The sequence below is a fragment of the Anas acuta genome, chromosome 2 (genome assembly GCF_963932015.1).
Source record: "Anas acuta chromosome 2, bAnaAcu1.1, whole genome shotgun sequence".
NCBI classification, from domain to species: domain Eukaryota; kingdom Metazoa; phylum Chordata; class Aves; order Anseriformes; family Anatidae; genus Anas; species Anas acuta.
Window position 1 is genome coordinate 120,259,072 of NC_088980.1, and position 288,358 is coordinate 120,547,429.

The window sequence follows — 288,358 nt, forward strand, 5'->3', positions numbered from 1 at the left end:
AGTGTGGGGAGCAGGCCCGGATGCTGGCCCCGTGTTCCTCGGGGTGGCCACGGCCATGCTTTGGTGGCCACCTGGGGCAGCGGGGCAAAGATGAGACGCGAGCGGGGCTTTCGGTGTTGCGTTGGCCAACGCGAGGCGATGGGAGCCAACAAGGTGGCGGATGGGAACCCCACATTGGTGCCATCTCTGTTGCTCTGACTGTGTCCCGTAGCACGAGCAGAGTCCCCAAAAAGGCTCTGCGGGCACGGGGCAAGCAGGGGACACCGCTCACCCCATTTTGGTGGGATGCGGGGCCATGCGGCCCGAGGCGAGGCGCGGCCTCAAATGGCCGCTGCGGCCCGGCCAAAGTCCGCTCGGGACGGCCCCACAGGGAGGGGGCCGGGACCCCTCAGGGCTTTTCCTCCTCAAGTTTGAAGCCGCTCCCCCGCAGCCACACCGAGCGCGCCCCTTTGGACGGGACGGGACCGGGCTGTGCCCCCCCTCCCCCAAAATAACCCCCTCCACCTCCGGGCCGGGGCACACGGGGGCGGGCCGGGGGCGGCCCCGGGGCATTTGCATGGGGTCGTCCTCGCTCCCCTCGACCCCGACCCCAAACCCGGAGGCTCCGCAGCCCCCCCACGCTCCTCGTAGGACCCCCATGGGCTGCAGGGGGGTGACCCCGCGCCCTTCCTCCCCCCCCGCCGCGCGTTTTGCTTCTTCTTCTTCTTCTTTAAAAAAAAAAAAAAAATTTTTTTTTTTGCTTTTTTTTTTTGCTTTTTTTTTTTTTTGCTTTTATTTTTTTTTCCTTTTTTTTGCACCCCCCCCCCGTTGCATAAATTATGCCGGGCGGGGCGCTGACGTCGCGGCGGGGCGGGGCGCGCGGCCGCGCTCGCCCCCGGGGAGGGGGCGGTGTCGGGGGCGCGCCTTGTGGCGGCGGAGGGAGGGGAAGAGGAGGAGGAGGAGGAGGAGGAGGAGGGAGAAGGGAGAGGGAGGGGGCGGCAGCCGCGGCAGCCGCCTGGCTGGCTGGTGTCTCGCTCGGCTCGGCTCCTGCGGGCGCGCTCGGGAACTATCGGATTAAACTTGAATCGAGTGAAATTACACAAAGGAGCGAAGCGGAGCCGGGACCCGGCGGAGAGCCCGAAACTGCCCGAGCCCCGCGCTGACCCTTCCTCTCTCCCTCCCCTCCCTTCCACCCCTCCTCTCGCCCGCCCGCCCCGGCCAGGGATCTCCCCCCCCCCACCCCCCCCTTCTCTTCTCCTCTCCTCTCCTCCCCTCTTAGCCCAGCCCCGGGCCGAGCGAGCAACTCCGTGTGCGTGTGCGAGCCCCCCCCGGCCAGCGGCACCAACTCCGGAGCGTGTCCCCTCCTCCTCCCCGGCCCCTCGGCGGAGGGCAGCGAGGGAGCGAGCGGGGGACACCGACCCCCGACGGCCCCCGACGGCCCCGCACCGGCCCGGTGAGTGACCGGGGAGGCAGGTCCCCGGCGGGGCTAAGGCTTGGGGGGGGGGGGGCGAGGGGGGTGGCGGTGTTGGGGGGGGTGCGAGGGGAATTAGGGGAATTAGGGGGCGTTTGGGGGAAAGGGGGCGTTTAGGGGAAGGGGGTCCCGGGGTGGGGGGGGAGGTTTGGGGTGCGTGTGGGGGATGCTGCGCCCCGTGGCGGCTCGGTGCGAGGCGGGGGGGCCGCGCTCAGCGGGGCACTTCCCCGGGTGTAAATGGCTTTTTGTTGTGCTGCGGCCGGCCGGCCGCCCGCCTGCCTCGGGGGAGGGGAGGGCACCGGGGAGCCGGAGCGGCGGCGCCCCTTCCCCTTCCCTTCCCTTCCCCTCCCCGCCTCGTTTTTTCCTTCCCACCCCCCCCCCCCTCACAGACGCTCCGGTCCTCTCGGCAAGTTTGGAGGGCGGCTGAAAATCCGGGAAAAGTTGAGCGAAACTGGGCGGCGGGGCCGAGGGAGCGCTCCCACCACCTCCTCCCCCCCCCCTCCCTCCCCTCTCTCTTATTCCCCGTCCTCCCCGTCCCCAGCGCTGACCACGCTGCCGGGGCTGCCGAGCACAACAAGCAGCTAACAAAGTGAGGGCGCTTCCCTTCCCGGCCCGGCTCGGCTCGGCTCGGCACGGCCCCGCCCGGCAGCACCGCGCTCCCGGCCGGCACATGGGGGCCGGGGCACCCCCAGGAAGGCGGGCGGGGAAGAAGGAGAAGGAGGAGGAGGAGGAGGAGGAGGAGGAAGGAGCACGCGGTGCCGCTCCGGTGTGCGCGATTGTCCTGCCCCGGCGGCGGGAGGGTGGCACCGGGAGGGGGCGGCGAGGGCCGGGGAAAGAAAGGAGGGAGGGGACGGCGAGGGACCGGAGCCAGCCGGGGCGCTGCTGCTGCTGCTGCCGCCGCTGCTGGGGGCGGCCGCATAATGGGGGCGAGCCCCGGAGGGTCACGCACATGGGGTCGGGGCGCATCTCATCCCCTCTCGTCCCCCCCCCCCCCCCCAAGTCTCTCCTCCTCCCCTCCCCGGTTCTTTTCTCCCTTCTCTTTCCCTACCGCACGGGGAGCGGAAAAGGTGGTGCGAGGCCAGGCCGGGGGTGGCGGCTGCGTGTGTGTGTGTGTGCGTGTGCAAGGGGGGGGGGGGGCTCGGTGTGTGTTGGTGTGTGAGAAAGAGAGAGAGGAGAGAGAAGCGCCCGGGGGGGGGGGGGGCGCACGCAGCGCCCTGCCGCCGCCCCGCCGGGAGCCGCTGGAAGTGGGAAGCGGACGGGGCGTGCGGCCGGGTGTCCGTCCGTCCTGCCTGGCTGTCTGTCTGTGTGCCTGTGTGTGTGTGTGTGTGTACGGGGGGGGGGAGAGGATGGAGGAGGAGGAGGAGGAGGGGGGCAGGGTTGTTAGCGAGTCTCAGGGAGAAGGAGCTGCAGGCGAGGAGCAGCCATCATTACATCGCGGGCATCCAGCCCGGTAGCGGCACGGAAGGGGGGACACGCTCCCACGCTGCGGGGGGACCCCCCCGAGCCGCCCCCCCCCTCCTCCTTTCCTCCTTTTTTTTTTATTATTCTTCCTATTATTTTTTTTTCCCCCTATATATATATATTTTATAGGGGGGGCGCAGCGCTGGGAAAGGGGCGGCTTCGGGGCAGGGGCTGGGAATCGGAGCTGGGTTTCCTCCGCTCACTTCTCCGCAGCGCCCGGGTCCAAACTAGTTTTTTTTTAAACAGACAATGGACAAAAGAAAAGTAGCAATGCCCGGGGAGTTCCCTTTGAATTACTGAGGGATCGCTGGATGCACCGCGCAACTCTCCCCCTACTTGCCCACTTTCCGCCTTTGTTTTCGTTTGGGAAGGTACCGAGCGTGCCTTCCAACTACAGAAAGGGGCGATTTTTGCCTTTTGCGAGCAGCTTTCCCACTCCCTTGGATATTTATTTTTTTTTTCTGGCTCGGGGAATATCAGAATAACCTCAATGCAATAAGTTTGTTTCTGTGTGTCGATGTGCGCCTCGATTTTTTTTTTTCCCCTTACTTTCATCAAAGCAGATTGCAAGCTGTGTTTATACTAGAAGATGGCTTTCGGGAGAATGTGTTTGCCTCCCCCCCTTCCGTATGTCCCCCTCCCCCCTTTTTTTTTTTCTCGTGGTATATGGGACTAGCGGAGACACAAACAAGCAAGTTGAACAAAAAATGTTTCTGTTCATTTCCTCACAGATCATCCATTCTAACGACGGCAAAAAAATCTTAATGACTATGACCTTAGCAGCATGGGTAGCTGATTTATCCCAATTATAAATCCCGTTAGTTTGCGGTAATGTGTGAGTATCAATATATAATTCATATTAAAAAGCATGATCGGGATTTTTTTTATTATTTTTTTTTATAAAAGTTGAAATCCATCGTTTTCCAATGAGAATGCTGCATCTGTCGCTTGGAGTGTTTTTGTCTCGCTGTTGCACAACAGAGGCTCTCTAGTCTTTAACCTAAAATGGCAGCTTTAATTTGACTGGGGCCCATTCATTGACAATGATAATAAAAAGGCTGAAAGCTAAATGTAGCTGGATGCTTGGGGCACGTTTGCAGGACTCTGCTCTGCATTGCTCGGCGCTGCTAAGGGAGGAACTTCTGAGCTCTCCAGCTTCTGTCCTGAAAGTTTCCAACGCTTTTTTTTTCTTTTTCGTTTGAAAAGAAAGGGGGGGGGGGAGGGAAATCACGTTGCTCTGCTTAAAACCCACGCTAGACAACGGGGCTGCTGACAAACTTAGCAGCGAGGAGATAGTTAGAGGGGGGATTCTTCCCAGAGCTCTGCCCTCGTAACGGCGGCGGAAAAATTCTCGTAATGCTTTTTAAAAACAAGCTGCAGTCCAGGGGAAAATTAACCATTTGTTTCTGAGGTTTGTAACAGGTGATTAGGACAATTATGCTCTTAACATTTTCCTATCTCTAGCTACTAAAAGCGGGAGCACTGCTTGTTTCCTCTTGTTCGGTGCTACAGCCGCTCAGGGTTTCGCAGAGATCCTTCAGATAGTGTGTGATTTTCCTCTAGGATAAAACCACAACTGCTTGGAAAAAGTAATTGTTTTTTCTACCAGGCATCACTCGAAGTTTGAAACAGTTGCACAAAACAAAATCTCCCCTGCTAGAGCACTGGAAAATGCCAGATTTTCACACACAGTCTGTCCTGCTTTTCTGTTAACCTCAACTGCTTGTTTTCAGCCTCTTTAAGCTTTTTTTTTTTATTATTATTAAATAAGTAATACATAAAAGACGATTTTGAAAGCTGTACAGCAGACTCTCCTCAGAGCGCTAAATGCTTGTGATTGCAAGTTTAACCGAATTAGTGACTTGCTGATACTAATTGGATAATCGTATTTGACCGAATATCTCACTAAATATTTAACAATATAATGATATTTCTGTTATTACTTGTAAATCCTGGGTAGGTTGTTTAAACAATGGAAAAACTTGCTCAGATTTGAAATCTGAAACGATTTTATTGCCTCTTCAGCAATCAAGGGAAGTTTCAATGGTAGCGGAAGATCACACGGTCCTTTTAGGGAAAACAGTAATTTTTAGGGACGTGGTGTTGCAAAAATAGTGGTCAAAAATATAGATATAGTGGGACTGTACTGCCTATTGGGATCCAAACTGGACAATGGTGGGAGACCGGAGCTGTAACCACTTTCTTTTGAATTCGGTTGATGTGGAAACCTGAAGGGTTAGGTCAAAGGAGCACTGTAAAGACTTCCCGTTTCATGTCGAGGGGTCGGTCAGCTATATTGCGGCTTTTTTTTTCAGGGGAGTTATTTGCTGTTTAGCACTGAAAAGCTTTTGATTAACGTCCACGGTATTTCTCATTAGCGCTGAAGTAACGCTAGGCCCCGGCAGGACGTGAAGCTCGCCGTTCGCACGCGGAGGTGCCGGGAGACACCAGTAAAGTTGCGGAGGGCTTGGCGCTGGGCCCTGGCTTTTTGGGCAGGACCTGGCCCAGGCACCCTAAATCTGTGCGGTTTCTTACCCTAAGAATGTGATGTGGGCTCAGAGCCCTAACAGCAACCCAGGTGCGATGTCTGCCAAGGTGAAAGGCACGATGCGCAGGCGCTCTGCAGGTTTTGCTTAAAATCTCATGTTGGGGCTCTGGGGTTGGCTGTGTCCGTAGCTTCCTAGAGCATCTGGCTGCTTGCTTTTTGTTTTGTTTTTAGCACATGGTGTGGTGCATAAAGGTTGTTCAGATGGGAAGGAGAGGGGGAAAAAAGTAAGTAGGAAGGAAGAGTGTGGAAATAAACACATGGGTCGCCTTAAATCCCGTGCCTTATCTCCATCCCATATTTCCTCTTCATCTTATTTTTAAATTAGTTTCTCAGATGGAAGGCGTTCAGAACCTGCTGGCTGGTGTTTGCTGTTGTGCACCTAGCATTATTCAAATAAATTTGCATGGCTAGCAAGGGCACGGACAACTGCCTGACGAGTCGCGTGTGTCTGAACACCCCCTTCCCTCAGTTCCCTTAAATCCTGACTTCCAGCCCCTTTTGTATTTCTCTGCTGTGAACGGATCACTAACTGCTCAGATTTATGGGCTGCTTAGCTGATGCCCGTAAGTAACGCGAATAATACTTTTAGGTTCCCTATCTACATGAGAAAACTGCAAATTTTGGTAAATAATTAAACTGTCTCTTGTACAAATGAGTCTTTTGTGTGGAGGTGGGGCTTTAGATTTCACTTTTCCAACAGGAAAGTTACTGTATTAATTTACTGCTTCTATTTAGCCTCGTTGTTGAGACAGACGTTAACTTCATTGCTTCCCATCACTTATATTTCCGTGAATAACTCGTGTGCACAAATACAAGCTGCGCTGGATTTTGATGGAAGAAAGTCTCAAGTGTTGTCTGTATTTTGGAAACAATAAAAAAGCAGAAGAAAACTCCTAGTACAACTATTATTACTGACTTTTTTTTCTTTTACTCTTTCCTCTGAAAGAGTTGTAAAAGGCACATTACGCAGAAACATCTCAATTTGTTATTAGGATTCTGACAAGATCTTAAAACCTGATGAAAGAGTTCTCCCTCCTGATTTCTTTCCATCTGTAGAACCTACCTGTAAGTCACAGTGGCTCCTGTCTTCACCCAGACTGGTGGCCTTGGAAATGCCGCATCACAGTTATTTTCCAAGTAAGAATTTCAATGCGTGAAATTGGAAGACATGATACTAAATAAATAAATAAATAAAAGACTCAGTCTGTGACCTAAAGGACACATTCCAGGAGCCTGAATATGACAACAAAGCTCTTAAGGATATTCTTAAGTATACAAAAGCTGATTAGCTCTTAGCTTCCAACATTGTGACTTTTCAAAGATGTAAACATGCACCTAGGAGAAGCCAAGTCCAACCCGATGATCTTCATGCTGTTGGGTTCTCTTGTTTCACAAATGCTGCGCAGTTTCTAAACATCCTGGTTATTTTTCAGCTTTTCCACTAAATACATTCTTCTTCCAAAAAAAAAAAAAAAAGTAGTACTGCTTAATTTAACCATTCTAATTTAAAAGTTAAAATTCAGTAAAAGAGTGCTCGTTAGCAGATGAGCTTCATGTTACGATACCATACAAATACAGTGACTTTGCAGGCTTATCAGTGCATAGGAGCTAACCAGAGGCCCTTGCTGGTGTGGTGTAGGGATCCCTTTGCTTTGTAGTGACCTATATAGCTATGTTGGGTGTGGTTTTGCTGGGCTTTCATGGGAGCTGCATCCAACCTTCCTCTGACATAGACAATTGCTGTGACGAGAGGGCCTTGAGGGGAATGGTGGGGAATAAATAACTTCGAGAATCAATTGTCTGGAAAAAGTCATTGCAGCCAAAATGTCTGCCTTCATCCTAATGGTCCTGAGAGGAAAATTAAATTTCAGATATCCAGGCTTGATCCTAGAGGTTATTCTGGTCAGGCTTCGTTTAAATAGGGGCTGGTTATCATAGCAAGTGGCACGGCAATTTACCTGCCTGGGAATAGGCAGTGTGCTGGAGAGTTCAGTGCTGAATATTTTTGGAAGCTCTTTAATTTTTAACAGCTTTGAGCCACTTTTTAAGCTCTTCAGTTGAGCTTTCTGTTTATTGCTCTGACTTCCAACAGGTAGCTGGCTTTAAAATTTCTTCTTAGAGATATTGAAAGAAATTGTCCTACCTTACAGTTTATTTTGATATCCATCTACAAAGTAAGCTTCCCTTCTAAAAGCATCTGATGGAGGTGTACATCAGATGTACAAAGTATGATTTCTTAGGTGCAGGTAAACCAGTCTTGCTCTGAAATCTAAATGTGTTTATTCCCCACCCCTCCACCTCCCTGCCTCAAGATCCCTTAGACTTTCCCCTTCAGATAGTGCCTTTCTACCAGTTTTTAATCTTCTTTCCAATTTATATCGCTCTTTGTTTGCTTAACAGAGTTGCATTTTTCTTTGTTAGCCTTAGATAATTAGGGTATGTTGCAAAATAAACACACATTTCAGTTCCTAATAGTACCACGGAGGATGCGTTGCTGGCGCGGGATGAGCTCAGCGGCTGTGCCCAGCCTGATGCGGTCCTGGCACAGGGCAGCTGGCACTGCAGCCTGCGGGTGGCTTTCTGAAGGCTTCTTTGCCAACTGTTGGGTAGTTTTGTCACTTTGACTTCTGCTTTTGTGACAGTAGCAGTCCTGTGTCGTTCAGAGTTAGGGCTGTAATGTTTTTTCTTCTTGTTCTCCATGGTGGCGTGTGGGAGAAGGCCGGCCCCATCACCCTTTCTGTGCACTGGAGGTAGCAGCTGTAGGATAACCATGTCCAAAGGATGAAATTTGGGGCATGGGGAGGAGCTTGCACAGGGGGCTGTGACACTTCTTGGAGCAGTGAGGAAGGTTCAGAGAACCAGGACTGTGTGGACCAGTGGTGAAGGAGATTGGGACCTGGATCAAGCCCGAGGAAGACTTTAACAAAGGCACTTTTTTTTATCCTGGATCTTAATACAGGAAGTCTGTGGATTTATTTAGAGAGTAAACAACGTTTATTAAATGGGTAGTTTTTAGGTGCTAAGGAACAGTGGTCGTTCTTTCAGAGAGGGAAATTCTGTTAGATTCAAGGGAAATCTAACAGAAGCTGAGCTGAATGCCGTGCTTTTAGAAGTTTGGGGGTAGCGACAGAACAAAAAGAGGAGAAAAGGCTTCACTGGAGAAAGTGCTGGGGTAGTGCTCTTCTAGGAGAAATGTGACACAAACCCATGTGAGAGGAATAGAGAAACTCAGTTCAAGTCTTTGGTGCTGCCAACTTGGATGGGCTAGCGAGTTGGAAGTCTGTGTTGATGTTATATGAACATCTTTCTTGCTTCAGAGACAGTTTGCCGATGTAGCTATTGAGATAGAAATCTGAAGCTGAATGCTGCTTGGTAAAATGTCTTGCAGGAACATGAATGTCATCCTGGACTGCAGCAAGCAGCAGTTTAGTGTTTCTTGGAGTTGCAAATAAGACTAACAGAAAGGTTGATACAACTTTGAAAGGTACAACTTTGTTTTTAATGCTTGCAATAAGGAGGATTAAAGAAAGGAAGGTAACGAAAGGGCTAACAGATGTTCAAAAATCACTCTGATAAGGCTGAGATAAAATTGCACATAGGTGAGAGAAAGCTTCAAGGATGCATCTTAATCAGTAGTTAGGGTATGGCAATTTCAGAATCTTAAATATTCCTGGATAGGAGAGCATCTCTGAAGTCCACAAATCATGCACTTTAGGTAACTGGTTTCTTTTAGTCTTATATTTGAATGTATCTTGTTTATAAGGGATTGGAAATACCTAAATAACCACAACTTCAGTTATTAGCTTGCAATGCAGTATATGAAGATGATATTTTTGCATGAACTGCCCGGCATATTTCTAGGAAAGTCCTCTGGCTGTTTGAGGCTGCGCTCTGGTTTCTGCTGCTGCTGGGCTGGAGTAAGCTACCTGTTGGATTTTGTCATCTGCTTTTTGCCTGGCAATAAACAGGTCATCCTCTCCAGGTGTTGGTTTGAGAGGTACTCGGACTATCTTGCTAATTCCTGATGAGGATTTTGGCCCAGATTTCTTGCAGAGGTCACAGGGAGGTACGGTCCTGCCAGGGTGGTTCAGCAAAGGCCCGGTATCATTCTAGCCACTGCTTACCTGAGTCCGGAGATCCCTTTAAACTCTGAAGAGGGGACTCCTGCTAAGAGTGTAATTCTTGCCTCAAGTTGTTTTAACCATGACAAATTAAACTGAGAGCTTATAGCGAGCAATTTAATCTCTCTTGATTTAGGAAGGAATCATTCAGAAAGTGAGTTAAATAGGGGTTTCTTGACTGCCTCAGGAGGTAAGTCTGGGAGAGACCTGCTAAGTAATTCACTTTATTTATCAGTACTGTTATGAGGTGTCTGCTATGCTTTGCATTTTCTTAGCTCTGTGAATGGAGTACAGCCTGATTCATCTTTAGTTTAATCATTTGTTCTTCAGAGGGGAAGTGAACGAACAGCTTCAGCTCTTGATCTCTGCAAAGGTGTGTTTCATTTTGGTTTGTTCATACAGAAGCATGTGAAGGCAGTTACGGGATTCCCTAATTCCATCGTAACCTCAAGGAGGTCACTGAAAAATTGCATTTCAGCTTTACTACAGTTGTGCAGTAACGTACAGCCTATGCCACCTTACTCACTTGAGTAATTCTTGGTGAACATACTTTAAAAAAATATATTTCTAGCAAGATTTGAGCTTTGTGACAGCCACACAGGGAAGGAAGGAGTTGTTTTGTGGAAATGGCTCTCCTGTTGGAAGAACGACCTTGTTAAAGGCAGCAGTAGAGCAAGAGCACAGTTTCCAGCTTGGGTCTGATAATTATTGTAGTAGATGACAGTCCTTGAAGTCACGTGTGTTAGATGTTGCACTGAAACTAAAAAAAGAAAAATGGAAGGAGGGGAAGTGGTTTGTGTGCCTTTTCACTTAATCATGGTTAGATTTAAAGAAATGCTGTGTTTAAGATGACCGAGTTAAATGGCTAGTTCTCCAGGAAATAAGCTAACACCTCATACCCTTGCTCTCCCCCTCCCACCAACAAATGGTTACTTGGCTTTGGGGTATTGAAAAAGAAAACCTCGACGACAGATGAAAGGAGCTGCTTCCATCTCTGTTCTCAGAAGAAGTTTCCCTACCACAACAGAGACATTTTAATCTCTCTTCCCAGTGTATTTCTCGCCTTCCACCACTTCTCCCCTTCCCCCCGGAGGAGGAAGACCAGGCCGTCAGCGGGCCTTGCTTCACCTCAATCTGCCATTTCCCAGCCAAGGCTGGCCTGTGACTCGCGGCACGACTGGACTGAGCCGCATGGGGTGGTTGGGCAACCCAAATGCTTGCCCTGGGAGGAACCCAGCTGGTGGAGGCTGTTGTGGAGCAGGGGGGGGTGCTGGCTGTGTGCCCAGTGTCATCCGCCATCAGGATGCCAGGGATCCGCTGCCCTCTTCCTTTGTGGCTTGTTCAAAGACATCTCCGTGGTGCTTGGGGATGTGTGGAGTGCTTCAAGGCTGCCTGGTGTTATGATTTTGGGGTGGCTGGCTGGTAGGGTTGAGAAGGCTGAAAACCCTCGTCTGATTTGATAAGACGTAAGACGACAGTGCTTTGGGCAGGGTGCTTCTTCACAGAATCACAGAATTTCTAGGTTGGAAGAGACCTCAAGATCATCGAGTCCAACCTCTGACCTAACACTAACAGTCCCCACTAAACCATATCCCTAAGCTCTACATCTAAACGTCTTTTGAAGACTTCCAGGGATGGTGACTCCACCACCTCCCTGGGCAGCCCGTTCCAATGTCTAACAACCCTTTCAGTAAAGAAGCTCTTCCTAACATCTAACCTAAAACTCCCCTGGCGTAACTTTAGCCCATTCCCCCTCGTCCTGTCACCAGGCACATGGGAGAACAGGCCAACCCCCACCTCGCTACAGCCTCCTTTAATGTACTTATACAGAGCAATAAGGTCACCCCTGAGCCTCCTCTTCTCTAGGCTGAACAAGCCCAGCTCCTTCAGCTGCTCTTCATAGGACTTGCTCTCCAGGCCCCTCACCAGCTTTGTCGCCCTTCTTTGGACCCGCTCAAGCACCTTGATGTCCTTCTTGTAGCGAGGGGCCCAAAACTGAACACAGTACTCTTCTCTCAAGAGCAGGCCGAAATGAGTTGTTTCTGCACTGGGGGAGCCTGTGTGTGTGTGAGTTTCATCAGAGCAAGTGGAGGTGTCCCACTCGCTGCTGTCACTTTGGGAGTGATGGATCTGGTCCTTGTTCGCTTCCCAAGCAAAGTGGCACGTCCAGGGTAGGTTGTGCATCACAGAAAGAGGCAGATGGATCCACAGAGAGAAACCACGGGTCAGAAAACCCAGGAGCATGCTGACACTGGTCCATGGTAAAATGCCTTGCTGGCTTGGCTGCCCCCTTCCAGACTCTTTCTCTTGGAGTTTAAGGAAACGGGGATGTCAGCCTCCTGTAGTAGGTTTACGTGGATACTGGTGACAACTTCAAGAGAAAAGATAAAATCCTTCCTTTTTCCTCCTTATCAAAAATTCTTGTAGCTTCTCTCTGTCATGCGGCTTTTTGAGATTGGTGGTCACTTTCCAATGGCTATTTGTTTTTATTTTAACTGGGATATCTGCAAAGCTTTCTTTACCCTTCTCTTCTAATCGAGTTACGCTTATCTTACCGTTTATGATCTTTGCAAGAACTCAATGTATATATCTTTTTCCTGCTGGAGTGTTGTACCTAAATCTATACTGAGAATACATATTACAGTAAATTATGTTGTAGCTCTCAAGACAGCTGGAAAGTATTGCATGTCACCTTGTGGTCCACCTACTCCTTTGTAAGTCAGGGTATGGTCTGGGAAAGGCGGTGAGCTAATTTAACAGGACAGGGTTGTGAAAGGAGAAGTTTCCACGCAGTCTTTGTCCCCCCGCACCCTTCTTCCCCAGTGCCCAGCTCCGTAGCAGCAGTGCTTGTCAGGTCCTTCTGTGAACCCCTTTAGTTCACTAAAATGGCAGAAAAATAACTCAGTAAAATGGAGAGCATTTTGCTGTTGTAATGAATCAAACTGGCTCATAAAAGGATCTGATGAACACCAGAACTGGTACGAAGGACGAGGGGGGCCTGTGGCTTGGAGAGCTGCAAGCCCTTTTCATCTTTTCATTTTGGTGGCAGTGAGCAAGTGGATTGGATCAGTTGCCTGGGAACCTTCGTGGGAGAAATAGAAATGGAATAATCATTTGTGAAGCAAAGGACACCAAAAGAAAAATGTGCTGGCCTGAGTTCAAATTGATATTGAAATTTGTTTATTCTAGCAATGGTATGGATTGCGAGCTCTAAACAGTTTGTTAAAATTAATAAACCACTGTCTAGAAATCAGTTTTTCTTCTGAGGTAGCAGAACAAAAGCCTAGAAGATTTACTGATAGCTTGTCTGAGATTTCAAGTTTGAAGTATTTCATCTTTTAAACAATTTATTCACAAGAAAGTACATTGTTCTGTGCCTTTTTTTTATTACTTTTACTGTGATTCTTGTTTTGGCAAGTTTAAAGTTCTACATTAGGTTCAACAACCTCCTGACTCAATTCATACATCTCAAATTTTATCAAATTAATGTTTAATTCAGTGGGCTGAGTTATTCATAACTTTATGCTAAGTATCTAGATCGTTCCTCTGTTAGTTTGAGGTACTATGGGATTTCTTGTTCTTAGCAGATAGCTAAGACTACGTTGCCTCTGGTAACCTGAAGCTTTCTCACAGTGATTTAATCACAGTCTCATCACTCTTATTTGTTTGAAATGGGTGGAAAAACGCACTGCAAGTAAAATAACATGCTGTGTAGTTACTCCTGTTTTGCTATACTTGTGCTGCTCTTCAGAGAGAGAAATAGGCAGTTTACACAGTGTAGCTCACACGAGGAGTGAATACTTTACCCTAAGTCAGGAATTCTGATTGTAACTTCTGCTCTGGCTTCCTAAGGATTTTAGGTAACTTTCAGAGAAGCAGGAATGCAATATGAGAAACTGCTTGCTTTCTGAAAAGCCGTGGTTATTTGGAAAGTTATTGGTGTAAACTGCCTGCAGTGTGACAGAAAGGTGCCGAGTAGGTGAAATAATGGAATCTTGTTCTTTCTTTCCTTTTTTTTTTTTTTTTCCTCTCAAGATTTGGGCAATTGTGTGTGCCTTAGTGGAAGGTAAACACTTGCCGTGGTTATCAAAAAATAAATAAATAGTGGTGGACCATATAGATCCCTCTCTGCAGGTTTTACATCTGAAAAGTGCCCTTTCAGGAGCTGCAGGGGCTGGCAGGAGGAGCAGGAGAGGGGGCTTCCAAGTTTGAGCTCGGGACACCAAGGATGTTGCACGTTTCTTTTGGTGCAAGCTCTATGAGGAGTGGTGGCTCTGACCCGCATTGTGTGTGTTCGGAGTGAATATTGTAGTTACTAAAAGCAGCTTGTTTACATTAGGAATTGTATGTGCTAGCTCTAATGGGCTTTAGGAAGCCCAAAGCACAGCTGTAAAACATCTGTCTCTGGGACCAGATCTTGTCTGTCTGATGAATTTTTGTCCTGCATTTCATGTTCAGATTTAAAAAAAGAAACAAAACTTTTTTTTTTCTTTTTTTTTGGTGGTTTTAAATATGAAAGTTCTTAGCCTTCCTGCTTGAAGGCTGGTTTACACTTGAAAGGCTATCGTGCTGTTGTCTTGAACGCAGAACTTAAAATAGTGACTCAGTATTAACTTAACTCCACTTCCTCTTTAATCCGATCATCTTGCTTGCTATATGACCTTATAACACCTTAATTTAAAGGCTGCTTATTCCAGTGGATTAAATTTGGAGGTGTCTGGAGTGGTGGGCATTGCTACAGGAAGTGCTTAAGAGGAACTGAGAAACAGCTCAGCCTAAAACAAAAAGGGGGGGGAAGGAAGGGAGGTATTTTCCCACTTGCTGATGCTGACTGGTGAATGAGTGTTGCTAACGCATGGTCCGTGCAGCAGCACAGGGCTTACTGAAAGGTCAGGAGGAGTTCTGAGCACGTCGTTCTGCTCTGCCACAGGAAAAAGTGCGTTCCTTTCCAGTGAGTGCGTTCGATGCTCTTTGTCTGATGTATGCATCGACAGGATATAGGGCCAAGTACCTGTTCGGTGCGTGCACCTCCAAGTGCTCGGGTGGTTTTTCGTCTCTTCTCCTGTTTAGGGTTCATGAGCTAAGCGATGACTGGGAGCCAGGGACTTCAGTGCTTCTCCAAACTGGTATACCAGGTTCCTAAGGATGTCTTTTGAGGTTTGCCATATCGGGGCTTGTAATAGTTGCTGTTTACGTATCAGCTCTCATCACATGATCTTGGTTATTTACCAAGTGTTAATTTGTCTCGATGCTGCTCTCATGAAGTAGATGAATGCTGTCCTTAAACACCAGATCAACTTTGCTCTTAGCACTTTTAAAAACCCATCCTAAGTATTCAGATTCCGTGTCTCGATAGCCTGTGATTTTTCAGAATTTGCGTTGTTTACATCTATTTCTTAGGAGTATACTCTAAAAAAGTTGTATTTTGTGTGTTGAGATCAGGTACTGCAAGCTTCCCCCTTGTCCTACGTGTGGTTCCCTGAAAAAACTCTGCTAAATAGTCTGTGATTTTAACATCTTGAGCTTAGGTTTAGAAGTAGCCAGAGTACTTTCCATTAGCCGCTGTGTTGTTAGCCATTTTGACTCATGTTTTCTGTGAGGGTTTTCTTCCATCTAAAGTCCTGACTAAACCAAACAACCAAACAATCTCTGAACAGCTGCGTGGTCCCAGGGAAAGGCATGTCATTTGGGTGTGATCTGGGGCTTACGGTGAGTGTTTCCTGTGCCTGTGAAAACCTTGATTGCTACAAGGCTTTGAAAACAAACCTCGAGGCTGCTGGAGGGGTAGCAGAAGGCACTGGGCACACGCCGCTGCCTTCGAGCTGGAGCTGTGCTCAGCATGGAGCAGGGGAGGAACTGGCAGTGGGCTGGGAGCTGCAGTGAGGCAGAGCTTGTCAGTGCCCCTGGCAGCACTGGTGGCATCTTCTGCATTTGGTGGGGGGAAAATTCACCCCCCCTGATTTAGGAAATGAGCTGTTCCCACTTCAGAGGTAACAGAGGCTTTGTTTTCAGCAGCTAAGATGTCACACCATGACCTGCAAACAGGAGCAGGAGATTGAATTCAGTCTCCCAATAATTCCTTTAAGTGCTTAACCTAAATATGTGGTAGTTACTTTAAGTATCTTTTTATAACAGGAGTAAAACTTCAGGCCAGTGCTTTGAGCTGATATTATCTCTTACAGCTGCTGTTTAAAACAGAAAAAGTGTGACTATTTTTATTTTCAGCACTTTGTGTTGTTTTTCATTCCTTCTCCTTCAGGCATGAAAAAAATATTTTCAATACAAGTTCGGTATGCCTAAAATTTCAGTATATAACTCAGTTTGGTTTTGAGTTATTCTGAAGCTGAACTTACGAACTGCTGTAGGTATGAGCAGCGTGCGGAGAGGTACGGCCTGTGCTGCAGTGTCCGTGTTGCTGTTACTGCCTTTATCCACTCTTCCCACCCCTCCAGCCCCAAAGGGATAAAAACAGATTACAAACTTGTTTTGATTTTTTTTTCTTGTTGTAGTAAGCTAGTCTTTTATGCAAAAATGGTGGAATTGCAGCAGTCTGGTCCTTGTTAATGTGTGTGTCCTTGTCCGGTTCCTGCCGAGGTGCTCTCAGACGTTGTGATCTCCCTTGCACTGCCACAACAGGGCCCGAGATACAGTTTCTTCAGGGAAGGAAAGTGAAATGATACGCTGGAAGCTGTGTGGTATCAAAGTAGCATATTGCTGAGAGCCATTAAAACCAGGTTACAACCTTGCCTTTCGGGAGCAGCTGTCCCAGCCATACCAGGGGTCTGTCTCATCCCGAGTCCTGCTTAGTGGGGTGGAGGCTCTTGAGAAACAGAGCGAGCCCTGTAGCCCCCCGGCTTTGCAGCTCAGAATTTCCTCGGAAAAAGTGATGGGTAATGCTTAATGAATTTTTCTTGCATGAATTCGTCTAGTCTTTCTCGGTCTGCGTAAGCTCTTAGCTTCCATTGGGGACTGTGGCAATGAGTTCTGCAGCTTAAGTACACATTGTATGAAGAACTGCTTCCTTTTATTTGTTTTATTTTGAACCTACCACCTGCTAGTTTTGTTTGATGTTCTCTAGTTTCCTTGTTAAGAGAAAGGGAACAATGGTTCACTACTTACCTGCTCTGTGCCGCTCGCGGTTTTGTAGGCTGCCTCCTACTCTCTCCCCAGCTGTCCCTTCTCCGGGCTGGAGGACGGAGGGTATCACATGCGTGTCACCCACGTTGGTCGTTTTTCTGCTGAAGTGGAGGTGGGCAGAGCAAACACAAGCTGCAGGATGACATGGGTACCTTGCAGACTTGGGCAGTAACTTAATGATCTTCTCTGCTACAATTCTCCCTCCACTTTTTTTATTTTTCCTGACATACTCTTAGTGTTCAGTGTTCTTAGACTCCAGTTTACTCTCCTGACATGTGTTGTCTTCCTAGATCTATCTGTTCTAGCTCCCAGGTCCCTGTCTTGAGTACAAGGCAGTTGGGTCTGAGCTCGGTGCAGTGCATGTAAAGTAGCCAGGCTGTGTTTTCTCAGGTGCGTTGCATGCTGTTTACCCACGCTGACTCTCATCTGCATTTTATTTCACCTTTGCTGGGTGTGATGAAGATCTGCTGCTTCCTGCATTTGATTTTCGTTCTTAGCAAATTGAACTCATTGCTATTATCAGCCAACTCACTTTAAGGCTCATCTATTGATCATTTATGTGCATGCTAAACAGCGTGGGTCTCATCATAGCTCAGCTGACTCTTTTCCAGATCTTTCCTAACTTTTTATTTTCCTGGTTTGAACCACTGGCTTATGCATTTGCAGATCTTTCCTCTTTCACTGCTGTAGCCTTGTTTAAGATGTTTTGGTGGAGGTCTGTTGTTCTGAAGTTGGCGTGTAGTTTGAGCATCCAACTGAGCTCAGATGAATTCCTTGAAGCAATTGACAGGTGATCAAAATAAGTATTAGTAGTAAGAGAGAACTTTGCCATGGGAAGGTATCAACATCACTTTTGTGGTCTGTATTTATCTATATGCCCTCCTATGTTTCTTATATATAAAAGAAGATGTATGTATCTTCTCCTTATTCACTGCACTGAGACATTGGCCTGCTGGTCTGTGGTTCTTGACCACCTGAAGGCGAGACCACATTGCAAAACGTGAAAGCAGGGTTTGACACCAAGGTGTTACATGGTATGGTGAATAGACAAGCTGTTCTCTGTCCTTGTGCTTGTCAGAACTCTTGGGTGAATACCATCTTTTGGGAACTTGTTACTGTCTGCTTTAATTTGATTCAAAACTACCTTTGAGGCTTTCTAGGAGGAAAAATTCCAAGGTAGAAGCTTCCCTTAGTTTGTCCAGGGACAGTAAATGCAAAAAAAAAAAAAAACGCTTCAAATTTTGTTTTTCTCAGTATTTCCTTCATATCGTGGCTATATGTTAACCCAGTGGCTTCTCTAGGAGGCTTTGTATACCTGGAATGTGTGCAAGGACCTTTTATTACCTTGCCCCTTTACGCATGTACTTTTTGTTTATGATTTTACTTGCTAGTTTTGTTGTTGTTGTTATTTTTCACCTCTTTATGGTAAATGTTCTTTGGATGATCTCCCCAGCTTCTGGTTTCAATGTGATTAGTTTAGTTTTGTTTTTTTTTTTTTTTTTTCTCTTTCTTGTGTCTCTGCATTTTTATTTCTTGTCTGTTGTCTTTAAACATTTTGTCCAACTGCATCATTTTGGTTCTCTTACCAAGCTTTCTGATTTGCATACGTTTTCCTCTTTCAAAGCAAGCACTCCAATAATACATTCTTGTTGCTGTTTCTTTTCAGGAATGCTAAGCTTAAATATATATTTAATGGATTTCATTAGCGGTGGCTGTGAGTCATACTCCAGTCAAGTCAAATGTGACATGGACAAATCTGAATGTAATATAATTTGTTGGATGTTGAAATAGTCCATAATCTAGTTCAAATGCTGCAGTGTAGCCCTGTGTACTTCACCATAACTTCAGAGAAGTTGTTAGATAAGTATGGTTTAATTTGCTTTAAATCTGTTTGTTTGTTTTTTGTTTTTTTTTTCTTGCCATCAAATCAGCCACCTTACCAACTTGTACAAGTAGCATGGAAATTTATTCTGAATGCTGCTGATTCATTTAAGAGTGAGACAAAGTATGTGGCTGTGTCCTTCAATGGTAATTCCCCATCAATTGTAAATTGATGCATTTGTCTAAATATGCAGTATAAAACAGTATTACAATCAAGCTGTAGTTATCATGGGACCCATAACTTTGATTTTTTTTTTCTCCTTAGCTTCCTATGTGAAAAACTCCAGTGTAGTTTATTATTTAATTGCTTAGCACTGAGGTCTCTCTGTTTTATCACAGTATGTGACAAGTTACAGTACCACTCTGTATAAAAACCTTTGGTGTTTGAAGCGCTGATGGAACAGTGAGAGTTTATTCATGTATAGATATGTGACTGCTGTATTTAGAAAAAACTTTGCAGAAATAATAGCTGTTTTGTGTTTTGTTTGGTTTTTGAGGGTTATGTTGCTTTGCTTATTACTCTGTGTTGTGTTTGTTAATTTCTGTTAGAGAAGGGGCTATCTTGAAAGTTACTTAGACCTCCAAAGTAGCCTGAAATACGTGTGCACTCAGTACTTCATAAACAAGTAATTTGGGGGAGTTTTGCACTTCAATAATGGAAAAAATGTTTGCTCTGTCAAGATTGTGAACCGTTTGAGACCCCAGACACATTGATTTTATAACGAAGGAGCACTCGTTTCAAAATGGATGCTCGATCGTGAGTTTGTAACAGGAAGAAGTGGAATTTAAAGAGAGATCTGCAAAATGCTTCTGGTTCCTGCCAGGAGCACAGGTGTCACGAAGGGCCTGTGCCCATTCCAGTTGTGGAGGAGTCGTGGTTGCACTTTGATAAGTTAATTTTTAAACTTTCCCATGAAATCTCCCTCAGCTCCTAGATAGCGTGCCATATGTACAAGATAAGCTCATTGGCTGGTTTTGTTTACTTCTTTCAAAAAAAAAAAAAAAGTAAAAAAAGTTGAAATTAACGTGCTTACAGGCCAGTTTGGGTTTGTAGAGGGTGACAGGGAAAGAACCTCTACGTAGAAGTGTAGGGTTTTGGTTGAAGGAAGAACTGAAAGGACTTTTAGGAGGGTTATTTTTCGTGTGTGTGGCTAAAATAATGCTGGCAGAGAACCTGGCAGAAAGCAGAGGGGTGTTTTTTTTGTCTGATGACACAGTAAAGGTTGGTAACACGACTTGAAGTAAGGAGGGTTGAACCTGATCCAGCACGGACACGATGAAAAGCAGCGTGTCGTGAGGTGGTAAATCTCTTAGGTGGTATTTGATGGGGGAAGGAGCGAGTGGTGTCCTTTCTGTGTCTCTCCCCAAACTAACGCATTCTGTTCTCCTCCTAAGTAGCTTCCATGAGGAGTAGAGGAGAAACGTGGAGAAAAAAAGCTGCCTGGTTGCTTTGCATTAGTGTGATGCTTCTCTGCTATGGGAAGATCACAGGCACATAGTGCCTGAGTTCAAGTGGGATAGGGGCTTTTACAGGCCTATTTCTTGGAAGGCATTGCTTACGGGCTAGTTTAAAAGTGACAGTAGCAAATCTGATATGTAAAAAAAAAAAAAAAGCATGAAGACAGTTCGAGAAAATTTCGTCATGGTCTATAAATAGACAATAAACAAAATGAGGTGCTGCGGTGCTGTCATTTCCTCCCCTGACCTCCTCGTCCCCATCCCCCCCTCACACATGGGATTTTGAAAGTGGCACCGGGAGGAGGAAGCAAGCCTTAGTCTTGTTCATGCAACCAGATTATGGACTGCAGGTATCTGCCTCTGTGCTCCTTGGTAAAGGCGTGGATCACTTTTGTTTCTCCCCATCCATAGGGCACTGTCTTTTCGGGCTGGCAGCATATATGTCTTTAACAAAGTAGCTGGGTGGCAATTACTGACAGTTACTTATTAAATTGTAACTTAGAATTGCTGAAAACTGAGGCAATTGTATGTTAGGTTGTTCTGTTCTGAACTGTTTTTGAAGCTCAGGTTTTTAAGGTTGAATGTTGTAAAAGAAATCAAACTTAAAGGCAGGAGAACCTTTCTGTGGGCCAGAGAAGTCTTCCTGATTAGTTTGGTGTCAGCATCCTCTCATTTCCTCTCATTTGTACTCAGAAGAGGCATGTTTGGCAATGGGAGGCATGAAATCACGTACTGTAAGCTCCACATCTTTGTGTTAAAGGATCTGTAGAGTGTTAGAACTGCATCGCAATGTAGTTTTTGTTGTAGGATAAAATCAAAACCGACTCTGACAGCAAGTTGTCAGTTTTCTCTTTATCATAGGCTTATGTACATATTTGTTCCTTCTGGTCTACCCTGAAGTTTAACAGGAGGATAGGGCTCTTTGAGTTACCTAAACCAGCAAGATTTTGGAAATCTTGTGTGGAACATGCTTAAAACTATTCATAAGGGCTAAATATTGTACAGTGGTTCTGATGCCTCCTTCCCTCCCATATAATTATTGATATGAATCAGGCAGACATGATTGGAGCCCAGAGTGATTTACATTTGCTCATCACTTAGCCTCATTTTCTTATTGAGATAGGTAAGGATAAGTGGAAGGAAATAAACTGGTTGTTTCCGTTTTGGCACAGATTTCACATGGTTGAGATGGATGCTGTTCTCCTTCCTCTCTTCTTCTCCTTTTACCTATCTACATAAGAGACAATCCAAGTACCACTTGGCAGTTTTTAGCTGGAGAAACAGAAGAATAATCCAGCCACTTAATGTATAGTAAAAGATGGATGCTTATCAGAATATTCAGCTAGGTACTACTGTAATACAGAGATGATGCAAATTTGGAATAACTTCTGAAAAACATGCAATTTCAAGGAAAAAGAGAAAAGAAAAGAAAACAAAACCAACACACCAGTATGGCAAATTCTTGCGTGATTCTTGTTTTTTGTTTGTTTGTTTGGGGGGGAGGGAGGGAGGTGTACAAGTCGGGGGCTTAAAGCAAATGTTCTGGATAGTTTAAGAATATGAGGTATAACTTAAGATAGTGACCTTGGAGACCCGGCTTGGAAGAAAAAGCTCAATTCCTATGTTAAAGTAGATGCACTTTTAGGGCTGGCAATACTAGTGTTGCTGACCTTATAAACACACTTTCAAAGACTGAAGTCCATTTCATTGTCTCTGGCCTTTTCCCAGAATCAAGAGATCTGAAAACTGTTAGCGTCTTCTGTCTCGTGATAAGCCCAGTTTTATCTAGGTATTCTTGTCATAGACCATCATTTACCTTACGTGATTACAAAACTGTTCTGCGTTAACTTTAGTATGTTTAATTTCATGCACAACTGGTGTCTCCTGCGTTAACTCCAAATTTTGTATTGGTTTCCTTAAGTCATATAATATTTTGTTAAAAATGTTTGTGAAATTTGTAATTTAGGTCTTCTGTATGATTAACGGCATCTGTAAAAGTGATCTATAAAGGAAAGATATTTTTTTTTTTTTGCAAATGAATAGAATTAAAACTCTATTGTGCATCTTAGATAGTCCGAGTTGGTTTCTGTCATGTGAAATGTCATCCACTGGTATTAAACTAATTTCACATTGAGGCTTCTGTTTTAAGATATAAGTATTTTCAGTAGTAGAAGGTTAAAAATGATATCTTGAAATATGTTCCTGTTATCTTGAAATATGTCTGGAGTCAGTGGCTAAGTCAAGTTCTGGTTTTGAAACTTGATAGATCCTGGCCTCTGGTATTCTTTCAAATAAAACCACCTTCTGCTCAGATACTGAGCATTTTGAGTTAGTCATAGACGTGAGCTTTGTGAAGTTGCAAAAACAAGGCAACTCATTTAGAAGTTTAACTTGCTCATTCAAGAGATTTGGCATAGTCAAAGATAGGAATGTGCTCTCCAGAATGGCATTTGCTTTCCCTGTGTCCATATATTTCACTTTTATATATTTCACTTTTTGTTGGCTAGCTAACTGCCTGCAGTGACGTGATTGTGTGAGGTAAAGCAGAAAAATTACAGAAGAAAAAAATGCCCTCTTGCACTAATCTTTGTATATTGATTAATGGCTGTTCTTCATCTATGACCCTTAAAAATTCACGTTTCCTACTACAGAATTACTAATTCTTTAGTGGATACGTTTTCTTTCTCTGGGCTATAAAGACATAGCCTATGATATTGCCCTACAAGTATTGCACTAGGCTTTAGAATCAGATTTTTGTCAGTCTCTAACTCGCCATTTTTTCCTTATATTATTGGGTATAATTGAGATTCAGCTGATGATCACTGCATAATTGCACACGGTAGACTGAGTAGGTACACTCTACATAAGTTTAGGTAAAAGATCACCTATTTAATGAGGTTGAGTGATAAAGCCCCCGGTAGTTTATTTTCCTTCAGCAAAAGTATTGCAGTTCTGTGATATCACGGTCAGTATCCCTTTTAAAAATACTTCTAAATTGTTGGAGAAGCATCCTGTGTGATAGCTCTTGTGTTCAATGAGTTCTTAGGTGTTTCTGAAAGATTTATAGTGAAGTCCAAAGCATTTCAAGGCCAAGTATAGCAGTCTTGTCAGATACAGCTTTACAGCCTAGTGACTTATAATGAGGGTAGAATGTAATTAGAAATTGTCCATGTCTTTACAGAGTACTGATGAAAACTATGGCTCAAAGGTTAATTCAAATAATAATTAATATTGGTTTCTGTCAGAACAGGGTGGTAATGAAATCTCCGTCGTATGATGACTGATTTTAAGAAGTGGATGCATAAGAAATGGAGGCTACCGTTTACCCTTTTCTGATTATATTCAGTTATCTTGCAATCAGCATGATAGCTTGATAAAGCATAATTTGAGGGCAATTTAAACATACTCAAAAATATTGCAACCTACAGCGAAAATCACCTAACAAGTTGCATCTGTTTAAGGAGATAGATGCATAGCTAGCTTGCTGAAGTAGATGGATTTACTATAAATACTCCTTAAGGAGTGTGTAAGAAATTTTATTTGTTAATAACTGAGCAGTGCCGTGTGTTTGTGGAAAGTAGTCTTAATAAGATTTGTTAGCATGAGAAATGTGGGATGTTGTATTGATGTTTGTTTAAATTGGACTAGTTTCAACGAAAGCGATAGACCAGGTTTTGCTGGCAACCAAAACAAATTCTGTTCAGTTTCTTTTCCTGAAATTTTCTATTAAAAAAAAAAGGCTGTTAGCTATTGCCTGAGCAAAAACATATTTATTTATTTTTTTCAGTTGCAAGTAGTCAGCTACTAGGCTTCTTCTTTTGAGAGGCTTTTCATGACTACTTTGGTGTCTTCTGAGTTTCTGTACCTGCTCTGTCCTCTTAAAATCTGCCTACCAAAAAGCTTCTCCAGGCAATTACAGCTATAGCTGGTTTTTATGGGGTCCAAAGAGTTCTGTACAACATGCCTTTCTCAAACCTCTTTCTGCACAGTCTGTTTGTCTTACATGTTACTGGACTGCCTCCCGCAATTTCAAGCTTGCTGCTATTACAGGGCTGTTTCCTCTATCGCCAAAAAGGAAAGTTAAATGCCTCTAAATTAGATCTGACAAAGATCAGGCATTTTCATTCTTTTGCTTGTGAAAGTGATCACAAGGCTGATTTTTCAGTCATCTGGGTAATGCTTTCCATACAAACTGGTTCAATTCTTGGGAGGCAAAGAGGCTCTTCAATCAAGATCGTACCTCTCGGGGCCGGAGGCACCCAAGGGGAAACGGGATATACGGGGGGTGGGTGAGGAAGGGGGTGTGTGTATCTGTGTGTGGGGATATTTTAAAACGTTTGAGGTGAGAGAGATAAAGCAGTATGTTGATCTCTCAGCATTTCCTACTTGATTTTATGTCTGTCTTCATGTGTTTCTCAATGGCTGAGACCAGAGAGACTGCATGTGCTGAGCTGAAAGTTGTGCTAGGTGAGGTGGAAAAAAAAAAGCCTGAATTTTAAGTGTAGCACTGAGGAAAAACTCACTGAAAGTTAAATGCTTAACGTTTTCTCTGCCTTATTTTATCATCAGCAGAGAAAGATTGGCTTGGGAACTGGGCTGCACTTAAGAGTCTTACAGAGATGTCTGAAGCTACACCACTTGAACAATAGCGAACAAACTCCATCAGGAAGTACAGGCTTTTTATCTGAAATAAAATCTGCATACAGATTTTCAAAAGCTAACAAAAGAAAATCTAAAGGACAGCTGAGATATTCTTAGTGTATTAAAGTTGTGTGTTTATGCTTAGTGACTTAATTCTTTAAGAGAATCTGTTGCTTGTAGAGGTGGTCCAGTTTCGATAGTAGGTCTGCTGTAGCGATACTGGTAAAAGTTTTTCTAAATCTGAAATACTGTGAGATTTACTGAAAAGTAAACTTAAAACACAAAAATGCTCCTTTTGTAGCAAGATTTAGGTGTGTCAAAATTTTTTCTGGTGCTCAAAGGAGTACAGATATAAACAGGTAGAAATTTCAAGGGGTCTCGTTGTTGAACATCCCTAAAAACAGTTTTTGTTTCTGTTTATTTCCCCAAATGGCACGTTAAAGCACCTATCAGGTCATTCTCCGAGTCCCTTCCCGTGACAGGTCTGTATGTTGGACCAGAGGTCCCAATTAATTCTGCCCCCATTGAGCTAGGGGCTCGTGCAGTGGTGTGAATGTGCCATCTCCTAACGGATATGGGGCTGCGTGAGGGGGAGCAGGGGAAGAGAAAGGGAGGCTTGTCATTTCACTTCATCTTTTTTTTTTTTTTTTAATAGCCTAAGTGGCAAAATTGCTTGGGCTGGGTCTGCTTGAAATGTGCCATAGGCTGTCCTGTCGCTGGCTTTCTCCAACCACTTGAAATTCTTTGGGAAGGGAATCTTCCAGAGGGTTGTGTCTGCGCTGTGGAATAAACAGTTATCGTGTGAAACTGATGGGAGCCTTAGTTTTACTCTGCCTCCACTAAAATACACTTTTACGGTAGTTTGTGCAGGATCAGCACAGAGGAGTACAAAGAGGGAGCTTTTCAGTACAAAGGCTGCCTGTTTGGCCTGCCCAAACCACCGTGAATGTGTTTAAAGGGGACTTTTATTACCATGGAAACTCTCAGACAGGAAGGAATTTGTCCTGCCATATCTAGAAAATAGTCTGTAATGGTCAGCTCTTGGAACAAAAGTGTTTCAAATAGGGGGAAATATTTAAAAATTCTTGGGGTGAGTATGTCTTTTTTTTTTTTTTTTTGAATATGTAAAGCCCAATCTTATGCTAATGAACTTTTAATACAGGGACTTAGGGAAGACTGCAGACAAGTACGAAGTGATCAAGGGAAGCGAAGTGATCAAGGGAAGCGTTAGGAGAAATCTAAGAAAGTTTTACCTCTCTGCTTAGAGGGCTTCCTCGATATGGGATGGATATAGATGAAATATTCTCCCTTAAAGTAGCGTGTTTATCCAAAACAGCCATTTCTTAAGGGACTGTGCATGTGCTTGGATTGAACTGCTGGAGGTAGTCCTCTGAGCACCATGAATTAATTGCTTTTGGAAGGCCTTAACTAAAACCTGTTCTTTGAGTCTCATGACAAATAGCCTTAGTGTTCACAAATGGCCTTTATTTTCTTAAATCACGCTGAGATATAACATTTCTTGTCCAAAAGAAAGTTTAATGCCAGATCCCAGAATATCTGCACATCCTTCACTGGAGTTTTACGTTGGTTTGAAATAACTCAAAGTCAGCAATCTTCCCTTTCAGCCAGCAGGAGTGGTAGCTGCAAGATTTTCCTTGCCTGGAGTAGCATTCAGTGTTGATTTGATTGCATGGATGATCAGTTAAGTGCAAAATATTTTTTCACATATTTGATCAAATTAGAATTCCTTTTTTTTTCTTTTTTTTTCTGGAAGTCACAGCAGCAGATGCTGGTTTCTCGTGTTCTTCCCATTCACCAAATGCCTGGCTTGTTTTACTGCCGTGGTTTACAAGTTTGGTTGTCGAACCACCTGGCCGTGACGTGAGGGCAGTTTGGGTGGTATAGCCCTAAGCGAGTCCATGGGGTTGTGCTGCTGGAACACAGCCATCCTGCTCTTGCTTCTCCCCTGGTGCTGTCATTGCTGCTCTGCTGCCCTCGTGGTGGTGCAGCTTCTGGTGGCAACTGATGGTTGGATCGAGGTGTTTGGGGTAGGCAGATGAATGAAGGCATCTTGTTTGTGGTTAGGAACAGAAATAAGCAAGGAGGAAAAATTGTCCTGAAAACTTTCTGCTGCTGTGTCAGTTCTGCGCTTGCTTACAGCTGCTGATAATCAGTGTTCAAAGTCTAATTCTGCAAGGCAGGTCAGGTAAGGAACAGTTTTACATGTATATAATGGAGTATTTCTGTGTGCCTTTTGCAAGCATTGGGTGACCTTGTTTGCATTATCTAGGTTAACACTGTAATCTGTTGCTCTGATATGAGGACTTCCGTCTTACACATTGATCAGTTTAGTTGTCTCCTGACTTGAGGGGTTGAAAGGATTGCAGGATACGTTTCCATCCAGGATTAAAGGAAACAAATGGGGGGGAAAAAAGCCACCCACCCCACTGCCCGTTTGCCTCACCTGGGGACTCGGTGTAGGCTACCTTCCAGGCGATGCCATGGGGCGTGCATCTTCATCTTGGACAGTCATTTGTCTTTCCAAGAGTGTGGAAACCCATGCTAGATGTTTTCCCCTAATAGCTAACTAAGCTGAGAAAGGAAATACTGGTGACATCATGTATGACATAATATGGTTATTAACAGTGCAGGTGTTGTAAAGCTGTGAATCTAAACTGCAGTGGAATAATTGTACCATATGTCAGTTTTTTCCTTCAATTTTTATCCTTCCTCCCCTGTCTCTGTTTGCATTTCTTCCTCCTCAAAACTATTTCTGTGACATTTTGGTACTATAATACTTCTTACTAAAAAGAAAAAAAAAAAAAAGCATCCTTTGAACTTTGCTAAGTTTTCATTTTAATCCATCTTCTGTTTCCTTATCCACTTCTCCAGTACACACGCATAGTTTTTGTCTCCTTCCTCGCCATTTCCATTCTGGGCTTTCTTGAGCCATTGGTTCTTTATCTGCTGTATTTCTCACCAAGAAAACAAACACCGAGCTCCTTTCCCTCTGCTGCCCTCAAGGAGCTTGCACCCAGTGCTCACAGGTCCGTTTCCATGTGGCTCTGCGTTTCTGTGCCCATCCCCTAAGCAGGGAAGCCAGGAGGCACCCGGCCACGTACCGCCACCGTCCACCTTCCCCTGAGGAGAGCTGCTGGCGGTGCCTGCACACAGCTTGAGAGCTGGGCAGCAGGGCTGGGCTTCGTGCCCCCCCTCCGCCCAGCGCCGCACAGACGTTTCCCTTCTCCTCAGCTGCTCTGGTTTCCATCTGTTACGGGGCCTGCTGGTGCGGCTGTTTCCTTCATCTGCCGGGCTGAGCAACGTGTCGAAGGACCAGACACCCTGCTGACCTGGGGAAGCAGGGGTTGTGGGTTTTGAGAAAATGGCTCACATTCTTCTCCTTCCCTCCCAGAAACTTGGCCGCTAGCACGCGTCTGATATCTGAAAACATTGCTAGGTGTGATTTTGCTTCTTCAGAGTGACCCTGCTTCCTTATCTCAGTTGTGTCAGCAACGCTGGAGGCCTGTCCTGCATGGCAGCTGCCCCGCCTGGGAGGGGTGCTGGGCTTTGGCCGGGCTTCCCGGTGCGCAGAAGCCCTGCAAAACCGAGATAATTATCCCTGCCGAAGTACATCAGTGTCAGATCGTGGTCCCTCGCTTCTCAAGTTGGCTGAGTAAGTGAGCAGGTTCCCTTTTTCTCATGATTTCATCTTGTTCCTTTTGGAAGCACTCCTTGTAGGCTTTTTCAGTCTGTTTAGGCACGGGCAAATTGGTTTGGGTTTCAGAATGATGTGTGGAAATGAGGAATGCAGCCGTTTCTGTAACGGAGTGAAGCTTTTTGTTTCTACAACCTCGCTGCTTCTCCTCGTGTGGGAGAAGCGTGCTCTGACAGCTTGGGCTGCCTTTGTTGAGGACTTCTGTGATCTCACTGAAGCTTTTTAATATTAATTCATCCCCAGTGTTGTGGTTGTGTTTTGATGATAGTCACTTAGGTGGTGGGTGTTAGGCAACCAGTTGAAAATTACTGTAAAGTGATTTTTTTTTTTAAGTGATTCTTACATTCAACTTGAAATCCCAGAGCGCATTAAAAGTGCTAATGCTCTTTCTCCTGAAAGCAAGGTTTCTACGTAGTCCTCAAATTAGCCCTCCCCAGTACCAGCTAACACGGTACGTGTAACTCGCTGATTTCTGTCTAGCTGGGGATCATGCATTTGTTAGCCTGATGCTGATGGAAATCGATAATGGAGAAATAACATATTAGGGAGTTGCTGATATGAGCAACTGCTTGCCTTTTGGGAGAATGGATGTACTACGTTATCGGAGGTGTAATATACCTCCGGATGGTTTCCTGTGCAGGTGCATGGCTGTCCCTGCTGCTGTCACACATTGCTCTGGGCAGAGCGAAAAGAAGCTCTGTGCCCATGAGGTGTATTGCCTTCCTGAAAAATGTGGAGTGAAGGGAAGGGTGACCGAGGAGGAGAGGACTCGGTGACACAGGAGTGGTTTTATTGATGGGTGTCAGTAGTGTGACTCAGCATCTGAGTTGTGTGCTCGGTCTGGAGCAGATACCATGTTGCTAACAGCTTAGCAGTTCGGCTCAGCAATGACAGTGGATCTGGAGATGTCAGGTAAGGGGCTGTGCAATGTTTTGGGAAAAAAGCTTCCTCCCTTCCCACCACATCTTATGCGTTACTAGTGAATGTATAAAATCAGGGTCAAAGAGAAGCCAATTTGTGATTATTTTTTTTTTTTTTAAGTTTAGGAACAATACACAGTGGAGTGAGTGTCTACTAATGGTGTAAGAGTTAGGTTATTTGGTATGCTAGTCTGGCTAGCTAACAAGCTCTCAGATTAATTAGCTACTGTATGGCACAGCAGAAATGAGAAACTGAATTATTAGTTATCTGGGTTTTAATTTAGTCAAAGCTTTGGATGTCTAGGTCCAAAACAAGTAGGGGAAGCTGCGTAGTCATGGCTTTGGTGTAAAGTTTGATGTACATAGACATCTTCAGTCTAGTTCTCAAAACTGTAAAAAAGATTTTGGAGTGTGTTCTGTAACCCTGCTTCATTTGTAACAGTTGTCATAAAAGGCGGTATGTCTTTTGTGAAATAACAGATGGACGCTGCTTTCCTAACAAAATTAAAAAGCGGCAGTATAACTGATTGGACTATATTGCCGTCGTAGCTTTGAAATAGAGGCGCTACATAGATTTCTATCTTGTAGATGTCCCTTGCATCGCTGCTTTGTTGATGTATATTTTCTCCTTGCTTCTCGAACAAAACCCTGTCTTTAAACTTGTTTTGGTTGGCTTCAGCTCTGGAAAAAAGGCTTTTACGGTGCTGCTCTGGACCTGAGCTGTAAATTCACTACAGTTTTGATGACATTACTTCATTCAGTGTTTAGAAGGTGTGAGAGGAGGCTCAGTTTTGTCCTTGTTGTGAAGAAGACATAGAGGAATGGTTATGAGGCATGAAAAATTAACTATACATCTTCAGGTAAAGTGGTATGTCATGGCTATATCAATAATCTTAAATTCCTAGATTGTCAACAAGGGCAATTTGTGGACCAGGCTGATAGCACGGAGCTGACTCTCCTGGTTTAAATGAACTGAGCTGAATTATGTGTTTATTGTAAACAGAAAAAGTGAGTTAGCCTGTTTCTTGGTAGAGTATTGTAATGTTGTGAAGAAATTGAATCATCCCTCCTGTATCTGACGCTGCTTACAATCTTGAGGTCCCTAAAGAATTAAGGGATTTTCCCCTTTTAAGCAGACAGATATTGAACATGAAGTGTTGCTTTTTTAACTTAATGCTTTACTAACTATTCACTGAAAATATTATATTCAGAAATAGACAAAATCTTGCTTCATAGCATCCTCCTTCCCTTCTGAAGAGCATCCATTTCATATGGAGGTGGTCAGGAAGAGTTACAAGAGTATGTACAACATTTAACATTTGGTGGTACTAACACCTAACTGCTGCTTCTATAATTGCAGCTGCTTAAAAATTAAGTACTGAAAAACCAAGAAAGTAAGTCTGATATCACCAATGTTTTTTGATCTGTAAAAACTATTTTTTTTTTTTTTTTTTTTTTTTTTTTTTACAACAGTATTGTCAGGACTGAGGTTTGGAATTTGTTCCACAAAACCTTCACTTAGCCTGCCCCTTGAAAGTTACTTTGTAAGTAGCCACAAATCAAGCACAAATGCAATCTTCCAGAGGTAAAAAAGATACCAATATTCAATAAATATTGATTTTTTTGAAGTTTTTGATATCAGCAGCTTTTGAGAAAGTTGAGAAAGCAGCCTCTGCTCTCACCCAAGCTTGCAGTGAGAGGCATGGCTGACTAGTGGGAGGTGTTTTACAAAGGCAAGGTGGCAGCTAGCTTACCTGGATGCTCAGAACCATCCTCATGCAACCCTTGGGCGCAAATCTGACCGACAGCTGTTGCTATTGCTAATGCATTGCAGACATCTCTGGAGTAAGCTGGTCCCAGTAACCCTTGTGCTTAATTTTATTTTATTTTATTTTTTGAGTAGTGAGCAAAGCTGTGTTGGGTGCTATGGAGATGATAGGTTCAGCTGGTGATGCATCATCCTCTGTTAGCATTCATTACACAGTGAAGTGAGAACTGGGTTTGAGGGAACTCTGAACAAGAGCTCCATTAACAGTTTTACAAAACCCGTATCCAGGTGGTATGAGGTCAGTCTATCAAGTTAAGTTTTCATGTATTTTATAGTGATAAGACACTGAAGTTTCTTTGATTTTTATTTATTTTTTACTAATTTTTTCAACAACACCTTCTTACCCAAGCTTGGCAGTGGTATACAATGTCCAAGGGGTACTGAGGTGAGATGTTTCAGCTTGCTTTGCTCTGAAGCTGCAATTTCAGTTGAAGATATCATGTGATTTCTTTTTTTTTTTTTCTGAGGTGATCTTCTCTCTTGATCCTATTTCAAGACTAAGTTCTGAGATCGTTGTTCTCTGAAAAACACAGAGGGTACGTGTGGACTTAAGGTGCTAAGCAGGGTAGGAAAGGAAGAATCATGATATTCTGTGCTTCAGGTTTTCGGATGATGCTTTGTCATCAGATACAATAATTAAAAAGGTGATGTTAAAAGTTGGTTGGAAAAGCTCGTTGTGGAGGTTTTATTAGTGGCAGCAGGCAGTTTATCATCCCTTTCAAGTAATTCTACATACTTTACTTTCATGGCCAGTCAAATAGTATATATAACTGGGGGATACTAGAACTAGATTTTATTTTATAGGCATCATTAATGAAACAGTTACCTGAATCTCAGCTGGTGGTCCAAATAGCTTCAGCTTATACAGCATAAACACAGCCACCATTTCCAGTGGTCCCTGAATCAATTGATCTCTAGCAGAGCCTCATCCATGCTTTTTTCCTCAGCTGTGCACTGTATATTGGGTTCAGAGTGATGCAAGTCTTTGCACACTAACTTAGAGAGACAGGCTGCTTCCTGATGTGCATAGCAGAATGCTATGATAATGCCATTTATTGTTTGCATCTTAAGTAAAACACAGCAGAGGGGTTCATGCTTTTGGTCTTTTGATGGCTGTTGTATTCTGAGGGAGTCTTTCTGTAGAGAGAAAATCAAGCTGGACTTTTTATTTACCATTGCCATCTCAAATTCTTTGTACCTGTTTTAATTTCTCTGTCTACATAGTTTGTAAGGTCAGGAATATGTTTTTAGCTGTCTGATATTATTGAGTCTGGAATTCTGTTGTTCTATAATCTTTGCTGCTTAAGTATTTTTGCCTTGTTTTTATAAACAATTTTATGAACAAGACTTTTCCTGACTTTTCAGACTTCTTCAATAGGTTGACCAAAAAATTAGAATATTTACCCCTCTCTTTTAATTTGTATGCTTTTCCTACTTAAAAACAAACAAACAAAAAAACCCCATCTACACTAAATTTTAACCTCACAGAAAGTTTTTAATGAATAGAAAAAATGTCTTTTTCTTTTTTTGCTGAAGGGAGTATACTATGAGAATGGGTTTATTTTTAAAAGGTGTTGTAAATTTACAATCCTTTGTAAATGATGTAGTAAGATTGATAAGCATAAAGGGTTAATTTAAATGGAATGTGAATCATTAAGAACAGTAAAGATAAAGACAGTGCTTTCAGTTTTGAGTTTAGTCCTGCTTTTTGAGAGATGGAGCTACCTTCCATGAAACAGAACCTATTTCCAAGTTTGTTTCTCAGATGAGTAAAAATCTCCTTTTGCATTGTATACATGAACAGATATGCAGCACTACTCTTGTACGCTCATCGTCAGTCTCTGAAAAGCTTGTGGAGAATTGAAGGTAGCTCAAGAACTTTCCTGTTGGGCGTTGTGGTAGGTGAATGTCAGCTGCTTCTACTGCTTGCAATAGCTTGAATGACTATAGCTCTGGAGACTGGATCAGTAATTATCTTTGACTTGCAGACTACTTCCAAGTTCTTTAAAATCTCAATGAAAAGGGGAGTAAGTGGCATAGGTCTAAAACTTCATATGACAATTTTTTCCCCTGGAAGGCATTTTTTTATGTTTGCTTTTTGAGTAGAAATACACTGGAGTCATTTTAAAGCGTGTCTCAAACAACACATTTGAAAGTACCCTAGTTTTTCTTCTTTGTAAAGAAGAAACTGGAGACTTATTAAAGTTCTGCACAAGGAGATTTAATTCTCTTCCTTTTGAATCTCCTGTGCTTTTAAAGAGGACAAGCATTCTAGCTCAGTTCTGCCTGGAAAGGAAAGCCACGCTGGACACAATGCCTGGTTGCATTGATCTGGCAGTCCCCCTTCCAATGTATAACTTCTGGCAGGATTGCTTATACTGCGTAGGCACCTTTTTCCTTGTCTATATACTCACCTATGAACTGTAATGTGCTCAAATATAGATGAAGTAAATGAGCCCAGGAAATATGTGAACTTGAAGGTAGCACGTTTTTACTCTTCAGTATCTTAGCCTTGTACACAGGAAACTGTTGAGAGCTTCGAACTCTTTTCAATGTTCTCTGTTGCAGAAAATAGCTTGCTATAGTCACTTATAGTGTGGCCTTAATAATCACTGGCCATCACTGAGGCAGGCATCATGTTAAAAAACAAAGTCAAACTTCATCTATATATACAAGTGCATGTTCCCAGTCCACAGGCCAAGAATAAACCACCTTTTTGGCATATCTTTCTTTAAGATTATCATATAGAACATCCTATTTTTATTTTGTGTTTTTTATTTTTTTATTTTTTTATTTTATTTTGTGTTTTTTAAAAAAGCAAAAACTTGAGCAGTCCAATTAAGAGCAGATGTGGAAGGTGTTTAGGTATTTGTCCTGTATCTCAGCTGCCATATTCTGTGGGAAATCAGTGGGCCTATTTAACAGTCCAGGCAGTAACTAAAGGTTCCTGAAATGTATTCTGTCCAGTGTACTATTTTTCTTGTCCCCTTGTTCCCTTTCCGGTTATGGTTGACTTCAAGTTAATGAAATAATTTAACACTGCTTTTTAAATAGACTATTGCATATGATAAATACAGAATTGCTATGTTTGTTAGCGAAAAGACCTGTCATACCCAAAAGCAAGACTTGTAAAATCCAATAGACCATGTGTGATTTCATTTAAAATATTTATTTTATATAACGTTGATGTTATTTTTGGGGAGGGGAGGATAACTTGTAATCCTTTTCTAATGTAGTGTATAATTTTTTTATTTGCCGAAAGGTTCAAGGCAGTATGCTAAATATATTGGGCAAAAATTACCATCAGTGCTGGATGCTGAGTAAGGGCTTAAGTTCAGATGTAGGATGATTCATCTTGCCACATGTAAAGAGCGTAAGGTAGAACTACCATTTTGTTCTGCGACCCTGAAATATGTTCTCTTTAGTTCTGTGAAAACTCTGGCTTTTCACTTTGGATGTATAAAGTGTATTTATCTTCACAGAAATGAGTGTGGATATGTGGTTCCTGTACAAATGCAGACTGTGATCTACCAGTATTTATGAAGAACACATGTACAGGAAAATGACTCTTAAGTACAAGTCATAAATTGAAATGATTATAGAATATACATGGACAAATATACCATGTGTGGTATGGGTAGACTGTAATTTCATCAAGTGGTTTTTCAGACTTCATAAACTATGAATGAAACATGATTGTATTGGCCTTTTAACAGGTAAAGTAAAATATAGGGTCTGGCTACTTTAAAGTGCTCATAATTCCCTAGCTGGAAATAGCCTTTTGGGATAATGATTAAGTTTAAAACCTGCCCATGATTAAAAAAATACATTTCACTGAAAATCACGTGTTCGGAAACCCTGGGAAACAGCCGCGTATCCACCTCATGAATTTTTACAGTTCCCAGCTCTCCAAACACCGCGAGCCGCTTCCAACCGCTCAGCCGAAGGGGAAGGCTGCGGGCCCTGCTCCTCCATCACCTGCCCATTATCGTTGTGTGATGGCGGCCGTGTGGGCGCTTCGTTGACCCCGGAGATGTCACCGTGTCCCACCACTGCCATTTTGCACCTCTTTGCACACCGAAGAGGACGGGGGCAGCCATGCCTGCGGCATGCCCCGGCCCGCGCAAAGCCTCCCGCTCGCTGCCGTGACCTCTGGCCCTCGGTATCCTGTGACACCCCGCCTGTCTTTGTGCTCAAGTTTACTCGTGATGGATACGTTTCCCTCCCAATCGCAGATGCCGGGCTCTCGCAAAGCCAACAGATAAATTATTTTCAGCTGCAAGGCTCGAGTGGGGGGGAGGAGGGCGGCCGGAGCGGGGCCCCTGCGCCCTGGCCAGGCCTGGCTGCCGTCTCCAGCTCCTCCTGGAATATGAAAGGGGACGACTCTCAGCCCTCAGATCCTTTTTAAATGCAAAAGAATGTAGGAAATTGCCAGATCAGTTGGTTAATCAGTGACAACTGCAGTAGGTGCACAAAAAGCGCGGCCCTTAACAAGAGTCATCAGTTGCGCCGGGTGTTTTTTCAGCGCCTCAGCGGGTCGCCGCTGGCCCCACCTCTTGAATCCTCGGCTGGTTTAGTGTCAGCTTTATAAGGGGACGTAATTGCTAGGAGATTTCGTGGTGACTGATGGCAGCAATATATGGCTTCCCTCTGACGCCTCCCCCCAGGTCCCGCTCGGGCTTTTTGTTCCCGCTGTCCTTGCGTCGCCATGGCCCATGTCCGCAGCGGGGACTGAGCACTCAGCACCGGTGATGCTTCACCCTCTGGTTAAAGCTTAAAAATCATACACATCTCATGGGCTGTGCTTGGCGTCCAGGCGTCCTGTGCTTGCATGTCGTCCAGGCCGAGCACAGGGTTATGCTAAACCTGCCCCTGCTCCTCTTCAGAGGGCTATTTGCGAGATAACGTGGCTATCGAGTATTTTTAAAAGTATTCCTGACATATTTTTGTGACTGCAATTGTTTCTCTTACTTATCTAGGACTATTTTTAGATAAACCTCCTCCTTCTCCCATCTGTATTTTAAACTTATGTTGGGAGAGAGGGTGGTCGTATGACCAAAAAAGGCCTCTTAAAATTCCAAGCCACATAACACGAAAAACTGAAGTGTTTCTGGCTTAGACTTGTTCCTCCCCCTCTTGCCCTTTGTAACGTACTTATATGTAAAAACAAAATTTTTCCCCCCTTCTGATTACCTAATTAAAAGTATGCACTTGGGTTTTTCTAACAAAAGGAATAAACACGTTCCTCTTTTTCTTCTGGAAAGAAAAGACCACGTTTGCTTGTGGCTTCTTGCTTAACGCTGTAGGTGCTGATTTAAAATTAGCAGTGCCCCATGTTAGGAGGAGCGCTTGCAGCCCAGCTGGCGCTGTGAATGCAGAAGTCGCTTGCCGCCAGTGCGTGTGTTGTAACAGCCAGGCTGGGTGGGTTTGCATCATCCTCCTCCTAGATGATGCCGTTGTGGTTCTCGTATCAAAGCTCCTGTGAACTTGAGTGACGTAGGATATTGTTTCCAAATGTGTGGCACAGGCTGAACTCTAGCTGGTCATTCCCGCATCAGCTGCTTGACAGCAGCGAGCTGCCAAATATTCTAAGGCTGTTGTGCCCTCAGTTGCCTCTGTAAAAGCCTGTTCTTTGCCAAAGTACATGATGTGTTAGGGAAATAAAACGCAATCTGGTTTCTACTTGAAGATTGTGTGGGAAACTTAGGTTTGATGGATTTCTTGCCCCCTAAATGTTGTTGAATAACATTTGTGGTGTTTAGGTGACTCCACATATGCAAAAACTGATTTCTGAGGAAAGGCATGTGAGGTTTTTATTCCACCTCCCCCTCCTCGTTGGTTTAACAGGACATATTAACAGCCTTAAATTTGCCAGTGTAGATTTCTGCAGGGATGTGTTTTCTGCAATGAGCTAATTAGCTGGATTTTACTAAGACAGATCTGAAATTAAACTTTTCAGAAATACTTACATTGTATTTGCTGTCTCTTGTCACTGAAGGCAGAAGAATATTCCTGAACCGTGTGAGTTCATTCTTTTCACCTTCACAAGTCCATTCTCCCTTTCCCAGGGCAGGGAGGAACTAGATTCCTGCCATCCTTTGATCTGATACAAGCTATATGGACTTGATTTTTAACACAGCTGTACTTTCTGAAGTGTATTATGGCATTAAAAGAAAAAAGCATTTTAGGAAAGCATTACAGATAGATATGAAGTGTCTTTTAGGCACTCAGACACTCAGATAACAATGTTTCTTTTGAAGTTACAATTAAAAATCTTATTGCAATCAGTTTACAGATCTTTTTTTTTTTTTTTTTTTTTTTTTGGCTAATCAATATGCAGGAGGAATGTACTGTGCATGAAGAGTTGTGTCTGTGATGGAACAAGAACTAAGCATTAAACAAGCAGGAGACTAGGCACGCTTCCTATACGTATGGTATGGCACCTGCTTAAGTGTCCTGGCATTAGAAGTGCTGCTTGTTCCATAGGTAGATGAGCTGAAAGGTAGAAATCTCATTAGCTGTCTTCTATAGCAGTCATTTCTTGGCATAATTTTTATGAATTTACCAGGATATTTCTTGTGTTTATGGAGCTTTTTGGTGAATGATTTCCTCCAACAGAAAATTTGTCTTTGGTTGTTGTTGTGTGTGCTATCTACTCCTATGTGGCAAATACTTAAATTACTACTCCTAGCAGCCAGGAGGAGCTTAGTGGTATTGAAAAGCAGTTTAAATATGCACTGTTTAAATGCAGATTTAGTAGCCTAATGTTTAATCCTACATTTTTGAGGCCTCAGTCTTAAAATGACCTTTGGCTTCGGTTTTTAGCTTGAGAGGTCTCTTTAGCCTAATTCTTCAAAGCAGCATGGTATTTGCAGTGCATATCGTATTGTATGGATGCACAGTTCCGTTATATAAGAAACTGTTTTGTTTGTGTCTGTCAAGTACTTATAGTTTTGTCTGAGATATCAACTGATAGCTGTATGTGTCATATACATGTATATGTCAGCTGCGTATGACACATCTCACTTGGAAGAAGAGCTTCGAGCAGTCAGTATTAGCAGCCTTTACACATTCTGTTGTTTTATTTTTTTTGGTTTACTTGCTGTATAGCTATCAAGAAATAGTGTTAAATCTCTTGTGTAGAAGGACGTAGAGGGACCTGCTGATTTACAAATAGCTCTTCTGAGCAGAAGAATGTGCAGATGGCTTAGCGGAGGGCAGGCACGTCTGTATGCTGCCCTTGCTGCTTCCTGTTCTTGAGGGCCAGGACCTGCTGCTTTCTGCTTTGGGAACCAGGCTAACGAAGTTCAGGTTTGAGTGTCTGCAGCGCTACATCAGGTTATGCTTATGCAGCAGCCAGTTCTGTTTCACTCATAAAAGTGGGGAGCTGCCCAAGGCTGCTGAACTCTGAAATACTAAGTCGAGCAATGGTTAACTACGACTTAAATGGGAGGTCTGGCTGTTTAGGACTGGAATGTTGCGGACTAGAGTAAACTTAAGCTTTGTCTGTTGAGACAACAGGGTTGTTAAGCAATCGACTGTCCTGGTGGTTGGGATCATACCATTGCTTTGAGCAGAAGTAGGTTGTCTAGGCAGCATTAAGGAAATATATTCATTGACTCTTGAGTTCAGTCTGCTCGGTACAAACTTTCATGTTCAGGAACAGAAAAAGTATAGAGTTTTATAGCAACGTCTGTGAGTTTGGTTAAGATTATATTTAGAAAAAAATCACCATCTCTTCATACAGTCACGTTTATTCAGCAATCTGCTTGTTTAAGGATTCAGATATTCATTGTTTCATGAATGTATCTTGGTTGTAGCAAATGGGGCAGTAGAGAAGATGGTGCATAAATATGTATTTTTAAGCTGTAGAAGCAAAAAAACACAACTTTAGGCTTCAATATATCATGGTCAGGCTTTGTCCAGTCTTGATGTTAGTATGCTTGCTTTCCTGGGGAAGTGAACGATACTGCTTAGTGAATGTCTTAGCTAGAATTACTCTTTGATGAAGGACCTAACCTTGTTTTGTCTGTGCCTTTTTTTTTTTTAAATAGAAAAAAAGCAGAACAGTAACAACAACTGAAAAACAACCTTGATCAGACTAAAGGATTTAAGCAGAGAAATTACATTGCTTGTAGTGAAAGAAGCAAAGAAAAGCTTGCAATTTATTGTAAAGCTGTGACTCCCGTGACTTGCTTAATTATCAAGAAGACTTTTGTCCTATTAACATAGAAGGTTGAGAGTTACAAGGAAATTTCAAGTGCTGACTTATTGGTTAAAAAAAGTTGGTTAATTTGTTTTGATTAGGCTGTAGCTGCTACTGTCCTGAATTCTTAAACATGTGCCGTATATATAAGTCATACATCAGAGGTGCAACTCTTGTTTGGGGAAGTAGAATAAGGTTGGTGAGAGTACAGTTGACTGTAAATGACTGTGCTCATAGATTTAAGGCCAAACTTAAATCTGAAGAAATACTACCACAACTTGGAGGCAACTTCTCAAACACTTTTTCATGCCATGTTTCAAACCTTATAGCTTTAGCATTAACAGCACAAGCATGAAATCAATTGGCACTTCAGATAAAAATGCAGAGCTAAAATCATAAATAGTGGCAAACAGCATTTTCACTCTTAATTTAGATGATAGATCTGTTGTTTGCGTGCAAAGCGTGGCATAAACTTAGAGGTTGCTTATCTTTTTAAAGGCCATGTGCTCAGGAAAACAGACGTGTTCTGGGTTCAATAGCACATCTCCTTCCATGCAAGTGATGGGTCAGAGTCCAGATCTGCAGACTAGGACGGAGCCAGCTGGGCAAAATGGAGGTGTTTGTTTGAGCCAAACCCTTACATTATTTCAGTTTGGGCTTGTGGGTATAGTAGCAGGTCCTAACTACTGTTTGCTGATGTTGGCTGTTGGTGGTGGCTGACTAGCACTTGAGTTTTATCGGAAGCTTGTCAGCTGATTTATGTAATAAAATCAGTGAAAATTCTTCCTGTCCGTAATTCTGTGGGTGTAAGTAGGCTGGAGAAGGAAGATGCTCAGCTTGGCTCGAGGTTGATATTGCCCAGGGTAGCTGTGCACTGTGCTGCTTCCCAGCAAAGCGACTGCTCCATTAGAGGCCCTCTGTACACGATGGTATTCAGCTTTGCTAGCTCCTAACTGCAGTGTGCAGCCTCAGAAGTCTTTGGGTGATCTTAAATCACTGGAGGGGTCTTCACCATGACTGAACGGCTTGCTCTGGAGCAGACTAATGCTGAAAGCTTGTTTCAGTTTCCTTGCTTTGTTGGAGCTTTCTTATGCTGTGTTTTAGTAAACCGATTGAGGTGGGAAGCAGTACAGATGGCTCTTGCTTAATAAAGGAAATGAAATCAAAAGAAATAGATATTAAGAGACATGAAGGTGGCTTGTAGGAATTTACCCTCAAGTGATTTAGAAATATAAGTGTTAATATCCCAGCTGAGCACTAAAGAGATTTAAGAGTGTGGTTTTAAAGGTGACATTCAAATGCTATTTTAAGAGGAGTGATAAATGCTTGTGCTTTTCCTCTCGCCCTCTGCCTCATGCTGTAGAAGGTCCTCTTGACAATGGCTACCAGAAGTGTAATAAATGTGCCGATATTTTCTTCCTAAAACTTGTTTGGGGCAAATTACCTCTGGTTAAAACAGTATGGCCTGGCATTTTGCATCCAAAGTGACTGAAAGCATCCCTCCTCTGCAGTGAGATGTACGATGTCAAAGTACAAATTTGGAAATCTTGTTTTGAGTGGTCACTGATGAAGGGCAGGTCAGTATCTGCAAGTACAGTTAATACTAAATAATGGCAATGATGCAAAAATAGTTGTTTTGGTTTTATTTGCTATGTGGATGGGCTTCCTTGACCACAGCATTTAAAATTCTGGTCTTAAGAAGGGGAGAGAGTGTTGGAATAGCTTTGGTTGTAAGAAGACAAAGTCATTTGAGTCGTGAGGAAAGGGGGAGGTATTTCAGAGCATGCTAGGCTTCCCTGTCAAAAAGCTAAACTTGAACTTCTCTGAAGCTGTTCTGTTAACATGCGTTACATAATTTGCCAGCCCCCAAGTCCAAGTACATATGTTGTTGGGTGACTATTTTAATATTTAAATTATTTTGCCATTGCTGGTTCTCCTTAGTGACTCGTACGGAGAATAATTTTCAAGAGAACAAAACTTCAGTGTGGTCTTCTGAATTAGTGTAGTTACGGCTAGTAGCATGGTTGCTTGAAGGTGAATAATGAGCTGCAGTGGCAGTGTTCCCTGTAATCATCATGAGAGAGATGGTGCTGGGGATTCAGATATCTGCCATGTATAAAATGAAGCTTTTGAAATTAATTTTCTTACACAAATTCAGTGTATAGTTTTGCTTAAACAAGGAGGAGTCATGTTGTCTTTCAATTTGCAATTTGGTTTAATTAAGATAAATTCTGTGTTTAAGAAAATAAATGTATTTATTTCCCTAAATGTTGAATTAGGTCCTGGAGTTTGGTACGTTTTAGAGGGTCACCTCTGTGCGTGTTTGAAAAATCTGTTGTCTGTATAACTAACTTTAGTCTGTCGCAGGACTTGGTGCTTCTGCTTGCTCATCTGATTACGCAGCTCAAGGGAATAAGGTTAAGGACATGCTGTTGGTAACTAGAGCGTTTTCAGGGCTTTAGTTCGGCAGATGGGCTGCTTGGCTATATTCATACATCTGCCTACCTGCTGTGGCAGCTGCTGCTGCTGCATGTTGTGTTCTTTTGTTCTATTCCACCCAAGAAAGGAACACTAGGAAGTATAGTGAATGGATTAATTTAAGGTTAAGGGTAGTGTTTTGCTTGCTTCCTAACTATCGTAAAAAAGCTCCTGATAAAGCTAACGCAACCTTCTTAAAGTGATATGCATTTTTAAGATGTGCTTTGGGGGCTGAAACTAGCTGCCGTTGTCTAAAAAAGAGTTAACTGTGTTTTGTTTATATTGCCCGATGTTATTTATTTCAACATTTTCCTTTCTTTCTCTCCCTTCCCCCGCTTCCTCTAGGAGCAGTAACCAGACTTTGCCTGACACTGCGTGGTCCAAAAGAATTAAGGAAATATGGAATGACATGAAGGAGATTAGTTGAGGATTAAAGGCTTTGAGGACAAAACACCTCACCGAGGTGAAGCACAGACTAGCTTTCTAGTTGTAGCTCCGAGGAGCTGTGTGCTGAAAAAAGATGGCAGATCCAGGAATGATGAGTCTGTTTGGAGAAGATGGGAATATTTTCAGCGAAGGGCTGGAAGGTCTTGGAGAATGTGGATATCCTGAAAACCCGGTGAATCCTATGGGGCAGCAAATGCCCATGGATCAAGGATTTCCCTCTTTACAGTCATCTCTTCATCACCCCCCCGCAAATCAAAATCAAGCAAAGTTGACCCATTTTGATCACTATAATCAATACGAACAGCAGAAAATGCACCTGATGGATCAGCCGAACAGGATGATAAGCAATGCCCCTGGGAACGGTATAGCGTCTCCTCATTCGCAGTATCACAACCCCCCGGTTCCTCAGGTTCCTCACGGCAGTGGTGCCGGTGGTCAGATGGGAGTCTACCCTAGCATGCAGAACGAAAGACACGGGCAACCCTTCGTAGACAGTGGCTCCATGTGGGGGCCGCGGGCGGTTCAAGTGCCAGACCAGATCAGAGCACCCTACCAGCAGCAGCAGCAGCCCCAGCCGCAACCGACGCAGCCGCCTCAGGCACCCTCCGGACCCCCTGGGCAGGGCCACCCTCAGCACATGCAGCAGATGGGAAACTACATGGCTCGTGGCGATTTTTCAATGCAGCAGCACGGTCAGCCGCAACAGCAAAGGATGAACCAGTTTTCTCAAGGCCAGGAAGGCCTCAATCAGGGAAACCCTTTCATTGCCACCTCAGGACCTGGCCACTTGTCTCATGTGCCCCAGCAGAATCCCAGTATGGCACCTTCTTTGCGACACTCAGTCCAGCAATTTCACCACCATCCCCCCACTGCTCTCCATGGAGAATCAGTAGCCCACAGTCCCAGATTCTCCCCTAATCCTCCCCAGCAGGGTGCTGTTCGGCCGCAAACACTTAATTTTAGTTCTCGGAGCCAGACGGTACCCTCACCTACTATAAACAACTCAGGGCAGTATTCTCGATATCCTTACAGTAACCTTAATCAGGGATTAGTTAATAATACAGGGATGAATCAGAATTTAGGCCTTACAAATAACACTCCAATGAATCAGTCTGTACCAAGATACCCAAATGCTGTAGGATTTCCATCAAACAGTGGTCAAGGACTAATGCACCAGCAACCCATCCACCCTAGTGGCTCACTTAACCAAATGAACACGCAAACTATGCACCCTTCACAGCCTCAGGGAACTTATGCCTCTCCACCTCCCATGTCACCTATGAAAGCAATGAGTAATCCAGCAGGTACACCTCCTCCGCAGGTCAGACCCGGTAGCGCTGGAATACCAATGGAAGTTGGCAATTATCCAAATATACCCCATCCTCAGCCGTCACACCAGCCCCCTGGTGCCATGGGAATTGGACAAAGGAATATGGGCCCCCGAAACATGCAACAGAATCGGCCATTTATGGGTATGTCTTCAACACCACGGGAGATGGGTGGGCACATGAGACCAAACGGTTGTCCAGGTGTTGGCCTTGCAGATCCACAAGCAATACAAGAGCGACTAATATCTGGCCAGCAGCTTCCTAGTCAACAGCAGTCTTTTCAACAGCAAATGCCAACCTGTCCTCCCATGCAGCCTCATCCAGGGATACATCATCAGTCTTCACCACCACCACATCCTCATCATCAGCCTTGGGCACAGCTTCACCAGTCACCACAAAACACACCGCAAAAAGTGCCTGTCCTTCAGGTAAGCTGCTTCCGATGAGTAAAAGATGAAATGCATTTGCAATAATTTCAGTATACACAAGGTCTGTGTTTTCAAAACAGTTGTTCGAGCTTGACTGCCCTGATTTTCACTGGTTACGTGGCTTTCTTGGTACACGGAAGCTGAAGGTAAAATGAGGTTCAGATAGCTTGCTAATGTTCTTACAGTGATTATTACAGGGCAACTTTATGGATAGACTGAAATATGATCCAGCGCCAGGAAAAACTGAATACCTGATTCTTTTTCCTTGTTGGTTCCTTTGAGGAGAAAATAGAAAGCATGTGTGAGAACTGTAATTTAAACTAGCATCTTGTATTTGCAACCTGCAAAAAGAAGTGTGTATTGTAATGGGTTTGTCTTAGCAAAACTGAGCATTTTCTTTAAATGCTAAACGAATGCTTTGTTTTCGTTTTGTTAAGTTCAAGCTGAAATTTTCATATGTGAAAAAATTCCAGGACAAACTTTGTTCAGCACTAAGTAATGCAGTTGGGAAGTGATGGGGCAACGGTTTATGCAACAGAAGACAGCAGATGTGAATCATAGTCTAAAATCAAATCTTCTGAGGCTTAAATGAAATCTCAAGTAAGATAGAAGTTTTATTTTACCAAGTCTCTGATCTGCTGGATTGCAGTGAAAATATATTGCTTCCATGTTGTTTTTCAATTAAAAGCTAGAAACGTTAAAACATCTTGATCCTTCTGTAGCTTAGCAGGTTTGACTACGTGTTAGTAAGTTAAACCTGAGCTGAAAAGGTGCCTTTTGGGATCTTTGGCTTTGCCACCACTTGCCTCTGGCTCTGTCAGTCAATCATTCAAGAGGTTTTGGTACCGAACGAATAGGTGGCCAAGATATCGGAGGTTTAATTATTTTTAAAGCCCCGCGGTAATTAATGCCAAGCAGCTCTGCCCATAAATATTTGGAGACAATTGTTGGAATGCAGTCCTAATGATACGACGCTACAATAAGCCCAATAAATCATAAAAACAGCTGTCCTAGCCAGCGTCCCAGGACTGCGTGGAAGGCAGCTGCTCGGCAGTCCCCTCCGCTGCTGCCTGCCGGCTGCTTCTGTTAGCTGCTCCGCACAGCATGAGGCGGCTCTGGGAATCAGATGTATGTACTGTGGAGAGGCAGCTGACAAGGAGTGGTGGATGTAGCAGCTCAGCAGCTGGGAGAGGCTTCCACATTCTCCGAGGAGGGAGCGCTGGGTGTATGCCGTAGGGTGGTGAAGCCCTGCAAGGGAGATCAGGGGCTAAGCTGGGGTGAGGGGAAGGCCGGACTCTTCATGGGTGGGAAGAGGAAGCTCTGCCCTTGGAAGGGTGTCTTCACGACCATCTTTCTCTCCTTTACTCCACTTAATTGGGCGGGGGGGGAATTTTATTCGCATTGTGGCCATTCCTCTACCCCCACCTCCAGGTGCACGCTTTGGGGAATGTAAATTGCTGTTCTCGCGTGGATGTAGGGTTGTGCGGTCCTGGCTGAATGGGTGGCTCCTGGCAATGCCTCTTGTGTTATTGGTTGCATGACTAAGCAGGACATAAAAGGAGAGAACTTCATGGAAAAACAAAAAACAAAAAAACACCATACAAACAAACAAGAGAATAAGCAGAAATTTTGAAAATTTGACGGATATGATGGCATGGAAAAATCTATACAAAAAGATTGCAGATCAGAAAGAGGTATGAGACTGGAGACATTGTTTTTACCCTGAAGATGAGAGCTGACACGTCTAGCAGGAAAAAAAAAAATCTAGACATTGTAAAACAAGACTCATAAAGCTGTAAGGAGCAAAACCCAGCATTGCTGATCCCTTTCGCAGCTAACGATGGTGGGGATGTAGGAATGGGAGACTTGAGATTGACTGTGACAAAGGCTGAGCTCTAAAGCTGTGGTCTTCTGCAGCGGAGTTAATTCCATGTTTTCATCTGATCATCCAGTAAACTTCTTTTTTGCAGCAACAGATGGTTTGGGAGGACAGCATCTCCTTGTAGAATAGAAGGGCTTTTTCAATGTTCTTGGGTTCCTTTCCCTTTAACTGAAAAGGTAAAATGCAGACAGCTCAACTCTTAAACGAGCTGTGCAGCCTATTACAAAGTTTTGAACAGCACATGAATAACTTGAACAAAGGTAAGTGCTGAAACTAAATAATTAGAGGAAAACCACATGATAACTCAAGTTATTTGATTAAAATCAGTAATTCAAGCAGATGTAGCTAGCCAAGTAACTTCTGTTAGCCTACTTCTGTTAAGTTTTTATTTGGTAAAAGTTATTGCTAACATACCTTCCCATTAAGTAATTAGTTTGAGACCTGACTGTAGTAATGAAACACTTGACAGGCACTCATTTCCCCCTGGAAAACTGTTTGGATCAAATATAAATTGTTCGAGTCAATGAAAACTCGGCTCCTCCTCACCCCCTGGGGAAAAATGCAGATGTGTGAAAACCCTGCTCTTGAGCTTGAATGCAGAATTTGCAGCTATCCTGCCTCTGTCGTGGTTTTGCCTTCATGTCAGTTGGCAGAAGACTGTTCGCTGAGCAACAGTTATTTAAATGGCTGGTTTGTTTTTATTTGTATAAAATGAATCAACAAATGAATGCAGTTGGTGAAATGAAAATCACTATGTACTTTTAAATCAACAGAAGCCATCTTAGCAATTATTTTTCAGTGATTTGAAGCTAGCCTTATCATGGGAAGGCTGTAATACTTGTGGTTAACCAAATTACTGTTTTGTTTTTAGATATGTTGGAAGGAAAGTGAAATTCTTTTGCTTTTAACTCAAAAGAAATTGCTGTGTCGATTCTAGGGTTCTTTACTTTTTGTGTACAAAATTGCTAATTATTTTGGCTGGGAGGTACAGCTGGTGATTGACAGTTCATCTGGGCTGGATTAACAGATGAAAGCTAGATATGGTTATGAAAGCTAGGAGCTTGTTAGCAGTGACTTGCTGACTTCAGTTGAATTTTACAGCTATTATACACACCAGCATAGCATTGGGATGTGCAGTTGGTGTGTTTGATTTTCAAGCCCTGTTTTGGAAACGTTCCTCGGTAAAGGCTGTTGGAAGAGTTCAGTGGCCGTGGGGAGACAGGTTCTGAGGTGGCAGGATGGTTGGCCAAGGTACAAAGCAGAGGGTGGGAGTAGCTTGTTTGTTTTCACAGCGGAGTAGGCATCTGTGTTGGGCTTACAAGCTTGTGCTCTCCAAAATATTCATAAATGTTGTGGAAAAGAGTGGAAAGTCAGATGACAAAGTTCACTGTTGTTAACGTAGTCAAATAAAGCTGAGTGCCAAGTGCAGAACTGAGGAAGAGCCTACAGCAGTGAAGCTACTATATTTCTAAATGGCTAGAAATGCAATAGGAACGTCAACCCTTTGGCTGTAAGCTGTATAGATCAAGGCATGGTGCCTGGGCAATGGAATGGCAAACAAAAATCTCTGTTTAGGAACAGGATCTTGGTGTTGGATGGCTGTCTGAGACACGCTATGACAGTCACGGGAGTAAAATGGTAGGAATTGCTGTGGAAGTAGTAGAGAGCAAAGCAAAAACTGCTGTCGTGGTCATACCTATATGCATGGTATGCCTACGTGGCAAGTGCTGTGTAGTTTTTGGTCCTTCCTCAGGCCTCAGAAAATATAATAGCACATAAAAAAAGGATGGAGAGGAATGGTTAAAGGGGAGAAGGGAAGACACAGCCAAAACTCTGTAAAGTTCTGAGTGACATGGGTACATGGAAATGGTGAATATGAAACAAATGTTGTTTGTCTCCTGGTTTTGTCTCCCAAATAGTTTTAGGGCATTCAGCAAATTATCAGGTGGTGAGTGCAGAACACCACATTAAGATGCTGATCTCTGAGATGTACAGAAAAATGCACCAGTGTTGGATAAACAAGAAGGCACCACATTTGCCTCATCAGATCTGTGCCACAAATAACAAGTGGCTGAGAGTTCGTTATCGGGATGCATCTACTGTGTACATGTTTACTTCTCATACTCTTGCCCAGACTTTATCAGAGGTGGGATATCAGGTTAGATAGGTCTTTGGGGGTCTGATGCCATGCAGTTTCTCTTACATTTTGATAGTAATTGAGTGTAAGAGTTTTCTCTGCCAAGAATAAACTATCCTGGGTGTGTTGTTCTACAGAACTTTTTATTTACAGTAGCTGCTGGCTCCTGTGTGGGCTGGAGTTTCGAGTCCTATTCATTAACCATGTTCCACAAACATGAAGCGATGTACATTATTTGTAGTCAAATATGGGAACACTTAAATGACAAATGGTTATGGTTAATGGCCTCCATGCTAGATTAAATGGTAGAACTCTACAGCAGCTCTGGCAGTGCTGAAATATATTGGGTTGAGGTGCCCGACCTCTTTTGGAGGAGGTCTTTGTTTTGTGCTAGCAGTTCGCTACCAGATTTTTTTTCTTCCGTCTTGTTTACCTGTGGGCATGTGACTTTGCTTTGCGTGGTAACTCTTGGCTCTCTTTGGCGTGAATGCACTCTTTTGAAATTTCCTGCCTTTCATTGTAGGGGAAGAGGCAGGGAAAGTCCAGCTGAGTCACCAGCAGAGTCATCCCTGTGACAGGACCTTTCTGAATTTAAACCTTCAAACGTTGCTGCCTCAGCATAATTTATACTCGAATATACCACAATGGAGAGGGGTGTTAATGCAAACTGTTTTCAGCTTAGCTGTTTCAAAGTGAATTCTAACCCTGCAGAGTCCGTGTTAAGTTGGTACTGCTGGCACGCTCAAGTCAAGTTGACTTTCTCCTGGGTACTTAAATATTTTTAATGCTTGGGAATAGTAGGAAGAGGCAGCTGCCTCATCTCCTTCCTGTCTTTTCACAACCAATTACCTTTCAGTGTGTGTACTGGAACTTTATTTAGTAAAAAATGTTATAACATCAAATGGTTAGGATTGTTCCTATAAATGAATATTCGTAAGCAACAACCCACTGTTACAGAAAACACGTGACTCATCTGTTGAGTATTTAGATTCTTGACCATTTTCCTGTAAGTAAGTAGAACAACTCAAAAAATATATATAATTTCTAAACACTGTAGGATACTTCTTTGTTTGATTCAGAGGCTCTTTCACATTAACTGCTAGCTGGTCTCTTGGGGTACTGCATGTGCTGCACGTTCAGCAAAGTCACATGGCTGCCCTGGAAATTCTAGTTTTGTTCTTCAACTGTTTGTCAACCAGCAAAATGATGTGTGTTGGCAAGATTGGTGAGGGTGCTAGGCTGCACGGAACAAATAAAACACTAATGTTCAGCCTTGATTGATTACAGTTGTGTGTTATTTACATGTAGAGAAATATGCATACATATATATGTATGATCATATGACCATGCAAACTATAAATGCACATGCACATATAAAAATATATGTAAAAAATTTAGGCCAGGTCAGAAGTTGTGACAAATGATGAATGAAAATCTGAGAAGGTTCAGGTTCTGCTGTGAGCTAGTTCACATCCAGGTCTCTCTAAGGATATAGTAACTGATATCAAATACTTTTGTCAAGACACAAACATTCATGTTATGAAACTCCTTAGGTACATTCCAGTCTAGTAATTGACATTAAGAGACCTAAAGTCTTATTTGCTCCTCAGCTTTGAGAAGGCTGTGTGTACTTTTGTAAATAAGAGGTTAGAGTGATTCTGGAGTGAGTAGGCCTTTGGGCCAAAGATTTGTAGTTTTGAGGTAGTTTTACTATGGTCTTTTTAAGTATTAAGGAGGTACAAGCAATTTCAAGAATAGCTCTTCCCTCGGGTGCCGTGATTTGACTGCAATGAAAATAATTCGTGTCATTAAATTATCTGCTCTGGAGTTTTGGGTAAAGTCAGTTTGCAGCATTAGCATAAAAATACAAGTCTGCATCAGCATACCAATTTTGGAGGCTTAAGAGTTACCAGACTTGTTCTTCAACATGACTATGTGGAAAGTTCCTATGATATGTTGGTGGCCTGAATGTATTTTCTTGAAATCATTTGAATTATCTGAGGAATCGCCCAGCTAGAAATATTTTTAACTGACGCTGCTGTTCCGTACTTCGGTATAGTGTCTTGATCTGCTGGTGGGATTTGGCAATCATCTTATTTTTCCATGACTGAACACATTCTCATGTTTTGTATTTATCTGAGCAAATTTAAATCTGTTGTTTTGGGGAAGCTTTTTTCATGACTGAAAGCTGATACTGGTATTGCAAACCCTGATGTCTGTATCATCAGCAGCCCACGTAACTGTGAGGGCTGAAAATTGGAGCAAATGAAAGGAGAAACACTGGACTTGCTTTTTTTCTTTCTTTTATTATCTTCCTTTAATTACATCAACAGCCTTAGTAACGAACAGGTTACAACTGAATTAATAAATTCCTGTCTTTTGTTATGGATCTTCCTCCTGGTCTTCCATCCTACTCTTGCATGTGGAATTTGAGGCATCCATTGGTTTTAAACTTATCAGCCCTTGCTTGTACCGTGAATGTGGGTGTTACAAACTTGCGTAAGCGTCCTCCTCTTTCTTTCCTCTGAGGACAGAAAATGAACCAGCTTCCACCCTGATGGAGCACCATGGCTTTGAGGTTTGCTTTTTAACTTTGTCTGCAAAGGGTATTTCCTCCTTCAGTTCAGTGGTGCCAGTGCTGCTGACTTTTGAAAGTTCAAAATTGAAGTATAGTGAAAGAAATGATAATTTAGTCAGCTATGAAGCTAATGTATTGGATTGGTACTTTAAAAAAAAGGGATCGTCTCACCTGAACAACGTATCAGAATTACACCAAATACGATGTATTTGTACCTTCTGTTCCATTACTTTTCTATTTCTTCTACTCCATTCCTCCCTGCTCTTTGAGAGATTTCTTTTCTGGATGTCCGTTCCTTTAGTAGCATGGGGGTATATTTTATAGGTGCTAATGGATTTGGGGAACAAAGTTTTGGGTTTTTCTTCAGAAATGCGATGTATAAATATTTGATGCCTTTTTTTTGTCACCAGTTCTAAAGTTGAGTAGCTCAGGAGAGAGGGGAAACACCCTTGCTTTTTTTTTTTTTTTTCCCCTCCAGTGATTAAAGTATCTCTGCGTGCAAGTCTTTCTTCTGACTAATTCTCAGGCTCGCGGGGAGGGGTTGAAGGACGGTGAGGCCGATTCTCGGGAGCAGAGTAGGAAACGTGGGCAGGAAGCGGCCCTTGGGGAGGGGGGAGCGAAACGCAGCTGACCTGATGGAGCAGCGCCGAGGAGGAGGAACAGAGAGGAAATGGCCAACAGCCAGGGTTAAAAAGGGGATAGAGAAGTTCAGGGAGTCACTGCCGTGCTAGCTGCTCGAGTCACCTGCCTCCGAGCCCTAGCGAGCGGTAGCCATTTGGCCCGCTGGTGCCCCTTAGTGCCCTGCACGCCGCTCGGGCTGCACCTCCTTGCCAGTGCGAGCAGCTTGGAAACTGGAAACTGGAGCATTCAGCCTGCAACCTGAGGCGTGTGGGGGCTGGAGAGGGAGAACTGGAGAGCAGCTGGGCTGTACCGGTGCTAGACCAGGTGCTGTCTTCTGCACCACCACTCTTTTCAAGCAGCTGAAGCTGTATGACTCTCAAAATGCCTAGTCAGTGCTGGGGGAAAAAAAATAAAATCTATGCAAATTTAGCTAGATGAAGTCTGGGATGCAGTATACTAACCCTTCCTTTGCACATGCTATTGTTGGGTGAACCCTTGTGCTGTTAAGGATACTTCTCTGGCCGGTTTGCTTCTGTCTAGGTCACGTCCCAGCATCTGTTCATGGTGTGACCTCAGGATCACCCAGGTGGTGGTGTGGGAATAGGAATGCTTGGTGGGGAAGACGGGGACAGTCTCCTCTTCTGAGGATCAAAGATCCTTTAATACCCTTACACGAGCTCAAGACTCTGTAGAACTTGCCCTCAGTTACCAGCCCTGGAGTCTTCCCTCAAGTTTTGATAAGTTAAAATCTCCATTAGAAGCCAAAGTTTTGTCCTGTTTTATTGAATTAGAGAGATGGTCAAATTCCAACTTCTCCCATTTTTTTTTTAAACTCTCACCTTTTGTTCCCTTTTTCGCACAAATGTGATTTAATTTCAGACGTGTGTTTTCCTTTTTTTCTTTTTTCTTTTTATTTTTTTTCCCCTTTAGAACAGAAGGACTTATTTCCTCTTCCAGTTGAGATATTTGCAGGTGTTTTCTTACTGAAGACACAAAAGAACATCATCTTTTCAGCAAAGAGAGCTTAGAACAGTTTTGTTAGATGTGTGTTGCATGTGTTGAAAATGAGGGACGATGCCTCCAATATCCACGAATTATTTTTTCTTGAGCATGAATGTATTGCTTTTTTTTTTCCTTTGACATAAAGAATTATTTAAAAGCAATAAAACTTAGAAGTAAAACTTGCATTAATTTTAAAGTCTTCTTTATGAAGATACATAACTGATAGATAGGATGGCTTAATGTCTGAGTAGAGGATTGATTTACAAACCATTGAATCAGCACTCTTTCTGCATTTTTTTTTTAAAAACTCCTGATTCAGATTCTTGCTCAGACATCCAGTACTTGAAAACGTGTCGTCTCCCTGCTTTTCTTGTAGCTCCTACCAGTATTGCTCTTGCTTGAGTGCAGCTCAAGAGGACAGGGCCAGCCAGTGTAACAGCTCGGAGCAGGGAATCCCACTCCCCACTGCTCAGACTGTTGTTTAGTCTCCTCAGAGCTGACTCTCTCACTAACCTGGCAGAAATGAGAGCCAGAAGAGGAAAAAATAACAGTAAGTAAAAAGATGTACACAAATACACACAGTTTTCAATTCACTAACCTAGCAGAATAACCTGTGGAAGAAATATGCTGGGGAGGAGTGAGATTTCCACCTTTAAGAAGAAGCTGGAATCAAATTCGTGCAACAAAATGTCAGTGCCTCTTGTCCAGGAATCCAGCAATCATAGAGGTTAACCTAGGAGCAGAGAAGATAAACAAGATGTGGAGAAAAATGGGAAGCAAGCGGATCTCTCTGAGCTTCCACTGTTGCAAGGAATTGGTTTCTTGCTTCTGTTGCTCCATTACCTGTGCATCCCTGAATCGGTACCTAGGGTCTGTTTCCTCTGCTTCTTCAGCTTTGTTATATTTAATTTTCATTAGCCAAGCTTAGGAGACAGCAGCTCTTGGCTTATCCTGAACAAGCATACAATTTAAGAACTTCTGGGAGTGGGTTCACATTGTGTGGGTTGACATCGTAGAAAGGAAACATTGAGAACTGTTAACTTCTGGAGTGCGGCAAGTTTCTGTGGAATGCTGTGAACCTCTTGGTTTTGGACAACTGCAAGTGTTTCAGTATACAACACAAAATCTATCTTTGCCATATTGTTTCAGGGAACATGCTAAAGTGTTTCAGGGAAAACCAAACACTGAATTAAATTTATTTGTTCCCTTTTTTCTATTTTGTTAAATATAAACTTGTTTTCATCAGAGGAGAAATTTTCACATATAGTACAAGAGTTTCCAAAAGCGATGTATGCCCACTTACAAAAGACCCTTTTTTGTAAAATGGGCTGAATAATTTAATCAGTCGTATCAGTTAAATTAGAAAAGTATTAGTCGATTTCAATCGTTCTTAAATAGTTTTATTATGTCTTATATAACCCACATAACCAAAAGAATGTAATGACTGTAGTAATTAAGAAGTTAATGGTTCTGTAGATTTTGAATTTAGTGTTCTTTTAAGAAAAGAAGGAGAGTGAATTTGCAATAAGCTTCATAACTAACTTCCTAAAATCTAGCTGTCAATATGAACTTCGTTTTTTCCACTCTCCTTTTACGTCTCTCTCCCTCTCCAGATGGCCCTCCATCCACTTGCATTCTGGTACTTCCTATCTTTTTTGGCCCTGCAAGACTCTGATAACTGTGATAATGCCGTAATTTTCCTTACATGTGAGCACCGAATGATATGAAGTGCTTTATTTTATTTTTGGAATAAATCTTTCTGTACCAGCCAATTGTTGCTAAATATAGTGAGAGGCTTATAACATACAGTGCATGTTTGAATTTAAAGCAATACTTGCTGTAAAAAGGTGACCTCTCCAGTTACATACGCAACCATACATGAAGCACAGTAGTCATTGAAACTATGCTAGGACTTTGAGCTTTATAGTTGTTATTTATATCCCAGTTTATTAATGGAATATTGTAAATGTTTATGGGGACAGGGATTGTCACTTGTGGAAATACAGATAATATTGGAAGACTACTTAGTTCTTAAGTCTTTCTCTCTGCTATCCTCCCTTGGAATATTTCAAGAAAACTTGTTGGAAAACAGATAATTCTGTAACTAAGGCATTGTACTGGGATTTGAGGAGTTTTTGCTATTTGACACAGCTTGCTTGTTAACCGTTTCTTTCATGGTTGTATTGCTAATATTCCTGTGCACGTTCATGCTCCTGGGTGTTTGTAAGGTGCTCTGTAGCAGTGCTAAGGGGCTGCAGGGCAGTTCCTGAAATTCCCTGCTCGAATATCCAGTGCCACGCAGATCAAGACAGATCAAGAACTCCTCTGTGTCGCCTAACACAGAAATGCTTCGCTTGCCTGCACTTTGTCAGCAGTATGCATCTGGATAGGATAATGGAGGAGGAGACGCGCGGTAGCAGCCACAAACTGTCACAACAGCCACAAACTGCAGACTAAAGCTCAGCTTACCATTAGCTATTTCTGCTGCTAGTTCATGCTGCTGAATGGCAAAGGTTGCGTGGTTGGGAGCAGGGGTGTAATCAATATGTGGCTGAGGCAGCTTGCAGAGAGTAACCCTACTGGGCTCAATCCTAAAAGCAGGGATCTCTGCTCCTCGCTGCGCCTCACTTCTGGTGGTGGTGAGGGGCAGGCTGTAATGGGTCGCTTTAGACACACCTCTAGTTATAATATATAAAACAAAATTAAAACCTGATATTGCTGTAGGCACATCGGCTTTGAGACCCGCTACATATAGGGATTTTTACATTTTATTATAGGTTTGGTAAAGAACAGCTGGAGCTCATTAGGTGGTCCTTTACTAAAGATAAGGTGCTTAATGTTTCATAGAACAATGTTAATCAGACTGGCTGGATAACTAAAATATGATTTAGACGCTATAATTAAGAGTTATCTCAATTGGTACCTCTAAATGAGGTGTTTGTCCACAGAAAAGGAAGAGTGGTTTGGTGGTTTTTTTTTTTTTTTAAAGGCAGGGGGGTGAGTTTAGTCCTAATGACATTTTCTGATTTAATTGTTGGTTTAGTTCAATTACTACAGGAGCTGGGAAAAGGCCTGGCTATGACATGTCATAATATGCATATTAGGTAACGTATTCAAAGGCTTTCTTTATTTGTTGCTGTGACTAAAGAGCGAGAGCTTGAGGAGTATCTTGGGCTCTTTGACATAAATGGATCTTGGGCAGCATATATAACATCAAAGGATTTTTAACAAGTCTGTGATTTCAAGCCCACTTTGTCATGCTGAAGTTAATAAAATACTGCGATGGCAAGGCCATTCGGGGAGCTGCTATCTCCCCACCTCAAGAGAAAAATAGAATTGATTACTGCTGATCTCTTTGGGCTTTGTGTCTCACGTGCATCCATTAAGGTCTCTTTGAGGCGGTGGTCCCATCCCGTGGCCTGCGTACCTCCAGTCCCCCGTGGACCTGGGAAAGGTGATGAAGCCAGGCAGGTTATACACTAAACAACAACATTTGTAGGGGAGGTTTGTTACACTGCTGCTCTACAGGCTTACAACAACAAAAAATAAAGCACACATCAAAAAACTTCTAGCAGAGAGTTGGATGCCGTAGCGTAAACCTCACTTCAGGCTGAGTCTGGTTAGGCTGGTGTCTGAAACGAGAGGGGTTAGAGCTCAGTGTAAAGCAAGATGTAGCATGGAGGAAGCTGTGGAGGTGGATGTGGTGCTGGCTGATAGAGGCGTCGCCTTCCCAGTCCACCTGGAAGCAGTGGGTTGCCCCTGTCCTCTTTGGAGAGGGTGTGGAAAGATGTGAGAAATGTTGTATTTGCCTTTGGGTTTCGAGGGAAGCAGGCATCGCTGAGCCTTTCTGTGAAGCTGGAAATCTTGTAGTGGGAAGTGACGGTGTGAAGCCACCACCATTCCCTGAATTGCCGGCAGGTTAGTGTCAGCAAGCCATCCAGAAAAGATGCCTTTAGCCTGCAATGCGTCCCCGCTGCGTCTGCTAACTTCTTCCACTGGGGTATGTGTGAGCAATTGGAGGGAGCGGGGATGTGCTGGCGGGGCAGGCGAGCCGAGCCCTCTCTCGCTGTTTCCATTCCCCAGGGTGGAAACATGCTGCTGGGGGCACGCCTGGGGTTACGCAGGCGGCCACAAACCTCCGCCCTCTTCCGCCCCCAGCTGCCACCACTCTGTGGGTTGGGCTCCAAGGGGAGCCCTGATGGCAGGCAGGAGGTAACGCTGCTCCAGCCTCGGTGCTGGCACCCACGCTGGGGTGCCAGGTTGTCTGTTCTGCCTACACCTCCCTGTATGGCCTTCAGCAGGCGACAGGGCCGCAGAGATGGTCCGACAATCTGCTTTGTCTCTTCACGTGTCCAAAACGCAAAGCTTCAGAACATAACCTTCTGCTTTTGAAGGACTTTTAGTGCGTCTAAATTGAGTAGTCAAAGATCCTTGTGTGGAATTGTAGGGGCTGATACACAAAGGGTATATTGTCATTGCACATGAAACTATCCACCTTACTTCAGTTCCTGGTCTGGAACATCACTAACAAGGAGTTGCTGAAATCTCAATCAGCATGTTGTCCTTTTAGCTCACGGACACTTTCTCTCGGAGTTGTGAAAGCTGAAGCAGTACATGCTTGTATTTGTGACTTAAGCAAAGAAAAAGTTGTGGGGAAAAAATATACATTACAAGCTGGACTGTGAGTAGCTGAAGTATGACTTTCTCTCGCTCTGTCGTTACCTGCTTGGTTCTCATGTGCCTGCTGGTAGGTGCAAGTGATGAAACTCTTGCTTTTCTCCATCTCTTCCAAGTGTCTTTACACAGACTTGTACGGACTTAGCCCAAAACAAAGCACTCCTGTGAACCATCTAATTGCCTCCCTGGGTGGGGATGGGAGCGGGGCTTAGATAGTAAATTAACTGGTCTGGAGAGCCGTCAAAGCAGGTCCAGGGCTTCCATCTGGGAGCTCTGGAGTAGTTTCTATGGAAGGCAATTTTAAAGGAAGAATTTGTTCCTACCGCCTTTTATGCTCATTGATTCACCTCTCCTGTGCTAGGGACATTGTGTGTAGGAAGCTCTTGAGGAGGAACAAGGTTGCCAGCAGAACATGAGAAAGAAAGCAATGAAATTCTCCCTGAAGCCTTTCTGGTTATATTCCTGGCACAAATTAAGACACGCAGCAGTTGGATACCAGCATCTCCTACACCAACCCACTCCTTAAAAGTGTATCCCTCATATTAAAATATTATAACTGTGTAAATCAGAAACTGATGACCAGCAATTTCATACATTGCTTACTTCTACTTTTCGCAAACCTTTATCATCTAGAGCATCTAAAAATAAAAAAATGACTTCTGCATTGTTTGGGGAAAGTTATGCAAATAAGGAATAGAAAAGCCATTGCACACGGACACTGGAACTGTGGCATCATTATTTTAAAAGTAACCCTTTCTAGGATAGCTGTGGTATGAACAAAAGCATTTACTAGTCAAAGAAAGATGTAATAAATATAAATGTCTGAAATCACAGGGGTTTTCCATATGGTATTTGAGTAGCCCTATTTATAGCTTTGAGACCTTAATGGTGTGAGCAAGGTAAGGCTTATAAAAGAGGCAATAGATTATTATTTTTTTTTTTCAGACTGAATCAGGTAGTCTAATTAGAGGCAATCAGCCCTTTTTTTCAGGTTTGGAAGTGTAAAACTTACATGACGAAAAAACTTGGCTTACCCACCGTACTGGTTTGCTTAATATTTAGTTCCCCATGAATATTAACCTTAAATTGGTGCTCTAAGCATATTTAACGAATTTCTAAACTAGAATGCCCAGTATTTGCCATATTCCAAATTACATTTGTTAAAATAAATGTAATTTTTAAATCTAAACAAGGTCTTGCTGTTGATTTTTGACTGTCAGTAGTCCTTAGGAGCAAAGTACTTGTGAAGATTGTCTGGCCATTGAGTTGTGCCTCCAGCTGTCACATGTAGCATCTTATGAAGTACTTTTCATAACCTTATCAAACTTCAATTTAAAGAGCACTTGGCTTTTGCTCTCAGTACTCCTTTTTGAAATCGTGACCCAAATCTGATTAGTCTGATTGTTGGAACATGCATCAGACTTTGTATCCTAAATTTATTAGTCACTCGTTTTATACCCAATTTGTTCTTGTGCCAATTTTACCTTTCATCTCAGTTCTCTTTCTTTCCTCTACTAGGACCTGCTGATGTTTTCTTAAATAGCAATCTGGCTAAAGTAAGTTAAATTCCCTCTAGCCTTCTCCTTCAGGATAATCTGTACCTGTATCTGTTTGAAGTCTAATTGTTGTTGATGCGTGTGATCAGACTTGTATACAGAATTGTGCTATTGCACAAATACTTCTCTGGGTTCAGTGGGAGTCATCTTGAGATGCACTTTAACATTTAATTTTCTCCTCCTCACTGTTCCATCACAGCGGTAGTTTATAGACATCCTGTGGTTAGGTACAAATTTCTTTAGTCTTCAGCTATGCCACCTTACCTTGTTTTCTGTAAACATAAATGAACACCAAAAATCAGGGCTGATAACAAAAATTGGAAATACTGAAGCATTTCAAGTTTGAAATGGGGAGGGCTTTACAGTGATGGGCTTAATTTTTGTCGAAGTGTTTTGCAGTTGTGAGGTGTCCACACATTTCTGAACATCTCATTTAAAATTAGGAATCTGGGTAAGTGCAAGCTGCTGTACTGCTGCTGGAGTCACAACTGCGTAATGCTTAAAGGACACCTTCCTTTGCAATAACATTTAAAAATACAAATTCCTCTTACTCATCTGCAATCCTCTTCCCACAGCTTGAGCTCAGGGCTATAATGGAACCTATTATAGGCAAAAGGTCTGTGACTCAGCCATCGAGCCATTCAAACTCTTGGCTTTTTTAATTGGCACCATTAAATCTTTAGTAGCTTTTCTCTCATAAAATGGGTACCGTTGGTGTAAAATGCATCGCTGCTGAAGATATATTGTACCTTTTGCCCTCGGATTTCTGTGAGTTGATCAACTGCAGGTGTTGAAGGTTGGTTAGATTTTTTGATATCAGAGAGGCTTTTCTAGAATTACTGCTTAATTACTGCTTTTCCTTCATTTTTAGGAGTATGTCTAAAATTAAATGTACGAAAGCCATTTCGCAAGTCACTATGTTTGAAGGCTTTTTTCTATTTAGAGACAGGAGAAGAAAGATCTGCCTTTCCATCATGTCTTGGTTTATCTCCTTAGAACTTTTTTAACTGGAGGACTGGGTAAGTTTTATGTGTCAGGATGAAATGTATGTTTTCCAAACATAAATTATTGAGTATGTAACCAGGAGGAACCCCCATCATTCAGCTGAATTTTCCTGTTCTTTTTTGGATGTTTTGGGAAGTGAAAATGGAAACAACAGTAGTTTTAGGAAGGGGGTCTGAAATCAGGAGAGGAAATTTAAAGAACACAGTGAAATTTAAATGTTTGTGTACATACATACATATATATGTATTATGAAAAAAAAGGTAGCTTTTAACTCTCGTTTTGTTGTCTTCCCACATACTTAATGTGTGATACTTTGTTGGTATGTACAGTTAGCAAGAAGTCTTTGGTTGTTTTGTTTGCATATGCTTTAAGTGTCTGCTGGAAGTAAGTATTGCAAAACAACGAAGTAAGCTGTAGAAAATGTGAATGTAATTTAATATACGTATTTTAGCTGATTGCATTTACAGAATGGGAGCTAGGAAAGGTCAGAATTGGTGATGCTGTCCTGGTGCCTGTGAGGCAGGGTGCAATACGTGTACGCAGCCACGTTCTCTGTTCCCTTTCTTCCACCTGCAGAAAATATAAGATATAATATAGAAGTAGCTGTTTCATTCATTTCCTTCAATTACCTGTGCGATTGCCTGATAATTTATTTATTATCCAGCCAACTTTATTGTGAATATCACTGTATCTCATGAAGCAGGCAGACTCTTCCTACAAACACTGTCTCTTTTAATGTCTTGGTAAAGAATTAATCGCTAAATGAGCTTTTAAAACGGTAATTTTAATCCAAATACGGAAAAACCTCAACAACCACTAGTGCATTCATCTTCCAAACTCTCCTGCAATATGTTTTCTGCGTTTTACATATGAGGAAGCCAAGACAGACGGACAGGGAGTTGCCTCAGGCGAAAGAGTGATAGACGTGGGATTTGGGGCTTCTTAGTGTATGTTACGCCAGGCTGTGTTGCCTTAAAGCTGAAGCCGGTAGTTATCCAAGGAGATGCTTGCAGTCATGACTGGTGAGTACTTCTCAAGAAGAGGGTCCATGGCAGGTTCTTTGCTGGAGATCTATGTTTAGAAGGAAATCTGTATGTCAATGTACAAAACAAAGCAACAACAAAAAAAAGTGTGGGGAAAAAAAAATAGAAAAGTGCCATGGTGAGTTGAGGCTGCTGGAAAAAATGGACAGAAAATTAGCTTTCCTGATGTTCACTGCTCTGAGCACAAACCATCTCCTTGCAGTCTGTACGTAAGTTTTCAAGGTAACATGAGTCTTCTCTTTAGGATATTATCTTAGTCATTCAGATCTGATTTAATCTAAGAGTCACATCCACCCTGTGCGTTCAACAAGGCAGCAATTCTAGAAGTAACTAGGGAGGAGCTGGTCTGTGCGTTTGAGATACTGCTGTAAAAAGTGCTGGGAAGTAGAACTTGTTTCATAAGTGACGTGAACTAGGGGAGTTCTTGGTTTTCAAGGATTTGAAATAATAATTTAGACTGCAATTTAGAAATTTAAAGGATGTTTATAATTCGTAATAGTTTTTCCTAGGGTTACAGTGGAGTATTTTATTCTTTATTCAAGACAGCAGTGCGTGTTTACTACTTCACTTGCAGGGTGATTCACTTGGCTAATGTCTGGAGAAACCTTCTGAATTTCTGCTGGAGAAGAGTAGTTTGATGCTAGATAAGCGGGTTAGAAAAGTTACTCCAACTTACGAAAAAACAACTAATAGAAATAAAAGTGCTAGTGGGTTTGGGGATTTTCTTTTTCTCTTCTGAGGTGAAACTTCTTTGTCACTAAGGAAATGGCATTTTGAACATCAAAACAAAATGTTAGCTTTTAGATCATTTTAAACAGAGAATCTCCTTCTAGTAAGCACGCTCACATGTGCTGTGAGATTGGAATAGCAGCAAGTAAAACATCTTGAAATTTGGAGTAGACATAAACACTACAGACAGGATGATTGAGTTACTGTGGATATCATCATATATCAGAGAACATTTACCAAATATGGCCTTTTTTGGGAAATTCTGAGATCAGAACCTTCTCATCAAAACAAGTCAGCAAACGAGAAGATGAAAATCAAGAGGAAAAAGTGTTTTAACTTCATTGCCTTGGTGATGCCGTCTGTACTGTAATGTATCAGAGGTCCGTGGGGTTGGAGAATTCTGTGGGGTTTTATTTGTTTGTTGTTATTTCTAAATTCATAACACAAAAGCCTTGAGTACGAGTTGTAGTATATAAAAAAATAAAATAAAAATCGCATTAGCTCAACAATGAATCAAGAAGATTTTGTCTTTTGGTTGTGGATAAAGTGCACCTCCCCCTTGGGGAAGGGGGCAATGGCAAGGGGAAGAAAAGGGGTATTTTATTATCTGTCTAGTGGGGTCTGTTGCAAGTCATCCAAATGAAATATTGATGAACCAGAAGTTTTTCAGCCCCAAACTGAAACCAAATTGTAGCGTGTGTGGTTTCTTTTAATGCTTTAAGATCACTTTCCTTAAGTTAGTAAGCCCTATCTGCAAGACATCCTGGCAAAACTGAAAAATCTTGCTGCAAATAGTGGAAGAATTCCATAAAGGAAGATGCTTTATTATTTAATGAAAACAGTTATGGATGGTATTGTGGAAGTATGGTGGCACTTAAGTGGGACTTCCTTTTTATGTACAGCAATAAAACTCATGTTTGAGTCCTTTGTTGTGTCTGGTAGGCTCTTAAGCACCTAAGGACGTTTTCTTTTTCTAGGGCTACTATAACATGACAAATATTTACGCCTTTGGGGAAAACTTGTTCTTTTTTTTCATCACTTCTACCTGCAACCTCTTATGAACTTCTCGTTAAAAGTTCTCTACGGATTTTGTCAAAGTGATGATTGTTACATTTTTGATATGTGCAGGCTTCTTAAAAATGCATGTTTCACATGTCTAGAATCTGATGGTGGGGCTTAAATTAACTCTAAAACAAAAATGTTGGGCTTTGGCTTTCCTACGTAAGAGAGGGACTAGGAAAGTGACAGACGTCTTATATCTGAACTAAAGTCTTACTAATGTATTGGGACAAACACAACGTGTAATTTTCTAAAAACATATTTGAAACCATTTTGCTCATGGTTGCTGTATTTTATTACTTTACGAACGTGTCAGCAACAGTTGTATCAACAACCACTCAGCTGCTGCCCTCATTCATTTCCAGGAGAGAAGGTGTGGTGGGCAGGGGAACCCCCCACCTGCCTCCCAAGACCTGGTCATCCCCTGAGGTTGGCTAGAGTGAAAAGGTTGGCTGAGTGTGAAGACTTTTGGCATGCTGGGGAAAAAACAAAACAAAACCCTTCAGTTTATCAGAGATTTTGCAAATCAAAGAAGACACAGCTTTTAAATTTATATATGCACTTCATATATGTATTATCTATACACCTTGTATGTGCCTCTCAGATTGGAAATGAGGAGGCATTTCTTCTCAGAAAGAGCAGTCAGGCATTGGAAAGGGTCACCCAGGGAGGTGGTGGAGTCACCGTCCCTGAGGGTGTTGAAGGAAAGCTTGGATGTGGTGCTTGGGGACAGGGTTTAGTGGTGACATTGGTGGAAGGGGGATGGTTGGACCAGATGATCTTGGAAGTCTTTTCCAACCTTAATAATTCTCTGATTCTATTGATACATTTATATATACATATTTCTATCTTATGGAAATAAATATGGTACATATTATTACCTTACATGCATAATTCATAATTTACGTATATAGCCTGTTAAATAGGTTTTCCTGTAAGTTTCCCTTTTCTGGGGGATTAGAAGGGGTAAGGAAAAAAAGCAGCAGGCCAGAACCTCTTGTGCTGGTGTGGCATGTAATGCTTTTATTGTTACTGTGTTTGTTACAACAAAAATCCCAGGCAGATCTTGTTTGTTTGTCCGTTGCGGCCAGAAGCAGCAGCGCTTGCACCAGGCAGGCTGCTCTTTGGTTTCCCCCCAAGTCATAAATCCGAAGCCGTTTGCTCTGTGTCACACTCATTTGGGTTTCAGTAACGCTTTGGGAACATGCTGACCAAAGGGGCTGTGTGCCAGGTAAGGTCCCTCTTAGCAGGAGACTTTAAAAAAAATAAAAATATTAGGGGACGTTTCTTGTCTTGATTATTGTCTCCAGTCTGCAAGCACTTAATACACAAGTCAGAAGTATGTGGTTGGGTTTTCTTTATCTGGACAGGGGGTGTTAGGGAGGATTCATAGCTGATATCAGAGGCACGTAACCTGTGGAGTGCAGCGTGATGGAGGAACTGGTTACTTGGAAGAGGGGATTGGAAGAGGGGACAAATTGCTGCGTATTTGACATGCAGTACCTGCCTCGAAGGAAATCGGCTGGAGGCGATGGTGTGTGCAGGGCAGTCCGCATCTCATCTTCCCGCGGGAACCTGGATTTCAAAGTGTGGCTGGGAAATGTGCCTGAGGGAGGGAGGAGGATGTGCTCGTTTTACAGAGGATCTGCTTCATTTTCACAGTGAAGCTGAATGGCTTTTGGGAACATGGAGGCAAGCCCAAGAACAACAACTCTGCTGGTACATACACGGAAACATTGAGTTAGTCTGTATAAGGCTGGTGTGTTCAGTAATAGCAGTTTCACTATTATTGTTTTGGTTGAATATTTGAGGGTGTTTCCTCTCCTATTCCCCCCTGTTCTGGAGGAGCTGAAGCATAATACGAGGTGTTCTGGAAACCATTTCATCCCAGCATGACTTCTCTCTTGCCTGGAGTTGTACAGCCACCACCTTGTTTTAGAGGGGTTGGAAAAGACCTGTGATAAACCTTGTGGAAGATCTACTACGAGGAGTCCTCTAGTAAGCATTAAGTATCTTGGTAGTTGTGCTTGGGCAGTGAACACGCACAACTTTGTAAGGAAAATAACTAAATTTTTAAATACAGGTCCTACTTGGCAGAATTGAGGTGTTAAGAAAAAGATGTTTATGGGCCAGTAGGACTTTTGCTGGTCTACCTCTCATTTACCCACCTGTGGTGTAGCTGACACAGTACAACCTCTTCAAACCTTGTGTAGTTGAACTCCTGTTGGCACGTTCCTGGTATGTTTTACTGCTTGACAGTGCAGCCTGCAAAAAAGTGAAGCCTCCTTTGGTGTGGCTGTGCAGGGAAGAGCACAAGTTGTCAATGTCAGCAACCTGGGTTTCACTGCCAGGCTTCAATGCCTCATTGTCCCACCCAGTGTGTGCCACTGCAACCAAAGCTGGGGAAAAAATTGCCAAAATCCTAAGTCCTTGACCTGTCTATGCAAGGATGCTGGAGAGTGGAGAGTCAGACTTGTGCTGGTTACTGCTGTGTAATACTTAGCACCTGCCCTGCTTGCACTGGGAGCAATCCTACACTTCTGTCTAAGCTAGGATATGTTACAAAGTAATATGTAACATTAAAGTATTGAAATGTTCGTCTTGCAGGCCATCACATTAGCGGCTGTATGCAATAAATGTGGTAGCTGTTGTAGTTTCTGACGTGGAGGGCCTGGCGCTTGTCTGGTGCCATCTGCTCAACGTTGATGCTGGTTCTGACCCACGGTGAGCACCAGGAAGGGCTCTTGTAGGGGAGGTTGGTTATTCTGGAGCTGTGGACGAGCTCCTCAGTGCTCCCTGAGTGAGTAATCTCTCCCAGTTTACAAGAGCACAAAACAACATTGCTACATGCGATTACTGTAAAATACAATGTGATGTTTGCTTTTTTGGATGGCCGCATTAGTGTCATTCATCTTTTGTAATCTGTGTTACTCCACAGAAGGGCATGACCAGAAAATAATTCTAATACCACGGTTGTGCTGAGACTCAATTAAAGAACTCTGCATTTTGCATGGCATGTTTTTATTCTTCCACACACGGTAATGGGTTGATATTTTCAGCTCTACCAAAGCAGCAATGAGTGTGCTCTTGCAGTGGTGGCTGAGGGCATGAAGATTGGTTTTAAACATTTCCATTCCACTATTAGGGTGGAGAATTGCAGTTGTCTTGATTCAGAGTTCTTCCAAAAACTTTGCAGCATCAGCAAGTTTTAACTTTTCAGTAGCTGTATCTGTTTTTTTAAAAAAAGATCTCAGTCCATAATAACAGAGTAGGAAAACTGCTTAAGAAATGAAATTATATTGCAGTAGCACTTCACTGAAACGTGAACTTTTTTGACACAAGCTGATATTTAACTGTTGAGTTACTTCTTGATAAGGAGGTGTTAATAAACTTCTCTTTACCGTAGAGGTGTTAATAAACTTCTCTTTACCATACTTTCTTCACCCATATTTTGTAGAAGTATGAGAGATTTAGTAAGCTACAAGATTCCTGCCTGGTCTATTTGCGAAATAGACTCATTCCATTCTCATCTGGTGTGGTGTCTTTCCCTTATTGCAGAAAAGATCACTGACGGTGTTGGTAGGTCTATACATGCAAGTTGTCACCTTGGAACTACCGTTTTTTTTAGAAGGGTTTCTGAACTATTGCTGTACCAATGTTTCAGCATCATACTGCCGGAAATATTTTAAGGTCTACTGAGTATTTTCATACAGTACAGTAAAAAAAAAAAAAAAAAGCTTACAAATCTTCACATCAAGACAGACATTTCACAGAGAAGGAAAGGGATCATCACTCATGGTAAAGGAGTAAAGAAACCAGCCAGTGCAACAGATTTTGGAAACAATTACAGGTATGAGCATGTTCTTGAGGATATTTGTGGATTTTAGCTGCTATAGGAATTACTACGCGGTTTCTGAGGCTGTGTCGATTTCTGTTTACTCTGGAGCTTTTACTGATATGTGAAATTTACAGGAGGACAATGCTGGGCTTGAGAAGCCAAAGCATGCTTCAGATGGAGGGAGCAGCAGGGCAGGCCTGATGCTGGAGGCGTCGAAGGGACAAGTTGAGAACTGCAGGGACAAAGCGGTGTATGGAGAAGCGATGGGGAAACTTTCCAGGTGATTTGTTTAGAGGACAGTCAGGGATGAGTAGTTTGCTCTAAATAATCCAGAGAGATGATGAATCCTTTCATTAACTTCTGAAAGAAGGAATGACGGGGCAATTTATACATGCAATGGCCTTTAAACACCCTGTGGACAGTGCTGTCAGGAAGGATACGCAGTCAGTGTAGAATTGTGTAGAGCTGCTGCAGTTCCTCTTCTGTTTTAAAGAGCTTTCTTTGGTCACAGGTTGCTGTTGTGTTTTTCCAAAGAGAAGGTGAGAACTTAACAGGAATGTAATTGTAAGGGAATATTCAGCAATAATTTACCTGACATGAAATTTGCTGCTGCATGGAGCAGGTGAGAATTGATTGGGTGCTTACTCTGCTCTTGCACAACTCGGTTAATAAACCAAAGTCCAGGAAAACATGAATAAAGTGTGGTTACAGTAGATCCCTCTCAAAATGTTGGAAGAGACCAGGGAGACTGGAAATACCCCATCTGGCAATTAAAATAGCCCTGATAAAAAAGAAAAAGGAACTTTTTTTTTCTGTTTCGGGCTGACGTTTAAGTTTCACCAGGTTAGCTGAGTCACGTCGCACACTTCGCTGCTCTTGCTTCAGAGCCCTCCCAGCTCAATATTGGCTCAACTTGCTGCTCCGCTGGGGAGCTGCCACTCATCTGCTTTCAGCACTTAAGCGCGGTTGATTGTGGTTCAATCCTTGTTCAAGCAACAGAAAGATTCTCCTTAGCCTCCCTCCCTGCCACCAGCCCTCCCTGGGTTAATCCTGCATCCTGTCCGTCCTGCTGCTTTACGTAACAGGCCTGCTCGGAGACATCTCTCGCTTCTCTGGGCTGCGGGGAGTGAGCTCAGATCCGAACATGGAAGCAGCCATGAAATGCAGGCAGTTGAATTCTTAATTTATCAAATCTGTGCTGTTTGGAAGTTTAAAAATAAGTTTGCAATCCAGAAAAGGGAGGCTCTGCCCTCCAAAAACTACCGTTTTCATGTAAAACTTGCTCCGATATTGTTGGCTTTGAACGATAAAGCAGAAGCGTGTTACTCTGCTGGGCAACCTGTTGAGCTGCAAATAATTTCAAATGCTCGGAGTTGGTGAAGAATTGCCGTTTTGCTCTAATAAGCCGCGATCTTTAGGAGTGTCCTGCATTGTGATATTGCATGTTAATAGCATTGATCAACTGTCAGGCGCGGGGAATTGATGAGCAAACGTCCATTGTAAAATTAAATGGTATTACTGAAGGCTGTACCGAGCTGCCGGTTAGGGAGGTGACTAGACCCAGTAGTCTGTGGTAGGAGTATTAATGTGAGCTCCAGGTTTTTTCGCATGATTAAAACAGGCCATCTGTTCTTTGTTAAATGTTTACAAAAACAGCTTTTCTCTAAAAGATTTAAAGAGATGTGGGTCTAGTAAACACACCAGTGTTTTTGAGCACCTTTTGCACCTTATTTCGAATAATGGCAAAAATAATTCTGCTGCAATAGCAAATAGGATTAATACCTATTTGTGTTTAATCTTCAATGGGTTCTCTCCTGTGGAAGATTAAATTCTGTACCAACATGCTAAATTATGGCTTTGTTATGGCTAAAAACAGCAGGGGAAGTGATTTCTGTGAAATACACAAATAGTTTTTTCAGTCTCGTGTATTATAAATTTTTACCAATCTTTTACTAATTTGTAAATGGAAAATGGGGTCCTTTCATCAGAAATTATGACCCTGTAACTAGAGTTAATCCTTTGTAGATCTACAGAAGTAGAACTGTTTGAAATAATTCCCTGTGGTAGGCTTAAACTAATATTTACTACTGAAAGCCTATTCTTCTTCCTCTTCTACCCTCCTAAGAAAGAGTGGACAACGGGGTTTGGGTAAGAAAACGCATCCCTCATGCTGCTTCAAGTCTCTTCTGCTCACCAGACTTGTGCTGCTCCTACACAGCTTCACACTAGGGAGCAATGTGGGGTTGTCGGTAAGGGATGCACTGGTTTAGAATATCGCAAAAAGCACAGGCACAGACTTCCTAGAAAAATGATGTTAATCACACCCCATTCTTTGAAAGAATGCCGTGGTTTACAAGGTCACCTATAAGTGAATTATAAAACACGCAAACTGCAAAGGGAGTTGCATGTGGCAAAAACAGCGTGTTTTTAAATGAAAGGAAACTTGACCAAAGCCTAATTAGGGCAAAGTGGGCTTTCTGTAGCTTTGTGTTTGGGGTTGTGAATGATGTGAAACAAAATCATGGCATTTTAATTTGTATGCTTGGTTATACGCACACCTTGGCACTGCAACTAAAAGGGAGTAAGTGTTTCATTTTTATTTCATATGTAAGGTTTGCATGTAATACATAGATAACGTGGCTTTAAGAGTATGTTGAGAATGACTCTTGTGGATAACCTTCTTGAGGTAGTAACAATCTTGAATTTTCATGGGGTAACGTCTTACAGAATTGCACTGAGCACAGTTTTGCAGATTACTGAGTACTGCAGTGTGGAAGCAGCTGCTACTGTTTTCAGGGTGTAACCTGATGGCCAGACCTTGCACTAAAGCTGCAAATGTCAAATCATAAAGGGCTGACATTGCTGCTGTAGAGACTCAGAAAGCTATCTGTCTTATGATCGAATTTGCTGGGGAATGTTCTGAAAGTTGTTTAGACTTCTTAAAATAAATACATAAATAACAAGACTAGAAAGGAGACAATGAATACTTTTTAAAGTTAGATCAAATAGGTAATTGGACTACTCAAGCTTATATAAAACTTTGTATTGACTTCAGTGACATGGTCATATCACTAGTGTAGGTGCAACCTTGCAAGTTTTATAGAACTAAATTTAGGCAACGTTACTGTATTTCTTGCAGTTTGTAATGCTTTTTGGCTTGGCTGTTTTACATGCTTTAAAGGACAAATTACAAAATGAAACAGCCAACTCTGATTTATTCTAAAAAGTTGTGCCTCATACATGAGTCATAGACAGCAAACAAATAGTGTGTTACCAAACATAAAGTACTTGCTAAATACACATTTTACAAGTGATGGAAATGAGAACTTGGATTTCTTGGATGTTAGATACAGCAAGTGAGCAGTATTTAGAAAGAGGACAGCTCAGTGAAGACATTGATGTAATTGAGACTTGAAATCTCTGAAAAATTCAGAATGCTTGAGATATGAAATGACACAAAACAGAGAATTGCAGTGTCTTCATTGGGAAAATGTAGGTTAAAAGTACAGGTCTGAAAACCTATGGATAAAAAGTGTTATAGGTGATCTGTGTGGTATTCCTGTGTTTTCTAACCTAAAAAACAACATTAGGCAGTACAAATATATAATGGTGTGAGGGGCTGAGAAGAAGGTTTTGTTCTATGTCGCAGAACAAATCTGAGGAGGTATCCAACTCAGTCAACAAAATTCAAAGACAAATAGAAGAGTTTATATCTTCTATGTTTTCTGTAATGCATAATTGGACCACAGGACCCACTGGCATCACTGATTTCCTGAGGTCAGCTTTTTCAGTACAGATATGCAGTCTCTGTGAACTTTCCAGCATGAAGTTATCCAAGTATCGTTGTGACCATAAGGTTTCTAGAAGAGGTGCTGATTCAGGATGCCTACCGTGACATTGCCTTGGGGTGGGGCTGATGGATGTGGTGGTAATGAATTAGATGCATCAGGTTTGAAGTGATTTTCACTGTGACTAAGACCCTGTTGCACTAAGAAGTATCTTAAACAGGTGGAGGATGGGAACATGCAGAAGTCACCCTGGAAGTTTTTGATGAAGCCAACCAGACCCAGATCTTTGGTCAGCCTCGGGTTTTCCCTCTGTCCTGGAGTCTCCTCCATAAAGAACTGTGGTGTCTTGCTCATACTATTCGAAACTCTCCCAGACAGAAAAAGGGCTGTCTTCACTTCTTGATGGCCTTGGTCCTTCTGGTTGGGTAGCTTCTGAGCATGTGGGTGTTTTCGGGGTATAGTGAGTGGTTGGAATTTTTTTTTGCTGCTTGGAGAAATGCTGAAGATAGGACTGCACTAGTTCACTTTGCTAACGTTCAGAAAGCTATATTAATATGTCTTTAAAAATACACGTGTATTCACTTTCTCACCCAGTGGTATTAAGAATTTTATTTCTGAAGTCTAGGTATGCTGTTTTTTAGATTGAGGTGGTCAAACTGTATGTCTGTGTATGTGCATCAGTTTCACATGTGCTCAGAGGCTGGGTCTGTAGTCATTCATTACACGCTTGCCACTTCTCAGTGCTGTTTGGAGAAAAAAAAAAAAAGAGGAAATGAGACGAAATGAGATGCAAATAATATTACAAGCAGGTACTCCTGTTTCTGAAAGTAAAATTCTGATTTGCTATAAACCTTTCTTTTCCCCAGTTCAGTGGATCAAACGCCTCAAATGGCTAGCCTTCGTGACCACAGCTAATGGGGAGCTCTGCCACCTAGAATCACGCCGACTTAACTTCTAGGGAAGTGAAAAGTAGGAGAAACACGGAGATAAAGAGGATGGGAAAATGTTCTGACCCTATATTTAGTTGTAAGAAAAGCATCAGTACGGTGTCATGCTATTACTTCTCTTCTTGAAAAGCGCTGTAGTCCTGAGTTTGTAGCTGCAGGCAGGCAGTGAGGAGAAGCAGGTCAGGGCTTTGATACGCTGCAAAGTCATGGTAGGGCTTAGACATCTTTTCAGTGCAGACTCATGGATCTTTGGGCAGAACAGAACCGTTAAAGGGAGAATAATTGCAAATGTGTTTGGTATGCTTAGTCCAGGCGCTTGGCAGAGGTTTCCTTTTATGAAGTACAAGTGTGATGTGAGGCTGATGCACCACTTGGACTTTGAAAAAGAGATACTTTTGCAGCTTCACAAATGCTTAAAATGCTACTCTGTCCAGTCTGTAGCAGCTACAAATCTGTTTCGGTTATGTGCAGGGAGCTGGGATTCTTTCACATAAAATGTAACAACGTATTACACTCTAAAGTGGCTTAATCCTTCACGTACTGATCAAAATACCTACTGTCACATCCTGAACCAACGTAAATTGCCCTGATTGATTTTGTATAAATACAGTCTGTGAATATATTCATTTCCTTATTGCATGGCAAGAAGCACTTATTTTTTTCTCCCAAAGGACAAGTTCCCTGTATAACAGAATGACTTGCAACAAGTTATTCTACCAGCAACTACTCTGAATATAGAAATGTCTGAAATAACAATTGCTTTCCTTTTGTATCTAAGTGTTGAAGAGCCTAAATATTTTCTATCCTTCCAGTTTGTGTGAAAGCCTTATTATAGAATAATTTTACCCTTGCTACATCAAGAATTTCTGGTGACTTTGCCACTGTTTTAACTGCAGAAAGCTTCTTCTTAACACTGGTTTACTGTGTAGCATTTCAGATGTTTAATCTTCTCCATAGTATTTTCTCCCTCTATAACCTTCTGCTCCAAAAGAGCAAAGCTGTAGAAATCTAAGCTGCAAATGTAAAATTTTATTTCTGTTTCTCTCTCAGCATTCTCCGTCGGAACCCTTTTTAGAGAAACCAGTGCCGGATATGACTCAGGTTAGTGGACCGAATACCCAGCTAGTAAAAAGTGATGATTATCTGCCATCGATTGAGCCGCAGCCACAGCAAAAGAAAAAGAAAAAGAAAAACAATCACATTGCTGCCGAAGGTCCCAGTAAAAGTTTTGGTAAGGAAGACTTTCCTGGGGGACTTGATAGCCAGAATCTAACCAGGAACTCAGTGGATTGCTCCCAAGAAGAGAAGAAGAAAAAGAAAAAGCCCAAGGCAAAAAAAGAACCGAAGGATCCGAAAGAACCCAAGGAAAAGAAGGAACCCAAGACCCCCAAAGTCCCTAAGACCCCTAAAGAGCCAAAGGAAAAGAAAGCAAAAAATACCACGCCAAAACCCAAGACCAGCAAAAAGAATAGGTAAGTCTGGAAACTTCTATATGTTTAGAGAAAAAGAACATGCTTGTGGGATTTCTAGAATATCTGCTCTAAATGGAGTGGGTGGAGAGGAAATCTTTTGTCATTTGACCTCAATCATCTGCAATACCGTGTTTTTGAGGAACTTCTCAAGTATGTTTCTCTTGTATGGCTTTCCTGTTTATGGCTACGCAGTCATTCTAAATAAGCTGGAAAGGCAGAAGTATTTGCCATACCCAGCGAGGTTAATTTTTCTTTTCAAGGCATAAACATTTCTGGATCTGTTAGATTTCAAAACTAACTCCTTTTCTTCCAATGCTGATCTGTCCTTGTGTGTGGTTTGTGTATTAAGAAATTAAATTGCTTCAACAGTAATTTAGGTTTGACCAAAATCCAGACGTGAAGGGCTTAGAGGGGAAAAAAAAAAAAAAGGTTTGATGATGTTTTTGTCTAAATAAAGAAGTAAGTTAGGTACTTAGTGTTGTTACAAGTTGTATGGCACTATTTTATACTGACACAACCCATGAGTTATAAGCTTTGCAGTTAAAAAGGCATTTTTATATGGATATCAATATATGTTAGTGTGTCCTTTGCTCTAGGGATTATACCCATTTTAATGTTTCATGTAAAGACAATTTTTCTAGCACAGAGCCTTTGTGGGAAGACCAGATGCTTCAACCCTGTTTCTTAGCTGTTTTCACTTGGCATTGTGTCCCTTTATGAGGATAGGCTTAAAATGCTACGGAGTAGTATGAGAAAGAGCAAACCACTGTTACACATGAGTAAATACGTCATAGATAATAACGCAGATTCTTTCCTTACCCCTCAACTCCCTAAACACCACGATTATAAATGCTCACTTGAAAGAAAGCTGAGAGGAAAAAGACATTAAAGCTCAATTTTTTTTTCATTTGTACCTAGAATTTCTTACAACTGTTCTGAATTTGTTCCAAACATCTGAATCTGTTTTTCAAGATGTGGCTAGTGTTATAAAATATAACTTCCAGATGGAAGCACAGCCAGACTTGGTTAATCCGAATCAGTTTGCAAAATCCATTTGTATCAGGGTTTAAAAACTGCAGTTAATGAATCAGCTTTGCATATATTCTGCAAGACTGACTATTGGATAGTTCTGATATGGCTAAATGAGGCACAGATAGTATGAAGCTACTTGTTCCTTTGGCAAGATAGGGATTTGTATTTATTTATTTATTTTAGGTTAACAGAGACAGTGTTTCCTAAAGAATATATAAACACTGGTTTGTAAAAATCAAATGTTGTTCTGACCGCCTGTGTGAACCATTCAATAAATTACGGTTGATTAGCCTATCCTCTTGCTGCAGTTACACAAGGATGTCCTAAGGATGGGTTTTATATACAGAATAAATCGCAGCTTAGAAAAACTCTTTAAGCTGTATCTCTCAGCACACGTTTGTGAAGCTGAAATACTGTATCAGCTAAAGTAAACTTTTTGTTCCATTTCCATACATTTACTGGTTTGAAGGCCGAACAGGCCGTATTATTGTGTGGTATAGAGCATCTCCTCCCAGCAATTTTTGCACCGAGTAATAAAAAAAGCTTTTACTGTAGGACTTCTCAAGTAGTGCAGTTTTACAAGGTCCTGACTGCAATGAAGCTTTGTTTAATAAGCAATGGTTAGAAGGAGTGTGGTGTGGGTTCCTGTGGCTGTGCTGCATGTCAGACCTCAGAACTTGTCTGTCCTCTCCACTCAATCCTAACACCTCTTTGCATGTCTTCTCTAATATGTCTTGGGATATGTCGTGCAGATTAAAGGAACAGCATTTCCTTTGAAGGAACAAATCACTGCTCTCTCAGTTGTATTTGTAGAAAGGCTTTATCTTCTTTCCCACACAATAACTCTTGTAGATAGGTAGCTAGATGACTACATTCTGGTATTCTGGTAGCTACTTAGCCCTGTTGTTTTACCTGTGAGAGAAAAGTGTTTGGAGCAGCATTAAAGAGCAGGTGTTGTTCCTTATGCTTGCGTAGAGGTGTCGAGAAAGTCTACTTTTTCCCTTAATGGACTTGTCTCACTGCTACCAACTGCTCTTTTGAAAACGACGTTGTTATCGTTTTGTGGTCTTGTCAGCTTCAGTATCAAACTTCTTTGAAGAGCTCTGATGCTGTGTTGGGATGCTGTGCCACTGAAGAATTTTAAATCAGTGAAAGAAATGCGCTTGCTTTGGCAGTATCACGAACTGGGGAGTTGGTCCAGTGACAGATCATTGATAAAGTTTTTAAATGAATCAACAGCCTAAAAGATTAATCGACTGGGCTGCAGTGTTTCAGCAGTGCTAACTCCACAAAGGAGATATTACAGTTGCTGAGATGAGTAAGATTCATGCAGCTCCATGTAGATTATGGTATGATTATGTAAAAGTAAAATATTATGATGAAAGTTAATAAGATGGCTAGCACGTGATTACTTCTAATGTTGCTAAGTATTTTTGCTTGTAAGCATTGGAAAGAGTGGTATGATATAGATGTCTAAATGCTGTGCAAAACAAATGGTTTTCTTTCCTGACTAAGGAAATCAATTTTAATAAAAGAGCAGTCTTGTACTCATGGAAAAATCAGGTAAAGTCAGACATGGGAAATGTATTTATCAGAGAACATTATTATTTATTTATTTATTTATTTTGGCTAGAACAAATCAAGTCCCAGATAACCAATTTTGACATATGCCGTATCTTAACCATTTTGTAATGAAATATAGCTCAAAACTCAACCCTGTCATTTCAGTTTAAGTTTTGACCAACAGTATAATCCTCTTATTAAACGGACAGAATCAAAAAATAGAGAAACTTTGTCCTTCATGTTTCTTCTGTGTTTGGTGTAAGTTTTGACAAATTGAGCAGCCTGTCTCACTGAAAAGCACCTTAATGTGACGGACAGGTCAGACCAGAGAATGGAAGAAGCGGATTAATTTCATGCTACTTTGAGTTGTGTGTCCCATGACGTGTTAAAAAGAAAGAAAACACTAAAACTGGGAGCTAGTATGTTGCTCTGTCTACTTGGTGATTTTGAAAGAAAGATCTGTTACTGTGGTGTTACTACACTTGCAATCAATATTAGTCTAATCCTGCTAACACTGAAGACTAAATACAGTGGTTGATGGTAAAAAGCCATTTGCAAAACAAATATTTTGTAAACCAAACTAGTCAGGTTCAAAAATTAAAACACAGGTATACCTAAGGTCATAAACGAAGGGCTTTCATTAACTTGTTCGGGTGCAGAGTATTACACCGGCTTTACACATTATTGAGCTGGCTTCAGGCACGTGCAAAACAACCAGAGGTTTTTTTTCTGAAAGTAGATGGACAGGGAAAGGCAAGGAGTCCTACTAAATTGCAAAGTCATGGCTCAGATGTCTGTTCCTCCTGTGCCTGTCCCTGGAGGAGATGCGGACCACCTGTTTGAGAAGATCACGCTGCTGCACAGCTGATAGCTCTCCTGCTGCTTCCTGTGAAACCCTAGAGAGTAGCCACCGATTAAGGTGGGAGAAGCAGGAACTACTTGAAAGGGCCAAATGGCAGCTCCTTGCAGGAGCTCATCTCTTTCCCCATCTCCTCAGAGCAGTGCGCTGTGCTTTGCAGAGCTGCTCTTATCTTGCTTTCTCCTCTCCAGGAGAAGCTCGTGTCCTTCCCACACGTGCAGCAGCAGCCTGGGGTGGAGGGTAGGGTGTGTGGGTTGCTGCTCTCATGGGGAGTGCTAGCTCTGGTGTAATTATCTCTGTTAGAGGGAGGTGGAGACTGACCCTTTTGGCGCGCAAATTAGCTATTTGTTGTGTAGGAAAGGGGATGGCTTCTGGCTGCGGAAGTGGGAAAAGGCTGCTGCACAGGGGGAGTGGTGCGAGCAGCAGGATGCAGTACCTTAGGGAGCCGGGGGACAGGAAGAGAGGTCCCTAGGTGGTACTGGTAGTTTCCACTCCGAAGCTCAAATCATCCTGAGAAAGGCAGGAAGGGGCTGCCTGTGGGAGAGGACAGGAAACAGTGCAAGATTTCCATGCGCACGTCCACTGAGGCTGTGGCTTTTCACACCTGTCCTCATCTCCCTTTTGAACTAGCCCAGCTGCCAAATATTTACCTTTGCCTGCCCCACAGACAGTCCTTGCAGGCTTCACTGTTACCAAAGCTTATGTTTTAGTGATTTGGCTGGGTTGTCAGGCTGGAATAAACCTTGTCATCCTATTGTTGTTTTTCCTACTTCTGTGACATGTTAAAACAGATTTATGTGTGCGTATGTGTTTTTTTTTAAAGGGGTTTTGATTAGAATAGAAGCTTTAAAAAAAATAAATGTTTACTGTAGATAAGACAATGCAGAAAGACTGTCGGTCCTAGCCTGTTGAGAGGGTGGTATTTGGGATGTATTTGGGGGGTTTTGGGGAGGTTTGTGGATTTGTTGCTCTGCAGTGGATGTACAACATATTTCTAATCCCATATCCTCTCAGAAATTTGTTACAGGATAGTGTTCCCAGGTGGAAGAACAGTGATCAATAGTGTCTGACTTATTTTGAATGTTTATATGACAGAAAAGAAGCATCACCCAAATCCTGAGAGCCATCATAAATTACACTAATAAACAGACCTGTCAGTCACCCAGTTCAGGTGAAATGGTTGCTCAATGTAAATATGAGGGCTAATTACTTCCCCTATTAATTCTGCTAAGCATCCCATGCTTTTGGGGGTATTTTTAGGTCAGACGGTTAGGCCCTCTGAGATCCTGGAGTTTGACCTCACCCTGTAGGTGGCTGCTGGCTATGTGACACAAAACGTGGTTTGTTAAAGTTTGCATACTTGTTCTCAAATTGTAATTCGTGCTTCCTTCTCTGTTATCCTACTCACTGTTTTCCTCTTCAGATGTGTTTTTACTTGTTGTTCTCTCATCTGACCTTCTGCAGGTTGTCTTCTCGCTCATCCCCTAACTGTTAGAAAGTATTTTAATGTTTTGTGTGCATGCAAATACTTCCTGAGTAAGGTACTATGAGATGTGCATCCCAAGTTAAGGATCGACACGCAGACCCTAACTGTAATGCCAGAGCCTCTAAAAAGAGATTTTTACCTGCCTGTACTTACAGTGAGGAAAAGTCATTCTGGTCCAGCCAGACACTGTTCCTGAAGGGCATGAGTCACTGCTGGGAGGTGAGACAGGCTGAGTCAAAAACGGGTACAGCTCATTGTTAGGAACAAATTACATGGGATTTGTGGCAAAGCAGGCAGCAGCAAGGCTTGCTGGCGTTTCAAGGCAGCCGATGGTCCCACAGGCCAGGTAAAGCTGCCAGGTCACAAAACCTCACCTCGCTCCAAGAGACAGTGCTCTTTTTCTTTGCTTTATTTATTCTTTACTTCCTTACTTTTCATGAAAGGAACTGGGGCTACATATTTAAAAATGGCAAAACTTAAAATTCTCAGCGAAATCCGCTCGTGGGCTTTGTTCTCCCCAAGTTGGTGGCTTGTTTTTTGCGCGTCTGCTTTTAACCAGCCTGTCAGGGGGGTGATTTGAAATGGTGTCCGACTGACTTAGCGTGCCGCTCTCTCACCGAGCGTGACTCAGTCTGCCGAAGCACAACCCGTGGGTATATATAGGTCACGAAATACTCCTAGGAAGACGTTTAGCTCGGAGTCTCTGTCACCAGGAGCGGGGGAAGGTCTGACAGGCATTAGAAAGAAATCTTTGTCAGGGTGGATCTGACGGGAGCGCTCAAGCCTCCGGCGGGGCCTTTGTCTGGGCCGTGCCGGGATGTGCGTGGCCCAGCGCTCCCGAGGCCGGCCGGCCGGCATTAGGGCTTTCCTGCCTTTCAGCAGGCGGATATTTTATCCAACCCAGGCCACGCTATTCTTCCAGACTTTAAGCCTGTTATTCATATGCGCTAGTGCACCCAGGGCACGGTAACTACTACTAAACTTAATTGCGCGCTTTGCTCTGATTTATGGAGGTCGCCGGCGAAAAGCGCCAGCCTGTCAACTCGCTTCACCTGGCAGCCGGCCAGCCCCCTGACAGGCCCACCTTTGATTTAAACAAATCCGAGAAATATGTAAAGTTTGCTGTGGGGTTCGGTGTTCGGGGTTTGGTGGTTTTTTTTTTTGTTGTTATTGTTGTTTGTTTGTTTTTTATTTTTGGAAGCGGCTTTGCCGTGATTTGATAAAAAGGGACCGCAAAAAAAAAAAAAAAAAAGAAGAGAGAAACCAAAAAAAAAAAGGCAAAAAAAATATATAAAAAAAAATAAAAATAAAAAAAACCCGCGGCCGCGCAGGTGTCGGGAGCGTTGGGGCGCTGATTGAGAGAAGCAGATGGCTGCAGTCGGTGGCCGCCAGCCAGCGGAGCAGGTGCTGGTCACGTGGCCGCGGGTTGCCAGGGCGATGCGAGCGCTCTCGGCGCGCAGATGAAAGGCCGGGGGCCCCGCTTCAGCTGTAGCATTGTGTAATTTGTGGCAGTTAGAGCGGAAATAAACGCTGGAAATGGAGCCGCATAGTAGGGGAGACTCCTGGCCATGTGCGGCCTGCGCGCCGGGGCGGCCGCGGGAGGCAGGGGCTGCTGGCCGCGCTCTGCGCCTCTCCTCCCGCTGGTGGCTCGCTTCCCCTTGGCGGTGTCAAACTTTTCCCTTCCTTTTCTTTTTTTTTATGGTCAAAAATTGTCCCACTTTGAGGTGTTTCCTTTCTAAAAGGCTCCCTGTAATCTCAGCATAGTAAAAATGTCTTTTCAAAACTCCCGTTTCCACATCTGAACTTTCCTCTTTTTTAACTCGGTATTAGTTTAAATACAGGCTGCGGAAGAGGCCGTGCTGTGTCTCACAACCAAAGCACTATATGTATTTATAACTGTAGTCAGAAAATTAAAATTGCAGCTCCAAAACATGCCTGCGGTTGACGAATGCGCTAATCAACGTGAATAAGCGCAAAGCTGCTATTTGTTTGGGAAGCTACAAGCCTGGGAATTATACAGGAAAAACAAACCCCAGACGGTGTCCTGGGTGTGAAATTAAAACACGAAGGGAGCAGAAGCCGTGTAGAAGCAACTGAAATAATGTCTGGCGATCGGTAATTCCCGTTCGCCAAATACCAGTGAGCGACTCCATGTGAGCAGATTTCTTCTCAACAATTCGGTGACTCTGTAAGAAATGGTGCCTCAGAGCAGTGCCAGGCCCGAGGGGCAGACCGCAGAGGGGCAAACATGCTAACAAAAACCCACACCAGTGTCAGAGACTAAATGTGTTGAAGATTTCTAGCTTTTACCATCAGTTCTTCCTCTTTGCTATTTCAAAATTTCATCTCTGCTCTGCTGAAAGTCATCTCTGTGTTTGACTTGGTGGCGATGTGTTTTAAAGCTGGGCTTTGATACAGGCACCCTGAGCTACACTCAAGGTCTTGGTGCAGTTAGAGAGATACAGTTCCACCTCCTGAGGTAAATGTTTTCATGGACGGAACCAACCCCCAAAACCTTTCTGTGCCAGCAATTCAAATAGCTTGCAAATATCATGCAGATGCTGAGATACCTGGGTTTTTCCCCCTCTCACCAGAAATACAAAGGTAGAAAACCTGTGAGAAGTGTCAAGGTGAGGTAGCCAGTCCAGGTAGCTGCAGCTGACGACCACAAACCTGGTCTGGTAAAGTGCCTTGAATCCTTCTTGGAGGCACTGCTCCAGCGCCACACACTGCTGTCACGCATGTTGAGTCCCCACATCTGCACCCAGAGCTGACACAAAAGCACCTTTCCTGTCCCACTGCTTGGAAGTGACAAGGACCTTGAACTAAAATGAAGAATTTTCACCATTGGTTCCTTGTGTTGGTAACAATTCCTCTGGTTTTGCTTGCCTCATCCACATGGAATAGCAAGAAAAGTACACTTGTAACCCTCTTTCTCTTCACGTGTGTCGGGTTGTGCAGATAGTGTTTGCAGATGGTGCAGGTTTTGAGCAGAGCAGCTCTTCTTAACCGGTCTCGTTTTCAGTTTCTTGTTGAAGACACGTTCACTGTCACTATCTAAGATACCAAAGGGAGGATATTTCCCCATTCCACTGTTAAGGAATGGGAAACATATAGCAATGGCCCATGCATCATTGGTTTTTACAGTTATGCTTAAATACTTTAATAAAAAGCAAGGCAGTTGAAAATAATGAAGTCACTGAGAATAAACATCTTGCTGATTAACTGTTCTGTTAAGTGCTTTTTGCTTACATTTTATTACAAATATTGATTAAAAATACCTCTCTTCTAGTAACAAGAAAACAGATTCTGAAACTAGTGCTGCGAAGAAAAAGGTTAACAAGGGAAAGGAAGGTTCTGAAAACTCAGATTTGGAAAAAACTCCACCACCGTCACCTCATCCAGAAGATGAAGATGACCCAGGGGTTCAGGTAATGCTACCTTTCAAGTTCGCTGTAGTCTTTGGCAATTTAGATGTGAGAATGGTAGTTCTCACTGTCTTCGTTATGAGGACAGAGATTATGGTGTTGAATCTTCTGGTCTGCCTACTTCATATAGCATTACGGGGTCTTGCTTATAAGCCTCTTGTTTCTTTTTTGCATTGGCTTTAGAAACCTGAAATCAAAAATAAAATGTGACAAAGCAGGATGAAGGAAGTCTGCATGTTGGGGACTTGTTACTACACCACTTTAATATGTTAAGGGCCCTTTTCCAGGACTGGCAGTCATCAGCTAATGCTATTTTTTCTCCAACACTGCCCACCTGTCAATTTCTCTCTAAACTTTCTTTCACATGAAGACGATTTGGAAATAGGAATAGAGCATATATAAGAACTTTCATGTGTTCTGCTGCTAGTCATGTTAAAAGTACTCAGCTCCTGGCTTGCTTCTGCTGGCAGTGCTTAGAGTGGGCATTAAAAATAAGAATTCCCTCATGAAAGGATACAGGCAAATTATGATGAAAAAAGCATGAAATTCCTAAACTCATGGTACTATTACTGGAGTCCATTGCATTCAGCAATTGCATATCAGCTTGCTTCTAGTTAGATAGCTGTTGAGACCAATGATTGGTGGTCGAAGTAGCTTGGTGAAAAGGTTGCCAAATAGTGATGTCCTAACAAGACACAGTTTATGTCTTCCTTCTTAGCATTTTCCAGAAGAGATCTAGAGGATAGTAAAATGTAAGTGATCTGGAGTATTCTCATTAGAAAAAAAATGCAGCAACAGAGCAAACAGTATTTCTGGTTCATGTAAGCCATTAATTCTGAATGAGAACAGTTGAGATATACCATAGCATTAAAACGTTTGAAGAACAAGTTTTCCATCCTGTGTCACAAGTCTCTTAGCCTGATTAACAGCACTAACAAAAGTTGTAGAAGAAACCTGGGGGCTGATTTTGGGGGGTTGTTTTGCAAGTCACTATATACTCATTATATACTATCTACAAGTTAAAATATATGCATGTCTTTTGTTTTCAGTTTAGTGTGACAAAACTTTCTCTTTTTGCAGTTCACCTGGGTGATAAATTTTACATTTCAAACACAACTCTTAGGGTCTTTGCATTACGTATTTTTTTCTTAATATGTTTTTCCTCACACTCTGCATGTTATATATCCCCCTACTTCTTCATGTAAATTTAGGGAAGGTTTGCAACCATATACACTAGGACAGGTAGGATTAATAAACTTGTTATGGATTTCCCAACTGAGGTAGTTATGTGGTTGTCTGAAACTCCATTGTGTTCTTAAATACTGAGTCACCTATAAAGATCTTGCTTAGTAATGCAGAAAATGATGCATTAGTATCTTCAGAAAGGAATATTTACTTTTGTTGAGTTGCCATACAGATTTTTAGCATTGCTAACAAGCCTTTCCACATATAGATCAATTAAGGAGTAAAAGATAATCTGATGCAACTACATGTATGCACAGTTTCTGACAGAGATGCATAAGCATTGCAAAGCCTCATGTGTACACCAGAGGAAACAGGAAGCTAACCAAGTCAATAAACATCAGAGAGGGTTGCCATTATGTCTGAGGTCTCCTTTCTATCAGGGAAATGGAAGAAGAGATATTTGGCACAAAGAATAGTGGTAAGACTTACCTATTGAGCCAAAAGAAGATGGATGTTTTCCCAGCAGTGATTATGGAAATGAGGGTGTAAATTTGCCAAGTAACATCTATTTTCAAGTATAAAAATATTGCTATCATATTACAGTTATGTGGAAAACCCCATAAGTTACCGTGTTAAAGGTAGAAACCACATCATCGTTGTTTAAAGGATGTCTTTGCTCAAAAATTACATTTTCAGTTTAAGACAATTTCCTATTTTCTAAAGTGCATCAAATATTTGTGCTTAAAGAGCTAAGTAAATTTTAAACTTCATTTATTTGGATTTAGACAGACAGATCTGTTGAACAAGCTCTATAATTGTTTGCATGTACCAGAGAAGATGTGTGTTAAGCTGAGAAAGATGTAAAAAATAATTAATATATCAGTTCATAAAAATGGATTTTTAGCAGTTGAAATTCAGCATCTTTTTTTAAATATGTATGTGAGCCCATTGAGATATTTAATGATGACTTAACAGCTTCCCTCAACAGCATATGCTATCAGCTTCTGAAAATGTATAACCTGATGCAGACTATCTGGGAATTTGAATTTTATTGTTGCAGAAAGTGATGACTGACACTGAGTGATATGTCGCAAATTCTGCCAAATGAGTGCTTGTATATTTTGCAGATTTTCTGCAGCTTCTCTGAATCTTTCTCTCACCCTGGAGATGAGGGTATGGGGGAGACAAGAACTACGTTTTCACTTGGGGTGGTTCAATTTTTTCATTCTACTCTATTCGTGTTTGGGGTCTTTTCCTGTGCTCTGCTCCAGGATGGTTTTCTCAACAGTGGTGTGTCAGTGGAGTGAGGAAATCATATTTCATTGTATTTCCCCTCCAAGATAATCTGCGTACAACTGGGGAGATGGGGAGACTGCAAAAGTGTGTTGTCACTGCTCACCAACACTGTGAGCCATGCTGTGGAAAGGTGGGATTTGGTTCCTGCGCTGGCCATCTGTCAAAGTTTGTAGTAGACATGGTGCAACTTCTTGCTTTTGATTTGCTTTCTGAGATATGCCTTTTACTTTTCTACTGTTTTTCTTGGAATGCTAAAACCAAACAAACATTATCAATTTAGGTCTCAGAGCAAGCGTGAAGTATTGTGGTTTATGTTCTATTTTTACAAAAGTTAAGAGCAGCTGACAGGCATGAACTTAGAATGGTACTGTCTTGATTCCTACCGTGATGCTGAGAAAAAAATAGTGTTCACTACACACAAGTGTATTTGAGAAGTATGAAGAACCTTTCTCAGTTACTGTGCAATTTATCAGTTTCATTTGTCATGAAAAACATCAATGCTTTCCATGTAGAAGCGACGCTCCAGCAGACAGGTGAAAAGGAAGCGCTACACAGAAGACCTGGAGTTCAAGATTTCAGATGAGGAGGCAGATGATGCTGATGCTGCTGGAAGAGACTCTCCTTCAAACACTTCTCAGTCAGAGCAACAGGTCAGATTTCAATGAGCTGGAAAGGTGGATGTAACTGCAAAATTCAGAGTTCAAATATGGGTTCTTTTTCTGAATGATACTCATCCTTGGTTGGCACAGTGTGCCAGAAGGAATTAGCTTTTTACCTTCTTAAGAATATATTCATTCATGACTTTGTTTACAAGCTGGTGATATTCATTTGACACAGTTCTTTGAAATTAATAGTTTCGACCTAAAGGGAGCCTAAACTGGACTGGTAGGAGTCTGAATTTACTTCCCTGAATTCAGTGGTCTGGCTTCTGTGACTTTAATAAACCACTCAAGCTTGTCCCCTGCTGCTAGGCACCATAAGAACCCCTTTATGAAATTACTGCCTTGTAGTACCCAGCAGGGTACACTTTATTCTCTGTGCAATGTAAATGATGGATAAAATAGTTTGAGTAAGATGAGGGGTAATAATGTAGGAATGACTGTTGTAACAATCTCATTGTTTTGTAGTGCTTTTTCAAAGAACTCCTTCACTTAACTAACTGATAACCTATTGGCGAATATAGACGTGTTCTTTGGTATTTCATTTGGCAATTTGTTAAGCCCTCTGAAATACTGTATGTGATCCTCGTTGTTAATTGTGCCTTATCAGAAGGAGAATTTGCTAGGTTCGCCTGCCGTTGTGACAGTGGGAATCACATGCAATGTTGATAGCTATCATGTGGACATTTACGCAGCCAACCAGCGTTCCTGAATGTCTTCTAATATTTAGACTGTTTGGTGCTGAAAGCATGTATAATTTTAGGAGAGGTGAACTGATCTCTCTGTGTGCATGCCAGCCTTTGTGAGAAAGCTGGAGTTCCATTAGCTCTTAAAGATGTGTTTAAACAAGTATCCTTCGATCCTTTCTTATGGCATTAAATGTATTTGAATCTTCTCAGTTCTCTTGCTGAGAGAAAAAAAAACAAAACACTTCTGTGTATTAAACTCCTGTTAGAAAAAAATATTTGAAGTTTTCTAATGAAGGAAGTATGTAAGAATCAAAAATATACTATATGCACAGCCATAATTCTTGTATGGTATTTGTGATGTAGGAATCTGCTGATGCTGAAGGTCCTGTTGTGGAGAAAATCATGAGTAGCCGTTCAGTCAAGAAAAAGGTAAAACAAAACACAACCTCGTCCCTCCACATTTTCAAACAAACTAAGCATATTTCTGCTAAACCCCCATTAAGTTCTCAAAAATGCTTAGATAATTCTAAGTAAAAAATTGTTTTACTGGATAGAGTTGGTTCCCTAAGAATGTCTTTAGATGCTATTTATAATGCTTTTGGATAGGCATATAGAAAACAGATTGCTTGTTTAGTCTTCTGGTCTTTTCTTGCATCTTTTCAAATGAGAAAGTTGTTTTTTCCAAATGCATACACCTGGACAAAAATTGCTGTGCTCTTCACTTAGAGTAATGTTTCATGGGAGTTTGAGGAGTGAGAGAACCCTTCTGCATCCTAGGATTCTGCCTTTTGTAGTTTAAAACAAAAAAGTTCTTGCCCATAACTTTTCATGTGTTGACAGTTGTACTTAGCAGCCCGTGTAAGTTTACTTGAGATCAAGAACATTATATACAGAGGTGTTTTAGTGTGCTCCATGTTGTCCATGTTGCTGTGCTAAGATGGTGAAGAAAATATTGTTTGATTAAATATGGTTCTTTTTTAATTCTGCCCTGATCACTAATTATGTTCTTATTTTGCTACAGACTCCCCTAATCTACTTGAGAATTTGATTGGCCTTTGTAGTTCCAAATTATTAAACTCTGAGTAGAGTTTAATAATTTTATTTTATAGACTCTTTTGTGTAGTTAGTTCTCTGACTGATCTTACAGATGGACAAAAAAAAAAAAAGCTTTGATTAGATATATAGATATAAAGCTCATGGTGGTCTTAGTTAACCAAAATATTTATTTTCCTCAAAGTGTTAATTTTTCAAATTCGATGAGGAAAAGTTGTGTTTATTCATATATTTTTTGTTATGGGTTCATGTTTTGTTTTGGTTTATTTTTATTTTATTACTACTGCCACAACATCATTAATGGCTTTGTAAACCTAAATTCATGCAATGTCATGACTGGCTTTGATTGAATTTGGTTCTACAGCTTTTACAGCACAAAACTCTAGGGTTTGTGTTTTTTTGAAGTCTAGAGCTCTATTTTGTGTTTTAAACCATAGGCTTATTTTTTCAGATAAACTTCAAGTAGTATAAACTTAATAATTAGTTGTCCTGATGGTCTACCAGGTAGGGAGAGGAGAATGTGATCTTTTCATAAATGTCTTTACATTTGAAGCTGTTTTTCACCAATTATGCTTCTCTTCTTCCTCTCCCCTGCAAACAAAGGTGTGATTACTCATGGGGAGTGTGTATTTTGCTGCAGTTTGTGGGAAGTGGTTGGTCTGCTGCCTACATGTCTTTGATTGCAAGCTCTGCTGGAGGCAAGCTCTATTTTGAGCTCTTTCTTTAATGTTTTTTATGGATTGTATTTGCAGGTTTGAGGGGTGTCTCTTGTTTCCTGCTCTTCCTCCCAACACTCCTCTCTATCCCCAAAAAATGGATTTCAGGATGTTAATATTTAACATCTGAAGCATCCAACTGTGCTTTTATTAAAGGTCTTTTACACTCTTACTAACATCATCAAAACCCCAGTTGTTAGATTACTAATCAAAGTAAAATTGCTGCGATCAGGACCAACGCATAAAATAAACATGAGGAAAGGCTTCGCTAGGAAACCTTTCAGTGAATTAGGTTGTAACAAAGATGTTTCGTTCAAATAAAGGACATTAGATAATGAGTACGCTCTTGAAACAGTATTCTTATCTTAAAATTATGCTGCTTTTCTCAAAAATCACCTTAGTCTAGTTTAGAAGTTACCAGATCCAAAGCAGTACTGTACAGTATACTTCGGGTATAACAGACAATGTTTTTCCCTGTTGTCCTTAACATGGAATTTGTAATTCTGTTGAACACTCTTACCTCTTTCAGAAAGTGCTGAGCACATGCCTAATATTCTCTTTCTAAACTGTGTCAGTCCTGATGCATTCAGTTCGTATGTGGAAATCTTTCATTTCTCCAATTCTTTCCTTAACCAACTTCATCCCCCTTTGGATTTCTGACACCCGACTTTGAAAAGGCATGGCTGGAACTAAATATGCTATTCAGCACAACAGCATGTGTTTTGGAAAGATGTGGAGTTTGTGGAGCATTGTACCTGCATATTACACATCTGAATTTCTCTTTTTGCCTACCAATACACGGCAAGAATTATATCTAGTAGAACTGTATACAAATGCATAAATCTCATCCACTAACTGGTTAGTTTAAAACCAGTGAGTTAGTACTGTGTATCTCTGATTGGTTTCAATATGCATGACTTCCCATCTTTCATTAATGTGTTTTGTCTGATATTTTTCTAGCAGGTGATCTTCCTGTGTATTTTTTTTTTTGTTAGCCCTTACTTGTCTTTACACTTGAGTGACTTGCTCAAATAACTTTTGTATTAGGAAGGGATCATTTATTTCTTCTTCACTTATCTGCAAAGACTGTGGATAAGATTGTCAATTATGTCACACCTGGGCAATGATCATTTGAAGAATCCTGTGTTGCCTATGTCTGACGTGCTCTTTTAGGATGTCTGCATAACCAGTTTTGGGGGAATTTTGCATAAACGTTCTGTCTCACCTTTTTACTTGGTTAATGCAAACATGAGATGTGAGGGATAGACAGTGACGTAGAGAGCATAATCTCTCTCATTCGTGATATACTCATGTATTTGTACACAGTATTTGAGCACTGGAGATTGTAACTTGATTGGAATTTAGTGTTTTTTCTTTTTTTTTTTTTCATTTTCCAAACAGCATGAATGCTAGAATAAGATCTTTTAAAAGATATTTTTTTTTTCTGAAATACTCTTTCTTTAGTTGAATCTTCGAATCACACTCGCAGAACATAATAACATAGACCAATTATTACCTAATACACGACACAATAGCACATTTGACTTGTGAGAGTTACAGGATTTATCAAGATTTACATTGTAAATTATTGTTACTACATTGGCAGATGACAAAAAATACACTTGACGGAAATGCTACAGAGAGGAGTTAAATAGGCTAATACAAAACCTTTATATAAAGGTGTTTAACCACATTGTCACTCTAAGATTGATGAATCTCAAAGGTTCCTGATTTAAAACTAATAAAGAGACTTGGCCATAATACATTTCAGGGAAAAAAAAAAAAAAAAGGGCAGAATCTTAAAATTAGAGATGACTTCTTAAAGAGTGATTTTGCCTCAGGGAATGGATAGATTCAGATAATAGGATCTTCATTTTTTTATACTTCAGTTTTGACCTCTAATTATGAATACCTTCTTGAGAGATACTCCATTTTATTTATTTATTTATTTTAATTACTATTCTTCAAATTCTTTCCTTTGATGGTGTCTTTGTAAGTGACTGAAAGGCTCATCCCTGCGTATAGGGTTAAAGGATAGCTTATCTTCTTCAACAGAGGATGCAAGAAGATCAAGAAGTAGTTCCAGTTCCAGGAATAGCTTGTTGCCTTCCATTTCTCCAGGGAGATCTAGGTGGAAGCTGGTATCACTTCTCTCTCAAGAGATGAACATAAACTGTACCAGAGTGATATAAACCCTAAAATGATAAAACCCCTTGTTAGTCTGGAAGAGAAGGGATACTTCATAAACTGAGATTAGGAGTGCATTAACCTGTGATCTAGCACAGTAAAGAAAAAGTTAATGCAGCTACTAGTGTTGCTTTTTAATAGTGCTGCTATCTCGCCAGCAACTTTTCCTTTGGGAGAGAATTCGAAAGATGACAATTCATCCTCTAGTTTTAGAGTACTCTCTCTTTTTCTTTCTCCCTTTTTTTTTTTTTTGATAGGTATAGATATATAGATATAGAATGGAGGGCATTGATTTATACAGGGGTCAACAGTTTCATCTGTTTTGTGTTACATACGATGTTGCAGATGTTGGCTGTCCCTGAAGAAGTATGTAAAACAGAAAATCCTCTTCTATTTAAAACTGTCCCAAAGTTCATTAGCAAACATAAACCGTTAATGTTGTGACAAAAACTGAATTCTAAGTGTGTGCCTGGTGCACTGTCCTTAGTTTGTCCTATGGCTAGGTTCAGGAGTAATACTTTGTTGAATTACATGCCATATGTTATGCAATACTTTGGCACTAGGGATGAGTTAAGAGTAGTCTCAACCCTTAGCACTGAATGCCCTTGGTTTTGCTGGTTTATATCACAACTTTAACCTTGCTTTAAATGTAGTTTTTGGGTGTTAATTTAATTTGGCTGCTCTGTATGTGAGACATCTTGCCTGAGTGAATTTAATTGCACCATTGAGTAAAACTAAAGCCATGAACACTGATGCACTAAAATTCTAGCAGAGGTATAAGGTTTAGTTTTATATGGCTTCTTGTTTGGAGTTATTAACTATATGGAGGAATAAACCCCCTTTAAAACTCTTTTTTAAAACATTACAAAACCCACAATGTAAAGTTGCCATGAGCCAGCCAAAAATAATACATATGGCATTCAGGAGTGCAGTTGCTAATTGGCTGCTGCCTGAGAAAATGGTACACTTGGCTTCTACTTAACACTGTGGGTTTGGCAGAAAGCCAGATTTGGGGTGAGGTTGTGAATGAAGCTGCATGTGGTTAGGGAGGAGTTCAAATGATTCATGTCTTGGAAGTTGTAGTAAGCAGTGCAGTATGTACTTGGGTAAGCTGCTGGGGGAAACTCCTTACCCATGTCCTCCTCCCACCTACATTTTCCTACCCCTCCACGTGTCTCTGTATGTGGGCATCATGTTGTTTGTTTTAATCAATAATTTAATCGGGGCTTTTCAGTGTTTTAATTTATGTTTCAACCATTCTTTTCTTATAGATGGAGAATGGAGAGGAGGTAGAAGTAGAGGAATTCTATGTAAAGTACAAAAACTTGTAAGTAATGTTACAGGTTTGATTCATGTTTTTGAGTTCACGTAATAGTTGTTAAAAACTGGATTTGTTAACAACATAGCTTACTATCAAGCTTCAAACGTGGCTAATGTTTAATCCAAACCAGTAGCAACTACATAAGGAAGTAGTTGCATTGGTGGTAGCAGGCCTAGTAATGTCTCCTTAATTTGTATTCTCTCTAAAATGAAATACGTACGTAAAATTGCTCTACTATTAAACTTTAATTTAAGGCTCATTATCCATGTGCAGTTTCCTGAGCACGTTTATTTATCTGTATTGATCTAATTGCAACTATAGAGTTTTAATCTCATAATGTGCGTGCAAACTAATCAAAAATAACCCATAATGTTGCTTCAAAAACAAGATTTGTGTTCAAGAAAATGTACTATGTAAACAACGATATAGCTGCTGCTCCATAACAGGGATGTTACAGGGGTGCAAACAGCATGTTCCTTACTTCTGGTCTCTGAAACTGCAGTGCCATCAGTATTTAAAATAACATACTTCACAGCTGGATAAGCTCATTTTTCTTTAAGGTGAATAGTATGGCTTCTTAAATTTCAGAAACTTTTCCACCTGAGGGGCAGAAATTCACTTAACGTGAGTTTCTCACAGTTAGCTGACTTCACTTTAAATACACTGCCACCTTCCTACCCTTTGCGCTACATTGATGGTTGCATGATGTTTAATAGCTTAATGATGGTTTGTGAGTTTTATTACATTGGAATATATTTGTTGTATTAACTGCTTGTGTGGTACACTTCTTAGACTGTCAAAAGCTCTATTGCTTCATTTATCAAGTAGGACAAGTCATTTTGGCAGAGATGCTGTTTCTCAGTCGAAACGTTGTGTTCTTAAAGATCAACTGCCATGGAACTGGGTTTTTCAACCTTTTTACAAGGGTTTTTCTTTTATTTCTGGAAATGCTTAAACTTAAATTGCCTGGTATGCAACTTCTAATTATAGTACTGTTCTCAAAAAATATAGTGTATATCATGTTAGCATATGAAATGTTTACACATATTCTTAAACTTCTTAAAATCTTACTATCTGCTAGAGTATGACATTAGCTGGTGACGTACATCTTGTACAGTAATTATATTTGAGTGTGACCAATAAAAATCATCTTAGTGTGAAACACTAAATGTATGGGGTATGTATATAAATTTTATTGGGGTGGGAGTTGTTTTTATTTACTGACCAGTTTCTCCATTAGTAAGTATAATTGCTCCCAGTAAAGGTGATTTGTTCATAACTTGTATTGTGAAGAGGGTAGTGCCTGGATTCCAAATGCAGCACTACAGTGGGCTGAAAAGGTGTAGCTGAACTAGTGGTATACACAGGAATATGCAATAGAAGTGCAGTTTTGAGTAAGATTTTCTGTTTTGTCTTCTAGTTCTTACCTTCATTGCCAGTGGGCATCTGTGGAAGAGCTGGACAAAGACAAGAGAATTCAGCAGAAGATTAAGCGGTTTAAGGCAAAACAGGGCCAGAACAAATTCCTTTCAGAAGTATGTTTGTTTGGTTCTTTTAGATATTTAAGGGATGTTCTTATGAATTCTTTTTTCATATAGAAGCAGAAGATTTTGAACAACTGCAATATATCAGTGGCATTTATTCTGATATAAAATACAACTGTATTTGATCCAAGCCTAGCAAATTTATGAAGTTCAAGTGATCCATCCTGACTTTATAGCTTTTACTATATATTTTTTTTTCTTAAAAGTGAATGGTTAGTTGTTCATCTTGTAAGCATGACTCTTACTGAATCAGTGCCAGGTCTGTCTTCTCGGGAGCCGATTATGCCAGAAAAATGCATCACATTTTTCTGTGTTATGGACTGCTGCTCACTAGGGATTCTAAGCTTTTTATCATCAATTTAATTTCACTTAGAGCCATAAGCAGTAGTGTGGCAGGGGTCCTGTCAATAAAAGACCAGATCTGCTGGTTTGTGTTTCTAAAAGCTTACCTTTCAGTAAAATGCTGTCCTTTGAGAAAAAACAGGTTCATGTGGTACCTGATTTATTTATTTATATTTGTTATTACTGTATAGTTCAAGTTAAACAAAACCTGTTTGAAATTGAAAACTTTCATAGAGTCACCGCAGGTTTCTGATTAAGTGCATCTGATTGATATATTCTGATAAAATTTACAGGAATTTGGGGGAGGAGGGATCAATATTGTATACTTCTAGGGCAGAGTATAGGAAGTCTATGAACATGATGTCAAAACATCCAAAAAATACTTTGATATTATATATAAATATATATATATATATTATATATAAATGGGGTGGCAACTGCAAAGAATTAGCTGCATCATATAATGTTAATACCTAAAGAATTAAAATAAATTAACTTTCAAGACTCCTGATATTTCTGTCTTTAAAGAAGTTATTAAATATGTGGAAATTTAGAGGAGCAGTCAATACAGAATATCAAGCCATTAAGCAGCATAATTGTAGAATTTAACATCTGTTTTAAGTGAAGAAACCCACAAATGCTTCTTTTTAAACTTTTTTTTACATCTATTTCCAAGTGTGTAACAAATTATTTTAAGTACCTGCAACTTGTGTTTGTTTTTAGAAAAAGCTATCAAAATGTACCTAGTCTGTACTACTTTTGTCTGTTTTTTTCCATTGGAGATCTTGAAAGTGTAAAGTGAAACATACTGCTTTTGTACTCTAGTGAATCCTGTAAGTTCTTGAAGGGATAAGAAAGAATATAACAAATGGTGATTTTTGGTGAAGCTGTAAACATGCAGTGCTTTTTCTGTGTTTCTGAAATAATAATCTTTGAATCTTGCTTAGAAAGCAGTCAGACAATTTCTGTAGTTAAAATAATCCAAAGGCACTTAGTGTACAAGGCTCTAATTTCTTTATTGCAAGCTGTAGTTTTCAAGAATGCTAAATGCATTGCATGCCATAAGCCTTTTCGATTGCTCATTAGTGAATTGTAATTTCACACTTCATTTAAAATATTCTTAAACATTCTCTCACAGTAAAAGGTTTCACACAGTAATTAAGAGGCCCAGTTAACAAAGTCTGAGAAGTCTGATTCCCTCACGGGGAATGATCTTGCTGAATTGTAGCATTTCAATTAACATGTTGAAGTTTGCCAAATATAAATTCTATGTCACCGTGACCCAAAATATTATTGCCTGGTGAAATATATAATAATTTTTCCTCTCAGGAAGAGCTAATAAAGATATCTTGTATATTTTTTTTTTACTGTTTCCTTGAACAGATTGATGATGAACTTTTTAATCCAGATTATGTGGAAGTTGATCGAATCATGGATTTTTCACGTAGCACAGATGATAATGGAGAGGTAAACAGAACTTCTAATGTATTTGTGTTCATGTAGACATTGTGTTTAGAATTTATTCTTTATTTGAATATATTAAGCACTTTCTGAAGCTAAATATGTATGCATGCAGAAAATAGGAAGGCATTTCAGAAAACATTCACTAATATAGTGATTTCCCTGGAATAAAGGGGCCTTAATTCCATACTTCTGTGTCACCTATATTTGATACAAAGCAAAGCAAAAAACCTTCTATATAGGTAGAAGTATGATTTCCATGCCGGTAATACAGAATTTAAATCAAGTGTGCAAGTCATTGCTAAATCGGTGTTAATATTGTTAGTAATAATTTAAACTATGCAGAAGAGGTCCTGGGTTTACTGTTTCTTACTTTTTATGACCTGTTCTGCACAGCAAGATCACTTTGTTTTCTCAGAGACTCCTTTTTGGTCTTGGGAGAATAGAAAGTTTCACTGATTGCATCAGTGTTTCCATACTGCTTGTTCTGTGAATGGTGGATTTGGGGTTGCTTGAAATTGTAAAAATTGGAAAATGAATATTGTTTTACTTTAAAATTTCAGTTTAATATTAGTGATTTCAAATATAGTGTTGTGCTCCTTTTGGTGGTGAACCTGCATTCCCTCCATTCTAATGTGACTTCATTAGGTCGTTAAGACGTCAACCTGCTGTTTGCTTATCCTTTTGGCTGATTCAGACTTTTAGGTCTGGTAATGCTCTTTGAATTTATCTAGCCTGCAGATCTCCTGTAAAAATGGTTACATTTTTATTGTTTTAAATTGTGTTCTGATCTTATTTTTATCTTAACAAAGCCTGTAACGCATTATCTGGTGAAATGGTGTTCGCTTCCTTACGAAGACAGCACTTGGGAGCTCAAACAAGACATCGACCAAGCTAAGATTGAAGAATTTGAGAAACTGATGTCTAGGGAGCCAGAAATGGAGCGTGTGGTAAGAATTGGCTCTGTACAGAGGATTTTATTTGAAAATAGTAAAGTAATGTGGTCTTTTAGAAACCACTAATGGGATTTGCTGTATTTGAAACAGGAGCGACCTCCTGCCGATGACTGGAAGAAATCGGAGAGTTCCAGGGAGTATAAAAACAATAACAAACTCAGGGAATACCAGTTGGAGGGAGTAAACTGGCTTCTTTTCAATTGGTACAACACGTACGTAAAATATTGCTTACTACTGAATCCTGCTTTGGAAAAGCTATTATATATTATATGCAATTATAACATTTTAAAGTAGCCTTCTCAAATGAGCTTTTAGAATTATTTACATCTTTCATTTTATACTGCAGGAGTTGTATACAAACTATTTTGGGGGGCATGACATAATATTACGTAAAACATTAAGCGTTAAGTTAGGAAGAAAACGTTAAGACTGTTTTTGTTATATTTTCAGACGAAACTGCATTTTAGCAGATGAAATGGGGTTGGGAAAGACTATCCAGTCCATTACGTTTCTCTATGAGATATATTTGAAAGGAATCCATGGTCCTTTCTTGGTTATTGCACCGTTGTCCACAATTCCCAACTGGGAAAGGGAGTTCCGCACCTGGACAGAATTGAATGTGGTTGTGTATCATGGGAGTCAAGCAAGCCGGCGGACCATTCAGTTGTATGAAATGTATTTCAAAGATCCACAGGTAAAAGTGGTGTGTTTTTTTTTTTTTTCTTTCCCCCGTGTATGCTTTACTGTTACTAATTAATCTTGGGTTACAAGCATCAATTAAGTTTTCAGTACTGATACGGTAGGTTTCAACTAATAATAAGGGCATATGTATTATGGAAGAGACAGGGTTTTTTAATAGTAGCCAGGAGATTGGCTGGAAATTAGAGCAGGACCAAGAGTTACTGCGATGGTGACTCTTGTTCAGGTTTTCATTATTTCATGCGAGGGTTTCATTGTTTTGCATTCCTGAGGAGGAAGCAGGCAGAAGAGATTCTTAATGGAGAAACTGCTTTAATTGCAACTAAGCTTAAAAATCAATCTTTGCCTACCATTCCAGGAAAAGACTAGCTTGCAGAAATTAAACTTGTCGATGCTTCTTTATCAAATTTTGTAAGTCAGATGCATTTTGAATCTGTTACTACATTCTTGTTGAATAGTCCTTATGAGAGAAGGAGACAAATAAAAAAAAAAAAAAAAAAAGTAAAAACGAGGATTGGAAGCAGAAAATTATTTCCAAAAAGGAAACCATAAAGAACAACAGCTCTCCACATTTAAACACGTGGCTTTGCTCAGAGTAAGTAAACAGGACTGGGAAAAATAATGTGCATACATTGAATCTTTTTGCAAAGCAACATAAGCCTCCTTACATAAGAGGAAGGAAAAAAAGTGGAAGTTCAACCTGATTTAATATATTGTGGAGTATTATTTCCAACAGAGTTTAAGAAGTGATAGTGGTGAATTCATATATTTAGATTTTCTGTAAAGCATTTGATTTTATGCCACCAGATATTTTGATTAATAAACTGGAATGATATAAAATCAATATGGCACACATTAAGTGGATTTAAAACTGGCTAACTGATATTTCTCAATGTAATTGTAAATGAGAAATGATTTACATTTCCAGCATAGTTCTTCAGGGATTGGTTCTTGTCCATGAGCTATATAACACTTTTATCAATGATCTGAAAGAAAACATAAAATCATTACTGAGGAATTTTTCAAATTGCACAAAGATGGGGAGAGTGGTAAATAACTAAGACAGTTCAGGGATAGAGAGTAAGCTGTGTTACTTAATAAATTGGATCCAAACTAACAACATTCAGACTAGCTACATATAAGGCTATCTGTGAATAAGGCACGGAGATCGTTCCTACAGCAGGGAGAGCTCTGTTATGGAAAGGCTGTAAGACAAATGCACATCCTTCTGTGTCATGATGCACAACCAGTTAAACACAAGTTCATACTGCGAGGCAGTGGTTAAAAGATAAGTGTAATGCAAGTATGTAGGAGGAAAAATGTTTATTACAAGTGAAAACATTACAACATTGTTCTGTTTGTCACTAATGTAGTGAGTGGTCCGGTTCTGTCTAGTTCTCATGCACTTTCTTCAAAAAGTGTTGAAAAACTAGAGCCCTTAAAGAAAAGCTGTGAGGATGGTTGCAAGGTAGAAAACACTTTTACAGGGAAAGATCTGAGTAAAAACTATTTTAAAGGTGATGACTATGGTACAACTTGACATGCCATCAGGGCAAACAGAAGCAGGTACTTAAATCTAGTGGAAAAACATAGTAATTTATAGTAGCTACAGGTTAGATCTGTTTGGCCTAGAAAATATTGTATTTTCTCAGCAATTTATCAAAGAAACTTCCAAAACAAAATCAGGTACAGTGCTGTAAAAGATGATTGATTTGAATAACAGTTGCTGCATTGAGGTATAATGACTTGCATTACTTAGGATTAATAATTGCATTTAGCTTCTTACCTAGATGTATAATGAACTGGAATTAAGTGATTTATATTTTGGGATAATAATCACGTTTGACTTTGTGCCTAAATGTATAATACACAAATGAACCAGAATTAATTGATTTGTATTTTTATCTGTTTCAAATATTATTTCTAATCAAGGAGAAATGATATTTTGTATCAATTTTTTAAAATGGTTTTATACAAATATTGTCTCTGTTTTACTGAAGTATTTCCCGATATTAAAAATGAGGTTTGTTTCTTTAGTTATTTAAATGGCACTTCTTTCAGTGTGTCCTTCCCCGTAGGATGCAGCAGTTGACATAGCCTGAAACCTGAGGGACTGTCGTCAGAAAATTCCCACATCCTGTGCATGTTCTCAGTGTAATTTTGACAATATTGTTTTGTTCATCTAAGGTCTAGTTGCTGCAGGAAATTCTGTTCGTCCTGTCGCCATGTTCTTCACTCTTCTTGCAATAACCACGTAGCGAGTAATGGCACAGAACAAATGAACCAGTTCCTGCTAGCTTTGCTCTATCAACTGGCTTGAGTCAGACAATTGCCATGGTTGGGGATAAAGCAGAAATGGAGGCAACTCTTCCTTTTGGTGACAGCTAGCTTAGATGTATCGTGAAATCACATTCTGTCTTTGGTTCTCTGTAGGATTCAGTCTGCTGTGAAATGCACGGTAGAAACTGAATTACAGGGGAAAAAAATCTCTTCGTTTTCTGACAAAACGAATCGGCATGTAGTGTTCAGTCTGTCATCCTTTAAATCCCCATCAGCAGGCATATGATGGGAAATGAGGAGGGAGCGAAGGCAAGGCAAGCTCTGGCACTATCATTTCTGGTCCCCTTGCCAAACACATCAACTCAAACATTGGCATCTTTGGCTTTTTAGGTCTTAACATGAAAGAGGCCTCTCAAGCTGAGCAGATTCTCAAAAAGACAGCTGAATGTTGTGAAAATCTGTCTTTGAAGGGCAATAAAAAAAAAAAAAAAAGCCTAAGAAGCTCCTAACCCATCTGCAGTAGTTTGGTTTTCAGAAGCACCACCAGTAATCAGAGTCAAGTTATAATGAAAACATTGTAGAGAGTGGTTGATAATGAAATAAGTTTTTTCAGTGGTGTGACTTTGAAACTAAGGACAGCTGCCTTCTGCCTTGCTGTTTGTGAGGATCACTGTGAGAAGCCTGTTTGGGTATTCCTGAGCAGTACAACAGAGAGGCCCTTCTGGAGGCCTTCCCTGCTTGGAACACCAAATAAACCAAACCCTTTTCTGTAGTATCCTACCTCTGAGAAAGTCCTGTTGTAACATCAGGAAAACTATACATGCCAAATAAAAATAAGGGCAGAGCCCTGCAAAAGAGTTGATGTGTTTGCGAGGGAAATTTGATTTGCACTGTAATGAGGACTAAGAAGAGAAGCCACCTGGCCCATGTGTAGAGACAGGATACCTTTACCTGGTTGATTTTAACTGAAAATAATGCCATTAATGTTCAGGACTCTTTCTGGCTTGTGTGGTTTGTTCCTTTTGGACTCAGTGGGTGTTGATTTAACAGAGTATTTACTTGTTTGCGTTGTTTTCTTCCTTACTGAGAAGCCACAGAGCTATGGTTAGCACACAGCGCTGTAAGGCAGTATTTCACCAACAGGAACTCTGTCTTTCACCAAAGATGTCAAGTTGTATTTTACAGAGTGGGTGAGACTTTGTTTTCCAGACGCCTTTCTGCTATAATTAGTAAATATGTGTGTTCCTCGCATCTGTTCTCTGCTTCATCAACACGGAGGCTGAGGCTGGTGGGAGAAGATCGTGTTAATCTTTCCAAGTTCCCACTGGTGGAATGTGCATCTTTTTAGTAGTCTGGTTCTTATACATATCCATTGGTCCTCTCAATTTATATCTGCTAAGAGGTAGTGCCCCCAAGCTTTATACTCATATCTAATTATTGCACCTTGTGGGCTGCCTCTGTTGCTTTAGTTACTTCCAGAAGAATTTCCTGTACAGAACAGAAAACTATTTCCCATTAGGAGGACTGACTTCCTCAAATGGAAAAAGTTCTCTGAGTACATTGATGCAAAATTGCTGTGTTTCCAGCATCAGAGAACTTCATTTGGATGCCACACTGAAACACAGTAAACTGATATCCTGGTTGTCTGAGTCACCTGTGAAAGCACTGTAGGTCACTTTCCTGATAATTTCTACATTTACATTTCTCAAATGTGACAGGAATAGGATTACTTAGGATTCTTTCCCATGCTTTCCTGAGTCTTTGAGGCCCAAAGCAGCTGAATAACTTCATCATTCACCTTCAGAAGCTCTCGGAGCTTCTGTTTAATTCTCTCCTATGTTCACTCACTTCAGCACATCATTTGACTTTCTTGGACAGCCATTGCTGTAGCTCTGAAATGTGAGCTGTTGTGTCAAAACCACCCTTCGTAATTTAATGTGAGATTTAGACAGCTCTAAATACATAATCAAGGGTGGTTCTGATGATTTTTGCTTCACCTGGATGAACTGCTTTATGTAGGAATCGTTTTTGTAGAGCGCTGCTTGCCAAACACCATACATGCACTCGCTCATGGAAGTGTTTCCTACTACTCGGAAAGAATCTCCTCGGCTGCCTTCTCGTATCTTCAAAGTTCCTGAAAAGATCACAGCGTTTCAGCTTACTGTCTTTCTAGTTACTTGGTGTATCTTCATCTGCTGTTTGTTAGGTAACAACTGTTTATCGCCTGAGAAGGTCAATGTTTCTGGAATATGCTATGGGGGAAAGCACTGTCGAGCAGGTCATTACTTCCTATGAAGTGCTCTTGATATGCATACACAGAATTAGTGCTGAGCTCAAGGCACAAGATTTCCAACCATTTCCAAGAGTGGGTAGCCAATTCTGATCCCCACAGTTTGGAGAGGCTTATATGCATGTCACTTACAAAAGAATTCAGACTTGCGTGTATTTGAAGGAAGTGAAGGCCATCTTCCTGTGAAATACCTTTCTTTTGAAATGTTCTCAGTATAGAACCCACAACATACTGTTCTCAAAGCAGGACACGCTTTGAACTTGGATGGTGCTTATCCTAGCAGAGACGGGGTTCCTGTGAAGACAAAGTACCACTTGAGATATTCAGTTACATGTTTCTTTGAACAAGATTAGGCAGCAATACGGCACAGTGTCAGAAAGATGTTCATTTCATGGTTTTGTGTAGAGTTTTTTCAGGGTTTTTCTGAAACAGGCTTTTAGTATCAACCCTGAAAATAACACCTTTAATTAAACAAAGAAATAGCAAAGATGAAGCCAAACATCATCCTGTTGAACTTTCCTTAACACAAGATTACCGAAGTATCAGAGAAAAGTGTGTGAAGATGTACATTCCCCATTTACAAGTTCAGCAATTTGCTTCTTTTCAAAGTTGCTTACTGTAATTGTAGGTGGTTTAGTTATCTAATGACCATCAGAAAAAAATGTACTGTTTACTGAGAGCAAAATATTCTAATAGAAAATGAATCCTTCATCTACTTCTTGGTTATTTGGATGGTTTGGGAGGACTGTTATATAGCTCCTTGATTTAAAAGGAAAAGATTTCTCTTGAGAAAGTCTGAAACCTTATTTGAATATTGCAGCAATACATTAATGCTTCCAGGCATTAATATAATCCATACAAATTATGGCTGAAGTAATTGTATAACATCTTTGTAATGAATATGCAGTGACGCTGTGAGCCTTTTTACAGGATAAAAAGACAGAGCTCGCATGATACCAGTAGTAAACTTAGGCATTTGTGTTCCTTCAATGAGTCACTGATAATGACTTCATGTACTTAAAATAATTTGCCCATTGTACTGCTCTGTGTTTTCTTTGAAGAGGGAATTCTGAAGATGAAACAAATTTACTTCCTTGCTTTGCCAATCGGTTTACTCGAACTTTTGGTATTCTTTTTAGGGTCGCGTGATAAAGGGGTCCTACAAGTTCCATGCCATTATCACGACATTTGAAATGATTTTGACTGACTGCCCAGAGCTGCGTAACATTCCATGGCGTTGTGTGGTAATCGATGAGGCCCACAGGCTGAAAAACAGGAATTGTAAGCTTTTGGAAGGACTCAAGATGATGGACCTGGTCAGTGTGTGCCTATTGTTGTTTTCTCTTCTTTTCTGTTTGTTTTTACTTCTGCATGTTCTGTATTTTATCATTCCTGATTTGCAGTTTTATAAATAAGTAAAAAAAAAATAAATTATTCTCAAGTGAAAGTAGCAAATAAGAAGAATGAGGGAATGTAGCTTGCAGTCTTTAAAACATCTGGAAGTGTATGCATACCTTGAATTCTGGTGTGCTGATGTTTCACCAAGCTCTACATTAATTCAAACTTAGAATAATGTGGATTATTTTAAGAGAATCAAGATTTTTTTTTCCCCTTTCTTTCCCTTCATGTGACTTACTTTTATAATCCTCCATAGTTCCTTCTTTACATAGACATTTATTTAAAGGTATAACGTGGACAGGTGATCAAGTACTGCCCTGAGAGTTAAATTGTTCTGAATTAAAGTCAACTCTAATGTTAATTTGTTGCAAGGCAATAAGGAAGTTCTTTCCAGACCAGTTAAGGAAGGGAAATGTGAGTTTGGTTTCTGATGTTTGCATAAATACATATATAATATATGCTCAAAATATGTAATATTTAACACAGAGAAAAAAAAAATAAGAAGATGGTTTTAAAGCTATTTACTGTTTTATAGGTCAGAAGATTCTTTAAAAATGCAGTAGGAACACAGACCGAGTTAATACCTGGAACTCAAAACCACCTATTTCCGATGATAATGCAGTGGGATAAACATTAGCTTATACAAGCACTGGTGACCTGTAGGTCACTTTTAGATTCTGTTTCCCTGTTTTTTCAATCATACTTTTCTTGAAGGAATCTTGAAGCTTAATGGATGAATGTTTGTAAAAATACTGCATATAGTCTGTTTATTTTTTTAATACGATTGCTGTTAAAGGAAAGCAGAGCTTACAGCCGTGGCTATAGATGGGAAGATAGGGGACTTCCCACTTCAGTTTCTGTTCAACTACTAAATTCGTGTTTGAATTTGAGCAAGCTGCTTAACCTCTCCGGGCACCTACTCAAAAGCAGCATGCAACAAGAAGCATGCAACTTTTCCTCTCGTCTCCGTCAGTCTCTTGCTCTGTTGTGTCTAGTTAGAAAGTAGGACTCTGCTTCAGGTTCTTTGTGTTATAAATGTATACCTGCACTGAAGGGATTCATGTACCGAGATATGCTAGAGCTGTAGCAAATCAGTGGTTTTATACTGGAAGTATAAGTTCAGCTGTTACTTTGCCATTTAAAATCCATTGTATTTGTGAAAGAACTGGAATGTTATGGGTCAGTAAAATCTCTTTTATCTGGAGGACTTTTGAAGATCTTTTTAAAAGGTGAAGTGTTTTTTGGAGCTAGCTGGAGGAAGGCCAGAACACTACTTACAAATATTTTGAAAAGAACTATATGTAAGTAGTTGGAGTAAAAAGAAAGCACAGATGAAAGATATGTATAGGGAAAAAACATTGTATTGAAAGTGAATTTAGATGGATTCCTAGACAACTGTTTCTTAATCTTTCAGGAACATAAAGTGCTGCTTACAGGAACTCCTTTGCAAAATACAGTAGAAGAGCTATTTAGCTTGCTTCACTTTTTGGAACCAGGTCGTTTCCCATCAGAAACCACATTCATGCAAGAATTTGGGGATCTGAAAACTGAAGAACAGGTAATCTGCTCCCGCACACTTACTTCTCTCTTTACATATTGTGAATTAACCACTTTGCTATATCTGAACTTTATTACTTGCTTTTACAAGTAATACCTGTTTTTCTTCTTAGAAGTCCAGAGTTGATTTATCCTTATTTTTTTTTGTTTTTTTTTTTTTTTGAATCTTACACCTTTGACCGAAAGTCAGTTTGCCTTATCATTTTGTTTCTTTGTCAACTGGTCATGCAGAAACATGTTTTATGTTCTTCTTTGAGCATCAGTAGCAGAGTGAGGAGACTGTAATTTCTGTGAAGTTAACACCCAGGAGTTTTATAAATGCTTTCTGTGCAAATGGGAACGTATTTGAAAGAAGCAGCCAAATGGAGGGAGGTTCTTTTTTGACTGACTCAAAAATGGATTTCTCAAGCTGCCCAATGAGAGAAATGAGTAAATCAAAGCAGAATGAAAACCGCTTAATGCAAAGTTCTAGATCTCAAACGTAAAAGAAACTGATGGTCAAATATAAAACTTAAGAGACTTTTGTATGTATGAAACATTTTTAAAAAGTCAGGAGGTAACAGTCAAACCACCTTAAAAATAAGGATTTAACTAAAACAGAACATCTTAATTTAGGCACCTTAATTTGGCTCTTTAACTTTGTGACTGCATGCATTTTTGTGTGCAACTCAACTTGGTTCTGTCTGAAAATTCCAATTGCTTGTATTTCTAACTTTTTGAGTGCTTGAAGTGGTTAACATTGAGATTATCTCTATCATAGGTAATAGTCTAAATAAATAAATAAATAAATACAGTTCTCCTCCAGCCCCCCACCACCTGGACAATCACAGTGTGTCCTGCGGGAATCATAGGGTATGTTTCCACACAGATTGTGCACGCAGTTGCATGTCAGTCAGCCTGGACTCTGACCTGATTGGAAGTGAGCCAACTGTGATCCAGAAGCCATGTACTCCTGTTAATACAGTGTTTGAACTGGAGTTAATATATCCTAACTCTCATCATAGCTTCTGTTTGGCCAGCTCAAAATGTCAGCAGGGCAGGACTGGAAGTGATGCTATGTATGGAAATATAACTTAAATATGCCATCGGTTGTCAGCAGATATGGATCCTGGATTATTTGGGCCAACAAGTTTTGGAAGAAGTGCCTTCTTGCGAATACACCATTAGATGTTTTGAAATTTGATTTTTCGTCTTTCAAATGATAGATGAGATTATATGCTATTGACTTAGGTTTTCTCCATTCCTTGCAGTCCTACTCCATGTGTTTTTTATCATTGTTCATCCCCCTGTACTAATTTGTTGCCTTTCACTTGAAGTCATTTTATTAATAAGGGTATTATGTGAATTCAGAAGAAAGTGTCTTTTATTCTTGTTTCTGCTACACAGCACCCTAGCAGGAGATGCTGACCAATTTCAGGATATATTGTCAACTTTTTGACACTGAGCTGGTTTGTACTTTGATGAGAGACAGAACCTAAAACCAACAGAAATGCCAATCTTGTTATATATGGAGTATGCCTGAGTTTTATATAAAGGGCTTTACAATGGTTTGATCTAACTAGGCTGACTTTGTTAGAGGAAAATGGGTGCTTTCCCCCTGCCTCATAAAATATATGTTGCAAAACCCTGAGTAAAAAAAAATAATTTAGCATTAAAAATAATAATTACAGAAATACAATGTTTTGAGAACAGGCCTACATAGTTTTCTATGTTGGTGGATGTGAAAACTAAGGAAGTAAGAAAAGAATTAGGAGCAGACATTTGGAGGGTAAAAATAGCCTATTTCACTGTGGTTAGTGGTTAGAAGTTACTGCAAAGCTTGATCTTACAGTCAGATTTGGTTATGTATTTGTTTGTGCTTACCTGGGGTTAGCTTTGCATGATGGGTGTGTGGTACTGCCCTTGTCTGGAGAGACAGTTCTAAGTGAGGTCATCTAACAGCATTCACTAAATAGAGGTGGTGCGTGCTAAAAATGACTTCAGAATTTTACATCACGTTGTTGGTAAGGAAATTTCAGTCTCTAGGTCTTTGAGGAAAGACTTTTTACAAATGCTGTCTACATGTGATCTGAGGTAGAAATTTTAGAATTAAGAAAACCTTACAAAATTGAAAAATAAATATGCAGCCCTACAGCTTTAATTGTTATTTATATAACATATGTTTTCTAGGTGCAAAAACTGCAAGCTATTTTGAAGCCGATGATGCTGAGACGTCTCAAGGAGGATGTAGAAAAGAACCTGGCCCCCAAAGAGGAAACTATTATTGAAGTTGAGCTGACAAATATTCAGAAGAAATATTATCGTGCTATTCTTGAAAAGAATTTCACATTTCTTTCTAAGGGTGGAGGTCAGGCAAATGTACCTAATCTTTTAAACACTATGATGGAACTAAGAAAATGCTGCAATCATCCGTACCTTATTAATGGTAGGCCTTATATTTTTCTCCTCATTCAGAAAGCATTTGTAAGAAAGCTCAGCATGTTAAAAATTCTGTTCTGATGTCTCCAGACAGATAGTCAGTTATTCATATTTTTCCTGAAATACATATGGTGAAAGTAGTGTAGATGACTGTGTGAATTGTATGTCTCTTTATTTATTTATTTTTAAAGTGCAATAGTGGCATACACTTTTAGGTTTTCTTCTGTTTAGATATCTGCTAGTCAGGACAGTGTTCCTTTTGAAAACACCTGCACTGCTTTTTCAAGGCTTGCTTGGTCCTGACAGAGTCGGTGTTAATATTATCAAGTTTGTGTTACCAAGTTTTTCTTTCTGTTATTTCTGACAAAGAAGATTTCAATATCATGCAGGTTGTTGGATGCTGGTGTAAAGATGACAATTTTTTTTCTTCACAGTTCCAGTTAGCTGCTGCTACTTTTCTTGCCACAGAGATAGTAACTGTTTCTGAATAAAAGTTGTGGGGTAGGAAGTGATTGAGACATGCTTTTTCGGACACGTGTAGTCAGTTCTTTTTCCTCTTTTTTTGGACCAGTTAAATGATTTGTATGAATGTCATATTAGATTTTAATGACAAATCCTGTTTCATTGTGATATTGTTGCATTTAGATCAGGATTACCTACAGCAAATAGATGTTGAACCAGCTAACTGCATCACTCTGAAGTATGCTAACCTGTATGCATTGGTGAAATCAGATCTTCCCTTTGAGGATTTAATGCAAGCCTCCAGTTCCTTGTTTCCCAACTCCTTTTCGTCACCGTATATGACTTATGATATTGCTGGTTTAATGCTGCCTATAAGCTTCACAGAACATGTTGTGAAAGATTGTTTTGTTCCAGAGCTATATTTCAGCTTTTCAGATCCAGTGATTTCTGCATTATGTTGTATGACCTCAAAATTGCAGTGCTTGTTTTCTTTCTTGACATTTTTTGTTCTGATCCACCAAATGACATCTCGTTATATTTCATGCGCAAGTAATTATTGCGAAGACATGATACAGAGTTACTCCAAAGTACTTGAACCCAAGCATGCTAGTGGGCTGCTCAGTTTCTAAACTCAGATGAGCATACAGTAAAGGAGCTTTGTGGTTCCAGTAGGGCTTTTTGTTGTTTGTTGGTTCTTTGTTTGAAGTTGATCCATTACATAAATAGGTTTACCAGAAAGTAGTTCAGGATGTTCAGGTTACGAGCTTCTGAACCTGATGCTTTATACATTCCTTGTTTTTCTGCTTGTTTAAACCTATTGATTACTTTTCCTCATTTCTTAGTTGTTACAAGGAGTAAAGTGCATGTTTTGCTCCTATCTAGTTTTGTCAAATAGAGTTTGTAAGCAATGCTGCAAACACTAGTTACAGTGATTTCTTTTCCTCACAAGTCTTGTATCATTTAATGTCTGTTAGACACTGCTACAATCCAGGTAGCTGTGTGGAAAGTTTCAAGTATTTTTGGATGACTTTCCTTTAACCCTAATAAAGAGAGATGGGGATTTCTCTTGAGAGCTTTTTCCTTTTTAACAGTTTAGTGACTTCTGAACATTTGGGTTTGCTTGGCATGCAGCAAAACGGCAGGTGGGTCAAGCCATCAGATTTGATGGGAGGGGTAAAATAAATGAATGCTGACTATTATCAGTGTGGAAGATGGAACCAAGCAACTGAGTTCTTCGTAGTTCTAGGAGAGAAAGTACTCTGAACATCCTGTAGTTGTCTGAGCCTGAGGTTTTACCTTGTTGATCAGTGATTAACATCTTTGTATTTGCAGTAATGATGCAAGTTTGTTCTAGTTCTGTCAAGAGGTCTTGCAGTAGCACCAGGACAACACGGTGCAACCTTAAGGGCTGTTAGAGTAGCAAGATCTTGAGACTTAGCCACTTTTATAAGGAGGTCTCTGAACCCTTCTTATTTTCTTCTACATTTACAGGTTTGTAAGCTAGCAGCAAATGGGTATTTGAATATAGAGCCCAGGCAGAACACGATTTTTTTTTGTTTTGCATAAAAGTTGCAAGCAACTCTTCTAGATAATCTTCAGTTAAGAGCCATAGGAGATTATATTTGATAAATAGCATGGTAGGAGTTGAACGTGGTGGTTTTTGTTTGTTTCTTGATGGCAGATCTGCTCTTGTGGTAGTGAGGGGAGAGTGGCTCTCTGCTGAAACTGGCCTTGAGTAGACTTCTAGAGAGAGCAGCTGCATGTTGTGTGATCTCCAACCAAGCTGGACTAGCATTGTCTGTTGGTTTCCTCAGGGCTGGACTCTTTGCTTTCTCCCTAGCAACCACCCGCAAGTATTCATCCGTCATACTTCTTTCTCTGGCTCCAAGATGCAGCAGCAGGGAGTGCCTCTGCTTGCACATGCTACAAAGCAGAGTGGAAAACACTGGAAAGGTTTCTTTTTCTGTTCCTTTTGCTCTCTTGAGCCCTCCAAGTCTCTCTTAATTAGGAGTGGAAGTAGGGGATTTCCTGATGGACCAGGCACACATTCAGATTGCTTTCTTTCAGCCACTAATAAAAAACAGGTAGAATAGAACTGTTATAGGCACCTAGGTACTACATCAAATATCTTGGGTAACAGGTACTCAGTGTTCATCGCTTACTTGCAATTGAAGTAGAAGTGAAATGGTCAGCACAGACCTTTACAGGGCTTAGGTAGGATAGGATTACTGGACTAGCAGTTTTTCGGAGGTCATGGGCTGTTATTGAAGTGTGTCTTGCTGAGACCAAATGCTAATGCTGAAAATCCTTCATTCATTAGACCTGTTTATTGTTTTGTTGTCGTATAGTTGGCCTAACCACTTTGCTTCTGAAGGCAGTGAGTTTGCGTGCTGGTTTACTGGTAGCAGTGAAGCTTACATGTGTGTATCACAGCTGATTCAGAAATAAGTCATGTAATGAAGAAAGATCATTAAAGTTATTATGTATGAGCTACCAGACAGCCTGCTAAGTTCTGAAATTGCATAAACTTAGTACAGAATCTGAGATTTACTACCTACTACCCCAAACTCTCCTAGTTTACAAAAGAGGAAGTAATACAATTGAAGGGAGCTTGAAGGAGTTTCTAACTATTTTCACATGGCTTTCTTTCTCGTAGGGGCAAACTGTTGGGATCAGTAATAATTGGAGTAGGGCAAGAAAAGAAAGAAAATTTTTAAGAAAAATTCAGCATTGTAAAACTATATTTAAGTGTGGTCACATCTTGAACCTGTTAAATGTTGTGAAAGCTAGCAGTGCAAGTATTTTGTGTAATGTGAAGCTGCCAGTCTGCATAGGGTGGCATCTAGTTGAGACACCATGTAACCTCTAGACACCTCTAGTTGAGGCACTGAACCAGTGATCACACAGTGAAGGGTGTGTTTGCATGTCTGTTTACTTCCATCTAGTTAGAGCTGGGGTTTGAGAGAGATGCTCGTTGGAAGCCTGGCAATAAGATTTTTTGCTTTTTTGCTTTTTTTTCTCCCCTGCCCCAGCCCTCCCACCCTTCCTTGTGTTCCTCCAAAATGATGTTGAAATTGGATGTTATGAACTCTTTTTTTTTTATTATTTTTTTTTATTTTTTTTTTAAGAAATTCAGAGGTACTGAAAAAGACAGCCCCCAGAAGGTTTATGTGGGTATGAAATAAGCTTATGATGAAGATTCCTATACCTCTACTTAGCTAAGAATAGTCATCTGATAATGCTTTGAATAGTAAATTATTTGTAGAAGGGACATGAAAATAGGATAAAAGCATCAGAATGGTTGGAGAATAAGGATAAAACTTGAACTTGGTCTGTAGTCATTGGGTAATGAGCAGTATAAGGAAATGTTTGTTGCTATGCTTTTGGATCATAGAGGGAATGGCAAGAAAGAACTTGTGACTAGTTCTGGAAAGAACATATCCATTGGATAGCTTCACCAAACTGAGGAAAAAACACATTCTTTGAGAAAAGAAAGCTAAATAGAGGATAAAATATCATTTCACACAACTTATTTTTTCCAGTGATTTTTTTCATTGCTTGTATTTTGATTCTGTAGTTAATAATAATGGAAGGAGCAGGTCTATATCATGGTTGTTTAAATCTGGTCTTGGTTTTAAAAGCACAGGTATCAATGTGATTTATATTCCCTGTATTTTGCTGTGAAAACAAGATTTTTTTCTTCCATGTTGCATTTAGAAAAGAACAGAAAATCCACTTAGTCAATAGGAATATGGTTTATTTATTTTTTTCTTAATTTCTCATTAAATTGTTTGCATTAAATAGTTGTATGAATTTGTGTAGAAAAGATTATACTCCTTTAAAAAAAAAGTAATTGAATGCTCAAAGTTACTTTTTATTTATGCTGTATTTGTGTATATGTTTGCTTTAAATTTAAGATTAATATTTTTTATAAATGTTTATTCACATAATGCTTAAAACATTCCTGCGGTCTCTATAGGGTATTGAAGGCAAGCTCATTGTTTATTAATAAAACCCTTTGCAGTGTTCATGTATTGCTGTCCAATCTTTGCAGGTGCTGAAGAGAAAATTTTGGAAGAGTTTAAAGAAACACACAATGCCGACTCTCCAGATTTTCAGCTCCAGGCAATGATCCAGGCTGCTGGCAAGCTAGTACTGATTGACAAGCTGCTGCCAAAACTGAAGGCTGGTGGCCACAGGGTGCTTATCTTTTCCCAGATGGTGCGCTGCTTGGACATACTGGAAGACTACCTCATTCAAAGACGGTGAGAGCAACAATATAATACAATTCTAAATAAACTGTGCTTTCCTCAGTGGCCACAGTATTTAACCTGTGAGAGATCCATATTGTAAGGGGATGAAATTCAAATGCGTTACAGTATTTTCTGTTGGAATCTTGACTAAAGGAGAAAAGCATACCTGTAAGGTGCAAGTACTGAAGTTTTTCTTTTCAGTGAGTATTAAGGTGACCTTACAGGAGCTTTGATGAGTCCTCTTAGTTTTCTACTCAGTGAAATATTTCAGTTTCGCTGGAGTTTTTTCATTTAATCTTAAATGTTTAGCTTATTCCTTGGAGTGAAAGCCTGCTCTTTACTGAAAAGCATGAAACCAGAGACAAGATAGTAAGTCTTCCACTGATGAAGGTGGTGGATACAAGAACAGTCACTCAGTTTGTTTAGCTATTTTGATGCTATAGTAACATTTTCCTTTAAAAACAAAACAAAACAATATATTCTTAAAAGAAACAATGACAGAAGTTAAGAACGTTTTCAGTAAAATTCTCTTTATAACACATCTTTATTTCAGGTACCCATATGAACGAATAGATGGCCGAGTAAGAGGCAACTTGCGTCAGGCAGCTATTGACAGGTTTTCAAGACCTGATTCTGATAGGTTTGTTTTCCTGCTGTGTACAAGGGCAGGAGGTTTGGGCATTAATCTTACTGCTGCTGATACCTGCATCATTTTTGATTCAGACTGGAACCCCCAAAATGACCTACAGGTAATATTACAAGAGGTGATTCAATTGAAAACTTTTTTTTTTCCTGTTTGCTGTGTCTTGTAGGCAAATAAAATTCCAAAGTGTGTTGTCCATCTCTTAAAAACATAAGGATTGTTATTTATATTGAGAGCAATAACTTCTAAAGTAAGATTTCTGTATTGATTTTTTTCCTTATCTTTTGTCACCTGTAACTGAGTATCTGTCTTATTTCATCAGGCTCAAGCACGATGTCACAGAATTGGACAGAGCAAATCAGTGAAAATTTACAGGTTGATAACAAGGAATTCTTACGAAAGGGAAATGTTTGACAAAGCTAGCTTGAAGCTTGGCCTCGATAAGGCTGTGCTACAATCTATGAGTGGAAGAGAAAATGCTACAAATGGGGTAAGAATTAATATAAGGTTCATGATCAACAAATGCTAAGGATGTGTAACTCCTTCCTTATGCTTCAGCTGGAGAACAATAGTTTTCAGATAGAGTATGGCATGTATGTTAAAGTGGGGTTAATTAAGGGCAAGGCTACATGAACTGGCTTAGACTATCTAATGTATCATTAATTGCTCAAAGTAGGCAGGTAGAGTCATATTCCCTCAATCCTCATTCACTCTCATCATTCCTGGGGTTGATCCTAGCACCTTTTGGACTTTTTACAGTCCCTTCCCATACCTTGTCATTCCCCCCCCCCCCCCCCCCCCCCCCCAATACCCCCTCCTCCCCCTTTTTTTATTTGCTTTAACCTTTTTCCTTTGGACTTCTTTGCTTTAGCTTTTTGTCAGGTTGGTAAGTGTGGTAAGTCAAATGTGCTCTCAGGAGAAGCTTAGCAGTCATCAGAGCTAAAGTAAAGGGATTCAGTGACAATGAATTATTAAATTGTTTGAACCACTCATATAACTTCACCCTGAGAATGTCGTTGTTTGCATTCTACTTTCAAAGGTGACTTCAGCATGAATATTTAATTGACCAACACACCATTACCTTAAAAGTTCATTTCCTAAAATGCTAAATAAAAAGACAATCAATCTGATTATGCTGTCGGATATAAACATTGACTGGTGTCAAAAAAGCCCACCTCTCTTATATGTTACAGGTGCAACAGCTTTCTAAGAAAGAAATAGAAGATCTTCTTCGAAAGGGGGCATATGGTGCTCTGATGGACGAGGAAGATGAAGGGTCTAAGTTTTGTGAAGAGGATATCGATCAGATTCTCTTAAGGCGAACGCACACAATTACTATTGAATCTGAAGGAAAAGGCTCAACGTTTGCAAAGGTGTGCACTGATATTCAGAGAAAAATAATAAAATGTGACCAGGATAGATGAAGTAGTATAAAATTTCGTTATGTGTCAATTTAATTTTTCAATGTACTTTTGTGGGACTTCTTGCAATAGTTGGAACATCTGTATTTTCACTTATGATGGTTTATGTGCTTAGCTTTTTTTTTCTTGAAAAAGTCATTTTGTAAGTCCTAAATATTGTATTTACCAGTGAAAATAGACATTCTGTGTAGCATGTAGTTAAGAAACCAATGCATGTGTTTTCATATTTACTAGGCTAGTTTTGTTGCATCTGGGAACAGGACAGACATTTCTTTGGATGACCCTAATTTTTGGCAGAAGTGGGCAAAGAAGGCTGAGCTGGATATTGATGCTTTAAATGGAAGGGTAAGAGCTTTATGACAGTACCCAGTTCCATTAAATTGAAGATTTTTCTCCTCCTAAATTTTTACATTTCCGCTTTCATTTTAGAATAACCTAGTCATTGATACACCAAGAGTAAGAAAGCAAACTAGACTCTACAGCGCAGTCAAAGAGGACGAACTGATGGAGTTTTCAGACCTGGAAAGTGATTCTGAAGAAAAGCCTAGCACAAAGCCCCGTAGGCCTCAGGACAAATCACAAGGATATGCAAGAAGTGAATGTTTCAGGGTAGAGAAGAACTTGTTGGTTTATGGGTAAGGATATACAGATTAAATGTTCTGGTTGTGACTAAAAACTGAAAATATGGAAATGATACGTGGTAAATAACGCTTCTTTCTCTTTTTTGTGTTCACATACCTTCTGGGTAACCTTTACCTCATTACACTATATGTTTGCCAGTCAGATTTTAAATTGCTATATATATAAGTTGCTTAAATATGTCTTATTTAGCTTAAAGTATCTGAGTGTCTTACAGATGGATATGAACTCATTGGTAAAATATGTGGTTTTGTTCTGGTTTCTTACAGTGTAAAGAATGCCTGAATTATCAAGGTTAATCTCACTTTTCTAAGTATTGTGGAGATTAACAAAGCATATTTGTAAAGAAATATGTGGTTGTGAAATCAAGTCAGTCCAGAGCTTTTTGGTGTAGATTCTGGTATTTTGGTATGACTTGAATTGAGCAAGATGAGGCTTTGTGTTTTTCCCCATTGGATTTATCAATCTGAATCTCATCTCTTTGCAAGCAAGTAGCTGTATTTGACTGCTAGCACAATGGGCTTCAGAAAAAGTGGCTTTATTTCTAGGGAGTTGTGCACAACAGTTGCTAATAATGAATTTCAGGATCAAAATAAAACTGATTCCCCAAATCCCATGATTGTAGGAATTGGTTGAGTTTCCTGTTCAGAGCTTACTGGGACTATTAGAGTTAAACATATGTACTTTATTATTTTGAGTATAGTTCAATTGCAGCTTTACGAGCAGTGAACTTATTGCCTGTTCTGTAAAATAAACATTCTTAACTCTTTGGTGCTGGAATTTGGATTCCCTGATGTAACCTGCAAAGGCAAAATGCATTAGAGCTAATACAGGAGGTCCCAACTTGCTTGGCACCAGGAATTAAATTGAAAGTCACAAATTAAAATACCAGTGCCCTGGCTGTTGTATTGAACATATTTTTCTTGTAGCTGGGGTCGGTGGACTGACATCCTCTCACATGGGCGCTATAAACGTCAGCTAACAGAACAAGATGTGGAAACCATCTGCCGGACTATCCTTGTATATTGTCTTAATCATTATAAAGGGGATGAAAATATCAAAAGTTTCATCTGGGATCTGATCACTCCAACTGCAGATGGGCAAACTCGAGCTTTGGTTAATCATTCCGGTATGTCTACCACAATCAAATAATGATGCTAGTAAATAGGAAAGAATTGCTTCAGTCATGCTATGTATTTAGTTCAAACTATAGCTGTTCTGACATGTAGTAGGATCTTGTCAGATTTTATGAGTAAGGTGGGCTTTGACTGTGTCGGTACTTAAAGGGGAACTCTCCCTCAGACACCTCATTGGATGCAGTGCTCTTTGTCTTAAACTGGTTCTGAACAAATATTCTAGCCTAATTTTAAAGATATCTTCTACTGGAGTTAATCTCTTTCAAATGGCCATAAATCATAAAGCTTGTTTCCTTATGGCCATTCAGATGCATGAGAGTTTTTTACAGAAATATTTATATAACACCATTTTCTGGCTAGCTCTCTGCATTTTTGAAATCTTCACACCTAAATTTGCATTAAAGTTTTGGTTGATTTTGTTATTTACAATTTTCTAGCTAAATTACATTGCTGTTCAGTTTTTGGTTATTGCGTTGCCCACAAGGGAATTAATATACCAGCAATCTTTAGCTGTAAATGTGTTTGTAATGCAGTTTGGGGTGAGAGCTTTTCTATTGAGACTGTATAAAAAATATTGGGCATTTGTGTAGGTCTATCTGCACCAGTGCCCAGAGGGAGGAAAGGCAAGAAAGTAAAAGCCCAGAGTTCACAACCAATGCTTCAAGATGCTGATTGGCTCACAACCTGTAATCCAGATGTATTATTTCAAGAAGACAGCTATAGGAAACATCTCAAACATCATTGTAATAAGTAAGTATTAATAAATATTTCACTTACACTTCTCAAAGCATATAGTAAAAAGCATTACAGCTTCTTTGGGTATGTTTTCAATAGAGCTTTGGGGCTATTTAATAGGATGTAAAGAATATTATTGTTTTTAATTTGGGGTTAATCAACCTATCGGATATCTGGATAATTCTGTAAGTTCTTTATGACTTATCTGGGCTTAAAACTCAGTTATGAAGAGTTGTTTTGTACTTAACAAATGAGAATGGAATCAAAAATGTGGTTATTCTTATTAGTATACAAAGGACAGAACGTTATTTAAGTCTGTTTCTCTTCATAAATGGCCATCCCAATCTGCTCTGCACTGGTGTGGCCTAACCTCAGGTTCTGTGTGCTGTTTTGGGTGCCACGATATAATCGGGACATAAGTGTTAGAGAATGTCTAAAGATAGTGAAGGATCTAGAGGGCAAGCCAAATGAAGAGCATCTGAGGCCCCTTGGTTTGTTCAGCCCAGAGCAGAGCAGGCCAAGGGGAGGCCTCATGGCGGCCTGCAGCTCCCTCATGAGAGGGGCAGGCGCTGAGCTCTGCTCTCTGGGGACAGCGGCAGGACCCGAGGGAACGGCATGGAGCTGGGACAGGGGAGGGTCAGGCTGGGGGTTAGGGAAAGGTTCTGCACCCAGAGGGTGGTCGGGCACTGGGACAGGCTCCCCAGGGCAGTGGTCATGGCACTCAGTCTGCCAGACTTCAAGAAGTGTTAGAACAATGCTCTCTGACACCTGGTCTGATTTTTAGGGGGAACTGTGAAGCCAGGAGTTGACCTCCATGATCCTTGTGCCAACTCAAGATACTCTATTTTTTTATCCCAACTTGTTGCGGGGTCTACCAGGTTAACATCCTCTGCCTTAGTTGTCTTCCTTAGATGTTAAATATCCAGTTCTTAGATTCCTGAGTTTCATGAAGTAATTCACCTATCCATGGGTATATCTCATCTCTTTGTTATTTTGAATCACTGCCCTGATTTGATTTTTGCAATTCTAAATATGTTACTAAAGCTTATGGGAATAAAGATCATTCTGTTTTGATTTGAGTGTTTGCTTAATTGTTGAACAAATGTCTCTTAAGAGCATCTCTTACTTTTTGTTTTTTCTTTTGTTTTGTAATATCTTAGTTATTTTTGTCAGCTTCTTTCAAGTGTTCTGCTTCTCCATCTCAGTTTTGCTTTATATTCTCCATTATAGACAAACGTAACCCTTGCCCCAATTCTTTTTGTTTTTAATTTAGGCTCTTAATTGGATATGCACCATGCAAATATAATGCATTGCTACTGAAAAGCCATCATTACTTTGTGTTTTTAATATTCATTGTGTCTTATTAATACTGTTTATTGGAAAGAATTATTGATTTGAAAAGTACCTGTGGCCTGTCAATAGGGGGTGTGATGTGAAGGAGGAAAGTCATTTAAGGGGTTTATTAGCTCATTTCCAGATGCTAACCAAGCTTAATTCTCAGCTGACAAAAACAGATACTTATGGAATTATACTAGCGAGTCTACATCCAAATAAACTCCCTTTTGACTTTTTTTTCTAAACTGTTAGTCAGATCTGTTATTACATTTCACTTGCTGTTAAAGTAATTAATTTTATTTCTGTAACATGTCCTCATTAGTTGTTATATCAGTTTGCAGATCAGACTTCAACTCATTTTTAAAATACTGCTTCTGTTATAATACAGTAGAAAAAATTACCAGGATCAGGAAGGCTGATAATTCACCGTGCAAGAGTGTTTTCAGGTGCTATCTTTTTCCTTCACTTCCCTGATCCACCAGGAGTAAGTGAATTGTAGAAACAATATGTTTAGCCCAGGTGAAATAAAGCAGAGGTGGAAGCCAATTAATAAGTAATTTCTTTCAAAAGATAGTAGCACCAGTTGGCTTTGTAAGAGCTGGTGTCCTTTTCTCATGTGTAACATTTATGCTGTTCTAATGTAGAGGACTCCTAAAAGGTGCGAAGACCCTCTGCTTTTTGGGTTTGTTTTTTGTTTTTCTCTACTCCTCTTCTTCGGCTTGCTGTAACAGCTGTTATTGCTTAATACAAAGATGATAGAGACCCTCAGCAGCTTATTTACATAGCCACACAGGGAGCGGGGACACCTTACTGGTCCCAGTTATCACGCATACAAAAAGAAGCATGTCTGACATGTTTCGAATTGTAGACATGACCTTGATCCAAATCCCTGTTCTTCCAAGGACTGCTTGAATAACACGTGCAAAACTGGGTATTGCTCCTATTGCATCAGATCTCTAACGAGGAGCTCTCAAAACTGGTGGTCTAAATTTTTCATGCAACTGGGCGATCAGGTTACTGCCTCCCCGGTCACCCTCGCTGTTCCAGGAGCAGCAGCAATTCAACAGTTGCTGTGATGGATTTGGATACAGGGAGAGGGCAGGCTGAATAATCTCCATTTTAGCTGGTACTGATTCTACTTCATGAACTAGGCAGCAGGGGGTGCCCTGAATTGGGTAAACATGGGAGAACATGATGATTTTGAGGTAGATTTTTTTTTTTTTTCTGCAAAGATGACCTCTTTTCTAGTCTCCTTGAGAATCCAGAGTCTGCCATTCTCACTTCTGCCAGCTTAAGCTGTGGCCACACCACCTAACAGCGGTTTCAGAAACGTGGTGTAGCAGAGATGGGGAAAACAAAGATGGGCAAGGAAGGTTTTTCACTTCCTTATAGCACTTAGGTTGTGCACAAGTAAAATTAAATAGCAGTTTGAACTATAAAGAGTAAAAATAGTTAATATCTCCTAAGGGAAATGGGGGATTATTTTTTCCTCCCATTCTCGGAAGCAAAAAGTTGTATAATCTGAAAAACCTGACATTCCATATTGAGGGTTTATTGTAAGGTAGTAAAACCAGATTTTATATCTCGTTTATTCCTACAACTTCTGATGTGCTTCCAAAAATGGTATTAAGGCAGCAGCTGAGGAAATTTTATGAGATAATGAAGCAGAACAGTTACTGAAAGCCATCTGCTCAGTTGTTTACAAACTTGCTTCAATACTTCAGAGGCAGTGGTAGAGTACGTGTCTAAACTTCACAAGCTGCACTAGGTAGAACTAAATGAAATGCGCCGGGGCTGGGCTGCGCTCGGTCCCTCTCTGTGCAGTGTAAGCGGTTGCCAGGCAGGCCTGTTGGAAGCCAGCAGAAAGCACCACACAGAGGTGATTATGTGCCACCATCTGTCACGCTTCAAGCCTACCATACAGCATGGCTAATCAGCCTTGGCAGGATGATGGATGAACAGCAGCAGCTGCCAAAAGCCACTGTTGGCAAACAGTCCTGAAGTTAAGAACTTTTTCCCCCCTCTGCCTTCCTCTCCAGGGTCCTGCTGCGTGTCCGCATGCTGTACTATCTACGACAAGAAGTTATAGGGGACCAAGCAGACAAGATCTTAGAGGGTGCTGACTCAAGGTTAGTGCAAGTGCAGGTTGATTTTTTTGCTTTCTGCTTCTGGCTTATATTAAAGCACATGTACTATAATAATTGCAGCATTTAAAGGTTGTTCTACTTCCTGTTAAATGTCTGTTCTCAAGCAGCCTTATTGTTTTATCAAGCGAAGGGGGTAATTTTCTTCGGGGAGGGAATAGTGTGGGAAATGACAAAAGCAGATTTTCAGTTTTGCTAACGTTGAAGGATTATTCTATCTCAATTTTAAAAATTAAAAAAAAATATAGATAAATACTAAGACCTTAAACGAGTCACGGATGGAAAACCATTGGCATTCTACTCCCAAAATAGCCTAATGTTGTTTTGTTGTTGTTTTAACCATCCGAATTATTTTTCTACATGTTTTAGATTGTTTTTTTTTTCCCTTGCATCAAAACGCATATTTAAAAAACAGCACGAACTACTTTTTTAACATCTTTGTCTTAGTAGCATTTTTGAGAATGTGTATAATGCTGTCTTTGCAGTGAAGTAGATGTGTGGATACCTGAGCCATTCCATGCTGAAGTTCCTGCAGACTGGTGGGATAAGGAGGCGGATAAATCCCTTTTAATTGGAGTATTCAAACACGGTAAGTGATGTCTCACTCTGAACAAAACTCAGTTGTAAAGCTTTCTGTGTGTAGGACTGTTCAGTCATAATATTAACAAGTATTGTTCCAAAGAACTGTTGGCTTGTATCTCCCTTTTTTTTTTCTTGCCTGCATTAAAAACCTAATATGAGCTGTAAATATCAGATGCTGTTTTTAAATGTTTGCAGAACATTTGAGAAGAAAACATTACTTTCTTGGCTGTAAATAAAACAAAACCATATTTGTTTAAATAATAGCCAAATAGTAAGATAGATCTCCATAAACTTTGCTTCCAGCACTGCTTCACTTGCTAACTCTGCCAACCAGTGTCAAAGTGGACGGTGGGCTTAACCTCTGCTATTAATCTGTACAAGTGCCTCCTGGGCTTTGTTCCAAGCAATATTTCACAAATGTCAGTGTTGAGAACTCCCGGCTCCCTTGAGTGGGATGCAGCCTTGTTAACTTTGAAAGGCTGGGGATGCAGAGCTGGCATGATATATACAGTGAGCGATTCCTGATTATAATCCCAATTCTCTGGAGGTCGCAGAGGTATTCTCAGCAGCCCAGCCTGACTAAAGGGGAGAATGATGGCTTATAAAACCTTTCATGATTACAGTTTGGCTTGAGGCTCTACAGCAGTTAGGAGCAGTGTGTTGTAGTACAAATCCTAATTGAATTGTGCTGTTCTGCCTATGTACAGCAGCTCTGTTTTGTGGGCTCAGCTGAGGCAAGTCTAGTCTAAAAATCATTTTCCTGCAGTGCACTGTTGGGATCTGCCATTTTCCATCTAGTCAACTTGGGCAGTAAAAAAGCAAACAGCAGTTTGAAAACCATAGAGGGAACAGTGTCATCTTACTGACATGCATCATCCTAAACCTAATAAGACAGGTTCGTTGGCCTTACGTATAACCTATGTATACAGCGTTTTTGCAGCCTGCATTGAGGGTTCCAGCAGTGCTGCAGCTATAAATGTGTGTGTGTGTGAGGGGGGGGGGGGGGGGGGGGGTGCGTGTGTTTCCATTCACATCTGCATGTTAGCAGTAGGGAGTTGCTGAATGCGGAGAACCACTGCAAAAGTCCTATAGGAATCTTAAACAAGTTTTTCTTGTGAAAGATTTTCACTTTGCCTTATAGAGAGATGACACGGAAGAAAGTTTATACTTTTGATTTATACTATTTGCTAATATTATTGATGTCAAAATGTTTCTTAACTGATGAAATTTGCCAATATGAAAAAATTCAGTACACAAATGAAATGTTTTTTCCCCAGTATCTTTCTTCTTTTAATAAACAGATCCTTTAAAATCACGGTGACAGCTCCTTAGTTTTATTTAAAAATAAATAAATGAATCCAGAATATTATAGTTTGCTACCTAAGCCGTTGTATTTACAGTTGGTCATAGCTTTACAAAAAAATTGTTTCCCACTCTACATGCAGGTTATGAGAAGTACAATTCCATGAGAGCTGATTCTGCACTGTGCTTTCTGGAACGGGTTGGCATGCCTGATGCAAAGGCCATAGCAGCTGAACAGAGAGGGACAGACATGTTAGCAGATGGCGGTGATGGGTAAGGACGACATGAAAAAATTAATAAACTTTATCAGCATTGTATATTTTGGCATGGATTCATATGTCATATTCTGCTTACATCTCGTCTGAGGACCTGAAGGGATCATATAATGTAAAAAGTATGTAAAATTGTTTACACAGTTGAGCACGAAATATAAATGTGTAACTTGGTACACCATACTGATGGCTTTTGTAGCTTTTTTTTGCCTTTTTTTTCCCCAGAAAAATAGCCTCCTCTCAAAAACAACACATTTAAAATATCTGTTTTAAATATTTTATAGAGGTGAATTTGACAGAGAGGATGAAGACCCAGAATATAAGCCAACCAGAACTCCTTTCAAGGATGAAATTGATGTAAGAACTCCACATTTATGTAATTACTAGTATATATAGTCATAACTGATACTCCATGTTTATCTTAATGTGTAATTCTTATGTTTGTAAGCTACCAGATAAACATACCTTACAAACATGCTTTTCTGCTGTGTTTGAAAGATAACATATTTTTCTCCTCAAATGATAACATATGGTCAAAACTCTAAACTAAAATAACTTCTGTCTTCTCTTAAAGGAATTTGCAAACTCACCTCCAGAAGACAAAGAAGAGTCCATAGAAATCCACCCAAGTAAGATTATATCAAAGACATTTTAAAAAGGCACAAATAGACCATTTAGGAAAAGGTGGACTGCTTGTAGTACCACGTGAGGGAATAGGTTGTGTTTTGGGAAAACATCACAGTAAACTTTTTAGTGCCAAATCTTTTCATGCTTCACATCTTTCAAAAACAATTATTTACTATGTTTGAATAATCCCACATTATGGTTTTCTGGGTTTCTAATTACATAGGAGGAATTGTGATGATAAAGACCGGATATTTCATAATGCTGCCGTTGATGTTTTTGCCGAGATAATCTTGAAGTTATTGTAGATATGTTCCTCAGTATGGAGGAAAATTACCAAGTCTAAGTGAAAATAATAAAGTGGGAAATCATAAGCATAGGTGTTTTCACAGAGGTGGAGTGATATTTCTTAGTAACATATTTAAAGCTACTGCATTAATTTAAATACTTAAAGTATTCATAATATGTTTGCATTCATAACATTGAATAATAACACTTGATAGTTATCTCTAAATGCTTCAAAAGCATTTTGGAGTTCTTGGAGTTGGATGGTTTTATTCTATTTTTTATTTCCTACCAATGTAGTTATCCTGTTTCTAATTTGTTCTGCACCAATATTAATGAGGCATATGTTCTTATCTGATTAAACAGGAATCCAGTCTTAGCCATAGAAACATTGAAATGTTTAGTGGTGGTTTTGCAGTGCACAAATACTTCTCTATTCTCTAGACAAGCACAGTGAAAGCAATGCAGAGTTAGGCCAACTCTACTGGCCCAACACTTCAACCCTGACTACCCGTCTGCGTCGCCTCATTACTGCCTATCAGCGCAGCTATAAAAGGCAACAAATGAGGCAAGAGGCACTAATGAAGACTGACCGCAGGAGACGTCGGCCTCGGGAAGAAGTGAGGGCACTAGAAGCAGAAAGGGAAGCTATAATAACTGAAAAACGACAAAAGTGAGTTTTTCAGTGATTCTGTTTTTTTAATCTTCTTTAAGCTTGCATGTTACCAGTACTTCTGTTTTGAAAGAATAAACTGGAGGGTCTCGGGGGCATCCAAACTGTTTTGGCTGTCCTTTACCCAGCAGCCTCACTTTTCTTGTTTCTTCTTTGACTAGATGGACAAGAAGAGAAGAAGCTGATTTTTATCGTGTGGTATCTACTTTTGGAATTATTTTTGATCCTATAAAACATCAATTTGACTGGAATCAGTTCAGAGCATTTGCCAGGCTTGATAAAAAGTCCGATGAAAGTTTGGAAAAGTATTTTAATGGCTTTGTGAATATGTGTAGACGAGTGTGCCGGATGCCAGTCAAGCCAGATGATGGTAAGTTTTACTGACTGTAGAAATCAATGTGACTGTTAAGGGGACAGTAGGACTGTTGGAACTTGATTCCTAGATGCAGTGATTTAGAAATGGGCATACATGTGATTGATGTTAAACGATACAAGTTGCTGTCATTGCAGAACCTCCTGATCTTTCTACTCTGATTGAGCCGATCACAGAAGAACGTGCTTCCAGAACTTTATATCGCATAGAACTGTTACGGAAAATCCGTGAACAGGTTCTTCATCACCCGCAGTTGGGAGAGAGGCTAAAACTTTGCCAACCAAGCTTGGACCTGCCAGAGTGGTGGGAGTGTGGTAAACATGACAAAGACTTACTGATTGGTGCTGCTAAACATGGAGTCAGTAGGACAGATTATCACATTCTTAATGATCCGGAGCTCTCTTTTCTTGAGGCCCACAAAAACTTTGCTCAGAACAGAGGGACGGGTAATGCAAATACTGTCTCTTCTCTAAACCCTCTGGGTGCTGGCTGCAGTCAAACACCACCTATTGTCCCATCCACACCAGTACAAGAAGAAAAGACTACAGAACAAACAGAGTCTAAAGTTGAAGGGTCTGAAAATCCAGCAGCCAAAGAAAAGTCTGATATCAAAGAAGAGACAGAAGTTGCAGATAAGGACACTAAACAGGACTGCGATGCTGAGGCTGAGCCTGGCTCTGTTAAATGTGAATTGAAAGACATAGAAACAAGTACAGATGTAGACCCAAAATCTATTTCGGAAAAAGGCTCAGAAGAAGATGAAGAAGAGAAACTGGATGATGATGACAAATCAGAAGAATCCTCCCAACCTGAAGGTAACTCACTGATCAGATCAACTCTGTGTGCTTACCATGAGCCCCACAGCTGTTCTAACTTGGGCAAGCTGATAAGTAGCATGCAAGGAGTCATTTTGGAGCTTGGGTTGGGGTACATGTTAGCAGTTCTTTCTTTCCATGTATCGGGTGGCCTGATAAGCTTTCAAAAAGCTATCCAGCATCAGTGGGGTTTTCTCCCACAAGGGAAGATTTCCAAGATAGCTTATTGATCCAATAAGCACGGTCTCTGTGCCAAGTGCAGAAGGCTAAGGCTCTGTCATAATAATGACTGAACAAAAGCCTGAGTTAGAAATGTAGTGTCAAGCATGGTTGTCTTAACCTATTTAGTTAGGTTGACATGGGGTGGTTGGGAAGTTTAGTAGTTAATGCCTGGTCATGATTGTTATTCAGCAGGAGCAGTTTCTCAGGGTAAGAATTTTGATGAAGAAAGCAATGCCTCTATGAGTACCGCAAGGGATGAAACACGCGATGGATTCTACATGGAAGATGGGGATCCTTCTGTGGTTCAGCTTCTTCATGAGAGAACGTTTGCCTTTTCTTTCTGGCCTAAGGTTGGTTGGGGGTAGAACGGGATGCATCTTTTTCAAGACAGTTGAAATATGGGAAACGTGTTCTGCAAAGTAACAGAGTGCTTTATACAATGCTGCACTTCTAGTGGACGTGGAACTATTCTCTGTGAATGATTTGTGAAATGGCATTTTATTCTTCAATTCTGTACAAATTAGCAGAAGAAATGAATGGAATTGCTTTATGGTAGATGGTATCATTTAGTAAAACAACAAACTGCTGACAGACGTGAGTTCCACAGAGGCTTCAGAGCTGTATGACCGCAGGATCATACCTCTCACACCTCCATTGACAGAAGCAAATTTATGATTTTGAATTATGGATTTCATCTGCAGAGCAGTCTGCAGTGTTGAGAGCAGAGATTTTGTAAGATCACCTTTTCATTTTGGGGTGGGGAGACTGTAGAGAAGGGTACTGGTGACCTACATGATCTAAGCCATTATGTAATGTTGACAGATGTAATTGTATTAAGGTGCCCTGCAAATATAAGCAGCGGTTTTACATAGGATAAAGCTATATCTTATTTTGGTAACAATGCAGAAATGTATCTAATACTTTTTTTTTTTTTTAATATTAAACTTTAACCTCTTAATAAATGCATACATAATTTAGTACTCTACTTTGCAGAAAGGGGAGAGAGAGAAATAAAGTAGTAATAGTCTTAAGCTTACTAATCACCATAACAGGGCCATCTGGTTTGGGAGGGAGGGGTATGGGGGGGGGGGGGGGGGGACCTTGCTCTTAATAGGCTTATTCCTGGAGAAAGCAAGCAGTCTGTTGCAGCTGCTGATTTGCTAGTGTCTTTTGCACTGTTTTGCTGTTCGGGAAGCTAACTGATGCTCATGTTCCCTAAGCAGCAGTATTTCTCGTAGTTCTGAAGTTTCTTCTACTTCAGGCAGGTTAGCATAGAATCTGCCTGAATGCTGAAACAGAAATAAAAATGATATTCATCTTCACTGCTTTCAGTATGTATTTTGGAAATGTGAACTAACATCTTATTTCAGGCACAGTGTAAAAATAAAACAAAAAATCCCTAATCTATATAGATTCAGCATAAGTAGACTAATAAACATAATTAGAGATTTTTAGTGTACACGCTTCAGTGAAATTTGAAGTGATAATGGGCGTGGAATGAAAATTGACATTCATTAGATGTCCCTAGGTTGGTGCCCGTTTCATAATGTTGAACTTTATTAATAGTGACGCTAATGAGGATCCACTTCCTAGGACAGAATTGCAGATCCAGCCTCTTGGATCTCAACAACTGCAGCTTTAAGATACCGCTTACAGATGTTTTGATTTTTCCCTTCCTAACTGTTGATTTTGCTAACAACTGAAGTTCAGCGGTGTAAAATAATGTCAAGTTTCTGTTAAAACTGCCAATTGGTATGTTGTCAAGAAAATTTGTTCTGTCTTCCTCTTTTGCCTTAATATAAATGCTTATTTTAAATGCTAGTGATACTAAATTTTGCAAAATTCACTGTGCATTAGCTTCTGAGAAGGTGATCAGTTAATACTGACCTGCAGGAATAGTTGGTTTTGAGTGTACTTAAGCTTTGCAAGCTGGACTATGTAGGTACGCTCGCTTAACAGGCCACTTTTGCACTAAAGGTTCATTATGTACTTTTCCTTTATGCAGGACCGAGTAATGATCAACCGATTAGACAACATCTGTGAAGCAGTGCTGAAAGGGAAGTGGCCAGTAAATAGGCGCCAGATGTTTGATTTCCAGGGGCTCATACCTGGGTATACTCCAACAGCTGTGGACAGCCCTCTACAAAAAAGGAGCTTTGCAGAGCTCTCCATGGTTGGTCAAGCCAGCATCAGTGGCAGTGAAGATATCACTGCTTCTCCGCAGTTATCAAAGGCAAGGCTGCATCTTTCTCATTCTTATATTTTATCTTGTATGCATTTAGGTACTACTTTTGCATAATAGGAAAAAATAGCATTTCTATTTCTTATCCTATTTAATCTAAAATAGGAAAAATAAATAGTATTACTTTAAATACAATGAAGGCTTTGTTTTCTGAGTTACATGTTTGGACTTCTATTTTTAAACCAGTATACTAAACAAAGCTTTGTTAATGTTTGGAAATCCTTACATTTCATTAGGAAGATGCACTGAATTTATCGGTTCCACGTCAGAGGAGGAGGAGACGAAGAAAGATTGAAATTGAGGCTGAGAGAGCTGCTAAGAGGAGAAATCTTATGGAAATGGTTGCCCAGTTACGTGAGTCTCAGGTGGTCTCAGAAAATGGACAAGAAAAGGTTGTAGATTTATCAAAGGCCTCACGAGAGGCGACAAGTTCTACCTCAAATTTTTCATCTGTTACTTCAAAGTTTATCTTGCCTAATGTCTCCACACCCGTGTCTGATGCCTTTAAAACTCAAATGGAGCTGCTGCAAGCAGGTCTTTCACGCACACCCACAAGGCATCTACTAAATGGCTCTTTAATAGATGGAGAACCGCCCATGAAGAGGAGGAGAGGAAGGAGGAAAAATGTAGAAGGGCTTGATCTGTTATTTATGAGCAACAAACGGACATCATTGACTGTAGTAAGACAGCAACCTTTTTGTCTCCTATTTGTTCTTCTGTGTCTAGTACTGTCTGAATGTGAGTTTAAAGTGTTGTTATACTCTTGCTAATAGTAATGTACAGTTCTTACCCAACCAGTTTTTGCTTTGTGTTTAGAGCTATTATTTCTTTTTGAACCTGATAAAATGTTGTTTGCATCAAGTTTTTATTGTAGCAGTTTGTCCCTGAGATTTTAGTAGCTTCTACCTTCGAAAAGACAAACACAATTTTCATATTTTTTTAAATTTTTATTGCAAAGTGTATCATATTATAGCATACATTTTGAAAATTAAATTTATCTTTCTTTACCCTGTAGAAGGGGAAGGTTTGGGGGTCCATTAACTGGGAATGCATGAAAACTACTCTGTCTTTAACTATGGTCTTTAATGTACAAGGCTGATAAATTTACAAAATTCCCTAATGTGGCAGTATTGCTTCACAGAGTATGAACATTTAAACCCAATTAACTCTTGCCTATGCAGAATCTCCTTCAGCCTTTAACTTTAGACCCTGAAATTATTTCTCCCAGGTAACTGTTACCTTAATTGAGACTTAATACTGGTGTTAATGTTTTCAGGAGGATGCAGAAGTGACCAAAGCTTTTGAAGAAGATATGGAGTCCCTACCAGCAAGGAACATTCCATCTCCTGGTCAGCTAGACCCAGACACTCGCATCCCTGTAATCAATCTAGAGGATGGGACCAGGCTGGTGGGAGAGGATGCTCCCAAAAACAAGGATTTAGTTGAATGGCTTAAACTGCATCCCACTTACACTGTAGATATGCCAAGTTATGTACCAGTAAGTATGCGATTCTTGAAGTGTGCTTCTGCTAAGAAAGTTTTACAGATACTGAAACAAATTTTTTCATACAGGATGCAGTCATTGGATTTTGTAGCTGGCTGGATTTCAGTGGAGGTTTTCTCTTTAAGCTACACTTACTATAATATCTAAACACCCAAGAGGCACCAGAATACCAGGGCTGATTTTCTTCTTTTTTAATATTTGTATTTAACAATACGTTAAAACAGTATTTGTGTCAAGTTGTGCAGAATTTCTTCATCTGCTAATAAGATTTTTCTGAGGATAGAATAATTGGGTGCTTCTTAAAATGTTTGTTAGAAGAAGGTTTCTTAATGGATGATTTTTGTCAAGAAAATGAGAAACTAAAAAGCAATACATTTCTCTCATTTCCAGAAGAGTGCAGATGTGCTGTTTTCCCCATTTCAGAAGCCGAAACAAAAACGACACAGATGTCGAAACCCTAATAAACTGGATATAAACACCTTGACAGGAGAAGAAAGGGTACCTGTTGTAAATAAGCGAAATGGGAAGAAGGTAAAAATTAAGTTAGTTCAGCAGAGTTGTTTAATACTGTCTTTGCATGCGGAAAGCAGGCTTTCTATTCCAAGCTTTCTTTTTAAGAGAAGTTTAATAGTTTGGCACGGGCATTTATTCTTACTGGAATCTACCACTCCCTTTAATCCTCCTTTTGCTCTTCTGATATGTTCATATCATTTAAGTTGAGAAAATAACTCCTACTTTTTGAAACTGTATAATTTATTTCCTCATATCAGATAAGAATTTCATTACGAGTATTGCCTAAACTGCGGCATTTGACTGTATTTTTTTTAGCACCGTCTTCTCAATTCTAGTATCTTTAGCTAGTTTCCATTTAGTTTTCCACAATCTGAATTGAAAGTCTTCATTGTCATCCTACCTCAATGAAAGTGCATAGATGGAAAATGTTTGTTTGTGTTTTTAAGTATTACCATATCTTTTGCATTAGATGGGTGGAGCTATGGCCCCTCCAATGAAGGACTTGCCAAGATGGTTGGAAGAAAATCCTGAATTTGCTGTTGCTCCAGATTGGACTGACATTGTTAAACAGTCTGTAAGTGAAACTTTAATTCCATGCCTCACTGTAGATTACAGCATGGAAAAGTTGAAGGCCATGTACATTTTTCCGTGCAAGTACTGATGATGATTAAGTCTTTATCTCATAGCTAGTTCTGAGCTGAGGAAATGGTAGCATTAGGAGGGGAGTTACCCAGCTAGGGGAAAATGATGATAGAAGTTTGCTCTGGAGTTAGATTGCAGTACATTGGAAAAATCAGGTACAGTAAAGCAACCTTCAGAATTTGTTTTGTTGCTTTTTTATATTTTATGTATACAAAAATATAAAGCAAGCGGCAATGAATTCTTCATCTTGGTTTGGTAGCTAGCAGTACCCAAGGACTGACTTTTCTGCCTTTTACTTGAAAACTGGTGTCTGAAAATAGAGGGTACAATTCTTCAAATACTTATTTTAATAAAATACCACTCAGCATACTAGAGTTCCTTGGAAAGTACAAGCCATGGACTCGTAACTGTAGTATCTTTTTAATGAAGTTACAGAGTTTCAGCATGTTTTGTTCTGTGTTTAAATAAGCAAAAGGTGTGACTTTGCTTTCTTCAGCTTCTCTTATGTGTTCTAGTGTCATTCAGTTTGGAAGTAGCTAGTCAGCCTCTGCTTTGCCAGGATTGAAAAACAAGTCACTTTTGGAATATCCAAATAAGATAATGGAAGAAGTAGGAAGGATTTTTATCTCCAATTAATTGCTGAAATGTATAAAAGATGAGAATAAAACTCTTTTTTTTCTGCAACCCCTTTCAGGGTTTTGTTCCAGAGTCCATGTTTGACCGTCTTCTCACTGGACCTGTTGTGAGGGAGGAAGGAGCAAGCAGAAGAGGAAGAAGGCCAAAAAGTGAAATTGCCAAAGCAGCTGCAGCAGCTGCTGCTGTAGCATCAACTTCGGGAATCAACCCACTACTAATGAACAGTCTGTTTGCTGGAATGGACCTCACCAGCCTCCAGAATCTACAGAACCTGCAGTCTCTCCAGCTCGCAGGCCTCATGGGCTTCCCGCCAGGGCTAGCAACAGCTGCAGCTGCTGGGGGGGATGCTAAAAATCCGGCTGCCATGTTGCCTCTGATGCTGCCAGGGATGGCAGGGTTGCCCAATATGTTTGGACTAAGCGGATTGTTGAATAACCCGATAACGGCTACTACTGGAAATGCCACTACTGCTTCCGGTCAAGGAGAGACTGAGGATGGCGCTTCAAAAGTTGAAGAGAAGAAAAATGAGAATGAAGAGGAGAACAAAGACTCTGAGAAAAGCACAGACACTGTTTCTGCTACTGACTCTGCAAATGGATCTGTCAGTGCTGCTACTGCGGCGACTACCGCCACTGCCACCACTACCACCACCACCAACACTGGATTGCCCGCAAACCCTCTGGCCTTCAATCCCTTCCTGCTGTCTACCATGGCTCCTGGCCTGTTCTATCCATCTATGTTTCTACCTCCAGGACTGGGAGGATTGACTCTGCCTGGTTTCCCAGCACTAGCAGGACTTCAGAATGCAGTGGGCTCCAACGAAGAGAAGGCTACTGACAAAACTGAAGGAACTGCCTTTAAAGATGAAGAAAACCTAGAAGGCAGTGATGCAGAGGAGAGCCTTGATAAAACTGCAGATTCCTCCGTTTTAGAAGATGAAATAGCACAGGGTGAAGAATTAGACTCACTTGATGGGGGGGAAGAAATAGAAAACAATGAAAATGATGAATAACCAGTACCAGTTACAGTTAAAGTGTTTTAAACTTTTGACAAGTGGTAGTCCTACTGTTTACACTCACAGTTAATGTCCATACTTAGTTTTTATAAGCTGTTCTGTAACATAGTGTAGCAAAAAAAAAAAGTTCAAGTCATGTTATACAGATGTGTCAAAAGGTATCTTGGTCATTAAGTATTGTGCAGTGCATTATTTATTATCCCTAGGAGAGATGAAATTTGAGAGGTGATCATGTCTTTTTAAGGAAATTGACATAATGCTCTGCTTTTTTTTTTCTTTTGGTACCATTGGTATTATGAAAAGCAGCAATTTGTAACCGAGTGGCACTAATAGAAGGAAGTGCTGCTTAAAGGAAGGATGAAGTTATATATTTAATTTTTTTATTTTTATTTTTTTTTGCTGTGAAGGTCAAGATGAAATTTACCATACATATCGTACTTGCGCTTCATTTTGACTGTATGGGAGTTCACCCACTCACATGCGCGCACACACCCACACACACACTCTCTCTCTGACAATCTTCATGATAGTGTGAATGTCTCTGTCTTGAGACGCAGCAATAATAAGGCAGCTGTTGAATGTGAAGAGTACCTTTTGGAAATTTACCCGCGGAGAAGGTTCTTACAGGATAAAGCTACAGTTTAATCGTCTCGTGATCTTGTAATGCACTGGTATAAACAAAAAGAAAAAAATCAGGTACCTTTTTTAAATTAAAGGACTTTGTTACTTTAGCCACAAAGCTAAACAGCATTACCTCAACTCTAAACTAGCCTTGAAGTTTACAGACATGACTTTGTAAATGTATTGTTTTTCTTTGTTGTGATGTCTTTTTATTTTTTTTTTCTTTGGAAACTGCTATCATGTAAGATAAGATGTAAATTGCTGCCAACTGTAGTAATGATGCTTTTAATAAAAGTGACCCATGATATGCAGAGATGTAATTATAGAATGCAGTGTTTAGGGACATCACAACTGGTGTTCGCTTTTTGTATTTGCATTGTGGCTTTCTAAAGCATTTTCTGCTCTCTTCTTTAATAGATTAGTGGCTGTAAATGCCGAACTGATTGTCTTCACGGGACTAGGCAGGAAGAGAAACCTTGAATTACCTTCATATTTTCCACTCTAAGTAACTCTACAGAGAGGCACACTAAAAACCCTACTTTACTCCTTCAAAGGGGCATGAGAGACTGAGAATACTTTAAAATGTGTTCAGCATGTGATAATATGGTACACTAAAGAACAAAAGGGCAAAAGAAAAATGAGGCTTTAATAGGCACAATATCTAGGTCATTTATCCTTGGTTAATGGGTAGAAAAACACAATGCTGTAGTGACAGCAAGGGATACAAAGGCTCTGTGGTATCCTGTAGACCAGAGCTTGTGATGCCAGAAACCACTGTGTCAAACAACCTACATGAAACTAAAACTGACCCACTTTTCATAAAAACCAGTGTCTCTTCTGGAGAGCTACTGATTTGTACCCTTTTGTGACCTTTGATATTTGAGATAATGTACCATTGGAGAAGTTCTGTTTTCACAGTGTTGTCACCTTGACACACACATACACAACCGTCTCAATGGTGAGGAGAAAAGGTTAGATTTTCAGTGGAGTACATGAAAAATTAGCCATTTGAGTAGCCAGCTGTGGGTGGACCCCTGTCTTATGATTAATTTTACCTGTGCTTTTGGAAAGCTGGAGAGCTGCAAACCTCGCCCTTGCATCCGCTGTGATTTTGCCCAAGAGCTCAAATGGAGGAGTACTGCAAGGCCAGAACTCAGTCACGAGGAGGACGCATGAAAAGGGGTGAACTCGCCCTGAAAGGAGCATTTCACGAACAATGAAAGTAGATGAGAAATGAAAGCTCAGGAAGTGAGTTTTGTGTGAATGAATCACAGACACGCACTGCTGAAATGAATAGATGTCAGAATGTCTTGTACTGCCACTTAAATATATCATACGCAGTTAATGAAGGTCAGGAAGGAGCTTCTCCCCCCACGTACATCACTGAACAGTTGACGAGGTGTGTTATTCCTGCCTCTTTCGAAAGCATCACACGCAGACCACGACAACAAGTGAGAGGCTGAAAGCCAAGGTACATTAACTTGATCGGGAGCGTTGAATTCACGTTGGCTGTTATTGAAGTTTTTGAGTGGCTGGTGTCTTATTTTTTCATCTGCTTAGAGAATTTCCCCTGTAAAAGTTGCTAGGTGCTTCCTGTTGTATTCCACCTACTGATATAAAATAGCCCCTTTTTTTTTTTTTTAATTCAGTTTTATAATTCCCAGCAAAGATTTAAACACTAATGATATCCCTTGGGAGGCCTCTTTTTAATTGGCAAGGATAGAAATTATATTGTTAAATGCCACACTAACCCTTTTTATTCTCCTAACCCCCTTCCTATGCTGAAATGAGGAGGAAATTTGGGTAACTGCCTATTTCTGCCTATGGGTTCTTGGCATGGAAACTTCCAAGTCATGGCATAGGGTGTCCCAGGGACAAATAGGTAAATCTTACCCCTTTTTCAAGTGTTCCTCAGTTTGAGTATTACTTGTCTGCGTTTCGTAGTCAAAGGAAAACTGAAACTGAAGAAGTGTTGCAGCAGAGCAAGTGCCGCAGTGATGGGGGAGTCTCTGTACTCTCAGTGTGCTTTGCCAACAGCCTCACTTGCTATGGGCCAAACGGGCTGCTCAGCTGTTGAAAAGAAGGTGGCATTTGATTTTTGGAAGGGATACGGGCCCCTGGTATGAAAAATGAAGTGGGGGGATTGCCATCTAATGTCCAAGAAATGTATTACATGAAAATATGAAGGGTTTTCTTTGATATGACACAGAGTTACTAACATGTTAATTATTGCAAAGATCCTTAAAGTTTTGAAGTGTCTAAGCGAGTAAAAGTTAGGTGCATGAGATGATTAGAACAGGTACTACTCTGAACTCAATTCCTTTTTGCTTTTTTGCCTTGCACCCTTTTTGCCCATCTCCCTTTGAAGCCTTTTTCTGCCAGGAACCGTTTCTTGTTGGACCCCTCCCTCATGGTCACAGAGCTGTTAGTGGGGTGCCAAGGAGTACAAGGGACTTTCTTGTTGCTTTGGAGAAGAATATGTCTGTGTCATAGCAGTGGTCTGCGTGCTAACACTCCATGGCGTGCAGTCCTGAGAAGAGAAGCAACAAAACGACAACAAACCCGCTCAGCTAAAGGGCAGATTTTTTAGGACCTTGCCATAGAAGTCTTATGGACTTGCTTCCTAAATCTGAACTGTTGAGGAGAGATGGTTGAGAGATGTCACCGATGAAATGGCAGACAAATCCCTAAACTGGTCCTAAGTATCTTCTGTCAGCTGTGGTTTCTCGTTTCATATCAGTGTCAAGCAGTGTGCCATGTACAAGCGTACCGCAGGTTGGCACAGCGCACGGCTTTCCCCCGCTGAGGACCTTTGCCATTCAGTACAGCAAAATAAGCATTTTCCATTGAAGAGAAACCTAAGATTTCAGGGGATGGGGGGAGGAAATCGATTGTATTTCTAGTACCAAGCCTTCTGTTGAGTTTCATGTTGCATGCAAAACTGCTGGGATGTACAGAAAGGCTGCGGACCTGCACCATGCGCTTCGGCTACCTCCGAATCCTCGATGTCGGGCTGGGAATGGCAGGGGGCACAGAGGGCTCTTGGTCCTCCTGCCCCACGCTCTTCCCTGGGGGCCTGAGAGCCCCATCAATGCTTTCTGGCTCCGTTCAAAGGAAGAGAGCACTGGCTGGAGGCTTTGCTGCGCACGCTGTGTAAATAAGCTGTTGTATTCCTCTGGCTGGAAGCGATGCCTTCGTGAGACCTCAACTTGGCTGCTTAAATAGGCAGGTGGTGCTTTGGGCGTATATTCTAATCTTAAGTTGGCAGTTCGGATGAAAACAAGTGAGGGGAGTGAAATGTTAAAAACTGGAGAGTGCTGTGATCAAAGCTTGATGAGTTTTGGAAGCGATAAAAAATCTTCTAAATGTAAGGTGAATGTGCTGGCTCAGTCTGCGTGCAATCTTAGGTAACAGATTTGGTGCAAAACGGCAAATATTTAGGATAACATGATCTATACTGCAAAAATATATTTTCTAAAGGGGGACAAATCCCTGTCACTAAATAGTTCAGGTTTTACAGCTTTTATAAATCGCTGTCAACACTGGTAAAATCATTGCATTTACCTTGTTTGAGCCGTTTGTGTTGCTTCAACTTAATACTGATAGTTTACAATCTGTCATTCGTACTCAGCCTTTGCTTAAAAATGTAGATACCAGTGAGATTTGCAAGTCAGATATTTTATTACAACCCTGGTAATTGCAGCCTGCTTTAAAAGCGAAAACCAAACCCACCCATTTAGGAAGTTTGTTCAGAGCATGTAGATGCAAGAACATATCGGGGCATCAAGCTATTTTTTTTTTCCCTTTGTTCCAGCTTTCCTAAGTGAGCCTCTTCCCCCAGGTGGCTATGCACAGACTTCGAACTTTGGATTCATTGATCTGTTGGGCTTTTGCGTCCATAAATGGGATGGTGGGCAAAAATGGTGCTCACAGCCCTGGTAATGGCAGCAATGGCTCGCTCTGTGGATGAAACGCGTCCGGCTCCGCTATCAGGGCTCTTGCAGCCCTTCCCTTCTCAGACCATGCTTCCAGCTTTTGGGTAGAGGTGAGTGGGCACCTGTGGGCTGTGCACCAGTGGGAGCTGGGGCAGCAGCAGCTCGGCTCCGCTGCTATCAGCCTCCTCCCACAGGGCTGCTGCTATTGTTGGGCCCGAGGCAGGATTTGCATATCTGTGCCTGCAGAGCTAATGGCGCTCCCTCCGCTCTGAGGCCCTGCAAGGAAACTCCACGAGCCTTCCCTTCCCTTCTCTCTCTCTCTCTTTTTTTTTTTTTTTTCTAAGGGCTAGTAGAAAATAAGAGACGGCCATTGTATTTGACTGCGGAGGCATTGTTCTGCACCAGACAAAGATGGCATATTTCTGCGATCCATAGTTTCTGCTCCTTCAGCCATGGCTGGCTACTGATGAGCAGCTGTGCAGGCTCTGAATAGCCTAAGGCATTTCCTAAAACCATTAAAAATATGAATTTTCCCCAAACATGTGCCAAACCCCTCCCCAAAATATGTAGCAGAAGGGGGGAAGCGAAGCCTTTGCTCTTTGTCCAGAACGTGTTTTCCTAAAATCAAACTTTTAAGGCATGCCTGCTTTCAGAGAAAGCCTGTAAGTTCTCTCAAATGTTATCAGCTGTTTCCGGGATGGCTCATAGAAGTGCTGTTTAGAAGAATATTTTTAAAGAAGTGGTTTTTGATTTTTTCTTTAATGATTTTTGCAAAGGAAAGAGGTGAAAGGTTTAAACCGAGCTTATATAATTTTGCTTTATGAGCTAGGCAGGTGCTCATAATAAATAGTGGGGACTGGAGAAAATATTAAAAAATCCGTCCTGTTCCTCATCTGCCGTGCATCTGACATTTCTGAGATATCACTGGGGGCTGTCACAGTGAGGACGTGCTTTTTCTTCCCAGCCTTCTTCAAGTTCTCCTCGACCAGACTGGCCATCTTCTGCTGTCTCCGTCTGCAGCAGGCTTGCCATCTGCTATATGGCTAATCAATTCACAAAGGTGCTGCTGGGCAGTGCAGACTCCCTGTCCTCTGCCAATATTTTCTGGAAGTTGTCAAACATAGCTGAATTTGTTCTCAGCTGTCACAATCATCACATTGATTCCAGCTTGTAGCACTCTAGTGACCGGTAGGGTATGTGCTTTGTTTTGCAAGCAACGCTTGCTCTTTTGTGCCCGCTTTATTAGGCTGGAGATCTCACCGAAGCCTGGGCCAGCGTGCCTCTCCTTCCTTCCTAATTTCCGTGGGCTGCAGGTGCTGGGTGCCGTTTGACTTCTAAAGTCGCATATTCACGATTTTGGAGGATGAGCTCACAGCAGAGCAGCAGGGCAGGATTCCCGATTCACTTCCCAATTCTGCCGTTTTCCCCAAGGCCGGTGCTTTCATTGCGCCCCGGTCCCTGCTCCTCCTCTGGCCAGCACTGCAGCCACCTGCTCAGATGCTGGATTTGAGGGGCAGGATCCATGCACTTACAGCTCCCTGCATCGAGACAACTTCTGTGCCGTGCTACACACTGCCCCGACGGTGTGCAGGGCTGAGATTCGGGCTGAAGCTTTGGTGCAAGAGCCAAACTGACTGACTGCAAGTATTGGTTAGCTGCTTAGCTGTTTCCAACCTCTGCTGCTCTTTTAGCAGAATCCATAGCTTTTATTATTATTTATTTTTTTTTTAATAAAAGGCCTTACCTCCAGCTTTCCAAGTACCAGTTGCTACCAAGGAGCACCTTCTGTCGTTGGCGCTGTACAACTGCACTAAAAAGGAGCATTCGGGGAAAGAAAAAGGCATCTGCTGGCGTTAAACCATTCCACGTTTCACTTGAGCAAGCTTTTTCATTGCCCTATTAGTTTCCCTTGCCACATGAAGAGCTGCCATCATTTCTTACCTACAGTATATTTATATTTAATCCAAAGGAAAAAAAAAAAAAGCAATTTTCGAGAAGCCGCAAGAGGCAAGCACCAAAAGATCTTTCAGCCTGTTTTCAGCACATGCTGCTAAATACCTCATGTTTGTCAGCTCCTCTTGGCATCCTTTCCACATAACAGCCTCTAATGAATTTGGATCGGCTTCTCTGCTGTGGCTAGTAGGGATCATGCTATGCAGTGACAGCATTTGAATACGTGTGGCATTTGACTGCAACTATTGCATAGGAGGGTGTTTTCGTACCTGGCTTTGGATAGGGTTTGGGAAACTGTTTTCATCACTAGATTTTGTTGTGCACAGGCTAAAAGGCAAGAAAGCTTTCTTGCACGCTGTTTAATAAAGTCTTCCTAGAGCAGGTTCAAGTTGGCGTGCCAAGAGGATCTTAACTAAATCGGAACAAATTATGCTTCTCCGCCATGTGCTTCATTTATTCCTCATGGAGAGGTTGCTTTTCAGATCTCTTGTGCCTGTGGTGACCCAAGCTACATTTGCGTGCAGCGATATCAGGTTTTCTTGCTGAGCCTTTGCTGTTTGCACTACAGAAATAATCTGGAAGCTATTGTGGAACATTTTTTAATGTTTGCCTTCGCTCTTTCTGATAGGTAAGGTAGAATATGCTGTGGGCAGGGAAAAGCAAATTAAATCTGCGCTGATCTCATTGATGACCAATGTGCAATAGGGTTGCATGCGAACGTCTCTGTGTCTGCTGCTTGCAGCTGAAAAAAATCACCAGGGGGAAAAACAGAGCCGGGAATTCAGGGAGCAATGAGGAGATTTTTGTGGGAATCCTGCAATTTGCCTTCCTCATTCAAGGTGGCCACGGTGCCCTTCTGGCACAGGGTGGAGATGGAAAGGGCCATGGCTCATGCAGTAAAGGCCTAATAGAGTCCTGCTTGCATTGGTGCACTTTGTCTGTTGCAGTGATGCATTGGAGACTGGAGCAATGGCAGGAAGAGCTTCTCTTTTTGACTCTGTAATCCCTAGGAAAATGTGTGTGCTGGCACAGGGAAGCTCTCCCCCATCCCATCCTAGGCATACTTTAAGCGTTCTGACAGAGGAACGTGGGAAGGGAGCCAGAGGTGACAAAAGCCTCTCGTAACTTATCAGAAAATAATGGTTTCATTTGCAAGATGATAAATTGCTGGTATGAATCAGTAGCAAAACACAGAGCTTTTCCCTCATGATTCCCATCACCACTCACCCTTGGACTCTGGCAGTAAGAGCATCCCTGCAAAATGCACGTAGGATGGGAACGTGTCGTGGGCTTGCTGGTGCTCACTAGATAGGTGCTGGTCAGATTTAAACCACAGAGCACGTTTCCAGCTGGCGCAGGCTGTGTCTGTGTGCTTGGCTGTTGGGAGGATGGGACAGGTGAGGATGTTGTCCTGAAGACTAAAATGCCACCAGGTGAGCCAGTCCCTCTGGACTCCCATGTTCCTAGGGGTCCCGTCCTGCGGATTTTACTCCAGTGGTTTTTACAAGTTCACCTTCCAGTCCCATTTTATGGTATGTTTATTCCCTTTGTTCTTATTACTGGTTTCCAGTTGCACCATTCTTTTTTTTTACTGGCACTGAACCTCGTGTGACTCTGCAGCTACCATCCCTACAGGTAAAACGCTGAAGGCAGCTACTGAAACCCAAGCAGCAATGGGTGCAACACCAGGTGTTGCAGTGGAATCTCCATCTGAGAAAAATCCTTCATCCATTTGATATTCTGGCAAGTCTGAATCCTGGCCCCCATAGAAATGAAAGACATGGAGCTAAAGATGAAAATCTCACCCTGAAGTACAGGCAAACTGACCAGTCTAAATTTGTTTAGGAATCACATTTGACTCAGCCAAGCTATGCACAAGTAATTCAGGAGATATAAATGGATACATTATAATGAGCAGACACCTATTTTAAGCATGATCTATGTTTTTAAGAAAATTCATTACAATAAGTCCTACAATACCAAGCTCTTCAATGAATTTTTCATGTCTGCATACCAAGATATATATAAAATGATCGTAATCATACACCTTTGGGGCAATGCTGAGCACCAGCTGTTTCACTGATGATTTATAGGTTGCCATGTTCAAGGTTAATAATCGGGAGAAACAGGTTACAGTATGCAATGTATTTATGTCAGGTTAGAAGTTCAGTAGCGAGGATACGATGTTAGGATAATATGTGCTGTTTTAATTAGCAGCATCCTGGCTTTCTGGAAAATCAGAAGCAACCACTCTCCAAAGGTAAAGCAACCACTCTCCAAAGGTAAAACCTGTGCTAATTTTTATTTTCAACTCAGCTGGAATTAAAACTGCAAAATATAGTCTTTGCCTTGCTTGAAATCTGCATGCAAACTGCCTAAGGTGTCACTTGCTACATCCATGGGTCCTCCTGCAAGAGGCCCACCATGACTGTAACCACCAGGACCTGTTCTGTCTGTGGGACGGGACATCTGCAAGATGTTCACTCTAAGCAAGCAAAAAGAAAGGCTTGGGGTCAACAACTGGAGCCACTGCCTTTTTTATTTTTATGTTCCCTTGTTCTCCTGTTTCTTGTTCTCCCTTGGTTCAACTAGGAAACTGCTTGCAAACCGACAAGCTCAGGGACCAGCATCATGGAAAAAAAAAGACTTTGCCTCCACTTCAGCAGAGAAATTTTCAGAACCGGAGTTTTCTGACACAATCCAAAGGTGGAAACTTTTCTACCAAGGGCTGTGGAGCTTCAGCTGCCTGCAGACACCAGAGTCCCTGAGCAGGGCCTTGGTGTATTGTCATCATATTGCATGCTTTGCAAAAACCTTTGCTTCCACCATTCTGCTTTCCTGAGCCCCTTCAAAGCAGAATGCTCATTCCCAGAAGCCAACAGCTTTCTCCACACATTGCTGTGATTATGCTCACCGTGGGGAACTTCAAACAAGATGAGAAAAGGGGCTAATTCATCGCACAGGGATGGCTTTAAATCTGAACAGACTCAGCTGTAGCGGACTCTTGTACGGGTGAAAATTGTTGCTCCTTCCCTTCCTCGTGTTTCAGCGGTGCTGCCCAGCAGGCTGGGACTGCTGGGAGGTGCCTGGGGTGGGCATGCTGCATGCAATCAGCGTCTCCTCCAGGACTGAGCTGGGGCTTCATGGGTTTTGAGTCTTGAACCATAGATTTCCTTGGTGTTGAGGTGTTATCCGCGGCAATATCCTCACCCTCAGGCCTCAACTGTTGGATGCCGTGCTTTCAAGCCCTGTCCCCACATCTAGCTGTGTGCTGGTGTCTGCTGAACAACCTGTTGTTGAATTTACAATAACGAACGCAGCCTGCCCTCTAAACAAATGGGAAGAGGCACCCTGGCATAATAAAAGCACCAGAGAGAGGGCACAGATGAGATTTCATTCTCATAAATTGCCTCTCCATTACACTTGGAGTGCATTCACAATAGGGAGCTCCAAATATGATGAGGAAAGGGGCTAATTCATTTCATGAGGATGGCTTTAAATCTCAGTTCATACCTGTGCTAGAAAATTAAATATGGCCATGATGAATGAAAGGAGGAGTTACACCAGTAATGAACATCACCATATCTTGCTTTCCTAGCCCAATAAAATCTTCTTTAACTGAGCAGTGGCATTCATAAATGTCAGCAAAGCACAACATGAACACAACAGAGCACACTGACCGGGGGGCAGGCTGCAGAGCCTGGGGGTACGCAAAAACTGTTGGAGCCTTTACGTGTTTGTATGCAATTTTTAAAGGCCAGGCAAAGGCTTAGGCATTTCACAGAGCAACTGAGCAGGCAGTGGAGAAATAGCTAATAAAAACGGGCATTATAAGCATTATTGGTGAGAGCTGTGCTTGATGGTGGATTGAGTTGGAATCTCAGGGCAAACACCTGGCCGTATCAAAGCTAGTAGTAAAACTCATCCCAGCTCTGGATTCTCATCTTACAGCATCCATGCCCTAAACAAAATACCCTAGATTGTCCTATTAAATTATTAGTTTGTTTATTCTGAGTGATTACTGAAGGGCTGATGCTCAAGCACGTCACTGTATTACTACATCAGTGTATTTTTGCCACTCTGTGCAGAAGTGCACACACAGATATATGCATTTATACAAATTTTAAATAGTTTGTTTTCTTCTGGTTTCCCACTGTTGGGATTTATCCCTTCTCAGTGATTGTCCTGTAGCCATTCGTGAATACTGAGTAAAAATGCACTCAGATAAAGCTGTATGGTTTGTTATCCTTGCAAAGCACAGCATATTTCAGTAAAAACAGAAGGCCTGCTTTTTTCAGAGCTCCAAATTATACCCACAGACTTTGGCTGTATGCCTTGGATACACACTGGGCTGGTGGGGGCCAGACAGCTGTGACAGATTACATTAAAAAATTTGAATAATTAGTGACACAGGGAAAAATCTTTCAGATGGGTACCTTCCGCAGGCCCTGCTGCCCACAACACCAATATCGTCTTCCTTCTCCTTTTTCTCCTCTGTTGAAAGAGAAAATATTGGCCTGGCAGCAGCCTTTGGATGTCTAACAAATCTGTTGCCCTAAAAGAGGGCCCCTTTGGGCTCTTCTGGTTTTATTTGCTCAGCTTGTTCTCAAAGACCTTGAGAGACGGGGATCCCACAAACTGTGCCATGCTTCACTTCTAATTTGACTTATTCTCCATGCTGTAATTTTTGCCTATTACTGTTACTTGCATGCTCCATGAACCAAATCTTCCTTTTTTCTTCACAGCAGTATTTTCTACGCTGGAAATCACTGATCGTATTCCCTCTTGGTCTTTTTGTCTGTAGACTGACCCATGGTTTGCCAGGTCTTTCCTGATGGATTGGACTTTCCAGATTGATCCCTTTGGGCCTGGCACTGGCCGTGCTCTTTGGTCCATGTGCATTGTGCTGCTTCTCACTGAGCTCTTTGAGCATTTCTCCACTTCATCATGTCAAGGTCTTCCTAAGCATGAGTGTTGCCATTCAAGGTATTTGAAGGCTGTCCATGAAGGCATGGTCTCTATGGCCCACCAAGTGCTGCTTGCACCAGGTCCTGGGAGGCCTCGCAGAATCTGTTTTTAACCATAAACTAAATCCTTTCCTACAGTTTCCAATTTGATTTTCAGTTGCATTGCAGGAGTTCGAGCTAGAGTTTGCTTCCCCAATTTACTTAGGAGGATGTTATGGAAGACTGTGTCAAAAGCCTTGCTAACCTCAAGTATATCCACGAAGCCTATTACTTTACCACACAAAGGAATTAATTTGATTTGATGCAATATGTTCTTGACAAACCCGTCTTGGCTGAATCTCATCTCCTTGTTCTCATCCATGTGTCTACAAATAGTTTTTTTATTTTCCTGGGAAATGAAATTAAGCTGACAGTGGTTTATACTCCCCAGCCCTCCTTCCCCCTTGCCCCCGCCCCTGTGCATCCTCTTCCTTTCTCCAGCCACACTAGAGCCTCTGTGTGTTACTGCTGCCACAGTCTCGGGCCTTTTGCTGAAATTTCCGTCCATGCTTTCCTGTCCTGTTTTGTTTTGTTGTTTTCTTTCTTTCTGTTTGTTTTGTTTCATTTTTTATATTCCTCTGGTGCGGTAACCCTCCCTCCCCAGCTAAACCCCTCGCTCCGGGGCTCCCACAGGGGATGGAGAGCTGCTGTTTTCCCTCACGTGTCGTGACATTTGACCACTTCACCCTCAGCCAAACAGCCAGTGGCTCGCTGCTTAATTTCAGGATCCAAAATACAATTGCTTTTTAAACTCCCTATGGACTCTTTCCAGGCTACTGCACAAATTAAGCCTGCTTCTCCTCCTTTCCCCACCACTTCCTTTCCTTACAGAGCAGTGGCCTCTTCCTTCTTTTTCAACTTTTATATAGGGCTATAAATTCGCAGAGAGATTTACAGCCGCTAGATAAGACACCCCGGCTGCCCAGCAGTTTGCAGGCTGCTCCTTCACATCACCTCCCCTCGCTGCTGAGTGAGCATCTCGGCAGCCAAGCGGGAGCCAGGCGAGTCCCTCCTGCCAAGGTGTCTTCGGCACATAATGCCACCACGTCAAAAATTATTGCAGCCTTCTGCTGCTCTGCCAGGGTCTGGGTCGCACGGGGATTTGTGCATCTTCTGCGTGGCATTATCATCTCCAGGTCTGCACCTACAGCAGGCCAGGAGCTGCAGCTTCCTTGTCCTTTACATGCTAATGAGTGCAGCTGCTCTGGCAGCAGCAGAGCTGGGTGGTGAGCTCTATCCAAAACACCAGAAATGGCCTTGCCACAAGGACGGGTGGAAATCAACCCTTCCTGGCTCAGCCTCCGAGATCTGCAGCCCTACTCTGCGGCAGCCAGGGTGATGCCTCTCTGCTTTGCAGGGCATCCCTCAAACATCCCCTCCTTTCCCCTCTGCACACCGGGGAGCCTTCACGAACCTCATGCCCCTGTGCCCCACCATGGTAAAGGACCAGCAAAGTATGCTCAGTGACCCGTGGGAGACCAGTGGTGCTGCTTCCCTCTATCCATGCTGCCCTACCCTGCAGTCGTTCACAGCTCGGCCCCAGGTTGTGTGGCTGAGCTGGGCTCCCAGCTCCATTTCTCTTGGAAGTCTGCAAGAATCATTTAATCTTTGAGTCTAAATACGTGTGCTAACCAAGCCAAGCTTTGTATGGTTTTGTCCTTCATGCCCACTGTTGTTGCTCCGTTGTCTTGCTCAGCATCTAACGCCAATTTTTACTGTGGGAATGTGCCTGTGAATAACCCCTGGTTAATGTACATTCAAAGTCTTCTGGAGATATTGTTTGTTATGTACGTTATAGCAAAAAATACCTCACGATCAGTAGCAAGTTGAAAAATAACTGCTGGTGTACTCATGCTTTGGTGCTTAATACTACATGCCTAAATGCTTAGGAAAATATCAGCACTGACAATGCAGTGTAATATGGATTTCACATTTTACAGAGGTCTGGTTATCTCATCAAGGCTGAGGCAGCTGGCTTGTAACACTTGCCTAGTGCCTTGACAAACCTTCAGCAAGCCATGTTGGACAGCCGCGACTTTGGTTTCCAGTAGTTCTTAGCTTAAAAAAAAACACACACCACAAAACAAAACAAAACAAAATCTCCAGCATACTCTCAGAAGCATCTTCATGTGGCCACACCATGTGTGGTGCCATTCTCACTGCCTGGTCCCAAAGCCCAGACCCATGCTGGCGAGCAGCAGCTCTTTGCGGGGCTGGGTGCGGGCTTCCCGTACCTGCCCCGGCCGTGCTGTGTGAACCTGAACTTGTGCATTTCCTGCCTTTGTGTTGTTTTGTTTTGCTCCATTGTTGGCGTGCCCGGCCTCCCCCCTCGCCTCGGCAGCGGATGCACCGTTAATTCAATGTCTTCCTATTCGCAGAAACCCTCCCTTATTTTCTCCTCATCGGGTGAGAGTGGGCTGCGAGCAAACTTTTGTGCCTTTTGCGTGTTTTGCTCATTTTTTTTTTCCAGCAGCTGAGTCAGCATCTCCCTTTCTCTATGAGACAGCAGCCCTCTAAAGCCTCTGTTATCTAGCAAGCGTGCCGTTTGCTACAGCCACCACCTAGAGCGGCTGAGATAAGTGAAGTAGTTGAGGGAGGACCCATCCCTCCTCAGCCCATGAATGCTTCCAGTCAGCCTGGGAAATAATAGAAATATTTATTCTCTGGAAAAGCCTCCAGCAGCTGCTCTTGCTCCCTCTTTGTTTTACCCGGTGCTGCCTATCTCGGTGACGAACAGAGATGGGGACGGAAAGGCCTGAGCCCAGCTCTGCAACGCTCGTCTCTGCTCCTCCCTAGCAGGATTTTCGGTGAGCACAAAATCCAGCACAGAGCAGCTTTGTCCCCTGTCCCCTGTGATGTCCTCAGCCCCCAGCGTGTGCCCTCAGGGCCCTTCCTGCTGCTCCTGGGTTTTGGGGGCCCTGAGGGCCACCTTTTTGCCAGATATGTGTGATGGAGAGAAGGCAGTGGCAGAGGGGTGGGGAACACCATGAGGTTTCGTGCTGAAGAAGACAGCCAAGCCATGCAAAGACCAGCCCACATGGAAAGGGTGTGAGAGCAGAGGGGAACAAACATACGTGTTACGCTTGTACACTTTTCAGTATCCCGTGTAACTTCTCACATAACCCTCAGGGTATGAACTTAAAACATGGAGGAAAACTCCTCTCCATGCAGCAGAAACATCCACTGTAACCGCGAGCTTATTTTGTACCCTCTTCTGTGGTATCCCTGAAAAGCTCATGCCCACGTTAGGCAGAAAACTCCTTTAATCTGCTCTTCTGTCTGGAAATACCTGTCCTGTGGCCAGCTCCTGCAGCTTGGAGATGACTTCTTGCTGGTCACAGACCCAGCTCCCACTGGTAGGCTGCTGCAGGGAGATCTTCCACTTCTATTTCAGAGCAGCAACTTCTACATCAGCTGTTTGTTGTTAACCTTTTTCTCCTTCTCTCTTTGCAAACTGACTGGAGATCAAAGCCTCAAAGCCAGAGCTCCACGTTTATCTCAATATGTTGTGTCTGAGCCAGGGTTTTTTACAGCTTAGGGGTGGCTTTATAGGATCTGGGCAGCAGTTGCTCTGTCCCACTTTTGCACCGGTTTCTGTAAGGGCTAACTCGGGAGCAGCCAGCGGTGTTTTGAGAGGCCAGGTACCGCAGACAGTGGGTGAGGTTTGGGGGGTTAAACGAGCCATCCTTCCCAGGGGCTGCATCGCCCTAAGGAGGGCAGAAATCCCCCTGGCCACCCACATGCCAGCCCATAGCCTGCTGTGCTTTTTTTTTTCCCTGCTCATCCCCACTTTGCAGGCCGGCTGCAAGAGACGGGCACCCCAGGGCGAGCCACATCCAGCTCCCAGGGCCACCTCTCTGTCCCTCTTGTACCAGGTGGAAGCAGCTGGGCCTCGAGCAGTTTTTAATTACCAGCACACCGATTGAAACGGTGGCGATGGCAGCTACCTGGAGGCAGGAGGAACCGGCTCCTGTTGTGTGGCAGGTCGGATACGCTCTCACCGTGACCCTGCGGTGGGAGTGGTGCCAGGAAAGGCAGATCAGAGGCCCGGGGTTTTGGAGGCGGTGAGAGCCTGCAGCTCCTGCCGTCTGCGCTGAGCACCCTGACTTCTCCGTGCCCCTGGCCCCAGCCAGCACTTGTGTGTGTGAAACCACCACCAGATAGCATCGTCGCATGGCATACTGTGTTCTCAAATAAAGAGAGGAAGGAAAAGGATTTGAGTAAACAAGAACGGAGCGACTAGCAGAGCCGCTGCCAGGCAGCCTTGTCAATAGCTTGCATACTTGCCTCGGACGGCAGATTATTTCAATGTCAGCACAGATGCCATTTGTGGAAACTCCCTGCAGACCAAGGACATCGAGGAGCCATTTTACAGCACTCAATAGGCGAGCGCAGGAGGCAGAGGTTAATAAGACCAGCACCACACACAGAACATGCCGAATAAAAGACACAGAGTGAAAAGTTTGCATGAAAAGTGTTTCCTTTCCTCTAAGCATGCTCAAGAAAAGGACATAATTTCCTCCAATTCCTGTTTTTGGATGAACATCCCTGATTTTTCCAGCTGCCGACATGTGCAGTGCAGCACTGCAACTCTCCTGAGCATACGAGTTCTCACCTAATAGGCACGTACTTAGCTGCCTCTGACCCTCATTTATCTACACCAGCTACTTCCACATGCCCTAGCACAAAGTAGTTCTGCACCAAAGCCGTGTTTGTATTCTTATGTGCGACGCCACCTCATGAGGTGTTTCTGTGCTGTGCTGTGAGGTCTGTTCCTACGCACGAGCCACCTTTAGCTGCAGACATGAGGAAGTGCTCCCACCCGCTCTGGCTTTGGAAAGAGATTTGAAAAAAAAAAAAAGCAAGTCTGGAGTTTGAATGCTGTGTAAATTTAGGAAAATAGGCTCGAATATTTTCCTGGATGCTTTAAAAAATACTTGAGAGCATAAGAAGGTTTGGGACTGTATTTTGTATTTTCAGATGCACTCCCCTGCAGTCGTGAGGTGCTTTACCACCATGCAAGAGTTTCAAGCAGCGTGCCACTTACAAGGCACGTCCTGCTGAGTACAGGGACAGCAAAGTGTTCAAAAGCACCAGGAGTGCTGCCCACACTGGGGGGCTGCTGGCTTCACTGCTGCCTGTGGGGTGGCCTTCATCTCCCAGGGTGCGGTTGTGCCTGTGAGAACTAAATAAGGAGCGCCTGCATCATTCCTAAATCGGGGATTCCTAAATAATTCCTAGACATGACTTGCCGTGCCTTTCAAGGAGTCATGCAAATGCAAAAAGGAAAGGAAAAGGGCTGCCTGTTGTTAACCTGGGTGCCTTGGCTGCACCTTGAAGGCAAAGTTCAGAGAAAAACGAGGAGGGGAGGGTCTGAGGTGACAGGGCAGTGTCACACAGCCTGTACGAAATGTACAGCTGTGGATGTGTGAGGCCGCCCAGCCCGGGCTCAGCGGGGACCACAAAGCAAGGCGCTGGTGATTTGTGGGATGAAGCCACAGGCAAGTAGGTGGCCAGCTCTCGAAATATGAAGAGTTCGTCCGTATTCGTCCACAGACAGACAGACAGGACTGAAGCAGTGACCACAGCAGGGACAGGGCTGTTATGTCCAAGGACTCATGGCCACACATGGGGCAGCCGCGACTGCTTACAGAGACAAAACACGAACGCGTCCACTGGCTAAAGACAGAGTGCTCAGCGAACGCTGAGAAAGCACAGGGGCTCGGGCTGTTCTGAAGGAAACAAATCCAGACAAAAGCTGCAGCGAAGCCGGCCGCAGCAGCATATGCCACAAGAAGTTAGCTGGTCGCCCTTTGTCGGCAGGACGGGCTGCAGCTGCAGCGGGGGCAGGCGGAGGGGGGCCGAGCAGGAGCGCAGCTGCTCCCCCAGCACGGGGGGAGAGCCCACGCGGCACCTCCTGCGGTCAGTGGGGAACAGGGGGGCTGCCCCCAGGTCTGGCGGGGTGCTGACGGAGGCAGCAAATAGGGCAGATGAGGGGCAGCCAGTGCTGGGATGCATTCAAGGTGCTCCGTGCACTGGGCAAGGGGAAAAAAAAAAAACACAATGGAGGGCTTGAGGGTGACAAAGGTGGAAGATACCTCTGCTGTCCTTGAGGCCTGGAGAGATTTTTTGTTTGTTTAGAAAATGCAATGCTTTTATTAAGACTGTTGATTTACCACCAGTTGAGCGGGAAGAATAATGGATGGATAAAGTAGGCTTTTTTTTTATCCCCCAGATGGTTAATAAATGTATTCCCCAACAGACAAGCATATATTTTATAAATGCAGATGGGACAGTTGGGAGCAGCGAGTAAATCTGGATGAAGAATCCTCCGTATTTCATCCTCGAAGCTATTTTGCAGATTTCAGAGATGCTATCCATCGGGGCTCAGCACACAGCAGGGCTATAGGCCAGGAGTGATGTTCGTGAAGAATTCAAGCACATAAAGTTAATGATGTGAGAACAGGTGTTCACTACCGTAGTTGATGGGGAGGAGTCTGGTGTAGCATCTATATAAGGACAGCATGAGCGGTGAGAGATTAAAATGCGTAGCAACAGAGAGGGAGAATACCAAATAGCTGGGATAGCATGTGAGTGCCACAAGGTAATTCGTTAAAGAGTTAAAAAAAAAAGTGATGCCACAATGGTTAAAGCTGTAACCGTGAAGTAGATAGGAAAAAAAAAAAAAAAAGTTTAAATTCAAGTGATGGATGTGATCAGGTTCCTAGCTTCTTGTATGTCACTAGAATGAGGGACAACATACACTGCCTGGAGACAGGTATGACACAAAGCAGCAGGGTTGTGGTGATGGCACATCGGACCTAGCAGCACCCAGGTGAAGCCCTCACTGCCACGACTGTCCCCGTGCTGGGAGCGACCCCCTGCCTCGACCCATCAGTGGGTGTTGCGGGGAGCACAACAGCGCCAGATGATGGCTTCTTAACACTGGGATTGCAATAATAGTGGATCAGAGCACTCAAGTTAATGCAATGTCCATTACTAGACCTTTTCCTCATTCCCTGTAAGTTTCTCAAATTAATTCTAGGTTTCCTTGCTTGAGCCTTTCTCGTGAGTGACTTTTTGTTGCTGTTTGAAGGGTTGGGGGAGGGAAAAAGGCAGAAATGCAACCAGAAGTCTGGTCTCTTTTTTGATTCTTATGGAGGGTTTAAATCACATAAAACCTTTTTACCTGAATATTCCAAAAACATCACACAGATTTTATTCAGCCATAGCATCATCTCATATATCTCTGTAGAACAATTTGAATTCTAAGGAAATTGAAGTAATTCTTTTCATATAGATGTGGTAAAATTGGATTAATAGGCTGGGGAGTAGCTAGCATACAGCTGTGCATGTGTTCATCTCCTGATGACCTTCCTAATTTTTTCCCCATCTTCTCCTGGAGTGTCACCTAGCATGACGAAGTCCACCAAAATGCAAAAGTGTAAACTCCATGTAAAAGTCCAGCACTCTTGCAAATGGGTTGGAGGATGCAAAACCTCCAAATATCACATCAAATAGAGGACACTTGCTGTGAACATATTCCAAGAAGCTAAAGAGAGGATAAAGAGCACAGGCTTCTGGAATTTTAGTCCTTTTCTGCCCACTGATGGGTCTTATTAATTGGTATACATCAAATTATTAGTCTAACTTTCTATGAAGGCAAGTGTTGTTTATAGTGAACATGGGACTGGGATAAGAATTCCAATCTGGCATTACTTTAAAAAAGGGAAGTAAATAACAATACAGAGAAATTTGATGGAAAGGGAACTAATGCTGTTGAGAAGTTGCAACTAGAGACAGGGAAAAAATGAGCTTGAACGTGCCGAACCTGCTGCCCAACAGGACTGCAGCATCTTGGAGAGCTGTGTTTCTCCTCAAGGAATGCTAAGCATTTTTTTGTGTATTGTTTTGGTGTATTAAAAACACCACCCATGTGCTACATGTACATGTATTACTGAAAAATACCTATGGCTTCTGACTACAGCCCGGTGTCAAGCAAAATCTACAAAAAGTACCCACTGCCTGAAGCGCTACAGGATGTGATGTTAGGCTGAGAATCTGCAGAAAACATAAAAGACCAAGCCCAGTTCTGCAACTCGCAGCTCAAGTGTTTTAGCTGAGGGATTAAAACAATAGCAGAAAGAGAAAGATGGAGCAGATGCAGCATCTCCATGGGGCTTCTTCTGGCAGCCCCCTTCCTCTTCCTTCACTGAGCTGCCTCCTCCTCTGGAGCGACGCGGCAGTCCCGGCTCCTAAAGCGGCACATGGCAGCACCGTGGTGTGCCGGGCGGGTGCCCGCCGAGGGGAGTGGGAGGATGGGTGCAACCCGAGGCAATTCAGAGAGACACTTGTGTCTTCCTTGGAGGACACGGGACCGCCCCACTTGGGGGCACGGAGCCATCTGCTCTTGGATATAGAAACTCCCGGCTTTCCGCTGCAAGACGGCCTCCGGGCTCCTCCTGGAGAAGCGAAGGGGTGGGATCCTGTTCAGGCTGGGCCCCCTCCGCACCATTCACCTTGGAGCTGGGGCTGAGGGCAGCTGTGACGCCACAGCAGGGACTGCCACCTCCACCAGCTCAAAATGTGAAAATGCCACCGGCCTGCATGCTCACGCCTAAAACTGTGATTCTCCTCCCCCAGGGGAGATTTCTGAGGCACTCTGCATGCATTTGGTGACTTCCCTCTTGATATTTGGGCTCCCCAGGCTGGCACTGGGGGAAGACAGCCAGGCAGGATAGGGACACCTGGCTCTCCCTCTTATGTAAATTCAAGAACAACAACAACTAAAAAGGTTTCACTGAAGTGGAAAAAATTGCTCATCATTTCAAGATGTATTTAAAGATTAATTTCACTCCAAAGAAGGCCATTTAATTTTGTTTTACCTGGTAACCTTAAATAATTTTCAAAGTGAAACCTCATTTTAAAATGAAGTGTTATGTATTTCAGTTTAAAATCTGAGATATCTGGAAACCCCAAATTAAATGGTGGATTTTTTTTTTTAACCTTTTTTTTTTTCTATTTTCAAAACCATGCACCAAAACCACAGTGAGCTTGGAAAACACTTTTAGTTGCCCAGCACTTGCATTTTTTTCCCCAAATTAATTATTCACTTGAAAAAACTGTCCCATAACTAACCAAGAGCACAGACATGGCCCTTCTGCACACAGAAAACCTTTATTTCCATTCATTGCTCCCTAATGCGCATTAAAAATTATACATAAGATATAACTATTGAGCTGTGTAAACTGTATGTAGTGGGAAAGAGAAGAATAATGAGGTACATCAGCCAGACACAGTCCACATCAGTCATTGGCTTCCTGGGCAAAGTCCTTGCCAGACTGATACGAAAAGCATCAAGAGTTTCATTTTATTTTGTTTTATTTTTATTTTTATTATTATTTTATTTTATTTTATTTTATTTTATTTTATTTTATTTTATTTTATTTTATTTTATTTTATTTTATTTTATTTTCCTTGCCCACATACCTACTATCAAAGCACCAATTTTTGCCCTGAAACCTTGGAAGGAAAGCAAGCACCCTGACACTCCTCAGTAAGCCGGTGCACTTCGAAGGCCACGACGCTGTATCCCAATGCGGCTGCCCTGTGTGTGGGGGCTTCCAGCCCACGGGTACCTGCTGCTGCCGTGATGAGCAGCTGACAGCATCACACCAGCTCCAGAGTGTGCATATTCATGTGTACACACATGCACACATATATGTGTGCATACACATCCACGCAATCTTCCCACACACATATAACAAAGAAACCTCGTGCCCTCTTGGAGGCCCTGTCTTCCTCGGGCCTCCCCAGCACCCTGCTGCCTACCACCCCACAGCTCCCACCCCAAACTTTGACTATCCATGGGGACGTATTTACAGGTTTGAAATAATTCCACTATGGCCTCTGGCTTTATTACAGATTTATTTATTTATTTATTTTCTGCCTATACAATGGCTATTCTCTTATTGCAGAAGGATTTTCTCTCCTTTTTTTTTTTTTTTTTCTTTTTTCTTTTTCTTTTTTTCTTTTTTTTTCCAGTTGGAAGCTGCTAATTAACCCTTCACAAAACAGGGCTTCTGGCACAAATTGCCACCCAGTGAAGGTGGAGCTCGGAGGAGGAGGAGGAGGGGGCGGGGGGTAGCGAGGAAGATGACACAACAAGCATGAGCCAGAGCAGCCGGCTCCAGACACAACATCTGCAGAATGAGGCCATTTTTCTGTAACTCTAATCTCATAATTCATTGTTTGTGTGGTGTTGGTTACAGTAGCTGAAAGGGGGGATAACAGCAGGTCAATTTGGCACAGAGTTGTGCCTGAATCTGAAATGAGGAACTAGCCCACCTTCTGACGAGCTGTTGAGATGTTGCCAGAAAAACAGAAAATAAGTGGGAAAGCGGCTTAAAAGTGAAAGGGGGGTCCTTAAAAAATGTACAGCCCTGCTAGAAACATTTCCCACATTGTGCAGGGGTACTGGGTGCTTGCAGGCACCAGGGCAATACCATACTGGTCCCTCGTGGCTGCCACTCATTTGTTTTTTGGGCACTTGGGCAAGGTAGCTGCTGGCTTCGCTTGGGCCATGGGGCTGCATCCGTCTTCCCTCCTCAGTCTGGGCTTTTCCTTTTAGTATGGAAAAAAAAACACACTCAAATCTTGTTTTTGGTTGAAAAAAAAGCCAGTGAGTGCAGCTCTAGGGAAGGTGTGCTGGTTAATGTTAGCAGTTGATCGCTAAACTTCTCGTTTTAGACCACAAAACCTAGTCTGTCAGCCTAAATTAGCTAACAGCAAGGGAGTGTCCTTCTCGCTTTGCAGGCCGCGGCACATCTGCTCTTTGAAGACAGAGAATGAACAAAATAGGAAAATAGAGTGGCTTTTTTCTTTTTTTTTTTTTCATTATTTTTTTTCCCCCCCCACCAGCCTCCCATTTGTGCACATGTGTTCATAAATATCCTGACGAGAGGCTGGCGTGTGGGCAGGGGGGAATGAAGGGTGGATGAGGAGCGATTCCCTGGTGGTGTGGTGCAGGGGACACCCTTTCTCCCCCTGCTGCTTCCTCCTCCTCCTCCTCCTCCTCCTCCTCCTCCCCTCCCCACTGACCTTGAGTTCGTTCCTTCTCCCTCTCCCTCCCCCTGCCCTGCTGCATCTGGCATCCATGGTGGGCTAGCAGGGGACCAAACCCACTCCACACGGCCCTTAACCCGTGCTGCTCTGGGCAGGGCACCCTGCCTGCCCCCCAGCACCTCCCCAGAGTATCGGGGCAGCCCCCTCAGCCTCCATGTGCCTGTCACTCAGGCCTGCTGCCTATCCAGTTATCATCCTTCACTGATGAACAATGGACGGCCTTGTGCGGGCCCGGCCTTGTTGCTGGCACAGCCCTTGCCCACCTATGGCCTCACTGCCCTATGTTGTCCCTGAGGGCTCTCCTGGCTGCCACCATTACACAAAACACTGGGGTGTTGAGGGGCTGTCGGGGCTGCACGGCTGAGGGCAATCCCCCGGGGGAAGAGCCTGCCCGGCGCTAGTTGGCAACAGTTTTGCCCGCGCAGGGAAGTACAATGGAGACGGATCGCACGCAGCGACAGGCTGCCGGCGGCTCCAGGGGATCCATAATTTATGATGTTTTTCTTACCGATCCGGTTTTGGATTTCACAAGCAGGCCGGTTTCCTTCCCATTTGTTGCTTCCTTCCGTCCTTGCTTTGAGAAAACGAGCCCCGGGTTTAAAACGAGCCCAAATTGCGCGGGTGGCTGAGTTTGCACAGGGCAGGTGGGGGTTCCCTGGCCTCACCTCGCTGCTTTTAATTTATTACAGGGCAAGGAGCCGGCGCTGACGCACACCTCTCCCCACCTGAGCTTCCTGACCCACTGCCACGGCTGCAGCCTGCCTACCATGGCCCCAAGCCCACGCAGGTTCAGCGGGTCAGCCGGTAAAAGCAGTGCTCCCAAGGCTCCCAGCAATGGGCAGCCTGAAGGCAAGGAGGTTAATAGTGGCTTTTAAGGATTGTCCTTCCTCAAATAAAAAAGGAATCAAAGCTTAATCTGCTCGATCCCCAGCCGTTGAGCTCCCTGGATGGGAGAAGGCACACCACAGCGTGGGTGCCATCAAGTGCAGACACACACGGAGGCACAGGGCTCTGTTTTTTTTTTATTCTTTTTTTTTCCAGTGGGCCAAACCTCAACCCCTGATTTCAGATCTGGAGCTGGATGTCTGGCTGTAGCCACCAGCCCTGCCTGCTGTGCGGCCGTGCTCTGGCCTCAAGGACAGGGACGGGGACGGAGCCGCTGCGAGGTGCCACCGCCCGGCGCCGCAGCCCCCTGCCTTGCTGCAGATGGCTGGGTCGTCCGGGTGGTTTGCAAATGACCAAGTAAGGTTAAAACCACAGTCACTGTGGTTACCGGCGGCTGTGATTAGTCACACAGTAAGTGATCCAATTATAGCCTCCCCCCCCACCCCACCCCACTTCATCTGTTTAAAAGGAAAAGCCCAGGCCTCCCATAACTCGATTTCAGAACGGGTTTATATATGAAAGGAAAAGGGGCCTGAAGTTAGGAGGTGCCTGGTGGGGGTACCAACAAGGATTTTATCTAAAATTGTCATGGGCTGCACAGCAAGGATGTGGGTGCCTAGGGAAAGCCCTGTTTGCCCCCAGCTCAGTGCCTTGAACAGGGCGTTGGATGAAATTAGGGACTTTTAGGAGGTGCGGACCCCCACAGCTGCCAGGGGGTGGGAGAAGGTCTCAGCGGGTATCAGCTGGTTCAGTGCTGTCTGCCACGTAGCCCTGGCAGGTCAGTCCATCTCCTGCCACCACAGTTTAGTGACCACTGAGACCAATCTGCTGCTTCCCACCTGGATCGTTGTGCAGCTCGGCTGGCTATTTTATTTTAAAAAGGATTTCAAGGACCCCACCTGATTCCCCTTGCAAAGGGCTGAGGCTTTCAGGAACACGCTTCCCCCTTCTGCCAGGCCCTGTGTTCAAGCAGGGGACAGGGTGAAGCCGTCCTTCCCCAGCCTTCTCTCCCCCAGCTGGTGTGGGCAGGGGGAGCAGGTGACGAGCACCTGCGTCCCTGCGCCCTGGCCCCCTCCCCAGTGGCCACCGCAGTGGTGTGAGGAGCGGGTGGGAAGGAGAAGGGGAGGAGGGAGGGGAAACATTAATTTGCTGCAGTTGCAGGCTGTGGTGCCTGCCTGCAGAGAGTGGAGCTGGGTGCTGCCGTCCCTCACCACCTGGGTGCCCCAAACCAGGGTCCTGCCTGCAGGATCCTTCGTCTCCCACATCCCACTGGCATCCCCCCGAGGGAGCCCTCTGGAAGGGTGCACTGTTACTGCTGTCTGTTATTACTTTTTATTGTCTTTCCAGTGCAGAGCAATCCCTGGGGCACAGGAAGGCTCAGTAACACAAATGGATCCTTCACCACCTCTACTTGTATTCATGTTTTTGGCCATGCAGTGCTTAAACCTCAGCTAAGAACACATTTACTTTCCTTTAGCGGGGTGTGGTTTAAAAAATGTCCAAGCCAAATTTGCAGATGAGACCGTAATTTTTCTCCCATGTTGAGTTTTTCCCCAGTGCGCAGTTTTATGCCTGAGCTGTAAATCCCGGGGAAAGTCTGATGGAGACCCTGGGCCCTTGGTGCTGCAGCATTCATGAGGTGAGCAGTCATAGCCCTGGTCCTCTTGCTCCTCACGGGTGCAATTATTTTTCTCTGGGGGCTTGGAGGGCCATCAAGACCCCTCTGGGAAAAAACTGTCTCCTTTGAGGGGCATCTGTGTCTCTTGTCATGGCCATCACTGATAAACCACTACTGGCTGAGGGCATCACTATCCTGGGGGGTCATAAAGCAATTTGGAGTATGTTTCTTGGAGCACGTTTCTTGCCCTTTCAGGGTAATTGCTATCAGACACTTTCTAAAGTATTTCTGAGGGCGAGATATGCGGACACCTCCCTCTCCACCCACCAGATATATTTCACAATACACGTTGACTCAACGAATTCTTGACTCCCTGGATAACTGGGAGATTTCCTGGAGCTTTTCCAGCAGGTGCCCTCTGTTATGTTGTTTGGGTGTCGGTGACACTTTCCCATTCATCTCATCTTCCCGCTCCCCTACCTGCCCTGGGAGCTTCTTCACCTCTGCCTCCAGCCCTCCCAAGCCAGGCAGCTCTCAGCTGAGGCCCCAAAACTTTTCCTTCCTTCTGAGCCCCTTGGAGGGCCTGCTTGCCTCTTCTTCCCTTAAAGTGAGGGAAGTGTGAATCCTTCACCTGCCCTCTCCTGCCAGAGCAGGGGTCATGAATGGCAGTTTCAGTGTGAGCCCATGATCAGGCAATGGATTACAGGGGCATGCCTGGGGGGGCTGGTGGGGAGATGTGTGGGTGAGGATGGAGGGGTTGTCTTCATCGAGCGGGGGATGAGTTTGGTCCTCAGTGCTGGGCAAGGTGGGGGGCTCTGGAGGCAAGGAAAATGTCCTCTTCCCCTTCTCCACTAACAATGCAACAGTAAAATACTGCTGTCCCCTCTTGAACTGGTGCCAACTGCAATACCAGCATTGCAGCCCAGGTGAGCAGCTGCAGATGCCCAGGGCCTCAGAGAGCCATCTTCCAGCAGGGGAGAAATGAATGACACGACATCTAGGTCAAGGAGCTCCAGCTCCAGCCCGGTGCAAGGTGGCAGTGTCTGAGGGGGCTGACCTGCCTGTCACACGTCCCCTCAGGCCAGGCACTCACTCCTGAGGATACCACTTTTGCTGCAGCCTAGAGCATCCCCGGCTGGACCCTAGCACGGGCACCCTAGCAGGTCAAAACATGCTGAGTTAAACATATTCTGAGTGCCATTTTTTTTTTCTGTTTGCAAATGTGATAGTCTAGGGGAAGTGTTAGACAGCACTGGGAACGCCCACTTCTTGCCCTGCCAGTGCCTGTTCCTTGTTCAGTGCCAGGTGTGGTCCCCCAGCAAGGCTAACTGTGCTGCACAAGCCCTTTTTCACCACGCAGCTCATCCCTGCCCTAGGAGCTGCTTGTAACTGGGACAGGGAGCATCCAACACACTCTACCAGCCTTGGCCAGCATCCTCTTCAGGTAGTCCTGCCCTTGCACAGAGCCACACGCAGCAAAAATGCCAGTTTCAGCATCCCAAGCATGAGCATTTACTTGCATGTGGAGCAGTAGGACACAGACAGCAATGTGTAACAGGCACCTGGCATAGGTGGGCTGTCAGAAACATCACTGGTATTGTTTATTGTTTGCACTCCAGTGAAATACAGCAGCAACTACTGAGAATAAGGATGGTATTTTCCCCATATCTTGGCAGAGCTGGTTCCTGCCAGCAACTGGTCTCCGCTTTAAAGTGTGACCCAAAACCCAACAGAGCCCCACAAGCCTTGACAGGCTGCAGTTCAACCTCCTCATGAGTAAAGGAGTGGAACTAGGAAAAAAAAATAATTTTCTTTAATGAATAGTGAGGAGGGAAGAAGTTCCCAAATAATTATGTGTGTTTGCAGTGACTCCCACTGTTTCACACTTGTGACCCCAGGTCAGATGTGGGGTTTTGTTTAGATCCATCCATAAGTACATAATACACTTGTCATAGATGAGATCAGCTCTGGTCTATTTTTCTGGCAGCTTAGAAGCCATCATATTTTCAATGTTTTGTCCAGTCAATCACATCTCAAATCGTGGGGTTTTCATCTTCCCTCTACCACGTCGCAGGAGCTCTTTGTTAGAACTCTTTCCCAGAGCTTGCAGTAACTCTCCGAGTCGAGGAAGACGAGCCTCATTTGCAATACACGTAGAGGCGCCTCGTTTTCTTTGTATCGACTGGATGCAAAATGAACTCCCTTGCACTTCTCCCTGGCTGTTATCAGCCTGACTTGCACGGGCCAAGGAGCACATACCTACATGGCTGAGCAGGATGCTGTGCGGAGCTTCCCCAGGCAGGCCTGAGCAGCCATCCTCGCTACCCGAAGGCAATAAGCCTCTGCTTGCTAACTACCCCTGCCGGGAGCATTAGCCAGGGATGAGCGAGGCACCTATGCTGCAGCCAGCACTGAATGTGGCTCCTGGGGAGCCCGCTGGCGTGTCTCCATGCTGTGCCAGCAGGCACCCACCTCTCCTGCTGTAAATTAGTCTGGGCACTTTGCTGGCAAATTTATACCTTAGGGTATCGGACCCTAACTTGGATTTTGGTGCCTGAGCCCTAGCCGAGAGGCTGTCTAGGTTAGTGCTTGTGTGTCAGCACATCAGTGACACCAAATGTCTCTACCAGTTTCCCTAGGATGAGCCTGTACTGCAGTGGGGTCATCACAGCAAAGGGGAGAGCTTCTCATCTGCAGCACGATACGCATTTTGCCAAGCCTCTCCTGACTGCATAATCCCTCCGTGGGGTTTAAGCACAGGGCATTCTTGTTTTCCTTCCCTTGTTTGCCTTTCCAGGGCCAGGTCCTGCACGTCAGGCGCCAAATCAGCCTCACATCCATGCAGTTGCTCATCACTGCAGCTGCAGAAGGAAAACCAGAAGCCAGCCTGGGGCTGAAAATTGAATTGCACTTTGTGAATCGCTGTGAGCACAGAGCCAGGGAAGATGGGGTGAAGGCCGTCAGGGTGTGACAGGGAATGGAGAACGTCCCTTTAATGGCGTATTCAGCCCAGCACGAGGCTTGCTTTTGTGAGGACAACCTTCTCCAACACAAAATTTGCCTGTTTTTTCCCCTTGTGAAGCGTGTGCCATCAGCACGACACCCACAACAGCTGGATGCGTCCCCACTCCACTCATCTATTGGCTGCGTGGAGTAGCTGCGGGTCAATTATCTCCCCAGCGATCGACAGAGGCTGAGGACTGCCAGAAAAGTGACATTGTCCCCCAGCCACGGCCACCGCCACCCCCACCCCAGCGCAACCCGGGCCACTGCTTCCCCTTGCCCGAGGCCTGGCATAACTGTGTCAGCGGGTCCGCGGGAGGGCACGTGCGACACGGGGGCAGAGCATCCTCATCCACCATGAAGGAGCACAGGGTCACCCTGAGGAGCTCTGGGCACTTTTCTGGCCTTCCCCATGACCAACAAGGACAGCCCAGCACCTCCCCCGGGAGCAGCCTGGGCCCTGGGGGTTTATCTAGCCCGGAGCTAAATAATTAATTGGCGTTAGATTACTTGCTGATGATTCGCATCTTGTCTGTCTGCTGTCTCCTCAGACATGTTGTGCAAAGCCGCTTAAAAAAAACAGAAAGTTTGAAAAGATTCTTGTTGTTGCTGCTGCTGTTTTCAATTATTCCCTCTCCTTTGCACACATGCATGCTCCCAGCATAGCCTCAGCAGCTGCTCTTATTTATTCCCTCTATTTTAGGCTAGGCTGCGGTGCCCATCATGCCTGGGGCTGTGAGGGGGGGGGTTCAGAGAGGGATGTGCAGGGCTGCGGGCAGGTGCTGAGCAGGGCTTTCATCACCTCCCTCCCAACTTCCATAGGGGCGAGGCACGCTGGCACCTTTTCTATCCCCATCTGCATCTTTTGTGCTGAACGCTGCATGTAAGCAGGGATCACGGTGGTGTCCTCACCCTGCTTGCCTCCTGAATCACCGAGGTGCACGCCAGCTCCTATCTGTGGCAAAACCACAGGGCAGTGTTAGCAGTTAGCGCCCAGCCTGGGCAAACACACCCTGCCCCTGAGCTGGGCTTGCTCGCCGGGCTTGGCTCCGTGCTAACCACGCTTGGTCCCTGGTTAGCTTGGCGGGCTCCTATCTGCTGTTAATGTCTTACTGGAACCTGGGCAATTTATATCAGCCTAAGATACGTCCTTGCTGGTCTCGGTGGCATGGCATGCACTGTACAGAGCAAATGTTTGCTCTGTGATTCACCATTTGGGAAAGCACAAATGGTATGCTCAGAAAGAGCCCCTCCCCTGCACTACCCAGCTCATTTCCCTGTTGCATTTATTTACTTTTTTGTCCGTTTCTTAATTATTATTTCAGTGCTTTCAAGGGTATTGAGAATCTCACAATATTTGGGGTCAGCATTTAGTGTATCACGTCCTGGAGTCTTGCGAATGCACAGGAACTGCTGCTTTCAGTGCAAGAACAAACAAAGCAAGAATGGGATTCTGCTTTCTCCAGCCACAAAGACAGGCCCGAGCGCTAAGCACCCCTCAGTAATCCAAAATGTCAGCAAAGAGAAAGCCAGCGAGGTGTGATTAAAAACCACACGTCCTCCTTCTCACCTCGCTTGGGAGGGCTGAGCGGCTGACTCATGCTTTGTGTGTGCTTCTGGCTGGTGACGCAGCACTTGCCCAAATTTTGGAGTGCGAAGAGGGGCCTGCCATGAGCAGCAAGGAGGTAGCCCTGGAGAAGTGAGGAGCTGGGCATGGAGCAGTGAGGAGGTGGCCATTGAGCAAGGAGGAGGTGGCCCTGGAGCGATAAGGAGGTGGCTATGGAGCAAGGAGGAGATGGCCCTGGTGTGATGCAGAGGCTGGGGCTGATTCCTGGGCAGGGAGGAAGGAAAGGACCCCCCCTCCTAATGGATTCCTTCAGATAAAAGAGTCCCAGCTACCCTTCTTCCCTGTAATGGCCCCTGAGGCTAATGTCTAAAAGAGGAGACAAAAGGATTGCTTTACATCACACAAGTGGGGCAGGAGCTCAGTGGGGACAGAGGCACTTGAGTGATGGGGCATGGCCAGGGCTCCTGCAGCAGGAGGAGGCCAGGGGGAGGGGTGCAGCTGGCCCTAACCTGGGCTTTGCTGCTGGCCTCTTGGTGGTAAACCCTTTGTTAACCTCTTCTCTGCTGCTGTGGTGCCCACATGCTCGGGTCCGGGGACATCCATCCCAGTGTGGGCATCAAGGCAGGCCAGGTGAGCGGTTTGTGTTAGGTGGGCATGCCCAGCAAGAAAGCCATGAGGTCTGTGGTGGCAAAACCTGCCTCAGTTAGTGAAAAATAATACTAAAATAAAGGAATCCTGCCACAAGGCCGTAGAATGATGGCACAAACACAGCGGAGCTCAGAGGGGTGCACCCATGGGGCTGCAGGAGGGGGCTTCCCACAGGAGAAGGGCACTTGGCAGCATCAGGAGCATGGCACAAAACCCAGCACCGGGTAGTGTGCAGCTTCCAGCGGCTTACAGCTGTGTGCTCGTCCTTTGTCTGCTCTCTCCTCTGGCAGCTTTCCGAGGGGTGGGCAGAGCAGGTGTGTGACAGGCACCCGGGGAGCCCGAGCACAGGCAAAACCAGGCGGGCGGGCGGCAGCTGGAGGCTGCGGGATGCAGCAGCTCTGCTCCTCTGAGGATGCTGCTGCTGCTGCTCGCTGCCCGGCGTGACCGCTGCGGTCAGGAGAGCCATTGTGTCCCTCCGGCTTTACGTGGCCGTGACTCGATAAACCACCCGCTTTGGCAGCTGCAATTCTCCACGCTCGGTCCCCGCAGAGCTCCTTCGCTGTATCTGTTTTTTGGCAGGGGGCTTGTGCGGGAGAGATGGCTGTAGGGGGAATAAACTGGCAAGCAAAGTAAAAGAGACACCTTTGATTAGCAGCTAATAGGAGAAAATCGACTCTTTTTGGACCATCATCACCCTTGCCACATTGGATCAGAACAATGCTCTGTCAGTGCCCTGGTTTTGACCCTGCCCTATGCCGATCTCCTCGCAGGAGGATGCAGGGAAGTGGGCTAATCTGCACCTCCTCCAAGAGCATCCTTCTCCCTCCCGAGAGCACAGCTTTGCCAAGTCCCTGGAGCGCGACTTCCCTCTGCCTTCCCCAAACTCATTCTGAGCCTCCTGTGCTTGCAGGGCTGAATCTAGCTAGGGAAAAGCGGGCGATGTTTGAAACTTGTCCTGATGCGCTTTCCTTTGACTAGAAATGTTTTGCTTGGCTGAATTTGAAACAGCTGAAAAAATGCTCTTTGTGGCTGGCTGATGTGGTCTGCTAAGACCTTCAGCCTTCTAGGGAAAGTCCGTCCCTGCTGTGACTACTGAGCCTTCAACCCTCATTTACGTCTGGGTAGCACCTGAGCTGCTCTTAGGAATGCTTGTCCAAAGCAGGCTCTGATCCTGCCATTGAAATGCATACGGATCACACACACACACACACACACAAAAAAAAAAAAAAGCAAGAAAAATAATAAATAAATAATTTTGTAAAATAAATAAAACCTTATCCTATTTGAACAGGAGGGTCAAGGGAGAATACTGCGTGCTGAAAATGGCATCTCCCCCAGGAACGAGCTGCAGCTTTTCAAAGGTGCAATTCTCACAGAAGCAATAGGAGCAGCATCTGTGCTTGCAGCTTTTAAGTTAGTGATTTGTCTGTAATTTCTCTGCAATCACCAATATTCTGCGGGGATTCTAGGGCTTGTTTTTAATGTGTGTTTTCTTTTCCATTGCAAAGGCCCAGCTATCTCTCTGAAAGCCCATATGCTCCTGTCCTGTTTGACTTTATCGCGCAGGAAATGGCCTCTGTCCAATTAGCAGCATGGGAATTAGCAGTGCTAGAAATTCACTGCTCCCCACTGTATTCCCTTCTGAGAGTGCTGAACTTCAGCGTTAAATTTTCTCCCTTTCCCTTTCTCTCTCCTTTTAAGCAGCACACAGCAGACTGAATGCATAGGCAGCTATTAGAAAAGCACCGTTAATAACAAAGTCAGGAAACGCAGCTGTTAAATTCCAAGCCAGACATATTTCAGGTAAGTTGTGTTTTCAGGATCCACTTTTTCTGGTTTAGTATGCATCACTTATATTGTAAGATGTTAATAGTGGTGGCAGTTCTTGGAGTTTATTGTAACATTTGATCTGTTATTTAAGCCCAAGCCTCCAGAGTCCTGTGAATAACAGAAAAATCTGTTTTAGCACCCTCATGTTTGGGAAAAGCACATTAAGCATCATTCAGATGCAAATGAAAAAGGTGAAATAAAGAAACAAACACAATTCCATACGTACACGTATATACATAAGTGTATACAGCTACGCCTAAGTTGTCATTTTTTAAACCAACTGTGTGGTGTTTTGCTGAGGTGGGGGGAAAGCAACACATGTTCTTTGTATGCTCGGGATTGACATTTCTGCCTGAACACCATGAGTCATAAAAAGGAGGAATTCATCTGAGATAACATTATTACAATACCTTATTTCTAATGTCCTGTGCTCAAGCTTTTACCAATGTGACTTTAATGGGATACATTTCTATGACTGCGCGTATTTACTGTGTAAAAGAGAGAGCCCTCTTTTGTGATGAATGCAAAGAATGCAAAGGAAACTTTTTATTTAGGCTGCTGGACACAGACCAAAGCTGTGGTTTTTCCTAGCTGTCTAGCTCCCAGACTGACTCTCACAGTGGGTGCCTAGTGTCACCGTAATGGGTTTTTCGAAGTCCTGGCCTGGATTAGGCAGCCACAGATCAGAGTGAGATGCCGAATACACTTGGTGTGGCTTACCTTTTTCCATAGCAATTTTGAAAAATTTCATGCGTCCTTCAAAGCACGCCTTTAGAAAGTTGCTTTGGCCAGTGCAGTTAGTGGGTGAGGCAGCGAGTCCCTGCTGGAGCCTTTTCTGCCTATTTGTTCACCATCACAGACAGGATTAAAAGTTATCACTACTATTATTTAATTACCTGGTGCCAAGAAACCTCTGCTAAGGCCAGGCTCCAGTTGAACTGGTCATTCTACAAAATTATCTTCAAGTGTAAGGCCTAAAATGCAAGTTATAAACCACAGCTATTGGGAAAAACGAATTGAAAGGCAGCAAGGCATCTGTGCAGCCCAAGAACAAATGACCCTGGCGTGGGGGGATCGAGCTCCCCTCTCTTCCTCTGCCGGGAAGTTGTCGAAAGTGTCTGGTGTATTGGACACTTTTAAGGATTCAAATTTCTTTCCTGTATTGACTGGAACAGAGACATATGAGGCCCTGTACATCTGTATTACCAAATGCCGGTAACAGGCTCTGTCTTAGGTCTAGATGCAAAGCTCAGCTGAGCCTACATGGGCACAAACCAAGGGGGAGCTGCCAGAGGAGTCAAGATGTCAAGGTGCCTTTTCATTCTGGGCTGGAACAAAACAAAAATCTTTTGCCAGAATAGGGGAGAATAAATAGAAGAGAGGGCTGATTTTTGTTACTGAAGCTGTGTGTTACTCTTGAGAGTAACACAACTGGCCTATGAGGGGTAAACAGGGTTGAACTGGGAAGAGCTTGGTCACACAGCGGCGTGCGATGGGGGGAAGGTGGCTGGATGGCAGGACTAAACTGATGACCTCCGCGGTGGTCTGGAGGCAGCCTGGGGGGTCATTTTCCATGACGAATGCGAGGAACTCCTGCTCTATCATTCAGCAGTGGGAAATTAGATAAAGGAGCCCTAGGAAAGGGTCTGAACTAAAATGCTGCTACACAGGGCTGAGGGACACAAGCAGCCTTTGGAATAGCACCGTTTTCCTTAATTAACACCATTTTCCTCAATTTTCAGGAGAGATTTTTCATAGGTAGGTATTATCCAAGATGTGTAAAACAGGAAACATATTTACTGGGGTCCCTGCCAGTGTATTGCTTTACCTCAGTGTCTGATGTGCAAAATTTCTTGGTCAGTGTAATTGTATCACACTTGTATGGGGGCTTGAACTGCTAATTTATGCAAGTAGTGTGGATCTATATCTGTGGTGTCCTTTTCAAGGAAGACTTCTCCGTGTTTATTGCAGGAATTAGTTATTATAAGCCAACCCAGGTTATAGCTCAGCAGTTGTGGAAGAGTCGTAGAATCATGGAACAGTTTGGGTGGAAGGGACCTTAAAGATCACCTAATTTCAACCCCCTGCCATGGGCAGGGACACCTCCCACCAGACCAGGTTGCTCAAAGAGGCGGCGATGCTGCTGTTTCTGTATGAAGGCAGTGAGGGTGCTGGCACAAGGGGCAGGATTGCTCCCGTGGCACCCCCGTGGGGTGGGCGGCTCAGCATCAGCCCTGATCCCCCACCCGCACTGCAACGCTGAGTCCTTCCTTAATTAGCCCTGGCCTGCGGTCGCTGACAGGCTGTGGGCCATTTTAATGAAAAGCCATGTTCCAGCGGTGACCTTGGTCTAACCGGGAAGTGCCAATCACAGCCACAACACTGTCACAGCAATCACCGCCGCACGCCGGGGGCCGCAGGACCTGCACCGAGGCAGGCAGCACTGTGCACGGCCTCCACCACCATCCCGCAGCAGGTGAGAGGAAGCCCCCCCGGCTTGCAGCAAGGGAATCGGCCTTTTCCCTTCCCTCCATGTGCTCGGGCACTGTGCTGAGGGGTTATCTGCGCCGTGACATCGGTGACAAGCCCTTCCCCGGGCTTCGGCGGTTAACAACCGTGCAAATAAATGTCTCCATCTCTCCCAGACCCATTCCTCCTCAGCTTGGGCTGGCTGTGTGCAGGATCTGTGCAGCCTGGCCGACAGCCACAGCACCCCAGGCCACCTCTCCAGGATGCCCCGGCTGTCGGGGACCGGCGTGGGGTCTTCTTCTCCCTCTCCCCCAAACCCCTTCTTTGTTCTGCGCCTTCATTCGCTATTCATGTGATCACCTCGGTGCGATGCCGCCTCTCTCCTTCCCTGACTCTGCAGGAATCAGCGGTAGCTCCCCTCTCCATCTGCCGCTGCAGAAGGCTCCTGGGCTGCGCGCTGCCCTTCCCCCAGTATTTGTACGCCTCTCCCTCCCTCCTCGCTCCCTCTTCCCCCCGCTGCCTGCAAAAGTCCTCCCGAGTCAGCTGTCACTTGTTTTTATTTTCTCATGGCTCCGGCGCGCGGTCACATCTGACTCGCCGCTGCTGTTCCTCCGTGGCTTGGGGAAAACACGGCCAACTTTTGCCTGGTGTCAGCTTCACAGTCCTGGCCTCCTCCTCCTCCTCCTCCCTGGGGGTGGTGGGAGCTGTTACCGCTCTGTCTCCCCTCCTTTCTCATCGCAGCTCCACTGCAGCTGGCGTGACTGGTCTGCGCAAAGCTGGGGCCCCCCGCGAAGCTGCTCAATGGAGTTGGCTTCCCTCTCCCTTCCCCCTGCCCTTCCAGCCTCGAGGAGTGACTCTCTGACTTCTCCCCCCTTCCCCCTCCTCTCTGTGGTGAGGAAGGCCACCTCACTCCGGGGCTGGCGATGTAGACGGGGATGCTCGCTTTGTGGGTGGATTTGGGTCTCACGGCAATTTTGGGGGGCACACGCTAAGGCGAGGGTTTCCTGGGTCCCCTTGCTAAAGCCTGCTGGTTTTGGGGAGGCTCTGCCAGAGCAAAGCACCAGCGGCTCCACCAGCACACCAAGGGCTCCAGCACGCCTCCGCCCATCCCACACCCCCAGCCCATGCTGCCCGACAGGGCTGCCATCCCCGGTCCGTAATGAATTGACCCTTTCCTGCTTTCCTGCTTGTCCTTGTGTGGTTGCCCTGGGGCACGGTTCATTTTACTCCCTTCTTTAATGAGTCAAAGGGGTTCAGTTGGAGGCTTTCCAAGACTAAGCTTCCTGCGTTTCTTTACCCTTTCTACGAGCTTAATGACTATGCCACCAAAAAAGCTCATTAGATGTAATGTCAGTTCTATTTCTGACACTCCCTCTTGGAGAAACTGCGTCCTGAGCTGGCAGGGAGGTGAACCTGATGAGAGCCACAAATAAATAACAAGCACCTCCTGCCTCTTCTTGTCTGTCCTTCCCCTTTTCTTGCTTAAACAGGAGAAAGGGATGCGCACAGGAGGAGGGAGGATCCACGAGCCTTCCTAACTTCTGCTCTCACCATCCATTTACCCAGTACCAAGGTTTCCTTTCCTCTCCACTCCTCACAGCTAAAACTAAAAGCCCCACAGCTGCATCTTTTTTCCCCTTGATGCTGCCCTTGCTGCTGCTGCAGTGGGGCAGCTGTGATGGTTTGTGGCTGAGCCTTTAACCAGGGGTGCACACATGGGTGCTTCTGGGAGGCAATCTTCCCTGTTTACTGCAGGTGAATCAGAGCTCCATGACTGGTGAATCACTGGAGTATTTGACGTGTCAGAGTGGTGGAAAATGATTCACCTGAGGTTTGATGTCTGGAGAGTACTTTTTTTTTTTTCCCCCTGCCCAGGAAATTCGGGATTGTTTCAGGGTTTGTTTGAGTCCCCCCTGCTCCCTTCCAGGGAAGAGGGTATTCATTGAGGAAGAGAGAAAGGCGGACAGGCAGGATGGAAGGGAAGAAACAGAGCTTTAAAAATTCAGCTAGCTGGCTGGGAACAGTTCCCTCGTGCTGCCTGTCCTTCGCTATCGCTCGTCACATACGTGTGAGCTGCAGCTAGGTGCCAGGAAGGGAGAAGCAGCTGAACAAAGAGGATGTGGTTACTCTGCAGTTTATTCTGCCTCTGCTAGAAAGTTGCAGAATGCATCCTACCTACCCTGTGAGCCCCTTGAGCCCTGCAGAAAGGTGTGGGAGAAAAGTTCTTCTTCTGCCTTTGCGTTTCACTTTCTACAGCTGTGTTATTCAATGTAACATCACTTTGTCACCTGCATTAAGATCATCTGGTGAGGAGGCCTTCTATTTTGGGCATGAGTATTCTCAGCCCTAGGAATCATAAAATGTAATACGGCTTTTGATGCAGCAGGAGTACTAACGTCCTCATAAAAATCCTATTTATGTTTGAATTTGAACAAAGTATTACAATGATTTAAAGGGTACAAGGCAGAAGTGTGCCAAGATTAGTAGCCTCCTATTGGTCTTAATCTCATTCCCTTACCATTTTCAAAGATATATTAATAGCTTAAATTTTTAATTTGAATTTTTCTTCCCTGTAAGGTATCATTAAGTTGAAAGGTGCAAATGAATGACGCTGGTAATTTGGTCTGCTCGAATGTCTGTGCCTGCTAGTGGAGGGTCAGATGTTTCCAGATTGGTTCCCCATGTGGATGTTGGTGGTAGACTGTGTCCTGTACCTCCTGGGGCGTGGAGAAGATGGTGGTGGCTCAAGTCATCTTTAAGTCTTCCTCTTTTCAGGATGCACCAGGGCTGGAGCATCCCCTTGCTACGTACTTTTGACCACTTTCTCCAGCACACGTCTCAGGAGACAGCAACTGCTGAGTACGGCCCCTTGGTGTGGGTCACAGGATGGGTCCCCGGTTCATTGACTGATGCTGCACATCATGAGCACGTGCAAGCAGAGGTGTTCTCTATCACTCATGTGCAAAATACCTCTAGAAATGATGCTGCCTAGAAACTAACAACTGCTTCTTTTTATATTTTGTGGTATTATTATTTTATTCTAATTAATACTGTGATGTGTAAAAGCTTCTTGCACAATTAAAATGATGAAGTAATAACACAGAAGATGGGGATCTCTAGATCTAATTGACATAGGGAAGCAGCAATTAGTGGAGCTATCTTTAGCTCTTTGGCCCTTTGTGAGGACAACAGAGAACTATTTAATATGGGGTTGAGAAATTGCTGTTTAAAAAAATCTGCTAGGAAAACACTCACGCACTAAATTGCTTAGTTCTCCCTTGTTTGCCCTAACATCTATTCACCTCTAAAATTGTCTCTTCTTTCTATTTTTTTTTTTTGTCCAGATGAAACTGCCTTACATCCCTTAACCTCATCTCCTCTGGGGGAGATAGAAATTCTGCCAGGAAGCCCCTGTAGAGATCTGCGCTGCCGGCACACTAACCACCCTGACTGCCACCTCCTTGTAGGGCTGGGAGCACGCTGTGCCCGGCAGCTGGTGCAAAAATAAATAAATAAGCCGCAGGAATCAAATTGCTGAGGAATCTGGTCATTTCAAGGTTCCTCTATAGATTCACAGGTTTTAAAGGCCAGGAGGGACAATTATGTTCTGACCCCTGGTGCAACACAATCCATTGAATTTCTTCTAGTGTTGCCGGCGCTCAGCCATATGAAATGAGTTTGTGCTCTTTAACATGCTCTCCTCAGCTCTGGTCTCTTCTCTCAAACAATCCCCTCTTCCCCCTCACCATCTCCTGTTCAGCACTGCCTGTCTGCATGAGTACGTTCTCAGGTTTTCTAGAAGAAGCATCCCAAGAGCAGTGCATAATTCCCATGGCTGTCCATGCCTGCACAGGCTTATGGACTTGCTGGGTGGGGGGTCTGGCGGTGTTGGACCATCCCAGAGCATCCCAACCATTATAGCCATGAAAGATGTGGTGCTCTCAAGTGTTTTCATTGCAACTTGCCTTGCGTTATGGTGCAGTGAGTAGTCAGGGAGTGGGAAGCCTCCTCTGAGCCTGGAGAGGGTAGAGCAGAAACCCTGACACAAGGAGAGATGAAGCCTGCTCTACATCTGCCCTAGGCTGTATAGGTTTCTTGGAAATAAATCTGCATCAGCTGAGGATTTGCCCCTCTACCAATCTGAAAGTGTTGGAGCTCCACCAATGTTACCTGGAGTCTACAAACATGCATTGCCTCCAAGTTAAAACCGCACCTCTCAGAGCCAAGCTCTCACAAGGGGCTGTTCCTTTTTTTTTCTTTCTTTTTTTTTTTTTTTTTTTTTGGTCTGTTTATTTCCTTACCTACTTGTTTAGGGCAGATGTCTTCTAGCTGTTCTAGCTGGGCAGCAAAGCTTGAAGACTCAGGCCAAGGAGCAAATAAAAAGAACCTCCTCTGTATTATTTCAAAAAAAATAAAAAATAAATCTCATGATCTGTTAAGCATGTCTCCCTCTCTGCTGAGGGCCTGGCTGGTGCTGTCGGGCTGATTGGTTGGCAATGCTGCCATTTCCAACAGTTTTCCAGGCTTCCCACAGGAGCGGTGAGATGGTTTGTATATCTCAGGCTGTGCTTCAGCCTGCTGCTGCCTTTAAAATGGCTGAAAGTCCTCAGCATAGGGAGCCCCTGTGCCTAAAAAATTCCCTTCGTGTGCCCTCTTTTCTGCAGCTGCAGTTCACTCACCATTATAAACAACGCGATAACTTAATTCTGATGGGCTGACTACGCAGCTTTAATGTGCTATAAAACACAAATTTAGGCAGCACGTAAAATAAGCTTTTCCTGCCATATGACACAAACCACAACTGTCTGGCATGGACACACAAGCCAGAACCTGAAAGGAAGCAAAGCACAAAGCCAGACACGATCTTTGATCATATGTTGTTTAAAATTAACAGCACAGATCATAACCACACTTAAATAACACATCTGTCTGGGGGGTTAGATAGTACCGCACAATATGTTTTTTTAATTCATTATGCATTTGAATCCCTCCCAAGTAACAGGTGGTTTTCTGACAACGCAGCTTGCCAAAAAAGCGCTTGAGAAAGGGCTGGCTGATTGTTATCCTCCGAGGTGAGGAAGCACAGGTTCCTGGAGAGCAATGAGCCCTGGCTCTCTTAACTCCTTTGCTGCTGGCTCTCCACTGACTCCTGCTGTAATTAGTGCCCTGCCTGGATTACGGTGCCTGCCTTTGCCTCTCTGGGTTTGCTCTCTGGGTCTCAGACTGGGCTGTGGGAGGAGAAGCTGTGTCCTAAGGCAGCGTGGCAGTGGTTGCCTGCTCACAGTAGGTGCAGGAGCGTGTGGCAGTGGCTGGATCCATGCCCCCAGGCCAAGGATGGTGGACATGGGTTCAAAGAGTGGGACTGACCAAGCATGTGCTCCTTCAGAGCAGGCATCTCATGAGCTTAGAGACCCTTTGTGGCCACCAGGGTGGACACGGCACCTTTGAGGCATGGTTCTTCCTTGGCCATAACTATCTATCTCAAACACGGCCTGTTTGTCCCCATGAACCATGTGGAGGGGTGATGAGTTCAGATGCTGATGTTCACCCTGCGGGCAGGTTTTGGAGGGGTGCATCCCCTGTGAGCAGCTCATGTGCTGCTCAGGGCTGTGTGTGATGTGGTTGGGCATTGCCCCCTGCCCAGAACATGTCTAAGCAGCATAGAGGGTATGTGGGCAAGAGCTTGGGGTCCCCTTCCCCTGTCCCACCATATGGTGTCCCACTGAGCGGTGACCAACATGTGGAGGAGAGACAGTCAAATGAGCCAACCATAGCATGAGACATGGACATGATTAATTGCACCTCATTACACATGACAGCAACTGCTAAAGCTTACAAAGTTAGCCACATTGTTTAAAAACCCAGTTATGGAGTGGGGAAGCCAACACCCTGCACTGGTGAATTCATGGGCTGGATGCACGCTGTGGCCTCACCTGGGCTGAGGTAGAGCCCGGGTGCACAGAGCAGTCATGCCAGAGAGGTGTACGTGTGTGTGTGAGGGAGACATCCTACCACATTGCCCCTCCAGGGGTTTCTGCTCCAAGCCTGCTGTCTCTCTACGCTGGTATGGAAGGAGTGGTCCTGCTTGTCCCCTAGCTTCTTTTGGTCCCCTCTGGGTGGGCTTTAGGAGATATGTCTGGCTGGCTGGCAGTCTCATGAAGCCAAGCTGGGAGAAGAGTCCTGGCTTCAGCCCTAGTGTGGTGAGGTAAGTTCAACTCTGACAGTAGGAGACTTGTGTCCCTTGTATACTCAAGTAATGGATGACTCAACAGTCATTCATTTCGACCTCTTCTTTGTATAAGCTGCCCCAGGAGGTGGGGGAAGGAAGGACATGACTTCCTCCAGGGCCTGCTGATGTTGGCCAAATAAACTCACCACAGGGTGATGGAAAACCTTTCCTTCTCTCTGGGAGTCTTTTGATCCTCACACCCCATGGTCCAAGGGGAGCTGCTTCCTTCAGGTGCTTGACACAGGCGTGCCACCTCACCTTGGTGGGACTTCCTCCAGCTGAGCTTTGTAACCTGGGAGCTGAGCAGAGCAGCTCAGTCTGGGTGCTTTCCCACATCTAATGACACATCAGCCCTCAGGGTCCTCCTGGGTCACTTGTCACATGCTGTTTGGGTTGAGGTCTGCCCAGAACAGATTTCCAGATCAGTGGTTCAGGTTCATTAAAACAAACTTCTCAAACACACGTTGTGAGGTTAAACTGAGCCTGTGGAGGCACAGGTAGTTCCTGACGGTTGCAGTACAATTTGGTCCTGGTTGCTCTGTTAGTCACAGAGAGGCTCTGAGAAAAACCTGGCACTGAGCAGGCTGCAGAGACGTCCTGGGCTTGTACCCCACTCTTATTTTGTTGCTGTGGATTCCTCCTCCATCTGACATGTTCATTACACTAGTCTGCTTTGCCCAGCACTTGAGTAGGGATCAGCATTGGTGCTGTGCTCTGTGATCAGGGCTCCTAGACTATGCCGCAGAGTAAATAATAATGGCACAACACCCTGAAAACAAGGTGTTTGGGTTTGGGGCTCTGCTTGAGCTGTTTGCCTGCTGGACCACCTGAGCCTGCAGATCCTCTGATGCATACGGTTATAGCTGGGAGAGGCGCAGTCGGTGGTGTTGCCTAACCACAAGAGTCACTTTTCTCACTGCTTGCAAATTAGGGGACTTTCTAAGAACAGCACCTGTGCAAAGCGCAGATACACAACGTTGGCGCTGACAGACCGAAGCGGTGGGGACTGCCCGAGCAGCCGCCCTGCTGCCCCCGCTCCCCAGCCTGCGGACGGAGGGGTTTCCCCCCATGGCTCACGCTTCCAACCACAGGAGGAAGTCGTTCCCCAGCGCTTGATGAAGAAATGACTCGCCTCACCCGGGTGTGAGAAGGCACATGGGTTTTCAGAGGCCGTGGTGCAGCGAGGGAAAGAGCAGCCCGAGCTGGGGACCTGGCTGCAGGGTGATGGAGGAGAAGCAGGGTGGCATGGGGCTGGGCGAGGACCTCTGCGGCAGAAATCCGGTCTGAGGACAATGTCCTTGTCCATTTCTTCTGGACAAGGGTTTCATTTCTGTTCCCCTGGGTGGCAGAGCCCAGCTGTCAGCCGGCGTCTGGGGGGCTGAGGCTGCGTGTTTACATGAGTGATCATATGGTAACCTCTTCCAGCTCGTGGGCAACTCGCAGGGTTACCTCATCGGCAGTCAGATTACCTCATCGGTGTGAAATGTGGCAAGTGCAAGGCAGGAGCAAGGCAGGCGGCTCTCTGGGGTACGGCTCCCTCGTTAGCAGGCTGCGGAGGAGCCGTCCTCCGCCTGGCCGTGCAGGAAGCAAACTCGAAATCTGCTAGTGCTGTAATTATCTCAGTGCAAGAGGTTCTTCATAAATCAGCCGGCTTTGCTCGGCGGCGTGGGAGGGCCACGTGGGGGTGTTTGTGCCTGTGCCCGTGGGATTTCCGCCGAGCCCCATGCTGCGGGACATCCTCCCTGTGCTGACCCCGTGGCCGGCTCTTCACAGGGTCTGTGCAAGGAGCAGCAGTCGTGCTGTTCTCCTCCTCCATGGGCTACGGATAGGAGAGCGGGGCTCTGCATCCTCTGGCTTAAGCATATTCCTTGACCCTCATTGCCCTCCTTCACCTCTTTTAAAGCAAAACAACAAACAATACATGTATAAATAAAAAATTGCGTGTGATGGCTAGGAATATGTAATAAATTATCGGTGCCATAGGCAGCGGAGTTTATTAGCCCCTGTCAAGCTATTCACAATGTAAAGGACATACTGACCTAGAATGATCTCTTCCTTCCAATCAGCATTTACACTGTAACAGGAGGAGAGCCAGCATTTGTGCATTTGTAAGGTTAACCCTTTGGGCTACCCTTGCAGATATTTACCTTAGGATTTTATTTACAATCCCAATCCTGGCAGGCCACATTTATTTCTAATCAACACTTTTATTAATCAAGGAAGGTGTGAGCTGAAGGCCAGCACTTCTGAAAACAAACATATTTTAAATTCCTTAGAGCTTGCATGTGCGTATGTATTTGTGTGTACGTGCGTATATATTTTTTCTCTATCTCCCTAGCTATTTATCATGTCCGATTGGACACATTGTGCGAGCCCAGCTGCTCTTATCTGGCATGAGGTAGCATATTAAAAGGAAGATTAAGATTACCATTTTGCTTTTTTTTTTGTTTGTTTCTCAGAGCTTGATATGCATAGCCAGAACTTGTGTGTGTGTGTGCAGAACAGCAGTTGTACGCAGCGTTTGCCCGTGGTGTCTCCAGGCAGTAGGTGAGGCACATCTGGAGTTCACAGCATCCTGGAGATGGCTGCTCAAATCCCAGGAGCGTGGGTCGCACCGGGAATGGGGGCCTGGTATCCATGGTGAGGCTCCCTATCTCACAGAGCCAGGTGTGTGCATCTGCGCTGCTTCTTGGAAGGGCTATCCTCAAGGGGGAAGGGGGAAAACAGGAGAGAGGTAATTAGGGGCTACCTCACACAACTGAGCCAGCTCTTCAGGGATGGGTATGGGAAGGACAGTGCTGGAAGCAGGTGACACATGCAGAGGTTTCATGCAGCCTGCCAGCAGCCATGCTGGTTCTTTTCTTTCCTTCTTTCTTTCTTTCTTTCTTTCTTTCTTTCTTTCTTTCTTTCTTTCTTTCTTTCTTCCTTTCTTTCTTTCTTTCTTTCTGTCTGTCTGTCTGTCTGTCTGTCTTTCTGTCTTTCTGTCTTTCTGTCTTCCTTTCTCTCTCTCTCTCTCTTTCTCTCCTTCTCTCTTTCTCTCTCTCTCTCTCTCTTTTGCTCTCTTACTCTCTTGCTCGCTCTCTTGCTCTCTTTCTTTCTCTTTCTTTTCTCTCTCTCTTTCTCTCTTTCTCTCTCTCTCTTTCTATCTCTCTTTTTTTTTTCTCTCTTTCTCTTCCTCTTTCTCTTTCTTTTTCTGTTTCTTTCTCTCTTTCTCTTTCTCTCTCATGTTCTCTCTTTTCTCTCTTTCTCTCTCATGCTCTCTCCCTGCTTTCTCTTTCTCTTCCTAGTTCTTGTTAGTCTCTCTTACTTTCTCCTTCTCCTCTCTTTTCTCCCTCTCTCTGTTCCCCCATTTCCCTCCCTCCCTGGACTCCCTTTCTCTCTCTGTCTGTATTAGCAGGATGAGAAAGAGGCATAAGGGTGGAAAATTGAGCTTCTGAACTAATTCCAGAAGGCTCTGTTTGACAGCATCAGTGCTAGTTGTTCTCTGTCTTGAAACAAGATCCATATTCGGATCAATAGAGATATGTGCGGGGGGAAGTGTTCCCTTTTATTTCTTTGTCAACTCAACGTGGCAGAGCTGCTGAAAAAAACATGCCATGGAACCTACTTGCACAAAACTAGTTAAAACAAACCCTTTCCGGCTGCACTGTGTGTACACTTCATGTACTTCCATACATAGACTCAGAGCGTGGCTGAGCACAGACCTACACTGTTCAGGTCCTACATGTTGAAGAGTGCTCTCCTTTTGCTTGTGGAAATTTGGAGCCTCTCAAACCATGCCCCAGCCTCCCAGCACCCTACAGCCCCAATGGCAACATGGTTCTGTCTTAAGGTCCCTGCAAAAGCTGGTGAATATGGCTCATAATCCCAATTTTAGTGGATTTATAGGGTGAAGAAGCAATCCTCCTTCTGTTTCATGGTGCTGTTTGGAAAGGAAACTGATGCATAATTGTAGTAAACCTTCCCTTCACTCCAAGCCCTACATCACTAGTCCTAGGCACCATAGGCACTAGCACTAGGCACCATCTAAGATCAAAATCTGACACAATCAGACTGGGAAGGGTTTCTCTGAACTAAACTTCCTATTTAAGTAATGTTAGCTAGTAGTTTTCTCTTGAGCTCTGCTGCTGTCTTCAAGGTAAGTAAGGTGATGACTCCATGGGCTGGGGTACGCATGAGCCACCATTTGGCAGTAAGATTTTTGAACTCGAGGAATTATGAGAGGAACCTGCAATTCTCTTGTGCAGGTGAAATTAGAGAGAGAAAGATATGACTCATTTGTGGGGCAAATTGAGCCTGCCAGCTGGGCTTCATTCAGCTGAAAAATATACCCCTGTGGCTGCAGAGAAACCAACCAGAACTAACCAGAGGGGTGCAAATCTTCCAGTCAAACTGCAAATTGGGAACAACAAAGCAAATCATTCAGGTAGAAGGCATGCAAAATGCAATTGGTTCTCTTGCACTTTACCTTGAATGGATTAAATCTGGCACTCAATGCGCAAACCCACAAGCGCTTGAACGGTAGTAAGCTGGCATAAGGTTGGCTATAATTAGAAGTGATATCTGCTCAGAATTAAAGTGCCAAATGTGCCTTCAGGTGTATTCATTCTCCATCTTGCTTTTTAGTCCAGGCCTGACACATTTGGGATTCTTGCCACAGGAACTGTACCAAATGACTCATTCACAGTGGTGGTCGTGTGCTGAAGACTGCATCCTACAGAATCAGTGGGCCTGGAGTTTAACATGACAGGCAAAACCTCAGGAGACTGGCATATGGTCACTTGGCTCAAATAAACTCCTTCAGACTCGAAAATTTATCTAGCCTTTGTCTAAATTCTTGTCTTCTTTCTTACTGCCGTTTCTACAATCATTCCTTTTCTTGATCAGTTCGTGCTGTATTTTGTTCTTCTCTGTCCCCTCTTTCTTCCACCTGCTTTTGTCCGAGTGTACTCAGTCCCTTGGACAGTCCCTGTTCTCAAATTTCTCTTTCTTATTAGCAGCAGGCAACAAGGTCTCTGTTTTCTCTTGACTCCCCAATAGCATCTGAGGTTTTACAGCCCCTCCGGAGGCTCAGCTGTAAAGACTGGAATGCTCTCTGCACATTTCTTCTGGTTGCTCTCTTGGTTGCTGGTGTAATAAGGCACAGATCTGCAAAACCACTTAGAGGCTGCAGAGCCTGGCTTCTAGGTCTTCTGGCAGAGGGCATAGCCCAACAGCAGAGCTGGGGCTGTGATCAAACACAGAGGAGGGCAGCCATTTGGCCTAATCTGCTGGGGCAGTTATTAGAAGGGAGCACGACACCTCCTGCCTCATTGGAGAGGTTAGATTTTATTTTCCAGAAAAATAAAACCAAACTAAAACCAAAAACAAAAGCCAGGCCAACATGATTTTAGTGTGTTAGGCAAGGAAGAATGCCAGTCTTCTGTGTTTTTAAGTCCAGGCATCTTTTGACACCTGTTGATCTTTTAGACAGCATTTTATGGGTGTTGTAGCATCTTGTGCTTGGCAAGTCAAAGCAGAAAGGAAGACCTACTCTTCGCACAAATCCTGTCAGATCAGATTGATAATATATATTGAATGTTGTTGCTCAAATCAATGCAAATTGATTGAGGGCCTCAGAGCATCTGGAAGATAAGAGCAGAAGAGAGGCCAATTTCCTAAAGGGATGTTCATGGCCATTTTTATAGTTGCCGCGCAACTTCTGCCCAAAAGGAAAAACTCACAGGTTATTTGAGAGGATGACGTGCTTTGGCTTGAAACTGAGAGCCTGTGAAAAATAAGTAATGATGCTTCCCGAGTACTGTTAGCCCTCCTATTTCTTTTAACTCCTGAAACTGCTGATAAATTATGTTAACCATTGGAGTATGGTCAGCAGGGAACCTTAAAGAAAAAAATTTGGGCTGTCTTAATGAGGAAGCAGGGAGGGGGGAGAAGAAGGTGGGGGATTTTAATGGAGAAAACAAACATCACCACAACATGGGGCTGTTGATTTTGCAGCTGGATTGTATGCAAAAGCGGGGAACCTGAAGAGCCAAGCTGCCTCTACTGAATTTCTGTCCATCTCCTCCACTCTGCTCAGAGGCAGCTCACATAGCTGTCTTTGTGATAAAGCTTACAAGCAAATTGGACAGGGTGTCAGGCTGGCTATGAAATATGACAAATTAACAGCCGAGGCTGCTACTGCCCTGGTTACAGACACTTCATTTAGAAGTTATCATGTTACTGGATGCTTTGTGTAATTTGTGATGATACTGATTGTGATAAATTGCAATATTCAGGTAAAAATTTCACCAGCCATTCCTGAAGCAGAATATTAAGGGAGGAAATGGTTGTCAATACCGCACCACTTAACTTCAGGCCCCAAATGAGAAAAGATCTCACAATAACAATAAAATTCTCAGTCACTGAGCAATGTAATTAAATTAAGCTAATTACGTTACAATTAGCAAATCTTTAATTTATTTTTAATGCACTGATTAAACCTTATGTGGTAACCATAAAGCTTCCTGAACAGTAATCCTGTTGGGTAACCATTGACACCAACCTGGGGTCATCACTTGATGCTAGAGTATTTCCTGAAGTAATAAATAATTGCTTTTTATATGAAGCTTGAAAAAAAGTTTCCATACAAATATCTCAGGCACATAATTTATTTACTTCCTTCCCTTTACCTTGATGGCCGATAATGAAAAAATGAATGTTCCACATTCCAGCTTGCTCTGTTTGTACCATGGATTATTTGCATGTTCATTGCGTTGTTTGTTTTTTAAAGCTGGCAGTTATCTCAGAGGACCCACAGAAGTCCTTATCGAGTGATTCACTAGTGGTTTATCAGGCATTTTTCCCCATTTCCTTAGGGGTCCCTGTGAGAAGGGCTGGGGAACATGGCTCATGGCAAGCTCTGAATCCCAAGTGAAGCTGCATCTCACACCAGATGAAAAAGAGGAATTAGGCACGTTAAATGTAACTGGAAGATAATTAGGTGCCTAAGTGTAAAGCTCCTGTCTGGTCTTAAAGGCACTTAGACTGTGCTGATCCTTCAGTCTTTGACATTAAAGCTCCCAAGGCATCTAACACTGTTTTGGAGCATGCCTAACTGTTGCTCCTGCCTTGACCAGGCTGTTCAATGGGGTACTTATCTGACATTTAGGTCGGATTAGAAACAACAAACTATGTGTTCATCTGCTTATCTTCTGTCAGGCTCAGTCTCACAAGGACACTTCCAAACCACCCGCTGTACTCTGCTAGATCTGGTCCCCCAAGAACATCTGTGGTGACCATCGCTTTCTTTCAAAGTCCTGCCTGAGAGAGGCTCCAGGCAAAGAAAAGGACAGAGCACTTCATGTGGGACTTCTTCTCTGTCAGGAAAAATGGAGGATGTCAGAGACACAGTTCCTTTTTCTGGAACAAAATTGGGACCCTGCTCAATTCTGCTGGAAAAAGGCATCCAAAGTGAATAAGTGCTATGTAAAATATCCAGTCTCTAGACAGAAGTGGAATTTTAAGTGTACCCCTAACTCCCATCCTCAGGGCTTTCCTACAGGCAGGCTCCAGATGGCTGCTTGCTCAGCATGCTGGTTTTTGTAGCACAGGCTTGGGGGAGTGTGGATCAGGGCCAAATGCCAGAATCTTAAAAAGCACATGCCCCAGCTGTGCACTTCCCCTGTCTGCTGGACAAGGTGAGGGTGAAGGAGGTGTAGAACATCCCCAAACCTCACTTACCCTGCACAGCTGATCCCTGCTGAAGCAGAGCTGGGCTGGTACCAGGTCCGCCCCTGTAAGAAGACTGGCTTTTTGCTCTTTGTCAGCTTTACTGATGTAAAGCACCTATCCGGCTCCTGGGATGTGAGCTGTTATCTCCACAGGGCTCTCTGCATCTCCAAGTAGATGTATCTGCTCCCCTGCTGCTATCTCGAGACCTTCTTGTATTGCAGGCACCAAGCACGATGTGGTCATGGCATAGCTTGGTTTTGGACCTGATCCTTGCTGCTTAGGGACCACATGTAATTTGCTGATGCACCTTGAGCTCTGCGGGTGAGTCGGGAGCGTGGGGCTGGCCTCTGCTTTCTCTCAGCATCAGGGAGAGACAGCCTTTCCCTGCAGAGTGACATGTTGCCATGCTAAATACACCACAAGGAAATGGCTGAGAACAGAGGGGACTTAAAACTGTGCATGTTTGGGGCTTCTTTTCCAGTTTAAAAATTTGTAAAATTGCTCTTCCAGCACCAAACAATTATTTTAAAAGAAGAGTTGAAAAATGTGTTATTTCACATCCTATAAGTAAACAGAGCAATGGCTCAGTGCTGTGTGTAGAGTGGCCTGCAGTCCTTGTTTTGCTTGTGTGGGACCTTGAACAACTACTGTGTTTATTTTTTCCTGATAATCTCCCTAATAGCATGGAAAAAGAAGGCATTTTCTGTGTGTTTTTTTTTTTTTTTTTTTTTTTTTTTTGGTGGTGGTGGTGGTGGTGGTGCAGAATTGAAATAATTCATGTTTCTCTTCTGTGGAATGAATTTCCAAACCATAATACCGCACGTTGAGTGTATCTGGAAAGGATGCTGCCTTGTTCGATGAACTGAATTGTGCACACAGTTGGAGACTCTGACAGTGCCAGCATCAGTGAATGCAAGTTGCATAAAAAGGAGGCAGCATCATTCATGACACTAATGAACAGTCCTTCCTCGTCTATCAGAGAAATCTTTCCCAGGGATAACGATTCTCTTAGCATTTTCTTAGCCATAAAAGAAGAGATTGTGTTGGTTCTTTGGGTCTGTATGAGACTATCAGGAGGATTCTTAGGCTGGGAACAGAAATCAATGTTTCTGTGATACTGTATTGGCTAAATACTTAGACCACAGTAAAAAGATTTTGTTCTGACTGCACATTGAACTTCTTGTTTTGCTTTGCTGTTACAAGATTGTGAAAATAGTGTGAAATTAAAGGGGGCATACTTGATTCTGAGCAAGTCTGCCAGCAAGCGCTAGTCATTTACTGCAACATGATGTACCTGGTTCACCCATATAATGCTACAGCTTTAAGTAACTGCAACTTCATTGATTTCAGTGGCATCTCAAGAGTAAAAGGGAAAAACTGGCATGACACAGCAGTGATTCAGCTTTAATGTATTTCCTCATTCTTCTTCAGGTATTTATTATCCTTTAACAGACCTTCATTTTAAATCTTTCTTAGTACTTAAAAAAAGTCTTCTAAGGTATAAGCAAAACCATTACACACAGCAGAAGAGTCTCTGGGATCTACTCTACAAAATGACAATTAGACAAGATCTAAACTAGGAGCTTGACAAGGGATATGACTATAACATAGATAAGGGGCATTACTCTTTCTTTAAAAAAAGATTTTTATTGAAATAAAAGGTAAAGTGTAGATGCAGTTTTATCCAAAATGTATGATTTGCCTTGTATAGCTTTATTAGAATTGTAGAATAAATGGGGGTTGTACCTGCATATTAACTTATTTATCAGCGTATGTTGCATCAGCCCTAGGAAATCTTGCCAGTGTGACTCTACCACTGCAGACTGGACCTCAATCCACAATTCCAGCTTTTGTATTTTGTTTACTGTGTCGATTAAATATCTTGCACTCTGCTTCCTGTCCTTCATGTGTATTTCTGTGCAAATCTAAATGATACTTAATAGGCTTCAGCTTCCTTCATTCTTTAATGCTCTGATTTCCCAATACTTTGAGAATGGCTCCAGTACTGTGAACTTAGTTCCTGATCCATGTTTGGTTGTTGGTGATCACACTAGTTTCAACAGCCTGTGTTTGCCCTAAGTTATAAATGAACATATAATGGATTTTGGGTAAGGAAACTCATACAGATAGATTTGTCTTGGAGATTGTATTCATGCTTATGATAGTGACCACTATGACAGGATATAGCAGAAAATGAAGCTTGCCTTTAGGATAGAAAGGAAAAATCAGATCTTTTACCATTGACAGCATATAGTTACCAATCATCTAGCTTTCTCCACTTCCTCAAAACATGGTTGCATCTTCAACAGTGATGGATTTAAATTTATAAAAAAAAAAAAAAAAGAGAGAGAGAGATGTATGTTATGACTGAAGCATTTGATATGAGTCATTTAAAGTATATTTTAGGACTGCCTATGATTAGGTTATAGGCTACTTTTCTTTAAAGTAAATTAGCTACATACTGTGCATTAGTATCAGGCACAAGGCTTTTGTCACTGGAGGAAACCTCTTTAAATGACCAGAGTAAATCCCTCACATTGGTGAAGTATCTGTAATTCCTGATCTCCCACGCATGACTGATTTCCACAGGAGTGAAGCTTTTGTGATCCATGCATTAGCAAGAACCAGCTACAGCTACAGTAATTAAACGGTTTAAACCTACCGTCCTATATAGATCCATTTTGATTGCTTTCTTTCTTACTGTTCTTGTTAGTGGGCACCAGAAATTAACGCTTTGGTAGACATGGAGAAACAACACATGTTGTGTTTTTGCCAACTACCTGCTGTAAAACGAACACCATTGGGTAACAAGCCACTTACTGGCATTGAATTTGCATTAACACAGCAATGATATTTATGCTTTCAGTAGCTGTGAATTGCAAAGTGTAATGACAATCCACACAGAGATACCATTTTGTGCTATTTTGATGGCAAGTTTTTGTTAGTTATTTAGGTTTAACAAAATTATGGGTGCTGTAAGGAAAAGTATGAGGCATCTTCTGGTGGGTGGCATACATTGGTAGAATATCAGGTTGCTTCTAGTCTTGCCTTCATGTGCTCACCAGTAAAGGTAGCTGATACAACTGGAAGAATATTGACTTGTGACATGGGGCATTTTTGTTGAATGCAGCCCTTGAGATTTTGTCTGTTTGATCTGTCATGTCATAAAAGAAAACAAAAATTGCTGACACCTCCCTACAGGTCAGACAGTTTTGTAGATCAGCTTCATATCTGGAGGGAGAAATCAAGTGTCCGGTCTGTACTGTGTCTTTTGTAAATGAACATATAAGTCTCATCTTTCTCAGTCTCTCACAGGAATGTGAAAGCTTAAAAAACACTTTTTTTTTTTTTTCTTTGTTCCCAATCTCTGAGCTTTTCACCTGGGAAGCCCTTCTAGGTCAAAGCTCCTCCTCTGAGACCATATGACCTTTAAAGGTGGGCTTGAACCTTTTTTTTTTTTTTTTTTTTTTTTTTTGCAGCTGCTCTGCAATACAAATGAACCTCAAAGCCTCAGCAGCCAGACAAAGAAGAGGTCTTTAACCCACACAGTCTCTGTAAGGGGGGTCATTTATGCTTAAATGACCCCTAATGGGCAAGTGATGAGTACTGTTCAGCACGACAATATTAATGGGCAGGCAGGAACATAGAGCAAGGGGTAGGGTGGATGTGTGCATGTTTCGATACCTTACAAAGCAAAAAGGGGTGGGCAAACTTACCAACTCCTTTCCCAAAGGACAGCCAATAGCCTCTGCATACTTCAAAACCAATGTTGCTTTTGTCAGTTTATATCAATGAAAGAAAAGATCTGTAAAATCACATTTAATTAGATAAGTTCAGATTTATTTGGATTGTATAGCCCGGCTGATATTAAGGTGAGGGGAAGTAGCAAATTTACTTTATTCCCAATGATCTGATGTCCATTTCCATGGAAACAGAAATGGAAGTAGGAACCAAACATAAGCAGTCGCAGCCCTGGTTAATTGCCCATGGCTGCTTTCTGTTTCCACTTCTATAGCGCTGAACTCTACTCTCGCTGCTGACCCCGTTGCTATCAAGCAGTGCGTGCGAGAGGGGTCTGCTGTGGGGAGCCCGGGCACGGCAAGGCAAGGAGGGGAAGGAAGGATGCGAGAGGCAGCACGCAGACTCTCCGGGCTGGCCAGTGAAGAAATTGAAGAAATCTCCTTTAAGGTTTGTTGACTGGAAAAATCGAGGAGTAACATCGGCAAAAGTAATTTTAATTAAGTCATTGCTATGAGTCTGGTGGTAAAACAACTCTTAATGATGATCAGTGTAAATCTGGAATTGCTTGGTGGAAGTCAACAGCACTCTAGCAGGGATTAGGAACAGACTCCAGCTATTTATGAGAAACACAAAAATATATTAACAGAAATTGTTTCTGTGGTTGCTGGGGCAGTAACAAAAGTAACACTAAAACAATATTTTCATGAATTAAAAAGCTCCAATAGGTCTACCATGCAACAGAGATCTATCTAGAGGTAGGCCGCTGTATTCAATGATACAAAGATTGAGTATAGAATACAAACCACAAACAAATCTATTTCCAGGCTGTGAAACTGTTGTATTTTCTCATTAAAGTAATTTAGCACCTCTGCTCTCCCAGATTTGGCCTAAAACCAGCAGCAGAAAATAATATTAAAAGCAATAATCCCTGTTCTTGTTATTTCCAAATCCAGACCCCCAAACAGGAAGCACTGATTCCCAGAGGTTCAGTTTCATGGAAACCAAACCAGACCTTAAACTTTTTGAACTTTATCCATCTCTTGCAATCATGCTGGATCTGTCCCATAGCAGATTTCTTGCTGATATAGGACTGCGTGTTCTAACCTAAATAAACCAGCAAAAGACCGCTGTTTGGAAGAACTTGAGACAGCTTATATAAAAACATTTTTTTCCTCTTTTCAAACGTTCTGTGGACAAAATATTCAAACCAGAATTTTGTTTCAAACTTCTCTTCAAAGAGAAAACAAGAAGGGGAAAAAAAGTCAGTAGTATTAAGTGGACATTAAGCTTTATGACAAGGTACATTCAGAGCATAGCAACTTCTTCTTCCCAGTCTCATGCCCCACCACTATTCATTGGCAGCTTGTAAGCACTCAATGCCTACCACACAAGCACTCCTTACACTAATCTCCCTTCCTGTTATGCTGGCAGTATTGATTGTCTAATTTTATATTGCTTGATAGATTGAGCGAGAATTGTTTCAGGTGTGCTGAGTCAAAAGATCAGGTGTAAGTGGTGAGGGAAGCCTGACTGCAGCTGGAGTGTGGTTAGACCAGATGGCTGTCAAAGAAAAAGGTGGAAACCCAGGGAATTGCAATGATGTGAAGCTTTGAAACACTTTTGGGATGCAGAAAAGCTAACATTTCTGGGAGATTTAGTGGTCAGCCTCCGTGTGGCTAGCACAGGATGTTCTTGCACATATGATTTAATTTTATGGTGTGGTGGAGCCTTGCAATCTGTGGCACATGTGTGAAATTAAAGTTGGAGCAAAAATGTCAGCTCCAAAACAGTGCATATATTTTAAAATCACCCTGAATAAAGGCTGATTGAGGGAAAGAATACTGTTTGCACTGATTTCCATCACTTCTAAAACATCCATTTAAAAATCACAGATTAGTAAGATCTACCCCAAAGTCTGTATTTATAGGGAAAAACAAACAAACAAAAACCATAAAACAAACAAAAAATAACAACAAAAAACACGAGATAGAAAAAAAATGTAGATTTCTTTGTGCTACAAACCTCATTTTCTGTTTTCTTGCACTTTACATTATCATGCTGACTTTGTCATTCTTTTGCCCAAATGTAAAAGACTTTCCATTGTGTTGGATAAGGAAAGTTAGTCTCAGTGTGTAAAAAACTACACCATACCACACAACAGAGAAACATCAGTTGCATATTGCTTTCTGCAGATTTTGGTTATTTAAGTACTACCAATAATCCTAGGCAGAGTGAGCAGAGATGGGCGCTGACAAATCATGGCAGTCACTTTCCCATCTCCCGTGAGATGGAGATAAGGATTGTGCTCTGTACACCACAAGCCCCCTGCATCTGACACTATGTCAGATGCATCTAACCCATTTTTGCCTATTTTATTTGCCCATTTTTGCTTTGCTCAACACACACATTCACAGAGTAGCAGTCCAAAGCTGAGGCATGTGATGCATTCACTGTGGTGAGATGCGTGTTGCACTTCAAGTGTCAAGCACCATAGCTGTAGCCTTGGGGTTTATTATGCCTAGAAGAGATTGGGCTTCACTGCCCATGCACAGTCTTTTCTCACATGTTCAATGGCTATTTTGTATGGATATTGCAGGTAAGAGCCTGCTTAGTCACACTTACTGCTTCACTCTCACATGTTTCAACTTCTGTTGATAAACAAATTCCTCTGTTTTTCTACTTCAGCACAAATCCTGGAAGCCAAAAAAAGAAAATTTAAAAAAAAAAAAAAGAAAAAAAGTAGGATTAGCAAACATTAGAGCATTCTGAAAGAAGCTACAGAGCATCAGGTGCCTAATCTGAAAAGCACAGCGAGGTACATAATCTGATTGAGTTTCTGGAAATGAGAATTGCACCAAAAATAAATGCACGCAGGTTGCAAAGTCTAAACCCTGAAGTTGTATGAGTGAGACTGTATAACTTAGAGTCTAACTTGACTTCATACATACTCACCAAATATTAGAGTCCTAAAATAGCCTGTCTCTTAGTGGCCAAGCAGTTAAGATGTTATTGAACTTTAGACAGTAATACTCAAATGTATAGTAAGAGGCCATATGGAATGAGCCTGTGTTTTCATTTTTTCACAGTAGCTGCTTCTGCTTTGTTCTATCATATTAAAGAACAGGAAGGCTTTCAGAGCAGTAGAGCTCCCAAAACAGGAGAGTGACTTGATTTCAAAGCAAAGAGCAGGTAACTGCCAGTACAGGAACCTGTAGGTTAATTGGGTATCCTGACCCAGACAAAACTCAAAAGAGAGAGCAGTTCAATTCTTTCATTTTGTTCATGAAAAATCACTGTTTGTGTTGCACAGAGTTCAGTTTAATCAGCCCTGTGAGCTACTGTCGTATCATGAAGTGGATCACCCCTTCCCAGGAAGGAGGAGGAGAACTGTAGAAGAGACCCATGAGAATTAAAAGATGGTAACTTTTCAAAAAGTGAAGTTAGTGGTTTTGAAAGGCACCAGATTAGCAGCACAGGAAATGGCCTCCTTTATTTAATCATACCTAAGTGCTTTGAGATAGATTCTTATTCCTTTTATCTTGATGAGTAGCACATCCACACAATGGGCACAGCATCTGCTGGGGGCAGCTGTGCAGGAGAGATAGGGGTCAAACCTCAGGTAGACCCAGGCAGACCCAGCAATAGCAGGAAGCGGACGAGTGCAGTGTTGTTCCTTTGCCACAGTTTCTCCCATTTATGCATCTTGAGGTTGGTCTAGGAAATAAAAAACAAAGGAAAAAAAAAGTGTTTTAAGTGTCATGCTGTGGTAGACTTGCAGGTGAAGAGCTGAAATAAACCTGGGATTAGTGCTACCGGAGTGCTTTGAGATGAATGCTGATGGCCTTTCTTTGGACTAGGCAGTTTCAGAGGACTGTGAAGAGATCTGGGCTGCCATAAACATGGCCCACGCTGTATCCCATACACCTACTATCACCATAGCCATCTTGTGGATGGTCTGTTATGACCAAGTGCCTCTCTGGTATTTGAGTCTCAGCATCCTTTGGAGAGTACACTTTGGCCGTGCCCAGAGATGTGCCTGCAGACTTGTGGTCCAAGGATACAGCGGGGACTCCAGCTGGCATTATGAATTAGTTGGTAGGATCACAAATAACAGCCTGTGGTCAGATGTCTTAACTCTGGGCATCCTTCTGGTAGAGTTAGATGGCAATGGGTCACTCTGAGTGAGGTTACAAGAACCTGATCCTGTATCAAATCACACTGTTAATTCTCAGAGAACAGCTCAGAAGTAGTGCCAGGGTGGCATCTGCCACTGTGCCACTGAGACTACAGATGAAGGCCTGCAGGACGAGATAGAAGGAGAGACTTAGATGGGTATAAGAAGGCTCTGAATTTCTTCCATTCTTCAGTCCCATGGAGATAAATTCAGGGACAGTGTGCATTTCTTGGCTCCACTGAAGTGAAGACATTTTCCATTAATGGAGTGTTTTGCTGTTATTATTTTTTCCCTACAAATGGGTTAGCATAAGAAAGGAGAGGGGGATAACACTGGAGGATAATAAGAGAGCTAGAGTCCTAGGCATGCTTTACAAAGCCAGGTATGTAGGAACATGTATTTATGCAGAGGAAAAATACGATGTCAACCCTTTATCTCCCAGGAGTGTTTAATGGTTCTTACCTGCACATTTTCTTCAAAGGATCTTGCTGATGGATTTGCTTTTGGCAGAAGCTGTTCAGCACTTGGAAGTACACCTGTTTGTTCCTCTCTGCTGTTCCACTTTGCCTTGTTGGCATCCTTGTGAACTGCCTCCAGCCCCCTGTTCCTGGAGCAGGTCAGAACACGTTGCCTCTCATTTTTCCTCTCCCAGGAAGCTTGAGGAGCAGCTGTAAGCATGTTATTGTTCTTCAGGTCACTATTAGAGTGGATCTCACTTAAGGTGCATATATCCAAGTGTGGATTCTATCAAAAAAGCAACAGCTCTGGGCTATCTTTCTGTAGCTACTCAAGTACAAAAAAAAAAAAAAAAAAAAAAAGTTTAGGGATGTTTGTGGCTCTTGCTTGGTTTCCTCACCCTTGATGGTTAGTGTGGCATGAAAACAAAAAAAAAAGAGCAGTGTAGACTGGAGGCAGTCTGTTGGATTAAAGAGGATCAAACAATTTTAAGCACAAAATCCTGCTGCTTTCCCCCCTCATAAGCAGGAACGTCTTCATGAAATGCCCAGCAATAGTTGTTACTCATCTAAAAATGCAGGGCATTCAGATCATATAAATATGTACATCTCATTGCATCCCATTAGTTGTTGCTAATTCTTTCTCAGCCTATGGGGCTAATCACTAACTCCAGATCAGTAAAATCTCAGTTTCCTGTTGGCACATTTCCTTTATTACAAGTGCTTCTATTCCTGTGGGTATCAAAATGATTCCAACACCCCATAATTAGATCTCATGTCAGCTTAATATATGTGAATTTGCCTTATGGATTTAGTCTGCAACCTCATTAGCTCTGAGTCAAGTCAGTCTTTTCTCAGATAAGACATTGGATAGGCAGGAAAATCTTGATGCCACATCTTGTTGCAGAACAGGCTTGGTGGCTTGAACACACAAATACAGGGAAAGCTTCTCCTTGATAAGGACCTTAATCACCTCTGCATCGCTAACACATTAGGAACTAATTTTTTGTACCACCTTTGTAGTCAGAGAACTTTGGCCCGGAAACTATGTTACGAAATTACATACAAATGTGTTGGAGGTGGGAATACAGAAGCTGCCTGAGCGGCATCCTGACCACCTCAAGAGGATGGCTCCTTGCAGGCACAATGACAGATATACCCTAAGAAAGACCATCTTCATGAGGGCTTTGCACTCTGATCTGGTTGACATCTGCATGGGGTACCCAAATGTTTTTTCACCTCCAGGAGCCTGAAAAAATGCAGCAGCTCCCTGAGCCCATCAGTAGTAAATGCAGACCTGGTATGTGGAGGTAACAGCTTGAAGACTCCAAAACAGAATTTCTCACCTCCAAGAATAAGAGCTCCTACTCCAAGAAGGCTCAGGTCCAGGATTGTTATTGGGTTGTTTTTCTCCTGCTGAGCCCTTTTTTATGCCTTTCCAGTAGCTCCTTCGATTCCCAGAGTAATCTGAAAGATCAAAAAGAGACAAAGACATGATCACTCTCTAGTTCTGTACTGGCCAAGACAGTTTTGGCTGACAGGCTTAGTACAGATGGCCATCAGCCTCTGATCCAGCTCCTGGACTGTCTGGACCTGATCTCCCAGCCCTGCAGCCAGATACGCTGTCCAGACCCAGAGTCACTGCACCTGACAACACTGCTGTTGCTTGGCTGAGTAGCACCCAGAGACACAGATCTCTCCCTACATCTGCAGGGATCCTGACACAGTGCAGAGAAGCATAGGAGGAAATGTATTTGTCCAAGTGGAGAAAGTTCTCTTTATAAGCAGTCCAAAATTTTTCGATCTGACCTTGCTATCAAAGGCATTTGTCTATATTTAAAACAAGTTGCCTTTGTTCATACTGGTTTGAGCTGATTTGCACATGCTGCCTGCTTCTTTAATTATTCTTTGTCTTTTCTAAGAGCTCTTGCCCAGCGGCCAGAGACAAAACTTTTGATTTGTATCTGGAATTAATGTTCCCAAGACTCCTAAAATATCTCTTGGAATATTTCTTAAATATCTTGTATACTACCTCATTTTGAAGACCATCTTTCTAGCAGCTGTCACCCAAACCACTGGGGTGATCTCAACACTCTCTTCTAAACCCTTCCTCTAAATTCCATCATCTAAAGCATTCCTGAAGCCAGGTCTGATACCAGAAGAAAAGCAAGGTAATGGTAGCAAGGGCTGTGCTTTTTCATATGGTTGCAATTGCACTGTTCTGGATTTCCGTTTGTTTCAACTCTACAACTATGTCTCAAAATGCATGGTAAAAAAAAAAAAAAAAAAAAGAAAAGAAAAAAAGAAAAGAAAAGAAGCATCACACTGGTGTCAGCTGACTGCTGCAATTCTTCCTTCCAAGACTTATTCAACTTTCTTTGTTTAATTTATAAATGAACCTATACCTGAGGTTTGGATAAAAAACTAGCAGGTACTACTCCCAAACATAACTTTTTTGATTTCAGTCCATATTCTTTGAACAAGGCAGAATCTACTTATTTTGGAGCTCTGTCCAACACCTAGGTGTCTCCTGCATTACTCTGATGTTTTGCTAAAGGTGGTATACCTTTAGGAGCCTCTAAGACTGTGCCTAATTTCTGCAATTTGTTTGTTAGGAATACTCACAAATCTGATTTTTCCAGTTTAGCTGACAAAGAGAACGATTGTATTTTCCTAGTACTTGCAGAAGACATGCTGGAACTTCTCATTTATTTATTTATTTATTTATTTATTTATTTATTTATTTATTTATTTATTTATTTATTTATTAAATCAGTGATCTTTCCTCTTATATAAAGGAGATCTAGACCTTAAGCTGGAATAGAAAGTACATGGAGCTGTAAAATACGTATGTAGTCTGTGAATCAGCTCAGCTTCTGTTTGCAGTTTTGCTGCTTTGATTTTAGTGGAGCCACACCAAAACCAACCCCAGAAGAGGTTTTGGCCCTGACTGTTTCTTCAGAATGATACTCAGTTCTTATGCTGGCACTTCACAGGAAAAAAAAAAACATTTCAATTCCTTTACTTTGCCTTATGTTTGCAGTTTTCTTGTTCTTTAATCTGCAAAATCTGGCTTAATGCATTGAGAATGATGTCACCAAACAGGAGCCCCAGCTCCAGCCAATCCTTTTGTAAAAACAATTTCTGCTTTGGTGTAATTTATGGAAGCTGCTGAATAGCTGGTTTGGTTTACCAGCCATGCTGTCAGCTATTAATAAAGGTGAATTTCATGAAGGGTATGTTTTTCTTTCTGGCAACGGGACTTACTTTGCACCGTATAAATGAAATCCTCTCGTTCACCAACAGGACTTCTATTCAATCATTTTCTCATTGAGTGCTAAATATTGGAAGGGCTGAAATTTGGAAAATGAACCGGTGATTCCTTTCATTTATTATGAATGAGCTACTCAGCCAGTGTAATCTGTCAACACTCCCAAACTGTGGGAGCCGTTGCTCAAGGTTGGCCTCGCTGCGGTGTTTAAAGCAGGAGGAAGGGCAATCCAAGCTTGGGCTGGCTCCTTCCCCATGTGGAGACCCCCGTTTCCAAAGTTGAAACCACACCATGTCCCGCTGAGCTGAGATGTGCCCTCAGCAGCTCTAGCTCACGAATAAAGATGGCAGAACCTCACCAAGAGGGAAACGGGGAGGAGAACTGGGTGGTTTTATTGAACATTATGACATACGAGTGCCACAATACCAAAGAGCGTGTTACAGCATAGAAAATCCCCTCTGCTAGCAACTCCATTAGCACTCCACCACTATTCCATTGCAGGGCCTATAAAGCAGATTGCTAACAAAAAGGTTATTCAGAGGGTTTCTTTCAATAAACCCAAAGGTAACAAGTATCCACTGAGCAGATGTCATGAGACTGAGCTACACTCTGGAAAACTGCCGAGATATTTAAAAATAACGCTTCTTATTAACCTAAGCACAATACTAAAAGTCTTTTAAAATAAAACTTTCCAGATGCCACCTGCATCTGAGATGCTAATAGGATGAATGCCAGTAAGCCCACTAATACTGGAAATGCTCTTAAGGAGCAGCTACTACTGATTGTACTGGCACAAACAAATCAAAACCTAATTTATGTATTCCTGCAGCTGCATCTCCAGCCAAAGCAGAGGCAGGAGTCAGGACCAATTCACAGCTGACTAATGTTGCCTCGTTCTTTGCAGATTTTTGGCATTTAAGTATAATTAAGATGTATTGTTTGCTACCTTGCAGGCCAGAACAGGCACCGTTATATGGATAACTTTTTTGTCTACTGGTAAGATGCTTGCTAGGAGGAATCATCAAACATTCCAAGTAGAACCCTACGGAAATAAATAACAGCGTTATTCTCATTTCATGTGATGTTGGGGTCCCAGAGGATCAGGAAGGACCGAGTATAATAGCATTAGGGAGTACACTGAGGAAACACACTGCACATGGTTGCATAGAGCAGAAATTGCTGAGTACAAGGCAGCATACTGCGTGGTAGGCATACCATAAAATCTGCCTGGTCTTGCTCCAAGCCAGACTAACCTACCACCACCGGTGCTACACCCTTGATTTTTTGGTCCCTGGTGCTTTATAGAGGAATACAGAAGATGACACAGATCTCCCTTCACCTCTGCTAATATGATCTGTTGAAATAGGGAACTGACCCACCATGGGTTGCCATTCTAGAAAGGAGCTGAGAAAGGGATCAGTTACTACTGCAGCTTGGATGCAGAGATGATAAGGTAAGCCAGAAGGACACAAGTTAGACCACATCTGGTCTATAGACCCATCCATAAGTAGGTTTAGTTAATTCATTTCCACTAAGCTGGATCATACACTAGCTGATGACCAGACTCTAAACATGCTGGGGCCAGAACCAGCATTGGGGATGGTGAGTGTCTTCTCTGGAATTTGTGTGGGGCTTTGATTAGTAGAGATAGCAAGCCTGGTTTCTTTCTTTTTCTTTTTCTTTTTCTTTTTTTTTTTTTTTTTTCTTTTTCTTTTTCTTTTTTTTTCTTTTTCTTTTTCTTTTTCTTTTTCTTTTTCTTTTTCTTTTTCTTTTTCTTTTTCTTTTTCTTTTTCTTCTTCTTCTTCTTCTTCTTCTTCTTCTTTTCCTTTTCCTTTTCCATTTTTATTTTTATTTTTATTTTTATTTTTATTTTTATTTTTATTTTTATTTTTATTTTTATTTTTATTTTTATTTTTATTTTTATTTTTATTTTTATTTTTATTTATTTTTTCCTTTTTTTTTCTATATCTTTCTGTTTCTTTTTCCATTTCTTCTTCTTCTTTGTTTTTTTTTATTATTATTTTTATTTTTATTTTTTGTGCATTTTTGTGCATATTTTTTGTGCATATTTATTTTTTTTTTGTGCTTTTTTTTTTTTTTGTGCAGTTATTTTCATCTGTGCAAAGAGGAGGCAAATATTACCAGACTGCCTGGTCTTGGAGAAGGAGGCTTGGTGCAAGGAGTGAAGCTGGTTTGTGTCAGGCATCACGGGAGCATTGCAGTAAAGCTGCAAGCACAGCCTACCTCTCCTTTGCTCCTGCTGCCAAACCTTATCACTGGGGCTGGGACTGCCCTGAATATTTTGCAGGCATTTACACTCTTGCCAAGAAACCTCTACCAAATCAGAGGGTTAGGTTTCTACACCCACAGTTTGTAACCAGGGATGTATTCTCTTAATCCTGCTCATTCTGTCTTTCACCTCAAATCTGTTCGTAAACCAAGTCCAAAATGCTGAGGAGGGACACAGGACAGGAATAAGGAAAGCTGTACAGATCCAGTCCATTTACCCAGCAGTTGCCAGCACCGTAAACAGAACTGGCTGTCATACATTCTGGCACCAAAGGACGGAGTGAGGAACATATCTGGATGTAATAACTTTCTGTAACTTCAGCAAATAAAGAAGGGCTGACTAATAGCAGGAGCCTCTCCTACAGTTCGCTTACTGTGTGAAATAGTCCTGAGACACCCTCAGCAGATGAGAATGCACATCGACTGTTTTGATTTATGGAAGAATGTTTTTGCTAATATTTTTTCTAAGATTTTTTTTTCTCAACTATGTAATGTGACTCTGAAGATGGTCACTCTGTATTTTTAAAGGAGACACTCTGTGTATGCTTTTAAAGACCTTTTTCGAAGGGGGACAGAGGGTTGCATATTTTTTAACTCCAAAACCCAGATGTTCTTTAACAGAGAAAAATAGAATAACATACATTAATAGCTTGGAAAACAATGGCAATATTTAATTAACCTTTAGAAATGGCTAATCTGTGAATCTGCACGTGTCAGCTCATCTTTAGAACAGAGTGACTGTGTGTGCCTTTGCCAAAATCAACATGCTTGTTCGGTGGATTTCTTCCACTGGGGATTCACATGAAGAACAAAAAAAAAAAAAAAGGAGGAAAAAAAAAGAAAAAATTATTTTTTTTTTCAGTTGTTTGGCTTGAAGCGTTCATGTGATCCAGATGACCTCGTCAGGGTTTATGGAGCCTGGTGTGCCACAGATCCAAGATCTGCATGTTCAAGGCTTGGCTCTTAGCCCTCAGTCGTTGGACCAGACAGTCCGTAGGTCTTGTGGGACCATTAAAAGCTTTGGTTTAGCAGTGGGGCTTTTACCTCTTCATCACTGACTTTCTCTGTCTCTCTCTCTTTAGCTTGGCTGCTATCAGAGCTTACCTTCAGCAGACCCTCTACCTGCCAAATCCTCTCATTTTCCAGCCCCACATGTAGAAATTCAGAACACAGGAGGGAAAAGGGGTTGCAGAATGTTTGGCTTCTTTCAGAGCTCCCTGTTTCCTATCCGATAGGAGTCCCCTGCTAAAATGGACTAGAATATATCCCTCCTCCAGCTGGCTCCGAGGCTGCAAGGTGCAGGCAGATCACAGAGTTTCTCAGCATGCAGGAGAGGTATCTGAAGCATAAGGCTCGTGGTGCATAAGGGAGGAGTGGCAAGTACACCAGAAGGTGAAGAGATGGCTGGAAGCAACACTAATGCCCCTCCATCTGGAAAGATGAGTGCTGTTTAGTACGTCTGGAAAGCATTATTTCTGCAAATAGCTCAACCTCTTTCAGCTTAGAGGCAGGGATCCCAGCCTGCTGCCAAGCTTAGATCTCCCTGATGGCAATGTGGTAGGGGAGATGGTGAACAAGTGTACTAATGGCATAAAGCAGGAAAAAACAGCATCCAATACATCAGCTTAAGGTACATCAGGCATCTGCCCTTCTCCCAGAAGGCTGCCTGTGACTTCAAATTGCATTAAGACACACTTGTGTTTTATATCACGGGATCAACCCATATGATAAAAGTTTAATTGGGTGGGTGTGAAGGGGAATTTAGAAGTCGCTCAACTGATTGTTCTCAGTGATTTAGCTTTGCAAGGGCAGTATGGGAAAGGATCAGCTCTAATCCAATAGTGCCCCTGAATTTCTGTTTGAATTGCAGCCTTGAAAAGATCCAGCTTTATGTGAAGTTCATCCGAAAACACTGAGAGGTGCGAGTTCATGTGGGTTCAGAATGAATGCCTCATCCAAGTTTGTTAAAACCTTAAGTCAAATTCAGAAACCAGAGGGGATCGCCCAGCAAACCTCACCAGGTCTCTGGCTTGTGTAGCAAAACCAAAAACATTATATATGGCTTTCTTCTAAGTATTTTTAGCACAGATAGAGATGTACATGCAAGTTCCAATAAAACATTTTTCAAAATATATGGTTAAAAAACACACAAAATGAGCAGTCTAAAAATCTAACAAAACTGCACTCCTCATGTAAATTTCAAGTAGGACAACCTCCAAACTCCTCATCAGAGTACAGCCTGTCTTCTAATGATATATGTTCATGATCAATGTGGGATGCTGTGCGTGGTAATGAACAAGTTGTAATGCAGCTGATGTGTAAGGGTCTTGTGTGTATTCTCAGGGGTCGCTGTTGACCAGCCATCTGATATGTGCCAAGTTGGGATGAGACACACTGTGCAAAGCTCAGGGACAATTTCTGGAAAGCATTGCTTCTGTTTATTTACAGCAGATTTGCACTTGCAATTTTTATTTATTTGTTTTGTTTTGTTATTGTTGTTCCACGAAATTCAATAGACATTCTCGTTTGAAATCATATTTACTAAATGTATTTGAAAACCATCGCTCTCCTGGATTGGGCTCCAGACATTTTCAGGAAAATAAAAGCATAAACCATGCTTTTAAGCAGTTCCAGGACATCTCTGCTACTATTGTCATCGTTTTGTACATCTTTTCACAGATTTGTGGATATTTGCCTAAAAAAAAAAATCTTTAAGGTGTTTCTTTCCATATTTGTCATCTGCACTGAATGTGAGCCTAAATCATTTGTTGAAGTTTGTGCAGTTTGAAGGACTCCCCATAACTCATCATACACTTAAGTGTATGGAAGACTTTGCAGGTCAGGGCTGACATTTTTTCTTTTTAAGAGGCTTCACAATGAGTTTAAACATTGGTTGTAGTGATTTAAGATAACTGTACATGCAAACTTGTGCATTCACCGGTAGTACACCATACTTTTTAATGGAAAAAATTCAAAATGCAAGGAATGATTTTGTAACAATATAATCACCAACAAAATCTTAATAAGCCCATTTTTCTTGCTTTAAAAATGAGTTTACTTTTTCTTTTGACATTCTCTAGGTGTTTTCCTCAGTTTTTTATCAACATTGTTTCGAAACTATTTGCTTATCATATTTTTTTTTCTTAGCAAAAATAAATAAAAATCTCCATAAGGATTTGTTTGTTTTTGTTTTGTTTTCTGTGCAAAGTAAGAAGTCTGTGAGCATTCTGGTAAAATATGATAGAAAATTACAAATAATAAAGAAAAATGGCTGACGCATTTTGTGAAGAATTGTTTTTGGATAAAAGGGGTTCTTTTCAAGTAAAAAGGCATGTCGTGCAAAAAATTCAATTAGTTCTAGTTTCAAGATCCCTATGGGCCATATCCTGAATAGTTATTGAGACAAAGCTCCCATTGAAGTCACTGGGCATACTTCCTGATTAAAGCCTTCAGGACTAGGTCAACTGGGAGTTTTGCCTGAGTAAGCACTTCAGGATTCGAGTGTAAACACAGCCATTGGGGAATAAATGGGTTAATACAGCAGCCTAATACATTCTCTGCATTCGTAAGCTTTGCTTTATGGAAGGGACGCGGATCCCTCTTCCTCGTGAGGATGGCAGACATTTTATTTTCCTTAACCCACCACCCTTTCCGAAGCAGTGGTGTCTGGTCGTAGCCTTTCCCCCACCCATATCTCGCTCCCCATCGAGAACGAGCCCCCCCCATGTCAGCAGAAAGGCCAAACCACTTTTTAAATCCAGTACCAAGGGAGGAATCCCCCTGCCCCCTCCCAGCCAGCCCCATTCCCCCATCCAGGCTGAGTTAGTCATGTCTGACTTCTCCTATTCACATTATGGCTACCCTTGTTGCTTTTTGGGTTTTGTTTTGCTTCCTTACTGTTGTTGTTTTTCAGCCAAAGCTGTCATTTATCATGAGAACAAGAGCAGCCATGTGTTGATTTTTCTGGATTCCTTTTGGACAGTGTCCCAGTGCTAATGAAGGCCCTTCCAAAGTGCTAAAGAGCTGGTGCCAAAATCAGTTACAGTGAAAACAATAGGGGAGTGGTGCACAGACAGCACATCTAGTGTGTGTGTGCGTGCATGCGTGTGTGAGCGGAGGGAGCACTTACAATTGTGATTTCGGTCCCCCTCCCTGAAGGATAATAAATTCTACTGAACTGAGGGGCTCAGATTCCCATTTGCTCAGAGGCTGAGGCACATTAGAAATAAAAGCCAGCGGAAAAATAGATGGTGGATGTTCACACATTATGTCCTGTCTGGTCTGGATAATAACACAAAAATCAATGTTGTACGTAAGCTGTGACAATGATGATGGAGCTTCTGCAAGACTTCCAGGGCCTTGAAATTCAGGGCTTTATCTCTGCTCACAAGTCATTTGCCTAAAAACTTTTCTTAAGAGCTCCTGAATATAGATATATATATATTTAATACACTTTTAAAAACCTGAACTACTCTGCTTGTCAGGCTTTACAGCCTGCCACGATTACGACGCATGAGAAGCCTTATGGTACGAAGCAGCAGGATGGGATGGATGCACACTTTTGCTGAGGGCATGAAGGTGAGGCTGGCACATGCCACAGGCCTCCCACCACCACAGCAGCCCAAAAACCCCAGTGAGGGTCCAGCCACCAAGCTGCAGACCGCACCGATCGCTGCAACTTGGAGAATTTTCACCTCGTAGGAAGCGCGTGGTGACAGCGCTTTCCTGTTATGATTCATCTCGGAGGGATTTATGCGTTTTATGAATCAAAACACTGCGATTTCGCAGCTCGCTGAGCGCTTTTTTTTTTTTTTTTTTTTCCCCAGCCCAGCTTCTGGCCTTGTGCTCCATCTACCGGCTGGCAGCCCCGCAGCCACCGAGAGCAGATACCTGCCTACCTGTGCGGCCTTGGGCACGGGGAGCAGGTCACTTCTGCTGCCTTGCTGCAGCACCCGGTGTGCTTTATTAAACCCCAAGTGATTTAATCAAAGTGGTGTTTGCCCAACACATCCTGGAAGCGATACTTTCATTACCAGATGCCAATCTTTCTCCTGTGTTGTTTGGTGGTGAGCAAGCCGGTTAGTGTTCAGGGGCAGATGCAAGTCATTGGAAAAGGCATTTCATTGGTAATACCCACTAATATCACGGCTAATTTTGAGTTTTGTTCCAGAATAGAGAAATATATAGGATTTCAATAGAACAGGACTCATCTGGCAAGTGATTTAATCTACAAATCAATTACATTTGCATTCACTATGTAAATGCTTTAGTAAATAAAAAAATACTGCTAATTTACAATGTTTAATTTTAGATCTCCATTTAAAACACAGTGTTACTGTACCTATGTACTTACTTTTAATGTTTCTTGTCTTCACAGATGTTACCTTCTGCAAGATCTAGGAGATCCCACAGATCCTTAGGCCAGAAGGTCCCGTTATGCTCATCTGGTCTGACCTCCTGCATTGCACAGGGCATACAATTTCATACTGCGATCTCTTCATCTACACAAGTTATTTGCAGCTGAGCTAAATCATAGCTTATAGAAAGATAGTCAAAATACATACAGCCCTGTGTGGCATTCCTAAATCCAGACTTTAAGTTTCCTTTGAAACAGTCCTCAATTAGAAGCTTCTGTCCCTGCTCCCCCTGCAATATCAGAAGAGTCCCTTATCCCTCCTCGACTGCACTAAGCTATTTTAGATGTAACTTTTATGTTTGTAGATGTTTCAGGAGAGCTCTGATTTATCAGCAGGCTCCTCTTCTTTCACCCTCTTGTTCAAGCATTTCAACAGAGCAACAGATGGTCCTTGCGGGCCATTTGCTGTGATTGGAATTGTACCGTCCCAAAGAAGGGCTGCTTTCTTAGAGCTAAAAGTGAGTCTAAGTTTTCTTAACCAGTAAGAATCTCAAATGACACCTCGATTTTCCTTGCTGCAAAAGAAAACACACTTCCCAACAGTTGAAGGTTGAAATCTGCAAACTTTAAAAATCATCTCTTGGCACATGGACTTATCATACCCTCCTAATCACAAAGAATGGAGATTTTGAAGGTACAACACAGAAAATTCCTCATTTTTGTCTCTGTACCTTTGGATCCTGAACTTAGAATGACGGAAATGATTCATTTGAAAGCATCCCCTGTTCTCATTATTAATTGATATCATTGGCACATTTAAGCATTCGTAGGGTCTAGTTTCAATTTTGTACCATATTGATGCTTCTTAGAAGAGCAGGAATTACATGAGCCAAAAGCTTTATATCTTAGTACAGAAAAGGACTGGAATAAAAATGCCCTCTAACAGACTTTCAATCATCTCTTTGAATTTTGCAAACCTTTCCATGTTATGGACTAACACAAAATATATATGAGAATCTAAGTAAAACGTATAATTGTACATGAAAATCTTTGGATCAGCTCTTGGGATATAATGATAGGATATAATTCTGCTTGCCTACAGAACACCACCACAGTTCTGTAGACCTAAAGATATGCTGTTGATATTCCTTATCCTCTTATTCCGGTAACCTCAGTGCTCAAAGGTGCTTTGAAGCCTGGGCCCAAATTCACATTCTGGACAATCATAAATCTTTGGGAAATAAGAGTCAGGCACCCTGATTCATCATGGTACTTGTTCTGTATTTTTTTGTAGTTGACCACCTAAAATGAATTGTGGGGTACAGCCATCTCCCTAGGGGATGCTTAGGCCAGATGAGGTCCATGACTTGGATGCACAGCAATGTTTTGAACTTGATGCATAGGTGACATTCAGGACTGTTAAGGCTCCTTGTAGAGCACATGAGGCCTTCTGCTGAATTTACTTTATGCTTGTTCTACTTAAAACAGGTTTCAAACTCCTGATAAGAGAGACTGTAATACGGATTTTCCTCTAATGTCATCTATGGACAGGTATTCAGTGTCCTCTTTATGGGCATTAAAAATATGTTTGAACCCTGTGTAGATGCACAGTCCTCTGAATCCTCCGAATCCCATCTTCTGGGTGAAGGCTGTAGCAAATAAAGCTCTGCTGTACATGACCACAGCGCCTGTTCCTACAGAGAAAACATTTAGTGTGGATCTCAGTGCTGTTTGCATTTGGAGCTCACAGAATGTACTTTTAAAAGATTTTGTCCCTCAGAAACTTGGGGAAAAGGGAACTTGGGGTTAACTTCTAGATTTCATCAGGGTAGAGAGAAGCTGGCCCCAGCACACTGAGGCAGTGCTGGCTGTTTTCAGGGGCACAGCTTTTGGTAAGAGAACAACTCTGAAGTCAGGAATTAGGCTTTGAAGCTTTTCTGGTGTCCAGCAGAGCCAAAGCAAGGGTGGAAGAGGACAGACATTCCCACCCAAGATGTTGCTCTGAGCGGACTGCCAAATGGGAGCAATTATACTCAACCATGCTCGCTGCTGTTGTGTGCAGAAAAAAAGCATTAATAGGCATGTGGTTTTGGTTGGAGGAAGCACACCCAGGTGAACAGCCACAGCTGAAGGCATAGGAAAAGAAGATGGGGTGGAGAGGGCTCAGATCTGGGTCATATCCCAGTGGAAGCAATGGCTTCAGACCCAAAAAAACTGTGCTGAGTCTGTCCGTCCTCAACTGAGCAGAGATTTTATTCACTACTTTTTTGGGTGCCTCTGGTCTTTTCTTATGTGCAGCTCTATTGAACTGATCCAGCCTCTTGACCTGGTGGTTTGACTTGGTGCCACAGGCTGTTCATGTTTATCTTTAGCGAGACAGACTAGCATACAGACTGAGCAAAGGGATGATTTAAGCCTGTGATCTGAACCCTTAGACCAAGACGTAAGAGTGAAGAGTCACCATGTGTGATGTCAGGTTCTGAGAAGGCAACAAATTTTCTCTCCATTGACAAAAAGGAAATTTCTGATTTCTTCCATAAGTTAATACTACCTTTTTCGTTCTTCATCAGATCCTGTGCAGAGCTCACTTTATCTGGGTCCATTGGTGAGGTAAAATAAACCGGGAGGTTTCAGATGAAAAAGACATAATAGCAAGAGGGGAGGCTACTGAGGAAAATATGTTAATTTAGCCAGAGAAGGATAAATGGTAGGAAGGTAGGTGTGCTAATCAAGAGAGTTCTGGATTATGGAGGTAAACCCTGTGATTATGAACTGCAGTTACAGGGTGAACTCATAAAGTGAACCTTTACATTTTTATGTCCTGTGGGGAATTCATAACCCAAATTAGATGACAGATTCACATATCTAATGCAAAAAAAAATTAGATGTCTAACAATAGGAAATACAGAAAGCAGCATCCTGAGCAGGAAGCTATAGGGGAGAATTTATGCAAAATGCCAGTAGATTTTGCCTATACTTAATCTGATTTTTTTTCTGATTTCCCCACGTGTTCAGAACTGTTTGCTCTGTGATCACCTTTCTACAGCGTGAAGCACAAGCTCCAGTGTAATCCAGATTTAGAGCAGGCGTGAGTTCAAACCCCATTTAGGAGTTCCTGGGGAATCCTGGAAAGCTACATGTGCCTGAGACAGAAGATCTTTTGTGGTGCCCATCCTTACGTAATTTCCTACCACAAGGGCATGACAAGAAAGTTGTCATCAGCCTTACAGGGACTGAACTCAGGCCTAGAAGGGCATAACAAACACCAGACCATGGGGTACCTGGTGTGACAGCACTTTTGTTTTCTATTTTGCTTTTCAGGGTTGAGTCACTGTGCAGTTGTGTACACAACAGTGATGGGGACTTGAAGAAATCCTTTTAAAAGGAGCCCTGGTTCTGGTGAGGTGGTTATAGCAATCAACTAGGTTGGATGTTCAGGCTCAGAAGGCAGAGACTAATAGCATATATGTTACCTGATAGCTGTTAACAAGTGTAGAGCTGCAGTGGACTGTACTGGGACTTGTCCTGTTTAACATCTTTATCAAGAAACTGGAGGAGATGACAGACTGCACTTGTCAGGTTCACAAATGACACCAAAAAGTGGGGCAAGAGAGAGAATGGTGACCTGCTGATATGCTTGAGGGCAGGGTCACCATCCAGAGGGATCTAGACAGGCTGGAAGAATGGGCCAACATTATGAAAGGAACCATATGAAATTCAAGGATACATGCCAAATCCTGGACCTGGGATTGCCTTGCAGTGACGCAGGCTGGGGATGCTGTGGCTAGGGAGCAACTCTGCTAAGAGGGACCTGGAGACTGTGGCGGACGAGCCACACGAACCTGCTGATTGCTCCAGCAGCAAAGGTGGCCAACAGCATCCTGGGCTTTATTAATAACAGCATGGCCAGTAAATGGAGGGGAGCGACCAAAATGGGACAAAACCAAATGGTACATAGCTTTGACCATCATATTATGACCTCAGAGCTGAACTGAATTTGAACCAGAGATTTCCTGAGGTTCCTTCCAACCACAATTGTCCTCAGATCCTGTGAATACATACCTGGAGTTTTTCTTTCTGGAAAAAGTAGCACCTGTCTGGATGCAAAGAGAAAATCCTGTCATTCCTATGCTGTAGGTCTGAGACAGACTCTTTTCTGTCTAACCACCAACGGCCTGGTGGTTAGTTTTTTTTCCCATGAGATGTGGGTTTTCTGCCTCTGAGCCTGATGAGTCTAAACCCAGATCTGTTACTCCCTGAGTGGTGTAAATACTCAGCAAAGGGCAGATGCCAGCCGTATTGCTCTGTTGTGACACAGTAACATATAATATAGTTGTCATATGCTGTCATACAGCCTCATCCTCGTGTGTCCTTACTGTAGACCCTAAGTTGCTACTGATTGTGCTCATGTCACCCCTTGCTGTCGAGAATTCATAGCTGCATGTCCTCTCTGGGATCAGTGCCTGCCCTGTTCTCACAGGAGCTGAAACTGCAGCCTCACTTGCACCTCATATGTTGGGGACTGGAATATTCATTCAGCCTAAGGGTATTATCAGAAGGAATATAGAGCAGCTAGCCAGGATGAGGTCCTGGCTCCCACCTGACCATAAATGAAATGTGAAGTGTAATGTCTTCAGCAGGACTGGCTGCAGTGATGGGGGATCACAGTTTAGGGCTTTCTCTGGGGAAATGGGAGACGAGAATTTAATTCTTGAAAACAAACAGTGAATATGTTTATACCCTCCAGAATGACAATTAGAATAGTAAATGTGAAGCCTAGGTGGGGCAAGGAACCATGACATTTTTATCTTGTGAGCATGCTCTGGACCTGCAGACCTTCTTTGTGAACCAGGACAGGGGCTTCTCCAGTGGCTGTGCAGCCTCCTTGGAAGAAAGGGGCATACCTTAAGGGATACCTCTGTAAGTGAAGTAAGGTAGGAACATGTAAGGCAACACAGGCAGTGGATCTCTGTGCTGAGTTAGGTCATTGTGTCCTCTGAGTGAATCTGGGCTCATGCTCTTCTTTTTATTCAAAACGATTTGCCACGAGATTCAAATCACTGCAAGTCAATACATTGGGATACATGGATGTAGCTACCTCATTTCCCTCCTTTCAACCTGCTTATATGTGCTGCTTGAGTGATATGGGAAGGATTAAACATTCTTCCAGGCAAGAGATCTATAGAACAAAGAAGGTTGATGGGGAGGGAAGGATAGCAATATAATTTATAAAAAGCTCTTAGAAGCAACAGCCTTAGCTTTCTACTATCGTGGAGTATGCCTGAAAATAGCAGGTAATGGGACCGATGTCCCTTTAAGAATTCTTGAGGTTACTAATGGATATAGGTCATGGTGACAGCCTTAAATAAACCTTCAGTAATAAACAAATCATTTTGAGTTTTCATAAGATTACCATCACTCTAAGGCTGCTCCAGTAGGGCTAAGAATGCGTGAAGGAAATGAGCATGATAGATCATATACATCATACTGTCATACCCCAAGAAAAGGACAAAAAAAATCTTTCAAGGAGGCTCACACTGTATTCCTGATAAAAGCTGCTAAGAATGTGCATTAATATTAATCCTCTATTTTACAATAAGCTATTCACAGCTTCTACACAAAATGCAACATTGCATCAGAGGAAAATGAAAACAAAACTTAGAAAAAATATCTCAGCAGGCATAAGTATCCTGTTCCCAGGATTTGGAAATTGAAACTACCAAGAGGGCTACAAAATCATGTATCTAAAATCATTCTAAGAATAATAAGGAAGTTTATACTTAATAGAAATTCCATATCTTTTTTTTTTTTTTTTCCTGCAGTACATTCCTTACATATTGCAGTTTTACTTTTTTTTTCTTTTTTTTTTTTTTTTTCAGTTATTTACATTTAATTTAAATAGAGTTCATAGTTCTTACTTGTTCTAAAAGTGTTTCTCTTCTGATAGCTTTAGTGCTTTCTCACAGTGAGGTACAGATGCATTTAAGCCAAAATATTGCTCGTTCTTATTTGACGCTTCTTTATATCTTACTATGATCAATGTTTGCACTTGGTGTTCTTACTATGGCACTGAGAAAACTGGAGTTCAACTGAATCAAGATGTGATTAAAATAAGATTTCCTCCTTTAGCAATAAAACCTGCTCTAAACTGAGTGCCACTTCATTATTATGAAGTCCTATTCTGGAATACAAGAGTCTCATGGATTGTTTTTAAACCTTTGATACCTCCTTATAAATTCCTCTGCCCCAAAAAGGAGCATGAGAGGTAAAAACGATTTTGGTATATGGCTGATATGTAATAGGGTTTGTTGCTGAGGAAAAAAATGAGTTGAGATATCTTTATGGATAATGACCTGCCAATGATTGTAAATACAAGGTGGCATCTTTAAAGATAAGGACATTCACAAATCGATTAGACAAATCAGTTAAGCAAGGCCACACAGATATATAGCTGTATTAGGACTAAAATGTCCTACTGTATGAACACATAGATGATTGCAAATATTGTAATGTCTTCTTTCTTGTGTCCATAAATAATAATAATAATCATAATAAACGTGCTCCTGCCGACAGCCTAAGCATCCCAGTAATGTGAATTGATTGTTAGCATTTTGCTTTAAAGATAGATTAATTAAGGCTGAATCATATGGCAATCCTTACAAAAGTACTGTACATATGACATCTAAATTAATACCAAATGAATTCATCACAAGTAGGGTAATTACACTGAATATCTAATGAATTAATAATGATAGATCATTTATGATTCATGCATATACTTACACATATATATATAACATATACACACATAGGAGATAGCAATTTTTCTGCTACCATATATAAGAGTGAGATCTGTGGTTTTTAGCTCTCTGACAGACTTCCTACTGCTTTTCAGCTTGCTTAGCACTGTAGTATGCCTACTGCTGGGCAAAATGGAGGCAGAGAAACTAGCTGAAATAACATCCAGGTACAGGTGGTGAGTCACTGTCATAAAGCTGTGATCCTTCCTTCCTGTGTAACAAAAGATACTGGCTTAGAAGCAGGGACACCATTTTCACATAGTTTCAAAGTCACCCTGGATGGACTTCAGATGCTTTTTTGAAGGTGTGCAGATGGGATGTAGAAGCTGGATACCTCAACATCCTCTATCAGCAGAGAGGTCTGCTGTGACTGCTTGGTTGTGCTAGGAGCCTCCTTTCAAAAAATGCACTAAAAATTGCTGCATTACTAAAATGCAGCAATAACCCCGTGCTTTGCTGTCATCTGTCCATCAGCTTCTACAGCTTATCTTTACTTAGTATGAGTGGGTTTTCAGTTTTAGAAATGCTAATTACACACACAGGCATGAACAAAGACCTGAAAGTGTTGGACTCCTCCCTATCTTCCAGATCACAGATACTTTACTTTCCCAACATTCAGATTTCTTTTCCCTGTTATCTGACCCACACCTCATCTCTCCAATCTCCTCAGTCTTTTAAAATCTAGACTTTTCCTTTCTCAGCTACTTCTATCTACCTTTGCCTTCAAACTGCGAAAGTGCCTCATACTGCCGCTGCTTGACTTCACTTGAATCTCCCATCCATTACTCTGTCACAGGGCTGAAATAAGGCACCTTCATCCACTAAAAATGTGTTTGTCAAGGCCGTCCTGACCTTTTCCTGGCTACTGCCCAAGGCATCTTTCTATTTTCATCTTCCCCAGTGCCTGTGACTACTGAGTTACCAATGATAACTACAATAATCAATCTCTTATTGATTATTCTCTCCTCAGACACCTTTGACTGTGCTTTCCCAATTCTCAGCCTTCCCTTTAGGACTAGTCCTTCAGGGATCCTTTGTTATTTTGGCTCTGTCTTTAGCCTGTTCTCTTTTTCATATTTGGTAATCCCTTGGCAGCCCACTCCCCTGTCCATGCATGTAGCTCACAAGACTATGTGAGCTTGTCTTCTTGTATACACCTGCTGCCTAGCCATTGTGTCTCTAGTCGTCTTTCATGGCCCTGACACGATGTCCTCATCAAACCCACCCTTGTATCATCTGGATCGTATTTTTACATTTTAATTTACTTCCTTCTCCATTACCAGTATGAATTCCCTGGGCTCCTTGGGAAAGAACTGGTCAAATGCACATAACTGGGCTCTCAGCAGAGAGTCCCGATAGTGTCCAGACTCTGGAGCCTATAAGTCTTTATCTTACTGGGACTGACAACAGGCTAGACCCTGATCATGGCTTTCAGCAAGTACCCTGCATGTCAGGAGTAAGCCTCATGCCTGACAGCAGAGTGACCAGGAGGGATTCCTCAGTGTAACTGTCCAGTTCTGGAACTGGTACCTTCCCTGCCCAAGTCTTCTTCACGGTTGTTAAGTTTCCTCATACCTCACTGAAGGAGTATCAGCCTTCATCTGGTTTTCACTTCATTTCTTCAAGGGAACAAGATGCAGGTAAAAAAAATCTCTGTGTATGCACACATGCAGTTTGCTTAAGTGCCTGAAACTTGACTGATCTTGTCTAAATAATACAAAAAGCATATGAATTGGGGTAAGGTTAATAAAGCCATAAAGCCTTCATGTATTCCCACTATCTTGATTTGCTCCCTATTTTGGATGCAGTCTTTGGGCTCTACTCAGAACCATTTAAGAACATAAAAAATATTTTTCCTGCAACTCGGAATTATCTTTTAAACCAAAAGTTTCATTCAGTTCAGTTTAGTATAGTTGGTCTGGTCAATAAAGAGGGTCTTCCTATTACAAAGGCATATCTTCTTGTTCCCTTCTCTTACTTTAGGCCCTCTGTCTTTGCCATCTCAGTGAGTATCTTCAGTGTACACCCAATTCTTTTGTTTTGCTGCTGGCTCTTCTTTCCTTTCCACTTCACCTGCAGACTAGCTGAAGTAAAGTGCTTCTCCTTGCTTCTGCTGACCCCCTTGGCATTGTCTGTGTAGAGTAGAGACATGAAGATCTCTATTATGTACAGTCTGGGAAAGACATACTTATGGCCTTGTGAGTGAATACACAGTGCCATTCAATGATACAATAGTTTTCATAGGAACAGTTTCATCATATCGAACACAACTGTGAATTTGCGCTGGCAATCTTTGACCCATTTTTCATCTCCTCTTTCTCTTATTTCCCTTCCACCAATATACTTGGCTAATGCTCAGCAGAAAAGACTGTACAGTAACCTAATTCTTTCTCCCCCTTTTTAGTTTCAGTGTGCACTCCCAGTTGCTGCGATACCTTTGCGTAGTTGCACAGCCTGGGACCCCGCTGTACCTTGAATCAGTACTTGTCATGCGACTTCAATCCAGGCAAAAATGTGTTTACCATCTGGCAAATTATCTTTCTTGCCTACCACACCCACATAGAAATCGGGAAGGGAGCTCGAAAGGTCATCGGGCCCATCGCTTGCCCCAGGGCAGGATCAGCTACATCTACAACATTCCCAACAGATGTTTATCTGGCTTGTTCTTAAAACCTTCAAATGTGGAGATTTTCCAAGCTCCTCATGCAGCGCTCAATTCTCCTTGCAAATTCTTAATGATCCTCGGTATCCTGAGCTCTTCAATTACAACCTCTCACATTCCCCCATTAAATTCAACCTGCTTATCTGCTTGTTCAAAGGCTCTGCACAGCTCTGGCTCCATCTGTCCCTGGTTCTTTATGAGAGTGTCTTCACAGGGTGTCTGGGTGCTTTGCCCTCTTACTGATTAGCCATTTAAACCATGTATCTCTCCTCACTTACATTCTGAACCACCCATCTCCCTATCTCCATCTGTCTGGCATCCCTTTGCCCAAAAATCTCTTCATCAGGCTTTCATTTTCTCTCTCAGGAACTTTCCCCTTCTCTTTTGTGAATAAGTGGACTCTAGTTCACTCAAAATATGCTTTTTTAAGGAAGCCAACCCCCCCTTCCTTCCAAACCCAGAAGTTACCATTCAGTCTGCCACCCCTGTTCACCCAGCCAAGTTTATGGTTTTGTTTGCCTTCATTAGCCTGTAAACTCATTTTGGGTGGGGCTTTTTTCTGCCCTTTGTTCTCCACTGTGTTGAATGTGCTGACAGTGCTGAACTCTCAATAATTAATAGCACAAACAAAGCTTAAAAAGGGATGGATCAAAGGAAGGAGAAAGGGAAGGCAGAGGGAATATAAGGTTTTGTTTAAAGCAGCAAGGAAGCTGCAGGATAAATGTATCCCACTGGGATGTGTTGAACACCTGTTAAGGAGAGGTTCAGTGTAAGATTGTTGAATAATCTGAATGAAGGCAGTCTCTGTCTCTCTTTAGAGAGAAAATGTTCAGGAAAAAAAGTCTCTCCAGTGTTACAGGTAGACACTGTGTAAATTCATTTAAGCAAGGGAGAAAGCTAGCAAATAAGTGAAACTTGGAAAGCTGGCAAGAGGCAAATAGGATGCACGAAAAACACCACAGGGTTTACCTTGGGCTTGGACATTCAGGCTTGCTTGCATGCGTCCACTCAACTATATCTCTCTTACACCCCCTTAGTAATGTCCACAGCATCTCAACACTAAGACTTCTGAGATGCTGAAGCAGATCTAAGTCTTTCACACCATATTCCTAAATGTGGCTGTCTATTCTCCTGTGTGGCACTGCTGAAGAAACACACGCAGTGCTAACCCTAAAGGGAGAAAAATACCTTCTATCTCTCTGCCTTTAGGAGATCCAAAGAAGGTGTGAGACAGAGGTGACCAAAGCTGGTGCAAGGTTGCAGATGGAAAGACAGTGTGGGACGTGGTATAGAGCTCCCTGGTGGTGTTCTGAGGATGCTCACACCCTGGTGAGTGGATAACACAGACTGGTTACCAGCATCAGAGCCACACCACTGCAAATCTGTCGCTGGCTGATCTATTGTTGGCAGACCAGATGTCAGTGCTGTGGAGATAGAAGAACATGAAGTTTATTATTGCTGCTTTTCCCACCAAAATCATGGTTACCTCCGAGGAAGTAAAGCACCCAAATTCTGCTGGGAATATCAGCAGCAGAAATATATTAATTGTTTGCCTCTGTCTGTGTGGATTGAAACCTGAGAAAATACTGCCTGGTTGTTATCTGTTCTTTGGACAATCATCAGTATCAATGTGGGAAGTGCCAATTAGTTACAGCAAGAGTGGTAAGGACTTCTGGAGTTAACCTGTCTGGTCATGAAGAACTATGTTATCTTGCAGTAACACTAATATCAATAGCATGCCTGCCTCGTTGTTACTCAAGACAGCAAGGTGACCATATTTTGTGTCAGCTCCTGGACGTGGACCTGAATGGAAGAGCAGCTGGGATGAAGTGGCTGCACAAACCTCAGTGGATGGGGAGCCTGCACCTGGCTGACTGCTGGTGAGAGTGCTGGCTGCAGACCTAACTTCTACCCCAATGTCTCTAATGTTGTTTATACTATGAGACATGAATCAAGAAGGAGAAAGGGCCTCCACCAGGAATAGGAGGCTTTAGATGGTGCTGGCTCGCAGGCTTGGTGTAAGCAATCAAGGAGTGCACCTGTCATCACAGGCGCTGTGTCAGGAAAGCATGGATGTTGCTTTGGAAGGGAAAAAGCAATCCAGGGAAGTGCTGTAGTACACTTATCAATCTGTCTATTCACTATTATTATTATGAGAATTTATTAAAAGTTTTAGTTTAAACTTCCTGCCTCTATTTTTGTAAAGAATCACATAATCAGTAGATTGTGTAACCAAGTGGGTTGTATAAACACAGACATCCCTGCTGTTGCGATATAAGGAGTGTGCATATTAATAAAAGCAAAAGGTTCAATGGACAAGGACAAATGACAGAAAATGCCAAAGAGACCAGACCATTGAGTTCCCCGGGGCTCTGGCATCCATGCGAGCACACGGAAGGCATGAGCAGAGGCTGTCTGGCCATGCTTGCCTCCATCCCAGGAGTTCCCTTATCCTCAGTCCAGGTAAAAGCACCCAGTGCTTGCTTTGGCTATGGTACATGATAGCAGCAATCCAGAGATAAAGGACTGTTTTTCCCATAGCTCTAGGGAAGATCATTTGGAAGATGTTTTTCCAATAGGTTCTGTCTGTTTATGTTAACTAAAGTTACACTGCAGATACTTTGTTTTACCAGTCAACATTTTCACACCAGTGTTTTCTAAGGAAAACAAACAAACCAACAAACCAAACACTAATTTTCTTTGGTTGAAAATGTTTTCCTTTGAGATTAAATTCAACATGATAGTTAAAAATGTGGTAAGGGATGATTTTGAACTTCAGATGATTCATGTGACTCAAAGTAAGCTACTTCTGAAAGGTTTTGTTTTGCTAGAAAAATGTCATCCTATACACAATAATAATGGGTGCCCCTCCGGGCAGAATGGAAAATTTGTGAACAAGCCTTCATTTACATCCATGCTGCTAAGTGGACACGTTTGTACTAATATTAACATGAAACCTAGGTTTAATTTATATCACCAGCTGAGTAACCAAGCCCATATTCAGGGCACAGACACATCTGCATGAAGACTTCTGTGCCTAGGTAAAAGGAATTAATGAAAATCTGGCTCACAGGCTAACTGCAGAGAAGATGTGTTCCCAAAAGGCTGGGGAGGGGGAGATGCATAGCAGTGAGGAGTTGGAAGAGAAAGACAGAGAGAAGGAGGATGTGTGCATTAGGGAAATTGCCAATAGGGTGGTTGGAAAAAGATTAATTACACCCGTAGCAGCATACCAAATACAGAAGGACCAATTACTTGATGGCTCTATACGATGGATTTGTGAAAAAGAATGAGATCAAATAGCAAATTCTGCTTTAAAACACAGCATTGGCAATCTGTGCTACTCAGCTGACATCAGTGGAGTTTCTCCAGGATTGCACCACGTTCAGTGAGAGGAATCTACCTCTGAGTCTCTGACCTGTACCTAACATGTTACACCCTTTCAGTCAGATACCCAGGTGGGTCTGAGGTGTCTCTCTGGAAAGTGGTGGAATTCTCCCAGTCAATACCAGCTGAGGATCACCTTCTGAAAAGGATGAGATTGTTTTAGTGACATTTGGCTCTGTATTTAATTTCAGCCTATAGAAAGATGAATGCCTCCCTGGTTCTGGTGAATTATCTTTGAGGCTTTATCCTTTCCCACTGAATGTTCCCCTGTAGTTTCCCAAGCATGTGTTCCTGGAGAATCTATGTGGAAATGTTGAGGGCCTGGTGTAAGTCTGAGAACAGCAAGTACCCTGATCAGTGAGCCACATGCCAAGTAAGTTTCATGAAGCTAAATGAAAAAGGAGCTCAGAATTCAAAGGATGGCTGCTCTTCTAATTAACGGTATCTGTGATGTTGCAGTGCACCTTCAAATTACGCGTATGCCTACAGTTCACCAGAGCATCCATCCTTCCTTCACACGGCTGATTAATGATTCTTTTGCACATGCATTTGAAGCTTGAAGAGTTTCATTTCCTGATGATAATTTTCTTTATCTCTGCTGTCAGTGGGGGAGTACTTCTTTGTCCGGGGAAGAACCTGGAAAGAGAGGAATCAGGGCTGTGCCTGGTTGCTTACACCTCCCAAACGTGGTAGGGAAGTCCCAAGGGACACCCTACCTGGTGCTGCAGCAGCCTCTAAAACTGGATTTCAGCAAGGTCTAGTGCTCCTGTCTGGGGACATATCCGGATGGAGGTGGGCAGGAAGGGCACAACAAAGATGATGATGTTGTCTCCAGGTTTCCATACACTGAAGGACTTTTAGCATTATTGGACCACTTTTGGAGGTCAGTTGATGTATGTAAAGCACTTGAGGCATGCTCCAAGCATGCACTGCTTCTCCATTTTTATGCCTTGAACCTTTTGAAGGGAACAGGATCTTCAAGCACAAGGACATTTCCCTGAATGCTACCCCATCTTCAGAGACCAAGTCTCCAGGTTGCACCTTGTGAAGACTGTTCAGTGTTCTCAGACCACTCAGCTCTTCCCAGGGTTTAACATGTCTGTAGGTTTCAAACCTCTGTGCAAATGTGAATTTTACCTGCAAGCGCATAACTTTGCTTGAAGTCCACCAGAGGCTGAACCCTGAGCGCAGGCAGCCTCTGGCATATCCATGGGCATCTGCAAGATTTCAGAGGGAGGACCCAGTTCTGCCCAAATGGGACAATGAAAAGTCAGAGACTGAAAGATGAGATCTTTTCTCTTTTATTCCTTAGGACACAAAGAGTTATTTATTTAAAAGACTGGCTTAGCATTATTGTAATTTGTTTCACAACGGGTGCCTGGATGTTCCAGCCTGGATCAGAGATCTCTTGTTCTAAGCACTAATCTTAACAGTATGACTGTAAGTTCATTTAATACCTGGGTTTATCTGCCTGATGCTTTTTTTTTCTTCTTTTTTTTTTTTTTCTTTTTTTCTTTCTTATAAGATAAATTTACATTTCAGAGTCCATTCACATGTGCTAACCTAGTTATGAGCCAGTTTCGCTCTTCATGAACTTCCTGCCTACAGGCATTTTTTGTAAATTGCTGTAATATGATAACTGGAAATCCTTTTTACTATCTTGAAACAGGAAATAAACATCCTGTTGTGAGAAGAGAATTAGAATTATGCATGATACTTCTTTTGTAATTTACTCAACTTGATAGCATATATTATGTAGGAAAGACTTTCAGGGCATTAAAGTAAAGATGACCAGCCATAAATCAGCCTCTAAGAGAAAGTATGATGAATCCTTGTTGACTAGCATTTAGATGATTCTTGTTCAGTTTGAGTGTTGGTTTAAGGCTGAAGGAGAATTAATGAGAAAACATTTAGAAATCCAGCAGATTTCTGGGTCTGCATTTTGTTGATCATCAGGTGAATGCTTGAATGGTTTGGATTTTTTGTCATATACTGCTTCATGTTTAGAAGGTGTTTCTTTAAATGTCAGAAGTGTCTGCCTGCAGAATGCACCTGGGGTAGTCTTTGTGAGATGATGTCTCTTTGCAGCAGTGGGCAGAAAACTTTCTGATATCTGAGGTCTTGAGGTATGTACTCTGCTTTTCTTCCTTGCATGCTGTGACTGATGTAAATCGAGTTCCTCTTCTTAGTCTTCATAAGTCTGTGTTTCTTTTTCTCTGTTGGAATAATTTTAATGTAATGTCTCTTTCTCAAGAGAACCTTTTTATTTTCACTTAAATTATTTTAGATGCATATATTAATGCAAGATAGCGCTGGAGATCTTATGAAGATTTTATTTTAGTTGTCAATAAGAATTTTAAAGAATTGCTTCTCATTCTGCACATCTCACTCATCAAGTTAGTGATGAATTTCCGTTTAAGAGAGTAAAAAGCCAGGCACATTACTATAATTTCTAAAAAGTATCTTGATTATGATTTGTGACAGAGGAATGTTACGATATCTCTAAGTTACATAACATCAGAGAAACTACACTAATGTCAATGTTTGGATTTCTGCAGTCATTACTGAGATACCTTTGATATCTCCTCCAAAACATTAGGGCAAATAATCTTTTATGATATTCATTTTGGAGTGATGCTATATGATTATTTATGAATTTGGAGTTCCTTGCTATACTAATCATAATATTATGAGAGAAATAATTCCAGTTTTGGCATCCATTTATAAACACTGTTCAAATGTTTAAGTGCTTGCAACAGCTGTAGGATGGATTTTTTGGACCCCTTCTTTCTATGAATGATCATGTTTTTATGTTTTGAATAGTTTAGTATAAATGTTTTTTAGAACAATGACAGTGCACTTAAACAAGGTAATCTTTGAACCTGAAAAGGATTATTGGTCTGACTTTATTCAGATGGTACTGCCCAAATCAGATCAGAGCTTTTTTATTTTTCAGGTAAAAGCTGAGGTTTTTCTTAAAACTGACTTTTTTTTTTTTTTTTTTCTTTTTTTTTTTTTTATTTTAAGAATACAAATTCAGTGTTTCACTCAGGCTCATTTTCTGAGAAGTGGCTGGTGGTTAAAGGATAGGTCTATGAGTCAGATATGGTACTTTGATCCAATGGCTCCTTTTGAGTCATTCAACTTTCTATGCCCTGACAGGGGCATCACATCTCTGCTCCGCCACACACCAAGCTGGCCCCAAGTGGGGCAGTGCTGGAGCAGATGTGTGAATTTGGTGCTAAACCCATACAACTCTATCCTGCCTCTTAACATGGCTGATCACAAACTTATAACCACAGCTCTGATTACACAAGCCATGTACTAAAAGCTTCTCTCTCCAAAACTTGCAAGACACATCCCACATACCTCAGGGAGCTGGAGCTCTGTGAATGAATACTTCACAGGAAGGAGATAATGATGACTTATCTCCCCACTCTGTTACCAAAGGGAGTGGGTCTGGGCATTCATCTGGTTCCCAAGGCAACCAAGCAATATTGACTTTATCATCCTTTGATGATTTGCTTATTGCCACAGCTGGGAAGTCAGATTACTCCACAGTCCCCATGGCAGTAGGGTCTCACTGCTGCTCATGAGTGCAAAGCACACTTGAACTGATCAAGAACCACAGCTGGGCCACTTTGGGCTTATTATCTTGGACTTGTGCCTACAGAGCTCCTGGGCTGGGGTTGGTTCCTGTCCATCCAGCTCAGGGGACAAGCTAAGCAGATGTACAACTGTCAGCACCTGTAGGTCTCTCAGCTCTGAAATCAGGCAAGCTACCAACATCTTCCCTCCTGCACTCACTTGTGAAAGAGGTTTCTTGCACATTAGGAAGCTGTGATTCCTAGACTTTATTTTCTTAATCCGTGCTTTGACGTATTTTTCAGTCACGTTCAGATATGACTGCAACTGCAACATGCTGGCATCTTTAAAAGTGGTTAAAGAAGAAATGTCTCTGCCTTGAGAGTTTCCTGATAAGGCCCCAGTTTTGCATCTTGATGCAAGTGGGCATGTCCTAACATCTCTCTGGAACGTCAGACTTGTTCTTCCTTACGTATGTTTGTCGTTTTAAATAACAAAGTATTGTCAGCAGAAGTTTGTTTTGCTCTTTGTATAAGTGTATAAATGAACACTCCCTTTGAGCTCAGTGGGGTTGAGGTTTCGTTTGTAGTTAAGAACTCTAAGGAGGTTCTGTATCTTAGCTAGCATGTGTAACATCACTATAGAGGTGTAATTGAGTTTTGGTATTTTACTGACATTAAATGGTCCTGGTGTGTTTTGGATTTATTGGTTATAGCTATTTACACATGGCCATTTTTGTCACCACAATCAGCTCTGTCTGGGATGAGCTTTTGCAGTGTGGAGGTTGCTGTGATCAGTTGCTGATTGGAAACCCCTGTAGTTTCTGCACACATCTGGATAGACAAAGTGAGGAGCTTTCTCTCTTATTCTGAATTTCTCTGAATTAATGCTATTTCATTTTCACTTTTGTACCCTTTTGCAGGTGTTGGAGCCTTTTTCCGCCATCTCTCACACCCATTGCTAATGGGATGTATGTTCATAGAGTCCACTCCTTCTTTTGTAGCTTTAATGCTGAAACAGAAACAACATCCTCCATCATCACCACAGGTACTAGCAGGAGAAAGTGCTGGTTTCTTTCCATGGAAGTACAGAGCAATCCTAGTCATTCAGCAAGCTGATTATGCAGAGAATCAGTTTTATTTCTTGAAAACAGGGCGACATCTCACTGATGTAAATGAGTGTGGCAATGTTGACTCAAAGGGAGCAATGTGGTTTGATTCCATCTTAGGGTCTGGTCCACATACTCAGTTGGTAAAGGCTATTCAAATACTTGCATAGTAATAACGTTAAGGGTGTGCACGAAGTCTAACATGGAATTTGTTGGCTTCCCCTAAGAAGCCCCCTTTTTGTCTCAACTAACAAGTTTCAATGCTCATTTTGTCTCAAATACTGGATTGAGAAAACAAATGTCATTTCATATTTTTTTCCCCTGTGAAGTGCTTAAAAAAGGCTTGTCTACGTAAGCATTGCTGCTCACTGTTGCATGAGATCAAAGCTGCTCATCTGCATGGCACATGTCCTGCAATGTAGGAGACTGCTGGATGTTAGTTTGCTCACTGAATAGAAAAGCCCTGAGATTTTGCAAGAGGAGGGCGTGAGTCTCCTTGGTGGAATCAGAAAGGGGATCTGCTGCTGCTAGTTCCACGCAGCTATTACATGCGTCAGCAGTATGCCTGAAGTTTTAGGAAGAACCCAGCTTCACTTCATTTCTTCTATATGGACAGAAAATGCTTCAGTAACATACATCATCCATATTTTTGGATCACAGGCTAAATGCTGATTGATTCACTTAACAAAATGTTCTTTAATTCCTTGAATACAAAGAAATGCAGATTTGGGTACAATGGACAGTCAAGAGGCCAAGTTTCAATGGGCTTTACATGAGGAAAAGCATAGACAAATCCATAATTCTGTCTTCCATATAATGGATTCAAACACATACGTATCAACTTCCAAAGGGTCAGTTTCACAAAGCAAAGAACTGCTATGAGTTCCTAAACCAGAGGAATAAACAAGTAAGCAGTAAAATGAGAAAGGGTGTAGATAGCTAGTACCATAAGTTTAAGGCAAAAAATAGTGGAAAATTGATTACGGAAGGAAAATAATACAAGTGGAAATGTATAGGCAGAACAAAAGGAATTTTACAGGAATTCAGGTATAAAGTCTATCCTAGACATGGTATTAATCCATTTATTAGCTGGTAGAAATCTCGATAATAATGCAGAAAAAGCAGAATTGTTCAATCAATATTTCTGTTCAGTATTTGGGGAAAAGCCAGATGACTCCAGACAGGAAGATGATGAAATGCTCTCCATTCTAGCAGTAGCTAAGGGAATGTGTTAAACAGCAGATACTAAAGTTAGATACATTAAAATTAGTGGGTCTGGATAATTTGCATCCAAGATTTTAAGATCGATAGTCAAGGAGCACTACAGACCATTAATTTTGATTTTTAACAAGCCATGGAGCATTGGGGATGTTCCAGAGGACTACAAGAAAGCTAATGTTGTGCCAATATTTAAAAAAGGTAAATGCAGTGACCCGAGTAATTATAGGCCTGTCAGCCTGCCTTCGATCCCAGGCAAAATAATGGAATGGCTGATATGGTGCTTGAGTAATAAGGAATTAAAAGAAGGCGATAGAATTAATGACAGTCAGGATGGTTCTTGTCAAACTAACTTGATATCATTTTAAATCAGATTTCAGATGGGGTGATTTAATTTACAGTTTTGATGCAATAGATTTGGCTTTCTGTAAGATGTTTGTGAGGCTTGACATTTTGATCATTCATATAGAGGCCAGCTCTGCAAATAGTGATTAAAGACAGAAGTTAGGGGGAGCCTAGACATCTGAATCTAAAGCTGCAGTCCTGAAGGTTCAGCTCAGTGACTGCCCAGAACTGCCTAATCTCCTCGGTTTTCAGCTGGACAAGTTTCCTAGGCAACTGAGGTTCTGCTTTTGTGCACTCCCAGAAGACACCTCAATCCTGACAGGGTTGAGTGGTTTGGTATCAATGTCATAACTATACATTTGTCTGCCTGTTTCCCATATAGAGCTTGGTCCAAGGAGCATGCTCATGGCACACTTGAAGGATCAGCCTGTGCACAAAATGCAAAAGCAGATGCAGCCTTGTTTTAACACATGACCACAGAAAAGGCTTTTTATTCAATTACTTGGTGGTTAGAACACTCACTCACCCAGATTAGAAAAACTGTTGAACAGATTTCAAATCCACTTATCTCACTGGATCTCACCAATCATTGGTGTACGGTGATGATAGAGTAACGAGGGACTGAATACGCATTAACAGGAGCAACAGTCCTGGCCAGAGTTGAGTTACAGTCACAATGGCTCTCATTGTGAAGTGCAATGAATCTTGAATATAAATTTTGCAAAGAAAAGCTGTGTCAAGAAGGAAAGTGAAAAACATCATGTAAATGCTCCAGCATTATCCCAGAAGTGCAAATAAGGATAAGAAGTTTATCCAGGGTCCATTTATAGTCAATATGGGCACCGTTGGGACCATTTTTATCCTATTCTAAGACAGATATCAAGGACCTTTGGGATGAATTCCTGCGTTCATGTTCCCTTTTCTCACTGTTATAGATGGCTAGGTTAGGTTACATTAGTTAAAGTTAGGAAAAAGAAGTTCCACCTTAAATATATACAAACAGATCAGAGGGGGCTCTTGAGTTCGGTAAGGATAACAGCCAAAGCTGGAAGCATCATTATAGCAGTGGAAAAAAAAACTATATAGAAAATATCAAGCAAGAAATACAGCCCCATCTTTTATCAGTGAATGGTACCAATCATTTTTTTTACCAAAAACTACACTGGATTTGTGGTTGGTTTTGTTGTTGTTTAGGATTTGTTTTTACATTCAGTATATATATATATATATATTCTAAATTCTGTCTGTATGTCTATTGCAGCTGCTTAAACAGAAATTAATTCTGGGAGCTCCCAGGACTTGTCTTGTCTAAGGGGTCATGACCAGATGATCACTGCGGTTCCCTCTGGTCTTAAAAGATCCAGCAAAAAGCGCTGAGGACAAACAAACTGAAAACCCAAGCCCATGCAGTAAGACGCTTTCTGTGCCCAGGAAAGCAGATAATCTAAATAGACAAGACAGACTGGGGTGAGAAAAAGGATGTGTTATCTCTCTTTCACAGATGGGAAACAGAGGCACAGGGAGATTAAGTGATTTACACAAGGTTTGTGTCAGAGCCAGGAATGGGAGCCAGATCTCCTGAATTTTGTGTCACTACCTTAACAAGAAGATCATCTTTTTTTATTTTTTTTATTATTATTATTTTTTTCTCTTACCACAGCCTTGAGATGGAAAGGCCTGTACATAAAATTGTACCATTGCTTACAGAGCAATCTCATAAATGATGGAAATCCTATACAAGTAGTGTACATCTGGTATTCCAATTTGTCTTCTTCTCTCAGACTGACTCCTCTTTCCTTCAGCTTTCCTTTTATCCTCCCTTTCCTTTGTCTTCACTGTCTGTGGCAAAGGACATTGAAGTCAATTATAATAGAAGAAAGCACCACTGTCTGATTGCTGGGCACAAAAACAGCATATTCCGACCATCTAACCTTTCAAAGTACAATCAAAATGTACCAGGCATACCTGAGCATACATCTTCTAAGACTGGGTTTGTAAACACAAGCAGAGGAAAAGGATGTTTGAGATTTGCCTGTCTTAGTACAGTCAAATCTGAGTACATTTGCAAGGGAGTCAGAGATGACCTCCATGGGGCCTGCTTAGCTGAGTTGGCTAGGTTCAATGATGTCTAAATCCTTAAACCTTTCCTTTCTGTATCTTCTAATTTCACACGTGATTCTGGCCTCCTTTTCTAAGCCCCTTTGGGTAAAACCATTCCCTTTTTCATAATGATAGCCAGACCCTGAGTTGGGTCAGTAACTTGGGCAAAGCCTGTAAACACCCATCCTGTTTTTGTGGCAATTCTGAGAGCATTGGATCCTCTCCTGGTCTATGAAAGTATCGGAATAAGGTCTTGCACCAATACCTCCAAATCTTGCCAGTTCACAAGAGGCAGAAAGATAAGCTTGTAATAATGTCGCCCATGCACAGAAGAGAAGAAAATCCAGGAGAGTGTCAAAACACTTGCATTGCGGCTACACACCATAGACGGTTAGCCATGGCCAGACAGGGTAGGACAGTTTGCCCAGGGCCCAGTGCTTGGAGAGGTTAGAGAGGGCCCCAGCTAATTGCCTAATGATACACAAAAGGTCACAACCTCCACCTTTGCCCCTAGCCCCCTGGAGCCACCTCTGTGGCACAGGAGACAATGCTCAACCAGCATCGGTGCTCGACACTTCATTTTGGACAGGCAAGCAAAGGCCGTGGCAGCAGGAATGTGTGTCGAGCCTGCCACGGACAGCATGGTGGAGCCTTGTGTGTGTGTGAATGCAAAGGTGACCCTGGCTGAATGTAGCTTTGGGCTCTGATGTTTCATAAAAAAATTCTGGGCAAAGCTCAGAGCACCCGAACCTCTTTCCAGCCAGCTGCGTGCTGGGAATAGGTTCCCAGAATCAGGTTATCCTGCTGGCCTCTCTATTAAGGGAGGCATAAAGGATAGTGCTGGGAGAATTACAATGCCGTTTTATGGAAAGATCAATGGCATGTCCGCAGCTAGAATGCTGTTTTTAGGTAAGGGTAGTTTCACCTCATAAAAGATTATATGGCTGACATATTTTTAAGTCTGGAGGAGAGTAACAAAACGCATGATGAAGAGGTGTGGAAACACTTTGAGATAAAGACATGGACGATTGAGTGGTAGAAGGTGGCAAGTAAGAGATGTCGGTGCAGTATATAAAATAATAGATGGTACAAAGGGGTCATCTGGTCACTCCTGTGTACCCTCTCTTGTAATAAATATCGGGCAGACACTTGGAAATAAAAGCAACAAGTTTAAGTCTGAAACAGCAAATGCTTTTTTAACACAGTGTCTCTGCCGTGGCCTTGAGAAAATACGGAGGCAAAGAGCGGAGCAGGATTAACAAATGTTGGACATTGCAATCAATATCAGCTACATCTACAGTTAAACTACCCAGGGTAAAAGTTAATCTATTAATTCATATTTTAATGTAATATTATGTTAATAACTCAAACCTATGCTTTAGGGCTTGTGAAAACGAGTGCTTCCCGCTTGTAGGGAAATCTGGCTGCCGGGCACATTTCTGGATGGGCATTTGTCCTTTGCAGGGGGGGGTCTTCTGCATTTGTTCCTGGCAAGCAGCAGAGGCAGGATTTCAGGCTAGCTGGACGTCTGATCTGATCCGCTCTGGCATCTGACGCTGGCTCGGCCGAGTTCCCGGGGTGCTGCCCGGGGCCGGCCCCGCTGGTATTTCTGCTGCCAAACTGGAACTTGCAAAACCTGGGCTCGGCTTGGCGGCGGCGAGCGTGGCGTGTTCAGGCAGCTTTGAGGTTTCACCCAAATTGCCCGCCCTGCCCTGGAAGACACCACCTGTGCTAAACTAGCCCTAGGCAGGAAATGGAAGAACAAATCAGGCCTAATTCAATTAAAAAAAAAAAAAAAAAAAAAAAAAAGGCCTTAAAACAAACTGTGCATAGTCTTCTCTGCACGCCATCTGCATAGGAACAGGGGGGATGTGCTGGATGCATACTGTGATTCAAATGGAAGTGAGAGTAAATTGAAGGCTGATATATATCAGTGCTGAGGGCAGGATTTAGACAAGTGAACAGTTGTTCCTACAACAAAAACAGATAATGTTGTCAAGTTTGTTCCCTAACCAAAGGATTCAATCAAACGCTCACCAGACTCTAGCTAAATCTCCACAACCTTTATTGCTTCCTGTACACTCACTTAAATCTTGCCTAACCCCTTCCTGTCCCAGTGCTGGTTTCCTTCTTCCTCCCTGGGGTGGTATTAGCGTCTGCCCACTAAACCATGTCAGCAGGTGAAATTTATAGATGGGCTACAGCCAGCTATTTATCATCATTTTTGTAATTTCCGTCCCCACTTGTTATTAAATGTAATAACCTTTTGAGCACTTTAAACATGAAATCCATTGCCATATCCAGGATTGTTTCTCCTTCTAGCATGTGAACAACATGGCAACTCACTGCCACATGGCACTGCTGCAGGCACTTAAAGGTGCTTAGGAACCTTTTTTTAAAAAAAAAAATAATAATAATAATAAAATTCACTGCAGACTTGAATTAAGACTTTTACAGGCTTTGAAAATAGGTCATTCCCCTTAACAAGTCCCTTTATTGAGATAAGCATTCACAATCACAAGGAGAAATAGTAATGAGCATTTCCTCCAAGCACTTGGAAACCACGGAGAGCTTGTGCCATCCATCATCGAGTGTGGATCTCCAGGAAGTAACACGCACATTGCATTGCTTCCTTATGCTTGGTGTCCCAATCCTCATGTCCTCCATTCACATTTTCTTTCTAGCAAGCAACAAACACAGCTATTTTTAAAAAGATTTCTTAGGAAGACAAGTATATGTGCACTCAGAAAGGTGTTGCCTCATGCTCACACACTTAGCAAGGAAAATGACCACGTGTGGGGTGCATTTTCCCTGTTCCCAAGCACACCAGGGCCCTGTGCCAGCAAGGAGCAAGCACATTATTGCTGGTGAGCAGCTCCACCCGTGACTGCAGGGCAGAGTCACCCCTGTGAGACTGACGGCTTGGAAAGTCCACTCCCTGTGGATATCTCCATTGCTTACTCTGACTCTGCGGCTCTCTTCTAAAGTGGATAACATAAGCTGACACCTGGGTGTGACAGGAAGATTGATTTGTATATAAGAGATTACTCATGAATAAATAAAATTGAAAAAAAAAAAAAAAGAAAGAACTGTGAGAATAATAGAACGAATTTATTGGGGAATTATGTGGGAGGTGCACTTAGCTCACCAGGTGGCAACATTATTTTTCTCTGTTTTTTATTTTTTAATGTTAGCCTTTAACAGGCAGAGAGAACGAAAGAAATGGGAACTATCCCAGATGTTATAAGAAGAAAAAGGGCAGTTTCAGAGAGCTTGCTCTTGCTTAATTGACAAGATAGACTACAGGACAGGACTCCAGGGACTGTGCAAGAGATAAATACGTTGGGAGAGTTTTATTTCAAAGATAAATGAGGAGTCTAAGAGTGAAAAACACACATTGATATAAATATATGAGAGGGTGTGCCCTTAAACACGAAGCAATGCCAGTGTGTTGGTTTGCTAGCAGGCCTCAGAAAAATTGAGCAATGGTACTCCGCTTCCTCAGTGTAGACATGTTCTTGTCTTTGGACACTCTTCTAATTTCCCTTGGCAAACCCAGAGAGGCTTGAACTTACAGTGGCAGTTTATGCCCCCTCCCCAGCACATGTCGTGTTACTGGAGCCAGCAGAGCCTTCAGTTTAAGCCAGATTGTACTCTGCCTGTTCGCTCTGCCAGCACACAGGGTCTGGAGACCATACAGGGCTCCACGCCGACTGGTGGCTGTCTTCACAGGGCACACAGCTTGCAAGGAAGCTGGGCAAACCTGTCCAAACAGCCAGCTCCACACTGTCCTCTAAACATGGAATTTAAAATGTTTCAACAAAAGAGCTACTGTGAGCCTTAAACCTGGCTCAACTTTTGATTCATTCTCTTCTTTGCTTCAGTCACTTCCAAACTCTGCGTTCTCTGGCCTTAAAGTCAAATGGGGCTGCAGTGAACAGGAACTGTAAAATTTATCCCCTCAGCAACTGCTTAAATCTCATTTCTAATCCTCTAAACTCCTTGGTTCAAGGTAGTTTAAATTGTTATAAATATCTTGGTGGTGGATTATACTGCTTAATTGCTACTAAGGGAATAATAATATTATGTGTATGTGCATACATAATATAATGTACATACAGAGAAAGAGGCACAGACAGAAAATCATCCTGGCAAAGAAGGTATTAAATAATAGTTTAAAGTACTCAGGATTTGGGAAAGCCTGTTAAAGGGATTAGAAACTAAATCCAAAACTGGACAAGGGGTAAAGGCAATAATTTCCACTGATGGCAATGGTAGAAACACCTATTTCCTTCTCTTTCTATACCTATATTTTCTTTATATATGGCCTATACCATTTATGGGAGAATGCGATCTTTCCTATTAAGTTAATCTCATTAATATAAAGAATACTTACCTTTGAGAAAGCGTACACACTACTCTCCCAAGAGGAAGGGAGGCAGAATGTCCATTGGTAGTATATCTTTCTTTAGGAGGAAATAGTTTCCCTTCAGCAAAACATCAGAGTTGTAAGTCCAGCTGTCATAAACAAAATAATAGAAACCTGAGAAAAAGTACAACAATATTTAACTAAATATAACCTCTTAAATGTGAGTAGTCCTGCTGAGTTGCTTGTGACCAATGCACTTGTGCAGGTGCTGAGACAACTGGGGCCAAAGTCTTTGTCCTGGAAACGTGCTGTCAAATATAAAACATCTAAAGAAAGTAGTTGTGATAGTAACCCTTCCTGAGAGTGAGAGAGAAGGAGTTTATTGAGATTTTAATTTTTTTAAAAACATTCATAATAAGAAATATTATGACAGGTGTTCCTATAAACTTGATTCTCCTGTGTGTGTTTGTCATAGCAAATGTCTGCACTTAATTTTTGCTCTTCTTCTGCTCTGTCCTGCTCATGAAATGCTGCAAATGAATTCTGCAAGCAGCTCTGGTTGCTTGTGTTGACCTCAGACATGGGCTGGTATCAGCCAGAGTTCAAGGAACTGGCTCCAGAATGCAAATACAAAATGTTCTAAGGAACTGATTTCAAAAGAACTTTACTGAAATGTTAATTACTGAATATAATAGCTCAAGCCAAACACATATTTCATAAAAGAAGTAAACACTTATAGAAAGTAATAGAAATAAAAATACTTAATGGAAAGAAAGTAATCTCAACACTGAACATTTCAAAATGGTAAGAAAATGTGATGATAGTTGTATATGCCTTAAGAAATAGCCCCTGTGAGAGCTAGTTCTTACCCAAATTTCATTCACTGTGTAGAAGCAAGGGTCTCATTGCACCTGTAAGTTTGAACTCAAGAACATAGCTTCAGTTCAAGAAGAACTGTGCCCTAGGCTACCTCCTGCCTTTTATCATCTAAAATAAAGCTGCATTATTACAAATACTATAATTGGGTGTACTTAGTCTATTACACTCTTTCTAGGCACATGAGATCTGTTTTTTAGCTTAGTGTTTATACTCTGTGATTAAACCAGTTTGGTCTTGTTCTGTGGTAAGAACAAGGATCTCCTGTCTGGAAGGTAAAATACACAGTCCTTGTGCCACCTCTTACCTCTTGTTTTGGTTCATCTTCACTCGATATCTCTTGATTCAAGCCTGACTGAAAGCCTTAATCTATTAAACACTGCATGGAAGGGTCTTAAAACATTAATGTAATTGAAGCCATTTAGCTTTCTTGGTATACATTTTCTACATATTCTTCAGACTTGAAGTACTCTTTCTATCCTGTGTTTGTAATACACCCTGGCTTTGGTGCATGTTTTGTTCTGCTTGGATCTGGCCAAAGATCCACACCTGTGTGTAGCAAAGATGGCATAGCACACATAGAGCCACATGTGCTTGTGAGCACACTGAGGCCAAGGTTGGATGTTGTCTGGTGTGATCTGTGAATGTGGCAGTGTGGTCTGTGGTCCAGTTGCTCCTAATGTAGCTGAGAGAAACAAATCTGACTGCTGTACTCAAGATCAGTTTTAAAAGAACTTGCAATAAAAACAAGCACCTCCCTGCAAAGCTAGAAGTTCACCCTGTAGAGATAATCTCTTGAGACTGTTACTTGGCTTAGATATACTTGGGTTTATGTTATTTTTCTATGTAGTTACATTTTTTTGACATTGCTAACCAGTCAAGGGAAGGGATTGTCCCGCTCTGCTCTGGTGCATCCTCATCGTTATGCAGTTTTAGGCACCACAACATAAGAAAGACAGGAAACAATTAGAGAGTGCCCAATGGAGGGCTGAAAAGATGGTGAAGGCTCTAGAGGGCAAGATGTGAGGAGTGGCTGAGGTCCCTTGGTTTGCTCAGCCCTGAGCAGAGCAGGCTGAGGGGAGGCCTCATGGCGGCCTGCAGCTCCCTCACAGGGGAGCGGAGGGGCAGGCGCTGAGCTCTGCTCTCTGGGGACAGCGACAGGACCCAAGGGAACAGCATGGAGCTGGGACAGGGGAGGGTCAGGCTGAGGGTTAGGAAAAGGTTCTGCACCTAGAGGGTGGTCGGGCACTGGGACAGGCTTCTCAGAGTAGTGGTGATGGCACTGAGCCTGCCTGAGTTCAAGAAGCATTTGGACAACGCTCTCAGACACAGTCTGATTTTTGGGTGGTCCTGAGTGGAGCCAGGAGTTGGACTCCATGATCCTTGTGGGCCCCTTCCAATCCAGGATACTCTATGATTGTAAGATTTTTAATATCCTATGCCCTAATTCAACAAAGTGAACTTAAAGACAGCTGGGAATTACTTATGTAGCTTGCTGAACAGGAATCTGCAAGAACTTTAGAGCAGGTCGGTGGAACAACTGTGTGTCCTGTAAGTAACATAAGTAAGTAAGCAGTCGCCCACCTCCCCAGATGAAGTGCTGTCCAAACCTTGGTCTCAATGGCTATGCTGTTTCCATCATGCATGAAGAGACTTGCACTCTTAGCATGACATCCTAACCATATACAGTAAAGTACAGTAGAGACTGAAGGGCAGCCACCATGTAAAATAAAGCAGTTTTAGATAGCTACCAAGCTGTGAGAAAATGGTTCGGCTGGCTTACTAGGTGCTCATTAGGAAAGGGAGGAGACAAGGCTTACAGTACTGGACCTTTTTCCCTATTGCTTAATTGCACTTATTGATAAAATGCAAATGGTTTGAATGCTTTGTACTTTTTTTATGGGGAGAGGATTTTTTCCTTGTTTTCTAACAACCTCTGGCCTTGACCGTGCATGAGACATTTGAAGGAAGAAACATTTAGTTCAACTGTTTCATCATTACAGTCTTGTTCTATTGATCCCTTCCCATTGCTGTGTTTACTGATTTCCTGACATACACAAAGTGTGTTCCTTTTTTTAATAAGGAAAGTTAGCAGTTCTTCCCATTCCAGAAGGAGGAAAACTGAGGCACAGATGTGGGAATTGGCCAAGAGTTTGTCGGAAGAACTGGAACATAAGTCTAGTAGGCACTATGTGCCATCATAAAGCCTAGAAGAATTTAAAGCAGTTTCCAACCTTTCCTCTCCCCTAAATAAAACACAATTAAATAATGTCCTCAATGAGTATAATTGAACCTAAGATAACGACAGATCAGAATATTGCTCCTGAAGAAAATGGCTGACTTATGTGTTATCAAACTGTGTATTAAAAAACAAACAAACAAACAAAAAAATAACATTAAAAATAATGAAAGAAAGAACACAACCAAATTTGTGATATGCACTACAGAAGCAATATCTTCAGTGAGGCTGCTTGAAGAGCCCATCCTGCTGCTTGGAGAGGTCTGGCTATGTAGAAAGCAAGTGCACATCAATTTATATCCAAACAGAGAATAGATGGAGTCTGTCTATGCTCCAGCTTGGGATTTTGGGGTGAAAGGAGGGAAAAAAAGGAGAAACACTGATGGTCGTACAAAGAAGAAATAATGCTTGTGTGGAAGAAGTGATCTCCAGAGGAAGATACTAGGTAGAAAAAAAAAAAATCATTAGAAGAAAATAAACTGTATAGGAGGCCAGATGCAATAGTTGTGGTAAGGACCACACAGGCAAAGCAGAAAAACTGGCACATGAAGAGTCAGAGCAGACATTGCCCAGTGTTGCTTCTGTAGCTTAGACTGCTGAAAGGTTATCAAGATGTTTTCAGAGGACTGGGATATCTTCCAAGCCTATTTCACCTTGAAATATAGACAGTGATTCAGCCAGGATGGCATCTGCATCACTGCGTAACCACTGCACCAGGAGAGAAAAAGAAGAAACAGCCAAAGAAGTGAATGGAAAGAGATGGCACCAGCACTGTGGTCGCTGCATCCCTGGGCAGGTACCTGGCCTGGGAGCCAGCCTCGACATGGACAAGCGCTTTATTCTCATAAGCCTGAGCAACCTCATCAAAGTACAACAAACTGCTCATTACCAAGTGCCTGCAACGAAAGACACGTTACCTGACTTGGCAGAAGCAAAAATAGCCTCAGCACTTGGTGCCAAAGATAAATATTGGCTAAAGCTATTGGATAAAGAAAGCAACCACCTCACTACATCTTGGACACCAGCAGGTAGCTACAGATGGTGGAATATGCTGTTTTGGATGAAGCCTGCAGTGGAAGAATACCTCTGCTGCCAACAAGATGCGCTAACAGGACTCACAGGGATCAGAGGTGTGGATGATGGCATTCTGCAGCATAGATGCAGAGACACCAAAATGGAAACAGTCATAGATCACAATCTCATTTGTTTGCTGTGAAGAGCCAAGAAAATAAATCCGTATTTAAATACTAATAACAGTCCCATCCACAATAAAAACAATATTGCAGCTGACTTCAGCATCAGACCCAGGACACTCAGATCATGGCAATGCAAGTGACTGCAGGCTGAACACAAATGTCCAGGCTGGCAGGCAGTTGTGTGGCATGGTGGAAATGTAAGAGATGCTATGGGTTGATGAGAATGTGTTGGGTGGTGAGAATTTGTTGTTTTCCCATGGGAGTGGAGCAAAGTCAGAAAGGATTTCCCACTGCAGCTCACCTAAGCTGCCCCATACTGGTACCGCTTAGATGGAGGGCCTGTGAAGCTACTGTGTGCCACCAGAACTGAACATATTGTCTCAGCAGCTGAGTAGTTTCAAGTCGACAATTTATTTTCAGGGATTTTTTTTTTTTTATTTAACCTGGGGATGAAATCTCATTCAGACCATACCAGGTTGCATTGGGTCTTCTGCTATCACAAACAAGCAGCTGGGAAAGCTATTTAAATTCCCAACTGTGGCTTTAAGAAGGTTCAACAAGCAAAATGCACAGTAAGCTAGCCTTGAACTCTGAAGGAACTCTGTCTCTAGTATCAGTCTCTATAATACTCAATGTCAAGATGCATCTCCATGACATTGCCTGTGGCTAGCAGCAGTGGACAGAGGAAAGAAGAAGAAAGAAAAGATGTGCACAAAGGATGTGGTCCATCACAACCAACAAAACAAAGACCTCCTGCATCAGTATCCGCAGATGCAGTTACAGGTACAGCTGTTCCCTTGGGATGCAGGAGGCACTTGGAGGTAACCTGCAGGGATCAGGCTGTGCAGGCCTGCTTTGGGGAAGATAGTGGGGAATGGGCTTCTCTCTCACTGCCACCAAAATTCTGTGAAGCTTTATAGATAGGTTGGATACAATGCTATGTGCACTCTGCTGAGTTTTGATCAGCCAAATGTCGAAAGCATGCAGGCTGTTAAGTGATCAACTGCAGTTCCAAGGCATGAACCATTCACCCCACTATCTCCCCATACCCAAGGGAAGAATCATTTTAGGCACGGTTGTTTGGTTACAGCTCTCACATACAGACTTCAGAGGGGTATACTGGAGAGCTTAATCTATAAACAAGTAAAGACAGTGATGTTTAATTTTCTACTGGGACGTGGGAGATCAGTGACTCACTAGGTGGCCAAAGAAAAGTCTTTTTACCCCTCCAAGCCTTCATTTCCCATTTGGGGAAGAACTGCTGCAATATTTGCTGATGTAAAATGTGCTACTTGCAACTGGGCATTATCATCATCTCAAATTAATGTGACAAATGGAATGCTGTGATAAACAGCTTCGTCGTCCCCGAGTAGGGAGCACAACAGTGTGATTGTGTGGGAACTGTGAGAACGCAGCACATGACCAGAATCATGTATAGGCAACTGCCGTATAGGCAAAGGGAAGAAGAAAGCCTGAATGTCACCCTGTTTTGGAGTTCTCTCCCCTTACGCATGAACACCGAATAATAAGGTCAGCTGTGATTTAAACCAACCCAAAGAACAATTCCTAATCTCTTTCCATCTGGACTTTCATTTCCTGGGCATCTCACATCGCGCTGTGTGTTTTTCTTTTTTTTAGGATCAAAAGTCACATTGAGACAACTCTAATTCCATTCCTATCATACAGTAATTGCTTTTATCTGGGATAGCGCTCAGGTATCCACATTAAATTATTTGCATTTTTTGTTAATCACTGATGTTTTCCAGCAGGAAACGTGCCAGCTGCTTACGTGACTGGGCGAGCTCAGGGGCCGTGCACGCAGCGCGGCGACGTGCCAGTTGTCTGGGTGGCTACTTTCCACAAGGGAGTGAGTCACTGCAGCAGTTACCACTGCTCCACCCCTGATATTGGTTTCTAATATCCTTGGCTGGAAGGAGGCCAAGAATCCCGCAGGACCCAGGTTTGGGTCTGGGCTCCTCTCCCGTTTCCTTCCTTTGATGGCAGCTATGCATTTCCTGCGCTACACTCCCTTTCCTCCCTGGTTCTGTATGGAGGCTGCCATTATGCAGCTCTGACAGAATGGGTCACCCAGCTACGTTCAGCATCACCACTGCCCTGCCACTCATTTGTGCGTTTGCAGAACCGGACTCATTACACAGTGATTTTTAATTGCTGTGGTGCTGTTTTACAAACATCACGCAAGACTACAGCGCATCAAAGCTACAGCAGGATGGAGAGGCCTTGCTCCCATTGTTGGCGTGACGACCGACTGACGCACAGAGGCAGGAAGACTCCGGGCTGCCTTTTGCAAGGTTCATATCTGCTGTGAGTCAGCGCTCCCTTGAAGCCTTCCTCATACCCATTGCCACTGCTTCCCCCTCAGCGCGGCGGCTTCAACGTGAAGCAAGCGCTTTGGTGGAGGCGTCCCCATTGGTGCCATGTCAGCGGGGCAGGGAGCCACCGCAGGCCTCGTGGGGCAGGCTGGCACTTGCTGCTGGTGCACGCCAGCGTCACAGTGCTTCTCCCAGCCCACGTGCATGCTCAGCAGCCTGTGACGGGACCCGCAGTATAAGCGGAAAAAGTGAACGGGAACCTGAGTTCTTCAGAGGTGGCTGTTTCATTATTTCTGCTCATAAAGCTTCCTGAGAAGTGTGAACATTTCCTGCTTTTAGACAGGCTCTTAATTCACGCCACGCTAGGCTTGACCCTAGCTCCCACTAGCCACTTTCCCTCTGCCTCCCTCCTTTCCCAAACCTGCTCCTGCGCTCTGCATGGCCCCTATTAGTGTGGCACCAGGTGGCTGTGCCCTGCACCAGCCCCTCAAATCCATCTGTTGATGGCACACCGTGATGGCTCATTGCCCCTGCACACATGGTAGTAGGTGTCCCACATCTGCTGCTGCAGGGGAAACACAAGGAGCTCCATTGCATGGAGCAGTGGGAGGTGTTTATAGATCCTCAACCTCTCATCTAGGATGTGCTTCAGCATGTTCATCCCCTCCCTCCTATAGGTCCTTCCCTAACCCATCAGGGTCAGACCCATCCCTGCTTATCCCCATTTCTGAGTGCCTGAGCTAAGAGTTCTCCATGGCCATAATTCCTCTCACACACAAGAAGTCCAACAAACCGTTTTAGTAGTTATTTCTTTTTTTTTCTGTTTTGCTGTGTGTTGCCCAAATCTTTTAGGAGTGATACATTTGTAATATTGATAGCAAGTATTTTCAGGATATCATACAAGCATCACACACTGGTGATTACAATCTGGTTCCCTGAAAGACTGTCATTACACATATTGCCAATTTGATTTTTTAACAACAAATTTACATGAGGGAGTATTTTTAGTTTAAAGAAATTGTATTTCTATTTACAGTCTAGGAAACAGATGTCTTTAAAAATCTAACAGCATTATTTGCAACAGCTGGCTTAGCTTATGAAGCTGCTAGCAGTAGAGAGAGTGGTCTCTGAGACGGTGATTTTATACTTCAGAGCACTAGTAATCTGTTTGTCCTTGCTTAACTTCTTCTATGCCATGCCCTGTTCACATTTGGAGCTATATTTTATCTCCGAGTTCCTATTATTTCTTATAGGTTAGCAAAACATACGACCTATGACACCATAGCAGTAAAGAAAGTAGGCACATGTGATTTTTCTCTTTAGTTTTCATATCTCAGTGCTCTGGCCATTCAATTTAGTTTCCCAGGTGCTGACAGCTGGTAATGCTCTTAACTGCTCTCCCCTGTTGGTAAGTTATGGATATTTCCTAACTGACGTTTAATTGTATAACTTTACTTCACTCGAAATGCCAAAGGTCTCAGGAACCCATTCCTCCTCCAAGCTGATTATGGCACTGAAGATAATACTGTTTGCGGATGGTGAACCTAAACCACTGCTGAGTGTCTTCTAAGACAAACTGACATTTATTGCATTCCTTATTACAACATGACTGTCCAGAGCTGGCCTGGAGGACACAAAACCCTGATTTTTAGGTTTCTTCTTCCATGTCTATAAAAGCAAGTGTAAAAAAAAACACATTTGAGTTTATCACTGTTGCTCAAAGAAAGGACCGTAGGAATGAGAAGTTCAACTGAAGTCGTGCAGGTACCTACAGTCCATGTACCCCAGCTGTCCTGCTGCCCTGGTGAACGGTGACACCGGTGATACCACATCTTCTCAGGCTCCCAACTTCTGGAAGTAACCTGGCCAATGGACCCTCTGGTTCCAGGACTCCTTTATGAGAAGGTGCCAGGTCCATGCACACCGCCTGCAGGACCTCAGTTAGGCTATGCACCAGTGTTACTCAGCACCAACCTTTCAGACCCTTGGTGGGAACTAGGAGCCCAAATGCCTTTTGAAGCTGCCATGAAACCTGTCCATGGCTTTGCTCAATGGGTGAAATGTGCCTTCTCTTCCTCCCCCAGGGGTAAACTGAGGGTAAACTATGAGGGTGATAAACTGAGGGTAATGAACACTAAAATAATGGTGAAATGTTCCTGTGCTGTTGCAACAGAGGCTGCAGTGGGGAGGGCAGGACTGATGTCCTCATAGAAGGATGAACTCACTTTGCCTAATTCTGTGACTATTGAATAATTCACAGCAAGCAGGAGTAAGACAGAGGGAGAAAACTCATCCAAAAAAACCCTAATAAAACATCCCTTTCATTGTGTCTCCACCCTCTGTATTCATAACTTCTGCCTACCTGTGAATATCTAACCTGTGCCTGGCAGTGCCAGTTAGGGTGGATGAGGCTGCTTTTCCCTAGCAGAGACTGGAGGGAAGTTTGTTATGGGAACCACTCTAAACAGAGTCCACCAGTTCCACTGCAAAAGAAAAAAATGTTTGTCAAAACTTGACCTCATTTTATAAATCCTCAGCGAGTTGGCCAGGATTCATCTTCTTTATTGTTGTTACTTTTCAGCCTTCACAAGGCTCCTCAGTCCCCTGCAGCTGCCAACTGACTGCTGCCTATTCAGCAGCCGATGGGAAAGGAGTCGGGCCGTTTCAGCCCAAGGGGAGAAGGTGCTGCAAACCTCCCCGAGCAGCTGGCGCAGCTTTGCTGCTTGCTAGAGAAGCCCAGAGGGGAAAGGGCCGGGGAGGATGAACCTCCCCAGCTGCCTTACATGAGGCTGCTGTAATGCACAGGAAGAGCAGCGATGTGAAGGCTGCAGATGTGCTGCGGTGGAAGACCCCTGTGCATTGGGGACCTGAATCTTTTGCATGCATCGAATCCCCTGCCTTCTTACAGACAGCATCCTGGACAGATAAAAAACTGAACTGGTGTAACGCAGAGCCAGTCGTGAGGCACTAGGAAGAAGCAGACAAGTTTTTCTGACCTGCTTGGACAGCCTAGAGAGGTAGCTGCTGGTTACCATTAGCATTTCTGTAGGAAGAATGCAGTTTGAAGAGGTCCTTGTCCTTCCCAGTGCATTCCCTCCCTCCTTTCCCTGCTGCAGTTGACTGTCCCCTCCCCCACTGATGCTAAGGCAGCTGTTTCTGGAGTCTCAAACAGATCAGTGTTTTTTTTCTCTTGTTGCTAATACTGGCCATTTCACTAATTTAGTTTAAAGGGTATCAGCACACTTAGGAGTGATAAATGGGAGGGAGGAGAGAGAGTAACAAATAGCTGTGGGTGAGAAAAGGCAGGGTCCTCCTTTGGCAGCTTTGCCATTAGATAATTGTAGTGTGGAACAGCACCTTCAGATGACCACTAAGAAATGCATCTGCATTTGGGCCCTGGCCCCCAAAACCATGTAGGAATGTGATTCACTGTTGATCTGTTGTGTAATTCTCAGTAAATAGTCAAGTAAGCACATGTCCGAGACAGCCACTGGCTGATGATGTGCTGCCAAACTAGGGCTTAGAGAGGAGAAAAGCAAATATTCCTAGCTCTGGAGTGATGAGAAACCTCTTTAAAATAGGCAATGCAATACTTTCAGCAGAACCAAGATGTACATCCCACGCATCCCTTCTGCAGGTATTGTAGTGGTGCAGTTTTTTGCTGAATTTCCTGTGGTTTGTACTCTAACACTCATCTCTGGTATTGAGGCTCCACACATGCAGTTAGGCTTCTTGCTTCTGTTTAGGTGCCAAACTCTCACTCTTGCAAGAGCTCTGTGGGCCTGTTTCTGATTTATTCCGCTGAGTGGTTTCATTTTCTTTAGTGAGATTTCTCTTGATTTCTGCTGGTGAAGTGGAACTGAACTATAGATCTGGGTGAACAGGAAAATGTATACTGGGAATTGCTTCAAATACTACACGCTGCTAACATACTTTTTGCTGAATATCCTGATTGCTTAAGGATTACCTGATTAAACTTATGATTTAAATAATGTGTATCTTGATAGACGGGGTCACATTTATGTAGCCTGAAGTGCCACCTAGAGTCTTTCTTCATGTATCTTTTATATCATTGCTCCTAAGACTGTTTGAAGGTCACAAGCTGGATAGCAGGGGCAAGATGAGCAAGCGATCATGAGAGGTTTAAGAGAAAATGAGGTAACTGGGATGAACAGAATGTCTTCCCTGGAAAAGCCCCGTTTTCTGTTCCCTCTCCCTTGCTTTCTCTCAAACAGATGTGGGTAGTCAATGGGGTCAAATGGAAAGGACTATGGGGCACAACAGCTTTGGGGACTCCTTTGGGCACTCAGGTCAGCAACTGGATCCAGCCATGCCCAGCCCCTGGGGCCAGCCTGTGCCTCCAGATGCCCTATCTGTTCCCCTCCAAAAGACCTGTGTCCTGGGGGAAAATTAGTCAGCTAAGAGAGCTGAAGGGACATTTAAATCCTCTCTCTGGGGACACCACGTGCTGCGCAGGCTTTTCTACCCCTGACACCTCCTCCCCACCTGGTCCCACTAGATGCAGACAGGAGGTGTGCTCACCTTCTCACGCTTCCCCATGCAAAGCCAACCTCAGCTCCCTGTCCTTGCTCAGGGCAAGAACATAGGACTAGCTGAGGTAGAGCTTCTTATCCTGATTTTTTTTTTTTTCTTTTTTTTTTTTTTTTCCTGCAGGTGTAGGTAGTTTCCCCCCATGTGCTTCTGGACATCAGGATTTCACAGAACCACAGAATGGCTGAGGTTGGGAGGGACCTTCTGGAAGCCATCTGGTCCAACTCCAGCAGAGGCACCTACAGCAGGTTACCCCGGAAAATGTCCAGAGAGCTTCTAAAGGTCTCTCCCTTTTCCTTTCTCCTGTGTCTACTGAACTTACATGTTAAATTTAAAAGAGCTTTCTGAGACATGCAAATCCTGCCACTGAAAGTGAGCGCCTGTGGCTCTTGAAAGGGAAAATGCCCTCTCTTTTAGGGTTTTCTAAGGCATGGTAATCGTGATATCACTCTGTGGGAATACTTGAATTCATAAGAGGAATGAATATGTCCATAGCTGTGTGAAAAAAGACATATACCCAAAATTTCCCATATATAATATGGGAATCTGATTTAGTTTGTAGCTATATTGAGAATAAAAGCTTTCTCTTCACCTAACAGAATCAATCGGCCCATAGTGGGTCTTTATTCTCATTTAAATTAAGGGCTATTCCATACCGAAAATGCACTAATGTAACTAAATTGATTTCTAACTTGATTTTAGTTAAATGGGTGTAGTTCCCTGTGGGGATACACTTAAATCAGTCGAAGAGAGGATAAATTATGCATCTTTGTATATTTCTTCGTGATTTATCTTAATTAGGTTGTAAAGGGGTCTCACAGTGCCCAAAGCTCCAACCGCACCTAAAAACAAACATGAACCTCGCATCTTGTCGTGGAAATAAGCTGAGTGGCAGCACACAGGTCTGATTCTCTGGGGCGCTTAGCAACTCTTGGGAAGGGCTGGATGCTCTTAACTCCTGTCATTGAGCACTGAAGGTGTTTGGTGCCTCACAAGTGTTCAGCACTTCTCGAGATCAGGCCCCGCATTGTGTGTGCCTTCCCCTCCCCATATTTCCTCGCCTATAATTACCTCCCCCCACCAGGCGCAGCCTTGGCTCTGAAGCACCCTCGTTGCTCTGAGAGCCGAGGCTAAGTGCAACCCTCTGCGCATCGAGGATCCCAGCTGATTCGGAGGGAGGCTCTTTTCTTATTGGGCTCCTCCACCGTCGCAGGGGAGCTTGTCTTCCCTGAAGGGAGAAAAGAGCAGAAAAATGAAAGAGAGAGATTTCCTTAGCAAAGGAAAAGAAGCCATGCTGGGCTTGGAAACGGAATGATTTACAACCTAGCATGCAGCCGGCACTGGGGAATGCCTCCCGGCTCAGCCTGGTTTCGGCTGGGTTTCGCTACCTCTCTGAGCATCCTGGGCACAGCGCTTGGCTTTGCGGTTTTTCTTTGCTCCCAAGCAGAAAGCCACTGTCTGTTCCCTTCTCAGTGCCTGCTGCTGAAAAGGACCAGAAAGCGGGGAAAGCCTTCAAACCGGAGGCTCTGGCCTCTACATGCCGGGGTTCTCACCTCCAGGGGGTACTACATGCTGTGTTATAGGGGCAGCATCTCTTCAATCCATTCACACTCAGCACTCCCGCAAACTGTGGTGCTTAAAAATAAATCAATGTTATATTATTTTAATTGTTTTTAAAATGGATGGATTGTAAAGCCACACAGGCCAAACTGCGTGTAACCTCTTGAAAAGAAGCAGAAAGGGGGGGGGATGACATTCGCCATCACTCAGGGATATGGATTCTGAAATTTCTTTGTCTAATTTATGGGAGAATATATGCCAATATCTAAGTTTGGTAGACTTCTGACCTTTTGCCATTGACAAAGGCTGTAGACAGGTCTGACATACAGTGGGGTAATGGAAATATAAGCAATGGGTTCCAGGGTAGAGGCCAGAAAGCTCTGAGGCTGTGGTCATTCTTCCAGGAATGACATGCAGGCTTGATTGACCAGAAATGTCTCTGAGAAAGTGAGAGACCCAAAGAGGTCAATTCCCTCTCTTCAATGGCTCTGGCTATTTTCTCTAAATTAAAAAGAAAAATGGGACACTCTAGTCCTTTGTGTAATTTTATAGCCTAAGGAATATTTCCTAGGCTTACTCTGCTGCGTGCGTTATAAAGCAGGATGGGGTATTAGCCCCTGAATTTTCACTCTGGTGTTTTTTTTTTGTTTGTTTGTTTTTGTTTTGTTTTTTTTTTTTTTTTCTCCTCCTGTTCATTTCTATTTACTGTATGATATCAACTTCTAACTGTTCTGCATTTTTTAGGCTTATCATAAATTGAGGATTTTATAATAAACCATGGAATCTTAATGTCAGTGTTTGCTAGCACCATAGGCACATGTACTATTATACAGATTTTCTTCCTTCCTTCCTTCCTTCCTTCCTTCCTTCCTTCCTTCCTTCCTTCCTTCCTTCCTTCCTTCCTTCCTTCCTTCCTTCCTTCCTTCCTTCCTTCCTTCCTTCCTTCCTTCCTTCCTTCCTTCCTTCCTCCCTCCCTCCCTCCCTCCCTCCCTCCCTCCCTCCCTTTCCCCTTTCCCCTTTCCCTCCTCCCTCCCATAGCGAGTTTTTTGTATATATTTTTCCATGTTTTCTTTAAACCTTTGAACACAGGGAGATTCCCAGTCACCTCCATGTAACATCAGAGTAAATGTACCCAGTGAAAGATGCTGCAGAACAAAGTGCCAGTGGAAGCACCAGAAAGGTGATTTTGGCTCTGGGTGTAGAGGACACCATTGTATTGGCTTATATGCTGGACTTTGTTTCTGTCTGCATGCCACAGCTCTCATGCCACTACCTTTCTTCAGTGAACTACCCCCTGTTAAAGACACCCTGTCTTGTGGGATGACCACCAGGTGGTGTGGGCAGGAGTGCTATGGGCCCAACTCCTTAAGTTGGTCTTTTCACCAAAGCCTTTGTATCATGAAGGTACACCCTAAGGAGAAGAACTTAACTGCTGCAATGGCATTATAGCCAGCAAAACATCCCTGGCCTTGTGCATTTGGCCATTTGTGGGAGTTTGCAGGACAGAGGTGCACCTCATTGCTCTCCAAAGGGCTGCCCATCACAGCATGCCCACATTTTCATTTGTAAAGGCACATTTTGGTAAAAAGACAGCTCTGGCTTCCATTTGGTATTTTTGAATGGTAGTGGAAATGCACCTCATTATAATCTAGTCAGTAATAAAAAATCATCATTTTTATGTCATTCAGCAGAGACGTATGGTAAATGAGATTCCAAGGATTAATGTACAAAGGAAATGTCAATGTTAATCTATAGACAGTCCCTTTAGTCCTGCTTGTCATAAATTCAGAGGAAGAGAGTTTGCAAACTGGCTTGGGGAGGGTAAAGTTGAAGGATTAAACAAACCATAAGTCAATCTTTCTGTGCCTTGACTTCTTACTTTTGGGTATCTTCCTCGGTACTTTCTATTAAAAGAACATATATCTTCATCAAGATGGAGAAATTGCAAACATTAGACCACAAAAGTTGGGCTCTCTTGTAGCCATGCTCCCACAGGCGGGCTCTAACTCAAATCAGCTGTGCTGGTTTAAAGCTGTGCTAGTATCCTTTATTGCTAATGCTGAGCTACTTGGGTTACTCACTGTTGTGTCTTCTATGGGAACATAGGAAGAAACAGGCTGGCTTTGTCTGCCTTCTGACAGGGAGGCTCTGTATCTACATGTCCTCAGCAATCAGATTATAAAATTAGAGCTTCATGATTTTTATTTTTTTTTTTCTTCCCAGATGAATGTTAAATTTGTTTTGCTCGCCGGTATTCCAGTTCACCCTTAGAGGAGGGTGTGAATCTCCGGATAATATGATGGACAGCTGAGGCCTGATTTGCTCTGGCTGAAGGGCTTGATCTTGCAATGGGACTCACAAGGGCAGTACTTTCTTCTCATTCATTGCAGTCTGCATGGTGCCAGGCCCTGCCCAACTTCTTAGCATAGGATCAGAACCTCAATGCATAAAATGTGCATTCAATTGCATGTCTAATTTGTTCACAAATTTTCTGTGAGTGCTGAACCAGATCACACTGCAAACACTATGCCTAGTTATGTGCCTAACTCAGCATTTGCACACAAAATTGCCTAATGAGCATGTGCAATTATGGCAATTAGACATGTGAATTAAGCATGCAAATACCCTAGCACTTGGGTTGGAGAATCATAGCCTATATCACTAGAAATAGCATAACCTGTTTTAGATATGGTGAAAAAGCACATCCATCTTTTCTCTTTGTTCTTTTTCTGTTTTCCAGTGTGACCACAATCATGAAAAGAGAGCATTGTAAGACCTTCGGCTTGGGGAGGAAAGACTGCAAGTTCTGGGCAGAGACCATCAGGAATGTGCAAATGAAATCAGGCTTTAGGTGCTTCTGCTTCTCTTGTCCCAGGTGGCTTTTGCTTGTAATGAAATACCAGTGCACTTTTACTGAGCATACCGTGCCTTAACGGGGTTAGTTACTCTGCATGCAAGGCAGCCCACAACTCCATCAGCAGGAATTGCCATAACAAGGTGGAAAACTTTCCTTCTGTTATAGTCCTTCCTCCTACATTCACCAACAGGACACAATGCACAACTACCTTATGTCCACACAAATATCATTTGAAGGCTCTATAAACACACAAAATTGTTGTTGTTAGTTCATATTTTTTAACAGAATTCCACTTTGAGATATTCACATCCTCCTGAGAGAAGACACTGCTGACTGGCTGGGACACAAATCAGGGCGAAAGGTGTGAATTTGGATGGTAGATGCCAGCAATGGGAGTTTTGCATCACTTATTGCTGCTTTAGTGAAATAAGGTTAGCGAGCACGGAGGTGAGCAGGTGGTCAGAGATAAACAGGTGAGGGAGCACATTTCTGGAATAAAGAAAGGTCTTGGTAGAAAAACCATCCCCCCTTAAATTTCTGCTTCATTAAGGTGATTTCAAACTCGCTGTGAAATCAAGGACTCGGTAGCTGATCAGCGCAAACAAAAATAATCCAGGTGGCAAGTCTGATGAGATATGACCTTGTTCAAAATCAATAGACTGTTCCCCTTCCACCGAGCACAACTGACTCTCGAATGAGTTTACTTCAACGGAGGCATTTCCCTCACAACATTAACATTTTAATTGCTTGTGCAGGATTTTCTGGAAAATTAACCCGGCGATGGTTGAGCACAGACAGAGGATGCTCCCCAGCAGGTCTGGGAGCGCAGCCGGTGCTGCGGGGAGCTGTAAACTCATACTGCCACCTAAAGGAAAGAAACCTGCACGGAAAAAGGAAAGCTTCTCCCTCTGCCTGTACCAGAGCTTGTTAAAAACAAAGAGTCTTAATTTACTCTTTGCAGCCTGGCTCCATGGTGTCTTTGGAGCAGCTGCCTCACTAGGGAAGAAGGAAGGCTGCCATCAGGATTGCATAAACTTCTGTGTTTCTGAACGGGAAAAGTGATGGTAAAGGGTCTGAGTGCTGGTGCTTGATAACTTCTGCAGGTTTCCCAACTTCTTTGTGGGTGTATGGGGTCTTGGAGCAGGGCTACACGTGGGGTTGTGTGGCCGAGGAGAGCTGCAGTGCCTGGGGAAGGCTCTGCTGGTAAGCACAGAATAGGTGCTGCAGCACCTGGGCTGCGGCGGGTGGGTGGTCTTCAGATCCTGCCTGATTTTACTTCATTATCTGATGTAGATTGCATAAATGCCAAGGGGACAGAGAAATCTGTTTCAGTCCTGCTGAATACCTTAACTGCCGGGTGCTAAAGAGACAGGCCTCTTTTGAATAGACTTTTTCTGGCTGCATAAATCCCGCATTCCTGGCTGCACAGCAGAGGCAGGCAGAAGAAGAAACTGTTTACAGAGCACATGTTCCCACCGAGTATTCCCAACCAGTTCATGAGCAAAGCCTGTGAAAATAAAGGGATGGGGGAGGGGAGAGAAATCTTCCCCCTGACTTCAGTGGGGCTTTGGAGCACACAGGGAAGAGCGTCTTCAAAGCACATATGCAGGCCACAGATCCGTGTCCTCTAGCTGTGGCTGAAGTGTCAGCCAGCAGCCGCTCACTCAGCAGCCGCTGTGCCAAATCACCGGCAATAAAAAAGGGCGAGTTTGGGAATTTTCTGCATTTGGGAGTGCCGGCTGATTCCCAGCAAGCGGCTGCCAATATTGTGTGGTGAGCACCACAGCTGGCAGTGATGCAGTGTTACCAACAGGCTGAGCCATGGGGTGCAGGCCCAAGGGGTACAGAGGCATGTGAGGCTGCACCCTAAAAGCAACCTGCAGAGGAAACAGCTGGGGTGAGGGGAGCCTGTGTGCACAGCAAACCTTTTTGGTGGTTTGAAGGCAAAGCTTTGGTGTTTTGGGGCACTACTGAAGAGCAGGAATGTTTCCTTATGTGCACACCCAGCGTTACGCACACATAGTGCCTCCTGCCAGTGGCAGCCTCCCATCATCTGAGGGCTGACTCCAAGTCATGGCTGGCACCCAGATGTTTGGCATCACACATTTCTGTCCCAGACTGTGTCCTCCAGACTGTGTCCAGGCCGGAGGTTGCTCACAGAAAGCACCACCCCGCTGAGCGGCCGTAACCAGCGCATTCCTGGGATTCCTTCAGGGCTCTCCCAGATCTGCTATACAGAGCTTCACCAGCAAGAGGGCTTGGTTTGGTGGGACACTGGGCCTCTCTTCTCTCAGGCCAGCTCTCCAATAAAGCTGCAAGGTCACGAACAGGCAGAACAGATACCGTTTTCTCTTATGCTAGGTGTGTTTTCTTTCTACAACTGATCACGGTCTCAGCAGCCCTCTTCAGTGTGCCTATGAAGTGCATTTAGGAACTGTCTTTCATTGCTCATGCTGTTACACAGCTTACTGACTCAGCTGCGATATGAAAAGTGCTCGGTGGGAAGCAACTTTCTTAGAATGAAAGGAAAATTAATTAGCATGTTTTTAATTTGCACAGAACTTTAATTTTACTTGTGTTATGTAGCTGTGTTTGAGGGATTTTTTTAATATTGTCTTGCTTTGAATGTTGTTACTGAAATGTATTTTTTCCTGTGGATGTATGCATGTATTCAATTTTTTGAGCCAATGGAACATCTGTGTGCAAGTAGGGATTTCAATCCCATGCAGCATCTGTATTTGCAGTGGAAGGCACTAGCATCTTGCTCTCTTCTGTGTCTATAATATTGCTTAATGGGTTGGAGGTAGATGGAACTGGGTAGGGATGAAAATAAAACATGGCTTCTCAAATGAGTTAAGGGACTGTAAGGCACTATCTGAAAATCTGAATACTGTTTCTCATTAATTAACGCTATAGTTGTATGGATGTAGTCATTAGTGCTGGAAGGGGCACTGTCCTGCAGGGAGAGCAGTTCACGATTCTTCAAATAGCTCTCTGTGTAGTCTTGAACAAAAAGATTTATTTATTAATTTTTCCCACATGACTTAATTTTTACATCTGATAAGAGACATTATGATTAAAGCTGATAAACATTTCAGTTCAATGATTGGAGAAGCTGATTCTTGTAAAAGGAAATTAAGTTAAATGAAAATTATTCAGCTTTTCTTCTGTGTGGATCACGCCAGATTTTTCATTTTTATAACACAAAAATATTTATTTGAACTTTATCTTTTAATTTCATGTTACACTCATGTACAAATCACCATATTATTCTACTGAATTATTTAACATAGGCTATATACACTGTAAGCATTTAAGTATTTCATATCATGCCTTAACACTTAGAGGTGAATTTTGTGATGTACTTTTCTTTTTGCTAATGAAATATTTGAACTTTCTTAGAGATAATTTTTGTTTTTTGATTGTGTTTTTATTTAGTTAGTTAGTTTCTTCAAAATTACTGGAAGATTCCTTTCTGCCCTTTACATTCTGATTTTGAATCATCTTTGGAAACATTGGATCCCCATTTGCTGTCATTTTTGCTGCTTACGAGGAGGTCAAAGCCAAGAATTAGGTGCTTTTTATGTATTTGAGGGCTATGAAGAAGGGCACCTAATGAATGTCCTTTAAGCAAGAAGTTGGTACCTCTCTGGCACCGTTTGCAACAGTAATGGTTCAGGCTGAATGGTTGAAGTTGAAGGGACCTCTGGAGATCATCTAGTTCGACCCCCGTGCCGAGCAGGGTCACCTAGTACATGTTGCATAGGATCCCATCCATGTGGGTTCTGAATATCTCCAGAGTAGGAGACTCCGCAGCCTCTCTGGGCAATCTGTTCCAGTGCTTTTTCACCCCCACAGTAAATAAGTGTTTTCTCATATTCATCTGGAACTTGCTGTGATTCAGTTTGTGCCCATTGCCTCTTATCCTGTCGCTAAGCACCACTGGAAAGAGTCTGGCCCCATCCTATGACACCCTCCCTTCAGATATTTAAGCACACTGATAAGAGAAGACCCCTCTCGGCCTTCTCTTCTGCAAGCTAAACAGGCCCAGAAGGATTACTCCTTTACATGCCAGCCACTATCCATTTTTCCTGTCATCACTTCTGCCACTACAAGTCATGGTCAAGTTCAGAGACAAAAGGCTTGATGTGACTTTTTGTAAGACCGCTGGTCCTAACATTATGAGTTTCTCGGAGTGGGGACAAGATTTATGAACTCAGGTGCAGCCCTTTTCTGAGCAGGTGATACATGCAGGGGCACAGCTGGTATGTCTGCATGGTGCTGAACAACATCATGTGGGTGCTGTGGCCTCCTGGGAGTCAGCACAGGGCTCGTCACCCCAGGCACGTTGGTGATGTTTGTCCCAGCTTGTGAATTCCATGGAGTGACTTCAATGGGCCCTGGCAGAGATGAGAGACAGACACAGCCTGGATTTTCCTTCTCATTTCTCACCATAACTACTTCACAGCCGTGACTAGATAGCCAAGAGGTGGAAAGCTGTGTAAGAGCACTACATACACCTCAGAGGAAAAATTGTCTTTGAAAAACAGAAAAGGTGGGCTCCAGGGAATATGTATCTGTGATTAATCTGTTCAGCCACTGGGTGCCAATGTTGGCTCATATTTGATAATCGGAGACATTTTTCTATGGGAAGAGGAATTTTTGAAATCCAAAAGAAGATAATATAGATTCGGAAGGCTGTGGAGTCTGAAAAAATATAGCCAAGAGTGTGAGACTGTATTCAAAACAACCTGGAAATGGGTCACCAGAAAGGAGCCTGTGAAGGGTGGGGAGATAGGGAAGTCCTGGGTTAACAAAAGAAAGAGTGGGATCCTTAATGAAATTGGCTTGCTGAGAATTATGAATCTGTGAGCCTATGTCTTGTAGTGATTAATGATGAACCACTGTTTTAACTTTGGATCAAATAATGGGTTGCCTCTGAAAAGCTTCATTAATCACCGTTAGAAATAGGCCTGCCAATTCATTACTTCAGGGTAGACATCAGCTGAACAGTTCAGCAAATTCAGAATTGAGTGAACTCGAGGCAGGGGCTGGTTAAAAAGAAAGCAGGGGACTAATCTGTGTTTCAATGTGTTGGGATTTATGAGCTAGGAATATTCTCCCATTGGTAGTTTCCCCTTCTTTCCCCTCCTCTCCCTCAAAATCTTTTTGCTAATTGTGATACGGGCACAATGGGCAGAAAAAGCGTGGCATTCAGACCTGTGCTTGCCCAGATTCTTCTTCCAGGTACACAGATGTAGCTCCCATCCAGATCGCCAGAAATCACATTGTGTGTCTGAGGGCGGTCTGGATGTTTTGAGCAGCTGTTTCTCACTTTGCAGCTTCATCTGAGACCAGCACTTTGCCTCTGTGGATTCAAGTGCAAGAGAATATTGGCAAGAAAAGCATTTGCCCGCTTTACAAGAATTTGCTGTTGATAGAGAGAAGCTTCCATGCTTTGTAACCCAAGATTACATTGTCAATCCAACAGGGATACATTTTAATAGCTCTTCCAGGAAGCAAAGGACTGGGATACCCAAGAAACTGCAGCTGATGTTCCCTGCTTGGTAAGAGATGGGGCAAGAAAAAAAAAAAATTAGCCGAACATGTTTTTCTCCCAAAACATTAATTTTCATCAACATAAATATACTTCAAAGATGTAGTGGTAACTGTCTGAATTAATTTGTCTATATATCCTCCCTTTACTCCTGCTAGAAAAGAAGTGGAAAGCTACTTCCCCTACCCTCATCTCCACCCCTAAAATCTGAAATGCTTTGGGTGTTTTTCTTTTAAGTCACTCTAGCATTTGATTTACAAATTTACTTCACCTTTTATTTTCTAACAAATTTTATAGGATTAAACTCATCCATTTTTCAGTTTGTGCAACATTAAACACTCACCCAAAAAGATAATTTACGCAGCTTTGGTTTCCTGGAAAATATGTTCAAGATTGACCGAACTTCCTTGAAACAAACAAAAAAGTCATTTATTCGCACAGCTGGAGATAGAGAGGGAAAAACATCTGGATGTGAGAAGGGGGAAAAAATGTGCATGGGAAGGGAAAAAGCAGTAAAAGGACAAAAGGTTATAAGCAGAAAAAGAAAAAGGATTGATATGGGGGTTGCAGAGTGTGTCCAGGGATTAAGTGAGGAGGGCTATAGAAAGTGGGCTTTGAAAGAGAAATGTAAATATGTTGATGGAAAGGAGGAAGGGAAGACTGAGATGAAACAGGAAAAGACAATGAATAAATGACAACTGAATAAAACACAATAAAAAATTGAAAGTAAAAATAATGAAAAAAAATATTTGAATGAAACAAAAAGAAGACATAAATGTGAGAAGACTATTAATAGTCCAAGAAGACCAAAGCTAAGAAAACTGACAAGTAACAGATATGCTGAAAAAGGCCCAGAAATTGAAGAAAAAACACTGTAGAAAGGAAAACAAGAATCACTGTTGAAAACTGTCAAAAACTGAGCAAAAAAAATAGGCCTGTTAAGGTGTAAAAATGGTCGTGTGTCCTTTTTTGTCACAACATTTTGAACTTTGACTACTTCTCACTCAGCTCCAGCCACAGCGAATGTGTTGTTGGCACAGCAGCAGCTCCCAGCCCTGAGACAGCAGCGTCCTCATTGCCTAAATCCACGTGTGGGAAAGGCAAAGGCTGACGGAGAACTGGAAGTAACATGTCAGCACCTGGGTGCCGCGTTAATTTGGTGCATCAGCACCTCGGTCTCTACCCGCTCATTGCTTCCAGATGGTGCCTGAGCTCTGAACTGGTATTTGAGGCATTTAAGGTAGCCTTCATTGAGTTTTCTTGGGGACAGGAATGCAGAGCTCAGCAGCAAACTCTTTGGTACGTTGCAGTACTGCCAACTGCTGTGCAAAATTCAAATGGTTTTTGAGCAAAATGAGCTGGTATTTATTTACTCACTAGTGTCTTGACTGAGGTTGGGAGGACACTCTTTCTTGCTGGGCTCCTCTGCCTTTGCAGAGGGATTACACCCTCGTCCTGTTTTCCATCCACTTGTGTTCATGAGCTGAGATCTCCTCTCTGTGAGGAGAGGTCCAGCTCAGACCTGCAGAGATGTGACTCAGGGATAAGCCAGTCTTCTCTCCTCATTCACTCCGAGATGCAGCCAGAGGACAAACCAAACATATGTAATCCAGCTGTATAAATGGCCATGCGATTTCAGGTGGCAGCCCAGACACTTAGAGAAGGATAGACCTCAGGGTATGTCTATGTAACTCCCAAGGCCATGGGGAGACCCTGCACAAATAATGTAGCACTTTGAACTGAACTCCCTCTTTCCCTCCAAAGTCATGATGACACCTCAAGGCCACATGTGGCCCAGAGGGCATCATGTAGGACACAGTTGCAGGTGGTTCTGGAGCAGACTTGCCATGAGCCTGCAGCAGTGTGGGCAGCAGCCACCCCGGACAATCTGGCTCCTTGCAGCACAGGCCTTTTGCAGTGAAGATATGGTCTGAAGTTACATTTATGGCAGGATTTTTTTGAACAGCTTTACAGCTTTTTGTATTTCTCCTTAACCCCATCACACACATTTGTTCTGCATGGCTAAAATTTTAAACATTTTTTTGTTGTTAAAAAGTAATAATAATAAAAAATTATATTCAGGTTTGCTTCATGAGCATTTATAGACTTAAACCTCAAACACTGAAATTCTGAAATAAAAATAAGGATGTGAAGTAAAGAATGGGAAGAAGCATGAAGGCAGAGAGATGTCTTTAGGTGAAGTGGAAAAAAGATGAGACAATAAGCACTGCATCTTACGGGGATGACTTGTTCCTTTTGACTGGCTGTAAATAACCCAAGTGACCAGAGCTGTGATTCAGTGTCAAATCCTAGCTGCCTTCCTGGCAGTTAATGCCATGATGTTATCAAAACATCAGGCAGAGAAGTGAAAACAATCTTGCTTTTCTCTCATATTGTTTTATCTCCACCATTACACATTGATTACAACCCTCTTCTCATCAAAGGCTTTTGTCATTAATTTCAATGTGTCTCCAATTGTTCACAGACTTTAAAGGTAATGCTATTTTCTTGTACTGTCTAAGCTAAGGGATAATCAGGAAGAGGTCTAAATTCTTAAAGTTTTTGAGGGCTGTATGTTCTCAAAGGGAATGAGAAACCTATATTTTGCCCTTAGAATTTCAGTGTTAGTCAAACGTATAATTTTGATTTCCAGACAAAGCCTGGATCACTAACATATCCCGACTGTCTGATTTTTTAATGGAGAAATTAATTTGTAACCAAAGATTTTGTCAGTCCTTTGTTGCAACTTGTCTTGCAATTAAAGCTGTTGGTCATAAGAATCAGCACGTACATGATTAGATCACTCCAGATTTAATGGTCACACTGTGAGAAACTGCTGGCAGTTTGTGGAGGCCTGTATTTCTATATACCATTCAGGCTCTGAAAGTATCACCCACATGTTCGTCATCTTTAGGAGCAGCATCTGGGAAATCTTCACCTAACATATATAGTAACTCATAGTAATGTGAACATGTGTTATGACCCTTTCATCTGCAGGGTATGGAGACAGCCATCTAGTGGGAACAGGTATCTACACCTCCCTGTTTTCAGTGTTTACATAATTAAATATCTCAGTAATTCTAAAACTTTCTGACATCTGAAGAAATCTGATTGAAAATGTGCCACAATTGATGATATGTTATCAAAATTCAGAACATTAGATTAAAGCTTACAATTAAATTCTTAAAATATTCTTAATTAAGTTCTATTAATTTAATGAAAACCAGCAAACAAGGAGCTATTCTCTTTGCCGTTGTAAACTAATGTATATCTATCAGAAACAGCTTGCAACCAATAACCACAGAGAAACTAGTTTTTTAAAATCTAATCTTTCCTTGTTTTCTGAATTGGAAAAGAATCTGTAACATTACTGATATTGCAGAAAACTTTTATCCTACTGAGTTCACATGATATGATTGTGAGGAACATGATTTCTGTCATATTGCTGCATACATATAGCTTTGAGCAATACGAGAGCAGACTGGTTAGTAGTCAAAAAACTTGGTGTTTTCAAACTAGAGGGCCCTGATGATGAGTAAAAAAGGGTACCTGACTCATGACATCTCCAGGTGAGGATTACTTGAGAATTTGTGAAGAGTGACTATGATGCTATAGCCCTAGAACACAGAGCCTTAAAAAAGGAGAAAGGGATATCCATTATCCTAATTTTGATTGATTTGAATCATGGAATCATTTAAGTGGGAAAAGACCCTTAAGATCATCAGGTCCAACCATCCAACTAACTACCAAGTCCACCACTAAACCATGTCCCTAAGCACCACATCCACATACTGGAGCAAATATTCAGGAAAAAAAAAAAAAAAAAAAAAAGGAGCACTCGAAATGGATTTGTCGCTAATGAAGCACATTAAAGCATTAAACCCATCTCATTGTCTCAGACTGTAGCACACTAGGCCTTACTAGTAAAAGGAAACTGTATATCACATGGAATCACTGAATTGTAGGGGTTAGAAGGGACCTCAAGAGATCATTGGGTCCAACCCCCAAACCATGTGATGTATATCACATACAGTGACTTTAGCAAAGGCTTTGACATTGTTTCTCATATTTTAAATTAACAGGATATATACATCTATGTAGTATAGAGTAAATAAAACACTGTCCAGAAAACATACTAATTAGAGTTTAGTTGGCTGTGCAATTCCCAGAAAAAATCTAAGGATATGCAGAGTACAACTTTTGCAAAAGCCTCCTATTATTCAATGCTTTTATTAATCATTGTATAATCCAACAAAGTATAATATGCTTTTTCAAGCTTTCAGATAATGTCAAGATGGGAAGCACCAGGGACCTCCCCCCCTAAACACATACACAAAAACACCTGTTGAAATAAAATGTTTTAAAAGATTGGAGAAGAGAAGTGAAAACAGAATAAAAGCAATAGAAAAAGAAAGAGCATAATACCATGTTTAGGCAGAAGTGCTTTAAAAGATGTGTATAGGGTACGATTAAGTACCTTAACCTTGATTGGTTAAGTATGAGTTTTCTAGAAAAGGGTCTGGGGTTTTGTGAGCTATGATTCAGCAATGGTACATTGCCACAGAAAAGACAAAAGCACTGCAAACAAGACAGAAGTCTACAAGTTCTAGGAACTAAGATTTTTTCTGTTCTAGGACCACATTTGGAACACTGTGTCCAGTTTCAGATATGGCACTTCAAAAAATAATAATAATAATAATCTGGACTAATTGGAGAAAGATGAGAAAGCAACAAAAGCTCATAAGTCTGTGAAAAATTGACAGATAAGGTGAAAAGAGGCTGATAGTCTAAAGAAGAGAAAATGGTGAGGTGTAGGAAAGAAATGAGATGGGACATTATAACAGTTTTGAAAATATAAAATATTGGTTCAAAAAGAAAAGAAAAAAGAAAAGTCTGATCTGAATTGGGTAGAAGAAGAAGTAGCATGCCTGAATACAGCAAGGGAGCTTTAGAGATTTTATGGAAACCTTTATACTGCTAAAGCCCTAGAATAGATATAATGGTTATGGAGCATGTATCACTGAATTCTTTTTCCAATGGATTTGGTGGACATATGTCAGGAATAACCGTGTTTACTCCAGTCTTAAGGCAGAACGATAGACACCCACTTCTTCAGATGCCTTGGCTTTGATTTTATGGCACTTCTTTGTCACTTGCATAGCAGTCACCTTGCTGTTTTCTCTGTCGTCACATTTCTTAGAAACAAGAATTATTATTCTGATTTAGTTCATTTGTTTGTGGTCCTACATTTGAAAATCAACCACCAACAAACATTTCCATGAACTGTTATAAACAGTTATAAACCTGTCAGTAATTATTACTACCTTTACTGAGCCATGAAAAATCATTTCCTCTCTAATTCCAGAAAGCAAATGAGCGTAAAGACCATTCTTGCTTTTACTGTGTATCATGACTTGTTGATGAACACTACTGGTTAAATATAAGCTTGTCCCACCTAAAAGTACAGAAATAACATTCACACTTGGCTGTAGATTATAGAATCAGGACCAGTCTGTATACTCTATCCCCTCTGTGATTTGGGACAATGGATTCAGGTACATATGATATTTAGCCCCTGATAACTACACAGGTGAAAATTGTGATCAGATATCAGTAAATTGAGAAGAATTTTTTGAAGCTGACTAAAGCAGCTCTCAGGATGCACTCTAAGAACATAAGTTTTTGCATTTCCTTGGCAGCTACATTCAGACTACAAAGAACTTGAGACTTTGTTGTTGTTGTTTCAATTGTAAACTGCTGTTGCTTGAGATCAAGTGCATGATGTTAGGGAGATTTAAGCCCAACAAAATCTTGAGGAAAATAGCACAAATTCAGCTACTTGAAAGTGCTTCTGGGCAAGGGAATACTGTTCAAGGTATTCCTCTCAGTTGCTTTCTGTTTTGTTTTGTTTTGTTTTGTTTTGTTTTTCTTTTTTCTGGATAAATCTCTAATACACAAGCACTGAGTTCAGTGTGGTAATCAAAGAAGTCTCCTATTTTTGAAAAAGTTTTTCATCTCATTTCTTGCCTCAAACTCCCTTCCTTTAGCTATAGGCTCCATTTCTGTTTTCCATCCTCCCACATGTCAACAGTCTTCGGTTGTTCAGCACTCTCTAACAGAAAATTCCTCTTTATATTATTCTTTTCAAGTGACATTTCTCAAGATCTAGCAAAGCTTCTAACCAGGAATCTGGTAAGAAGCTGTCTTGCTACCATTTTCCAGACCTGGACCTTTAGTATAAACCATTGCAATAAAACATTAGTGCACAGCTGTGACAAGGATTTGCTATTTACATAACCATTAATTAACCTTTCTAGAAGTTTTCTTCTTTCTTGCCCTTTCCTTACCCTTGCACTAAATTACAAGTACAAAACCAGAAGTCTGTGGTAGTATCATATTTTAACAGGCAAACCTCAAAAGTGAGGCTGCAGGAATGACTTTTATTGCAGCTCTTCAGTTTGATGCAGAATTAGGGCAATAGGGCAATACCAAACAAACAAAAAAAAGGTGGTTTTTTTTTTCTTCTTTTTTTTTTTTCTTTTTCTTTTTTAGCCTCAAGGTTAGATTTTGTAGAAAGAAAACACTACTTTAGAATTTCTAAGGCTGAATTCTGCATTGAAAGCAAGGTTTAACCAACCATTACATTGCTCTGCAAGCCTTTGATTAATTGATTCAGCCTTCTCCTTACTCATGTGACAAATGAATGAAGGGATGGCCACTTAAAACAAGGGATGGGGGGAAAGATCATTCTTTCTGGGAAACTGAAATGAAAGAGCAATTGTACAGGCAAAAGACAAACAAGGTTATAATTTAGGAACAGATCATTATACAAGTGCTATTTGATAATTATTGGTGTTTGGGCTGTAATTCTACTTTTATCCTATCATTAATGACCAACAAGAAAAAAAAATTAAGGTCTTTTCTTTCTTTGGAGAAACTAACATGCTAATAACACTCCTTGTTTCCTTGTGAAGAAAGGCCCAAAGAGAATAACCAAAAATAAAGCAGAACACTCCAAGGTAATAGCAAAGGACAATGATGTTAATTAGAGGTCAAGTCCTGAAGCAATAAATTCATTAAAAAATGTGGGCATTACCTAATGTAGAACCACTAGATTACAAGATATTGCTTTGTTTTTCACAGTGAATCTTGAATTCTTCTTTGTGCTGCTGAACAACCTTGACCAAAAAGGTGCTGAGAGCTGGCACCCACCTCCTTGCTGGGCTGACAGAAGGGAGAATAGGATTTGTTTCCCTGGTAGGAAGGAACTGAGTTTGGTTTCAGGGGAGGAACCTGCAGGAGATGTGTCCAAAATAGTGAGTTAGTGAGCACCTTACTTGTGAGAGGGGGTGAGACAACACATGTTCCTGCCTTCAGAGCTTTTGTTGAACTATCTGTATGCTGCTCCCTGCTCTCTGCTCTACCCTACATGGGGCTGCTTCTGTAGGCACCAGACTAAGTCCCTGTAGAGGTCTCTAAATCCTCCTGTGTTTAGCTTGCTGTCCTTGTTCTGGCTTTCTCCAAGCCTTATGAATGCAGAAGTCCCAGTGAAACATCAGGAGTTATTCTGCAGAAAATGAGAGGCAATTTTTTGTGTACCTGGAGAGAAAAAGACAGGAATTTAACCAAAAATGGATGCTGGAAAATGCCTGACATGCCAACTGTACCTATGAAGAGCTTTGGGATATTTTGCCAGTCAGGAACACTTAGCCAGAGATAAGTCTTGTTCTTTTGAATATTTGAACTTTTGCATGCATGAAAAAGCCAGGTTAAACAGTAACCCTAGCCAAATGAATAAAACTGCTCCAATAACAATAGGAAGGGTTATACTGGAATGACTGGACAAGTCTAGAGACTGGGAGCGTAGGGAGGGAGATGCTGCTGTGCCTCAAGGTGTTACAGAGCATAAGGGTTATGGCTTTGGGGGGAAAGGCAAGCAGGAAGCTTGCTCGCTTTCGGGCTGTGGTCATGCAGCAGAGCAATGAAGAAGAGCAAAGACGGTGAGGATGATCCCTCAGAGCACACCAACAGCAGAAACTGGCTTCATCACTTCCTCACATCACGGAGCTGCGGCCTTTCAAAAACCCTGCCTTTTACCTCAGTCACCGACACGTGTCCTCCTGTGCGACAACAGAAGGGTCAGACGGATGTGTGAGAGGGAAAAAGAACAACAGAAGGGTCAGACGGATGTGCGAGAGGGAAAAAGGACAACAGCAGGGTCAGGCGGATGTATGAGAGGAAAAAAAAAAAAGCAGAGCTTTAGCGTGCTGCAGGGGTATGAGGACCAAGAAGGGGAAGCCGTCCCTCCTCGGCGAAGCACCAGCAGAGGTCAGCACAGCCAGGCGAATGGAGCAGCGTGGGGATGCTCTGCCCGCGCCGCCCCGCGGGGATTTGGGATTTCCTGCCAGCAGCAGCCCAGCTCTGGGACGAGGTCGCAGCAGGTACAGGTAGTGCCTTTCTTCTCCCCTACTGTGTGCTTTCGAAACTCAAGAAATGGAGCTTAACGTAGCTCTTTGTATGGGGGAGAGAGAGGGGAAAAAAAAAACAAACACAATACACTGAATTTTTTTCACGGCAATAAAACTTACTCTACAATTCATATAATATGGAAGAAAATCTCATTTATCACTGTCTGTTAAGAAGCCCAGCTTGATGCACCTTTTTCTTTCATGATGCCAGCTCTCACAGATCATTGTATAAAAGCCAGAACATCATTCATCAGACTTAATCAGTAAAACACTGCTTCTTGGAGCTGTTTGTTCCAGGAAGACTCTGTTTCATGAATCATTTTATATATGGATTCCTTGATTTAAAGCTATTGCAGCAAGCTGGATTTCCTTAATGTAAGGTGATGTATCATGCCTGTTTCTCCTAAGAACAATGCTGAAACTTGGGTTCCTTCCAGAGCAAATGATGGTAAATGCCAAAATGCACAATGAAAATTGAGGTGTAAGGAAGTGAATTGCAGAAACACCCACACAGTTTGCTTCTTAATTTGAACAGTGCAGGCAGGAGAACATTTGTATGTAGCAGAGTTGTATGAGCGAGGTTACTGGGTTTTGGAATGAATGAATAACCACAGTCATGCATGGCTTACAGTAATGCACAGGACTAAAGTGATATGATGCCAGTGATTTCCTGGCCAAAGAGAATTGCAATTGATTGACTGCTTTGGTTAAAATCACATGGATCCTTTTCCAGATCTGAGACTGAGTTTCTCTAACATCCCATAACCACACTATAAATGGAAGGTTGATTCTCTGTTTCTCCAAGTTAAAGTGTGAGACACAGTTATTTTCCACAGTATACATAGACATGATTATAGAATTGTGCAGATTTACAGTGCTGAATATAACTGCTGGTCTTTGAGATAAAGACAATAAAGAGACACATAACCAACATGAATTTTGTGCAAAAACAGCTATGTTCAGTTTGAACATGCTGGCACACCAGTATGGCATGATACAGCACAGGAAAGAGATACTAACATATCCCGGAGATACTTCAGCTGTGCCATCCATCTCCTTTGATATTAACCAGCTCTCAGTATTGTTATTTAAGTATGCAGTACCTCCATGACTAAATTGCTTGCTATTCCAGAACTAGCATGTCTGGGACTAACTTGGACAACTTTGCCAGCATTACACAGTATATGCATCTCCTTCATGTGAGTCCCTGGCGAATAGAAATTACCAGCATTCAGAAAAACAGATTCATTTCTTACAAGCTTGAGGTAACAGTAAAATGGACATCTACTCTGTGCACCCTTTTGAACTCAAAAGCTTCTTGTGGACTAACATAAAGTTGGTCAAAGGGAGGTGTCAGTTGAAGCTGTAACCACAGCAGTCTGTTTAGAAACTTTTATTCTAGACTAAATCTATAATAAACCCTAGTAATTGTAAGAACCTGGTCATTAAGAATTAGAAATATTTACAAATATGTTTATAAATACCACGAGTAATACCATATATCAATCATAATATCAGCATGGAATATACTGGGGAAAAATAATCTCATCATGTACTGGGATTTACAAAGGGAAATCATGTTTCACCAGCCTGGTAAAATTCTACACCAAAATAATTAGCCTGGTGGATGAGGGAAGACCAGTGGACACCACCTACCTGTACTTCTGTCTTTCACATTGTCTCCCATAAGATCCTCATAAAGAACCTGTTGATGTATGAGCTGGATGAGCAGACAGTAAGGTGGTTCAAAAACGGGCTGAACAGCTGGGCCCAGCGGGTGGAAGCTGGTGGTGCAAAGCCTAGTTGTGGCCAGTAAGGAGCAGAGTACCCCAGGGTACTGTTCAACATCTCTATTAGTGATTTGTACAATTGGGCAGAGTGCACCCTCAGCAAGTTTGCAGATGATACAAAAGAGGGAGAAGTGGCTGCTACATCAGAGGACCATGCTGCCACCCAGAGGGTCCTTGTCAAGCTGGAGAAATGGGCTGACAGGAACCTCATTAATTTCAACAAGCAGAAATGTAAAGTGCTGCACCTGAGGAGGAACAACCCCAAACACAAATATATGTCAGGGACAGCCACCAGGAAAGCAGCTTTAACAAAAAGGACCTGGGTGTCCTAGTGGACACCAAGTTGAGCATGAGCCAGCAATGTGCCCTTGCACCAAAGAAGGTGAAGGGTATCCTGAGCTGTGTTACAAAGAGCATTGCCAGGTGTTGGGAAAAGTGATCCTGCCCCTCTTCTCAGTACTGGTGAGGCCACAAGTGGAGCACTGTGTTCAGTTCTGGGCTCCCTTGTATGAGAAATTGACATACTGGAGAGAGTCCAACATATGGCCATGAAGATGAGGAAGGTCCTGAAGCACCTGTCACATGAGGAGAGGCTGAGAGCTGGGACTGCTCAGCCTGGAGAAGAGAAGGGTCGGGGGGATCTCATCAACATCTTTAGATACCTGAAAGGAGGGTGCAAAGAGAACGGAGCCAGGATCTGTTCCGTGATGCTTAGGACAAGAGCCAATGAGCACAAACTGCAATACAGAATGGACACCAGGCAACACTTCTTCATTGTGTGGTTGACACAACGCTGGCACAGGTTGCCCAGAGAGGTTGTGGTGTCTCCTCCTTGGACTTCAAAAGCCATCTGGACATTCTGTGATTACCCTGACACAGAAATGTGTACAACTTAACTTTTACTCACTTTTACTTTTCCACAGTTTTCCTTTAAAATTTCCATTACTCAATGGAATTGTCAGGAGACCCACAGAGCGGAGGTCACAACAGCTGAAACTGAATTGCAACACCCTTATGTGTGTAAAATGTGTTGCCTTTCCCTTTATGTGGAAAGAAACACATGGATCTGGCTTTCTCTGATATTCAATGATGTTTAAGGCTTTCATTCCCTGATAGGAGTTGAACAAAGCAAACTGCATTTTGAAGAAGTGATTTATGTGTGAGATGGGAATAAACATTGCAGCTTATTGCCAATGGTTTTCTTTTTGCCTGAAACTTGTATAGTGCAATGTTTTTTTTTTTTTTTTTTTTTTTTTCCTTCTGTGATATAAAAATAATCAGTATTTATTTGATAACATAAAATATCCTGAATGACAGAGATATACCAGAAGCAAATGATGGATAAGAATGAGGGCTGCAGAGCATAACTGCTATATAATGGCAGGTATCCCCACCTAAGCTAAGAGGAAACCTATATTGTTTCTGGATATCCAAAAAAGCTGCTTATGTGCAGGAAAATGATTAATAAAATGACCTTTAACTCTGTTATTTAGCCCTGCATGAGACTGGCCTGCTTGACAAAAGATGTTGCCTGTGAGCTGGTGTTACTGACGTAAATGATGGAACAACCTCATTTTTGCTGATAGCTACTTATGCATGTAGCAGGGTTTTACTGTAGTACAAAAAAAAAACAAAAAAAAAAACAAAAAAAAAACAAACAAACAACTTACAAGCTTGTAATAGATAGCAGTGCATGAGAATGAGTTTCTCTGAAACTTAGAGAACAGAGAAATACACCATCACTTATCACTGAACAGCTAAAAAGAGGTGTCTGTGTATTACCTTTATGTCCAAAAAGGAAAAACCTTGTCTCATATATCAGAGTCAAGGATACTTCTTGACATGGATTAGTTTATATTGAAGAACTGTAGCATCATGCATCAGAGAACATCAGCGAAACCTAACCTCATCTATCACTCTCTCTCAGGGAAATGCAGTCATATCCATTAGTTTCATGAAAATATGGGCCAGAGTATCAATTTATTTCAGGTAATCCTTGAATTACATCATGTTACACTAGAGACAAACTGTGCAATAAGTTACTATAATTTACTTTTTCCAAAATCAGCACAACCATCATGTACCACACAGGTAATCCTATTACACAAACAAGTGTCAAAAACAGAACAAAACAAAACAAAAAAAAAAAAAAACAACTGTCAGACAGTGTATATTTATGAATTAGAGTTAGAATTTATTTATGAATATGAGTTAGATTTCACCGGTGCTTCTCATCAGGGAATACGACACAGACTGAATATGTTTCTGATGATGCCAGTGCACTGTGATGGCATGACAAAGCCATGGAGGTTAACTTTCCAGCAGTGATTACATTGTTGGCTCTTCAATATCATCACTCGCTCTGTCCCATCACTGTCCATGAGAACTGTCCGCAGTAGTGTTCACATGTGTGGCTCATGTCATTTGAAACCTTCAGAGTCCTGGCAGGGTCAGCACTGGACCCATGGGCCTGCAAACTTCTGGGGCTGCAACTGGAGGCCATATAGGACAGGTAAGTGTCTCTAAAATTATGCTGTATTTAGTCATTCAAGTCCCACCATTTAAGTCTTTCCTGATTTCAGAGAACTTCTGGGCATCGCCCCATTACTGAGCAAAGGGTTAACAGATTAACAATGCAAACTGTCTTGGACCTAAAATTTGGTGGTGCTGTAAGCAAAATATTTCATGTAAACACATCTGCCAGTTTTGGAAAAGTACAGGGTCACATATGAAGGAAAAGACCTGGGAAGTTTTATTCCTGAATTTCTCAGGTGGATTATATTTTTTGATCTGGGCACTTGTTTTCACATTCTTGACATCCACCTGTTTCATAAAAATCCATTTTTACCTGGAGGGACAGTGAGGAGGAGGGCCAGCGTGGCAGTCTGCCTTGTGTTTCTGTCATGAAAAATACTTGTTTATCTTTTACACTATGGTACATCCTGCTATGTAAATCATCTGCCTGAAGTTTTGCCTTTGGGCCTTCTGGAACCTCTTTGTGTCCCTGAGTCAAGTAACTCAGCTTCAATCATCAAGGTACCTCAGAGAAAATTATAATAGGGCATCATTTTATAATTAAGAATGGAAATTCAGTCTCCCAAATGGTCATGAAATTAATCCCTTTTCATCTAACGTCTTCAGGATGAGAAACCTAGTCTAATGTATCTCTTGACAGTAGCAACAAAATCATCATCCATCACTTTGCACCAGGGAAGTCCCTTCATTTGCTTCATTTTCAGTCTGGGAATACCACCTTCACACAAATGAATGAACACCAGAAAAACGGCCCTTCAGATAAATTGTCTCCTGGGGATATATATCTTTAGATACTGTATTGCATTCACATATTAGAGTTATATGCATTAGCTTTCCCATAAGATGAATAAAGTCTCCACACAGCAGAAATTACCCCGTGTATATTCACTTTATGATCAGAATAAACCTGCTATATTACATTTAGTGTGGGAATTCTGATTGGAGACCTAGGAAATCACTGGAGGACAGGAAAATCTACTTTATTGCACTGCAAAGTAAATGTAATGGAATATGCGATTGGCAGCTTTAAGTAGACAAAAAGCTACACTAACAATACTGCACAAACACTGAGCATACAAAACATTTTAAATAACCTTGATGTGTCTCCATACTCTGAGTACAATGATGCAGTGATAAATGATAGTGAGATCGGGAACCTTTCAGAGAAACAAAAGCAAATATACACATTCTCCAGCACAGAGATCCTTTGCTTTCATTAAGCAAAGTAATTTTGCCTCATTTTTATGTTTGTGGGTGAAAAAGACCCAAACTAGTGCTTACCTGATACTTGTTTTTGTAATCTAAGATGAATATTTGCATTTATACCAGTAAGACCTTTGAAAAATAAAAACATTACTGTTCCTCCAAATAACAGTAAGTAACAGATTACTGTAATCATAATTGCAATTGTGTCAGTTAGTCTTGGAAATATTTTTAAGGCAAAATTATAGATGATGTTCAAGACAATTATGTAAATAAAGGCTGCAAATATTGCCTAATACAATACTGTCCATTAGGGGAGCTTGAGCTTGTTTATATCACATCATTACAGTAAAAATGCACCAAGCTGGATCACTTAATTTAGAGGTATGCAGATACAGACAATAGTTTAGATAAAAGACAATTCCATACCCTATCCTCAGTATATACCAAGGGATTTCTCTTCCCCTCTTGGAATGTAACAAATGCTTTTCTGCTAGAAAGGAGAGTCTTTCTTTCACGTTTCACCATGTGGATCACACTACACCACAAGATTCATTTTGCTTGGCACAAAACCCTCTAAAAATAAATGTATCTAACTGCATCCTTTGTGGTTTGAACAGAGGCAGGTAAACATTATTAGTTAGCACTTGCCATCAAAGAATTTCAGTCTTAAATTTTATGTTGGAGACATTCAGCTCAGTCATCGTACAGAAAAGCAGAAGCATGTAGAAACTGATGCTAAAACATCTGACAGACCTTGATCAGGCTATCAATAGGGTTTCAGAGCTCAGATGATTGCCTGCAACAGATGGATTAGCAGAGTCCTGGAGAAAAACAGAGGAGGGAAGATACTGTGATTGGGAAGAATATCATATTAGGGCAAAAATGTATTTATTTGTTTATTTTCCCTCATTCTTCAGTGTGTTTCATTAAACACATATTTAGTGAACACATGTACTGAACTGAATAAGAGACTCTCCAGTGGAGGAATTTCCCAAACATGGAAGAGAAAAACAGCATGTAGTCCCACTCCAAAATGAGACTGACTTCTTATAATTCAATGAGATGTTGATTTGCTTAGTCTCCACTGCTTTCTTAGGTAGCTCTTATAAGGGCTATCAGTCTAAGGGATGCAATAGTCACTTCTTACACTCTGACAGATAACTAAAATGCAAACTGGAAATGTTTTCCATCTGTTTTTTACATGGGTAGATACCTATGTAGCTACATTTCACGTTATATTGAGGGAAGCTGGTTTCATGCATTAGTTGGCAATTTAGCAGGCATGGATATAACACAGTATGGAGTTGGGGGCCTAAGCCTGTGCACCCACAGGTGAAGTGCAAGAGTGAAATGGGCTTTCCAAGGCCCAATCCCTCCAGCAGCCACTGATTTTGCATTGGAGTTCAGTTCAAATCTGGTGGATTGCATTCTTTCTAAAACCTGAAGTATATGAATGAATTCCTCCACTCCTGTATTAGGAAAAAAAAAAAAAAAAAAGTCCACTTGTATTGAGAAAAATGTTGCCTCTTCAAAGCCTTTAAGCAAGACATTACCGGCACCAGAAATAAAACTCTGCTTTGTCAGACAGTTTGTGTCATGGCAACGATCTTCAGTCTCTCTGGCCTAAACATATCTAAGTAAATGGTAGCACTGTTGACATTTCATATCAGGGTCTGTCTTCAGGTTTCTCATTCTGAGGACAGGAAATGGATATTAAGTATCTCTAGACCTCTGAAAAACTAAATCTTAGTTAAATTTACATAAGGAATATATAACTCCATGCTTCACCGACTATTGGAGAAACTGTCTCATGTATCACTATCGATGGGAAGAGGCTAGCAGTAGCTTTTTATACTCTTTATTCTGGGGAAATGCTTCTCCAGGCATCACTTTTCATTAAAGATACTTGGCAACATGCATCATTTTATGAAATGTAGAGTGGGTATAATGAATCACAGTACCAGAGGGAGATGCCACCACACATTACAATAAAGAAATGTTACCTCATGATTTTGTTAATATTGAGCAAAGGTAAATCTTTCACATCATTTAACATCATGGGAACACAGCCTGGCAGTGAGCAACCTGGACTGGAAGAAATAAGAACATTTAAAATCTTTAACTAAAATAACAATAGAATAAAAATCAAGTCATTTTTTTTTTTTCAGTTCATAATGTTGTTTTAAAAAGTTATTATTTTTTACCATCTTGGTCTGAACTCTTAACAGAACTGAATGCTCTTGGTTACTTCTACTGGTGATGTATGTGTTTTATTCTTTCTATTCTATGATGTAATCTTGTGATCCTAAAAGGGCATAAGAAAAAGTCCTGTTTTCCAGAACATGGGAACATTTTTTTTCAGCTTTCTGTTTTTAGCTTCTTTCCATGCAACACAATATCATTTCTTTCTTTAAAAAAAAACAATTTGCAACCCAGGTTGCATATGGTTGAAGTCGTCATCTCTGATTTGCAAAATGAGTAACCTGCTCTTTGTTGGTTCCTTTGAGAGATAAATGTTCCCAATTGCTTCTTCGCAATAATTGAAGCTCATGACCTATGGGAAAGATTGAAATGTCTGGGGTTGTTTACCCTACTAAAAAAAAAAAAAAAAGATAAAAGGAAAAGAAAAGTGTAGGGCTGATAACAGCCCTAAAGTATGCTAAAGATTCAAGTGAAGATGAGAATAATCTGATGTCCATCAGATATCTTGTCTGTGGTGAGCAGGGTTGTAATACACTGACTCTGCAGAAAGAGAAAGTCGATATATCACTGGGGAAAGCTTTCTAGAGGTAAAGATAATGACACAGGTAGCATGTGTTCATGAGAAAATGTGTCTATAATAAGATATTTTTTTTAAGAAAAAAGTCTTAAGACATAAGGTTTGGACTACAAGACCACTCAAATTTTATTTTTTCTAGTTTTGTTTTTCTCTGCAATTCAACAGAAAATCTTTACATGGTAGTCACTAAGTTCAAGTTCTACTTGCAATTTGTCCAATATATATTTTCTTTTAGGCCTTCTTTTAACTTGAAAAGTTTGTAATTCCAGTGTTCTGTTTGACTGGGTTTCAAATCCTCCCAGGATTTCACTTTAAATAACTACAAGAAGCCTCTTCCTCATCTGCTATTTTACACAATAAAACCTATTGTAAGAAGTAAAAGCCATAATATTGATGTACTAATGTCTGCATCACAGCAAACTACTTTCTGTAACAGCTGTCAGGCTCAGTGCTGAAACAGATTTTTCACTGGTGTTTACAATTCACTTTTCTTCCAAGAGATTTCAAAGGAATATGGACAATAAAAGGAATATGGACAATAAAAGGAATATGGACAATAATTTGTAACAATCCAGATTTTGCTTTTCTTTCCTTTGTATTTGAGAATATCAGTGACTTTTTTTTTTTTTTTTTTAACATCACTTATGAATACCATTGTCTCACTGAATAGGAACAGTCCAAAGAAAGAGAAATCAACCTAACCACTGTTATTACTAGGGGTGGTAAGCTACCAAATACCCTTAAAGTCCTGGCTGTGCTTCAGCAATGTACATTTCCGATAGAAAGCAACACATGCTAATACTCTGTTTTTAAATGTCACAAGGGTCTAGATTTTCATAATCACAAATCATCAATGTGACAGAGGCTCATTTCTATATTTATGATGTTTAATTTTTCTGTTTTGCAGGGATGCATACATTTTGATATGACATACATGTAGGTACATAAAGTAACAGAGTTAATTTGGAACTGCAATGAAGTGGGATTTCTCTGGCATAAAACAATGAATGGAATCCAAATTTCCCTTTTTGTTTTCAAATGTAAGCTATGGAGTTGGGTTCCAATAAGATAGCTTTGTGAGCACAGCTTTTTGTAACTTTTCTGACCATGTGTATTCTTTCAAACAGTAAGACTTTAATTTATTACTTCAAAATGAAGCTTATATACTTTTTCTAATGTCAGAGTTATTTGTGACACAGGATTTTTAAATTCATAAGGTGTTTTTTCCTGATTTTATATGATCTCTATCTATATTTCTTCTAATCTAAATTAAATTTGGTATTCTGACTCCTAACTAAAGAAGTCAGAATATAACTTATATTATTACCTAAGAATATAACTTATATTATTACCACTTATTACCTAAGATAAGGTTCTATTTTTAGGTATATGACTTCAGACTGATTAAGGTGATACCTACAAATGATCTTTGGAAAGATTCCCAGGGTTTCCAAGAAACCTGAGGATTTGTCAGTCTGGGAGCTATCCAAGAAAATGTGACAGCCAGATCACAAGATAAAAAGACTTCGTTAAAGCAATAGTTTACATTAAGGCAATAATACCAAAAAAAAATGTAATTCGGTACGTCTGTCCCAATGAGCTGTGTTTAAGAGATTTGTCTTAAACCTTTGCAGTTTTCTACCACTCCCAGCCAGAGAGTAAAGAAAACCTTCCACAAACTTTTAGAACTGCTTGGAGATAAGCCGTGATGTGATACGGTCCCCTGTGGAACAGCTAGAAGAAATGTGGTGACATCATGTATTCACATATTGACTGGAAGTTTGTGACAATTGTCAGGAAATTCCTCCAGTTTTACACAAGGTGTAGTTTGGCTTCAATTTTCCAGCAACATAAAAGCCCAAAACTCAGTTGATGGGTTCCTTGACTGTCCAGCAAGAAAGAGGTCACACAGAATGTGCACTCAGTAATTGAGCCTTACAAACAGTGATGGATGATTTGGACAACACCTAAGCCTTTTCCTAAGAGGGAGAGACCACAACAATTTCTTGATTCTGTTCCTTTGCTTACACCTACTCCTTTGTATAACTTTGACCTCACTATGAAGCTGCTGAGGAGGAGTATTCAGTGAAGAAACGTTTGTTCTCCCTGCGGTATACTTCAGGCCTCAACAGTTATTCAGAAATACCTGATGGCCCACATTCATGGCCATCTGGGAGATGGTCATAGATGTCTGTTAATGAGTTTATGATTTCAGATTTAGTTTCCATCTCTTACCTCTTTATCTGCTGTTCATAATAATGAGCTCTGGGACATGATTCACTGGGAGGGGGGGGGGAGCTCTTCACATTTTTTGCTCATTCCCACTAACCGAAGTAGTACTGGGACGTAATTCTGTTTGTAGTCTCAGAGGTGCTTCTGCTGCATCCTTTCAAAACAGTAAAGAGCATATTTCCAGAGATATGGGGAAGTCTCTGTTTCGCACTCTGAAAGAGGCAGAATAATCTGAAGTCAAAAAGTTTTTACATCATCCCTTTTGGGGACACTTAAAGTAAATCTGAAACCTCTTTGAAGTTATACAAGTGTCTTTCAAAGGAAGAGGTCAGAAACAGCAGAGAGCATGAACACACCACAAAAGTGTAAATTAGACGCAACTTTTGCTAAGGCTATACGGGGGAAACACACAGCTTTAAAAAATGGCCTTAATTACTTCTTGCTTCAGCTGAGATCACTTGTATCCCTAGAGGGAAGAATGCCTCATATAAAGAGGAGGGCTTGTTGTATTTGTAAAGATTGCCATTGTTTGGAGTGATTCAAAAGATGAAAAGGAGCCCAGTGTGAGAAAAACAAGAAAGATCACGCAGACCAACACCATAGAAAAGGCTTAGAGAGGCAAAGATGTGATCTCTGGGCATCGTGCAATTTCTGAAATAACATCTGTTCCAATTAACCTCTTGTCCCTGAAAGTCTGAGCTCTCCATGAGGTAGAAACACAAGGTAGTTACCAAACTATCCCCTGGCTCACAGTCTGTGAAGTGCACAACACCAGTAGCCAGCTTTCTAGGCACCGACAAGGTGAGATCCAAGGTTTGACATCAGTGAAGAAAGACTAGAAGGCAAATAACAGCAACCCCCAAATCAACAAGCCATTCTGAAACATAATCTGAAAGCACACCTTTTTTAGCAAGGGCTCAGTACGTGTCAGGAGAGCTTATCTGAGACAAGACAGGACTAGACTACAGATTATTATTTATATTTTTAAAGAATGAACATTCTCCATTGTGGAAGTAAAAGAAGAAATGGAATTGCTGGGATTGATTGTAAGACCCTGAACACTTTTTGAAATATGAGTTTCAAAGGTAAAAAATCCAGGGAGGAAGAAATGGCAAGTAAGAGGTAACTCTAGATTATTCCTTATTTGACACAGAGAAGGTATTTAAAGGTCACCAGCAAACGTGGAGGACTGCAAGAATGTGAGAAGAGGAAAAAAAAAAAAAAAGTATGTACAGAGATTCATGTAGCAGGTCATAATCACCATCCAGAATATCTGATTTAGCAAAGACACAGCTTCTTACAACGAGACGGTGAAAGGACATCTAAGCCAATCTAACATATTATCCAGGATATATTCCTTTGGAATCCTTTACAGCTTCTCACGTATTTACTTGGGTAGGACTTTGCTTTTATAAATACAGGCTCTTGGCATGTACAAACACTGCAAGCAAAACACCTAAAAAAGGAAACTACAATATCCAGATGGAAACTATGGTATCCAGTGGAAATCTTCACATGGATGTTAGCAGAAAAGAGGCCTTCCAGTCTGGTCTAATAATTCTTGAGTTTATAAAATCTGCAGATGTTCATTAAACACCTTGCACCACACTTTCTGAAAAAGAAAATATTTTACTTCTGTTTGCACTGAATTCATTGTGAGTTAAGTCCATAGGTGCAGGAGTAGGAGCACACAACCACACAGCATCCGGTATCTGCAGAAACTAGGGCAGTATGCAGGAGATAGGTGTTCTTCATAAGTATAATACATGAAAAAATACAAGTCACTATGACACATAATACCATCCACAAACACCGAGTACCCTACACAGTGTGATCACAGCTGAATAGTCTCTTTACGTTCTCCTGCATGCTCTGTCCTTATATGGTTTCTGGTGTTTTGTCAAGACCCAGGGAGTTTCTTTCAGATGTCCATCTCCAGGCCCTTGGGGAAGGGTTACAGGGATTCTGTGAAGGAACACTTTGCCATTACTGTCTGTGTTCATTGGACATGTTGTTTCTTCCAAACTATGCTTCCAAACCTTCCAAACCTTCCAAACCTTTTCAAACCTTCCATGGTTTGAAAACATCACCCCTATGATTTTGGTTACCTGGGTGCTAGGCAAAGCACCCCTCAGGAGAGTCTATCTGTAGTAAATTGTATCTTGCAGTAAAGTATCTTGCAGTAAATGCAGTATGAAACAAAACCTGCTCCTTGCTGAATGATTACTTTCAGTCATGAACATTACTTTCAATCATATGGTGGTCAAATTTGTTTGATAAGGAAAAGCTCTATTAAGTGCCCTTGTCAAATCAGAAAGGACTCCCTGTCCCCCTCCACTGACATGGTATGTGCAGGCTCTCACCTCTTCTTATACTCTGTGGAGAGAGCTAATGACTTCCAACAGCTCTAAATGACACCTAAGTTAGTAAATCTTCTTTCACTCAGGCTTGTGTCCAATCTTGCTGCCTGGAATATGCAGCTGAGCTGCTGACTGGACAAACTCCTCGTTCAGAACATATTAGAATGAGACCTGTCAAACTTCAGTTATACAATGAGAATATTTTTTATTGTGTTGCTGCAATATTACTTTCCCTTTAACTAAAATGATAATATTTGCCCTGGGGATGTTCCCAGGCAGAGGATGTCTTCTCATTCAGTATCTTCCTCCAATTCGCACATAGAAACACAGAACTTTTCCTCAAACCACAGCATTACATCTGTCCACAAAGAGCACTTAAAAAGCTACACTCACTCAATACTCTGTTATTTCCTTCTGTTTAATATACACATGAAATTTTTCTGTTGATTTTATTTTTCCAAGAAGGATGAGAGAGATTTTTCTATTTCTATTTTTTCTCCCTACTGGGACATAATGCACATGAAGAAGATGCACATTTTAAGAACAATAGTAACTTACCATGGGGACACCTTGCCACAGCATTAGAACAATCATTGAAAAGTCTTCTGTTTCTTATTTTTAATCACTTTAATCTAGTCAGATTTCTGTATCTAATCTGATGGCTTAGATCCACTGAAAGTGTTGTATCTCAAGTGCAGGAGTTCTTGAAATTGCCATTGCAGCAATATATGTTTCTAACGAGTCACAGTGAACCGTTCTTGGTATGTTAATTTACAAATCTTCCTAAAATTTACCATGTCCACTTGTAAAGATCTGGTATTGATTATGTGACTCATTTCTCTAGATGAAAAAATTGAATAGACTATGTTAAATTGCTGTGATAGCTACTGCTGTTATTTTTACAAGTGCTAGTGAACCATAGGCTGATGATGGGCAATAGCTTATGCACCACAAAAAGGTTTCTGGGAACTGATTATATTCCTCAGGAAATTGTATTTTGATCCTGACAGAATCTAAGTGGGAAAGGTTTCTGTGCAATGTTGAGCTGTAGGAAAAGCCTAAGGCAGATTTTGGCACCCTCACTGACCTTTGATAGCTTCAGGGTAAGTAACCACTGCATGAAAGCAGTAAAAGACAGTTCTCTCAGCAGTGGGTAAGTAGCTTGTTGCTTAGCCCAAAGAGGTTAGAGTGCCCGAAGCTCAAATCTTACCTACTTCTGTAGAGACTTGAACATCGATTGAAACATTCTCTCCCCCACTCCTCTAGGTACCCAGTAAAATTGCCAGGTTGCGGGCTGCCCAGAAAGTGATGCTCTCACCTTTCTTCTTGGCAACAGTTCAGTATTTTGCCTACAGCATGTAAATATTCACTGAAGCAGGGCTGCATATTTAGGACTTCTCCTTCTTAGGTGAGTGCTCTAACCTCCAGACAGTGGAGTATTTCCACTGACTTCAGTTCCAACACAAAGATATTTATATTTATGCTGTTCAGACTGGAAGTATTTCAACTGAAAGAGAGAGTCACATTCACAAGTGTGTTATATATTCTGCTGATCAGACCATTTGCTTAGGAAAGGAGAAGTATCAGATAGCAGCAGCAAAAAGAAGGAGTTGAAAGTGAGTGTCCTTTGACCCACATGTCCAGTGTCTGGGTAGCCTGCTATCTACTGAAGTACATGGATGAAGAGGACTTCCATCAGCTCTGGCCCTTTCTTCATCATCTGTAAGACAAGATCTGAGAATTCCTATCAATCTTAGTCTGCAAGTACTGCCATCACTTTGTGACTGCTGTCACTTGGGTATGAGTTAGGTAAGTTAGCAGTGAATCCTCCCCCAACTAATTTTTCAAAGTTTCTGGGGATGTGGTAACTCAGCTCTGTGAATTCTGCACCTGAGATGAACGCTGAAGCTTTAGGCACTGCAGCACTAGACACCACAACACTCAGGCCTTTTGCTGAATCTCTTTGTCACCCTCTAAATTAAGTAGTTCTTCACATCTAGCAGCAGGAGATGTCTCTGGCAGAAGTATAGGTGCTAGGCAACTGAGAGGTATTTTTCAGACTTCAGATCTTAAAAAGGCAGTTAGATGCCCATGTCCCTTTTTGGCATTAGATTCTGCTCTTCAAACACAACCAAGGAATGCACAGCATGAGGAAAGTGTCATGATCTGGGTCCATGCAAAATATGTTTTTGAACAGATGTCTGATACATCCATCCAAAGTCAGAGAGTGTGAATAAAATCACAGCATCTTTTGCTAGGTGAAGAAAAGTCAATCTGGAGTGTGAGCAGTATGTAACACAACTATATTAGAACTGCCCAGTGTCAAAACATGAGGATGATTCAAGGGGGAAGAAAGAACCAGCCTTTTAGAGAAAGGACAAAAAGAAATCAAAAGACACAAAAGGGGATGAAGTCAAAAAAAAAAAAAAAAAAAAGGGATAGAGTTCCTAAATGAACTTTAAGAAATACACATCTTTAAATCTGTTTTATTTCTGCATTTGAGTCACATACTAGGATCTGAATGCCCTTGAGCTATGATGCTGATGATTATTCTTCCTGCTGCTATCAGCACATCCAAGGTCACTTGCTCTGCCTCATCTCAGCTGGGTCGGGAAGGCACTGCTGACTCACCATGCTTCAAGAAAAGGTGTGTGTATAGGGATTAGGAGCAGGTGAAGTCATAGTACCTGCTACAGCAGCTAAAGCAAGACCCTTCAGTGGATGGACAGTCATTCTTCACAGCACTGCCTATGACTCTGCTAGATTCCCTGATGGATTTCCCCCAGTCACCCAATGCAGATATCCACTGGGAACAGAAATGGGTGGGTATGCACAACCCACCTGTGTCACTGGTACAGGATGGAGGTTAGAGCTGTAGTGGACAGCCCAATGTGCTGTTGACTTCTGCTGGTGTGAGACGGGGTTATCTTTAGGACTATAGCATGGAATGTGTTCTGGGAACAGAACTTTCTGCAGACTGGAATGCCTGCTCAATATGCTAGGAAGAGGAAGGCTGACCTGATGCCTCTTGGGTTTGAAGGGGAACTTTGTAGCTGAAATCCCCATTGTAAAACCTGGGCTCTTTGAGACCTTAAAGGAGGTCTGTGAGGGAGCCCTGGAGTCCTGGTTTGCAGTGTTCTCAGGCAATACCAATGCTTCAGTGGGGAGCCTTTTTCTCCCTTATGTCCCTGCTCGAGTCTCATTTGGGGGCGGAGCACTGAAGATCCCTTTCTCTTTTGAGTCCATTGGGTTTGCCAGATTATTTCACTTTCCCCTATAAAATAGGGTAGGACCCTGCACCAGGAAGAGTCATGAGCAGCTAGAACATTTCTGGTAATAAACTTCAAATTATTTCAGTTGATGCAAGTAGTTCTGTAAACAAGGGACTTAAACAATTTAATTATTCCCTGTGGGATAATGTGTTAGCTCTCACTGAAGCTTTCCCCATCCACACAGCTCTTTTCTGAATGTGCTCTTAGTAGCTAATATCACACATTTACACTGCAGCTTCTCCTTCACTGATGGCAATAATTTGCCTGTCTTGCCTTTACTGACCCCACTGATTTTCACAAAGCTTGTGAGAACATGAATAGCTTTGAGACTTCTACCCTTATTTCAAATTTGGTTGAAACTAGCCAAGGTCTTCAACAGTCTTTAAGAGGGCAAAAGACAGACAGATAACAGGAACTCCTAAATTTTACTGACCTAGGAAGACAGGCTAAAGGAGACTTTTTTATATTTTTTTATTTTTATTTTTTTTCCTAACAGTCTTTAGGGGGCTTTGTGATGAAAGGGCAGGCCTGTAAGGCTAGATAGTATGGAGGGCGTCATAAAAAGTAGCAGCATTTTTAGAAAATAGAAGGTGATAGAATTCCCTCTTTCAATTAGCTTCCATCTGATTGGTGATGTGTCATATTTATACAGGGAAACAAGCCTCTCAATAACATACTAACCACACATACAGGTGATTTTTAAAATGTCTTATTCCCTACAGCTTTTCTGATACGTTGTTTAATTCTCTACATATCATAAACAAAAGGAGAACTCAGGGAGTCTCTCAGAGACAGAAAGGACCAGGAAACAAGACGAGCCTGTCTGTGTAAATGGCCTCTGAGCCTTAAGCTCTGAAGATTCTCCCGTGACTAAAAGAGTATAAACACACAAGATAGACAAATGTTTAAAACTTGGATCTATCAAGTGGTTTTGAAAGGTTTTTTACCAAACATTCTGTTTTCAGGTAATTAAGTTGCATATTACACATTCCCTTCTTGGTGTGAAGGGAACAGCCAGACTCTCTTTTCTCTTCCTCTCCATTATCATTCTAGTTGGAGGGCCTTGGTGTTCATAACCCATTACAAGCTTAATGGTGTTAGTGCCTCTGGCCTGAGGCTCTGCAAACAGACCAGCCCTACCATCCATTTTTATTGAGCAAGGAATTCAATCTCAAAACTAGCAATTATTTCTTATTTTTTATTTTTTTTATATATAGCATGTTGTCTATATACGGAAATGAGAATTTTTGCTTGCCCATGCATGTGTGTATCCATGCCCACTGGCAAATCAATATAGTCAGAATAAGGGTACGCTATCAAATTCTGGCACCACTCTGAGATTTCATGCCAACACAAACTGCTCAGGAAAATTGAACTTACTACAAGTGGAGAAAGTAGACATGAATGAAAATGTAATGTTCTCCCATAGTAATTCAATATGACCCAGCTTTCTCTTTTGGGATTTCCAATCCCTTTCTGTGGCCCCAGAGTTGTCTGATAAAAAGTTTGGATTCACTATCCAGTGTGCAATGAGCCAATCTATACACCAGGTTGAGATCACAGAATCACCAACATACTGCTTATTTCAGAGTTGAACAAGTCTGGGTACCAAGTGTTTTCCCACAAAGCTAACACACCTAAGGATTTTCCATGCCACTCCATACAATCCCTTATCACCACATTTACACTTACCACCACTAGCCTCTGATTATTTACATAATTAGCATAGTGTTGACATGACAGAATCATTCAATGCATCCTCAGAGAGGAAGGGTCCCGTGTTGGGCCAGGGTCTCCTAGCCTAAGGGCATGATTTTTACTATTATAATGAGGATAGTTCATGGATAGTTCACATTGAAATAATACTAATCTTCATTTTTCAGACAACTTTATGTTGATTAGTGACGTATGCAATGGCACATCAGAATGGTTCCCTCAAGACTGTCAACAGAACCGTCTTCTTAATTACCAGTTCCTCAGTTAATCATCCTTTAGACATCTCCAGTGCCTGGGTCATCTTACCCTTTCCTCAAAGTACATATTTTATCTCTTCCACACAAAACAGAGTTAACAATACAGTGGTATCATCAGGACTGCAGTTTTGTCTGCCTCTGACTTCAAAATAAATACATTTTTAAATTACTTGATTTGGTAGGGATACTCTGATAATGTCCACATACAGAGCAGTGTTCCTGGGGTAGGTGGGTTTTGTCTACTAAATTGTTTATAAATCAGAGGTGACATAAGAGCTTCCAAGCTCCTAAATCTGGATATAACTTGATACTAGGGTGAGACCAAAATAAAAAACAGATCTCTTCTTTCTTTTGCTTCCTTATGGAGGGAGAAGGGGCTGGATAAGTCCAGAAGAATCTATGATGTCTTCTGTCTGGACCCACTGGACCCTGTTTTCTTTCTGAAATATCTTGATGAAAACAAGTTTAGCAAATGCCTTAGAGCATGGTTGTATCCCAAAGGGTCAGATTTAGCTCTGCATTCCATGTCAGGATACCAGTAACAGTATCTGTGAGAGAAAGCAAGTGAATGAAGCGAGATAGGGTGACCTGTTGTTCAAACCACCCCTCTTGGTCCTTGTCTTATGCAAACGCATTTGCATAACTATAAGTTTATAGCACAGAACTTTAAAATAACTTGAAAAAGAAAGGAATTAGTATGGTACTGAGGAATTCTGATAATCCCACCTAGAGCATTGTTAGAAATTAACCAATCCAGGATGAATTAAAGTAAGATAGGATGACTTGAAATCTTTGTAATGTAGGTCCTAATGTAAGATAAAAAAGTTCACTTTTCCTGTGTAGCCTGTGAAGATAAGAAAGGAAGACTGTAGATAGCAAAATATGTTTGTGTTTTGTACCTCCCTTTGTCAATGCCAGTTTAAGAGTTGTAGAGAGAAAGACCCAGGAAAAGCCTAAGGGAACAATCTTGACAGAATTTCAGCAAGTAATTCGTTTAAGCTTTGTCTTTCAGACTTACTCTCCAGTTTGTCATATTCACATAGAGGCTGGGGAATTATTCCTCTCACTTCAAGTTTTCTTTCCTTCATTTAGATGTACTGATTTTCTTCTTCTTGTATGTGGTTGAAATTACCACTGCATTTTTATCCCAAAATCCCAGCAAGAATTTGACTTCTACACTTGCTAGAGGAGGGTTTCTGGGCCCACACTGTTGATTGCTGTCAGCAGTTACACAAATCCTGGAACAGCAGTATCTGATCTATAAGTATCCAGGCAGGTCTAGAGGGAGGGAAGAAAATATGGAAGGCTACATCCTGGGTGAGGTGTAGCTAGGGCTCAGCTGTAGGGGCACCATGTGATTTGCAGGGAGCTGGTGGCTCCTTTTTGGGACTCACTGTCACACGGAGCACTCCACAAGAAACACTCCATAAAGCTGTGGTGGCTGATGAGCTGCAGCCACTGCTTGTGACAATGCTCATTATTATTTCCCTCTTGCCATTGGAAAGTTTTGTGGCTAGTTTGCCTTTTGCCTCCCACTTAGGTTAGGAGTTTAAGGTCCCTAATTCTTCCTTGGATTTGTAATTCTCTCTAGTACCAGCGGAGATGATGAATATTGATACTACTTCTGCAGAGGAGCATTCTCTGACTTCAGCTGGATCTTTGCCAGAGGACAAACACTGCCATTTTTCTGCTTGTCTTCAGGTCTGACCAAGGGTCTGAAAGTCAGGATGACTCTTGAGGAACATCCTGACACCAGTGCAAGGCTCCGAGGTGGCAGGCACCAGACAGGCTGCCCTGCCAGGATGGCTCCTGTTCCCTGACAGCTGGAGAGCTGCAGGCAGTAGCAGTGCTGTGTAGTAGCGTGGTATTATATATAGCAAGCCTGATACAAAATGAATATTTCTCTTGGAGTGAGAGAGTGAATTGTAATTCCAGACCCAGAAAATTTGGGGAGCATGTTGTGAAACTGTTAATAAAGAAATACTTTTGCTGTAAACGGCATTGTAGCCTGTCTTTAAAATTAAATGTTTGATGGATTTGGGTTTTTATCTGATTTCACATACAGAATATATATATATAACAGCTTATCCTGCAAAAGCAGCTGCTAAGCCTGGCCTCATGTACACACAGCTGCTGATTTTTACAACACATGTAGTGATAGGCACCTGAGAAACTGAGATCAGTGAAAAAGTGATAATGTGTTCTTGACACCACAGAGTGTGAAGAGAATTTGCAGTGAATAGAGATAGTTAAAGTATAGATGTAAGTGAATGCAGGGCTCTGAGTTAATAGCCACAGCATCTTCGGTCCTTTATTCCTTCCAAAATAAGTAGGTAAGGAAGCAACAATGCAATGTTTTCTGGAAAGCTCATTAGCACTAATGGTATTAAGATATCAAACAGAGCTGAAGGGTGAACATCAGAAAAGTCACCAGTGAAGGTTAATTACTGCCTGGAAGTAGAGTGAAAGATCAAAATCCAAAACTGTTCTCAGGCTAGAAATCCCAAGATATTCCCTATGGAAAGACAGGTGGTTTCCAAAATAAAATGTGTTTTCTGGGATCTCAACCAGTTCATCTATACAAGTGAAATAGAGCTAGGCAACCCACAGCAGTGGCACAGCTGCCCACAGTCTGCATGATGCCTGCTATCCTAACATCCCACCAGTAACACCATGTGTGGACTTCAGGCACCCTTGCCTGCCCGCTCCTTCTCCTTTCAACCCAGAAAGAGAAAAGTGGGTTTCAGTACAAAGCTGACAGGCCTCCTGACCTCCTGAGTCTGGGATTAGGGTACCAAGTGGCTGCAGATGCAGATGCAGATGCCTAGGCATCTGGGTATCTTCTGTGAAGGCTTTCAGGCCCCCAGTGTCACAGGTTCCCAAGGTCTAGGCTCTGAGCTTGGGCTGCTGTGGGCAACTAGACATCTATAAGGAAACAAGAAAGCTCCTTTCTCTCCAGTCTGCCCATCCTTCAACACCTGTTAGAAGTTGAATAAAATAATGCAGATTGATTTTGGTGAATTTGCTAATTCTGATGAATAATAGAATTGAGATTTTTATTTTATTTATTTATTTTGCCATCTAAGGTTGAAGGCTCTGCATCTAGTGCTCTGGTAGTTCTGAGAACCTTGCAAGCAGAGAATATCAATGACATTTCTGTCTGAGTTTTGTTTAGGATAGATACATTCAGGGTAAAAATATAAACTTTCAAGATCCTTATGAAAAATATTATAAAACTATTTAAATTCACAGATCTATAGGTCTAGAGGTTTGCTGTGCTTCAGTTTACTATAGGAAATAATGTCATCCTTTTCAAATCAACACACTCATAGAAAAATCAACAAAAACCTTAACTGATGTCATACTACAACTTCTAAAAGGCAATTTAAGTACCATGAAGGCACTGGAGTTACTGGAGGTACTGGTTAGCTAGATATTGGAATATCTACAAAAATCCAGGCTTGAGAAACTATTGGAATTTTCAGTAACAGTTTTTTATTTGTTTGTTTTGTCACCTAAAAAAGGCAGCACCAGAAACTAAAGATTTGACTGCTTTTTGTGGGGTGGATAGCTAGACTGAATTATGTAAGGGCATTGAACTGCAGAGAAGAATGAAAATTACTGTGGAGTAAAGGTGATCTAAATGGAGGACTTTAATTTTGAACCTTTTGAACTGCTGGAGTGGATTAAGGTCACGTTTGAAAGATTAGATTCTGCTGCCTCAGTTTTGGCTTTGTTTCAAATGACAAACCCAAGTGAGGAAAACTTTTGTCTCTGTGGTCCTGAAGGAAAGATGAGTCTGAGTTCAAACTCTGGGTGACTGACCATTGCGCTTGCTGTAAACAGGATGGTCTGGCCAGCTCACCTACCACCCCAGAAAACAGATCCCTGAAGCCAATCAGTCCCTAGTATGGTGATGAACTTTTTTCCTTTTTTTTTTTTTTTTTTTTCCTATCAGGTTGTCTATAAAATATTAAATACCTCCCCAGGAACAACAAAAACTGTGAGGTAAAGCATAAGATGAAATCAAGAAAAATATTTAGACAAGCCAAACCTGCATATGTTTAATTTATTGAATAGAGAACAGCCCACAATCTTCCCTCACCCAAGCTTTTCTCAAGGAGACTACAGAAAGAAATTCACCCTTACATAGTTGCCTATGCCTCCAGGAAATGAAACATCAGACCTTGTGTTTTCATCATCTTCCATAAATTCAGAGGATTTTTTGAGATAGCTGAGCTTGTATGCTTCCAGTGGCATTTCCTGATATCAGGACTTACATCAGTTTTTATGTTACAGCTAGTATCATGAACTCATTCTTCATGGAGTTATTTTCATTTAAATAATTGAAGATGTTGGTTTTTATTCTGTTAAGGAATGTCCTGGAGATTTTTAGCTCCTTCTTTTACTACTTCTGATTTGCCCTTCAGTGAAGAGCTAACCTGGCTTATTCATGAAATTTCTGGGTGTCGGTCTGTCATTGTGAAGGAAGTGGTTTTAGATAAGAGTTAATGTTTTGGTTCAAACCCATGTTAGTTTCTTTCACTTTTTTTTTTTTGACACACCTTGGCTGAGCAGTTTAATCAGCTTTGTTTTAACATCTGATAACTGTGGTGGTTTTACCACCACATTTGTAGATAAACAGTTTAAATGTTTAAACTGTGAACTACAAAAAAAAAAAAAAAAAAAAAGGTCATTAAAAGGTCATTTTCAACCCCTTTGGATATATGAGATAATGCATTTGATAGCAGGAGTGGATTTTAGGTGCTGAGAATTTGCACAATATATAGCATATGAAATACATAGCATATGAAAATATATTGCTGTTGGGAGCACAGAAGGGGACATTTCTTGCAGAGTCCTGAAGAGCCTGTGGAATAAAACACCTATCTGAAAAACAGACAAATTCCTTTCAAAGCTTCCTAAAGTTTTAAGGCAATTAAAGAAAACATTGCAATCCTAAAGCATGTACTAACAAACTCCAAACACCACTTGAGAGTATGTTCAAGGGTTAAATTTATTTCTTCCATTGTCTTTGTGGTTGTTTAGCAGATCTGGGTAAGGCAGTTGCTGTGCAAAGGGAGAAAGATTTTCTCTGCTACAGCGATGCTCCATGAGCATTCTCTGCAGGCATCACCTGCCTCACTGAAATGAGAGAGGCCCTGGCTTGGGAGGAGGAGACAAGGAAGCAGCTTTCTTCTCAAGGAAGGACTAAGAAAAGGGTGACTTTCAAGTCTCATTCCCAAGACGATCTGAGCTGAGTGTGGGAGTACTGTCTCATTTTTCTTTCTGGACTGTACAGTTGAAATCCTCTGTGCTTGTATTGACCTGAATATGGTCAACCTTGAATATAAAACAATGAATTATTTTCAAGAAACAGGAGAGAAGTAGAACAAAATTAAGTGGGAAGAAAAGGAAATTCCCAAGCACCCTGCACTCGTGCTACTTTGATCCCTGGTATGGTTTTGTAGCCCATTCCAGCTTAGTGCCCATTGTGTTATGGTGACCCACGACGTGACTGTGTGTCCTTCCAGCAGTCTCCTCTTACATGCCTCATTTGCTGGAGATGCTGATGCAACATCAGCATGGGCATCTCTGTGCCCAGTTCGGGATTTAGGAGACAATAATAAAGATATACAGGGTCCCTGGAATTCTTGGTCAAGCAAATATTTAGCTGAAAGCCAAGCCAATTGTAGTCACATAGAAGGATATACCTGTGCAGTCAAGTGAAGGCAGACTCCTCAGCAGCATGCTGAGCCAACTGTCTCTTACCTGGCCTTGTCGGAGAAGGCAAGAACAAGTTTTGTTTTATCAGCCTTGAATTGTGTGCAATTTGGGCTCCTTCTGCTGCAGGTCCAGGAGCTTCTGTTCCAGCACAAGTTTTTGAGCAGCTAATCATTTAGTTCAGGGAATTCTGTACAGCCTAACTCATGAATATACAGTGTATTTTCCTATATCATAACTTAAAAAAAAAAAAAAAAGCAAAAAACAAAACAAAACAAAACAAAACAAAAAACAAATGTCATTCAAAACTTTTGGTATTTCAATGGGTTGTTCACAGAATGGGCTCCTTTTTGTGGTACATAATGTGTAACTCCTATTATCTTTACAAACTGAGATGATATTCCTAGTACACCATCTCTCAGGACATATGAGAGAAGGTAACATCATTCAGATAGTTCAATAAAAATCAAGTGATGAAATACTATTGAAATAAATATTGAAGCTAGTTCCTAAGTAGTCCATGGGGCTATGTCTTAAAATAAATCAATAACAAAACAGATATACTGAACTTTAGCCAAGTGAATTGATTTTTATCTTAAAAATAACAAGTACATTGACTTGCATCTTCTTAATATAGTTGGAAAACCAAACAATATTCCATGACTGATACCTTACATATACATGAATTTTTGCACCTGAAAGTGTAAAGTAAATGTTATATGCAGTGTAAGTATACATATTTATCATTGGTGTTAGGCAGTGTCTCCAGGTAATAAACTCTGGAGTCTTTCAAAAGTAAGAGTAACTGAAAATTTGACTGTACCATTCATGTTCACTTGAAAATTCTCCCAATTACTGTTAGCTCTAGGACATATCTAAATCCTGATATATGAGAGCCAGAAATTGCTATCAAAGCATTGACACTGTTTTTATAGAAGGAAGAACATGTGATATGTAAAGTGGCTTTCATCCTTCGTGACCTGTATCCTCAAGCAGTTTGGGAAACAAAGCAAGGTGAATACATACCTTTTTCCCTACAGAATATACAGCATTGAAAATAATTGGTAAAGAAGCAGGATATATGTACACTAACAAGCTGAATTTTAAGGCAGAGTCCTTAAATGCATGGACTATCCCTTCTAAGAGGGTATCAGCATGAGCTTGAACTCATCAACTTTGCTCAATCTGGGCTGAAAAAGCTGAAGTCTGTTTGGTAGTACCAGATATTTTCAACCTTTATAATTATTTCCCCTTTTCTATAGCCTAAGAGATGAGTGATTTCATCAATGGCAGATCCAAAATCTTGTGTTCCTGGCACCCATCGTCAATATTTGTTTCTACTTCTACTGTGATTAGAAACAGGAAAAAGTGGATTAATTCTTTACAATAAGAGAATTATGAGGTATGCTGACAGGTGACACATGCTCAATGGCCTCCAGAACCACTTTTGAATTATTATTTTTTTCATATCTTTATGATTCTATGAAATATTTAAATTAACATCACACATACACACAAAGAGGGACCAAAATCTCTTGCAACAGAATTTAAAATATACTTTTGTTTCTAGGGATCAGGATAAAGATAGGGAAACACCAGCCAGTCCAAGGCAGGTCCGTGCAGATTATTCTGAGGACATAACTCTTACAGACACTTTCTTGTAAGCATATGTGCTTTTCCTTTTTGGAAAGACAATGCCATGTTAGATGGACCACACATCTTGGCCACCATGGCAGTTTCTGTGTTGTCTGCTCCAGGGATGCATCAGTAAACCGTGTCAGGAATCTGGGACTGAATGTGACAGTCTTCAACAAATCCTAAAAAACATTCTGCATACATATGCTCCACTACAGAATTTGCCTCTGGCCAGCAACACTGAGCATTTTTTTCTAACACAAAATAGATGAATACATAAATACTCTGCTGGAATTGTGTCAGAGAAAGAGGCTGAGAGGGTTAGCAGAAGAAACATCCTGAACAGAAACGGCACTTGTGACATCCAAAGAAAAGGAAAAAAAAAAAAAGACAAAGAGAACGAGTCTGACTAAACTGAATTAGTAACAACAATAGTAAAAATATCTGTTTTTAAAAAGATATTAAAATGTCTGAGTGCTTCATACATTTCAGATATCTTTGATTTGTTCCCTTATCTGGATTTGAATATGTCTTAGGTAAATTATGTTCGTAATATAGGCATTCACCATCTCCCACTATTGGTAGAGGAAGATGGTGAAATACTGTGATCAAATAAAATTTAAATTTATTTATTTATTTTTTAAAAGCAGTAGCTGGCTCCAAATATAGATTTTGCTTTCATATGTGTTAATCTTAGGTTACCATGCATAGTAACTAACAACATTTACTCCTTACAAATAGCATAGCCTGACACTATTTCCCTAACTTTACAATGCTGAATTTTCAGAAAATTGAAGCCAAATCATACTATTCAGCTCTAAATTTCCCAAGTTGTATTCAAAGCCTAGCCTTCCACTCTACTGATATAACATGCTGCACTCAATGAGAATCGCTGTTGATACTTCTTCAACACTGTTCTGCAATAGAGATAAATGTACTGATTTCCCGTACAGGAACCTATATGTTGTTGAGTCTCACTATATTTTGCAAAAATCATGCTACCTGGGTTTATTTTAGAGGCCCCAGATCCTGGATCCACAAGGGTTTGTATTATCTACCATTTAGGCCGTTATAGAAAATGTTCTCTCTTTTCCAATCAGTAAAGTTTCAAATAATGAATAAATATGTTCAGAATTCAGGAAGATTCAATAGACTTAATAGGCATAAACTGTAAATCTCCTGGATTTAGAAACCATCTCATGCTTATACATAATTGATATTGGATGGCTTTTGCACTTATACATCCAAGGTTCATATACAGTTTGTTTCCCTTGCCCCTTTTTCTGCATCAGTGCGGCAGCCCAGAATGCATCATGTACATGACATTGGTGTCACTGTGAACACTTCCTTATGTTTTCTGCCCTGATAGATGGTACATGAAACTCTGATTGCCCAAAACATCCTCTCATACATGACAATAATATGGAAAAAAAAAAAACAAACTCTATAAAATTTAATCTGTTGATAACAGTTCCTACTTCTGGAAAAATGGACATGTCTATATCTGTCTTTGGTGGTGTTGCTGTCATGCTGTAGGTAACAGTCATTGCAGAATAAGCCACTTCACAGCATTAGCATGTTCAGAATTTTACTAAGCAACAGGGGTAGTAGCACAGCAAGTGCAGTGAACCCAGTCACAGAACTACATAATATCTTGAAAGTGATTAGAGGGTAAGATATATATATTACTTTTTTTTTTTTTTTTTTTTTAACCAGTTACCTTACCATTTCTGTGATCTTTTGGTATCCCATCTCAGTCATCTGGGAATCCCTCCTCTCATGTGATGAGGTGACACCATGCGCAGAAAGGCAATATTTCTTGTTTAGTCTTTTTTTCTTGCATGTTTTGGAATGAGGCCATTAATTAAGCTTGCTAATTTGCATTTTGATATTTTTTCCTTCCCCCATCCCTTTTCTTCTCCTCTGTTCCTCTTCTACTTTTCTTCATCAGTCCGAGAATTTCAAGATAGCTTTTCAGGGGGGATTGTTTTCCACGCTTTCATCTCTACCTCCCTCAGCTGCGCTATTATTAATGGCTTTGTTTTTCTTTAATGGATTTTCTTGTAGTGGTGAATAATTGTTTGGTTCACTGCTTCGTTTTTCATGCTTCATTTGCCTCATGTTCAAACTTTTGCTCTCCCTTGAGCAATTCACTTTTGTTGCTTCTGCTTTGCTCTGCAGCCTGTGGCTAAGATGAGTGCTCAGCCTGGAGTTTAGGCTGGGGCTTCTCAAGGCAACAGCTGTGCCTGGCTTTACTTCTGGTTTGCTGGTTTCAGTAGCATGAAAGCATGGTTTTCCCAGTGGTTTTTTGTACATCTAGCTGGTGAGAAGAAACGTGGAGCAGGTGGTTTAGCCTGTAGCAGCTCAGGGGATTCACAGCTGGTGACCGGAGAGGCAGAAATTTCTTTTTCTTGGGCGAGTTACTGTAAAAGCCAGAGCATGGAGTCAGTAGACAGGTAAGACCTATCTGCTGACAAGATCTCTCTTTAGCTTAAGAACTTACATCTTCTGATTGTTACTCAACATCTTCAAGTGTTTTTTTAAGATAAATGACCTTAAAAACATAACAATACAAATGACCATACACACAATCTTTTCTACTTTAAAATATGCTGGAAGAGAAAAGAATCTAAAATCATGCAGTGAAGGGGGTTTCTAACTTTCAGATGAATTGAATCAATCTATAAGCTTTGGATCTAGTTTAGGAGATGGGTTCCCATCATGTTCTGGCCTTTTCAAACTGACCAGGGTCCTGGGTGGAGTTTGTGCCTCCAATCTCCTCCAGACCATGTGCTGCACAGCTGCTTACATGAAAAACAGGGCACAGGAAAGGGAAACACACCTTTGCACAAATGCAAAGGAGGAAATTCACATTCATTTGATCGAGAGGTGGGGCTAGACCTCTGTTGTGTAGGGCCATCTGGGTCTGGGAATGTGGAAATGCAGCCAAAGAATCCATAACGAAATGGATTTGATGATATTGGGAAGTAAATGCTTGCTTTACTCATCATTAAACCTGTACTGTGGGTAGGCTCCACACCACTACAAATTCATTAAGAAAAAGTGGAGGAAAAATGGTGCTTGTTTACACCAAAGGCAAATAAAAAGCTATGGAGAAGCTCCTTGAAAATACTTAGTTCATCTTCTGGCAGCAGTACAGGGCTTGAAGGTCTGTTGAGTATCAGGGATTTCTCATTATTTTTAAAATATTCATCTCTTCATTTCACTGAATAATGTAAAAATCACTCTGTTCCATACTAACTGATATCAGAAGAAACAGGAGCAAAGTTAGCACTTCAGGGAACAGTTTTTGTTCAGCTTATTTGGTGTTCTGTTTAAGCCCTGCCTGTGAACATACAGGCATTTGATGATTGCTCTTCCTGTACAGAGACCTAAATTATGCCAACATCTGAAGTAGAAATAAACCCATTCACACTTCTCTTATCAGCAGGAGAATGGTGAGGAGATGGAACCTGGCCAGTTTACTCCTGAAGGTTATATGTTTTAGGTGAAAAGTGTTTCATTTCAATAAGGGAAATCAGAGTTGGCTAAACATAGTATGTAATGACTTCTCTGAAATACAGTATTTTTCCATAAGGTCACTGGCTACCAAAATACTTTGGTAAGGTATTACAAAAATGGTTACAAAATAGTGACATTTCACTACATAATTTCACCCTTTTCTTCCCTTTTCTTCACAGTGTTTTTTGAAGCAGATGCAGCTCCAAGGAGTCTACATGGATGTCAAAACTGCAGGCACGTTGTGTGTTTGTTTCTTTCTCAGATAGCATAAACTAAATCATGCACATTTATCATTCTGAATAGAAATGAAATAAGGACAATAAGATTTCAGGTAGATTTAGGCAAAAAGAACCAGTTACCTAATTATAATAAACCACAACACATGCCTGCCATTTCTGCCATTTCTGCCTGCATCATAAATGGGTGACAACATCAGTCATTATATTCTGGTATCACTTCATTGTGTAGCACAGAGATCCATACTTCCACTTTCTGAGAAATAATTTTATTTGATCATTTCAATTCAGCGGTGGTATAAATAAAACTGAAAAATCCAATATAATGGCATTTGGGGAAAAAAAAAGAAAAAAGAAACAAACAAAAAAAAAGAAACACATTCTGGTAAATTGGACAATTGTTTTGATTTAGACTTTATTGTAGTAATTTCTACATTTCAAGGTGATGCTATGGTTGTGCATTTTTTTTCTGATAAAATATCAAAATAACTCTCCCTGGTAATGTAGCCTCCAGCAAAATATTGTTTAAAACCTTCACAAAAAAAAAAAAAAAAAAAGAGAGAGAGAGATGGCCTAGAGCAGTCAGCAGCCTGGGTCCCACTGAGCTGGTCGAGCTATCACAGATGCACAGATGGTGGCAGGATCTCTGTGTATGTTACAGGACTGTAAACTGCAGGTGACTTTGGGATGATAGAAGGTGGATGGAAAGAAGGAAAGCTAAAAACCCTATAGACCCCCCTGAGAATTACATAGTTGACCAGAGAGCAGTAAGTTCAGTGCATGTATTCTTGTCCCTAGAAAAGGTACATATTAAACTGAACAGGACCAAAAGCCATTTTCGTACCCTGAGAGCAGGTGGTCACACTTGACTCTGAATGCAAATTTACATTTATGTACCTCACCCTCCTTCCTTCAGCCCAAAACCTGAGCAAGGGAACTGGAGGGAATCTTCATGTGTATATAAATGTTGGATATCCCATGGTCTGTGGAAGCATGAGTTTAAGAGGGTGCTTCCAGTCAGGATCGAGGAAGTTCTGCAAGCACCAGATCTGCCAGTGTGTTGTGCCTGATAGGGGCTGGGTGAGAGATGCAACCTTCAGAGCTGGTGGTGAGACAGTGCCTCTTCAGGATATTTTACACAGAGCTAAAGAAAATTTCATTAAAAGAAGGCTGTCGTTGTTTTGAAGCCTCTACTTAGGCCAGTATATAATACAAAAACTATGATAAGTGAAGAAATTAGACATTTAAACATAATGACTACTTTATCCCAAATGCTCAGGATGCTTTGTTACTCATATAAAGTTGGTTATTTATTTCTAATGAAGGGCATGTTGGGAAAAGGGACTTAGATTAGTGGAGTATTTCACATTATGGGAAGTTAGTAGTTTACAGAGGAGCCAGACAAAACATTATGACTCTTCTGGTAATGTTTCATCTGATTTATTAGATATTTTTTTTCATTAAGAACTTAGTCAAGACATTAACAATAGGTAACCTCTTATCAAAGAAAAATAGGACTGCTGATAGAAAAGCTTATTTTCTTCAATTAAAATTAAGAGAGAAGGAGACTGAGGGAAAAGATAAGGAATAAGCAAATCTCTTTGGAAAACAACAACAACAAACAGGTAAGTGCATTATATGTGTATTATTCTGGTGAACTCCTAGGTAGCATTGACAATATCATGTTAGGCTGGAAAAAAAAAAAAAAAAAAAAAAGAAATGATCTGTTGCTTTTCATAGTTTCACATTAGCAGAGTGATTCTGTTTCCAAGGAAAGCACAGACATATTGTCTTAGATCTTATCTTTTTCAGCAAAATGACTGATTTAATTTCAGGCAAGACCATACATCAGTTTAGTTAATCTAGAGCTAAGATTTTTATAAGTGCCCTTTATCCCGTTTACCACAATGTTTTGTAGGCATAGCTTAGCTGATACCCCAGCTAAAATTAAAACAAACAAACAAAACTGAGCTTGAAACAAATATCCAAACGAGACTTAAATATTGCATTAAATTAGGACTTAGATATATGATTGACTTACAATGGCATAGTAACTTACTGCCTGTCAGCTCTGAGCCGGGAGAACCGTCTCCAGGCAGGCCCTCAGCCTCTCCCTATTGCTACAGCAACCCATCTTGACAGCCCTTACAGCTCTGCTGGTACACGGTTCTGCTGTAGCTCAGTTATAGCCTCAGCTCTGAAACCAGCTTGACAGAAACAAGCACCCACGTGAACGACCAGGTATGTTCAGGGCTGCAGCTTTTTGGCACAAGCTTTATTTCCCCCAGGGGCACAATGCATAGCAGTTAAGACCACTGAAATATTTCCTTTCCAACTTTCATTTTTTATGATTTTTTTCTCCTCTCTTGCTATTGAAAATGAAAGGTGAAGGGGTAAGGAAGGACAGAAGCAGGAAGAGGGGAGGAAGCCACTCTGGTGTTTCCCAGAGTGATGCAGCTGCATGTCTTGACCTTCATATGGACTGTACAAAAGAAAGACAAAATTGCCTCCCCTCTATGCCCTTGCCATATTGTCAAGGTGGCAGTCCAATTAGCACTGTGTGCTGGGCATTCAGAATGGCAGGGTTTTATTTAGTCACAAACATCTTCATCTCTGCTGAATGAACTAATTCAGACTTCCTCAGACTGCACAACCAGCTCCTATTAACAGTAATTAGAGTGAAGTATGTGCAGTGAAGGAAAACAGCTGTAAATGAAGACATAGCAAGCCTGATCTCAATTCTTCCTAAATATCCTCACCTTGCAGCTTGAAGTATTTACTTAAAAATGTCTTTAAAAGGGTTTGGAACTTAGACAGAAAGACTTGAAAGAATTGTTTCACCTGCTGTTGTTCTTTGCTATGCAGGACATTTGAACTGACCAACTATACTAGATCCCACAGAATCTTCAAAATATTTCATCAAAAACAAAAAGCAAACAAACCAAAAAAAAAGTTAAATACTGGTGAGCAACAGGAAATCTAGTTTTGGAAGCCTCCAAGTAGGATCACAAAGCACTGAGTCTGCCTGACTTAAAAAGTTGTTTGAAATAGGATGAGGACTTAATTGTTTGGAGGGCTTCAAGGAGTCACACTAAGCAAATGTATTTCAGCTGCTTGATCACCAATGTAAATACTGAGTCAACATTTAGAGGCCATATTTTTCTGAAGAACAATAGGGACTTTTTTTTTCTTGGAAATAGTTAAAAGGGGGATGGGGGAGGTATACCTGAATTTTTTATTTAGGAACTTCGATTATGATTTGATAATAGCTTGGTGGTGCTTATTGGTTGTCAATGCAATATTTTGTCCTCTGGAAGAATACTCTTCTTTCTCAATCAGAAAAGCCGAAGCCCACAGAATTTGACCAGGAAATATACGATAAATCACAAAATATGTTTCATTTTTTGGACACTGTAATGGCAGAGAAAGCCCTCAATTAGTAATGATTTTTTAAGGATAACTCCTGTAGAGCTCTGAACATTTCTGTTGTTAGTAATAGAATGAGTCAATGTCAGACAGACAGAAGTGTTAGTAGTCTTTACTAATTTTGTAACTGTTTTGACTCATGGTATGATGGGCAACACAGTAATTTCCTTTTTGTCTTTTCAGAGCACTAGAAAAAATGGCTTGTTCCATTACTACAAGCCCCCCCCCCAAAAAAAAAAAATAAATAAATAAATAAAATCAACTCAAGGGTAATATGTGATGTAGAAAATTACTAGGAACAAGAAAGACGTTGGTGGTTCCACAGAAGCATTTTCACATTGCTTTCTTGTCCTCTTTGAACTCACATCCTCTTCTCAGAACCTAGCCATTCTTAACTTATAATAAAATAGAGAGGATACCTACATGATGGAAAATACTTAGCACATTGATAGCAAAGTTTCTCTTTTAGAAAATGTTAACTTTGTTTGCTGTTGGCCCTATTTATGACAAATGTTGTGTTACATATCTTAATTCTTTATACAATATGTCCACAATACCTGCAACCCCCAGCTGCACAAATACAATTTTTAAAGAAGACACCAGAAATATGTTTATTGAATACTTTTCCCCAGTTAGTACAGAAATACTATTAAATAAATAATTCTACTCAAAAATACTAGCATAGTAAAAACAACCTTCCTACAGGGGGATTATTTTATTTCAGAAGGTCTCTCTAACAAAACAAAACAAAACAAAACAAAACAAAAAACAAACAAACAAAAACAAAAACAAAAAAAAACAAACAAACAAACAAACAAAAAAAAAAAAAAAAAAAAAACATGTTAATGTTGGCCAGGTGAAATAAAATGTCATAGGATAAGGATAAGGATAAGGATAAGGATAAGGATAAGGATAAGGATAAGGATAATTCAGCCATCTAAGACAAGGACTTGTTAACTCAGAATTCATGCTTAGCTTTTAGATGCTACCATTGCTTCAAATGAACCTCAGCCAGAATTTTCAGAAGTCAATATCAAAGGATGCACAGACCTTTGATTTTACCCTTGAAGTACATTTCACTTTAATCTTGGTTAGCCTTTTTATGCAGTCTTTGGAGAAAGGTGCTCCTTCACCTTGGAGTCCACTAAGTCTGGAGTCCATGTGACTTAAATAGTAGCTGTATATTACCAGTGAAATCCTTGTCCTGTTGCAGTAAATGATCATGTCCAGTAAGACGAACAGGGCCTAAATCTTTGCAATGCTACACCTTTTCAGGGTTAGCTCCTTCTTGGAACAAAGAGGAGCCACGTGGTTCAGAGTCCATTTCTTCTGTACCTCAAATAGAAGGGAACATAAAGAGCTGTGTGGGGCAACTGCAGTAAAAAGCATGTTTGAAGGGCACCTTCTTGCCTTGGGTAATCATGTAAAGTACTAGGATGTCCTGCAGTAAGCTAGCAATAAAGCCTTTTATTGACATCCATTTTTACCTCAGTAATGGAGGATGTAATTTATTGACAAAATTCACATTCACCTTACACCTGAATAAGAGCGTAATGTTATATGACAGAGTAAGATTCAGGCCTGTTTTCTAAAATAAATAAATAAATAAAACACAAAAAAACATGGGGTTTGTTCTTTGCTATTGCTCTCTCCTCCCAAGTACTGTAATTGAACAATCTTTATTTTTACAAAAGTGCTGTTTCACACAAGCCCTTAGTGCTTCAGGATCAATGAGAGATGCTGGAAGGTGAAATTTAGACTGACAGAGGAAAAAAGGGCTTTTGCAGCACATTCCATTATTTTTAAATAAATGACCTTAATGCATGCGTTAAGCAGGAGCTGGCCTTGAAGAATGGCAATGGTAAAAGCACTGCCAGCTGGACTGGAACATGGGTCCTTTGTTCCAAATATTACGTATTTATTCTGGATCTAAATGAATATAGGATTTTTTCCACGCTTCTAATAATGAAGTGAATGCCTGCCCTCCCCCAGGGAACTGACACTGACCAAGAGGCAAGCGGTTGTCAGACACTGCCTGCAGCAAAGCTTACAGCTGCTCCAGATCAAGCCACACTGAAGAAAAGACTATTAGGTCTCTGGGGACGCAGATAATAGACAAAAATGATAATGTATGTGGACAAAAGTAGAGGACAGTAGTGCTTTCTGGGATTAAGAAGCAGGCAAAAAAAAATGGTTTTGTTATACCCTGCAAAATGATTGCTGACTCTCGTTTTAGGCTGACCCCTGACCTGAAGGGAAATAATGGATGGCCCATCTGCTTGGTACACAGGAATCCTCAGGCACCATTTTGTCCTATTATGTCAAAACTGGTGCTAGAATTATGAATGTGTTACCATTTGTCTTTCCTTTGTTATATGAAACAAAGGTACCAGATACTTAACAAAACTCCCCCTCTCCCCAAAGTGCCGTCCCCCACTGCACAGGGATGAAATAGAAACAGGTCTTCCTCATGCCTTCTTCCCTCTCACTCCGTTTTCATTACAGAGGAAGCCATCCATCTCTGCTCAGAGCAGACATTTCTTCAATGAACTATGGCTGGCCTGAGAGCTGCTAATAGGATATGGAGACTTTCATTACTGTGTTGGTCATCTGAACCTGGGCCAGCTGGGGAGAGGCTGAAGGACATTAGTGTTTGTCAGCTGTGCGAAATAGATGAGGGAATCTATTCTGTCCTCCACTTCATAACACCAACAACACTTCCAGCTCTCTCAGCATCTGAGCTTTATGAGGAGATGAACTGTTTTCCCCCAGTAGCAGCACTGTTCAGGCCAAGGCTGAAACATGTTAAACAGGGAGGTTGTGCTGGGATTCCTGGGTTATGACTCTGATGTGCTAGACAGGAAATACACGGCTCTGTGGCCATCAACCAGGGAGCCTGCAAGTGGCACCGGGGACAAAATTTCATAACTGGTGCTTACATCTGGCACCTCTTTCACAAGTCAGAGTGCCTGCAGTTCCCAGTAAATTCACTGATGTGTAAGAGGTTCTTTAATTCATTTTTATAGGAACAAAACCAGGAACCAAGGGGAAAACAACAACAACAACAAAACACTATAACATTTGCCACAAACAAGAGGCAGTTTGTATCTGTGTTGTTTTCAGTGTATTTTGTTATTTCTTTCATCAGTTGCAGGAGAGATCCTTCTCCTGGGTCTGATCCAGGGCACAAGGAGGTGGCATTGCTCACACAGAATAACACAGTGCTCTGCAGTTGCAGGCATAACGTCACCGCACACATTGCCTGAAGTGTCCCTGTGTTTGTACTTTCTACACAATCTGTT

General features: G+C 42.1%; 1 protein-coding gene across 5 annotated transcripts; it reads left to right on the forward strand.

Annotated features, from left to right (window-relative positions):
• Window positions 1–911: 911 nt before the first annotated feature.
• CHD7 (chromodomain helicase DNA binding protein 7) lies at window positions 912–130,200 on the forward strand. Of its 5 annotated transcripts, none has more exons than XM_068671946.1 (39): window positions 912–1,432; window positions 3,643–3,746; window positions 42,190–44,047; window positions 71,960–72,381; window positions 80,614–80,752; window positions 83,743–83,880; window positions 84,942–85,007; window positions 89,806–89,861; window positions 91,276–91,390; window positions 93,125–93,208; window positions 94,015–94,152; window positions 94,249–94,370; window positions 94,609–94,852; window positions 100,567–100,743; window positions 102,240–102,383; window positions 104,552–104,807; window positions 109,317–109,527; window positions 110,069–110,264; window positions 110,481–110,648; window positions 111,352–111,531; window positions 111,814–111,924; window positions 112,009–112,214; window positions 113,148–113,347; window positions 113,945–114,104; window positions 117,464–117,553; window positions 118,054–118,157; window positions 119,596–119,725; window positions 120,009–120,081; window positions 120,299–120,353; window positions 121,078–121,306; window positions 121,468–121,676; window positions 121,817–122,494; window positions 122,906–123,066; window positions 124,722–124,949; window positions 125,195–125,638; window positions 126,235–126,456; window positions 126,856–126,993; window positions 127,445–127,549; window positions 128,312–130,200. In XM_068671946.1, exons 3-39 carry the CDS (start codon window positions 42,365–42,367, stop codon window positions 129,263–129,265), a joined length of 9,036 nt encoding a protein of 3,011 aa, XP_068528047.1. In that variant the 5' UTR covers window positions 912–1,432; window positions 3,643–3,746; window positions 42,190–42,364; the 3' UTR covers window positions 129,266–130,200. The 5 variants fall into 5 exon arrangements, with proteins under 5 accessions (XP_068528047.1, XP_068528046.1, XP_068528044.1 ...); XM_068671945.1 differs by having other exon boundaries at window positions 122,909–123,066; window positions 126,853–126,993; XM_068671943.1 differs by having other exon boundaries at window positions 913–1,432; window positions 126,853–126,993.
• Window positions 130,201–288,358: the final 158,158 nt, after the last annotated feature.

Coding starts and splice junctions, on each gene's coding strand:
- CHD7 (XM_068671943.1), top strand. CDS start 42,365: ATGGCAGATCCAGGAATGATGAGTCTGTTTGGAGAAGATGGGAATATT. Junction 120,082..120,298: donor CTTTCAAGGATGAAATTGAT/GTAAGAACTCCA, acceptor CTTCTCTTAAAG/GAATTTGCAAACTCACCTCC. Junction 126,994..127,444: donor ATAAGCGAAATGGGAAGAAG/GTAAAAATTAAG, acceptor CTTTTGCATTAG/ATGGGTGGAGCTATGGCCCC.